Source organism: Mauremys mutica, chromosome 3 (assembly GCF_020497125.1).
Source record: "Mauremys mutica isolate MM-2020 ecotype Southern chromosome 3, ASM2049712v1, whole genome shotgun sequence".
NCBI classification, from domain to species: Eukaryota; Metazoa; Chordata; order Testudines; family Geoemydidae; genus Mauremys; species Mauremys mutica.
In genome coordinates this window covers 173137532-173425889 of record NC_059074.1, presented here as the reverse complement: position 1 = coordinate 173425889, position 288358 = coordinate 173137532, and the positions used below count along the sequence as shown (strand labels likewise).

The window sequence follows — 288358 nt, the reverse complement described above, 5'->3', positions numbered from 1 at the left end:
ACCATTTAACTTTTCTGCTCTTCAACTATTTGTAAAATGATCTTCCCTTTCTCACATGGATTTTGAGACTTAACTGATAGTTGTAGAGATCCTTAGAGATCCTTGGACAGACAGCATGCCAGAAGTGCAATGCACTGGTACTAGTTATTTACTATGCTCTTTCTCAAACAGATTTTAGTCAAATCATATACTTGTAAAAACCCTAAAAGTATCTAACATTGTCCTCCTCCATGCTGACAATAAGTTCCCTTCTGTGTTATCCCCAATCTGTTCCACCACCTCAGTCTCCTCCACAGGGACGGCTCTAGGAATTGCGCTGCCCCAAGCAGGGCGGCACGCCGCGGGGGGCGCTCTGGCGGTCACTGGTCCCGTGGCTCCGGTGGACCTCCTGCAGACGTGCCTGCGGAGGGTCCACTGGTCCCGCGGCTCCGGTGGACCTCCCGCAGGCACGCCTGCGGATGCTCCACCGAAGCCGTGGGACCAGTGGACCCTCCGCAGGCACGTCTGCAGGAGGTCCACCGGAGCCGCCTGCCGCCCTCCCACGGCACGCTTGGCGCACTGGGGTCTGGAGCCGGCCCTGCTCCTCCAGTCCTGCTAGAGGCTAAAGTAACTCTGGCATCCCTGAATCATGTAACTGAGCCCAAGAGGACCAATTCTGGTCTCAGAACCACAGCCAAATGTTAAGTAGCAAAGCAAAAGATATCTGGAATTACTTGCTTGCTTTTGGTTTTTTAAATCAGACGTGCAGATTTTTTACTTCCTCAGTAAAAGAAAGCTATTGTTCACAGTTACTCATTCAAAAAATATTCACTCCAAACTATTTAGAGATGCTGCTCAGTGCCATCTCTGACAGACTTCAAAAACATTGAAAGTCTGAGAATCCAAATCCAGTTTTGGTTTTTTTTCCGTGAAGAGGAGAAACCCACACAATGTGCCCCAAAGGCAAAGCAGTTCAGCTGAGCATTATATAATCCAAACTATGGTGGCTACCAAAGTACTGTTTCCACACAGCAATCTGCCTGCTTAGACTCACTGCTGAGAGCCAGTAATTTCAAATGTAACCATGGAAGACTGCTTCACTTTTGCTTGTTCTTTGTCACAAATTAACCTTCTTTCACCGAAAGTTTCACAGATTTGGCAAAACGGAAGGTTCTGTAGCAGCAGGCTTATAGCCACTCCCTCTTTGATTTTGTCCACACTACAACTTTTAATAGAACCAGTTAGTGCCATGACTGACTCTGAACATGATTTGTGTCCTTACTATGCATGGTTAAAATTCAGTTAGTAACTGTGGCAGCTAACAGTGTTTCATGCTTGCCAGTTGCCTCATCCAGAATGATTGCTTTCCTGTAAATGAACGCTTTTTTTCACTCTGTAGACAGGACTCCTAAACCATGTCTGTGTAGTGATTAGGTAGTCCTCTTCCTTCCAGCTCTCTATCTGGTAGGACATCCTCCACTGCATGCTCCCTTTGCTGCTCTATGTACATGTCCTGCCTATTGAGGCAGTAAGGAATTGTCCCAGAATGCACTGATATAAATAAAACTGGACAGTGTGGATGTCTGGGGACACTGTCCGCAGACAATGTCTTATGCTTTTTAGACATGTTGCCAGAATGCTGCAAGACATTCTGGTGAACACGATTTTCTGGGTGGCTTGTGACATCCAGGATAAAATTCCACCAACCGAGGGTGGAGGCGGCCCAGAGAGAGACCCCCTATTATGTGTGTACATCAAGTCTGTTCTGACATTGTTCTCTTGGCCCATCAAGCCCTTGCCACCACACAGGAATGGATCAAATGGCAAATGATCGCTATGGCCAACCATTCAGCTAAGCATGGAAGAACTGTGGGTGTACAACTGTGGCTGTGACACAAACGGAACCATATTTCTTGTAACTCATCAAGGGCACTGTGTCTCTACCTGTTTATAACACCACAGTTGTAGTTGTGTGGACAAAGCCTTTGTACCAATGAACAGCAGAGTATTTGTGAGGGGGTATCAAATCTCATGGGCTGTTAAGTGTATAATATTTGAAAATTAAAGGGAATGAATAGAAATGATACTGTCATCAACCATGGATGAAAAAAGTTGCCCAAATATTGCATTCATGTACATCTGTATAAACCCAGAGCAATTCCAGTGTTCTCAATGAGATGACTCCAGAATGACACTGGAAGACATGTGAGAGCACAAGCTGACCTAGTATCTTTAATGCTCTTTCCCTGGAATCACATGACTCAAAACCCAAAGAGCTTCTAACTGTAGTATTATTGTTGCAATCAAGCAACCTGAAATAAAAGGCTTTTGTCCAGTCATATAAAATATCTTTAGATAGAAAGAGAATTAGTTCACTCCCCTTTTTCCCTTTATCTTTTGTCCCAGTTCAAATATTTCTTTTTCTATAAATTTCTTACTCCCTAATACATTCCCTGCTCCTTGGGCCTATATAGACATTCAGAATTATTGAAGATCCACAAAACAGGATAAAAACTTACAAGGGATATAAACCCATATGTACAGGGCATAAACCAATCATTAATCAAAATAAATTAGTCAGAAGTTTCACCTACCAGAAGGTTAGTCCAGAACTGTCCATTACAGAATTTCTTGCATCTTCTTCTGAAGCATCTCTTACTGGTCAGTGTCAGAGACAAAATATCACACTAGGTGAAACTACTGATTCAATACAGTTTGGCTGTTCCTATGTTAAACGCAGTCATAACATTTTTGCACAGTTCCAGTGTCATAGAGGCATGGTATCCATTCATAATATTTTATATTTATAAAATACTAGAGGGATCACAAACTGCTTGATAATTAGTACACATACAGAAAGCACCTCTGAAAAGCTACCTCCATTAGAGAGAAAGACAACAGCTAACTGGTGCTAGTAAATGGAGCACACTCCATTACAATAAAAAGGAGAGGCAAGTCTGGCCAAAAACATGGGGCAAACTCTAACTCATACAAAAATGGACATCAGATTGTTAGTATTCATTCATAGTAGACCTCACTTCAGCTCTCATCTGGGAGGCAGACCCCCTATACAGTAAACTGCAGGGTATGCAGGTTATCTACCTTTGAAGGATGAAAAGCTGAGTTTATAGCTAAAGGCATGTATTCATATCCTGAAGTCATGGAGAATTTGTGACTGCTGTAACAAAGCTGCTGCTACTGCTGCAAGTGAGAGCTGGTGCAATAAGACATAGCTGAAAGAAAGAGGAGTATGGAGGGTATAAAATTGCAGAGCTAAGTGCAGATGTATTTGAGGATCAGATCTATCTTCTTATATCAGCACCCATAAGATAGTATCTGGTCTTCCTGTTTAATCCCACGGAAGGCTCAAATACCTGCAATAGTATATTTAGTAAAGGAATGGTGGAAAGGATAACTTAAGCATTGGACACTTTTAATGAACTGTTATTTGCTGGTTTGGGGTTTGTTTGTTTGTTTTGCCAGAAATCAGGTGTTTATCACCAGCCTCAAGCCAAGTTACCTGAAAACAGCCAGAACTACAATCTGGCTAGGATAACTTAATACAATAACCTTACTCACAAGCCTTTTCTGTTTTACTATTCATTTTATGATTTCCCCCGCTTTCAAGTAGAGCAGGTAGAGTATTTAACTAGAGATGGATTTGAACCAACCTCCACTTCTGAACACTTCCAAATGTACTATTCACCCAACTATCCTTATCTGTATAATTGTTTTCAGGTACTTGTTCAACTGTCATATCAATTACACTGGTCTAAAATTTTTGAGAAGTCGTCTGCTTCAGAGATAAAATGTGGTATTTATTATGTATTTTGATGTGCTGAATTCAAATATGACAATTAAAACAACTGATTGGCTACTGTTTCTAAGATATTTAAGTTTTTACATTTTATGTCTATGTATATTGTGTAGATAGTAGAGTTTTAATCATAAATTGTAAACCTAGGTCTTTTCATGTGTTTATGGTTGCTTTACATGATAATATTTCACCTGTCCTGTTTATGTAACACTTTAAAAAATCAGCAAAAGGGTTATATAACTAAAATTTATTATGAAACAAAAGGCAAAAAACTATTATGTACATAGTTTAGTCCTATTCAGTGTCTACTCGGCGCTTCTTGACTTGTCTCTTGTATTCATTAAATGGAGCATCTCTGTCACTGTCCAGCAATAGTCTGCAAGCATTGATGGGCTCCATTTGCCCTGATAGCGTTTCTCCATTGTTGCAATGTCCTGGTGAAATCGCTCGCCGTGCTCGTCGCTCACTGCTCCGCAGTTCGGTGGAAAAAAATCTAGATGAGAGTGCAAAAAATGTATCTTTAGTGACATGTTGCAACCAAGGCTTTTGTATGCCTTGAGGAGGTTTTCCACCAACAACCTGTAGTTGTCTGCCTTGTTGTTTCCGAGAAAATTTATTGCCACTAACTGGAAGGCTTTCCATGCCATCTTTTCCTTGCCACGCAGTGCATGGTCAAATGCATCATCTCAAAGAAGTTCACAAATCTGAGGACCAACAAAGACACCTTCCTTTATCTTAGCTTCACTTAACCTTGGAAATTTTCCACGGAGGTACTTGAAAGCTGCTTGTGTTTTGTCAATGGCCTTGACAAAGTTTTTCATCAGACCCAGCTTGATGTGTAAGGGTGGTAACAAAATCTTCCTTGATTCAACAAGTGGTGGATGCTGAACACTTTTCCTCCCAGGCTCCAATGACTGTCGGAGTGGCCAATCTTTCTTGATGTAGTGGGAATCTCTTGCATGACTATCCCATTCGCAGAGAAAACAGCAGTACTTTGTGTATCCAGTCTGCAGACCAAGCAAGAGAGCAACAACCTTGGGGGAGGGATAGCTCAGTGGTTTGAGCATTGGCCTGCTAAACCCAGGGTTGTGAGTTCAATCCTTGAGGAGGCCACTTAGGGATCTGGGGCAAAAATTGGTCCTGCTAGTGAAGGCAGGGGGCTGGACTTGATGATCTTTTGAGGTCCCTTCCAGCTCTAGGAGATTGGTATATCTCCAATTATTACCTTAACCTTCAAATCGCCACAAAGCTGCCACTGATGTTGGTCATAGTTTATGCACCTCAAAAATTGTTTCATGTTGTCATAGGTTTCCTTCATATGGACTGCATGACCAACTGAAATTGATGGCAAAACATTGCCATTATGCAGTAAAACAGCTTTAAGACTCGTCTTCGATGAATCAATGAACAGTCTCCACTCATCTGGATCGTGAACGATGTTGAGGGCTGCCATCACACCATCGATGTTGTTGCAGGCTACAAGATCACCTTCCATGAAGAAGAATGGGACAAGATCCTTTTGACGGTCACGGAACATGGAAACCCTAACATCATCTGCCAGGAGATTCCACTGCTGTAGTCTGGAGCCCAACAGCTCTGCCTTACTCTTGGGTAGTTCCAAATCCCTGACAAGGTCATTCAGTTCACCTTGTGTTATGAGGTGTGGTTCAGAGGAGGAGGATGGGAGAAAATGTGGGTCCTGTGACATTGATGGTTCAGGACCAGAAGTTTCATCTTCTTCCTCTTCCTCGTCTGACTCAAGTGAGAATGATTCTGGTGCATCAGGAACCTGCAGTCCTTCTCTGTGGGGTACTGGGCGTATAGCTGATGGAATGTTTGGATAATGCACAGTCCACTTTTTCTTCTTTGACACACCTTTCCCAACTGGAGGCACCATGCAGAAGTAACAATTGCTGGTATGATCTGTTGGCTCTCTCCAAATCATTGGCACTGCAAAAGGCATAGATTTCCTTTTCCTGTTCAACCACTGGCGAAGATTTGTTGCACAAGTGTTGCAGCATATGTGTGGGGCCCACCTCTTGTCCTGATCTCCAGTTTTGCAGCCAAAATAAAGGTGCTAGGCTTTCTTAACCATAGTGGTTATACTGCGCTTTTGTGATGCAAAAGTCACTTCACCACAAACATAGCAGAAGTTATCTGCACTGTTCACACAAGTACGAGGCATCTCTGCTCACTTTGGCTAAACAGAAATGTGTCCCTTTGCAAAATCAAACACTGACAAATAAGAGAGCACGACACTGTATGATTTCTAGAGCTGATATAGGGCAATTTGTTCAGCAGAGTGATGTAAGCTTCGTTATGATTGCATCATCCATGACTTCTAGGAATAACATGATGCAATTCATATCATGTATGATGCAATACCAGCTTCAGATTGCATCATTCATTGTTTTGCCTAAAAAGCAAGTACTGTCCAAACCCAGTCATAGATTTATTCATAGATCCAGTCAAAGATGTATTTTAGTCATTTCTGGTTTAAATTGAGATCCCTTCCCTTTATAACTCACTTATCCTCCGCCATTCCCAAGTCAAGGGTCGTATATACTGACCCAATAGCATACCTTGAAAACTAGAGCCAATCAACAATTTTAAGCATCATTTTCGTTCTCAGTGACCCAGAATTAGTAAAGTTTGACTACATTTATTTCAGAAGCATTTTGGCTGTAGAGCAGTGTTATCATTCAACTCAGGTCTGTCATTTTCTGTCTCTCATCTTTGCTTCAGAACCCAATTGTAATATTTGACTAATTGTCTGAGGGGCCTAATTTTCAGAGACATCATGTCTATAGCACAATATATGTGCTTGCAATTTACAGAATACATTGACGCTGAACAGCTTGCAATCTCCTTAAAATAATGTGATGCATAGGACAACAATTTAGGCACGAGAAAGTGCTGAGGCATTGTTGGTGACGAGATCTCAGGGAGATGTTTTTTTCTTTGCAGACAAGGAGTGTTTTAAGGAGGGATTTGAAGGAGATGAATGGTGTTTGTGGCCAGGAAGTGGAATGGGTATGGAAGAAAGTGCAAAGTCACATGTGAGAAAAAACGACAATTTAGCAGACAACACATGGAGGAGTTCAGGGATGATAAGTCATATGGCTCACAAGTCTCAGTCTTTACTTCACTGGAGAGCTGTCATAGAAATCTCTGTCATATGGATAAGTGACTCCTACATTCAGCCTGCACAACTAACTTCTCTTCCTTCTCTCCCAATTTACTGCCATGAAAGTCTCAAATCCTCTCCCTTGCACAAAGCCCAAATACGTGAGCTTTGCACAGGGAAGTACTGCAGTGGGAAACTGCTGTACCTCCTCTTATATGGAGGTGTAGCGGGCTGGCTACCCGCTCCTGCCCTTTGGGGCTTTAAAACAGCCCTGGGAAGGGGCTTTTGGCTGGGCTGATTGGGGAAATGGCGGCAGCTGGGGGCCATGCCCCAAACTGAGCCCAGGGCCTTATAAAAGGCCAGAGCAGCCAGGAAGCCAGAGAGAGTCTCTCTGTGGTTAGAGAGAGATGGGCCTGGCTGCTTAGACGTTAAGATAAGTACCTAGGGTGAAGCAGGATGGGGAAAAGGCTGAGGGGCTGGGGAAGCTCCAGCCTAGGAAAGCCCCAGGCCTGCGGCCTAGCACGGGGCTAAGAGGTACTGGGGTTTGCAGGGGGCAACCTAAGGATAGGCAAAGCAGCAGGTCCGAACCCCGTTGCCGGTGATGAGAAGGCTGACACTGCAGTCTGTTCCAGGATATGGGGCTCGATAGTGACTGAGCAGTAGCCATTCTGAGGCAAGTGGGGATAGCGTCCTGGGGGGGGTTCCCCTGAGAGGGGGAGACCCAGTTAGAGTAAAAGGGGCACCGGGTCCAGGGAGGGACATGGGGCCGAGAGTAAAGCAGGTGGATCACCAGCCTGCAGAGGGTGCTCCGGACTGGAAAAAGAGCTAAGTTGCGGAGTAACCAGTAGGAGGCGCCGCAGGGGTGAGTCCCGACCCGTTTACAGTAGGGTCATTGGGGTTGGCCAGGGTATCCATGCATTTATGTATTAATTGACCATACATCCCACTCTTCTCCTCACCCTAGCAACCACCAACCTCTCTTGGCTACTATAGATGGAATCCCTGAAGAGTACAGATCCAGAGCACCTGGTGCAAGAGGGGATCATATTCCCACTCACTGCATGGGCACACAGGGAATGTCTACACTGCAATTAAACACTCACAGCTGGCCCATGATTCAGGCTTGTGCTATGGGGCTGTTTAATGGTGGTATAGATGTTCAGCCTCAGGCTTGAGCCCAGGCTCTGGGACCCTGTGGTGGGTGGGAGGGTTCAGCCCAAACCCAAACATCTACACAGCAATTAAACAGCCCCATAGTCTGACATGGGACAGCTGCAGGTGTTTAAGTGCAGTGTAGACATACCTTCAGTGGCCAGCTCAGCATCCATCCCATGCAAAATAGCCACAGTGATTCTGTTGCCTTTCAGACCTCATGTGCCCTTAGAGGTGTATCACATTTGGGTATTTAGTAAAAGAAGGTAAGGCAGTTGCAGTAGAGTTCTTAAATTAAACTTTGTACAGCCTGAAAACTTTGACATCTACCAGAATGCAATGCTTGTTTATTCAACCTCTGTTTACATCTCCTTCAGATCTAGACATCTGCTACACTTCAGCTGTTGTGTTTTGATGCCAACCTTCTTGTAAGCAGTCTTACATTGATTAGATTCCACCCAGCATTCTAGCTGCCTTTCTGTGAAAGGTTACCTTACTGCTCCCTCTCCTACTTCCCATGTACACATAAGATTGCCATTCTTATCAGAAATCAAAGTGGCATTCCAACATCTATCAGTTGCCCATATCCATTCTGATGGATCCATTTGATCATAGAAAATTCATACTATATTCCTTCATCTTTCTATGGCAGTTACATTGCTTCAGAGTATCATGGTAGGAACATTCAATACATGCATGTGTATAATAGATTTAGCAACTAGGAATGCAGGCATCCCAATGTGTACTTTCTTGCATCTTTCACTGGCATCCATTATAACCTATGCAGAGAAGTCATTTGGTAAATTGGGCCTCTGTTATAGAATTGCTTTTATTGTTTGTACAGAGTTAAAAATGAACTAATGAAGACATAGAAATGTGAATTGTTTTCATTTTTCCCCTTTGTTTTTTCAGCTCTAGTTCTTTTTATACAGAGAGATTTTAAACACGTTAAAAAAATCAGTAAATATATGGCTAGTGCAAGAACATTATTGTGTAGGCCATAAAAAAATCATGCAAAGAATTTGAATGAGGGGGAAGAAGAAAGGATAGAAGACTTGAAAGAGGAGATAGGTATAAGAAGAGAAGAGGTGTATAAGTAAAAATACATACTTTTGATATTCCCCATAAGAAAGGAATGATCCCTACAAACAAACACATTGTAACATGAACCATTTTTTATACTAGGTTTTGAGTCTCATTTCTTGCACCTTGAAATTATTATTCATTCATACGGTCATAAAAATTGCTTAAATACTCCTTGTAGTTTATATACATCACATAATAGAAATCATTCAGAAATACCAGGTATTCTAGGACTGGAAATACATTCAGCTTTCTTTTATACATTTTATCCATCTCACCCCCTTTCAGCCATTTAATGTGTTCTTTGTCAGCTCTGCACTGCAGTGTGTGTGTGTTCTTAGCATTTAGCATATTGTAGGCCCATCCATAATACAAGTAAATGGTACTAATGGGCCAGATTCTGCTACCGTTATTCACACTGAGTAGCATCTACTCATCAAGTTATGATTTCAATGGGCCTAAAACCCCAAACCTGCAAACACTTACACACATGCTTAACTTTACTACTATGAGAAGTCTAATTGAAATCAATGGGGCTACCCACAGTTGTTAAACACTTGAATAAATGTTTGCAGGATCAGAGCCCAGGTGAATAGAAAGGTGCTCACTTGGCATAAAGGTGGCAGAATATGGGCCAATATGATGGTAATAGGCAGATCCGCAGATGATTGATGTCAAAGTAAGAGAGTTTAGGGGAAAGGATGATGCCAAGATTAGAGATGGAAAGGGGGGCAATGGAGATGGGAGTTCTCGGTTACCAGCCTTCAGGCAGGATTTGAATGAGGAGGGGTAATGGCCTTGTGGCAAAGGAACAATAAAGATAAGGAGCTGTTGGCCTAAGCAGTGGGACCTCCCAACCCATTAAGGGGATGCTCACAGCTAGGAGGATTGGATATACAAAGGTCACTGCAGACTCAGGATTAATGAAGCTATTTGGTGGATTTCCTGGAGGGTCTGGGTGAGGGAGACAAAAATGGCTCTTCCCTGCCCCCTCTCCCCTTCTTGCACAGAAAGCTCAGACCCACCATGGGAACTCCACAGTGTCTAGAGGCCAGCTGGGGTACTGTACTATTTGCAGTATTGGGACAGGTGGGTTTAGGCCTACCAAAAACTAAAGGCCTGACCCTCAACTAAAGGGGAGGAACCACTAAGGCCAGGCCACAATTAAGTACTGGAGACAATGGAGGAGAAAACAGGAACAGAAGTGAGGTGGGGTGGGGCACGGTGCTTGGGGATTAAGAATATCTGCATGCAGAAGGTGACCTAAGCTCACAGAGCCTGGAGGAATAAATCCTCTTTCCCCCTATCCTTTGTATCTTCCCCCATAGTGCACATCCTGCGTTTCAGCTGAAGGACTGAGAGGAATGTGATGCAACATTGCAACTGATTCAGTGGGATTCACAGTTTCTCAAACAGATTCAAAACTGTAATCCCAGCAATTTTTCAGTTAGCACTCCCTGACTGCAAAAATCTATTGGCAGAGCTTTCACACAAACATTGCCTTTAAATGTCTGCATCTAGACATAAAAAAGGCATTTTGCCAAAAAGAAATTGAAAATAATTGGCCAAATTAGCATCGCGTGATCTTAGCTTTAAAATGACCTCAGTACTTCATAAACAAGATTATGCAAGTGTTCAGAGGTATGTGAAGCAGTTTAATAGTGCCATCTTGAGGGAGGCTCCTAAATGCTACATGTGATGTGAGAACAGAGTAGCTTTTTGAAGGTTTGCCCATAAACTTTGATTAAGTGGAAATCAATCACGGTGAGATACCAAAAAGGACAGTAGATTCAGAAACACATTACAATGTCCCCTTATTTAGCAGAAAAACAAACCAAAATCAACATTAACAAACTTCCCTTACTATGGAAATTCTAGCCAGGAGTATAATACTGAAATAATGATTTGCACTTCTGTCAGTCTCAAAGCCATTTACAAATATTAATTTAAGCCTCACAAAACTTCTGTGATATAGGTTAGTATTGTTACCTTAATTTCACAATGGGGAAAATAACCTCTGTACCTTATGTCCAAAGGTCCCACAGGAATTCTCTGGCAGAGTTAGGAATAGAAGCCTGATATCCTGGCTCTTAGTCTGATGCTTTATCTTTCTCCCTTCAGATCTGTACATTTTTTGTAATCTGTATTCTCATCTGGTGTGCTGAATTGGATCTGTTTACTCCTGTCTGATTTTCAGTACAATTTTAAACTGTAGCTTGCATTTGAACTAGGTTAGTTTACAATATGACAAATGAACAAGACAGGCAAAAGAGCATCCTTACAATAAAATTACTATCAGCTTCATTTTCCACTGAGAAGCATTTTCCCTATAGAACTGGTCTGTATATGCCTCACAACAATCAATAACTCCTGGTCTGTAAATATCAAAAGTGACTTTCATCTTTCAGCTCAACCAGTTGGTGAGAACTGGCATGACTTGGAGGTTATGCAGATTTCTTACTGGGAAGGCACTTTGTTTACTTCACGGAATTCCCATCAGCATGAGGATCCCTTAGCAAAGCCACAGGTGGTGGCATGTTGTGGTTAGTAAGTGCAGTTTCCTTTGAATTTCTTTATTTGGTTTCCTTCTTTTGGGGCAAACAGATGGAATTTTCTTGCAATTACTATGAACTTGGGATAATAGCTCTTAAGTCAGCACTGAGGAGGTAGAAAGACAGTAACAAACACGCAATCTGTAACAGTCTGGACACTGATGTAGACATGTGACTTGACACATCTGACATGCAGAATGACCAGAACTGGCATATGATTTATTGATTACATCCTGTGATAAGATAGGCCAGTGAAATGACTCATACTTTCATTTTGGCATTTTTTTAAGTATCAATATTGATGCAGCAATATCCAACATGTGACTCTGCAGCCAAATACAATTTCTCTGGGCTCTGTACCCTATTTCTTGTGGAATCCTGGCGCTCACATGTGAGGCAGCTTAGGCCACTGCCCTAAACATGCAAGTCCAAACCCCTATGAGTTTTCAAGCAACCAGGGTCATGAGCTGCAAGTTGCTGACCATCTTCATGTTCAACTGACTTCAATGGCAATTAAAGGCATTCAGGACCTTCCACAAGATGCTAAAACACCAGGCAAGATTGGGCCTCAGGAAGGAAAGAGAAATAGGGAAAGAGTGTGAGAAGAAACACCCTTTTCCCAAGAAACAAGGAAGGGGCAGACAAAAGAATGAATGTTACTGAATGGAGTTGCTGATAGTCACAAAACACATGCAGAGTGGTGTCCTGACACTGCATTGTGATATCCGTGTCACAACACTGTGTTTATATGTTGTGACAGTGCAAATGCCATCTAAATGCAGTGACAGGACAGCTCTCTGATTAGTGTGCGTCTCTCTGAAGCACCATTTGATGAAGGTATGGCTCCTCAGCTCTGCATGGTAGGGTATATTATTATATCAATACAGTGTGTAATAAATCAGTCAGTAAATGATAAAGTATGTAATTATGTACTACATGTGATCTGACTGTGAGTAAATAAATAAACATCAGAATATTCATGAGTAAAAGAACATAAAACTAAAAACTGGAAAAAAAGATTAAAAACCGCTTGTAAGTTTGCATCAATCAATTTCCCCGGGAAAGCAGAATAATACTTTTGAGAGTTTGTACCAGGTATGCTGCACAAAAAACAGTTAGATTGTATTCCTGGAAGAATGAATTTTAAAGTAACTGCTGGATTGAGCCTTTAACTAAAACTTGCACACACAGGCCCAGATTCACAAAGGGATTTAGGCATTGTGACACACAGCATCTCAACACCTAACTTTTAGGCCTGGTCTACACTTAATAATTAGATCAACCTAGATATGTCACTCAGAGCTGTAAACATTTTGCACTGTAGTTAGGTTGACCTAACCCCAACTGTAGACATGGCTAATCCTTCTGTCGACCTAGTTACTGCCTTTTGGAGCGGTGGATTAACTACATCAATAACCCCTTCCGCTGATGTAAGAAGTGTCTACAGTACAGTGCTGCAGGAAAATAACAGGAACAATTTCAATCCACACAGCCTGAGTTATTGTATAGGAAGCCTAGTCTTCCTATACAATGAAGGGGGAGAAATGGTGACTTAGCCCTGGTCTACACTATGGGATTAGGTCGAATTTAGCTGTGTTAGGTTGATTTTAAAATGAATGCATCCACACAACCAACCCGATTCCATCGACCTAAAGGGCTCTTAAAATTAACTTCTGTACTCCTCCCTGGCGAGGGGAGTAGGGCTAAAATTGACCTTGCTGGGTCAAATTTGGGGTAGTGCAGATCGATGCAATTGAATGGTATTGGCCTCCAGGGGCTATCCCAGAGTGCTCCAATGTGACCGCTCTGGACAGCACTTTCAACTCCGATGCACTAGCCAGGTACACAGGAAAAGCCCCAGGAAATTTTGAATTTCATTTCCTGTTTGGTCAGCGTGGTGAGCTCAGCAGCACAGGTGACCATGCAGTCACCCCAGAATTGCAAACAAGCTCCAGCATGGACCAAACGGGAGACACTGGATCTGATTGCTGTATGGGGAGAAGAATCTGTGCAGGCCAAACGCTGATCAAAAAGAAGAAATGCTAATATATATGCCAAAATCGCACAGGGCATGGTGGACAGAGGCTACAACAGGGACACACAGCAGTGCTGCATGAAAGTCAAGGAGCTTAGGCAAGCCTACCAAAAGACAAAGGAGGCAAATGGTTTTTCCTGGTCAGAGCCCCATACATGCCACTTCTATGATCAGCTGCATGGCATTCTAGGGGGAGACCCTACCACTACCCCACCACTGTCCATGGACACCTGCAAGAGGGGAGTCTCACGCAACAGGGAGGAGGATTTTGTGGATGAGGAAGAGGAGGAGGAGGAGGAGGAGAATGCGCAGCAGGCAACTGGTGAATTTTGATTTGTCCTGAAGAATTGGGATGCATTTGCGGCCAGTACAGCTACTGGAAAAGTCTGTTAACGTGTCTGGGGATGGAGCAGGAATCCTCCAGGGACACCTCTATGAAGCTCCCCTGGAGGTACTCTGAAAACCTTTGCAGAAGGTTTCTGGGGAGGGCTGCCTTATTTCATCCTCCACGATAGGACACTTTACCATGCCAAGCGAGTAGCAAATAGTCTGGAATCATTGCAGCACAAAGCATGGCCGCGAATGGCCTTGGGTTTTGGTCGCACTCAAGCAACATTCCGTCTATATCTTTCTGTGTTAGCCTCAGGGGAGTGATATCATTCATGGTCACCTGGTTGAAATAGGGGAATTTTTGTAAGGGATCAGTAAAAGGACCCCATTCATGCTGGGCTGTTTGCGCTTGACTAAAAGGGATCATTCCAGAGAATAGCCATGCAGTGGGGGAAGAGGTGAAAGGATCATCCCAGAGAACAGCCACACTGTGGGCTGGGAGGAAGTGTGTGCTGCACATCCACCTGAAAACCGCAGCCCCTCCTTTTAAATGTGAAACCCAACTGGCATTGCTTGCTATGGGAAAGGAGGGCGCTGCAGTTTGAAACCATTCCCACATGTTATGAAGGCATAAGAAGCCAACCCCACGTACCCTTTGGCTTACCATGGCTGCCTGGAAACCGAATTCTGTTGCCCAGCTGTGTGTGATGTGTCACCATATCAGCAGGTGCTCAATGTAAAAGGCAAAATGCGACCTTGTACCTAAAGCCCATGTGCTGTCTGCTGTGAATTGCTTGATTCACTGTGAAAGAGTCTCCATTTTGTTCTTAGAAATGTATCTTCTTAAATTTTACTCTCCCTTTTTATCCCCCCACAGATGCAAATGTTTCTACGCTCCTCCTATCATCTTCATCCCTGAGGTTATCGCAGATTAGAAGGCAAAAAAAAAAGCACTTGTGATGACATGTTTTCTGAGCTCATGCAGTCCTCCCGCACTGATAGGGTACAGCTGAATACATGGAGGTATTCAGTGACAGAGGCCAGGAAAGCACACAGTGAGCACGATGAGCAGAGGCAGGCGGCAATGCTGAGGCTAATGGGGGAGCAAACAGACATAATGAGGCATCTGGTGGAGCTGCAGAAAAGCCAACAAAAGCACAGACCCCCCCTGCATCCACTGTATAACCACCTGCCCTCCTCCCCAAGTTCCATATCTTCCTCATCCAGACGTCCAAGAACGCCGGCGGGGGGGGGGCGCTCCGGGCACCCAGCCACTCCACTCCAGAGGACAGCTCAAGCAACAGAAGGCTGTCATTCAAACAGTTTTTATTTGTAGTGTGGCTACAATAAGCAATGTGGCCTTCTCCTTCCCTCCTTCCCCACCCCACCACACCACACCCAGGCTACCTTGTCAGTTATTAATTTTTTTTAATTAATAAAGAAAGAATGCATTGTTTCAAAACAATAGTGACTTTATTTCCTTTGTCAGGTGTGACCGAAGGGAGGAGGGTGGTTGGCTTACAGGGAATTAAAATCAACAAAGGGGGTGGGTTTGCATCAAGGAGAAACACACACAACTGTCACACAATACCCTCCCAAGGCAGGATCCCCGACCCTGAAGCTGGAGTCTACATGCGTCTGAAGTGGGTATTCACCCACGAAAGCTTATGCTCCAATACGTCTGTTAGTCTATAAGGTGCCACAGGACTCTGTCGCTTTTTACAGATCCAGACTAAAAAACCTACCCTTCTGATTACTGTCACACCGTAGCCTGGCCAGTCATGAAATTGGTTTTCAAAGCCTCTCTGGTGTGCAGCGTGCCTAGCTACACTCTTCTAATCGCCCTGGTGTCTGGCAGCTCAAAATCGGCCCCCAGGAGATTTGCCTCAACCTCCCACCCCGCCATAAACGTTTCCCCCTTACTCAGAGATATTATGGAGCACACAGCAAGCAGCAATAACAATGAGAATGCTGGTTGCGCTGAGGTCTAACCTAGTCAGCAAACAGCGCCAGCGAGCTTTTAAACGCCCAAAGGCACATTCTACCACCATTCTGCACTTGCTCAGCCTATAGTTGAACTGCTCCTTACTACTGTCCAGGCTGCCTGTGTATGGCTTCATGAGCCATGGGAGCAAGGGGTAGGCTATGTCCCCAAGGATAACTATTGGCATTTCAACATCCCCAAAGGTAATTTTCTGGTCTGGGAAGTAAGTACCTTCTTGCAGCTGCTCGAACAGCCCGGAGTTCCTAAAGATGCGAGCATCATGCACCTTTCCCAGCCATCCCACGTTGATGTCGGTGAAATGTCCCTTGTGATCCATTGAGAAGTACCCCTTGCGGTTTATGTACTGGTTGGCAAGGTGGTCCGGTGCCAAGATAGGGGTATGGGTTCCGTCTATCACCCCACCACAGTTAGGGAACCCCATTGCAGCAAAGCAATCCAGTATGACCTGCACATTTCCCAGAGTCACCACCCTTAATAACAGAACATCAGTGATTGCATTGGCTACTTGGATCACACAGTCCCCACAGTAGATTTGCCCACTCCAAATGGTGCAGTCAGGCGTTGCAAGCTTCCACAGGGCTATCACCACTCGCTTCTCAACTGTCAGGGCAGCTCCCATCTTGGTATTCCTCTGCTTCAGGGCAGGGAAAAGCAACTCACAAAGTTTAAGGAAAATGGGCTTACGCATGCAAAAGTTTCGCAGCCACTGTGAATCATCCCATACCTGCAACACTATGCGGTGCCACCAGTGTGTGCTTGTTTTCCGGGCCCAGAATCAGCGTTCCACTGTATTAACCAGCCCCACTCCCGCCATGATGTCCCAATTGCCACATCCCATGCTTTCAGGAACATCTGTGTCCATGTCCTCCTCACAGTCATCCTCGTGCTGGCATCTCTTAGCCAGGTTCTGCACATACTGAAGGATAATGCGTGAGGTGTTTGCAATGCTCACAACAGCAGCGCTGAGCTGAGCAGGCTCTATGCTTGCCATGCTATGGCATCTGCACGGGTAACCCAGCAAAAAAGGCACAAAACGATTGTCTGCTGTTGCTTTCACGGAGGGAGGGAGGAAGGGAGGAAGAGAGGTGAGACTGACGACATGTACCCAAAACCACCCGCAACAACGTTTTTGCCCCATCAGGCATTGGGAGCTTAACCCAGAATTCCAATGGGTTGCGGAGACTGTGGGAACTGTGGGATAGCTACCCACAGTGCACTGCTCCATGAGTCAATGCTAGCCACAGTATTGAGGATGCATTCCGCCAGTTTAATGTGCTTAGTGGGGATGTACACAATCAACTGTATAAAATCAATGTCTAAAGATAGACTTCTATAAAATCTACCTAATTTCGTAGTGTAGACATACCCTTAGAATCCAACCCACAAAACCAAGCATGCTAGGCAGCTCTGTGCCTAAACTTGCCAATGGGAGATGTCGACTAGAGGGGTGTGTCCTAAGCCTTGCCCCTCTCATGGGAAAAGGTGCTTTTCTCCGCTAGCAATCATAGAATCATAGAATATCAGTGTTGGAAGGGACCTCAGGAGGCCATCTAGTCCAACCCCCCCCTGCTCAAAGCAGGACCAATTCCCAACTAAATCATACCAGCCAGGGCTTTGTCAAGCCTGACGTTAAAAACCTCTAAGGAAGGAGATTCCACCACCTCCCTAGGTGACCCATTCCAGTGCTTCACCACGCTCCTAGTGAAAAGGTTTTTCCTAATATCCAACCTAAACCTGCCCCACTGCAACTTGAGACCATTACTCCTTGTTCCGTCATCTGGTGCCACTGAGAACAGTCTAGATCCATCCTCTTTGGAACCTCCTTTCAGGTAGTTGAAAGCAGCTATCAAATCCCCCTTCATTCTTCTCTTCTGCAGACTAAACAATCCCAGTTCCCTCAGCCTCTCCTCATAAGTCATGTGCTCCAGCCCTCTAATCATTTTTGTTGCCCTCCGCTGGATGCTTTCCAATTTTTCCACATCCTTCTTATAGTGTGGGGCCCAAAACTGGACACATTACTCCAGATGAGGCCTCATCAATGTTGAATAGAGGGAAATGATCACGTCCCTCGATCTACTGGCAATGCCCCTACTTATACAGCCTGTAGCGGGGTGGTTACCCGCTCCTGCCATGTGGGGCTTGAAACAGCCCAGGAGAGGGCTGTGGCTGGGGCAAGAAGCCTGGGCTGATTGGGGGAAAATTAGGCTCAGCTGGGACCATGCCCCAATCAGGCCCAGCTGGCCCCTATAAAAGGCTGTGAGCCAGAGGCCCAGACCGTCTCCCTCTGCCTGTAGAGGGAGAACGGCCTGGTTGCAAGGTGCCAAGCAGGGAACCTAGATTGGAGCAGGGCTGGGGAAAGGCCAAAGGAGCTGTGGAGCTCTTGCCTAGGAAAGCCCCAGGCTGCAGGTCTGGTAAGGCCTATTAGGTACTGGGTTGCTGGGGGCAGCCCATGGGTAGGCAGAGGCAGCAGGTCCAAACCCGCTTTGCCTATGATGAGTGGCATACACTGCAGTCCACCCCAGTGAGTGGGGGCTAGATGGGGACTGGAGGTAGCCTAACACTGAGGCGAAGTGGAGATAGTGGGTTGGGAAGACCCTGAGGCTGTGAGGGGTTACTGCCAGAGGGGCAGCACCCCAGGTAAAAGGGGCACCAGGTCCTGGGAGGGACATGGGCCAGCGGTAAGGCAGATCACTGGCCTGTAGAGGGCGCTCCGGACACTGGAAGAGCTAATTCCCCAAGACAACCAGCAGGAGGCGCTGCAGGGGTGAGTCCGCATCGCTACACAGCCCAAAATGCCATTGGCCTTCTTGGCAACAAAGGCACACTGTTGACTCATATCCAGCTTCTCGTCCACTGTAACCCCTAGGTCCTTTTCTGCAGAACTGCTGCCTAGCCATTAGGTCCCTAATCTGTAGCAGTGCATGGGATTCTTCCATCCTAAGTGCAGGACTCTGCACTTGTCCTTGTTGAACCTCATCAGGTTTCTTTTGGCCCAGTCCTCTAATTTTTCTAGGTCCCTCTGTATCCTATCCCTACCCTCCAGCGTATCTACCACTCCTCCCAGTTTAGTGTCATCTGCAAATTTGCTGAGAGTGCAGTCCACACCATCCTCCAGATCGTTAATGAAGATATTGAACAAAACTGGCCCCAGGACCGACCCTTGGGGAACGCCGCTTGATACCGGCTGCCAACTAGACATGGAGCCATTGATCACTACCCATTGAGCCCAACAATCTAGCCAGCTTTCTATCCACCTTATAGGCTATTCATCCAGCCCATACTTCTTTAACTTGCCGGCAAAAATACTGTGGGAGACCGTATCAAAAGCTTTGCTAAAGTCAAGGAATAACACATCCACTGCTTTTCCTCTCATCCACAGACCCAGTTATCTCCTCATAGAAGGCAATTAGGTTAATTAGGCATGACTTGCCCTTGGTGAATCCATGCTAACTGTTCCTGATCACTTTCCTCTCTTCTAAGTGCTTCAGAATTGATTCCTTGAGGACCTGCTCCATGATTTTTCCAGGGATTGAGGTGAGGCTGACTGGCCTTTAGTTCCCTGGATTCTCCTCCTTCACTTTTTTAAAGGTGGGCACTACACTAGCCTTTTTCCAGTCATCCAGGACCTCCCCTGATCGCGATGAGTTTTCAAAGATAATGGCCAATGGCTCTGCAATCACATCCGCCAACTCCTTTAGCACCCTTGGATGCAGCACATCTGGACCCATGGATTTGTGCTCATCCTGCTTTTCTAAATAGTCCTGAACCACTTCTTTCTCCATAGAGGGCTGATCACCTCCTCCCCATGTCGTGCTGCCCAGTGCAGCAGTCTGGGAGCTGATCTTGTTCGTGAAGACAGGCAAAAAAAGCATTGAATACATTAGCTTTTTCCACATCCTCTGTCACTAGGTTGCCTCCCTCATTCAGTAAGGGGCAGGGCCGGTACAACCTATTAGGTGATCTAGGCAGTCGCCTAGGGCGCTAGGATTTGGGGAGCGGCATTTTCTTCGGCAGCAACCGCAGAGGCCGGATCTTCGGCCGCCCTGATCACTGCCGGCATTTAAGCGGAGGGAACTGGGGCAGGGAGCGTGGGGAGGGCTGCCTGCAGCAAGTAAGGGGGTGGGGCGGCATGCAGGGGAACTCCCCGCCCCAGCTCATCCCTGCTCTGTCTCCTCCCCAGAGGAGTGGGGTAGCTGCCGCAGGGGGGCACCTCAGGGCGGGGGCTTGGGTACGGGGGAGGACGCAAGGTGAAAGTTTAGCCTAGGGCGCGAAACATCCTTGCACCGGCCCTGGTAAGGGGCCCACACTTTCCTTGACTTTCTTCTTGTTGCTAACATACCTGAAGAAACCCTTCTTGTTACTCTTAACATCTCTTGCTAGCTGCAACTCCAAATGTGATTTGGCCTTCCTGATTTCACTCCTGCATGCCTGAGCAATATTTTTATACTCCTCCCTGGTCATTTGTCCAATCTTCCTCTTCTTGTAAGCTTCTTTTTTGTGTTTAAGATCAGCAAGGATTTCACTGTTAAGCCAAGCTGGTTGCCTGCCTTATTTACTATTCTTTCTACACATTGGGATGGTTTCTTCCTGCAACCTCAATAAGGATTCTTTAAAATACAGCCAGCTCTCCTGGACTCCTTTGCCCCTCGTGTTGTTCTCCCAGGGGATCCTGCCCATCAGGGGAGGGAGTCAAAGTCTGCTTTTCTGAAGTCCAGGGCCCATATTCTGTTGCGCTCCTTTCTTCCTTGTGTCAGGATCCTGAACTCGACCATCTCATGGTCACTGCCTCCCAGGTTCACATCCACTTTTGCTTCCCCTACTAATTCTTCCCGGTTTGTGAGCAGCAGGTCAAGAAGAGCTCTGCCCCTAGTTGGTTTCTCCAGCACTTGCACCAGGAAATTGTCCCCTACACGTTACAAAAACTTCCAAAAACTGGGGGAAGATAGGTATTCCTCCACCTAAGTCGCGGCCAGAGTCTGAGCCAGTAAGCGTGCTCAGAGGCCACCTAACTTCACACAAAAAGTCAGGGGGAGGGGAAAGGAGGAGGATATTCCTTTAGCCCACTGGTTAGGGTACTCACCTAGGATGTGGGAAACCCCAGTTCAACTCCCCCCCTCTGCATGCTGAGGAGAAAGGATTTGAACCCACCTTTCAGGTTAGTGCTCTAACCACTGGGTTATAGAGTGAGTCTCATTCTTTGTCTGGCCCAATATAATTATTTAAAGTGGAACAACATCAACAGGAGAGATTGAGGGAGATCCAAATCAGAAGATCCTATAGTCCAGCACATGCCACCATCAGGAGAGGAGTTCCCAGTTGTGGGTTACTAGCAGAGATAGGTATCTATATCCACGAGAGGGATGGAGCCTAGGACACATGCCTCCCTTTGGTATCTTCCACTGGCTAGCTTAAATGGCTCCCCCACATAGTGTGCTAGCTTTTGTGCTTCCCATTCTGAGGCACCTCTCTCTCCCCATTCACTGTATAGGAGTATAGGCACATAATTTAGGCTTTGCAGTGTCACAGTATTGTTCCTATGATTTCCTAGGCTCCTAAAAGTTAGGCACTGTGACACTCACCTTTGTAATGCCAAGTCATTTTGTGGATCTGGGCCTCTATGGGTATGTCTATACTGCAATTAGATACCTGTGGCTGGCCCTTGGCTGGCCCGTGCCAGCTGACTCGGACTCACAGGGCTCAGGCTAAGGGGCTGCAGTGTAAACATTCAGGCTCAAGCTGCAGCCCAAGCTTTGGGACCCTCCCATCTTGCAAGGTCCTAGAGCCTGGACTCCAGGCCAAGCCCAAACGTTGCCACCACAATTAAACAACCCCTTAGCCTAAGCCCCATGAGTCTGAGTCAACTGGCATGGGCCAGCCACAGGTTTTTAATTGCAGTGAGACATATCCTTAGGCTAAGCTCAGACCTGCTGGGATAAACACAGTGGATTGCAGGGAGACTGTAAGCCTACATCCCCAGTCTGGAGGAAGAAGGCTGCAGGTCGCTATCCATCCAGAGGTGATGGTTGGGAGCATGAAACCTAAATTGGCACCCTCAAGCAGACCACTGAGGGGACAGAGGTACAGTTAACCCCAGAAATGTGACCAATCACAGTGCGGACCAGAAACTTCCCAGCACAGATATGAGAAATATCTGTAACAAACTCTAATTTTTTTGCTTTTCCATATGGAAATAAGTGCATTTGAGAAAAGTGTCATGAATGGTTCTCGTCTCTCTGGCCACAAAAGGTGCTTTGTCCTTCAGCTGAAGCTAAGGCCATTACATCCCGGCAACTAGCATCGCGCTCCACCGCCACACGCCCATTCAGCCATGGCCTCCAGCTCCGAGCTCGCCTGCATCTACGCCGCGCTCATCCTGCATGACGACGAAGTCACCGTCATGGAGGACAAAATTAATGCACTTATTAAAGCAGCTGGAGTAAATGCTGAACCTTTCTGGCTGGGCCTGTTCACCACGGCTCTAGCTAACATTGACATTGGAAGCCTGATCTGTAATGTAGGAGCTGGTGGTGCTCCAGCTGCTGCTGCTCCTTCTGGGGGTGCTGCTGCTGCTGGTGGGGCTGCCCCTGCTGAGGAGAAGAAAGAAGAAAAGAAAGAAGAATCTGAGGAATCTGATGATGACATGGGCTTTGGTCTCTTTGACTAAACTGACTTTTTGTATCATGAATATACACAATATTTCTGAGTTAAAATGAGTCCAGTTTTCAAGCAAAAATGGCTTTTGTCTTTGAAACTTGTGAAAATTCAAATGTTTCACACATTTTCATTGTAAAGACAAGTAGTTCCATCAAAAATGCAAACAGAACAACACTTGGGTTGAAAAGGGAAATGTTTCAAAATAAAGTTAGAAATATTTTAATACAGAAATAAACAGAACAAAATTGTATGTTTTGAAAGAGTTATCCTTCAGTTTACATGGGTTCTTCCAGCAACATCCCCCCGATGCTGCCCAAGAGACTAACACATTTGACTTTCATGAAGAATTTTCTTTTTTCTTCCATTTCCAAAGTTATCAGTCCATAACTTAGCTGTTTCATTCTGCTACAGTTCTCAACCTCTCCAGCAAAGCTAGTAGTAGAAATAGATCTTGCAAGAGCAGCAGGCTTTGTGTACATCAGCTCCCTAGGGGGGGTCCTGTTTACCCTCCCATTATAATTTATTTGTAGTTTGAAAATTCCACTTACAAAAGCAGTGGTTGGAGTGTGAATGAGCAGCTCTTAGCCTCTGTAGACTGATTTCACATGAGTTCAATTGCTAGTGTCTCAGAGTTCAATTGTGTGTCTGAGAGTTCACTTGTTAGTGGTTTAAAAACTGTCTGGGTCTTACTGACCTGCATCCCATAATCACTGCATGAATGCCAGTGGTCACGTGATTTATAATTTAGGTGCTACTAACACAGCACTATCTCTCAACCGCAAGTTCTGTAGTTATTTTAATTCCTCTAGGCACCAAAATCTGCATTATTACATGAATAAATCATCTGAACAAAAAATAATCAAGCACTATTATATCGTAGAGAGAAATATTTTGAAGTCGAGGATTAATGCAGAAAAATCATTTCAGGCTAGATTCACCCTTAGTTTATGCCTGGACTGTATTCCCCATTCTGCTATAGATTTCCCATGTGACACCGCAGAAGTCACTATTTCTTTCCGTGCCTCAATTCACCATCTGCAATATGGCTATAATAATACTTACCAAATTCACAGAGATGTTTTATGACTTAATTAATATTTATAACAAGCTCTGAGATCCTACTGTAGGATAGAAAGCATGATACAAGTATTGCACTGAACTGGCTTCTGTGAACGGGTACTGCTGCTCTTCTCTGGACAGCATCAGAACAGCTCAGCTGTATGTTATAGGGCTTATATTGCTGCTAGAGATGATCTATTAGCCCGGATGGTAGGGTCCTATGGTTTGGAAGTAGGAGGATCATCTCACAGAATCATAGACTTTAAGGTCAGAAGGGACCATTATGATCATCTAGTCTGACCTCCTGCACAATGCAGGCCACAGAATCTCACCCACTCACTCCTGTATCAAACCTGTGTCTGAGCCATTGAAGTCCTCAAATCATGGTTTAAAGACTTCAGGGTGCAGAGAATCTTTCAGCAAGTGACCCGTGCCCAAGGCTGCAGAGGAAGGCAAAAAAACCCTAGGGCTTCTGCCAATCTTCCCTGGAGGAAAATTCCTTCCTGACCCCAAATATGGCGATCAGCTAAACCCTGAGCATGTGGGCAAGACTCACCAGCCAGACACCCAGGAAAGAATTCTCTGTAGTAACTCAGATCCCACCCCATCTGACATCCCATCACAAGCCATTGGGCATATTTACCGCTAGTAGTCAAAGACGAATTAATTGCCAAAATTAGGCTATCCTATTATACCATCCCCTCCATAAATTTATCAAGCTTAGTCTTGAAGCTAGATATGTCTTTTGCCCCCACTACTCCCCTTGGAAGGCTGTTCCAGAACTTCACTCCTCTGATGGTTAGAAACCTTCATCTAATTTCAAGTCTAAACTTCCTGATAGCCAGTTTATATCCACTTGTTCTTGTGTCCACATTGGTACTGAGCTTAAATAATTCCTCTCCCTCCCTGGTATTTATTCCTCTGATATATTTATAGAGAGCAATCATATCTCCCCTCAGCATTTGGGTTAGGCTAAACAATCCAAGCTCTTTGAGTGTCCTTTCATATCACAGGTTTTCCATTCCTCGGATCATCCTAGTAACACTTCTCTGTACCTGTTCCAGTTTGAATTCATCCTTCTTAAACATGGGAGACCAGAACTGCACACAGAACTGCACACAGATGAGGTCTCACCAGTACCTTGTATAATGGTACTAACACCTCCTTATCTCTACTGGAAATACCTCGCCTGATGCATCCCAAGACTGCATTAGCTTTTTTCACAGCCATATCACATTGTCGGCTCATAGTCATCCTGTGAACAACCAATACTCCGAGGTCCTTCTCCTCCTCTGTTACTTCCAACTGATGCCTCCCCAGCTTATAACAATAGTTCTTGTTATTAAACCCTAAATGCATGACCTTGCACTTTTCACTATTAAATTTCATCCTATTACTATTACTCCAGTTTACAAGGTCATCCAGATCTTCCTGTAGGATATCCCGGTTCCTCTCTGTATTGGCAATACCTCCCAGCTTTGTGTCATCTGCAAACTTTATTAGCACATTCCCACTTTTTGTGCCAAGGTCAGTAATAAGAAGATTAAATAAGATTGGTCCTAAAACCAATCCCTGAGGAACTCCACTAGTAAACTCCCTCCAGCCTGACAATTCACCTTTCAGTATGACCGTTGTAGTCTCCCCTTTAACCAGTTCCTTATCCACCTTTCAATTTTCATATTGATCCCCATCTTTTCCAATTTAGCTAATAATTCCCCATGTGGCACCGTATCAAATGCCTTACTGAAATTGAAGTAAATTAAATCCACTGTGTTTCCTTTGTCTAAAAAAATCTGTTTCCTTCTCAAAGAAGGAGATCAGGTTAGTTTGGCATGATCTACCTTTTGTAAAACCATGTTGTATTTTGTCCCAGTTACCATTGACCTCAATGTCCTTGACTACTTTTTCCTTCAAATTTTTTTCCAAGACCTTGCATACTACAGATGTCAAACTAACAGGCCTGTAGTTGCCCAGATCACCTTTTTCCCTTTCTTAAAAACAGGAACTGTGTTAGTAATTCTCCAGTCATACGGTACAACCCCTGAGTTTACAGATTCATGAAAAATTCTTGCTAATGGGCTTGCAATTTCATGTGCCAGTTCCTTTAATGTTCTTGGATGAAGATTATCTGGGCCCCCTGATTTCGTGCCATTAAGCTGTTCGAGTTTGGCTTCTACCTTGGATGTGGTAATATCTACCTCCATATCCTCATTCCTATTTGTCATCCTACCATTATCCCTAAGCTCCTCATTAGCCTCATTAAAGACTGAGGCAAAGTATTTGTTTAGATATTGGGCCATGTGTAGATTATCCTTAACCTCCACTCCATCCTTAGTGTTTAGTGGTCCCACTTCTTCTTTCTTTATTTTCTTCTTATTTATATGGCTATAGAACCTTTTACTATTGGTTTTAATTCCCTTTGCAAGGGAAAACTCTACATGGCTTTCTAACTTTATCCCTACATGTTCTGATCTCAATAAGGCAGCTTTCCTTGCTGATCACTCCCATCTTCCATTCCTTGTAGGCTTTCTGCTTTTTCTTAATCACCTCTCTGAGATGCTTGCTCATCCAGCTTGGTCTACAACTCCTGCCTATGATTTTTTTCCCCTTTCTTGGGATGCAGGCTTCTGATAGTTTCTGCAACTTTGACTTGAAGTAACTCCAGGCTTCCTCCATCTTTAGATCCCCAAGTTCTTCAGTCCAATCCACTTGCCTAACTAATTTCCTTAATTCTTTAAAGTTAGCCCTTTTGAAATCAAAAACCCTAGTCACAGATCTATTTTTGTTTATCCTTCCATTTAGTTTAAACTGAATTAGCTCATGATCGCTCGAACCAAGGTTGCCCCCTACAACCATTTCTTCTATGAGGTCCTCACGACTCACCAAAACCAAATCTAAAATGGCATCCCCTTTTGTTGGTTCAGCAATTACTTGGTGAAGGAACCCATCAGCTATCGCATCCAGGAAAATCTGAGCCCTATTATCATTACTTGCACTTGTCCTCCAGTCTATATCTGGGAAGTTAAAGTCTCCCATGATCACACAATTCCCATTAGTATTTACTTCATTAAAAACATTAAAAAGGTCTCTATCCATATCCAAATCAAATCCCAGCGGTCTATAGCACACCCAAAGCACTATCTCAGGAGAGGCTCTAGTAGCTTTCTTCCCCAATGTGATTTTTGCCCAGACAGGCTCTGTCTTATCCATTCCATCCCTTCTTATTTCTTTACAGTCTACCTCATCATTGATATACAATGCTACTCCACCACCTTTGCCTTTATTTCTGTCTTTCCTAAACAGCACATACCCTTCAATACCTGTACTCCTGTCATGACTACTATTCCACTACATTTCTGTTATCCCTATAATATCTGGTTTCCCTTCCTGCACCAGTAACTCTAGTTCCTCTGTTTTGTTACCTAGGCTCCTCACATTGGTGTACAAACATCTTAATTCTTGCCATTTGGCTTCACTCACATTGGCCCAGATGTTGTACTGCCAGTATCACCTATTAGACTGGTATCTACACTACCCTTCCTTCGTATGTCCATTCTCCTACCCACAACAGTATCCTTTCTTGCTTTGTTTTCTTCCCTCTCAATGTTAAAATCCGGCATGGAGATTACTTGGACATCTCCCAACCATCTCCCTCCAATTCCTAGTTTAGTGCTCTCTTAATTAGTTGTGCCAGCCTCCATCCTAGAAGTCTATTTCCCTCCCTACTCAGGTGAAGTCCATCCTGAGAGAACAGTCCTCTGTCCATGAAATGCCTCCCAGTGGCCATACATCCCAAAGCCCTCCTTATAGCACCACTGCCTGAGCCATCTGATGATCTCCATAATCTTGTCACACCTTTGTTGCCCTTCTCTAGGAACAGGCAGAATCCCACTGAAGATCACCTGAGCCTCAATTTCCTTAAGCGTCTTCACCAGCCTGGCATAGTCTCCCTTGATACGTTCCAGTGAGAATCTAGCTGTATCATTCATTCCCACATGAAGGACAATCAGCGGATTCTTTCCTGCTCTCGTTATGATCCTCTTCATCCTCAGGTCCACATCCCATATCTTAGCACCGGGCAGACAACACACCCTTCTGTTCTCTGGATCAGCTCTGGTTACAGATCTGTCTATTCTTCTCAGTCCTCAATCACGTAGACCTGCCTTTTCCTGGTGACGGTGCGATTCTCCGGTCTATCCCCTGTTCCCTCTGGCTGAAAGTCCTCTCGATTCCTATTCACCCTTGCAATCCTCTGCAACCCATCCCGTATCCTCCTGGGGCTCATGTTTGGTGTCATCTCCATTGACTCGTCCCCTCTCCTTATAGGGCTAGCTGCTCTTTTCTTCCTTGCCCTCTCACCTTCAGCGACCACCTGCTGTGCCCCTTCTTCATTTTCCAACTCCGCAAACCTGTTCCTTGAGTTCTATTGCTCCTTCACTAGCCCGTCTTTTCCTCTGCCTGGTTCTTAGTCACATGCTTCCACCGTCAACTTTCCTCACCTAGCAGTCTCCCCTCAGAGTTCTTTGGTCCTGCTTCCATCTGCAAGTCTGAGCTTTTCCCTTCAGCCTCATCATGTCTTTGCTCCATCATCCGCTCGAACCCGCTTCTAAACTTGACCAGAGTTTCCACCTGCATCTCCAATCCTCGGATCTTTTCTTCCGTCAGCTCTATCAGACGGCACTTCATGTAGACAAAACTCTTTTCAGGTACCCCTTCCAGGATCATGTACATGCCGCAGCTTCCACATCCAGTCATCTTCATTGTGTCTTCCATTGCTTGGGTCACTACAACTGCTGCCTCTGTATCTGTCATAGGCTTCCCACCTAAATCCTGTAAATCTGAGAAACACAAACCAACCCAAAACACCACCACCTACAGCAAAACAAACCCCCAACAAGCACCAAGACACTGCTTGCACACTCCCTTCGGTAGCCTGTGTGTTCCTCTGCCTGCCTCTCTTAGTCTTCCCCCAAACTCCCTTTGCAAACTCCCATTCAAACTCCCCTGTTTACAGCTCTGTTTGCTGGTTCCTGTGCCACTGCAGCTATGATGTTCCAAGCAGCCAAGGTGTACATTGCTGTAACTGTCATAATGTTTCTACAGGTGACCTCAGATTTATTATTTTAACCAACCCTCCAAACTCTTTTTGTAATCTAGCAGAATTTTGTTATCTACAACAGAAAAAAGCTATTGTAAAGTTGTATTAGGACCTCCCTTTTCCTCCCAAAAGAGAACAGATTTCCAGCTAGCACTGTCATTCCGTGCATTTCCATTATTATTTTTTTGCCTACTGGGCAAAAATTCACACTCAGTAAGCAGGAAATTCACTTCCTTGTGTTGTTGTGCATTGCAAATCATCACTGCAGTGTAATTCTGACTTTCCCCTAAGCCTAGATAGCAGATTGCTTGCTTTAGAATGCCTGTTTCCATAGAAGTCTAGTTTCCCCAGCCCTTGCCAGTACTGTGCTTTACAACCATTCAGAAAAAGAACTGGGAGCAGATTTCAGAACTGCACTGTAATCTGAACCCTGCTATGTACTTTGTTCCCAATGAAGTAAGCAGCACCTGAATGACCAGGACAACTTCTCAGGTCCTCACTTGTGTCACACTGTATCTGCAAAAAACACAAGCTTCAAAAGATTTTCTTTGTATCCCTAACAACATTTATGAAGAGACATTATGACTCACTGTAGGGAATATAGTCTACAAAGGTGTATATAAATCTGAACAGCAAAATTACACCTGAAGACTGAAGACTTAATTAGACAGTGTTAACTATGTGTGAAATATGGTATGTATTTGATTTGTGACTGGATTTTAACATCAGTTATTTTTGACTCTACCTACATTAGAGTCTTACTCATTCATGACTGGTGGCAAACTGTAAATGTCAATGTTAACTACTTTCGCAAAATCTAAGAAAATGGGGCCATAGTCCTTATTTGCGCTTCTAGTGGCTACCATATGATGAATCATAATAGAAAGTTGTATTCTTTTATATCAGAGGGCACCAAGGCGTATTCAAGAGAGAGAAAGGGGCGCATAGCAGAGAGCTGGTAATCTCCCCTTCTGTGTCCTTTCTTATTTCCCTCTCAGCTGCTTCCAGAAGCAGAGAGGAGCATTTGTGAAGCGTGTGGCTATGTAACTAGAAGGCTGCTTTGTATGCATGGCACCTTCATGGGTAAAGTGAGTCACCTAGCCTGACTGCAGAGACACTCCCCACGTGTTAGTCCAAGCTGGCTGCTCCGACAGAAACACATAGACTGTGCTGTCACATGGAGACCTTGAGGCAGATCCTCCACTGGTATAAATTGGCATCACTCCACTGGCTGCAGCAGCAGATCTGATCCCTTATATTTGTTTTTTTCTTTCTTTACTATTTCCTTCTGTCTAAGTTGTCCAGACCGAAAGAAACTTGTTCTTTGTTTATGGAATAAACAAAAAATAGTACTATTTACCTTTGAAGACAAGGTCCTTCCTAGCTAATAGGATGGTGGTACCCAGATAAACTAAAGTGACAGGTTAGAATGCAAAAGATTCATTGTTTTAAATGAAAAAGCCACCAGACATCAAAACAAAGTTATAGCAAAATCCACACTACAATTAATTTTGTGTGACAGGCTGATTGGTATGTAACATATGTGGATTTTGATCATTCCCCTCCTGGTAAATATTGACCTTAGACCTTGGTCAATATATAGTTTCAGTTTACTACATCTGGGAATTGACCAAAAAGTCCACATGAAATCATAGGTGTTAGAGTCAGAAAAGACCCAATAAGACTCATCCATTCTCATGCAAACGCAGGATTATTCCTTACTATCTATGATTAATCCATGCAATCAGGTTTTAACTGTCTCAGGCAAGTGGGCACTCACCACTTTCTCCTGTTATAATTTTTTCATACTGTACATCATCTACCTCAGTTCATTAATTCAACCACATTTTCTCATCTCCCTTTTAAATCAAAATTGCAGCATTCATGTCAAGCTGCATAAGTTATTTTTCTAACAGTAACATCTGTTTCTGAAAGGCACTATGGGCAGTTGGCAGTAGCTTAACAGTTCCCTCTCCGTGTAAATGATCAAGTGCTGATGGCTGCCGAAGCTATGTTTGCTAGGAAACAAAGTCACTTTTCCTTTACTTGATTTAACTGTAAGGATGTTTATGTCTAAATGTGGGGTGTCATAGGTTTATTCCCCACTTTGAACTTTAGCGTTCACAAGATGGGGACCTGCATGGACTCCTCTAAACTAAAATCCTAGTTTAGATCTGGTTCTTGCTGCCACCAGTCAAGTTTTAAGTGTCTGACACGCTCCCTGTTCCCCCAAAACTCTCCCTGGGGAACACAGATTCAAACTTGAATCTCAACACAAAGGGAAACAACCCATTTCCCCCTCTCCCCTCTCCTAGTGCTTAGGAGAGATACCTGGATTCAAATTCCTTGAATCAAGACAAAGAGGGATTCACTTTTCCCCCTCCCCTTCCCCTGAAAATCCAAACAAGGGAAGAAATCAATCAAGTTCTAAAAAGAAAAGATTTTATTAAAAAGAAAGAAAGAAAGTACACTATCTCTGTAATACCAGGATGGAAAAATACAGGGTCTAACTTATAAACCTGGAGAGGCTCTCCCCCCACCCCTTTCTCAGAATAATCAAAGTAACAGCCAACAGAAATAAAGATATTCCTTCAGCAAACACACAATTGCAAATGTAGAAATCAAATTATAAGACTAGTCCGCCTTTCTAATACTCACTAGACTGAATAGAAGAAAATTCTTCAGGAAACTTGGAGAACTTGAAGAATATGTCTGGCCTCTCTTAGATCCAAAAAGAGAACAACAATCCAAACAAAGACACAGACAAAGCCTTCCCTCCACAGAGATTTGAAATTATCCTGTCCCTTGATTGGTCCTCTGGTCAGGTGTTCATCAGGTTACTGAGCTTGTTAACCCTTTACAGGTAAAAGAGACTTTAACCCTTAACTATCTGTTTATGACATGGGGAAACTTGCATGGTGAGCAAATTTACTTGTTTTCACTATGGCAACTGGCACCCCTCCACCTGCCCTGCCCGCAAGGGGTAGGGGGCCCCAGAGGGTGCATTAGAGCATAAGCCTACTCCCGACTCACCGCACAGTAACTCTTGTCCCGGAGCTTCCCCCATGCCAGCCCGTTGGCTCTCACCCAGGAAACAGGCAGGGTCCTTCTCCCAAAATGGTCTGCTCCTGACCCTGGGTTGGTTTTGTGTGTATGTGTGTGTGTGTTTGGAGGGGGGATGTTGGATTTCTCCCAGTGGTTGGGACCCCCCATGTAAGTGCACCAAGTGCACATTGGTTAATCTGGGCCTGTGCTCAGCCCTTCTCAGCATTCAGCCCTGAAGTCACAATAAGGCTGTCTGCATTCCCAGGATCAGGCCCTAAATGCTGTGATGTTTTACACCAGCATAGAAGGTAGCTGAGTGTGAAAGGTGGCAGGAGCATTTGTAGCTCTCCAATGAGCAACTCAGCAATTCTGTGATATGTTTTGGTTTCTTTGTTTGCAAAATGCAGAAGCTGATCTATCACCTGAGTAGACCAGAATCCAGCCATCTCCAGTCTATGCAGTTCAGAAAGCCACAGAGACATTGTGCTGATGAGGAATCTAAAATGTAGTGTTGTCACATTCACACTAAAAAATAAGTGTCTTTTAAAAAAATTAGCTTTTTGGCAAGTTATTTTAAAATGTTATAACCACTTTGGTGAAGGGAGAAATATCAGTGTACAGGTAGTCTGAGTACTTTAAAAAAAATAAACAGAATTTTGCAGAAATTAATGTTGTGCGCACAGCATTTCCATTCCCCCCCCCACACACACACACAGAAATGGGCTGCAGAATGTTGGCCACCACTAGGGGCCATTGGACCCGACAGAGCCCAGCTCACAGATAGAAGACAAGGCTGGGGGAAGGTGGAGGGAACTGTAGGGTTCCCAGTGGCTGTAGTTCCCAACATCCCCTGAAGGAAGGAGGCGGCAGCACGTAGGAAACTCCATGCAAGCCTGGGACCAAGCGTCAAGCTGTTTCTACCTCTGGATTCCTGGGCTCTGGGGGGGGGTGGAGGGTGTGAGTGTCTTGGCTAGGGCCCCCAACCCCAGCTGGCCTCTGCGGGGTAGGGAATGTGAGTGTCTGGGCTGGAGGGGATCATGGCTGGGCTCTGGGGAGTGTGAGTATCTGGTCCTTCGGCTGGGCTCTGGGGGCAGAGAAACAGGAACTGGATTGTCGTAGGGGTTTCTTTAACTGTCTACTCCTGGGGGAATTTTTGTGTGTCTCTATTGTTACAGACATACTTGCTGACAGGTATTTTGAAATAAATTAACAAAATAATTATTTCTATTATGTAGTGTTATTTTGACAAATAAAATTTGCAGAATTTTAAAATATTGTGTGCAGAATTTTTATTTTTTTTGGTGCAGAATTCCCCCAGGAATAAATGTTATTTAATAAACTGAATGATATATCAGTATGTTATGACCACCAGAGTAATAGATTTTGGTAGTGATGGACCCAGACAAACAAACAGAAACCACCAACGCAGCGCTAAAGTCAAGGTCCAGGCTCAGATCTGAGTTTGCAGCAAACGGTTCTCTAAAGAGGACTAATTTGAACAGTGTGAAATCTGGGAAAGTTCAGACCCCAATATGGAATTAAAATCTTCACGTGTGAGAGGATTTGGATCTCGAGTTTCGGCTTGACCCACTATAATATAGAAAGTTTGGTCTGGATCTAGATCTCAGGTCTGGAGTTCTGTTTTGGCTCAGTCTAATCTTCAATTTCATATTCAGTCCCCAATGTACTAAATATGCAGAAAATAGGTTTGTTTGCTTGTTTTTGAAAAAACTGATAAACCTCATTAAGGGGGAGATCCTGCAAAATGCTGAGTGCTCTCTACTGTGGGGACTTCAGTGGGCGTTGAGGGTGCTCAACACGTCTCGCAGGATAGGGCCCTAAATATGTTTGCCGTAATTAGTTCATCTCTTCAAATGAAGTGCTGCTAATTTCTCTCTTTTCCTTATAGCCTGGGAGAGCAGAGTGCTGCAGCTGTGCACATGCGGGAGAATACTAACCATTGCAGTGGGAACCATTTCCACCTGTTTACATCACTGTTCCCCTCTTAATGCCATTTTAAACTATGCTGAACAATGGAGGGAACATGCTGTGCCTACTGTTGTGAGAAAGGAGAAAAGAATGAGCAGGAGGACGGTAGGAAGCTGAAGGATGTGTGAAAACGAGAATATGACTAAGTGACTTACCATTCAAATAGCCTTTCACCAAATGTGCGTAATCAATTCAAGCGCAGTGGGGGTGGTTAACATTACAAAGGGTCTAATCAGGGATTTGTCCAATATCATCTTTTCCAAGCAGTAGCCTGAGATGTCTGAAAATCATATTCATGAATTTAGTAACAAAGAGTTGAGGTTGGACCACTTTGTCTTTATAGAATGATGTGTATTCCAGATTTGAGGTGTCCCTGCCGTGGTGATTGGGTTCACAGGGAGCAAGTGACTTCTCAATACTGACAAAGCTATGCCTGTGAATTTGACCGAATACAGTACTTTGTCACAACTGGGATAACGATACTAAATGAATTTCATGTTTTTTCACATTTGAGTTTTATATAGACTGTAAAACAATGATACTCTCAGTATGTTCCGAAAGGAAATAAAACAAAATTTGGAAAAAACACTTTGAAAATACACTATTGCTTTCCAAATAAATTCATTTCCTTTGCAAACATGTATAGGGAAGAGAACTGCTTACATTTTTAGCAAAGAGGCCACATCCTGCAGTGCTACTCAGGTATTCCTGCACCCCTCCTATAGATTAATAGATTCCAAGGCCAGAAGGGACTATTGTGATCATCTAGTCTGATCTCCTTTGTAACACAGGCCACAGAACTTCCCCAAAATTATACCCAGAGCATAATTTTTAGCAAAATATCCAAACTTGATTTAAAAGTTATCACTAATGGTCAATTCTCCACAACCCTTGATAAATTATTCCAGTGGTTAATTAACCTCACTGTTAAAAATGCATGCCTTATTTCCAGTCTGAATTTGTCTAGCTTCAACTCCCAGCCAGTGGATCGTGCTATACCTTTCTCTGCTAGACTGAAGAGCCCGTTACTAAATATTTGTTCCCCGTGTAGGTAGTGATAAACTGTAACCAAGTCACCCCTTAACCTTCTCTTTGTTAAGATAAATAGATTGAGCTCCTTGAGTCTATCACTATAATGCAGGTTTTCTAATTCTTTAATCATTCTTGTGGCTCTTCTCTGAACCCTCTTGTATTTATCAACATCCTTCTTGAATAGTGGACACACTATTCCAGCAACAGCCATCCCAGTGCCAAATATAGAGATAAAATAAATGTTCTATTCCTCCTTGAGATTCCCCAGTTTATGCTACCCAGGACATGGACATATGGCCTGATTTTCAAAGGTGCTGAACATCTACCGCTCCCATCAACTTTAATGGGAGCTATAAGTGCACAGCATCCCTGAAAAAGAAACCATCAGGCTCTAGTAGACCAGTGCAGAAAACAAATTCTAGAACTGAGAGCCCTCCACAGAGGGCTTCTCCCACTAACCCACTCACAATCTAGGTATAATTAGCTGGGGTAACTTAGTTGGTGTAAGTGAGACAAAAATTAGGCCCTCGTGGCATAAAGTTCAAGACATCATCATACAAAGGCATTTAGAGGAGAACCAAAAATGTAAATGTGGTAGGTGTAGAGCCAGAAAGAACTAACATAAGAACAAAAACAAGTCTAACAACAACCAAAGAAGGATGAATATAGTGTCACAAACGCAACCTAATAATGTCAAGTGCAGGAAGTTGTTCAGTAATAGTAATGGAATAGGTGCAGGGATACAATCTGATTCTGGGTGAACAGAGAGTTAATGTCAGCTCAACTTTCCCCTCTCCTTGTTCTGGGGGAAGAATGATATGATTGACAGATAGACAATAGATCCTTGGCAAATTCCCTGTCAATGACTAGCTGCCTTCTTCTAAGGAAGCTGATATAGAAGCAAACAAAAAACAGCCTCCGGCGACACCTGTTAGTTGCCAATATCCTAGATCCTTCTCACTCAGACTTCAGGACAAGGCATGGTACAGAAACAGCACTTGTTGCTTTAGTGGATGACCTCCTTCTGTCCACATGCAACAACTACCGTCATGAGCTGTCACTAGAGCTTGAATGTGGGGCTTCCAGCACTAAAAGCATGAACCTCCACCAAACAAGTTAAAGGAATAAAAGCTTCCTAGTGGTAGCAGACATATTTTCTGTGGACCAGTAACTAGAAGGGGTACATGTAACACTCACTGAAAAAGGTTACAAATAAAACAAAAGTATAATTGTGCTTCCTGGTGACCAAAACGTAACCCAACAGGTTACAGTCCTTGAGTAAGATGAGCAACCTTTCAGTGTCACCCAGTCCATATGGTGGGGGATCCACCGTTCATGGACTGCAAAAAGCATTGACCTCTTTGTGCCCTCAGTGATGGATAAGAAAGGTTTTTTTCCACATTCTTCTTATAGTCCAGTAAACCTTTGAAATGTGTTCTTTTGAAATGTATCCTCAGATAAAGTTCTCTCCTGCTGTTTTTGCTCCAGTGAGCTGATGCCGGGCTGTTTTCTTATCCTCCCAACAACTTGCGTTTTCTGTTGACTTAAAATGCAAATGAAGCATCTTTTGTGTTGGTTTCACAATACTTGATTCACAACAGATATCTAGACATATCTAGGTAAATCGACATTCCTTGATGTGGGGAAGACTTGTTTATCAACCCTGCTTGGTTACATGGTTTTAAATGTATTTTAGTACTGTAACCCTTCTGCCCGTCTGAGTTGGCAGCAGCAAGGGCCGGGTTCAGTATCTAGGGGTTCCGTTTCAATAACGCAAATGCAAAACCGGCTTTAGACCCCACTCAGTGACCTGGGACAATTACATACCACCCCCGGGGCACCTCTAGGAGGCAATACTTCCCTTCTCGCAAGCACGGAGTCTGAGTGTAGCAAAATCCTTTTAATAAAGGAGGGAAACAATGCGGCATTATGTTGGGGAAACACCAAAAACAGGATTCATAACACAAACCATGAGCAAAAGAAACACCCCCAAATAAGTTTGGCAGTATTCTTTTCCCCTCAGAGTCTCAAGTCCAACAACCCAAAAGACCACCCCAAAGTCCCAAAAGTCCAACACCCCAAAAATCACCCAAAAGTCCAACAACCCAAAAGTCTATGTCCCTGGTCAGTGCAGCCCCAGAGTTCAAAAGTCTATCTGCAGAGTTTTATCCCCTCCCCCCCAGCCTGGATGGAAATGTGGCGGGGGGAAGGGCACAGGGGGTGTTAAGGGGCACCTTACGTGGTCTGAGGCCGACTGCCCCACCTCTCCGTGGAGTTCTGCTGCAGCCTTCACCATGAGCCACTCCACTCCACCAGTCGTCCCATGAGCCACTCCAGCTGTCCTGCAAACTGCTCTGCTCAGTTCCACTCAGCTCCACTCGGCTTCACTCCACTCACCGTCCCGTGGGCCATGCCAACCGTTCCACAAACTGCTCCACTCTGCCAGCCGCTTAGCAATATATCTTCAGGCTCCCCCACTAGTTAACACAGCAGTCAGTGATCTCAGCTCATAGTAGGGGAGCCCTAGTGCTGGTGCACCATTGGCCCAAAGTGAATTCAGCACAGCAGCCTGTAACTAGACTCTTCATGGAATTAAACTTAGCTCTGCTATTCAACTATGGAGAAAGAAGGAGGTGCAACTGGTGTTTCAGGCCCTCGGGGGGCAGGGGGGTACCATCATGTACAAATCCCTGTCCCCAACCTCTCTCAATTCACTGGGTTTTGGAACCCATGTCCCTTGTCTAGCAAGTGCTACTTAGTTGATTGTGAGTCCCTCTGTCATAAAACAGTTCCACTGGCCTTGATTCACATAATCATGGTAACAACACTTTATTCTTTCTGCCCCAATAACAGAGAAACTGGGGATCCCAAAGCAGCCAAAGTGACCATTTGGGCGGCTGTGTGCTCATGCTAGGCGGGGTGGGTGTGCCTATGCAAACAAGACCAGCCCCTAAAGTTCTTTTCCACAACTCGCCACAATTCACCACCAGATGTCAGGGTAGAGCTCATCCTGACTCTGCTTACAGTACATACATACAGCTTTTTAATTATCACCCATACATACATCACACAACACCTATGATGACCCATACAACATAAGTTTTCCTTTGCTATCTTACACAACATTCTTTATACATAAATATCATGACAGCAATGTGCGAGGTGCAGTGAATTTGTCAGGCTTGTTTGGAGTTGCCATTACATGGCAGTGAGCCCTTTGCCAGTGGGCACTGAAGGGCTCGTAGGGAGGGTTATAGGCCTAGTGAAACAACACAGGATGAAGTGGCAATAGTATGTTGATGATGCCCAACTGTACACTTCCTTGACATCGAACTTAAACAGCATCTCCCAGCTCTCGTAGTGCTACTCAAAGTGAGTGTGTGGGTGAAGAGCAGCTGGCTGAACCTAGGTAAGACTGAGATGATCCTAATAAGAAGAAAAAAGCATTTCAACGAACTTCCCTCTTCTGTAACATCTTCCTCTATCCAGGGCACCAGCCCTCAGATTGCTAAGTCAGTCTGTAACCTTGGGGTTCCTTTAGGCCCTGTCTACACTGGCAAGTTTCTGTGCAGTAAAGCAGCTTTCTGCATTGTAACTCCTGAGGCGTACACACTGCCAAGCCATTTAGTGCACAGGAACTGCGCAGTTGCAACGTTGTAAAAAAACCACTCCGATAAGAAGCGTACAGCTTTCTGCCCCGGGATACAGTGCCACAGTGCCAGTGTAGACACCCTGGTTGATTACAGCTCTGCGATTGGCCTCTGGGAGGTGTCCCACAATGCCTGTTCTTGCCTCTCTGGTCATCGGTTTGAACTCAACTGCTCTGCCCTCAGATGACCAACCGTCATCCCCACCCCATAAATTCCTTTGGAATTTTGAAAGTCCCCTTCCTGTTTGCTCGGTGACATGTGCAGTGGTCTCAGCGCATCTTTCCAGGTGACCATGCCTGCTCCACGCACCAGGCAATCCCCAGTTTGAAGCAATGCCACGCTGCTGGACCACATCAGCATTTGGGGAGAGGAGATTGTCCAGTCCCAGCCGTAGGAATTATGAAACCTACATGCATGACAAAATGCATGACAAAAAGGAGCCATGACCAGGATACACTGTATGCAGGGTCAAAGTGAAGGAGCTGTGGAACACCTACCACAAGGCATGGGAGGCAAACCACCACTCTGGTGCTGTGCCCATGAGCTGCTGGTTCTACAAAGAGCTGTACATGATACTCGGTGGTGACCCCACCTCCTCTGCAAAGGCCACTGTGGATACTTCAGTGGCTCGCATACTAGTCGAGAGTGGACCGAGCCAGGAGGAGGAAATCTTGGATGAGGATGTGGAGAGGGAGGGGGACCCAGAGGCAGAGGATGACTCGGAGGTCAGAGATGCATGCAGCCAGGAGCTCTTTTCTACCCTGGAGGAGACTAGCCAGTCACAGCTATGGGATCTTGGCAAAGTGCAAACAGGAGAGGAGGCCCCTGGTAAGTGGATTTAATTTTGGAAATTGCTGAAGCGAGTTGTTGAAAGCAGGTTTGTGTCTGTATGATGCACATACCACCACGTGCCAAGTCTGAGGCCTGATCGTCACTAGTCTGTTATTTCTGAATTAGCCGAGTTAATTCGAAAAAAAAAATGATTCTGTCCACATGACCAAACCAGCTTTTTCGATTTAAAGGGCTCTTTAAATCGATTTCTGTACTCCACCTCGGCAAGTGGAGTAGTGCTTAAATCGAGATCGCAATCCCGAGTTAAAGGTATTGTGGACGCAATCCAATGTTATTGGCCTCCGGGAGCTATCCCAGAATGCTCCCTTGTGACTGCTCAGGACAACACTCTCAACTCCGATGCACTAGCCGGGTGGGCAGGAAAAGCCCCGGGAACTTTTGAATTTCATTTCCTGTTTGGTCACCATCAGCACAGGTGACTGTCAGCACAGTCCACCATCACAGGCGATCATGCAGAGTCCACCATCACGCAGTCTCGCATGGTCCAAATGGGAGGTACCGGATCTCATGTTGGGGAGATGAGTCTGTTATGGCAGAACTACGTTCCAAAAAAAGGAACGCAAATACATATGCTAAAGTCTCCAGGGCCATGATGGAAAGAGGCTACTCCGGGGACACAGAGCAGTGTCATACAAAAATCAAGTCGCTCAGGCAAGCGTACCAAAAAGCCAGGGAGGCAAACAGACGCTCTGGGTCACAGCCCCATACATTCTGCTTCTACTGTGAGCTCCATGCAATTATGGGGTTTGACACCACCACTACCCCACCACTGTCCATGGATACCTGCAAGGGGGGAGTTGCACGGAGCGAGGAGGAAGAGTCATTGGAGGATGACGAGGAGGAGGAGGAGGACAGTGCGCAGGAGGCAAGTGGGGAATCCGTTTTCCTCCCTAGCCAGGAACTATGCTTAACGCGGGAGCCAATAGCCTCCTGCGCACTGTCCTCCTCCTCCTTTCCCGTGCCACTGTGCCACTGTCGGAGGGTGGGGGAGGGAACGACATGACCATTGCTGCACACAGGCGAGCTGCATAAGGGCCAGGGTGGAGGCCACAGTCTTGTAGAATACCTTCCCTTGATTCCCTGCTCACCCTCAGCAGCGAGATAGCTTCCATAATGATCTCAGCATGTGGAAAATGTGGGGACAGGAAAGATTATCAGGCCCCCCCCCCAAGTGCTGGCTGTCCCCAAGAGCCATGTGCCCAGTGTACAGAAGGTACAGTAAACACTGATTTACCCTGCCCCTGTGGCTAGTCACCATTTTGGGGGTCTTGTGGCTCATGTGTGCTTGCCTGGGGTCAGCCAGTTAGTGACAGGTTTGTGAATAGTGGCTGTGTTTGAAATCACTGAATCAGTGTTCTGGGTGTTGCAAACAATACTGCTTCTGTAAAATGCTGCATTTTGGTTTCACAGAGATGACCTTGGGAGCCCAATCTCACTTTTTGTTATCGCCAGCTGAACAGCTGCGCAGAATTAGAAAGCGGCCACGAAGAACTAAGGAGGACTTTCTGCGTGATGTTATGAAGCACTCTGTGGCCAAAAAACAGGAACTGAAGGAGTGGCAGGACAGCGAGAAGAGGGTCCAAAAGGAGAACACGGCATGCCAGAATGTAGCCATGGAGTGGCTCTTAAACGTTATGGAGCACCAAGCAGGGCCGCCCAGAGGGGGGGGCAAAGGGGGCAATTTGCCCCGGGCTCCGCAGGGGCCCCCAAGAGAACAGCTGAGGCTCCCGCCTCCGCCCCTCTCCGGGAGCCCTAGCACATCAACCGGCGTCCTCAGACAGCGCCGCAGCGTGTCTCCGCCCGGGCCCCTGAACCCCGTCCTGCTCCGACCCGCGTGGTGAGGGGGCGGGGCTGTGAGCTCCGGGCTGAGCTCAGCTGCCTCCGCTCGGCGTGGAGCTCCCAGCCCCGCCCCCTCACCACACGGCTCGGAGCAAGACGGTGCTCAGGCCCTGCCGGGGACACGCTGCAGCTGTCGGGGCGAGGCATTGAGGCTCCGGATGAGGAGGGAGCTGGGGGTAAGAGGCTGGGGCCGGGGGGGTTGGCTAAGTGGCAGGGAGTCCTGGGGACAGTCAGGGCACAGGGAGGGGGCAGAGGTTGGGGGAGCGGTTATGGGGCAGGGAATGGGGGGTTGGATTGTGGGTGTTCTGGGGGGGGTGGATAGGGTCAGGGCCGCCCGGGGGGGGGCAAGAGGGCGCAGGAGCTTCTTCGCTCCCGGTCTTCGCCAGCGGGGGGTCCTTCCGCTCCGGGGCAGAAGGACCTCCCGACTGGCGAATTACCGCCGAAGCGGGACCTGCCGCCGACGTGCAGCCCGGTCTTCGGCGGTAATTTGGCGGCGGGGGGCTCCCACCGCGGGTCTTCGGGGCACTTCGGCGGCGGGTCCCACTTAGGCGGTAATTCGGCGGCGGGAGGCTCCCACCGCGGGTCTTCGGGGCACTTCGGCGGTGGATCCCAGAACGGAAGGGCCCCACGCCGCCAAAGACCCCGGGCCCCTGGAATCCTCTGGGCGGCCCTGGCACCAAGTGGACATGCTCCAGTTGATACTAGCTCTTCAAACTGAACAGGGGCCGCGCCCGCCCTCCCCTGCAGTTGCTGTCACAAAACTCTTTTCCATGCACCCCCCAGACACCGCCAAAACACTTCTATGAAGCTCCTGGCTCCGTCTGTACCCATGACATTCCACTTCTCCCCCATCACAGTCCAGCACTGCAGACTCCCAGTACCCACTGCACTCAACACCCATCCCTCTCAAGTTTGGCCCTGCTGAAGTTCAGTATCCTCTGAACTGTACTCCAAAGGAGAAGGTTGGATATGATCCCTGGACATATACAAATCTTAAGCCATCCTGGGACCCCCACCTCCTCCTGGGACCTTCCCTTTCCCCATCCCCCTCAGTGCTGATGTGTTTTTTTGTTTGACTCTTTCCTCCGGTTGTTGTATTTTAATAAAATAATTGTGTTGGTTTGAAAGCAATCTTTATTCTATTAACTGAAAGCAAACAGAACCCTGCAAAGCAACAGACAATTATCTTAAACCTTCATATTGCATCATCTGCACCAATCACAATCACCTCCTAGCATTACAAGCACTGCACTCCCGAGCAGAGCAACAAATATTAGTGGCTTTCAGCTTCAAATTGCTGCCTCCAGGCATCCCTGATCCTTATGGCCCTGCAGTGCACCCCTCCAATAGCCCTGGTCTCTGGCTGTTCAAATTCAGCCTCCAAGTGATGAGCCTCAGCAGTCCATCCTCGAGTGAAGCTTTCACCCTGCCCTTCACAAATATTACGGAGTGTACCGCACACGGTTATAAGCATAGGAATATTGTCATCAGCCAGGTCCAGCTTCCCGTAGAGGCAGCACCAGCAGGACTTTAAACAGCCAAAGCACACTTGCTCAGCCTGTTGTTGAACTGCTCCGTGCTGCTATCAAGGTGCCCCATGTGTGGTTTAATAAGCCACGGCATTAAGGGTTAGGTGGGGTCTCCCAGGATCACAATGGGCATTTTGACTTCCCCTACAGTGATCTTCTGGTCTGGAAAGAAAGTCCCTGCTTGCAGCTTCCTGAACAGGTCAGTGTTCCGAAAGATGCATGCATCATGCACTTTTCCGCAACCTCCTCCACTTTCCCACAACTCTTAGCAGCAGAAGAGGAAGAGATGCTCTGTGGGATAGAGCCCAGAGTGCACCGCTCCGAATACAGCTGCAAGTGCCGCAAATGTGAACACGCTGTTGCACAGGCAGCTGTCAGTGTGAACACACAACAGCGGTTTCCCTTCAGTGCTCTCGGAGTGGCACTGTAACTGCTGGTGTTGTAACTCTGCCAGTGTAGACATATCCTTAGACTCATCAATGATATCAGAGCCAAATAGCCACAGCAGCAAAAAACACCCAAAATGCTGACTTCCATCTGTGATAGGACAGGTGATTGAACCATAGACCTGGAGATGGTAGACCATGCATTTGTGATTTCTACACTTGATTAAGTACCTAGTTAGACAGAACAGATGGAAGGCCTATGAGAAGATGGGATCCACACTAGAGCTGAACAAAAAATGTGGTATTGTTTTTTTAAAATCAAGAAAAAAGTGGATTTTTTGGTGTTTCAATGAAAAGATAAAATTTTCTGTGGCAAGCAGAAGTCTTCTATGAAAATTTTTGTTTAATCAAATCCCCAATTTTCCATTGGAAAACAGTTTCAATGTGAACATTTTTGACTGCACACCCTATCATGGGACTGTCTTGAATTCCTGCGACTGGAAGATTTTTGTATACTTTCTTATTACGTTAACTTATTTGAATTCTACTCCTTGAAGAAAAGACCTTGCAGACTGCATCTGTTCTTTCTTGCTGCATCATTCCACCAACCTATCGGAGTTGAAAATGAGATAGGCAGGACTCGCCAAGCAATGAAAGAGCTGCATATGATCATTCTGCCTACTGATAGCTAAGTATGCAGAAGAGAAAAGTGCTTTAGAAATAAGCTATTTTTTTAATGCAAAAAGTAATGAGGTTGACTGGCCATAAAGAATATGTACATGGTAAAGGCTGATTTATATGAAACTTAAAATTTAAAAAATTTTTGCCCCTGCACTCTGAATTAGACTCATTGGACTTTCCATTTTATCAGCATCTGTCTAGATCAACTCCAATGAAGTTAATGGCATCAAAATGAGAGCAGAATTTGAGAGCAGTCTCCAGGATTGCTTCTGAGTTTCAGCACTTGCCACCAGCAATAAACTCAGCAATCACAGCTCTCTTACAACAGTTTAAAATAAATGCAGTGCAAACTCTTATTTGCAGTTGCCTTAATAATTTCCAAGAATGGGGAAAAAATTAAAAAGGATCTTGAGCTCCTTTTATGTAACCCTAATATTACCCTTCCTTTCATTGCCCTAAGTATGCTACTTTCCATTGGTGCACTACAAAAGAAAACCTCTTTAGACAGCTCACTGCTGACTACTTCCTTTATCTGTAGATGCACTCAGTGACTTGTTCACATATCTTCTTTTTTTTTTTTCAAGAAAAATAATCTTATATAGTCTCAATGAACCTGACAGTGGAAAGCAGTAAAGCCGGACTGCACAGGGTCAGATCACAGCTTATTGAGAAGCATACAGCCTCCAAGAGGAGATAAAATGCAGGCAGCACACAGGTCTAGGATGGCTCCTGCTTTAGTCCTGCCTGGAGGTAGCATCTCACAAGTACCCAATTCCGTTCCATTTCAGTAATCTGCCTTTGTATAATATACTTTTTGTTTACGGCCATCAAGTAATGCATGCAGCCCTCATCCCATTACTATTTTAGCCCCTGGTTAAGGCTTATTTTTCTTATCTACAAATAAGATATTAGGAAGCAGAACACATACACATAACTCTCTATGGGTTTATTGTGTTAGCCCAATGCCCTGTCAATCATGCCATTTCTGTTTTGTTATCATATTTTTTAGTTTAGCTCCGTCACCTCAGGCTGTGATCTCATCAGATCTCACAAGCTAAGTAAGGTCAGGCCAGGTCAGGATTTGGATGGGAAACTTCCAAGGAAAACTCAGATGGCTGCAGGAAGGGGTAGTGCTTTTTCAGTAGGTGACATACTTTTCAGTCCCAGTCTGTGGTACACAACTAATGCCCAAGAAGAGGGTTGGGACTACTGCTCTGTCGCCTTTCAGATAAGATATAAAACTGTGAACCTGACAACTTGTAGTCAAATATTCCATGGCTCTTTGGGTAGGAACCGAAAAGTTAACCCTGATATCCTGGACGAATTGTAGTTGGGTACATTCTAGCAAAAACCACTGCTGTTATTTCAATGGGACATTTTATTCTTCACTTCCTGTCATTAACTAATATCGCGTTGCTTTGAATTGTTAAACAGCTGCCAAGTCCCACCTCTGCAGTGTCTGCATTTCTATGGTAAAGAAAGTAATTCCCACAGAAGTACTCTGTAAAATAACTAAGTAGGGACCTTCTGAATAAAAGGCAAGTATATTTTTATAGACATTAGTTTAACTGTAACACTTTTTGCTTTGTGACTGTAAGTTACTTTTCTCATCTATGTAATGTTTTACTAGGTGAGGGCCCCACTGCATGATTGGGTGAAATCAATAAATCATGTGCCTTTCCTGGGAATTACAAATATCAAACTGTATCTCTACATTTCACTGTTCTGGCTGTAACAGTGTTTTCTTCCTCAGCAGCAATAATTTAAGAGATGTTATGGTTTGGTCATTCTGTCTGAAGGAACCTACGGGGGAACCAAGAGAAAAATCACTAGTTAAACTGCTGCTGTTACACCATTTACAAGATTGCTAAGGCATCTTGGTCACAGAAAATAAACTGCCTTCACAATTAGCACTCCACATGGCATATTAGCAAGGCCAGTCAGCTGACCAACTCAAAAGCTAAGGATATTGTTGACATTTAGCAGCAGGTTCTTTCTTTATATTACTCTCAAAGAGTAGTATCTTATTCCGCCAGTTATCCCACTGAAATCAATGGGAGTACTCAGGCAGTAAGATACTATTCAACATGAATAGGCCCTCATGTACATCAAAATTCCCAAAATTTTATAGGGTCGTGCCATGGAACAGGGGTTGGCTGACCCTTCGTCCCTACTACCTTTAAAGAACACAGACCAGCCCTGTTACTTCTAGTGATTAGAACAGGGAACTGGGAGTCAAGACACCTAGGGGTTTTTCTTGATTATTTAACCAGCTCCTTGTGTCACCCTGGGTGAGTCACTAAGAGGGTCAGATTGTGAACCCTTTACTCCCATTGGTGATCAGTTACTCACAAGTAGTCACTCATGAGTAATTGCATACCAGTCAAATATACTACCAACCACCTGATCAGGATGGTGATGATGACTGTGAAAAGTTCAGGGAGATGAGAGAGGCTACAAAAACAGAAAATTCAATAATAATGGGGATTTCAGCTATCCCCATATTGATTAGGTATATGTCACTTCAGTACAGGAAGCACAGATAAAATTTCTAGACGCCATTAACAACTACTTCTTGTAGCAACGAGTCCTGGAACCCACAAGGAGAGAGGCAATTCTTGATTTAGTTGTAAGTAGCACACAGGATCTGGCCCATGAAGTGAATGTAATGGAACTACTCGGTAATAGCAACCAAAATGTAGTGGGGAAAATACCAAAGAAACGAACCACAGTAGAATTTAACTTCAAAAAGGGGTACTTCACACAATGAGGAAGCTAGTTAAAAGGAGATTAAAAATGAACAGTCACAAGAGTGAAGTGGCTGCAAGCTGCATGGAAACAATTTAAAAAACAACATAATAGAGGCTCAAATTAAATATATACCCCAAATTAAATAATAAAATAATAATAATAATAATAAAAACAGTAAGAGGACCAAAAATAAAAATTGCCACCAGGGCTACACAGCAGAGTAAAAGAGGTGGTTAGAGACAAAAAGAAATATATTAAAAATTGTAAGTTAAATCCAACAGAGGAAAACAAAAAGGAGCAAAAATTGTGGCAAGCCAAGTGTAAAAGTATAATTAGGCAGGCAAAAAAGAATTTAAAGAGCAACTAGCAAAAGACACAAAAACTAAAAGGAAAAAAACCCCATTAAGTTCTTCTGAAACAGGAAGCCTGCCAAATTATCAGTGGGGCCACTGGACAACTGAGGTGCTAAAGGAGCACTCAAGGAAGACAAAGCTATTGTAGAGAAGCTAAATGAATTCTTTGCATCAGTCTTCACTGCAGAGGATGTGAGGGAGATTCCCAAATCTGAGCCATTCTTCTTAGGTGACAAATCTGAGGAACTGTCACAGATTGAGGTATCAATATAAGAGGTATTGGAACAAATGGATAAATTAAACACTAATAAGTCACCAGGTGGTATTCACCCAAGAGTTCTGAAGGAACTTAAATATGAAACTACAAACTCTGGTATGTAATCTATTGCTTAAATCAGCCACTGTACTGAGTGACTGGAGGATAGCTAGTATAACACTAAGTTTTTTAAAAGGCTCCAGAGGCAACTGTGGCAATTACAGGCTGGTAAAGCTAACTTCAGTACCAGGCAAAATGGTTGAAACTATAGTAAAGAACAGAATTATCAGACACATAGATAAACACGATATGTTGGAGATGAGTCAACCTGGCTTTTATAAAATGCCTCACCAATCCTATTAGAATTCTTTGGGGGCATCAACCAACATGTGGACAAGGGTGATCCAGTGGCTATAGTGTTCTTGGACTCTCAGAAAACCTTTGACAAAGTCCCTCACCATGGGCTCTTAAGCAAAGTAAGCAGTCATAAGATAAGAGGATCAGAAACTTGTTATAAAATAGGAAACAAAGGGAAGGAATAAATTATCCATTTTCATGTGGAGAGAGGTAACTAGCAGGTTCTCCCAAGGATCTGTACTGGGACCAGTGCTGTTCAATATATTCATAAATGATCCAGAAAAAGGAGTAAACAGTGAGGTGGCAAAGTTTGCAGATGATACAAAATTACTCAAGATAATTAAGTCCAAAGCAGACTGTGTAGAGTTGCCAAGGGATCTTACAAAACTGGGTGACTAGGCAACAAAATGGCAGATGAAATTCAATGTTGATAAGTGCAAAGTGATGCACATTGGCAAATATAATCCCAACTATACATATAAAATGATAGGGTCTAAGTTAGCGGTTACCACTCAAGAAAAATATCTTGGAGTCATTGTGGATAGTTCTCTGAAAACATCTGCTCAATGTACAGTGGCAGTCAAAAAAACCAGCATATTAGAAAACATTAAAAAAAGGATAGATAATTAGACTGTAAATATCATGCCATTAAATCAACTCATGATATGCCCCCAATTGAATACTGAGTACAGTTTTGGTCATCACATCTCAAAAAAAGATATATTAAAATTGTAAAAAGTACTGAGAGGGCAGCACAAATATTTATGGATATTGGAACAGCTTCCATATGAGAAGAGATTAAAAAGACTGGACCTGTTCAGCTTAGAAAAGAGACATCTAAGGGGGGGATATGATAGAGGGCTATAAAATCATAAATGGCATGGAGAAAGTGAATAAGGTGGTGTTATTTACCCTTTCATATAACACAAGCCCAGGGGTCACCTGATGAAATCTATAGGTAGCAGGTTTAAAAACAAACATCAGGAAGTACTTCTTCACATAATGCCCAGGCAGCCTGTGGAACTCATTGCAAGGGGATGTTGTGAAGGCCAAAATTATAACTGGGCATGGGTGGCAGGTTATATACATCTGCGGTGCCCGGGCTCCAGGAATATTCAGGGCCAGGGGCCCTGCTCCAGCAATATTTGGAGCTGGGTCTCTCCCCCGGCCCTGCCTGGATCGGGCCCCGGCCCCCGCGGGCCTCCCCCCGCCGCGTCCCTACCTGGAGCAGGACCCAGCCCCCGCCTGCCACCCCTCCCCCTGAGTGTCCCCCGCCCCCCACCGCGCCGCGTCCCTGCCTGACAGAAAGCAGCACGGTGCCTCTCCCCTGGCTGCTTCCGCTGTCAGAGATGGGATCCCGGCAGAACAGCTGTCTGCTGCTCCAGGGTCCTAGTGCCTGCCCTCCACTAATGGTAAGGCAGGCTGCCCTTACCCTGCCCTAGCCCTGAGCCTCCCCAACACCCCAAACCCTCATCCCCAGCCAGAGCCCTCATCCCCCCGCACCCTAATCCTCAGCCCCAGCCAGAGCCCTCATCCCCCGCCCCCTAATCCTCAACCCCAACCAGAGCCCTCATCCCCCCGCACCCTAATCCTCTGCCCCGGCTAGAGCCCTCATCCCCCCCACACCCTAATCCTCAGCCCCAGCCAGAGCCCTCATCCCCCGCACCCTAATCCTCAGCCCCGACTAGAGCCCTCATCCCCCCGCACCCTAATCCTCAGCCCCAGCCAGAGCCCTCATCCCCCCGCACTCTAATCCTCTGCCCCAGCCAGAGCCCTCATCCCCCGCACCCTAATCCTCAGCCCCAGCCAGAGCCCTCATCCCCCCGCACTCTAATCCTCTGCCCCAGCCAGAGCCCTCATCCCCCGCACCCTAATCCTCAGCCCCCGCCAGAGCCCTCATCCCCCCGCACCCTAATCCTCTGCCCCGGCTAGAGCCCTCATCCCCCGCACCCCTAATCCTCAGCCCCAGCCAGAGCCCTCATCCCCCCGCACCCTAATCCTCAGCCCCAGCCAGAGCCCTCATCCCCCCGCACCCTAATCCTCTGCCCCGGCTAGAGCCCTCATCCCCCCGCACCCTAATCCTCAGCCCCAGACAAAGCCCTCATCCCCCCGCACCCTAATCCTCAGCCACAGCCAGAGCCCTCATCCCCCCGCACCCTAATCCTCTGCCCCGGCTAGAGCCCTCATCCCCCCGCACCCTAATCCTCAACCCCAGACAAAGCCCTCATCCCTCTGCACCCTAATCCTGTGCCCCAGCCCTGAGCCCCCACCCGCAGCATGAACCTCTCATCCCCCTGCACCTAATCCTCATCCCCAGCTCTGAGCCCCCCCCTGCAGCATGAACCCCTCATCCTCAGCCCCAACCCTCATCCCTCTGCACTCTGATCCTCTGCCTCAGTCCTGAGCCCCCTCCTGCATCATGAACCCCTCATCCCCAGCCCCAGCCAGAGCCCTCATCCCCCACACCCTAATCCTCAGCCCCAGCCCTGACCCCCCTCCTGCATCATGAATCCCTCATCCTCAGCCCCACAGTCCTCACCCCAGCACTCCCTCCTATCCCCAAACTCCCTCCCAGAGGGTGCACCCCCTCCCCCTTCCCACACACCCCTTCCCACCCCCAAACTCCCTCCCAGAGCCTGCACCCCTCACCCCTTCCTATGCCCCCACCCCCAGCCCAGAGCCTGCACCCAAACTCCATCCCAAGGCCTGCACCCCTCACCCCCTCCTGCACACCCACCCCCTTCCCCAGCCCGGAGCCTGCACCCAGCACCCAAACTCCATCCTAAAGCCTACACCCTGCACCCCTCCTGCACCCTAATCCCCAGCTCAGGATCTGCACCCCAGACCTCCCCCCTCCCCGAGCCCCCTCGCAGAGCCTTAGGCAGGTGGGGGTGGAGTTTGGGGGGGCGGAGTTGGGGGGTGGGTTCTGGGCACCACCAAAATTTCTACAAACTTGCCACCCATGTAACTGGATTCAAAAAAGAATTAGATAGGTTCCAACTATCAATGGTTATTAGTCCAGATGGCCAGGGTCACAACCCCATGCTCTGGGAGTCATAGAGTCATAGAATATCAGGGTTGGAAGGGACCTCAGGAAGTCATCTAGTCCAACCCCCTGCTCAAAGCAGGACCAATCCCCAGACAGATTTTTACCCCAGTTCCCTAAATGGCCCCCTCAAGAGTCCCTAAGTCTCTGACTGCCAGAAGCTGGGACTGGACAACAGGGGATGGATCACTTGATAATTGTCCTGTTCTGTTCTTTCCCTCTGATGCATCTGGCACCGGCCACTGTCAGAAGACAGGATACTATACTGGGCTAGATGGACCCTGTACGGCTATTCTAATGTTCTTAGTGGGAGTAAGGGGTTCACTATCTGTGTCAATGATTGGGATGTGAGCAGTCAGGTGTAGTGGTTAGATCATAAGTCACGTCAGGCATAGTGGTTCGATCATGAGTCAGTAGCCAGGAATAGTAGCATAGGGTCAGAGCCAGAGTCAGAAGCCAGGCACCAGAGCCAACGTTAACAGCTGGAGTCAAAAGTCAAGAATCGGCACCAAAGGTCACAGCCGGGTTATCAGGAGTGAGGGAAGGCAGGAGTAGGGCTGGGTCCAAGGCTGGGAACAAGCAGGCACAGGAGCTATCACAGCCATAGGCAAATATTTTGAATAGCCACTGAACTGATGCTGCTGGACTTAAGAGCCAGTCTGCTGACTCTTCCAGCCAATCAGGCGGCATAGCCAATCAGGCAGCCTGCTACATGCCAGTTGCACTTGTGAAGTTGCCAAAGACTGGCTCTGCTGCATGCCCTGATTCCTGCCAATCTGGCCCATAGGGCTCAATACTGTCACCTTTACTCATGAAGAGTAGTACTTCTATTGATTCAAGAGGGATACTCATGGGGTAACATAGCTACTCATTGTGAATAAGAGTGGTAAAATCAGGCCCTTAAATTTTCTATGCCTCAGTTACCCCCATCTATAAAATGAGGCTAACAAAACACCTTTGCAAAATGCTTTGAATTCCTCAGACTTAAGGTGCTATGTGGCCTGGTTTGTAAGTATATTATACCCTCGTTGAGTAGAATCTTATCCTTTGAACATCCTCGTTGATTTCAGCTGAAAGAAAGTGGGCTTCCATGCAGAGTAAGGTTCTATTTAAATGTGCAAAAATTAGACCAAAGAGATTAAGTAACTTGCTCAAGGTCACACAGAGTCAATGGCAGAGCTGGGAATAGAAGCAAGAGTTCCTTGATCTAAACACTAGACGCTCTCCTTTCCTTTGAAGTTCATTTGTTTGATTAATTTTCTTTTTCTTGACTGTGCAGTGAAGCCATACTGCTGAAGTTTCTTCAGTGTACAAATCCCACCTAAGATTTGGTAGCCTATTTACAATATGCTTTTGACCAAAATAATGGAACTTTGCAACACAAATGACAATAGCATTAAGAGACACAGAAAGAAATGCCTTGGTTGGGATTTACAACTATCCTAAATTGTTATATACAAGTCAGTTTCAGAATGAACATATAAACTTTTATCTATTAATAACGGTTGACTATTAAAAGGTGTCACAGCTGCTGGCAGCTTGCATGTTGCAAACATGCTTCCTCCTTTCACTGAGAAACTGTTCTAGATAAGAACATGTGGCAGATTACTCTGTTTCTCCTGTTCCTTCATCCTTTCTATTATTGATCTCAGCATGTAGCCTTCATCTCTTTACAGCATTTCACAAGATCCTCTATGTGATGCAGAATTCTCACTTTACATGGAATAAACTACCCCATGACAATCCTCGAGGGACAAAATTCTCATCAGTTGACAACACTTAAATGTGAGATGCAGAATGGAGAAAACTAATACAGCTCCTGTCTTATTTTCACAGCTGGATTCTTATGATTTTTTGACCTCAGTGTGTTAGACATTAACAGGACTGGTTTTTCATTCAGAGTTTAAGCTTCACTTTGACTTTTTATTCCCACTGCCTGATGACTACTATCTCTCATCACACTATGAAAGTTTACCAGTCGCAAATCTTCATAATATGGAACCTTTACAATGCTTTGATTTACATTAATCTGGTCTATCAACAAATGGACTCACCTGTTTTATTCTGACAAACCTGATTTATGTTGACTTTTGCACTGCATTTCCTTTATCAGGTTTCTGCCTTTGTGTCAGCTGGATGATGCTCTTTTGTGCGCTCTCTCTCTCTCTCTCTCTCTTTTTTTTTTTTTTTGCAGGGAGCTATTTCAGAGGGTATTTTTAAATTGGTGCCTAGTCCTGCCCCAATGATGTTAATGGAAGATTTGCCATTAACTTCATTAAGAACAGGATGAGATCCTTTATTATTTTTCTAAAATACTAATGGCTTAATTCTCCTCCCATTTACACTGGTGTAAATCAGTAATAACTCTACTGAACTAACTTATTGGAATTAAACCAGTGTAAAACTGGTGCATTAGAGAAAACCAGTGACTAATTATTCTAAAACATTTTGGGGGTAAACAAGGTGTTAAGTGGAGAGAAGAGTATTAGCACTCTACTCATAAACCACATTCACAATCCCAGCATGCCACACTGGTCACATCCACCTTGTCAAGTCCTCTTATGCTTTTTAGAGACATAGCAAGTCTTGCAAACTGAACTTATGTAAGTAATCCTACAGAAGACTAAGATGAGCAAGATTTGGTCCATGGCATATTATGAAAACAAATAGCTGAACACAGCACACATTAATTTCATACATGAAGCGGTGAGTGGAGAATGTATAGACCCGAAAGTATAAAATAAAGTTTTTTAAACAATCAAATAAATGCAACAAATGAGTATTTTTATGGTAAAGAGATCTACTGTTTTAAACATTACAACAGGATATGTAGAAGATAAAACATTATACGAAGGGGGAAAATATAAATTGGTGCAACTGATATTCAGTGTCCATTGCTTGTAAATATAAAATAAAACATTTGCATTTGTTTAGCTTCTCCATATACAGTCTTCCCTTCCTGTTTCCCACTATAGATATCCCTGAGCCTTTTCAACACTTTCCTGTGCCCTGTTGTCCGGCTCTGCTCCAGGCACACAGTCCCCTCCCTTGCACAGTTCATACCCCATCTCGCCAGCCCTTCCCATATGCACATTGAAAAAAGACCAAACTAGCTTGATTCTGCTGAACATCTCACTCAGAAGTCATGTGGCATCAGTGATTGGTTAGTGTGAGTAAGGCCTGCAATACTGTGTACTGTCTGCTCCTCCTCCCCTCCATGGACATTTGTAGATCCCCACCCACATCACCAGATGCCTTTCCTTGAATGGCTCATAATGAGTTCATGCCTTGTTTTTTCTGCACATTAGTTTATTCTCTATCCATCTCGTTGCTAAATTAACTGGGTCTCAGTAAAGTGACCTGGAGTAGAGTCCCTTCTTCTCAGTTGTGCAATTGTGGAAAGGTAGAATTATTCATGGGCATCTTTTATATCAGAAGAGAACTTGGTCTGTCAAGTAGCTGTCACAGAATTGCTGCTGCAGTTAGATTATATTGTGCCTGGAGACAGCTGGCAAAGCCTATTTTCCCATGTGACCCTCTCTCCAAATTTCATTTTGGACTGTACCCTTCAATAACAGTAGCTCAGCATTTTATCACCATAATTGAAATGTCCTCTGTTGACTATCTGACTCTTTTCTCTTTTCCTTGTGTCTCTTCGCCACATAGCCATTTATCTGTCTAGGCATTCTTTACTTGAAGGCACTTGATGCAGGGGAGTGATTAGTTGCTAGGGGCTCTTTCATAACACATTGCTGCCAGTTAGCAAAAGTATCAAATCCCTTCTCTTCTAGCCTATTGCTGGCTGGATTTCAGCCAACTGGTGATGAAGATGTTTAGTTTCTACCAAGAGCCATCATCTTCCCAATTAATGTTATCATTCCTGCACTCTCCTTATTCCTGGAACACCCTCCTTATTGTGTGCCCCAAAGATCTTCTTTAAAATGCACTTCTGCAAAGCCTATCAGTGTGAATCCACTTCAGAATTGAAAGTTATGTGACATATATTAGAAAGACATTTACATCAGCAGGCTCATACTGGACTATTGGACAATGGGGCATTTGCTTGAAGGGCCTGTCTCAGGAATGTACTACAGAACTGGTGCTGAGCCCTTCTACATAAGGGCAACGGAAAGCTGCACCTCTGCTGGTACAGCACAGTACTCTAACAGTATAGCAGGATCGTGTCCCAACTCTTCTCTCTTGTTAATGGTGAAACCAAAACCAACTAGGGGTCCTCCTTGCCACCTCCCTGCCAACTGTGGACGGCAACAAGCCTTGAGCAATTCCATGCCCCCGCTCCCCCTTCTGCTGCTGTAGCCACTGCTACTGGGAAATCCACCAGACTCAGCCCTGGAAGCCCTTTCAGCCCCATTTTCTGCTGCTGCCAGGGGAGAGGGCCAGGAGGATGGAGGGAGCGCGAAAGGAAATGAGATTAGGAACCTCAGATAGTTCTGTGCTATGTTAATAGCCCTTTAGCAATGGTAAGGCAGAGACATCACAGGGAGCTGTGCTCTAGCATTAGTGACCTGTTCCTTGGCCTCAGCTGCCCAGCAAGGAGAGGTGCTTGAGGCAAGGTCCTTTACTAGAGGACCATGCCCCAATATTAGTCATAGTAGACTAATGAAGAAAGTGGATCTGAGTAGAAGTAGAAGAGTAGAAGACTATGAAGAAAGAGGATCTGAGACCTGTACTCTGTCATCACCCATGCAGCAAAAAGTTGGTGTGGCAGAAACCTCACAGAGGCATGCATGCTGACATCAGCCCTGCAGGGAAGTGAATGTACGTTGCCAGGTTTTCAACCGGAAGTGGCGGCTCCAATCAGCACTGCTGACCAGGCTGTTAAAAGTCTGGTTGGCAAGGCAGTGGGGCTAAGGAAGGCTCCCTGCCCTGGCCTGATTCTGCGCAGCTCCCTGGAAGCAGCCAGCATGTCCCTGCAGCGCCTAGGCACAGGCATGATCAGGGAAGCTCCGCGCGCTGCCCCACCCCCAGCTCCAGCTCTGCAGCTCCTATTAGCCAGGAACCGTGGCCAATGGGAGCTGCAGGGACAGTGCCTTCAGGCACAGGAAGTGTACACTGTGCAGAGCTGCCTGGCCGCACCTCTGCCTAGGGGCCGGACATGAAAGCCACTTCTGGGAGAAGTGCAGAGCCAGGGCAGGCAGTGGGCCTGCCTTAGCCCCACTGCACCGCCAACCAGGAGCTGTCTGAGGTAAGTGCCACCAGGCTGAAGCCTGCACCCTAACTCTCTCCCAGCCCCCACACCCCAAACCCCCTACCCCAGCCCCTCACCCCCTCGTGTACCCAGACTCCCTCCCGGAGCCTGCACCCCCTCCTGCACCCTAACCCCCCTGCCCCAGATTAGAACCCCTTCCCGCACCCTAACTCCCTCTCAGCACTCACACCCTGCACCTACTCCCGCATCCCAACCCCCTACCCCAGCCCTGAGCCCCTTTCTGCACCCCAAACCCCTCATCCCGAGCTCTGCCACAGATCCTGCACCTCCAGCTGGAGCTCTCACCCCCTCTGGCACCCCACCCCCCTGCCCCAGCCCTGACCCCTCTCCTGCACTCCAAAGTTCTTGGACCCAGCCAGGAGCCCCCTCCCGCATCCTGAACCCCTCATTTCTGGCCCCATCACGGAGCCCACCCACCCCCAACCGCCTGCCCCAGCCTAGTGAAACTAAGTAGGGGTGGGGAAGAGTGAGCAACAGCGGGAGGGGGGCTGGAGTGAGTGGGGGATGGGGCCTTAGAGAAGGGGTGGGACGGGCTGGACAACCATAAGTGGATGAGGCACAAATACCACAAACGTGCCTGGGTGCCTGATGCCAATGTAGAAGTGAGTGAGGCAAAGAACTGGCAGGGACCCTTCAGAATTAAGATAGGTGAGGGAGGAAGTTGACAGAAGCCTCTGTTCTCAATAGCATGGTGCACACATCTTCCTAGAGCTGGGTGACTGATTAGTGAAGTACAGAAAAAACTGAGTGCTTGTACTCTGTGATGGTAGAGGGATGCTAATGTTGATGTCAGCAAAAGAAAAGCTGTTTTTCCAAGAACCTTGTGAGGGCTGTTGGAGGAACAGTTCATAGGCACTTTTCAGAAACAGCCAACAAAGACTATGAACAAGTTTTCAATCAATGATTTATTGAGAAGCAACTTGGATAAAAAGGGCAGCACTGCACTTTAGAGGGACAGAAAAGACTGCTACTTGACAGAACTTGACTGTTCTGTCAAGTTATAATAAAGTTCTACTTACACGCAATTGGATAGTGAATAGGATAAATTTCTGCTTGGCCGAAAAAGATGGCCCAAGGGACATTTGTGGAAAAAAGAGCCGTTAGCTGTGGCTAATGAAGTGGTAAGGGTGTTGTGGTCAGGTAGTCCTTGCCTGACGCACCTAGAAGAACAAGTTAAACTTCTTCCCACACTGCATAGAGATGGTATAAGGCTTACATTCACTAGACAGTGGTCCCCAAACTTTTTCTGTGGTGCCCCCGCTGACCTATAATGGAATCTGTCTGCGCCCACCCCCCATCCCGGGAGCTGCGGGCAGGAGCAGGGGCCAGAAGCAGAGCTGCATCCAGGACTGGGCTTAAGAGCCAGGGCTGGGATCTGTAGCCAGGGCTGAGGCCACAGTCAGGAGCCGGGGTTGGGGCTGCGGCCAGGAGTGGGTCTGTGGCTGGGAGCGAAGCCAGGGCTGGGAGCCAAAGCTGTGACTTGGGCTGCGGCTGGGGCCGGAGCGGAGCTGGGGACAAAGTGGGGCTGGGTAGTGCTTCCTCCCCACCCCACATGGGGGCTGGCCCAGGCCCTGCCACGCTCCCTTAAATGTTCCTCTGTGCCTCCCTGTTAAGGGAAATATTTGTATTTTCCCAGCCATGAGGAAAGTCTAGGCCTGCTTCTTGGATATTACAAAGAGAAAATCTCTGGGGGGTTTTCTTCCTACCTACAAGAGGGATTTAGACCTGCTTATTTAGGACTCTGCAGAGGAAGGACCTAAACTGTCTAACTGCCTGCCAGGGAAGGAGTATTTGAAGACATGTTCACCACTCTAAGAGAAAGGGACTTGTTCTGTTTTCGGACACTTGTTCTTGTTTCCCTTTACTGGGTTGGTGACCCCTTATTCCTAGGGACATAGCAGAGACCCGCTTACAATTTGTTTGTATTTGGATGGGAAGGTTGGAAGTTTTGGCTTAGCACCTTGAGTAAAATCCTTCTGCAGTGTAGTCAGTGGTCTGGGCTCCCCTCCTGGGGGAAAAGGGATGTGCAGCCAAATGAAAAAGAAATGATAGTCATAACTCACAGGACCAAGAAAATATTATCAGAAAGAGTATAACACATCAGGACAAGATGCTACCATTTTAGGTGACTGTTTCTTTATGCATTTTAGATTTTGGAGATTTTCCAGTTTGCTAAGTTTTCAGGAAAATAACAAGCCTTGTGAAGGTTTCAGAGCAGAGATTTTAAAACCAAAGCACATAAGTGTAACAAATACTTTATTAGGTTGACCCCACCTTTTATCTATAACACCACCTATATTGTTCATCATAAAACTGCTTCAAACAAAAGAAAGAACAGCTCATAAATCAGAGAGCGTAGAGAACCTAAAATATGTATAGAACATAGGCTGTAATTTTGAGGGTAAGTGTGCCATCTAGTGTTCAAAACTGTTCATTAAGAGGGGGGAAAAAAACTTAAAATACTAATTTTACAAATATTACTAATGAAGTATTTATCATCCTTTGTCTGTTAGGCATGTTATTGTTTGATTATATTAGTCATTAATGTTAGACATAGGACTAAATTCAGCCATCATTTCCCCCATCTTAAACCAGTATCCAAAGCTCCCAACAATGGAAAGTCAGGGGAAGTTTATATCTCCACAAAACCACCAGTGGAGGAAGGGGAATGCTCTGCAAAAGATGAGCACTGGCCAACAGGTAAGTGACACTGCACAAGAAAGAGATGGGGGCCAAGACAGACAAGGGATGTGTTACTCTGCAGCCTCCTTTGGTGGAGTTCCTAATATTTTCCCATGTTGTTTCTCCTTTAAGGCTCTTAGGCTGATTTAATAGTTACTGTAAATCATCTTAAGACAACCTTCCCCACCAGTGAGAGCACCATTTCTATTGTCAGGGAGAATTGCGTGGACCTAAACATCTAAGTTAGAACTGAAGTCTTTGCTAAAGCTAGATTTTCTTCTGCCCTCATCTCTCCTCCCCAGGTAGAACTTGCAGGAGTGGGCTAAGGGAAAGGAAATCTCTGTAATGCTTCTTGGGGCTCCATGGAGCCAGTGAGGAACTGTGCATCCCCAGTTTTGCCAACTCTATCTTATCACTAGTCTTGCAACTTTTCAGTGTCTTTCTTAAAGCATCAGCTCAGTTCCTGGAATCAATAGATTGTTAGAGGATTTTGACTTTCATTTTAAAAAAAAAAAGCAAGTTTCTACTCTTCATGTTTCAGAGAAAACTTGAAAATGTGAAACAAGCACAACCCAAAGGCTTAGAAACCAGGAGGCAACAATAAAGAACCCACAATTTATTACCTTTTTAAAAAAATCTCACGACTTTTAACACAGCTTTATAATTTGGGAGGACTGACATGATTTTTGAATGCTTGGGGTTGACATTACTGCATCCCTCACTAACCCTACCCACACTTAACAAGGAGCCACCAACTCCCTGCCCTGCCCCTACCAAATTCCTCCCCCTTGGATTCCAACCCCATGAAATAGCCTCTGCGGGGTCCTATGAAGCAGCACAGATAATGCCATGGAGACAGTTGTCTCACACACCCCACCCCACCTCTTTTCCACACAAGAGGGGTAAGATCTGAACACAGAGGATTTGCAATGGATTGGGCAGGGGAGCATGATCTGGCACTCAGTTATTAATTGTGTGCCAAGGGGAGTTTTGCGTAAAGGACCAAATAAAGACTTTGGGATTTGCCCCTGTATGACAGCTGCAACTTTTACTAAACATAGAGTTCTGTTTGCCATGTTTAAAAGAAGTGTTCATTCATGAAAGGTTGTTTCCCTTGTTCGATTGCACATTTATCTGTGCAATGCTTTTTAAGCTTATTATTTGTTATATCATTGACAACTAGAGCTCGTTGAATAGCCAAAAAATGGATTAGCAAATATTTTCATAGATAAAAGTGACATGCATTTCACTATGTGTTGTAGTGTGGTGTGAGCAGTACCCCTTTTGGACCCTTCTAGGTATCTTGACGGGGTTGGGTAAAGAAATCTCTATCTTCAGTGGCCACTCTAGCAGGGCTCCAGCCCACCAGCTAATTGTCCCTTCAGTCTTATCCCCATTTGAGGGGTGTAGGTGCTCAGCCTCAAAAAGCCCCAAAACAAAAAGCAAACCCAACTAGATACTTGGGTCATCCTCCTCTCCCCCCTCCCAAGTCTTCCAGTGGGGAGCCCAGTCATTCCATTCAGGCTTGTCTCCCAAACAGTCTCTCACACGTGAGTTGATCATTCCTGGAGTCTAACTGCTCCTCCTGTCCCCACTGGCTGCTCCAGTTTGTGCAACTCTGCAAATAAATTTCCCCTCAGGCAGAGAGGAAGAGCTCATCCTCCTTCTTGGCCAGCCAGCCCTCAACTGAACCATGCGCCCTCCTTTTATTTCCCCTCAAGTATAGCAGGACAGGGCTAGCTGTGCCTATAGGCTCTCCTTAACCCCTTTCTCTGATGGCCTGTGGCCATCACACTGTGGTTCATGGGATCATGTTCTTGTAGCTCATTTGGGTAGGCACAGAAATATTCATAAGTCCTGAATGTTTCACAGATTTTAGCACGAACGATTATTCATCTGAAAATTTGCATTCAGAGTTCACTATTCATTAAGCTATCTAAAAATTTCAGTCAACCAGTCAGGGAGCAGAGGAGACATGATGTAACTTAGGTGAAAAACTACAAAGAGTGAATAGTGTAATTGAACAATTCATGAAGAACTCACTGAAAATTATTCATCCAAAATATTGGCTAGACACACACACACACACACAAAACCAACCAACCAACCAACAAACCATTCTAAGAACTTTAGGCTTAGTTCACAAACAATTTACTAACCCATAAAGGAACTTAAATAATGATGAATACTTCAATTATCTCTGGTCAAAACTTACTATAGCAAACAAACCTTTTTTTAAAAAGGTTGTTTTAAAAAAGTTTTTCTCGGGTTTTCTGATATTAGGCTATTTTTCCATTTCACTTTTGCAGCTTGCTAGTCTGACCTCTTAGACATCATTCCAACTCACCACTGTGACGGAGGTGTTTTCATTTTGACCACTCTCGAGTACAAGATATATTTCCACTAATGCCAATTTTGGAATATTTCGAAGCTTGACACATTTGGAACTTAATTCTAATTCAGTAAACTAAAATACATCCTACCGTGGCTGCAAATAATTAGCTATAGCTTTTTTCTACTTCTCACTTTCTCCTTACACAGATTTAGATTTTCTTCCTGAATGTGCCAGTGTTGATTTCAGATAGGAATCAGCAACAGTAATAAAGATGCAGTTCTCTTGCAGTATGTACTTGATTCTCGTCTTACAGTGATGCAAATCAGGAGTAACTCAACTGAAGTCAGTGGAGCTACTCTGGTGGAAAACTGGTGAAAATGTGAAGAGAATCAGGTCTTTTTTCATTATACTCCCATCTCTACACTATTATCCATGTTGTCCACCTCATATCCAATGTCTTCACTATCCTTGTTGACTCAGGCACCAATTTCAGCTCATTTAAATCCCTCCTTAAAGACTCACCCCTTTTATGTTATCCATAAGAAGTGAATTATCCTATTTTAAAATGAAATTATAAATGTAATGGAAACAAGATGTGCACATACCAAAAGTGAATGACTATGATACTATCATTGTAACCGCTGATCTTTACCCATTCCCCATCTATTGTATGTTACTTTTTTTGTTGCATCGTATCTAAAAGTAGATTGTAAATTCTGGGGGCCATGGCCTATGTCATGTTTTTCTGTTTGTTCTGTATAGTACCTAGCACATTTTTGTCCCCTAATAATGCAGGAAAGTGTGACATTTGAGCAGGACTGAAAGCAAGACAGGTATTCAGTAATCACAGACATAAAAGAGGCTGTCCATAAAAAACATACTGACAGTATTACCACAGGCACTTCTAATGCTCTCATCATCTGGATATGGATGTACTTACCAAAAATAGAAATTAAAACTAAAGCTGGTTGCAACATGGGAAGGTGGAGAAATTAATGAATATTTTATCACAACTTATCCTGTTTGTTGTTTTGTTTTAATTTTGAAGTTCAAAATGTTGTTGAAATTTTAAAATTTTTTTACTAGGTCTAATTAGGACCTTGCATCAAGTTTGTTCAAAAAGTCTTTGCTTTTGACCAGGCCTATGTTTACATGCTTTTAAGTGTATTTCCTGTCACCATCACCCTTTTTTCCATCCTGCATTATTGTGGGAAGGCTTTCATGGAGAGCAGTTTCTTACTGTGCCCTGAAAATTGTCCTATTAGAGTTCACTTAGATTTCCTCACTGGGGATTTGTAGTGAATGCCCTGCACTGAGAGTTTGAGACAGGGCCCTTGCCAGCTTTAGCAATCCCATTGAGGCCCATTGCCCCGAGGGGCATAGATCAAATGTGTACTGCCCTTAATTAAAAAAACAACAGGATGTAACCAGAGGTTTTGAAGAGTATTCTTATATTTTAGCCATTCAAAAATTGGCTGACAATCCTTGGGTGAAGATAGGGGCAATTAATCCACTCTTTGATCATAGGACCTAACCACATCAGCCACACCATCAGGGGCTCGTTCACCTGCACATCTACCAATGTGATATATGCCATCATGTGCCAGCAATGCCCCTCTGCCATGTACATTGGCCAAACCGGACTGTCTCTACGCAAAAGAATAAACTGACACAAATCTGACATCAGGAATTATAACATTCAAAAACCAGTAGGCAAACACTTCAATCTCCCTGGTCACTCAATAACAGACCTAAAAGTGGCAATTCTTCAACAAAAAACTTCAGAAACAGACTCCAACATGAAACTGCAGAACTGGAATTAATTTGCAAACTGGACACCATCAAATTAGGCCTGAATAAAGACTGGGAGTGGTTGGGTCATTACAAAACCTAAACCTAATTTCCCCCATACTAATTTTCCCCTACTGTTACTCACACCTTCTTGTCAACTGTTTGAAATGGGCCATTCTCATTACCACTAAACAAGTTATTTTTCTTCCCTTGGCATCCTACTGTTAAGTGAATTGTCTCACTAGACTGACCTCACACTTGGTAAGGCAACTCACATCTTTTCATGTATTTATACCTGCTCCTGTATTTTCCACTCCATGCATCTGATGAAGTGGGTTCTAGCCCACAAAAGCTTATGCCCAAATAAATTTGTTAGTCTCTAAGGTGCCACAAGGACTCCTCATTGTTTTTCCTTTGATTCTGTAGCTACGTGGCTGATTTTAGGTTCTACTAGTGTTGAATAAGGTTTAAAATTGTACAGGGTTTTTATGAGTTTATTGGAATAAGCCTTATCAGCCTTCCTTTTATTAGGTCACTGCATAAGGCTTTGACCAAACTCAGGAAAAAATGCTTTCAGTGGCCCAGAAATTCAGGTTCTAGTCTCAGCTCTGCTACTCACTTGCTATGTGACCATCATCCAGTTATTCAGGCCTAGATTTTTTTTTTTTAAGAAATAAGTGCTTAAAGATTTCCTCCTAAACCCATCATTTCAAAATGACTGAAATACATGGGATTTCTAGCAGTAGGAGGGTCTGAGTGCTCAGCACTTTTAAAAACTGGGGCACTTAAATAAATGCCTGTAGCCTGGTGCAGTCCCAGAGCATGCCCTGTCATGGCATATTGTGGCAGTCCTTCCTGGTTCCCTCAGTAAGTCATTCACAGCACAGAGAACATAAATAGCATTAAATAGCATCCCCCCTTTGGGATCTAATTTATGACTTTACAGAATGCAGTCATCCTTGGCCTTTCAGGCCCAAACTCTTCCTTCTTGGGGTTTCTAATTCACCCTTGTTCCAGGACTTCAGGTCCTAGCTCTCCCCCAATCCCCTTGTTCCCTCTGAGTCAGAATACTCTGCCAGTCCTCCTCCTAAACTCTCTGGACAATCCTTTCTATAGGCCTCCTTCTGCCTTACGGCTGGTCTACACTTACCTTGCAGTCCGACGCGGGGAGTTCGACTTCTCGGAGTTCGAACTATCGCGTCTGATCTAGACGCGATAGTTCGAACTCCGGAAGCGCTAGGTCGAACTCCGGTACTCCACCGCGTCAGGAGGAGTTGCCGGAGTCGACCTGCGAGCCGCGGACTTCGCTTCCCCGCCGTCTGGACGGGTAAGTTTTCGAACTAGGGTAGTTCGAATTCAGCTACGTTATTCACGTAGCTGAATTCGCGTACCCTAGTTCGAATTAGGGGGTGTGTGTAGACCAGGGCTCAGTCCCTGACCTCGCAAACTTCTTCCCCTTAATTCAGGGACCACAAAGCCCTTCTTCCTGGGGTGAGGCTGTGGTTAAGGCAGGTTTCTCTAGCTCACCAGCATCCAGGTTCTGGTTCTGCTCCATTCTCCCAGAACACAGCTCCTTCTAAGCAAGTGAGTTCTGCCAGTCACACTGCAGCCCCTGGCCTTTCCTGAGGGTCCTTTCTTTAGGTCTCCTAAACTCCTTTCCCATGGTTCAGGGGCTCCACATCCCTCCTTCCTGGGCCTGTTTACAATTCAGGTAGCTTTTCCACTCTCACAAGCATCCAGGTTCTGATACCACTCCAAGGCACCTGCCTTGCTCCATCGGGTTACAAACTACTGCCGTTTAGCTCTGGGTCTATGCTGTAATTCATAGCAAGCTTCCTCAATAACCAGCATCTGATCCTCATCCCAAGGAACCTCTCTCCTGACTCTACTTCCTACAGCTTTCACTCTCCAGCCCATTGGCCTGGGAGTCACTTAACTGCTGGATTCCTTTCCCCGTTCTAGGATCTACTACAGAAGCCTATGAGAGTTGCTAAACATGGGCATGGAAGACTAGCTTTAGGCAGTTATTTAAAAAAAATCTTGGCATTAAGCCTTTTTATGCCTCAGTATGCCCATCTGTAAAATGAGCATAACAACAACAACAACAGGATTTGTGAAATAAAATTTACTTGCAAAGTGCTTTGAAATTCTAAAATACAGGACACTATGTGAGAACAAAGTAATAATGAATGGATATCAGATATATGACTTAAACAAGCCTAAAAGTTTGTACCAAGACAGTAAAAGTGTAATTTGACCGATCAGTACTAACATAATATCCATGTTTCAAATCAAGAGAGACATTGTTTTGAACACACAGGCAATACACTTTGAAATGAAAAAGCTCATTTTGTTCAATTAAAATCAAAGCAGAGACATTAAACTTTAATTGTCTCACTACAAAACATGTTTTTGTTCATTTTAATACATGAGTAAATTTGTCACAGCCTGCAGAATGATATTTTTTAACATAGCATTTGGAGAATAGTGCAGTGCTTGGCTTGTGAGGAGGTTTCTCCAATGTAGAGCAAAAAAATGTTGACTTTCTATTTAAGGTTGTTCTCAGAACTACTTATAAGACTGCATCTGAGGCTGAATGTAATTGGAAACACTGGGAGGCACTGAGTTTGCAATGAGACCCTCTTGATTCCAAAAAATACTTCTTTAAGGTAAGCTAGGAAAGCAGCTACACTAATTGAAATAGTCAACCCCATTCTCCTACTGGAGGGGAGCCCAAATCGGTTCCTGAGTGGACTGGAAGTTTTCGTGTATCCATTTCTCAGCAGTGGTCCAGTTTTGAGTTCAGTTCTTTCAACAAGCCTGAATGCTAAGGTCATGTAGGTGGTGCAGAACAATTTGCAATGTACTCCCAGCAAACATTTTTTGAAGCAAGCTACAGCAGGACAGTTCCTAGGGAGCAGCATGGCTCCTATAGAAAGCAGGCTTTGCAGAGTTTGAGGTACAATATGGATATACGAGGAATGACCTATCTCCTCTCTCCCCCTCCTTCCCCCCCGCCCCTCGATTTCACTACCACTAATCACAGGAATAATTCAGAGTGCAAACAGAAAATCCATTTGCACTGGATATTAATGTAGGTGTAACAGATATAACCTACCAGGAGCAGTTTTCTTAAAATGAAGCTGTAGGGGGGAGGATCTTGGAAATAAATCAAGTCTAACTGCACAGCTTCAGGCATTCTGCTGAATAGGTGACTTGGAAAGATGTAGCTGAGGATACCAAAAGAAAACATGTGACTCTTCCCTTTTATGAATTTGGGGTTTGTGAAAGATGCTAGATTGACTGAAGTCTGAAACCCTCTTTTTATCCAAAGAACAGGTACAGTATAAGATCAGAACAAGACTCTTCACAGTGCCCTCCCAACATCCCTTAACATTTTATTGGAGGGACCATGTCAAGTTTTAGAAAGTAGCTCCTCCTCCATGCCATTCAGCAGCTGCAAGCAAGGCTGCCAGTGGCCGCAAAATATAGCAATGTATTTTGTAGTGGGACTTGTCCACTAGACAAAAGACTAAGACCATGTAACAGCTATCTGATGGTAGTGACCAAAGGTTATCTTAAACATATGCCTATAGAGAATTTGGCCCTAACTCTGTTGAAATCCTGGAATTCTGTGAGCAGAGAATTTTACTGATAGACTGGATTCACAGTGATCTAAAAGTAAAAGGCTTTATATACCCATTACCAATTCTCTGTATTATTCAGCCTTTCCACAAATTTTTTTGATCAAACATGTGACTACCTGAGCTAGATTTATTCACAATTTCAATTTTCATTTAATGAACCTTGTTCATGCAACAAAATTTTCATTGTAACTATGAAATTTCAAAATCACATAAATACCCAGAATCTCATCTGGTTGCCATTTTATGTATGGAGCCTTTAAGAAGCATAATCCACTTTTTCCTGTCAAAAAACTCTGAAGCTCCCTTTCTTTCATTTGTTCTATTTTGATGAGTGCTTCATGTCCACTCGATTACATTCATGCTTAATGGCATTGCAATGAAAGAAATGACACCTTACAGAATTAGGACCCAGAGTAGCATCCCTTGGAGGCTGAGTTTCAGATCATTATTTCTACTGACACTGTGCAGCTGTTGCTGAATTTTTCTCTAGGAGCAACTTCAATTTCTATTTTTTTTATTTTTTTGTACCACAGAAGTCTTTAGTGGGAACAGGAAGGCATGGCTTGTTTGAGCTGTGATGTAACACCCGTTGACAGGTGGGTTTCAGGGAACTCTCTGGGGCCATGGCCTCTTTAGTGGTTTCACCACTCTAAACTCAATTACAGTGGAGTTTCACGCTCCATAGCAAACTCCAGTCCTTTTTTGATAAAAACTCTACAAAGTAAATAAGTCATGATGATGATATGGGTCTACCATTTAATATTCATTGAAGTACATATGTTTGGAAATTGGAAGCAGAGTTTAATCCATTTTCATATTTATATCAACATGAAGCTTTAAAAAGGATATCTCCCCTTTTCTCAGAGAATCTTGTCAATTTCTGCTCTGACAAGATAAATAAAGATGTACACGTCTGACTGTGAATATAAGGAGAGGACCCAAGGAGATTTGAAACAAATATTGAAATATGCATCCTGAATCTGTTTATTTTCATGTGGGAGCAGGTTTCTTGCTTCTGGTTGTAGTTTGTGTGGTTACTGGAATATCACAAAGTACTTTTAAGACTTGGTCATTCTTTATAGTATTTGCGCAATTTGATTTTACCTATCTTACTGGATACTACATTGGTGGAAGAACATAATATGTTAAAAACACAGCCTTTGAAGAATGGCTGTCAAATTAAGGACCAATTTCTGCTCTCATTTACACTGGTATTAAACTAGCATAACTTCCTTGTTTTCAACTGAGTAACTCAGTATGTACTTTAGTGTAACTGATCAGACTTTGGCCCTAAGGAAAAGTATAGCAGACAAAAGACTGTGTAAATTGACTACACTATCTAAACAAATTTACACACACACACACACACACACACACACACACACACACCTCCTCCCCCCCCCCAAAAAAACAAAAAAAAACCCAGATACTTTCACAAAATAACTAAAACAAAATGGTATGGTAATTTCTGTCGGTTATGTTATTTAAAAACCTCTCTAATTTAGAAAAGCTCATAAAGCATTAAATTTAGATCATCATATTATAATATCAGGCAGTAAAGTGACAAATGAGATACAGCAAAGTTTTCTTTGTCCCTGAGAGTTCTATTTCAGATCACTAAAACATAAATGAACCTGGTAAAAAAGAGTTAACATAATGATGTAGTCTTTTATTTGACTGAATGCTTAAGCATGGTGGTATGGCTGATGGCATCTTGTTTAATAATGCAGCACACAGCTTCCTAAGGGGACAGGGCTTGATTTGAAAACTGAATATGGTGCACTCTAAATTTTCTTCCCTGAGGAAGGCTGACTAACTGATAAGTGCCATGAGCTAGCATGGGGACTGATTCTGTCAAATCAAGCTCAAATAGAAGGCACAATGTAGAATCTTCTCAAGTCTTAGTGAGGTAATCTGAGCAGACATTTGTGACATTAGACAGTGCATCAGCTATGGAATGCTGTAAAAGTTCACTGTCTTACTACAAGGTGGTCTTTAGATGACAGGATAAAGAAATCAGTGCAAATTTGTTAATGTAACAACTTGGAAAAGCATGCTAAAAATGTCACTCTATTGGGATATCTGGTAAAATGCGTAAGGAAGCAATGGCCATTTGTGTACACTTGTGAAATCTTTATTAGAATTTCATGTAAAGGGTATAACAAAAACAGAAGGGGAATATAATAAATACAATTTCTAGTTTTGCATTAAATTAATATCACCTGATACCAGTTAACCCCCTACCCCGATTTTTCCTGAGCTAGACAAATCCAGTAGACAGCTGGAGCAGGCTTAGAGTCTCAAGACTCTTCCTTCCTAACATGTGATTCCTCTTAATCCCATTATTTAGCTATTTATTTTCATTTGTTTTTCTGATGTGGGTTAAGGAGTAATTCTTTAGGAACTACAGTTCTAATCTTGAGCCCCAAACCTGTCCTGAAATCACTGGACAGTTCATCTGAAAAGTGATAGAGGATCAGGCTCTTCACTGAGAACATAGGATGAGGGCCATATGAATCTTTCATTTTAATAGTTTTAATCAACATATTAATCATGTTGCATAACTGGAATATCATGCCAGGTTTTAGGGCCAGAGGTTGTGAGGTGCTGAAGTCAAAATTTCAACAAGAGTTAAACCACTCACTTAGCACCTTGCAGAAGCAGCTCAGAACATTTCAGGATCAGACCCTTCATTTCTAGTTCATTTTCTTTGGTTTAGGCACATGCTCTGACACTTTTCTTGGTACTATTAATGTTGAATTGTGTTTGGCTCAGAAAGTGGAACTTACATCTCTGAGCTTAGCTTCATCCCTCCACGCAGTGATATTTTTATGAGTGAAGAAGCATGTGTATCTATCTCTTCTTGAATAACTCACATTTATCTTTTCATTTACAGCTCATTTTATCTGTGGGTGTGTGGAGTTCTTTAACACCATTTTGACAGGCGAGGGCTCTGAGAGAAAGTGGGATGATGATACAATCAGTGTGTGGGGATGGGAGTGAGGGGTGGGAGCCCAGTAGACTAGACCCTTCAAGATGCCTTCTAGCCCTCCATTTCTATGATTCTAGGTAAGACTATTGGCACAGTATAAATGAGTACTTTAATAATCTTACATTTAAGAACTGTGGTTGGGAATTTCAAAAGCACCCATCACTTACTCTGCTTACTCTGTTGTCAGCGGTACTGTATTACCTTTCATCCCCAAAAAGCCTAGGCTCAGATCCTCAGGCCCTTTGTGCTGTAGGGGTGGCGCAAAGAGGCAGGAATGCTGCCATAGTGGGGCACTTTGGGACTCTTCTTGCATAGGGCCCATCTCAAGTCTTAACTCTTGGAACTTTAAAACTTTTACAAACCTGTGCTATGCAACAATATCTATTCCTCACCCCTCTAATGCTTCTGATTTCCCAAGGAAAAGAATGATGAGATCGCACATTCTCTTTGAGAGCAAGGCAGAGCTCTGGTTCCAGTCCACCAATTTAGTCATTCATCTTAGCAGCAGCTAGTTACCTTGGTGTATGGCCACATTCATACAAATATGCTAAAAAAAAGGAGTGATCAGCTAGTTGAGTAAGGCCATTAAAAATCTGAAAAGCTTTCAGTACTGATGTTCCTAGATAGCAAATTGACATACAAGGAGAGTAGTTTAATGAACTCAGATAAAGTGAGTCTCTTCAGATAAAGAAATCTATATTAATGATGTACTGCAAAACACTTGTTAGTTATATATATATATATTCCTTTGCTTTCATTTCATGAGAAGAGTTCAGTTGTCAAAGCATTTTCAAGATTCCCACGGATTCAGCAAATACTGTGTGATTGAATTATTGCTCTTAGAAAACTACAATTAAAATACCATAATCATCATAACAAAAGACCCTTATTGAAACTGACAAAGATAATGAAATCTGATAAATAATTAGCCTTGTTAATCTTTAAAGAGAATTAAACTGCTAACAAGTTAAAACATGATCTTCAAAATAAGTCTTGTTAATAGTGAGTCAGTTTTCTTTGCTCTCAAAGTTTGTTCTCTTAATGAAGTATTTGCGAAAGGGTAGGAGCACTGAAGTGCAGCAGCAGGTAATCAAAAGATCATATTCTATTTAAGGACCATTCAAGCAAATATGGGGACATCTACAAATCCATTTGATTCAGGTCTCTTCCTGCAAGGGTCACTAGACTGTGGATTCTTTTGTTATGGATTTCTCTCTAGCTCTCTTGTTGAAACCATTCCATGTTAATTAAATATTAATTCAGCCAGAGACTGAGTCTAGTCCAGTGGTAAGGACACTCACCTGAGAAGTGGGAGATCCCTGTTCAAATCCCTTCTCAGCTGGTAGAGGGAGGAATTGAACCACAGTCTTTCACATCCTGACTTAGTATACTAACTACTGAGCTCAAACTCCTACCTCCACCCCAGCAGGCTAGTGCATGGAGTTAGGTGACTTCTTAGCAAGCCTATCAGATCAGGCCCTGCAGGCAAGATAAGTCATGGAAACGCCCTTCCCCTGGTTTCAGGATCCCACTGGGGGATAGACGTAACACAGGCTAAGCCCCTGGCACCTAGAGTTAGGCAACAAAGCACATGCCCAGAGTCGAGAACTTGTACAGTGAAAATTTAGGCACCAAGTGTGTTAGAGGCCTACAGAAAAGGCTGCAATGAAGAGAGGGTTTTGTGGATTGCAGTGGCACTTAAAATTGGGACTAAGTATCTTTGTGGTTCTGGCCCTTATTCAACACCATGAGATTCTGGATCATGAGCAGGGAATACCACTACAGCCTTTCAACATCTCACTGATGGGATGGGGATCCCAGGCCCTGGGGGTTGCAGCATTGTGTGAACCTGCCTGGGAAGTCTACAGCTCCAGAACAAAAGTCTGCAATGGCCCAATGTTTAAGACCACACATTTTCCTATACCTGAAAGGCTGGTGGAGTAAATGATTAAATGGACATTGATCTTATTTTTAAGACTATAAAAACCAATGCTCTGTAAAATGTATTCTGATAAGCAGGGAAAGTTTGGAAGTAAGTCAGACCTGATTGTAAACAGGCCCCTATTCATGGTTGGGTTTTTTTAATTCATTGTCTCCGAGTAATGCTTAACATGGTGTTGATGCATGAGAAGTTCAATGCTAATGTTCAGATTTAAAGATAAACATGGCATTTAAGGTTGGTCATTCAGATTTACAGCTCTAGTGAAAAATAAAGCACTATATTACCAGAGTGCTGCAAGACAGAAAATAAATCATCCCATATCTGAGCATCCAATGTCTTTTAGTGACATTTGAAAGTTCACAGTGGGACAGTGATATTGTTAGTGTTCCATTTGGGAAGTCTACATGTAAATATTTCTTTGTAAATGGACTACTTTGTCCCACTGGAAATAAAACGTGCCTAGCTCAAATAAGCGACATTATAAATTATGAAAAATATGAATTATTAAACCATAAAATAAGCAATCATGGCACAATAAGGCACATTTGTAAAAGACACATTCATCATTTGTTTGGGACAATTGCAGAATATATTAAATATGAAGATGAATGAAAAAAACCCTCTGTTATGCTTGCAGAGTAGAAAATCCCATATAGTTCAGGTAGAATTTTAAAGCTCCAAAGCTGTAAGTGCTAAATACCTTTACATACAATGGCTAGATTCACCCCTGTGGATACCATTCCCATAGGTGTAGCTGTGCCAGAGCAGGAATACACTGCTAGGGTATGGCAAGCAATGGTGTCAATGCTGCCCTTCAAGAGGGAAGGGCTGCTTTGAACCCTGGCTACTTCAAATTCTATTCTACACTGGCCGATTCTGCCTTTGCTTGAGCACAGAATTACAGGTGCCCGATGCTGCTGTGATTCAGGCTATGCCTAAGGCTACGTTTTAGTCACAGGTATTTTTAGTAAAAGTCATCACGGGCAGTAAACAAAAATTCATGGCCCGTGAGCTGTCCACGACTTGTACTATATACCCCTGACTAAATCTTGGGTGCTCTGGGGCACGAGGGGGGCAGCCGAGGAGTGCTGCAGGTGCTCTGGGGGGGGGGTGCAGTGGGGCACGGCCTGGGATCCCCACTGGTGCTGGGGTGGGGGTGGCAGTGCATTCCCCAGGACCCCCACTGGTGCTGGGGGGAAGGGGCAGCATGCAACAGTGCATGGCCTGCGACCCCTGTTGCTGCTGGGGGGATACAGGGGGCGTGGTGGCCCGAGACCCCCGCTACTACTGGGGGGGTGGGGTAGTGTGTGGCCTGAGACTGCCCCAGCAGTGGCTAGTGTGGCTGGCCCAGGGACTGCCCGAGCTGCTTGGGCAGCCCCGGGCCAGACTCACCAGCCGCTGCAGAAATCACGCTGTGACTTCTGTGACCTCCATGACCGACTCGCAGCCATAGCTACGCCTACACTTAAAGTGCTAGTGCAGCACAGCTGCAGCACTGCAGCTGCGTTGCACCATGTAGCACTTCAGTGTAGACCCCTCAGTGACGGGAGGGGATCTCCCCTTGCTGAAGGTAATCTACCTCCCTAAAGGGTTGGAGTTAGGTCGCTGTGTACACCAGGGGCTGGGGCAGCTTAACTATGTCTCTCAGGGGTGTAGATTTTTCACAGCTGAGGGCTGTAGCTATGCTGACTTAGCTTTTCAGCATAGACCAGCTCTTAGCTTTGTGAGGAATTTCCTTCACAGGAGACCTGGATAGAAGCCGATAGATCCTGCACACTGAGCTGAATGTGTAGATATCCACTGAAGTTTATAGGGCTCCACGTGGATCTAGGAATCTGTCCACACAGATCAGCTGCCAGGTTTAGGGCCTAACCATCTCAGATCTGTGAGATATTGTTTATTGTGGATTATACTATGAGGTTCCTTTCTCTTCTGAGGACTGTTTATTGTTCAGACAGACTGTAAGGCCTTTTAATATCTCACAAATTGTCTTTCCTCACCTTTTGTTTCTGTTCACTTAAATTAACACACCTGAAGACTAACGGTAAGGAGAAAATATTTGTATTGCTTTTCATCTATCACACTAACCTTATGTTGTAAGTGTAAGAATATATGTTGTTTTTTTTAACGGTGCTCTGACCAGTTAAGATAATACATACAAGGTGCAATTTTTTACACGTGGATGCAAATTTTTAACAGTGAGGGTAATTAGCCATTTGAACAGATTAAATTCTTAATTTGTAGCCTTTTAATTGAGATTGGATGACTTTCTAAAATATATGCTTTAGTTCAACCACAAGTTATGAGCATGATGCGCTGTGTGAAATTCTGTGGCCTGTGCTATGCAGGACATCAGATCAGACGATCATAATGATCCCTTCTGGCCTTAGACTTTATGAAACCTGAAGTGAGATTTTTGGAAGATGTCCTAAATGTCCACCTAGACTACTGAACTATAGTGTTTCTATCACATCTCAAACATAGGAGGAGGCTGCAGAAGTTACATTAGCCCTGTAATAACTTTTTCATGTTGCTTTCAGCTATTGATTTGATGACACTGTGGGTGGTTTTAGGGAATTCTCAAATTGGGCGCTGAAGAATTGAGGCATACCAAAATAAAAATAAGAATCAGTGATTCCTCTTGAAAATCTGACATTAATATCTCTGTGCTTCAGTTTTCCCATTTATAAAATGTGGACAATACTTGCTTACATTACCAAGACATTGTGAAGCTAAATGTATTATTGTTTGTAAAGTGCATTTGGAGCCTCAAATGGAAAGGCCTATAGAAATGCAAATCAGAAGCGCAAGAGTCTCCTGTAGCTATTATCCTCAGACAATTGTTCATCTGGGAAGTCTGATGTACTGCTCTTGCATTTATATAAAAAGGAATACTGATTTAAAAAAAATACAAAGAAAACTGCTTATGGCCATTAACCACTAAATAATATGATGCCCTCACAAAACTCAGTTTTTGCAAACAAACAATAAGAAATTAAATTGAAACAACAACAGTTACAACTACAGTGGGCCTCTACTAAGATGTGCCTGCACAGAATACTTTCATCACATTGGCATCTGTTACATTATCACAGGACCACATGTTGTTGTCTACTCTTCTTGGCAGTAAAATATGTATAAGCTTTTAAAGGGTTTTATAAAAATGCACAAGTTACAGCAAAGAACAAAACAGCACAAGACATTATCTGCTGGCTTTTTATTTCTGATATCTGGGTTTGAATTCTTTACAGAATCATAGATATGTAGGGTTGGAAGAGACTTTGAGATGTCATTTAGTCCAGGCCCCTGTCCTGAGCCAGGACCAAGTAAACCTAAACCATCCCTGACAGGTGATTGTGCAGCCTGTTCTTAAAAACTTCCAATGATTGGGATTCTTTACAACCTCCCTTGGAAGCCTATTCCAGAGCTTAACTACCCTTATAGTTAGAAACTTTTTCCTAATATATAACTTGAAGCTCCCTTGCTGCATACTTATTACCGCTGGTTCTAGCTCAGTGGTCATGTAGAACAATGGATCCCCCACCTCCCTTTAATAGCTCTTAACATTTTTGAAGACTTATCAGGTCCTCCCTCAAGTTTTTTTTCTCTCAAGATTCAACATGCCCAGTTTTTTAAATCTTTTCTCACAGGTCAGGTTTTCTAACTCTTTCATCATTTTTGTTGCCTCTGCTGGAGTCTCTCCAATTTGTCCACATCTTTCCTAAACTCTGGCACCCAGAATTGGACACAGTACTCCAGATGAGTACTCCAGATGATTACCACTGCTAAATTCAGGGGATAATTACCCTCCATGTCTTATGACACTCCTGTTAATACACCCCAGAATAACATTAGCCTTTGGTGCAACCACATCACATTGTTCACTCATACTCCATTTGTGATCCACTATGACCCCAACATCCTTTTCAGTAGTACGACCACCTAGATAGTTATTCCTTATTTTGTATTTGTGCATTTGATTTTTCCTTTGTAAGTGAGGTATTTTGTACTTGCCTTTTTAAATTTCATCTTATTGATTTCAGACCAATTCTCCAATTTGTTACGGTCATTTTGAATTCTAATCCCAGCCTCAAAGGGCTTGCAATGCCTCCCAGCTTGCTGTCATCTGCACATGTAATAAGCATCATATCTACTCCATTATCCAAGTCATTAATGAAAACACTGAACAGAATCAGACTCAGGACTGATCCATGGGACCTCACTAGATACGTCCTCCTCGTTTGACAGTGAACCATTGATAACTACTCTTTGAGTACAGTATTTCAACCAGTTGTGTACCCCCATTATAGTAATTTCGTCTAGACCACATCTCCCTATTTTGTTTATGAGAATGTCATGTGGGACTGCGTCAAAAGCCTAATTAACATCAAGATATAGCATGTCTACTGCTTCCTCCATCCACTGTGCCAATGTAACTTGCATTGGCAATAGTTTGTAGAGTAGACATGGCCTTTGTCTACTCTTGACTATTCCTTCTTTCACATTACCCTGCACACCTGTCAACCTTTTCATTAATGTTCACCAAGTGCCTTCACTCTGTTTCAAAAAGACTCTTGAAGAACCATCTGTTCCAGAAAGTAGACCAGTGTAGACCCCACTTGTTTGTGTGTTCTGTACTGTACTGACTCATACCAACAGGATTTATGACCTCTGGGGCAGGAACACTGTATGCTTCTGTCCATTATACCACGCCATGAACTTCCTTAATGCTATATAAATAAATAATTATGCTCTAGTGCATAATAATGTAGTAAAGCTAAGCCACATCTAGCTATTGCTGTTTGAAGTAAAGAAAGAAAAACAATATACTTAAAATCAAAGATTAATCATCTTAATGATCTGATATTTATTGAAATGACCTACAATACTATTAATTATTGACAAGAGGATTGGATAACTCAGAGTCTGTTACCCATTACCTATCACCTCTGGATTACTGCTTAAGATCTGGTCCAGGTTTAATATGGACTAGAAATGGGTCTAAGTCACAGTGTTGCAATCTGGACTTGAATTCATATTTAAAATTTTGGGGTGTTCCAGTTCAGGCTCCCTGTAGAGCAACATTAGGACCAAACTGAAAAGTTCACATCCAGACCAGGTCAGGATCCAGACCTAGAGCTTCCCCATGGTTCAGAGCTGGTGGTTTTGGATCCAGTGTTCCAGGCCAGGCTTTTCTCTAGGTATAACCAAAATATTTAGTAGCCCCAGTACATTTCCACCTGGGCATGTATCTATGCCATAAAAAAGAAGCCTGTCTCCTCTCCGTATGCCTCTTCTTCCCTCAATTTGGTGCCTACCTTGGCAAACTGAGAAAAGCCACAAACTGGCATAGAGGCTGAAGTAACTCTTTCCCCTTAGAAATGGTGTCTCCAGAGCAAGGCTGAGGTACATTGGCAGATAAACTTACTCTAAGGGCCAACTTTGAGAAACATAGATCATATATGCACTTACCAGATTTGCAAATGCAGCACCATAGTTTCATATGCAGCTGACTGCACATGCAGATACATATTTTGATGCAAAACTCTGAAGTCATTTTTTGAAAATTCAGCCCTAAAAAAAAATTTAAAAATTATAACAGTTTCTGTCCCTAATTTAAGTCAAAGTCTTGTCTTCATCAGATTTCTTAATAGTCTGTAGAACTTCTAAATGATACATTTTGCTTGAATAAAATCAATGAACTATACAAAGTATAATACTAAAAAAGCACTCTATCACATTAATTGTTGACATGTGATTTGTAAGTAGAAAGAGGAGATATTTTTCCTTCAGCTGCACTGATTTGTTCCCCCCTTTGGCAAAGAAGCAACTCACAGAAAGTTCACATGCTGATGTAAGCAGTCAGGATGAGCTCTACCCTGACATCTGGTGGTGAATTGTGGCAAATTGTGGAAAAGAACTTCAGGGGCTGATCTTCTTTGCATAGGCACCCCCACCCCATCTGGCATGAGCCCAAATAGTCACTTTGACTGCTGTGGGATCCCCAGTTTCTCTGTTATTGGGACAGGAAGAATAAAGTGTTTTCACCCTGATTATGTGAATCAAGGACAATGAAACTGTTTTATGACAGAGGGACTCATCATCAACTAAGTAGCACTCACTAGATAAGGAACATGGGTTCCAAAACCTAGTGAATTGAGAGAGAGGCTGGGGACAGGTATTTGTACCTGATGGTATGGGCCCCTTTTGAGGGCCTGAAATACCAATTACAGACCCCTCCCCTGTGGAATATCAGAGCTAATTTTAATTCCATTAGGAGTCTAGTTACAGGCTGCTGAGCTGAATTCACTTTGGACCAATGGTGCACCAGAACTGAGGCTCCCCTACAACAAGCTGAAATCACTACAGAGCTAAAATTACTGAGAGCTGAAATCACTGAGTGCTGGGGGCAGGGGCTGAAAATATATTGCTGAGCAGCTGGCGGAGCAGAGCAGTTTGCGGGATGACTGGAGTGGCTTGTGGGACAGACAGGGGTGGGTCTTTTGCTCACGGTTTATGTTATGAATCCTGTTTGTGGTGTTTCCCCAACATAATGCCGCATTGTTTCCCTCCTTTATTAAAAGGATTTTGCTACACTCAGACTCCGTGCTTGCGGGAGGGGAAGTATTGCCTCTTAGAGGCACCCAGGGGGTGGTATGTAATTACCCCAGGTCACTGGATGGGGACTCGAGCCGGTTTTGCATTTGCGTTATTGAAATGGAACCCCTAGATACTGAACCCGGCCCTTGTTGCTGCCAACTCAGACGGGCAGAAGGGTTACACTTACATGCAATTTGCCCCCTAGGTTTGCTGTCCTGTGGGGGTCTGAGCATAGCTATTAGGCTTGCAAATGAACCGGGGGGCGGGGGGGAAGAAAACAAACCTTGGAAATTGCACAACTGGAAATTCAGTCTTTTGTAAGGCCAGTAAGCAGCAGTGGTGCTGAAATGACAACAGGGAAATGGACTAAGTCCCAAAGTAACCTCATTTTAAAAAACAACAACAATGGACTAAAGGCCACAGAGCCCATATATATACCACTCTGAATAGCACGGCAAATGTTTAACAGGATGAGCAGAAAGCCTATGCTGTTGATCTGATGGTATTCATCTCTACTTGCCACACATGTATCCATTTTTTCTAGATCTATAACTTTTGCTCACTCGTCTGTCCAGAAGGGAGGCAAGGCAATCAGAAGTTGAAATTTACACCCAAGTCTTCAGTTACTTGTTTGAACAACCCAGACCAATTTAGTGAGCATGAATTAATGTGAATAATGTGTTTATGAATTTGCATAAACCCTGATCTAGATTGGGCCTCTAGGTGCTACTATAATACAAATAATAAAGAATAATATAAAAGCTGTCTGGCTGCATGTATTTAGTTTATTGTTATATGTACATAAGAACGGCCATATTAGGTCAAACTAATGGTCCATCTAGCCTAGTATCCTGTCTTTTAACAGTGGTCAATGCCAGGTGCTTCAGAAGGAATGAACAGAACAAGTAACCATCAAGTGATCCATCCCATCACCCATTCCCAGCTTCTAGCAAACAGAGGCTAGGGACACCATCCCTGCCCATCCTGGCTAGTAGCCATTGGTGGCCCTATCCTCCATGAATTTATCTAGTTCTTTTTTTAGTCTTGGGCCTCACAACATCCTCTGGCAAGGAGTTCCATAGGTTGACTGTGCGTTGTGTGAAGAAATACTTCCTTTTGTTTGTTTTAAACCTGATGCCTATTAATTTCACTTGGTGACTCCTAGTTCTTGTGTTGTAGGCAGGAGTAAATAACACTTCCTTATTTACTTTCTCCACACCAGTCATGATTGTACCATAATCATTTCTGTATCTTTTCCAATTCCAACATATCTTTTTTGAGATGGGGTGACCACATCTGCACGCAGTATTCAAGATGTAGGCGTACCATGGATTTACGTAGAGGCAATATGGTATTTTCTGTCTTATTATCTATCCTTTTCCTAATGATTCCCCCAACATTTTGTTAGCATTTTTGACTGTGAATGTTTTCAGAGAACTATCCATAATGACTCCAAGATCTCTTTCTTGAGTGATAAGAGCTAATGTAGACCTCATCATTTCATATGTCTAGTATTGTTTTATATGTATATGTACAAATCAATTATCCACAAAAAAAAGTACTACTCTGGGCCATAATTTCAAAGACTGAGTCTATGAACTTATGAATGTCTTACTTTCATCTATATATGTATTTTTAATTTAGATATAAATATATAAGATATAAATACATATTAAAAATCTTCATTTTACTTATTTCTTAAGTGAGCACCATAGGATGGAAATTACTATAGAATGTTCTGAACTCTGTGCTGGTTAGGTAAAGTATATAATATTGCCAGATTATTTTTATATTAAATCACAAATACACGTATCCTGTTAAACTGTAAGGTGTATAATTATATAAATGCAGACACAGAGCATTTCTTGGACATATAGACTGTGGTATACAAAAAAGATGGCTACGCTGTTTGAATCTATCCATTTCATTCAAATACTGTTACAGTAAAAGCTTTGTTATCCAGCATGTTGGGGAAATGGGGGGTGCTGGTAAGTGAAAAATTCCAGTCAACTAAGAGGGAGGGAGTTTGGATGTGGGAGGGGGCTCAGGGCTGGGGGTTGGGGCATTGGAGGGGGTGCAGGGCACGGGCTCTGGGAGGGAGAGACTCGGGGCAGGGGTGCGGGATCCGGCTGCCGCTCACTTTGGGCAGCTCCCCCCAAGCAGCGACATGTCCGCCTGCAGGCACTGCACTCGCAGCTCTCATTATATAAAAATTAGATCAACCTAACTACATTACTCAGGGTTGTGAAAAACTGTCAATGGAAGAATTCTTCCATCAAGATAACTACCATCTCTTCGAGAGATGGAGATTAACTACATCAACAGAAAAAACCCTTCCATCAATGTAGGAAGAGATTCCACTACAGAGCTACAACAGCACAGCTGCAGTGCTGTAGTTGTGCGGCTGGAGCCGCTGTAGTACAGATATACCCAGAGACAGGCTTTTATTGGCTACTGAAACTGCTTGGAAATCAACATCTACTGATGAATAGGGTGGCAAGGGCGATAATTTAATTCAATAATAGCTGTTCTGTTCATGTTCTTATACTATACCCACTACCAAGGGGTGTGCAGGAGTGTGTCCTTTTCTCTCCCCTCTATTGAGAGGCCACTTAAATGAGCTGGCAGCAAAAGTACCAAAAAATTAATGTGTGATATATGGAATTCTTTCTGATTGATACTGCAGATATGTCCTCTCCAGAGTCCTCCATTTCAGGAATTAGTACGGAAGCCAATAGAAAAATCAGAAGAAAAACGAGAGTACTGTACCATTATTTATATTAGAGTGGCACCCAGAGGCCAAAACACACTGTACAAACCTGTAGTGAGATCAGTCCTTTCCCCGAAGAGCTTACATTCTAAACAGAAAAGACTGACGGGGTGGGGGGAAGGGAAAACTAGCTCTGGCTCAAGGACTTCACTAGCTGAGTTGAGAAAGATTCTTTAGTTCTCTCTCTTTGCTATAACTGATCACTTCCAGTTCTCCGACGTCCCAGCTCTCACTCATCCACTAAAATCTGGCTAGCCAGCAAGTCCAGAATCAAACACCTGTTCCAAAATTCACACTTGTATTTGTGTCAGAGAAGACCCATCTGCAGAGTACATTCAGTACCAGCTGTGTTACTTATGACACGTTTGGGAAGGGGAGTCCTTTAAAGAGAGAGGTGCTGCACACCAATTAAATAAATCTAGTTTTCTTTTGTTGTTTTGCTCTTCAATAAATCTCTTCTATATAGTCCTCATTTTTGTGTGGCATGGTTGGGCAATAAAGGCTGATGAAACCTTATATGGTCCAACCGCAGGCCCTCATTTTTGAATAATTAACTTGGCACCATACCAGTACTTAAGAGCCTTAGTGTTCTTGAGGCCTAAATAAAAGGCCAGGAAATGGCAATAATAGCCAAAATGTTTGTGGTTTTGGTTTTGTCTGTGTTAATATTCACGCTTCCTCTCTCTTTCCCTCCCCCATGCTGTTTAGGTTACATTTCTCTTGGTCATGGGAAAGAAGATTATGTCTGAGCTGGGAACTGAAGGGAATACAGTAAAGTATTCTAAAAGGGAAGGGGGAATATTTACGTCCCTGCTGGTTAAAGCAAGCAGCAATTGACCAAACATGCTTGTCATCTATACTCAGCTGTTACAGGATGGGTGAAAGACCCTTGATCCTCCTCTCTTGCCTCATTGCATTTCCCACATGACATTCTCTTTCCTTCACAGATTCTATCCCTTGCCTCAATTATGACCGTCATCTGGTCCCTCAGGCTGCTCTCTGGACTACATCCAATTGATCCACTACTTGTTTTTCTTTTCTTTCTGGCTGCTTTGCTGTTGTATTTTTCTTTGCACTATTAATTGTATGGAGGATTCACAAAAAATCAACCTAAGTTCAGGAAAAGTTAAAATAATAAAAAATTGCCATTGCAAACTAGGTGAATTTTTCCAGAATTTCTCAGCTTTACTTTTAATCTACTTTAATGTTATTAAGCATTACGTCTCTCTTTTTTCCCCCAGTAGCGCTGGATGACAGTGACTTTCAACTTCAGTGGCATCTACTGCAAAGAGTAAGTCAGGTAGCAACTGGTTTCAGCTGAAGTCTACAGTGATTCCTGCTGGCATTGCAAAGCTTCCTTTAATTCACATGGGGCTTAAAAAGCACTGAGATGGCAGAGATTGTTGTGGCAGAAACAACTGGAAAATGTCCTGAGATTGAAACACAGACATATTAACATCACCCTTGTGGATGCTAATGACTTGCACTTTAAAATGCCAGAGGCTCATACTGCCAGCTAAAACAAAGAAAAAACACATTTTTAGTCTCCAAAGACCGTAGATCTTTCCAAACTCTCAGGGCAAATTCAGCCATAATGTATTTTTGCAGTAGAACAGGGCAGCTCATGCATGCCACTGGGGGAATCATTGCCCAGAGTTGCTGTAGGCAGTGTATTCGGTATAGCTAAATAAAACAGCAGCTGAAAACCTTTGAGAGGTTAAACTAGTAATGATGCATTCTATAATGCAATGCAATCAAATCTAAACAGTTTCAAGGCAGGAAGCTTATCTTACTGACATTAGGCAACCCTCATCTTTCTCACTGTAACGTATTTAAGTGGCCAAATCAACAAAAGGATTTCCAAAGGAGCTTTGCAATTTACATTGACAGATAATTAGAAAAATATTTTTAATCTGTTGATAAATTAATAGTGTCTGGAATAGAGACTTCCAGAAGAGGAATTAAAAGAAAGAGGCATAGTGGTAGCAGCACATTGGAGGCTTTCTAAAATTGTAAAAATGTAAAGAGCACAGAAGAGAAACAGGAAGAGGTAAAGGGAGGTAGGAGGGGAAGAAAAAGGAAAGCAGAGAATGTAAAGAAGAGCAGGATAAGAATTGGAAGCAAATTTATGGAGCAAAAGGAAAGAGATTGGATTGAGTGGGAATAGAGAATTAGGGGTGGGGAATACACATAGACCAAATTCATCCCTGGTGCAAATCCCATGAAATTTAAAAGTGATTGACAAAGGTTAGAAAATGTGAGTTTGTGCCCTTTTTTGCTTCTTGATAATGTATAAAAAGAGGCCTACAAGGATTTAAAAAATAAAATTAACATGGCTGCTTGGTTTTTTACATTAAAAATGCAAGTCACACCAACTCTGTTCTTCCTGACAGACACTATGGATAACTGGAGAACTTGCAGGATTATGATATCAGTTTCCATTCAAGTGAAATCTGATTAATTTAGAAAGGGGAAATTATTTATATTCAGAGTGTTTAAAACAATTTGTTTTTTTGTTAGCACTTATTCAATATGGATGCCTGAGGAATACATAGGAGAAAAGATTTTACATTTCATTCATCAAATTCAAGGGATGGGAAAATTTGCAATCCACATTTGAGACCTTCACAAGGAGACCTCTATAAAAACAATAAATACATGATTTGATGCTCCTGACACTTCTGTGAGGAAAGGGGGAAGAAATAGGAAAAACACCTCTTTAAAAACTAAAAAAACAAAAAAACAAAAGAACCCCACACACAAATAGACACTACCACAAAACAAAAATAATAATAAAAATAAAAAAACACCAAACACCCAAAGCATTTTCAGATATTCTTTACCATAAAGAAGTAAAAAAAAGAGCCCAAACTCATAATTTTTCTTTACATTTAAGGGACATGGCCCTTTGATAGAATGTGTATGCAGTCAAGTTGGAAGAAATGGTAAAAGCAAAGAGGCACAGAAGATAAAAATGGAGAGAGATCTCGGAAAATGTGTTATATAAAGTTTGTCTGTCTGCAAATATTCATAAATAAAGTAGGTTTTTTAATAAGGGAAAGGAAGTTACTCAATGAACATCTAGGCTTTTATCCTACAAACATTTATACATATGTTTAACTTTATACACTTGAGTAGTGCTGGTACAGTTAAGCACAAGTATGTTTGCAGGATAGTCACCAAAATTATCTAGAGGCTGGGCAGAAGAGAGAAAAATGCCTTATAAAGTTTATAGACAAAAGTTAGCATGCCCCCCCCCCAACCCCTGCCCCAAAACTACTAAAGTAACATATTAAACATGTTAAAGGGTAAAAAGAAAAAAACCCAACTCTTCTTGACACATATGCAAGTAGCAAGCAGACAAGGAGACAGTAGGGCTGCTGAAGGCTGATGTTTGGAAAATAAGTGACAAAAATGACTTTGCTGGGACCATAACTAACAGGCTGGCTGGGTTCTTGTGCTGATCTATCCCATTAGTGGTATTGGAACCTGTGACGTTGCACTCTATATGATTTTATGAAAGTATGCTGATGAGTGTGAATATAATGTAACTAAAATATGCTTCATGCAAAAGGTCTCTGTTAAGGTATTGTTACAAATCTTATAATCTACGGAGTGTGGTCATCCTGTTTGTATAAATGTATCACTCTTGTATCTGAAACTAGAAATATTAAATATAACTCTGAGGGCCTACTGTAATTATGCAAATATGGGCTGTTAATGGTGGTTTGGAATCTTAATGGCTCCCATTAACCAGGACAATTGACTGTAGATGGCTGTGTTTTACTTGTAAGTCTTCCTGTATACGTGTGTGCTGGCAAGTGGGTAATGAAGTCTGACAGTGACATGTGATCATGTCACCTGAACTGGAATCCATCTTTAACCTGGTGCATTTCCATTGAGAAGGAGGGCTGAGAACCCAGAAGAACAAAGGATTCCCGCCTTATGCAAAAAGATATATAAGTGGGTGGAACAGAACAAAAGCGGCGGCCATCATGAGAAATCCCCTGGCTACCACCTGAGCTGGAACAAGGGCTGTACCAGGGGAAAGGATTGTTCCCAGACTAGGAAGGCATCCAGTCTGTGAAATAAACTTATTGAAACATCTCTGAGGGTGAGATTTTATCTGTATTCAGTTTTATTACTGTGCTAGGTTTAGACTTGCATGTTTTATTTTATTTTGGTTGGTAATTCACTTTGTTCTGTCTGTTACTACTTGGAACCACTTAAATCCTACTTTCTGTATTTAATAAAATCACTTTTTACTTATTAATTAACCAAGAGTGTGTATTAATACCTGGGGCGGGGGGGCAAACAGCTGTGCATATCTATCAGTGTTATAGAGGGTGAACAATTTATGAGTTAACCCTGTATAACAGTGTTTCTCAAACTGGGGTCGCCACTTGTGTAGGGAAAGTCCCTGGCGGGCCGGGCCAGTTTGTTTACTTGCCCCGTCCACAGCTCTGGCCAATCGCAGCTCCCACTGGCCGTGGTTCGCCGCTGCAGGCCAATGGGAGCTGCTGGAAGTGGCAGCCAGTATGTCCCTCGGCCCGCGCCGCTTCCAGCACCTCCCATTGGCCCGGAGCAGCAAACCGTGGCCAGTGGGAGCCACGATTGGCCCTACCTGTGGACAGGGCAGGTAAACAAACTGGCCCGGCCCGCCAGGGGCTTTCCCTACACAAGCGGTGACCCCAGTTTGAGAAACACTGCTGTATAAGCTTTATACAGGGTAAAACGGATTTATTTGGGGTTTGTACCCCATGGGGAGTTGGGCATCTGAGTGTTAAAGACAGGAAAACTTCGTAAGTTGCTTTCAGTTATGCCTGCAGCTTGTGGGGGACATGGTTCAGACCCTGGGTCTGTGTTGGAGCAGACTGGCATGTCTGGCTCAACAGGACAGGGTGCTGGAGTCCCAAGCTGGCAGGGAAAACAGGAGCAGAAGTAGTCTTGGCACATGGGTTGGCAGCCCCAAGGGGTTTTCTGTGATCCAACCCGTCACAGAACCCTACTGGGAAATCCTAATTTATTCCTGTTGATTCAGTGTGAGAGTTGTGGATGAACTCTACTCTGCATGTAAAAGGAGTGGAAATGTCCCTCTAGGCAGAAGGAAGTAGTTACTCTTAAGGGAAGGATAACTGCTAAGTCAGCAAAGGTGAGTTGAGTTGGAATTTGCTTCATGTACATACAGGTTGTTAATTAGGTCAAATTCCAGGAAAAGGGTTCAATTAGGATGGAAACACCATGTGTACACACAAATATTGTTTCTATTTGTCTTCAAATAAGAAATGTACCCTGCTATCCAAGACTGAAATACATCTTTGCTGGACAAAATTAAATACTATATGATTTTACTATTGAACTGGAGCAAGTGTACTAGTTTAGACAACTGTAAATATTAATAACCTGATCCCGGTATTCCTTGCATACCCTGAACTCCCACTGACTTTATCTTCAAGTCAAAGCAGATCAACATGTGCCCAGAACACAGCTCTGGGCCCAAACATAAGAGCTTGTCTACATATGAAAGTTTTTCCATAATAAAGACAGAGTACAAATTTAAAGTGGAATAGCTTTTCTGGAATAATACCAGGTGTGGACATTAATTCTGGAATCAAAGTGCCTTTTTTCCAGTTTAGTTTAATTCACTTCCAACAACTATTTGATGGGTCACTAAGAGTATGTCTATGCTGCACAGGGCCGGCTCCAGGCACCAGCATTCCAAGCTGGTGCTTGGGGCGGCATTCTGCAAAGGGCAGCAGTCCCTGTTGTTTTGCCCCCAAATTGCGGGGGCAGTCCCTGTGCCCTTAGGGTGGTAGGCACGTTTCCGCAGTTGCGGCAATTTGGGGGCAGCTTCTATGTTTAGCTGTCCGCGGCGGCTTCAGCTAAACATAGAAGCTGCAGCCGAATTGCCGCCGCCGCGGAAACGCGCCTGCTGCCCTAAGGGCACAGGGACTGCCCCCGCCATCCGCGGCGGCAATTCGGCGTGCTGATTGGGGTGTCGAAAACCGTAGAGCCGGCCCTGACGCTGCAGCTGGGAGCAAGCCTCCCAGCCCAGGTAGATAGACTCATACTAGTTCTACTCGAGCTAGCATGCTACAAATAGCAGTGTGGATATTGCAGCTTGGGCTTTCAAGCTCACCTGATGCACTGGATCTGAATTCAGGTGGCTAGCCTGAGCTGCCACCCGAGCTGCTACATCTACACTCCTATTTTTAAAGTGCTGGCTTGAGTAGAGCTAGCCCAAGTCAGTCTACCCATGCTGGGAGACTTGCCTCCAGCTGCAGTGCAGGCATAAACTAAGGGAATAGGCAGTTGTTATCCCTTTTCAACCCGCGTGGCTAGTCAAAGTTTGGGGCCCAGGGGATGTTCCAGTGGGGAGTAGGCACTGATGTTGGAGGCTGATATTTTCTTTGATGCAATCTTGTTTATTTACAAGGAATGTATGAAGTCCTGCTTCTCCGAATGCAGAAGGAGCCAAAGGAAAAGGGAGTGGGGCCTAGAACCGCAAAAGTATTTAGGCTCCTTTCAAGGGAAGTTAGGAGCCTAAATATCTTTCTGGATCTGGACTTAGTTTCTTAGCTTACAGGCCCAACCTTCTTTGCAGCCAGCACCCCTGACCTAGAACCTCTCTAAATTTCTCTCAGGGTCACACCCTGTTTACAGACTTTTGCTTTTGCTTTGTCTCTCTCTGGTCTCTGCCATCCCCTCCCCGCCTCCGCTTTCCCAAACAATACTCAGCAAAAACCTCTCCTCCACACATTGTCCAGTACTCCAGGGCAGGTTCACATAAAATAATCCTTTTGTGTTTGGTGGGGGACTGCAATTAATTTATCCTTACTGGTCACACCCATCAAACTCAAAGAGATTTTAACTGGGGCTGTCAATTAATCGCAGTTAACTCACCCGATTAACTCAAAAAATTGTGATTAAAAAATTAATTGTGATTAATCACACTGTTAAACAATAGAATATGAACTGAAATTTATTAAATATTTTTGGATGTTTTTCTACATTTTCAAATATATTGATTTCTGCTACAACACAGAATACGAAGTGTACAGTGCTCACTTTATATTATTATTTTTATTACAAATATTTGTACTGTAAAAATGATAAACAAAAGAAATAGTATTTTTCAATTAACCTCATACAAGTACTCTAGTGCAATCTCTTTAACATGAAAGTGTAACTTACAAATGCAGTTTTTTTTGTTACATAACTGCTCTCAAAAACAAAACAATGTAAAACTTTAGAGCCTACAAGTCCACTCAGTCCTACTTCTTGTTCAGCCAATCGCTTAGACAAAAAAGTTTGTTTACATTTACAGGAGATGCTGCTGCCTGCTTCTTATTTACAATGTCACCTGAAAGTGAGAACAGATGTTTGCATGGCACTTTTGTAGCCAGCATTGCAAGGTATTTACATGACAGATATGCTAAACATTTGTATACCCTTTCATGCTTTGACCACCATTCCAGAGGACATGCTTCCATGCTGAGGATGCTTGTTAAAAAATAATGCGTTAATTAAATTTGTGACTGAACTCTTTGAGGGAGAACTGTATGTCTTCGGCTCTAATTTACCCGTGTTCTGTCATATATTTCACGTTATAGCAGTGTTGGATGATGACCCAACACGTGTTCTTTTTAAGAACATTTTTGCAGCAGATTTGACAAAATACAACGATACCAATATGAGATTTCTAAAAACAGCTGCAGCACTCGACCCAAGGTTTAAGAATCAGAAGTGCTTTCCAAAATCTGAGAGGGACGAGGTATGGAGCATTCTTCAGAAGTCTTAAAAGAGCAACACTCAGACACGGAAACTATAGAACCTGAACCACCACAAAAGAAAATCAACCTTCTGCTCGTGGCATCTGACTCAGATGATGAAAATGAACATGCGTCGGTTCGCTCTCCTTTGGATCATTATCGAGCAGAACCCATCATCAGCATGGAGGCATGTCCTCTGGAATGGTGGTTGAAGATGAAGGGACCTATGAATCTTTACCGCATCTGGCACATAAATATCTTACGATGCTGGCTACAACAGTGCCATGTGAACACCTGTTCTCACTTTCAGGTGACATTGTAAACAAGAAGCGGGCAGCATTAGCTCCTGTAAATTATAACCAAATTTGGTTGTCTGAGCGATTGGCTGAAGTAGGACTGAGTGTACTTGTAGGCTCTGAAGTTTTACATTGTTTTATTTTTCAATGCAGTTATTTTTTGTACATAATGCTACATTTGTAAGTTCAATTTTCAGGATAAAAAGATTGCACTACAGTACTTGTATGAGGTGAATTGAAAAATACTATTTCTTTTGGTCTTTAAAGCGTGCAAATATTTGTAATAAAAAATAAATATAGAATGAGTGCTGTTCACTTTTGTATTCTGTTATAATTGAAATCAATATATTTGAAAATGTAGAAAACATCCAAAATATTTAAATAAATGGAATTCTCTTATTGTATAACAGCACAATTAATCGCTCGATTAATTATGATTAATTTTTTAAATCGCTTGTCAGCCCTACTTATTTTTAAAAGACAGCATCCCACAAGGTTTTATTCAGTGTGCAAAATAATATTTTGTAGTGCATCATATAATCTTTTGTTTGATTTACTGCTGAAATATGGGATTTGAATAGGCACCAAATAAGCAGCATTTTCTCTGATGCCTCATATCCCTGATCAAGTCACATTTTATCCTGTATTTCAGCAATAATAAAGGATTATACAGTGTGTCATACTATCTTTGTGCTTACTTCTGATTTTGATTAACCTATTTTTTAACGTCATGGCTAATCAGGGGCGGCTCCAGGCACCAGCGCAGCAAGCGCGTGCATGGGGCGGCCTGCCGGTCGCTGTGAGGGTGGCAGGCAGGCAGCTTTCGGCGGCGCGCCTGCAGGAGGTCCGCCGATCCCGCGGCTTCGGCGGCGGGGATGCCAATGGCGCGGCACCAGCAGACCGCCCACAGGCATGCCGCCAAATCCGGGTGACCGGCGGACCGCCTGCAGGCATGCCACCGAAAGCCGCCAGCCTGCTGTGCTTGGGGCGGCAAAAAACATAGAGCCACCCCTGGGCCTAATGATAAAAAAAAATTAAGTATACCCTTGTGTCTTTGATTGGCATAAAATACTGTATTAAAATACTTTTGTAGTAGTTTATTCAGCAGGTTGAAAAACAAAAACATTTTCCCTCTCTGCTTTCCTAGGATAACTTGAGAAGGGCATTGGAAATCAAATTATGTTTGGCTGCTATTTTATCTTGATTTATCTGGACACAATCTGCCCTATGGGAAACACTTAAACTTCCCAGCCTTCACACATAGCAGCATGGGGAAAATACCAGCAACACAACCCATGTTTCTGGAACAGGTGATTCTCTCAGGTCAGATGACACCCACTCTTGTCTTTCACTAGAAAGCTGGAGATTGTGAGCTTATGAAAGAATGGTTTGATAGGTCACTGCATTAAGTGTTTAACAATCACTTGTCTTACAATAAATTCATGCTTAACTGGTAATAAGAATCTGAAAGATACACAGAAACCAAAAGCGAGCCTGATCTGCTTGTTTAGAGAGTTTGGAATTCCACACAGTTAAACTTGATGTAAAAAATATAATCACAGAAGGTGCAAGACTGATTCATCAGTCGTGCTTTTTTGAGAAGACACATACGCAGCCTGATTTAAAATTAAACATGAAAATCAAAGCTTAAAAAAAAAAATCATGGCTCTGACACAAACTGAGAAAGGCCAGGAAATTGAAAGTTAAGGTTGACACCCTGCCCCTAAATGATATTGTTGTGTGTGTGGTTTGGGGGCAGGGCACAAACAGGAAAGGATCACCATGTTTTTGTGTTAAACTACTACTCTTCTAGAAAGACAAACAGTTTTTCATGGAAAAGTATGAAAATATATATATTCAGAGCAACAAGGAGAAAGCCATTCCAGAGCCTACTGTATGGTAAATACATCTTCTATTTATTTCTCTGACTTGACAGCCCTGGGGGCTGGATAAAAGGAAACTCCAAGGAACAGTTCTGGGCAGCAGCAATGCAAGCTTTCCCCCATATTATCCTACCACTAGGCCTACACTTCGAAGGACAAACTCTAGTTCTGGGATGATTGCTCCATTTCTGTAAACACTCTTTATGGGTGTAATTCACACACATAGACTCATAGACTTTAAGGTCAGAAGGGACCATTATGATCATCTAGTCTGACCTCCTGCACAACGCAGGCCACAGAATCTGATGGCCAGTTTATATCCACTTGTTCTTGTGTCCACATTGGTACTGAGCTTAAATAATTCCTCTGCCTCCCTGGTATTTATCCCTCTGATATATTTATACAAAGCAAATATCTCTCCCCTCAGCCTTCTTTTGGTTAGGCTAAACAAGCCAAGCTCTTTCAGTCTCCTTTCATAAGACAGATTTTCCATTTCTCGGATCATCCTATAGCCCTTCTCTGTACCTGTTCCAGTTTGAATTCATCCTTCTTAAACATGGGAGACCAGAACTGCACACAATATTCCAGATGAGGTCTCACCAGTGCCTTGTATAATGGTACTAACACCTCCTTATCTCTACTGGAAATACCTCGCCTGATGCATCCCAAGACCGCATTAGCCTTTTTCACAGCCATATAACATTGGTGGCTCATAGTCATCTTGTGATCAACCAATACTCCGAGGTCCTTCTCCTCCTCTGTTACTTCAAAGTGATGTGTCCCCAATTTATAACTAAATTTCTTGTTATTAATCCCTAAATACATGACCTTGCACTCTTCACTATTAAATTTCATCCTATTACTATTACTCCAGTTTACAAGGTCATCCAGATCTTCCTGTAGGATATCCCAGTCCCTCTCTGTATTGGCAATACCTCCCAGCTTTGTGTCATCCGCAAACTTTATTAGCACATTCCCACTTTTTGTGCCAAGGTCATTAATAAAAAGATTAAATAAGATTGGTCCCAAAACCAATCCCTGAGGAACTCCATTGGTAACCTCCTTCCACTCTGATAGTTCACCTTTCAGTATGACCCATTGTAGTCTCCCCTTTAACCAGTTCCTTATCCACCCAATTTTCATACTGATCCCCATCTTTTCCAATTTAGCTAATAATTCCCCATGTGGAACCGTATCAAATGCCTTACTGAAATCGAAGTAAATGAGATCCACTGTGTTTCCTTTGTCTAAAAAATCTGTTACCTTCTCAAAGAAGGAGATCAGGTTGGTTTGGCATGATCTACCTTTTGTAAAACCATGTTGTATTTTGTCCCAATTACCATTGACCTCAATGTCCTTGACTACTTTTTCCTTCAAAATGTTTTCCAAGACCTTACATACTACAGATGTCAAACTAACAGGCCTGTAGTTACCTGGATCACATTTTTTCCCTTTCTTAAAATCAGGAACTGTGTTAGTAATTCTCCAGTCATACGGTACAACCCCTGAGTTTACAGATTCATGAAAAATTCTTGCTAATGGGCTTGCAATTTCATGTGCCAGTTCCTTTAATATTCTTGGATGAAGATTATTGGGGCTTCCCAATTTAGTCCCATTAAGCTGTTCGAGTTTGGCTTCTACCTCGGATGTGGTAATATCTACCTCCATATCCTCATTCCCATTTGTCATCCTGCCATTATCCCTAAGCTCCTCGTTAGCCTCATTAAAGACTGAGGCAAAGTATTTGTTTAGATATTGGGCCATGCCTAAATTATCCTTAACCTCCACTCCCTCCTCAGTGTTTAGCGGTCCCACTTCTTCTTTCTTTGTTTTCTTCTTATTTATATGGCTATAGAACCTTTTACTATTGGTTTGAATTCCTTTTGCAAGGTCCAGCTCTACATGGCTTTTGGCCTTTCTCACTTTATCCCTACATGTTCTGACCTCAATAAGGTAGCTTTCCTTGCTGATCCCTCCCATCTTCCACTTTCCCTCCCATCCCTCCCATCTTCCATTTCTTGTAGGCTCTCTAAGATGCTTGCTCATCCACCTTGGTCTACAATTCCTGCCTATGAATTTTTTCCCCTTTCTTGGGATGCAGGCTTCTGCAACCTTGACTTGAAGTAAATCCAGGCCTCCTCTGCCTTTAGATCCACAAGTTCTTCAGTCCAATCTACTTCCCTAACTAATTTCCTTAATTTTTTAAAGTTAGCCCTTTTGAAATAAAAAACCCTAGTCACAGATCTATTTTTTGTTTATCCTTCCATTTAGTTTGAACTGAATTAGCTCATGATCGCTTGAACCAAGGTTGCCTCTACAACCATTTCTTCTATGACGTCCTCACTACTAACCAAAACCAAATCTAAAATGGCATCCCCTCTTGTTGGTTCAGCAACTACTTGGTGAAGGAATCCATCAGCTATCGCATCCAGGAAAATCTGAGCCCTATTATTACTACTTTCATAGTAGCGCCGTGTTAGTCTGTATCCGCAAAAAGAACAGGAGTACTTGTGGCACCTTAGAGACTAAGGGCTTGGCTACACTTGCAAGTTGCAGCGCTGGTAGAGGCTTTCCAGCGCTGCAATTAGTAACCGTCCACACCTGCAAGGCACATCCAGCGCTGCAACTCCCTGGCTGCAGCGCTGGCTGTACACCTGGCCAGGTTGGGGTGTAGCGATTGCAGCGCTGGTGATCCAGTGCTGCTCATCAAGTGTGGACACACACCAGCGCTTTTATTGGCCTCCAGGGAATAAGGAGATATCCCAGAATGCTTTTAACTAAATTACTCTCTTTGTTTTCTTATGCAGCCTCTCTTTGTTTTGTTGTGAATTCCGATCGGAGCTCCGTTGAACTGCTTATCTAAAAAACAAACACTGATCACAGCAAACAGGAGCTATCTGTACCTGGCTGTGAACGATCAAATGAGAGGCAAGCAGTTTGCTTGACAGAGAAACAGCATTGGATGCAGGCTGTTTGCAATTAAGACTAAGGGTTCGCGAACATTTTGTGATTTTTAAATCCAGGAAGCTAACACACAGTGTTGGCTCCAAAAATCCACTCTCTCTATCTTCCCCGCTCCCTGTCACAGTACACCACCCTCCACCCCCTCTTTTGAAAAGCACGTTGTTGCCACTTGAATGCTGGGATAGCTTCCCATAATGCAGCACTCCCAACAGCGCTGTAAATGCTGCAAATGTGGCCACACACCAGCGCTGGTAACTGTGAGTGTGGCCACACACCAGCGCTGGCCCTGCACAGCTGCACGACCAGCGCTGTAACTCCCAGCGCTGCAACTTTCAAGTGTAGCCAAGCCCTAACAAATTTATTTCAGCATGAGCTTTCGTGAGCTACAGCTCACTTGTCCTCCAGTCTATATCTGGGAAGTTAAAGTCTCCCATGATCACACAATTCCCACTAGTATTTACTTCATTAAAAACATTAAAGAGGTCTCTATCCATATCCGAATCGGATCCTGGCAGTCTGTAGCACACCCCAAGCACTATCTCAGGGGAGGCTCTAGTAGCTTTCTTCCCCAATGTGATTTTTACCCAGACAGACTCTGTCTTATCCATTCCATCCCTTCTTATTTCTTTACCGTCTACCTCATCATTGATATACAATGCTACTCCACCACCTTTGCCTTTATTTCTGTCTTTCCTAAACAGCACATACCCTTCCATACCTGGACTCCAGTCATGACTACTATTCCACCATGTTTCTGTTATCCCTATAATATCTGGTTTCACTTCCTGCACCAATAGCTCTAGTTCCTCCATTTTGTTACCTAGGCTCCTTGCATTAGTGTACAAACATCTTAATTTTTGCTGTTTGGCTTCTCACATTATTTACCCAATTAGGCACAGACATTCTACCGCCAGTATCACCTATTAAACTGGTATCCACACCACCCTTCCTCCTTATGTCCGTTCTCCTACCCATGGCGGTATCCTTTCTTACTTCGTTTTCTTCCCTCTCAATCTTAAAATCCGGCATGGAGATTACCTGGACATCTCCCAACCATCTCCCCCAAATTCCTAGTTTAAAGCTCTCTTAATCAGTTGTGCCAGCCTCCATCCTAGAAGTCTATTTTCCTCCCTAATCAGGTGAAGTCCATCCCAAAAGAACAGTCCTCTGTCCATGAATGCCTCCCAAAGCCCTCCTTATAGCACCACTGCCTGAGCCATCTGTTGATCATCATAATCTTGTCACACCTTTTTTGCCCTTCTCTAGGAACAGGCAGAATCCCACTGAAGATCACCTGAGCCTCAATTTCCTTAAGCATCTTCCCCAGCCTGGCATACTCTCCCTTGATACGTGTAACCATATAAAGCAAAAGTAAGCTGAATTTGTGCAGAGGAACTACATAGAGCTATATTGATCATAGCTAAGCTGTATGAGCATTCACACAGCAGCCCTGGATTGTGCATTGTACCTAAATTAGGACTCAGATCCATAAAAGGACTTAGGGGACCTAACTCCCTACTTTAGGCACCTTAGTCCAAAATGTAGGCACCACCAAATCCTCCAAACCCCTGCTTAGTTGCCACCTAATCCTGTATGTGGCTAAAATCCCTCTGCACCTACATTTTTGCTGTAAAAGCGGGTTTTAACTAGACCCGCTAAATCGCCCCCCCGCTGGATCAATTGCCGCAGCGTCGATCCACGGTAAGTGTAAACATGCCCAAAGTGTCCAGATGCCTATCTCACAATTAAGTCCCAGTGGGATCCTCAAACTAGGTGGAAATAGGCATTCTCCTGCCTATCTTAACTGAGGGGCCAGACCCAGTAGGCTGGAGGAGGATGGGGTCGGAGGTGGTTAAAGTGGGGAATTAGGCACCTACATTCTTTTATGGATCTGTGCTTTAGTATCTGTTTTGACTCCAGTGGGCTTTGGATCAGGTTGATACAGAGCATTTATCACTGCAATATCTGAATGCCTAAAATAAATTTTAGAAGTGGGCTATGTTTGAATCTGTGTAAACTAGAGAGGTGTTAAACAATTTGAATGATGGAACCTCAAGTTTAAGGCTAAGTTATCTCTAGGTTTGTCTTAAATCCAAACTTTTTAACAGGCCTTCATTGCCACAGGGGAACATATATTTGGCAGAAAAAATCTGCTGGAGTGGTGATTGAGTGGAGACATATCAACATATTAGAACTGTTGCCCCAGAGCAAATGCAAGTTTGCAAATCAGTTTCAGTTATAATTCTTTTTCTTGCTAAACTCACAATTTTCCAATTTTATTTTCCTTTGGGTCTGAAATATTCTGTGCTTGATCTCAGCAAAAAGGGGAAGGGTGTGTTAAAGCTTGAAGAAAATCTATTACCTGTTGAATTACAGATGACTGAGAAAAAAGTTTTGTAACTGGTAAAACCATATCATCTTACTATTGCTAGACAAATTGTTGAACTTTGAAACATGGCACTCCTCCCAGTAAAGCATATCCACAATTAAGTTTGTAAAACAATAGCAGGAAAATAGAAAAGTAATGTGATCAGAAATCTCTTCCAAGCATGATCAATAAACATAGCACAAAACTGTTAGGAGAACTGAAACTTCAAAACGGGGTAGCGCTTTGTTTAGACATCCCGTTTTAGAAAGTGAATGAAGTTCATATTCTGCCCAGTTTGGTAGACCAAAGGCTGCTTCTCTTGGATGACACAGGCACAATGAGTATAAGGGTAGTTGTAAATGTCTCACTGAAACATACAAAGCATAGCCCTCCCAAATTCCACTGCATTATCTTCATAAGCAGGTAGAAATTGTGGATGTGAAAATTGTGGATTGTGTGATTATTGGGGAGTGGGGAGTCAACTTTTGGTTTGTGTAATGTTCTGTATGTCGAGCTTTCACTTAAGAAAAGATTTCCACTTCACTTAAGAAAACTTTCCAGTTCGGTTGCTACTGACATCAATGAATTGCATGAGTGTATATTTGGCTCTTACTTCCAAGGTAGTGCAAATTGATAGTTACAATTTCAAAAGATCCATTTCTTTGAATGCTCACATTTTTCTATTTCAAATTAAAATATTAAATACTTCAGATTATTCTTTATTTAAAAGGAATAGCTTCAAGCCACTGCAGGGATGCTGTACAATTACTGACTTGCAGCTGTACAGTAGTTTTTAGTAACAGTACAATACATAAATCCCCAAACTTTGATTCACTACAGCTCTAAGAATACTATCCAACAAAAATGTCCACCTAAACAACTCATTTTATCCAACTGAGAGAAAAGGAAAAAAATTCAAATGTGACCCAGTTATGTCACAAAAAAATTTACATTTTCATTCTTTTCTGAAAAGTAACTATGTAAAAATGGAGATTTCTTAGGCATATAGGTCACTCCCAGTGGGCACCCAGAATCATATCTGCTTACTTAGTCATAAAAAATCAGTTTACAGCCCCCGCCCCTTTTTTTTTTTTTAAAGTATTCCTGTTAGCCCTGCAAAGCTAACATCTGAGAGAGAGATTTTACTGCATTTTCAATGGAATTGTTCACTAAATTACAATCAGCAAACCCATTGAAGTCACAAAGGTGCTCACAGGTGTACCTGAAGCTATAATCTGAAGATTTGGGGGTTGAACAAGTGGAACTGAGAGCCTAAATTGGGACTCCACAACCTTTATTGCTGGTGGTGATATATAAGAAGGAACGAACACAACTTCTCTTTCATTAGCAACTAAATTGTGGTTACAGGGCTGGCAGCCAGAAAACAAAAACATGTGTTTATGTTTAAACTGAGCACTCTTGATATGGAAATCACAGAGAATCTCAAGTGGCTTTTTCAGCTGAAAACTGCACTCACACACTGGATATTGCTCACCTTTATGCCCTCCCTGGGGCTTGCCTTTTATTTTGAACTTAACCAAGAAGAAACCTAGAACTTTGCCTAAGTTTTCTCCCACAGTTAGCTGTTCCTGTGCTTTTTGCTGATAAGTCCCTTTCTGGTATCACTTGTCTGACTGTATCTCTGTACAGGAACCTAGAATACAGCAAGACAATCTGCAATATTGCCAAACCCAAAGCATTCAAAAATCAGCATTAACATCACGAAACCTTCAAAATCAATAATACGTTTGTAGAGTTTTTCCTTTAGCGTTTGGAGATGGTTTGAGCCTTTAGCAGGAAGCTATGCATCCCCAGTGTGTGAGCCTCTCAGGTTCAAAATTCAACCTTAAATATGCATGAAAAGTTTTGGACCTTTTTACTTGTTCCTTGGAAGGGGATTCCTCTTACTTCTTTCTTATGTCTGGGATGGGGAGTTGCCATTTTGTCCTTGCTCATTCCCCTCTTTTTACACCCCCATTTGGTCTCCTCCTCACATTCCCCTTCATCACCTCTGATCCCACACATTTCCTCTGTCTCTCTTTTGTGCCCTACATTCTTCTGCCTTTCTCCTTGGGTTCTCTGCTGCACCTCTTCAGCCTCTCATTTGCTCCATACCTTGTATACTACCTAACTTACTAAACTCACCTTCCCAGAGGGAACCTGGCTTCAGTCTCATTGAATATAAGGGGAACTGCAGGGTATCTTGGGAAAACTGTGTTCTGTGCTGGGGGGGGGGAGCGATATCACAAGGGGTCACAGACCCACCCAAAGAAATAAACTAACCTGGGTTGTTTAGGGGCATCCTTTAGGTATCATCTTACCAAAGCTGCTGCTGCTGCTGCTGCTCCACATCCCAGTTTCCACTCCAGCACGGACACGGGCCTGGTCACCTCAACATCATATACATAGAGGAGGGACTGCACCACTACCCAGCCCCACCCATCTCTCTGCTACCACCCTGCCCACAGCCAGAGGGAGGGCTGCAAGCCTAGTCAGAATCTGATTGGCTGGTTATTTGGGAGCAGGCTAGACTGGGCTCAAATTGTCGGGGTTTCAGTCCTGGGGAAGGGTTAGTGGGATGACAAGGGTGTGTCCCTAAGGCCAGGGAGAAGCTCCCACCTCTGTCAGACAAGAGCAAGGGCAAGGAGGATCAGTGCTTAATGCAGGGGTTCTCACGACAAAATTGTTGGTGGCCTCAGAGTGTGGCCACCATGAACTCTTGCTGGTGGAGCTCTGACAAATTTTCCTAAAATGCTTAATTAACTTTAGGAAAAACAAATACATATGCACATATACATGTCCAAATCACTGTAACGTATTTATGTAGGTTTGTTTTTTCCCCCCAGACTCAATGATAAAAGTAATGTACAGTTGTATTTTGGTGCCCCGGCCCTTGCTGCCTCCCTCTCCCCTCCCCCCACCTATTCCCTGTAGTCTCCGTTGCCTCCTGCTGCCTCCCCTGGCCCCCCATGGATCTCCTGGCCCCCCACTGCCTCCCCCAACCTCCCACTGCCCCTCTGGGCTCCACATCACCTCCCAAGCCCTGCTCCTTGCCTCTTGACCATGGTGCCTGGTAAGGCTGGCCCTGCTGAAACCCTGCCTCCCTGGGATGAAGCCAACAGCCAAAGCCCCATGGCTGGAGCTGGGTGTGGGGGGGAAGGGCCTGAAGCCCAGAGCCCTGCCACCCTGGGGGTTGAAGTCCAGAGCCCTGAGCCCCATAGCTGAAGCTGGGGGAGCAGGGGGCTGAAGACCACTGCTGGAGCCCTACGGCTGAAGTGGAGGGGGGAGAGGGTGAGCCTATAGTTGAAGCCGGGGATGGGGGGTGACAGGGGCAAGTGAAGCCCACTGTCAGAGCCAGGGGTGGCTCTAGGTATTTTGCCACCACAAGCACGGCAGGCAGGCTGCCTTCGGCAGCTTGCCTGCAGGAGGTCCCCGGTCCCGCGGATTCGGTGGCTTGCCTGCGGGAAGTCCGCCGAAGCAGCGGGACCAGCTGACCCTCCACAAACATGCCGCCGAAGGCAGCCTGCCTGCCGCCCTCGCGGTGACCGGCAGAGCGCCCCCCGTGGCTTGCCGCCCCAGGCATGCGCTTGGCGTGCTGGTGCCTGGAGCCGCCCCTGGTCAGAGCCTCTGACTGAACCAGGCAAGGGGGGCTGAAGCCCACCCCCAAAGCCCTGCAGCTGAAGCGGGGGGGAGGAGCTGAAGCCAGCCCCCAGAGCATCCGTCTCAATCAGGTGATGGGGCTGCAGCCCACCCCTGGAGTCTTGCACCTGAAGATTGGGGTCGGGGATGAAGCCCTTCCCCAGAGCCCTTGAAGCGGCCCCTCCCTACAGCACCCTTTGCCCCTTTCCTTATCTCTCCCCAGGAGGCTGTCCTGGCTGCAGGAAAACCCCCGGTGGCCATATGCAGGCACAGTGGCTGCATTTAAGAAATGCTGACTTAAAGCATGTAGGGTTGAAGACTTGGGGAAAAAATTCTAAGATTGGTGCCAGGACACAATTGATGTGGGGAATAGGATTGTTTTGGGGGTAGAATTAATTGCTGGCCAGCAGATGTAGGAGTAATGAACTTCTTTCAGGCTACCTGAAGCAGCAGCTGCCTACCGCCTGTGGAGAGACATTGGCCATCTTGCCAGGCTTCAGACATAGTGAAATAGTAGGAGATGGTGGCCATTTGGGATTCAGGAAATTTTGCAAGAAGGCAGGAATAGGAGAATTGCAATATGGCTAACCTCAAGCATTCAGAAAACATTAGTTAGACTGTAAAAACATGATTCTATCTTAAGTAAATCACTGCTAAAAATGAATGTTGGCTTCTTTTTTGTCGGGGGCTTTTTGGCCTTATAGTGTCTGAGTCTTTAGGGGACAGATCAGGTTTTCAAGCTTTTCTCTGCAAGTAAATAGGCTAGAAACTTTAAAACATTTAAAAAAAATTAGGCTGGGATTGTCACATTCACATGACTCCAGGAGCTTCGGATCATCATATATCACAAGATTCATTATAAAATTCTGAGATTTGGCAACAAGACCCTGCTATGAGTCCTTTATGGCTAAATGCTTTTGTCGCAGTAAAACCCACGGGGTGGAGGAGAGGGTGTTAAAAGTGGACAGAAAACTCAGCAAGTGAAAATCTGCAGAGTTAGGGCCAGATTCTCTCTTCTGAGAATAAGGGGGAGTAGGATTATATATCTATGTAGGAAGACATCTGCACCAATTTTAATTCCTGGTCTTCACTACCCTTAGCAGCACATACCCCTCATGAGCTTTGTTACCACTGGCCCTTTTACTACTGTTGAGCTTCATCCTAATCCTAGCAGGGTCAAGGTAAGGAGCAAAAGTTAATGCTGTAGGGGTACTTCTGCCAGATGAATTTCTATCAGTTTTGGAGGGGAATAAGTAATGTAACGGGGCACTTCCTTGCTGCCCTGTCATGTCCTCTGCAGACTCACTGAGCCACACCAAGCATGCAATAATGTCATGAAAGATGTGTGAACTCCTTAAGTAAGTGAAGCATGTAGCACAGCAGTTGCTCTTTCACTTCCTGTTGGTTTTGGGCAGGACCGGATTAACTTTTTGTGGGCCCGGTGCCAAACATATTTGTGGGCCCTCATTGGGGAAATGGGGCATGTGATGGGAGGCGGTCCACAGAGCGAGGGGCCGGTTGCGGGCAATGAGGCATAGTGGGAGTGGCCCCACTCAGCCCAGCACAAGGGCACTGTTTACAAACCCAAAACTGCTAGATGCACACTGGCCCACCCAGCCCTGTGCTTCCCCCATGCCCTGTGCCCTGCCCTTATGCCAGTGCCTACTCACCCAGAGACTTCCCCCACAGATCCCTATGCCAAGCATCCCCTGCCTAGAGACCCCTCCTGCTGACCTCCCACCACAACTGCACAGCACCCTGCACACCATACCCCCTGCCCAGCTCCCCCATCCACAGATCCCCTACTGTCCAGCACCCCCTTCACAGTCCCACCATCACAGCTGTACAGTGCCCCATATTCCTGAGGGAATTCTGCATCACATTCTGTGCATAATATTTTAAAATTCTGAATTTTTTAAATAATAAATAAATGTGGACGCTTCACTACGGCTGTGGGGAGCACAGGCCACTGGCTGCATGGTGGTGGGAGAATACCCTGCTGCCCCTCCTGCCGAAGCCGCGGGACCAGCGGACCCTCCACAGGCAAGCCGCCGAAGGCAGCCTGCCTGCCACCCTCGCGGCGCCGGCAGAGCACCCCCTGCGGCTTGCCACCCCAAGCACACGCTTGGCATGCTGGGGCCTTGAGCCGCCCCTGCTGGGTGCAGGGGAGGTGGGGTTGTTGTACTTAAAGTACTGCACAGGATCTTTTCAGAGGGAATAAGGCAAACACCACATTCATTGGTAATACATGCATCACTGTATACATGCAACACTGAATCATATGCATATGATCTCTATTACACTCATGCACTCACATACACACACACAAACACACTCTGTCTTGTTGTTGTTACCAACTAGTTGCTCCCCTTAACTTCCCTGGACAGGTGAGTTAGATAGGGGAGGGGTGGAGCCGCGCTTCTGCTGATCCAGATCGATGCTCCGATATTGACAAGACGAGACCCGGGGTCCTCTGCAAGACACCTCACATTTATAGCAGCTTCCCTTTGTATCAGATTCAAAATCTGTGTCTGTGTCAGTTGGTCCTTTGTGCTGCTTCCTTCTGGGTGTTGTCCCACTGCTGTTCAAACAGGGTGTTTCCAAAAGAAGGTGCTTGCTTCTAACCCCCCCCCCACCCCTCCCCGAGGCCGTCAATATGTCTGCTCTTCTTTAGTGAGCCCACTTGACAAGTTTTATTGTCCTTGGGTCTGGCTTCCATCCCCTCTCCAACTAGCTGTCTGGGGGTGCTCGCCTTCCACGCCTTGCTCATTCACACCTCATTCATTCAACAGGGCAATTGATTAAGGTGGGGGAGAGAGAGATCTTATTCTACTCCTAGCAAAAAGACATTTTTCTTCTACTTTAACTATCCTTAGGGGCTATAACATTATACCAAGGCTTAACACAAAGTTTTCTATAAGTTTTTCTACATAGGGATCTGATACAAAGTTCCTATATCAAAGGACTTGATACAAAGTTGTATGAAAATAGCTTAATACAGGGTTATATGAAGAGGCATAATACGAAGTCCTATGAAAGTTAGAGGTTATATATGGATAGGCTTAATTCAAGGTTATATAGAGAGGCATAATACAAAGTCATATGAAAGTTATGTGAAGATGCTTAATACAGAGATTTATTTACAGGGTTCATTTGGGTGGGGGTCTAGGTGTAGGTGGTTGGGGCTCAGTGGGGAGGGTGTCGCGGGCTCATCGGGGTGGTACAGATGCAGGGGAGGTGGGGCTTGTCAGGGTGAGGGTTTGATGGGCCTGCTTAACAGGGAAGCCCCAGCTGCTGCCAAGGGGCTACGCATGCTGGGCCCCCGTTTCCCCTGCCCCAGGGATCGGCAGCCTTCAGCATGCGGCCCACCAGGGTAAGCCCCCTGGTAGGCCGGGCCATTTACTTGCTGCGTCTGCAGGTTCGGCCAATCGCAGCTCCCACTGGCTGTGGTTTGCTGCTCCAGGTCAATGGGGGCAAGAAGCCGCGGCCAGCACATCCCTCACCCTGCAGCTCCCCATTGGCCTGGAGCAGCGACCTATGGTCAGTGGGAGCCGTGATCGGCCGAACCTGCGGACGCGGCAGGTAAACAAACCGGCCCAGCCCGCCAGGGGGCTTACCCTGGCGGGCCGCATGCCGAAGGTTGCAGATCCCTGTCCTATCCCCTTCTCCTCCCCATCTCATGCCCCTTCCCCACCACTCCATCTCCTCCCCATCCCATCCCCTTCCTTCCCCACTGCCTCTGTCCCCCTGCCCTGCCTGTCCCACCACAGGCACTCACTGATGTACAAGCTTGATAAATTTATGGAGGGGATGGTATGATGGGATAGCCTAATTTTGGCAATTAATTTGGCAATTGATTTTTGATTATCAGCAGGTAAATATGCCCAATGGTCTGTGATGGGATGTTAGATGGGGTGGGATCTGAGTTACTACAGATAATTCTTTCCTGGGTGCTGGCTGGTGAGTCTTGCCCACATGCTCAGGATTTAACTGATTGCCATATTTGGGGTCGGGAAGGAATTTTCCTCCAGGGCAGATTGGCAGAGGCCCTGGAGGTTTTTCGCCTTCCTCTGCAGCATGGGGCACGGGTCACTTTCTGGAGGATTCGCTGCAGCTTGAGGTCTTCAAAATGCAATTTGGGGACTTCGATAAATCAGACATAGGTTAGGGGTTTGTTACAGAAGTGGATAGGTGGGATTCTGTGGCCTGCATTGTGCAGGAGGTCAGACTAGATGATCATAATGGTCCCTTCTGACCTTAAAGTCTATGAAGGATGCTCCCAACACACAGAAGGGAGCTCAACCAGCACTAGGACCCCGAAGGTCCAGCTGCAAAGTCCCGGGAGCTGAGCAGCACCTTTTTTCAGCCTGGCTGTGCAGCTCTGCAGTCAGAGTAGGTGTGCTTGTTCCACCCTCCTCCCCAAGGCCCTACCCCAAGTCTTCTCTGCCTCCTCTCCCCAGGTGAGCATGCTGTGGCCGGCCCTCCTGCCGGCAAACAGCTGATTGGCGGCAGGGAGGGGGAGGGCGGGAACGGAGCAAGCTGTGAGAGGAGGCAGGGGAGGGGGAGTTTGGCTGCCCTACTGCAGCAGAAGCCTCAGTGCCAGGAGCACCAAGCTTCTGCCCCCCACAGGAGAGAGCAGGGGGCGGAGAAGAGTGGCCCTGGCTGGGTCCCCCCTGGAGTGTGGGCCCGGCGCCATGGCGCTAGTGGTTCCATGCAAATCAGCTACTGGTTTTGGGGTGTTTATGACATATCTTACATTCATTGTCTCCACAACTTTTCCAGTGTTTGGTTTTGGGGGGAAGATTTAAAGTTGAACTTTATATTTGGAATTTTCAGGCTCTCCAAACGTTAGGGTTTTTGTTTTTTAGTTTTAAGTCTCTCCAAAAGTTCTGTTACATCTGCTGAACTCAAATTCCAGCTTTGGAAGTTTCCAGGTCATAAATTACTTTAAGTTTTAAAGAATAATTAAGAACGGCTTATTGATAAGACTCCCTGTGGAATTTCCAGTGACTCCAGCAGAGCTTGCAAAACCACATAAAATGGACTCCTCCAACTGTGTGTATAGCTCTTATTTGGGTCTCACAGTTCCGATCCATTTACCCCCAGCACTGCTCCTCAGAGGCCCTGCTAAATCCGAGAAATATGTGTTTTTGTAGGTTAAATCCCAGGAAGGGTGTTAGAAATCTAGCTGGCAGTGAAGAGGCAATCAAGTGCAGTTAAATCTAGTCTGGCTAAGAACAAAAGGTGGTTTGGGCTTTCTTCAGGTGAGGGAGAAACAGGGGTTTGATTATATTTTGCTTACGATGGGTCCTTCTACAATTCTCTCTAGCTACCTTTGTCATGCCACAACCATGTTTCTCCAGACTGCTTCCTTTCTCCCATTCTCTTGTCTCCTGCGTGCACTCCTGGGGGAATTTTGCAACAAAAAAATAAAAATTCTGCACAAAACATTTTAAAATTCTGCAAAATTCTGCATATTTTATTTGTCAAAATAACACAATATAATCACACCAGTTTCAATTATTCTTGGTCATTTATTTCAAAATACCTGTCAGCAAGTATGTTTGTAACAATACAGACAACAAAAAAAGATGCAGGAAATATTTTTTGACAAATAGATTCCTTACTAGGCATATTAATACAGAACTCTGAGTAATAATTCATTTAAACTACAATACAGAACCATATTTCCCTCACTCCTCAGAAGCAGTGCAAAGGCTTGGGGGAGTCAGGGGTAATGGACGAGCCGAGGGAGAGGGAATTAAATTGCTGGGAAGGAGCCTGCATATCAACTTGGAGGGTTGTTGGGTATGGGTGGAAAAAGTATGGTACAGGTTATTTGGGGGGGCAGGGAGGGAGTTAGGTAGCTTCCCCCTGCAGACCCTGGCTGAATCTAGCCTCTCCCATTCAGTCAGGAACATCTGCCCCTTTTCCCATGTGTTCCTGCACCCCCATGTGTCCTTGCATCCCCTGTCCACGTGTCCCTCCACCCCCACTCAGACACCCACTGCCCCAATCCCCATGTGGCCCTGCACCGCCTCCCCGTCTCTATGTGGCTCTGTACCTAAGTTCCCTGTAAGCTGTGTGGCTGGGCGGCTGCCCAACAGGCTATCAAGTGCCTCGCTGTTCAGGTGTCCCTCCCCCCACTGCTGTGCTGCTCCTGCCCTGTGCCTTGGAGCTGCTCCCAGGAGCTTCCTGCTTGCTGTGCAGAGCAGGGGGGGAGAGAGGTGCTGATGTCAGGGTGTCCTCCCCTGCACCCCATCTCCACAGAGCGGGGGGGACGGGACAGGACAGGGCTCAGGACAGAGGGAGCTTGCTGGCAGCTGCTGCTGTCTCTGAACTTGCTGATCTACTTAAAAAGGCAGTGCACTTAAAGTGGGGTCAGTGTACTTAAAAGGGCAATGCACCTCTCGATCTGTCTCTCACACACACAGTATGTGTCTCTGTCTCTCTCTCTCTCTCTCACACACACACACACACAGTCTTTCACACTCACCTCACATACTTTGTATTGTTGTTACTTCTTGATACTTCTTTCAAAGAGTGTTATTTTAGTTCTTTTTAAAAATATATATTATATCTAGGTTTTTGGTTTCTACTGGTGGCACATATCCACAACATTACCTCGATATTGTGCATATAACAAAATTCATTCCGCACACTGAAGGGTTAAAATTCATGTGCATTTTATATAACAAGTTGGTATATGGATTGTGCCAGCTCTTTTCCAGACCAAAGTCCAGAGTATGGTCAAAAGACCAGAGGCCTAGCAAATAGTGATTAGCTAAGAGAAAAGCAGAATAAACAAGATAACATTGCCTTTGCTAAAGATATGCTTGGTCAGTAGAAATGCCACATGTTGAAGCAATAGCTGAATAATTATGTTTCAAACTGAACAAAGGATCCCTGTTCCTATTGTGTTAGTCTCTTCTGTAGGGAGATGTTCTTCCCACAGATCCAACCTTGAGTTTATGGAAAGTTGGCTCATGTCAGTATAAGATATGGCATCCTTCCACCTCCCTTCCCAGGGACCAATGCCCTGCCTTAAGACATAAAGGAGACAATCTTTATTGACATATGTTTCCAATGTTTCTTTGCTTTAACCCCTAGGAATGTACCTGTTGGACAATCAAAGGAGTTGCTCCATTCCTATGGACCCCAAATCAGAATTCAACATATATATTTTATACTAATAACATTTTATCAAAGTATTAATTAAATGTTAACTTGAGACCATGGGCGGAGACATTATGTAACCTGTTAACCACTGGCTAATGTGCTATTTTGTCTTGCTGCAAAACCAATCCCGAGGGGTGGAACTGCCTACCCTGTCATTTTCCCTCGCCCATGGAAAATCTATATATTCTATTGTAATCAATTGATTGACAGTGTCTCTGAGCCTAATAAGCCAGGTAACACTCTGCCAGCGCTGTGTGTAGTAAACTCCTATGCTTGACCTCTACACGGTGTGGATTTATGTCCTTCACACATGGATGGAAAAAATTAGAGGCAACTCTTCTCTGTACCCCCACCCCCTGCTCCCATGTGTCTCTGTGCCCCCCACCCCGCCACACCCTGTCCCTGTGTAGCTCTGCACCCCCTATCACCATGAGCCTCTGGACCTCCCTCCTCCCCATGGCCCTGTGCCTCCACTCCCTTTCAGCCCCTGCCCCAGTCTGTCCTCCCCCACTAGCCCTTATGAGCCCCTGTATGACTGTCTGTCTCCCCATAGTCCCTGTCCCCTGACCTGGACCTCTGCGAAGAAGGCAGCTTTCTCTCTTCCCTCGCTGGCCAGGAGCTGATGCTTTGTTCTATCGCCACAACGCCATCAGGTGGGCAAAAGGGGGAACTGTAGAAGTTATTTTCTGCTGGGAGCTGCTGCTATTCTTGCACCACAGCATCCTCTGGTGGGCAAAAGCAGAACTGCAGCAACATTTTGGCAGAAACTATTCTGCACAAAAACTTTAAAATATGTGGGGCTCATTAATTATGCACACACGCAATAGCGCACAATTCCACCAGGAGTGTGTGACTCTTTCCTGCACCTCCTATACTGGCCCACCTTCCTCCCTCCCTGACCATGTGGTTCCCTACCTGCAGCTCCAATCCATTATCATCTAGGCTATACAGATTTTGAAATACTAGAAAACTGTTAACAAGTAAACAGTTCTCTTTCGCCCACCAAAATCAGTCTTTGGTATCAAACAACACATTAAAATAAAAGTAGAGCCCCTAGACCATGCAATTTTGGAGATGTGACAAACCAAAAAATGTCCTGGGAGCAAAACCTACCTCATTGTTTGACCTGTCATAACACCCAAAAAGCTTGTCTGCTTTGCCCCAAGCTTTCAGTAAAAACTCTACTGGGTTCTATGACTCTGCATGTGACATTTCTGGCAGATCACTTTGTTTTTTGGTAAATTTAATGGGTGAGGGGAGGGCCTGAAACTGGTCTTATGAAGGAAAGTTTTGTAGAAACTAGAAAATCTATGTAATACAAACTTTGGTTGTGCAAAACCAACTCTGTATGAGAATGATAGTCAAGTCATCTCATGCTGAACTCATTGAGTGTGTTGCTATATACTTCAGTAGGAATAGGATTATGCCTCCAATTATATTTTCTGATAAAAATAGTTGAGGGCAATGTTTTATTTGGATGTGATTTCTAATTTGCTATAGATAACTATTTTTAGTGGACAATATCAATTTCACAGACAATCACACTGGCCTGGATCCATAAAGGAACTTGGACATTTCAATGTGTCTGTTACAGCTCCATTTTGTTTCTTAAAGCTGCCCCCTTACTCCATTTTGTTCTTGTTCTCCTCTGTGGCCGCCCCTCCCTGGCTGTTAAGTTGTTTACCAGGGCCTCTGCCCTTCTCAAAGGGAGGGCCCCTTAAGTTGTCTAACCAGAGCCATTGCCCTTCTCAAAGGAATGGCCACTTATGCTAAGTGGGACCACTGCCCTGTTCAAAGGGTTAGTCCTGTTATCACCTTATTAAAACCTGGGCTTGGTGTAGGGTAGGCTCTGTCCAGAGCTGCAAGACCTATTGTGTTTTTAAGATCCTGGGCATGAGTCATACCTCTGGGCTCAGGACTAGTCCAAACATGTCTTGGTGGCTGCTTGCAGGTTTTTTTTCTCTGCCTTCTCTCCTATCTGTAAGAGGGGGAGCCAATCAGAGTTACTGGCGGGAAGCTGCCAGGGTTTGCCTTTATAAAACAGACATTTTTTGAACAGACTTCAGAAAGGTTCTTGCATTGCTGCCTGGTCTGATCAACCAGGGGTTCTGGGGGTCCTTTCTCCGCTCTCGTTTTATTTTTGAGCATACCCCCGTTTTTGAACCCGCCCCCACGAAGAACAAATTGCTGCCTGAGAGATCTCCTGATTATCAAGACTGTACCGAGCCTTCTGATGTGCTTGCTGTTTCTGCCTCTGCTGCTGCCTTGGGGGATGGTAAGAATCCCTCTGTGAAACTTTTATTATTTTAGCTGCTGGCTCTGTCTCCCCAGCACACAGACTCAAGCTAAACCTTGGTCTGTGTCCTAAAACCTCTCTCTTAAACCCCGTGGCACTCTGCCACTGAAAATAAGTTTGTGCTGCTGCTAAGTTCTGCTCCGGTGGGCTTTGCCTTGGACTGTTTTCAGCTGTATCCACTGCTGCAGTCACCCCCCCCCCCCTTTGGAGCTGTGTCCTGGACACACACCACTCAGCCCTCTGGAACTATCCTTAGCATAAGGTGCACCCATTAAGTTAAGTTTAGCATTATACTTTGTAAGTTAGGCTTAGAGAATTGTTGCATTGTGTTTTAATTTGTGTAGTCTTGGTTAAGTTAGCTCATAGATAAGATTTTGCTGTGTTCTGTATAATTGTAATTGTCTGTCTTCCCACTGCAAACACCCCCCCCCCAGCTTCTCTGTGTCTTTCTACCTTGTTACACTCTCTCTGCTGCTTAAGCTTGCAGCCTGTTTGCTCTGTCTCACTAAGTTTAAATCTCTAGCATAAAACCCCTTTGGTTACTTTCTTCCTCTCTGATACCCCTCACATTCTACATTTACACCACTGTGACACATTTTTACCTAAAATTGTTTGTTATTTAACACATTTTATCCATAACTGTTAGTTGGTTATATGCTGCTGTGACACACCTTTTTACATAGAAATCGCTAGCTACCTGTTACATTTATACCTCAGTGTTAACTGATTACCCACTGTATTGTATCCTACTGTGTTGTACCCCACTATTGAAACCCCCTTACTGTTCACCAAAAAGAAACCCCTCCCCAATTGTCTACCTTAACAAACCCCATACCCCTCACTATTGAATTTTCCCTGTTTTGTATTTTCTTAATAAAGTTTATTTTGCACCCCACCCGTGTGGTAATTGCTCCCCAAGATCCCATATACCTGCTGGCAGGGACACAATGATGAGCAATGGAAAGCCTAACTTTTAGATATCTTGAAAGCCACTGTAATCCACAAAGCCTGGGTGAAGTGCTATGACAGGATCCTTGGGGTACAACCTGGAATTGGGGTACCACTGTGCTCCCTTAATTCTGTAGCTTGGGCGGCCTCTCACAAAGCTTTGCTAGGGACAAGTAGTAAACCCTTCTAGACGCTGATATCACTCAGTACAACAGCATGTAGAGCCTGACATGCAGCTAAGTTGAATGCATGGTCTCTGAGACACTCACAAATCACACAGAGAAAGGCACCTGCAAATCTCCCAAGCCCTCAGCCTTGCACTCTCGGAATATACCAATATATGTCTGACCAGTATAAGTTATTGACCAGACTGCCCCTCCCTCGATGTGGAGAGGACACACATTAGCCTCTATTGAGCTGTGATTTCCCAAGCACTTCAAGCAAAACACACTGTTTTAGGTGAAATAGAAAAGAGATTTATTAACTACAGAAAGATAGATTTTAAGTTACTATATGTGGTAGGCACAAAAGGTCAGAGATAGTTACCAAAGAAAATAAAAGGTAAGTGCACAGTCTAAATCTTAAACCTTATTACACTAGGCAGTATTTGGATCAAGCAGTTTTTCTCACCCCACTGGATGTTGTAGTTAGGTTAAAGTTCTTAATACACAGGCTTCCCCTTTAAGCCTGGAATCAGTCTCCTCAGTTCAAGGCTGTCTTCACAGCATTCTTGTGGAGTCCAGCATCAGTGGGGGAGGAGAAAGGCCAGAGAATGATACCACTGTCCCGTTTTATATGCCCAGTCCACGTGCCTGGAAAACACTAGCCAGACAGGTCCTGTTGGGCTTTGCTGGGTCACAGGGTTGAGCAATCCCCCATTGTGTGGTGCTTCTCTTACAGAATTGTAAATCCCTTGTTTACCACTCCCCTTCTGGTCACTTAAAACCCTCCTGGGAGTGGAGGGTATCACTGGGGAACTAGCAGTAGAGATTCTCAAATTTACAACTTATTTCAGTGACAAGCATACAGCAAAATCTCATAACTTCATACACACTAACAATATACATATTTGAACAGAACAATAAGCGTCAGCAGATCGTGACTTTTAATATATTTTATATGACATGCTTTGTTTGAAATATAACTATATGACAGGTCTGAATATGGGGGTTCCAGGGTGCTGCTTTGAGGTACAGAATGCCACAGGTGCCTAAGCTCCCTATATAATGAAGGGGGAGAGATGAGTGCCTGAGAATAGGATCCACAAAAGGTGGGTGGGAAGGTGCTAGGTGGGAAGACGCTTAAGCTAGTCAATGGGAGATGCTGATAAGGGTACATCTACACAGGGACAGAAGACCCGCAGCTGGACTGGATCAACTGCAGGGATAAAAATTGTTGAGGCTGGAACCCAAGCATCTACACACAGATTTTTCAGTCCTGCAATCCAAGCCACGTGAGCCTAAGTCAGCTGACCCAGCCAGCTGCAGGCTTTTTATCCCTGTGTAGGCATAGTGTAAGCAGGGTTGCCAACTGTCTAATTGCACAAACCCAAACACACTTGCCCCACCTCCTTCCCTGAGGCCATGCCCCTTCCCCGCCCCGTCTCCGAGGCACTGCCCCTGCAGCTCCCAATGGCGCAGTTCCCGGCCAATGGGAGCTGCGGAGTTGGCCATCAGCATGCAGAGACTCCCTGGCTGCCCTGCGCCTAGGAGCCAGAGAGACATGCCGGTCACTTCTAGGAGCCGTTCACAGCCAGGGCAGGTAGGAAGCCTGCCTTAGCCCCACTGCGCCAGTGGCTGGACTTTTAGTTAGCAACCTATTAAAATCTCCTGGATTGCTTTCAAGAGCCCCTGGGAGATTGATTGCGATTCCAGGAGACTCCAAGCCAATCCGGGAGAGTTGGCAACCCTAAAAAGGTTCCAAGCTCTGTGTCTCTCTCGGAGGAGTTAGGCACCTAAGTCCAGGGAGGCACCGTTCTCAGCTTGTGATTTACAGCTGAGTACCCCTCTCTTGCAGTAAGATGACTAAACTATTTGTGCAGCAGGTGCTGATGCCTCCCTTATATCTTTTAGTCCAGTGGTTAGAGCACTGACCTGGGATGTGGGAGACCCAGTTTCAGTCCTCCTCTCTGCCTCATGGAAAAGATCTGAATGAGGATCTTGTACTTAACAGGAGAATATCCTAACCACTGGGCTATGGGATATTCTGATGTGAGACTCTCTCAAGTTGAAGCTATTCCACTTTGGATAACTTATAGTGGCGCAATAGCGCCACTATAGTTAAGGTTGTATCACAACATCTATTTAAAGGTAGATGTTTCTACATCTTCTAAAATTGATATACTTAGTCACATTTTGTTGAAATTTGATGTGCCTTATTAGGGTGAAGGATATGGATTAGTCACCCAGATTTGGAGTCCTTTGAGGGGTTCTGCACATATGAACCCTGAAAAAAAGAGTCATTTTTTAAAAAAAAGTTTCCAGGTGGGTTTTTTCGGTTGTTTTGTTTGGAGTTTTTTGCACAGAGATAGAGATTAAACTATTTATGTCATGGGGGTCAAAATGGTCTCAATCTATCAAGTTTTACCCAAGGTAGTGCATGGCACCTACTAAATCTGGGGGGGGCCCAAACTGAGAACAAAATTTAAGGAAATGTACATTTTTACACTGTACATGCACCAATACAGAAAAATGCCAGGGCACCTCAATCCCCCTGCACCCCACAGCTCTGCCAATGCACCCCAATGCCTGTGCACTCCACAGCTCTACCAGTGCACCTCAACCCCCCTGCACCCTGTAGCTCTGCCAATGCACCTCAACCCCCCTGCACCCCATAGCTCTGCCAATGCACTGAAACCTCCCTGCACCCCACAGCTCTGCCAATGCACCCCAATGCCTGTGCACCCCACATCTCTGCCAGTGCACCTTAACCCCCCGTACCACACAGCTCTGCCAGTACACTTCAACCCCCCTGCACCCCATAGCTCTGCCAATGCACCCCAACCCCCATGCACCCCATAGCTCTGCAAGTGTATCCCAACCCTCCTGCACCCTCCAAAGTCTTTGGGGGGCAATTAGATATGTGAATCCTTCCTAGGAAAGGAGACACGTTAGGGCCTGGAGGAGTAGAGGGAGAGGAGTTTGGGGCTTCAGTGAGTGGAGGGGTAAATAGGGATGTGCAGTAGGGGATGGGAGGCAGCTTGAAGGCTCAGGTGAGGGAGGCTGGGGGGTGTAGGGAGACATGGGGTGAATGGAAGGGAACTAGGAAGGAGGGGAACGTGTTAGCCCCACATTCTTCCCTCTTGTATGTATATGCCTAGAGCTTGGGCACTATAGCTCCTTATGTGTGTGTGTGGGGGGAGGGTCTGAACCACCCTCCCTGCCCCTCTTATATGAGCTAGGCTATGGGGGCCTTACCCCTCTGGAGCTGTCTGAGCTCATCTCACTACTCCTGTGATCTGGGAAGCCATGACCATCTGCAGACACTGGACCTTCTCCTGCTCATGTGAGCCAAGCTTGCCCTTTTGGGAGGGTCTGTGACTCCCTTCTTTCTCCCCATGTGAGCCAGGATCTGGGGAAGTCCTGCCCCTTTAGGTGGGGAGCTGATAATGGTATACTTCATGCATAGCAAAGGCTCTAAAAGCACTCAGGATGGGGGATGGGAACAGCCCTTGAGATGAGTGGAGTATATCTCAGAGCAATTATTTCTCACAGCATTCATCTCCATGGGGTGAAATTCAATGTTGATAAATGCAAAGTAATGCACATTGGAAAACATAATTCCAACTATACAAACAATATGATGGGGTCTAAATTAGTTGTTACCATTCTAGAAAAAGAGATCTTGGAGTTATTGTGGATAGTTCTCTGAAAACATCTGCTCAATGTGCAGCGACAGTCAAAAATGCTAACAGAATGTTATGAACTGTTAGGAAAGGGATAGATAAGACAGAAAATATTATGCCAATATATAAATCTATGGTTCTCCTACACTTTACAGTGTGCAGTTATAGTCGCCCCATCTCAAAAGAACTGGAAAAAGTACAGAGAAGGGCAACAAAAATGGTTAGGGGTACGGAAAAGCTTCCATATCAGAAGAGATTAAAAAGACTGGGACTGTTCATCTTGGAAAAGATACAGTTAAGGGGGGATATGACAGATTTATAAAATAATGAGTGGCGTGAAGAAAGGTAATAAGGAATCATAGAATATCAGGGTTGGAAGGGACCTCAGGAGGTCATCTAGTCCAACCCCCTGGTCAAAGCAGGGCCAATCCCCAGACAGATTTTTACCCCAGTTCCCTAAAGAGCCCCCTCAAGGATTGAACTCACAACCCTGGGTTTAGCAGGCCAAGTGTTATTTACCCTTCACATAACAAGAACCAGGGGTCACCCAATGAAATTAATAGGCAGCAGCTTTAAAACAATCAAAAGGAAGTACTTCTTCACACAATGCACAATCAACCCGTGAAACTTGTTGCAGGGGGTGTTGTAAAGGCCAAAAGTATAACTGTGTTCAAAAAAGAATTAGGCAAGTTCATGGATGAACATCCAGGGCTATTAGCCAAAATGGTCAGGGATGCAATCCCATGCTCTGGGTGTCCCTAAGCATCTGACTGCCAGATGCTGGGACTGGACAACAGGGGATAGATCATTTGATGACTGCCTTCTGTTCATTCCCTTTGAGGCATCTGGCATTAGCCACTGTCAGTAGAAAATGTACTGGGCTAGATGGACGGTTGGTCTGACTCAGTATGGCGATTCTTATGCTCTCAGTCAGTTGAGAACATCAAATTGAAATGAATTAGCCATTTCATACTTTTCAGAGCCTCCTATACAGTAAATGGATGTGTAGAGGAGGAGCCCTTTTCCTCCACCATCCCTCTATCCTTCTTGTTTAGAGGATGATGCTTCTAAGTGCTCTAAAATCCACATGCTTACATGGAGTTTCTTGCAATTTGCTATGCTTGGTGGGTGTACAGAGTAGGGTTAGTGACCCACATTTGGGTTCATTAGAGCCAGAGACTCCAGAAATAAAAGCTCTAAAAAAAAATAGTTGTTTTCCAAAGTTTCTAGGTGGGTTTTTTTTGTGATGTGGATCAAATTGATCTCAGTCAATTTTTACCTCAAACAGTGAACGGTTCACACTAAATCTTAAGGGTACCCAAATTGCGAATGGTATTTAAGAACATTTTCACTTTTTCACTTGTGTCTATGTGCAGTCTAAAAGGGTTACTGTGCACATGCACCACTAAAGAAAAACAAAGAAACCAGGAGATGGTTTCTATACAACAACTTTATGATTGCCTGGGTAGTTCCAGGGAAAAGTGCCAAAGCCATAGACCCTTGTAAACATCCTGCCCCTGATATTTCTAGTCTGAACTTTGTAAACCTATGCAATAAAGATTTAATAACTGATTGCTACAAGTTGTCTCTGTTATACTATAACATGTTATTTTACAGGGACATCTACTGTGAACAGAACAGAATAGTCAGCAGCTCATCTAACCAAAATGTTTGTCATACTGGGTGGGGATGATCTGGAGACAGCGGACGTGTGTGTGTGTGCGGTGGTGGGCGAGATGTGGGGACCAGGAGAGGGGTTCAGCAATGCAGATGGGTGGTAGGCAAGCCTTGCATTGGCTGTTTGAGAAAATATGTATTTCACTAGCACTGGGCAAGGTGAGGGCATGGCAAGTGGCTACTTCCTGACCTTTGGGCAGATTAATGCGGTGTTTCCAAAGACAGGTAGCACATAAGGATCTGGCACTGTCATTTCCAAACCTGACTGCTGAGGGAAAAGAAATATGTGCATTGTCAGCGTTGCCAATGTGTAGGCTTCTGGGCCATTCCTAGATCATGAAATTGCAGAAGTTTATGGAAGAGCAAGGAGTATACCATGACACAGAGATTGCTGACTCCAGTCTGGTTCGGTATGTTAAATGTAGGACATGATGTGTACAGCTGCCTAAATGACTACTAACATAACATCTTTTCCTGTTAAAAGTACTAGGAAATTCAATGGCAAAAAACCTACATTAACACAGAGCTAGGGTTGCTTGGTTGTAGGTCATCCCCTTCCAGAATGCTCAACAAAACCCAAACTTCAGAAAACCAGGGCATGCAGAGTTAAGGTCGCCCATGCAAAGTTAACTGCACTCTTTCAGCAGTGCCCCACTATGCCCCATTAACACACATACCTTTACTCTGCCAACCCTACACTTGCTGAAATGTGCAAGCCTTTCACCTCCTTTTAGAACCCATCCACTCTCACCTATAGGATTCCATCTAATGGTATTGAAAGTCAATGACAGCCCTCCTGTGTACAATACTATAAAATCCCTCCTGGCCAGAGACACCAAAATCCTTTTACCTGTAAAGGGTTAAGAAGCTCAGGTAACCTGGCTGACACCTGACCCAAAGGACCAATAAGGACCAAGATACTTGCAAATCTTGGTGGAGGTAGGCTTTTGTTTGTGCTCTTTGTTTTGGGGGTGGTTCACTCTTGGGACAAAGAGGGACAGGACATCAATCCATGCTCTCCAAGTCTTTCTGAACAAGTCTCTCATATTTCAAACTTGTAAGTAACAGCCAGGCAAGGCGTGTTAGGTTTAATTTTGTTTTCTCAACTTGTAAATGTTCTTTTTTGCTGAGAGGTTTTTACCACTGTTTGCTGTAACTTTGAACCTAAGGCTAGAGGGGGTTCCTCTGGGCTCTTTAAATCTGATTACCCTGTAAAGTTATTTTCCATCCTGATTTTAACCTCTCTTTCTTTCTTTAATTAAAAGCCTTCTTTTTAAGAAACCTGATTGATTTTTTCCTTGTTTTAAGATCCAAGGGGTTTGGATCCGTGTTTACCAGGGAATTGGTGGAGGAGTCTCTCAAGGCTACCCAGGGAGGGAAAAGTTTTTTGGGGGAAGACAGAGTTTCCCAAATGACTCAAACTATTTGGGTGGTGGCAGCAAAAGCAGATCTAAGCTGGTAGTTAAGCTTAGAGGTGTTCATGCAGGTCCCCACATCTGTACCCTAAAGTTCAGAGTGGGGAAGGAACCTTGACAGATCTCATCTTAAGATACTTACTCATTGTAAGGGTTGCAGAATCAGGGCCTAATGAACATACAAAATATTAAAGTACTTGTCACTACTCTCGTGTTTTATGGCTTGATTTTCAGAAATGCTGAGTACACACAACTCCATTTCAAATCAGTGGAGAATGCAGGTGCTCAGTACTTCTGAAAATCAGGCCTTTAGCCTCTTAACTAGTGGACTTATAAGACTTATTACTGTACAGCATAACAGATAATGGCTGATTGTTAATTAAAACAGACATGATTGTAATTGATTTGATAAATTCAATCTGCCCCCTGGAGTCATGACACATGGTGATTATAAGTATTTCTATGAAAATAGTCATTTAAACTTAGACATGTACTTTCTTGTCTAAGCTGGTAGTTTATAGTTAAATCCCAGAACTAGCTTTAACATGCAAAACTATAATATAGGAAGTGCAATGTATTAGATGCAAAATTATACCATGGAATAGAAGCCTTGTTACAATCTTTTTCAACTGTTCTAGGTTTTTGCAGGAGTCGGGGGTGGTTTGGTAGGTCATCCTAGATGCTATCAGGTTTTGCTACTGCATCCTGGAATCCCAGATGGTGCCTACTGGAGCAGGGATTGTGATTTGTTTGTACAGCCTAGCACAGGGGTGGGCAAACTTTTTGGCCTGAGGGCCACATCTGGGTAGGGAAATTGCATTCAGGGACATGAATGTAGGGCTGGGGTAGGGGTGCAGGAGGGGGCTTAGGGCAAGAGGTTTGGGTGAGGGAGGGGATGCGGCATGGGGATCAGGGCAGGGGGTTGGAGTGTGGGGTGCAGGAGGGGTTCGGGGTGAGGGCTCCGGCCCCTCCTGCCCTGGCCCCACACCTGTCCCAGAAGCGGCCAGCACCACGTCCCTATAGCCCCTGGGGGGAGAGGGGGGCAGAGGGGTCCACACGATGCCCTTGCCTGTGAGTACCTCCCCAAAAGCTCCCATTGGCCGCAGCTCCCCGTTCCCAGCCAATGGGAGCTGTGGGGGGGGGGGCAGTGCCTGCAGGCAAGGGCAGCACACAGAGCCCTCTGCCCTCCCAGGGGCTGCAGGGATGTGGAGCCAGCTGTTTTCAGGAGCGGCACGGGGCCTGCGATGCCACAGGGGTGGCAATCCCGCAGGCCGGATCCAAAGCCGGATCCAGCCTGCGGGTTGTAGTTTGCCCACCACTGCCCTAACACACTTCAGGTGCTATCAAAATAATTAATGAAGACAACCCTTGAAGAGCCAGATCCTGATCTCACACCATTCTTGTAGAAGTGAAACTTTTCTATTGTCTTTGGAGTTACTCCTGATTTAACTAAGTTCAGAACCAGGCCATAGATGAAAACCTTTAAAAATCAAAACAAACTACCTACAGTAGAACCTCAGAGTTACAAACACCAGAGTTACGGACTGGTCAACCACACACTTGGAACTGGAAGTTTGCAATCAGGCAGCAGCAGAGACCAAAAAAAAAAAAGCAAATACAGTACAGTACTGTGTTAAATGAACTACAAAAAAACCAAAAGGAAAGTTTAAAAAAAAGATTTGACAAGGTAATGAACCTGTTTCTTTGCTTGTTTATGTTAAAGTAAGAGGGTTAAAAGCAGTATTTTTCTTCTGCATAGTAAAGACATAAAGCTGTGTTAAGTCAACGTTCAAATGTAAACTTTAGAAAGAACCACCATAACTTTTTGTTCAGCATTACAAACCTCCATTCCCAAGGTGTTCCTAATGCTGAGCTTCTACTGTACGCTTTTGCTCTAGTCAGTCCACACAGGCTGGACCAAACTGTGCTGTGTGACATGGTTTGACCACAGTGGACTCTAACAACTATTTTCCAAGTTGGCAACTTTTCTAGACAGACCCCTCCAAACATAGGAGGAAATATTTTTAAGCAGATCCTGTGCCACAGCCAGGGCAGGTAATTCTTTGGGGGGGGGGGCGCAAAGCAGGAGCGCATTTTAATCTTTTAAAAGTTACCTTGACTGATCTATCCTAGCTCCTGCCTGCAAGAATTTGCACTGGTTTCCCAGACCCTGAAGAGTGCCGTGTAAACGCGAAGCCTCCTCTCCCTCTCGCAACCTCCCACCGCAGTTCTCGGAGCCCCCGGCACTGGCAGGGCTGCCACGCCGCTGCCCAGCCACAACTCCCATCAGTCCGACCCACCAGCCGGCTCCCGCGGGCCGCTCCCACGGAGTCGCGCGCTGGGGGAGCGGGGGGAGCAGTGGCAGCTTCTCTGCACGCGCCCGGCGCCGCGGGGTGTCTCAGCCACGCGCCTACCGCCAAGCTCCGCCCCCAGCGCGGGGCAGGGGCCGAGAGAGCCGCGCTGAGGGACGAGACCGCAGCCTCCCGTAGGGTTGGCGGATCAGGCTACAGACACGTGACTTCCTCTCTCAGGCGCGCGAGGACAGACCGAGGCTGGGGCCTGGTCCCGCTATGGGCCGACCACCAATCGTCCCGAAATCAACTGCGGAGGCTGAGGGAGCGTCCGCCCGCCCGGCCAGCGCGGCGCGTTCTCCCTCGGCATCCCGCTCGTCTCCTCCCCTCGCCGGGGTCTCCGCTTGCCTTTCACCGCTGGGCCTGGGTTCAGAAAACTTCGGGCCTGTTTCTGGCCGGCCCAGCGAACTGTTCTAACCCAGGGCTAAGGTCTAGCGCGCGCCGACCGTGCTGGGGCTGTACCATTTGGAAGGGGGGAAAAAGCAGGCTGGACCAACAGAGAAAATTGACACAAGGGGGGGCCAATTATAGGGCGCCTGACGCGGTCACGCCCCTGAGGTTAGTGGTTTCTCCTTGCGGGATGGGTTGGCCCGAGGGGCGTGCCCGCCTCCATCCCCCCCCCCCACCGCCTCAGCGTGGTTGAGTCTGGAGCGGTCACGTGCCCCTCCTGTCCGCTGCGTGTGTGAGGATAATGGCTGCGCTGTTGAGCTCGGCCCGCCGGCTCCGGCCGCTTTGCTCCCGCCTCCTCCTGCGGCTGCCGCGGGGAGCCGCCGCCCGCCGCCCCGCGCCCCGCGCCGCAGGGCTGGCGGGAGCCCCTGGCAGGTGAGTGCCCGGGCTCGGCGCGGCCCGCGGGGGCTCTGCCGCCTCCTTCTCGTGCCGTCCCTGGGCCTTGGGGCCGCGACCCCGGGTCCCTCCAGGCCGGGCCCTGCGGCAGCCCAGCCCCTTCCCTCGGGCAGCGCCCCCGCGCCTTGTCCCGCCCCGCACGGGCGCTGCCGCCTGGGGTTCCCCGCGCCCCCACCAGCCCCTTTCTGGCTGCAAAGAGCTGGTCAAGGGCGGAGGGGCCGGCCACGTGTTGCGTGGTGACCGCTTCGCCAGCGCCAAGCTTGTGACCCGCGGGCCTGATCGGGGCGGCTTGGCTTGTCCCGCGCGGACAGTAAACTAGGGCTGCGGCGGCGGCTGCTGCTGCTGGCACAGCTCTCTTCCCGCTACAGTAGCAGCCGTGGGGCCCCCGAGATACGGCTCTGTTGTGCTGGGAGCTGCACAGAGGAGGGGGCAGCTTCCCTACCAAAGAGCTTATTTATAGCCTGACAAAGGGAAAGCTGGCAGGGAGAGGGGAAGTGATTCGTCCAAGGTCATGCAGCAGGTCAGGGCTAGGAACAGAACCCAAGCTGGCTTCCCCCCTTTTCATTCTTAACCCTAAGGCCACATGGCCTCGGTTCTGATTCTCTTGGGGATAGTCTAATTCCCTTGGGGTAGTTCCAGCTTCCACTGCTTGGTGGGATGGTCACTTATCCCAGTTCAACTTTCATGATTATTCTGAACACACTAAAACCTAGGTACCATACAGAAACAAGTAGAGAGACAGGACTAGATTCACAAAAGGAGTTAAGTGCCTAAGTCACCATTTAGGTACTACATACCTGCCAAACCCCAGTTCAGCCTTCATCTCTCATTGGAGGTGCCTGAAGCCCTTAAGTTTCCACTGATAAAGCCCTCAAGGTGCCCAAGTTTGTGCGAGTGAGCATGCATGCAGCCATCTCAGTCTAGATGCCTGGGAACCTCTCTTATCTAAGTTCCAGTGGGGGCCTCCCTACAGGAGGTGTTCTGAGCATGCCTAATCCCATGCAAAATGGCTGGTAAGAGGGTGGTCCCCTTACCATTTTTGGCCTAATGGTTAGGACACTCCACTGGGATGTTGGAGGTCTGGACTCAATTCCCCGCTCTTTCTGGTATGCAAAAGGGATTTGAATTTAGGGGTCTCCCCTTTCAGATAGGTATCCCAATCTCTGGGATTTAGAGTATTCTGATGTGGCTCTCTCAATCTCTCTTGTTGGAGCTGTTCCATTTTGTATGACTGATTAAATATACATTGGCTAGAGAGAGCATGTGTGACTCTGTGGTCCAGTGGTTAGGGTACTCATCTGAGAGGTGGGAAAATCAAATCTCATCACAAAGAGAGGGGAATCCTGGGTGAGTGCCTTAATCACTGAGCTAAAGGCTGTGTGGGTGCTGCCACTTTGCCCTCTGGTGTTTCTGGCAACAAATGATTACGGTGCTGACATAAATTCCCTCTGAGCTAGGCAGCAGGGCTGTGGCGGGGAGAGATGACTCTCCCCCAATCTCGGACCTGCCACAGCCAGCGGGAGAGGCACCCCAGCCCCAGTCCTGGACTGGCTGGGGGTGAGGCGCCCCTTCCTCAGCTGTAGCCCTGCCCTGGACCTGCCGTGGACAGGGGAGGGGCGCCTCTCCCGGGGGGAGTCTTCTCTCCCCACCGTAGCCCTGGGGCAGCCTGAACCCCAAACCCTTCATTGCTGGCCCCACCACAGAGCCCGCACCCCCAGCTGGAGCCCTCACCCTCCCACCCCAACCCTCTGCCCCAGCCCCGAGCCCCATATCGCTGGCCCACACTCCCAGCCAGAGGCCTCTCCCCCATACCCAATCCTCTGTCCCAGCCCAGCCTTGGACCTGCCGGGGGCGGGGGGGGGAGAGTCGCCCATCCCGCGGCCCCAGCCGCAGAGCTGCTGCCGTTGGGAGAGTCACCTCTCCCCTCCCCAGCTCAGGTGCTGTTGTGGGGAGAGAGATCTGGGGGGAGTCCTCTCTCCACACCGTAGCCCTGCGGTAGCCTGCACCCCAAGCCTTCATCTCTAGCCTCACGCCGGAGCCCTTATCCTCCCACCCCAATCCTCTGCCCCAGCCCCGAACCCCTCATTCCCGGCCCGAGCCCTGAGCCTCTCATCACCGGCCCACACCCCCAGCCGGAGCACTCAGATCCTTGCACTCATAGACTTTAAGGTCAGAAGGGACCATTATGATCATCTAGTCTGACCTCCTGCACAATGCAGGCCACAGAATCTCACCCACCCACTCGTGTAACAAAGCCCTAACCTATGTTTGAGTTATTGAAGTCCTCAAATTGTGATTTGAAGACCTCAAGCTGCAGAGAATGTTCCAGCAAGTGACCCGTGCCCCATGCTGCAGAGGAAGACGAAAAACCTCCAGGGTCTCTGCCAATCTGCCCTGGAGGAAAATTCCTTTCTGACCCCAAATATGGCGATTGGTTAAACCCTGAGCATGTGGGCAAGACCCACCATTCTCTGTAGTAACTCAGATCCCACCCCATCTAACATCCCAGCACAGACCACTGGGCATACTTACCTGCTGATAAAGATTAATTGCCAAAATTAGGCTATCCCATCATACCATTCCCTCCATAAACTTATCAAGCTTATTCTTGAAGCCAGGTATGTCTTTTGCCCCCACTACTCCCCTTGGAAGACTGTTCCAGAACTTCACTCCTCTAATGGTTAGAAACCTTTGTCTAATTTCAAGTCTAAACTTCCTAGTGTCCAGTTTATATCCATTTGTTCCCCAACCCCGAGCCTCTCATCACAGGCCCACACCCCTAGCCGAAGCACTCACCCCTGCACCCAGCCCTGAGCCCCCTCCCACACTCTGAACCCCTCAGCCCCACCCCCACCACATGAATTTTGTTATGTGCATCAATATGGAGGTGATGTGTCAAACGTCACCTCCATATTGGTGCACATAACAAAATTCATTCTGCACGTGGGTGGGAAAAAACAGGGAACACTGGTGCTGACCTGCAGAAGAGGGTTCATGACTGGGAATTCCAACCAGAGTTAGGTGCCTAACTCCCTGTGGGATGGGGCATAAGCCTCACCCCTTTTCTCAGCATTTCCCATTGCCTTGCTTAGGCAGCTCGGCAGTTAGTATGCTGGCTTTTGTGGAGCATGTTTTTTGGCACCTAACTCTTTTCATGCATTGTATAGGGAGCCAAGATGCCCAATACAGGTGCCTAAAGGATATGCATAACAACAGCTAAGTCCCTTTGAGGATGTGGCTTACAGATGCATTCCTTAAGAGTTTTCAGTGTATAACACTACAAATGATCATAAATGAATACTGAATGGGGAAAACAAGAGATGCAAGACTGTTCTCATGTGGCTGTTCGGTTAGGCACATTCATATTCTCATGCTTCCATGAGACCCATGCAGCGTGTTGCACTTGCATTAGAAAGTAACTTTTTGCATCAGAAAGTAATTAATTTTGCAACTTTTAGACATTGATTTTTTTTCTCTTAGGCAGCTAACAAGCCATTATCTCTGCTATGAAGGTACAGCTTTGGACATCAGCAGGTTCCAATGCTCATATAAATAGTCCACAGAAACTTTGATCTCAGCATGTCATGCTCAGCATGATCTGTGGACTGAATCTCTATTAAAAGTTGAGGGGAACTGCAATTTTCTCTATTGTATGGGAAGAGTAGCTTTCCTTAAGTTGGCCTCAATTATTTTAGTCAAGAAGGGGAGCAGCTTTGCACAGGTAAAGAGAGCTATATCTAATGGCGTTGGGTGGTGTCAGTCACTACGAAACTTGGTTTCAACAGAGGGGTTTATTAGCGAAACAACACTTTCTTCTAGGTTTTATCAGTGGCAAGGAATAATGTACCATCTGCAGACTCTTTGACCATTTAAGAAGTGGGGGAGAGGGATCCATTCACAAGTTTCCTTCTCTGATTCTGTTTTAGGCACAGGATCAGTCTGATCACTTTCCTGTCAGATCCAGTTTTTTTGAGTTTGTAGAGCATTGAGCTGGAAACATGAGGTGAAGGCTAAAACATGTCTCATTGTGACAGAGACTTCGGAATTGTAAACTCTTCAGTAGGATTGAAAGCTTCCTTGTTTTATTTCCCTAAAAGGCATGGATTGGGCACTATATATCTTACAGCTGCTCAGGGATGGCCTTTGTGAAACTCAGAGGATCCAGACCAGTGTGCAGTGGTGGGGGGAGGGCGCCATGATGCTACTGATGACAGTGCTTGTGCAGCTGCCAACTCTATCATCCAACTGCCTGAAGTCAGCTTTAGCGATGGCTCATAGAAACCATCTCCAAGTCCCAACAGGGGAATATGACAGGAGTCTATAAAATCATGAATGTGGAGAAAGTAAATAAAGAAGTGTTATTTACTTGTTCACATAACACAAGAACCAATGCTCACCCAGTGAAATTTATAGGTATCAGGTTTAAAACAAACATAAGGAAGTACTACTTCACACAGTGCACAGATAGCCTGTGGAACTTGTTGCCAGGGCATGTTGTGAAGGCCAAAAGTGTAACTGGATTGGGGGGAGGGGGCGAAAGACAAGTTCAAGGAGGATAGTTCCACCAATGGCTATTAGCGAAGATGGTCAGGGATGCTGGGTATCTCTAAGGCTCTCACTGTCAGAAACTAGGACAGGACACTTGGGGATGGATAACTTGATAATTGCCCTGTTCTGTTCATTACCTCTGAAGCATTTGGCACTGGCCACTGTTGTAAGACAGAATACTGAACTAGCTAGACAAATGGTCTGACTCAGTATGGCTGTTTTTATGTTGTTGTATAAACATAGGCATAATCACATTAAAATCATACTTCACTGGAATATTCAGAGGCGCTTCTTAGTGATGGCTACTTCTACCTCAACCACACCATCCCTGACCATCCTGCATAATGGCCTTTGATGGACCATGAGTTTATCTAGTTCTTGTTTTGAACCATGTTAAACCCGCTGATTAATAATTTCATTGATGACCCCTAATTCTTGTGTTATGAGGAATAACTAACACTTCTTTATTTACTTTCTCCACACAATTCATGATTTTATAAACCTCTATCATATACCCCTTAGTTATCTCTTTTCCAAGCTGAACAGTACCAGTCCCCAGTCTCTCCTCCCGCCCCCCAGCAAAGATGAATATATACATATGTAGTACTAAGTTGTTGTATTAGTTTTTCACACAAAAAAATAGTATCTGAAATTAAAAACTAAACTGAAGTTGGAAAAAAATAAACTAACAAGCCATTTAGAAATGTATTATTCCTTTTGTTGTGTTTACTTCTTGATTGGCTAAATTCAGTCACTTGGATTGTGGAATACTCTATTTAGCTTTTCATTTAATGGATCATTAGTTGCCACATGACTTCTTGTCCTGAAACAAATGTCTGCATTTCTGCTGAAATGTTATTTCCTTATTGTCACTGTTGTAGAGGCATTCAGCATTCCCAGAATATATATATATATATATGTAAGGTACAAGAGCAAAGGTGTAAAACTGAGGGGCCATTTAGGTTCATAAATGTTCTTACATCTTTGGCAATGCTCTGGATTATTTTTGAGCTAAGGCATAGCTCATGCTTGGGTTGTGTACTGTACGAGCCTTAACTTTTGGAAATGGCCCCATTTGGTAAGAAAATTGTGTGGTTTTACACCACATTGGTGAAGAGTACTCATCTTAAACTTGTTTGGGTCCTAAGTCTTTAATTTAAAGTCACAGTAACCTCACAGGGAGATCTAGTATAGTATGGAATATATTCCAAAGAATATTGATGCAGCTGTATTGCTTGGGATAGCTAAAGATAGGACATAGGTCTAGCAAACACATAGTAAGCAATATTCTGCACTAGCAGGGGCATAGAAGAGATGACTTCTTTTCTCTCATATGCTTACTGAACATTTTAAAAGAATGACATGCTATATAACATCTTAGCCTATGACACCAATTTAAAATTCACATGTTGCCTTAAACGTCCCTTAATTCATGCATTTCTAAGATTCTCATTACTACAGTATCTGGGCACCATATAAACACTAGAAAGGGAAAAAACTACCTACAGGTGCCAGGTGTGGATGACTGGCAAAATCTGAATCATCATGGAAAAAGAAAGCCTTCAGGCCGACTTCAGATTGTTGGGGAGGTGGGTGTTGGGGAAGCAGAATGAGCCAGTATGACTGACTGGGAGTCCAGAATTGCAAGCCACTTTGGTAAGAGGTAGATGCACTCCAGCACTAGATGGAGCAGTCACAAATCCCTGTCACTTTCTCTAGTTTCTTCTTCCTGGCAACCAGCATTACTAGACTTTATAAGCATGCTAATAGCTCTGTGATCCCAAAGAATTAGCACTCTACTCTAATAGCCTCACATGTGCACTGACCAGGAGTGGTGATATAATGGAATCTTGTGAGACCACATGATAAGGATGTAAGGAATGAACAAGCGGTTACACACAACCTTTCAATGGAAGGAACAGTGCCACTGAAACAATCTCATCCATTCCTGCCAGAGCCTGTCAGAGTGTAAACAATGCCTCATGGTCCACTGTCAAACTGTTGATACATATAATAAAATAAGTATCCATACTTGATGACTTTGCTGTTGATCTCCTGACAATGGAAAGATACTAATGCAGTCTATGTTCTATACCTACACATGAAACAAGATACAACTGGAGCGGCACCATTGTGACCTTTTAAATTACCTTTTCCTGAAAGTATCAGAGGGGTAGCCGTGTTAGTCTGGATCTGTGTTTATATCACAATACCAGCTAGGCACTTGTTTATAGAATTTAAGACACACTTTAAGGAAAAGCAGCAAAGAGTCCTGTGGCACATTATAGACTAACAGATGTATTGGAGCATGAGCTTTCGTGGGTGAATCCGACAGAGTGGGTATTCACCCACGAAAGCTCATGCTCCAATATGTCTATTAGTCTATAAGGTGCCACAGGACTCTTTGCTGCTTTTCCTTAAAGTGTGTCTTAAATTCTATAAACAAGTGCCTAGCTGGTATTGTGATATAAACTCTGTAAAGCAAAACATAAATGGGGAAGGTTTATGACTGTGGTGGTTGGTAGAGTTATCAAGGTGGTGGTTTGTGGGGTGTTCTTGAAGAAGGCCCTAATTGGTGCTTGTTTGAGTGTTGGCACTCAGAGGAAGCATTGACCATTGATAAAGGAATCAATTTTCCTGGTGGTGTTTTTTTGTCTTCAACCTGACATCAAAACAGTCCAAGCAGCTTACTCCATTACTTGTATGAAATGGTTACAAAAAAGTGCCTGTAGTGCAGCTTTCATTCCAAGATTATTTAAATGTCTAGAGCAGGGATCGGCAACTTCATCAAGGAAATGCAGACTGCCGGAAGCGGCATGGGCTGAGGGATGTGCTGGCTGCTGCTTCCCGCAGCCCCCGCGGCCCGTGGGAGCTGCAGTCTGCCATCCCTGCGGCGAATGCTGCAGGTAAACAAACCATCCCTGTCTGCCAGTGGATTTCCCTGACAGACTGCATGCCAAAGGTTGCCGATCCCTGGTCTAGAGACTTGGATCTATTATATACACCATCTTGGAGGACTGATCATGCTCTCCTTTTGCATGCAAAACTTGTATTGGATTCAGTGCTCTTTTTCCATGAGAAATGACTGGAGAGTGGATTAATCCCAGGATGCACACTAAGCAAGTACAAGGAAACAATTTCACATTCAGTGTATGGCAAATACATTGTGATTTCCTTTTTCCCAGCCAATATATAGCAAAAGCCAGTATTGGCAAAACACTGAGACTATTTTTTACATTTTGTCTCAATTTTACTTTGTAAATTGTGCTGTGACAGGGGCCATTTTGTGTTTGTGTAATGCCTACAGTGATGTTTCAATCCTGAATATAGTCTTTAGGTGCAACTATAATATAAATAATTTCCATTTTCTTTATGGGTATTTTCTTGTACTTCCGTATTTAAGCTGTATCTATAAATTTTGTAGCTATGGTTGTAAGTGAATGCCAACAGTAACTATTTACTGGGATTTCATATTGACAGGCTTGCCAATTATAATACAGTTCAGGAGAATTTTTGTTCTAATTGAAGTATATACTCAACACTTTAAATGTAATTGTATTTGTGAACCATTTGGCTAAACACTAGTACTTACAGTAATGTCAAGGGGTACAACGTTTGTTTTTCTGTAGTTAATTAAAAATGTCTTTTTGGGTTGGCAGAATGAATACAACTCTTAATGCAGGAATGGATGCTAATTCCATTAGCTTTAGTATTTTATTTTTAAGAAAAAGTGCCATTACTTTCCAAAGAGCTTTATAAACCTCAATGACACACACTTCTTGTATGGAAGTGCTTATATTTTATAGGAGGCAAACATAAAGCAAGGCTAGGCCAACATTCAGGGAGGAGGATGTGGGGTTTATTGAAGATGAGAAGCAGAAGAGCTGTGCATTTTAGCGGAAATGTGGAGGAGAATAGTAGGTTCCTCATGGTGTAGGTTATCAAAGCTGTTCCAAGCATATGTGACAGCACGAAAGAGGCATGCAGCCAAAACTGAAGTAAAGAGAAGCCAACAGAGCAATAAAGAAAGGGGGACTAGGGAAAGAGAACAAGAGAGCAAACATTTTGAAGGCAGCAGGACTGCAAAGGGTCTTGCAGATGAGAATGAGAATCTTGTATTTTTATATTAAGAGACAGAACTATTGAAGGATTCGGAGGAGTGGGGGTGGTGATAGGGTCAGATTGGTGGAAAGAGACTTTGGAACAAAACTAACTCCTACCTTTCAAGCATTTTAATTGAAGGTGTGTACACTAATGCACCTATTTTATGCTGTAGAGCAGTTATGAGAATTACAGGAAAAAATCAGTAATAGTGCATCTGAAAAGTTCAAGTTGAATAAGTTAAAAGTGTAACTTGTCAACATTATCAAATCCAGGACAAACATGTCCCTCTCACCCACCCAGTAGTGGTATTTGAAATAAATGTAGCCATATGCTTTCAAAAATACCCCATCCCACTCATTCCCTGCAATTATTATAGAATAAACTAAATAAACTGATGGTGAATCAAGAGAACCATTTTAGCTCTACAAAAAACTGTAACCCTCAGCAACTCCTTTTATAGTGCAAATATATACTTTTTTGGAGAACTTAAAAATCACACATTACTGTAGAAAGCAAATATGGTTGTAAGTCAGATAACATGAAAGTTCAAAACACTAAGAAACCCTTTCAAGTGAAAAACCTCTAGGCCTGGATGGCTTTCGAAAGGAGTTCTGTATATCTTTTTCAGGAGCTTAGTAATAATAATTGGAGATATACCAATCTCCTAGAACTGGAAGGGACCTTGAAAGGTCAAGTCCAGCCCCCTGCCTTCACTAACAGGACCAATTTTTGCCCCAGATCCCTAAGTGGCCTCCTCAAGGATTGAACTCATAACCCTGGGTTTAGCAGGCCAATGCTCAAACCACTGACTCTAACCACTGGACCAACCCCTTCAAATCCTTCAAAATCTTCTATTATTATTTCCTTGAATGGGGAAAATTGGCCAGTTCCAGTTTTGGAGGCCAGCATAACTGTATGTACAAATGATTAAAAATCAAGAAGACCATAGAATGTACTGATCAATATACTTTATCTAGTCAAACTATTAGTTTAGTTACTACCAGTTCACACCAATTTGGCTCTGTCCCAGGAACGTCACAAATCATAATAGGTGGAACACTAATATTTCATTAAACCAAAGGATAAAAGTAGCCTGCTAGCATTAGATGCAGAGAAGGCATTCAGTATGATTGTTTTAATATTACTGGAGAAACTTAATTTCAAACTTTAATGTATAGCCGGCACTAAACTGTCCTACTATTCTTCATGTGCATTTTTTATTTTCATGTCATCTTATTAGAGACTTTGTTCTTTTACAGGGATAATGATGTCCTTTGTCACTTTGTCCCCAACACTTTGAACAGCATGTGTTGGGTTGTCATTGATAACCGAACAAAACTTGTAGTAGCTCTCAGATATTCTGCCTGAAATTTAAAGCATCACAATCCATAATAAAGAATATAAAATTGCTCTCTTTGCAGGTAGTATACTGCCTTATCTAAGGGTACGTCTCCACTACCCGCCAGATCGGCGGGTAGCAATCGATTTCTCGGAGTTCGATATATCGCGTCTCATCTAGACCCGATATATCGATCCCCGAACGCGCTCCCGTCGACTCCGGAACTCCACCGGAGCGAGTGGCGGTAGCGGAGTCGACGGGGGAGCTGCGGACGTCGATCCCGCGCCGTGAGGACGGGTAAGTAATTCGAGCTAAAGTACTTCAACTTCAGCTACGCTATTCACGTAGCTGAAGTTGCATACCTTAGATCGACCCCCCCCACCCAGTGTAGACCAGGCCTAAGTGAAATACAAACCTCCCTGCAGGGGCACATCTCTGTAGTGTGTGGAAAAAGCTTATCTTAATTCTGACTGAACCACTAATGTCCCAATTAGGTCTGAATTTCACATTATCACATTTCTATCTTATTGGCATTATGTATTGATATTTATAATGAAGATTAGTTGGGTATACAGGAAGTAGGGCTATCAAGTGATTTTAAAAAAATGAATCGCAGTTAATCACAAGATTTTTAAAAAATCACGATTAATCACAGATTTAATCACACTGTTAAACAATAGAATACCATTTATTATAAGTATTTTTGGATGTTTTCTAAATTTTCAAATATATTGATTTCAATTACAACACAGAATACGAAGTGTACAGTGCTCATTTTATATTATATTTGATTACAAATATTGGCACTGTAAAAAAGATAAAAGAAATAGTATTTTTCAATTCACCTCATGCAAGTACTGTAGTGCAATCTCTTTATTGTTCGCATGGCACTGTTGTAGATGGAGTTGCAAGGTATTTACGTGCCAGATATGCTAAACATTTGTATGCCCTTGCATGCTTTGGCCACCATTCCAGAGGACATGCTTCCATGCTGATGATGGGTTCTGTTCGATAACGATCCAAAGCAGTGCAGACTGACGCATGTTCTTTTTCTTCATCTGAATCAGATGCCACCAACAGAAGGTTGATTTTTCTTTTTTGGTGGTTTGGGGTTTGTAGTTTCTGCATCTGAGTGTTGCTCTTTTAAGACTTCCAACAGCATGTTCCACACCTTGTCCCTTTCAAATTTTGGAAGGCACCTCATTTTCTTAAACCTTGGGTCAAGTGCCGTAGTTAACTTTAAAAATCTCACATTGGTACCTTCTTTATATTTTGTTAAATCTGCGGTGAAAGTATTCTTAAATTGAACAGCTTGTGTTGGGTTGTCATTGAAGACTGCTGTAACATGAAATATATGGTAGAATGCGGGTAAAACACAGAGCTGTAGACATACAATTCTCCCCCAAGGAGTTCGGTCACAAATTTAATCAAGACTTTTTCAACGAGCATCATCAGCATGGAAGCATGTCCTCTGGAATGGTGGCTGAAGCATGAAGGGGCATAGGAATGTTTAGCATATCTGGAACGTAAATACCTTGCAATGCCAGCTACAATGGTGCCATACAAACATCTGTTCTCACTTTCAAGTGACATTGTAAATAAGAAGCAGGCAGCATTATCTTCCATAAATGTAAACAAACTTGTTTGTCTTAGCAATTGGCTGAACAAGAAGTAGGGTTGAGTGGATCCATAGGTTCTAAAATTTTACATTGTTTTGTTTTTGAGTGCAGTTATATAACAAAAATATGCATTTGTAAGTTGCACTTTCATGATAATGAGGTTGCACTACAGTACTTGTAAGAGGTGAATTGAAAAATGCTATTTTGTTTTTTTTACAGTGCAAATATTTATCAAAATAATATAAAGTGAGCGCTGAATACTTTGTATTCTGTATTGAAATCAATATATTTGAAAATGTAGAACAATCCAAAAATATTTATAATAAATTTAAATTAGTATTCTATTATACTGTGATTACAACTGAGATTAATCGCGATTAAGTAGATTTAAAAATTAATTTCTTTTGACTTAATCACTTGAGTTAACTGTGATTGACAGCCCTAAAAGGAAGGTTTATTACGAATTTGTAATCACTGTGCTAAATATTAACTTGTAAAAAGATCAAACTAAGCTTTCCTGTATAGTGTGGCAGACTCTGATTCCTGTGTAACTGTTCCCCTTTCTATGATCTCAAATGCAATAATTTAAAAAAAACAAAAACTGATATAGTTAGCCCAGTGTAAGAATACTTTATTTGAGGTGAATGGGTTACTCCTGGGAAATTCTGTGCCAAAAATTTTAAAGTTCTGCACAAAAATATTAAAAATTCTGTGAACAGTATTTTGCAAAATTCTGCATATTTTGTTGTCAAAATTAATGCAGTCTAATCCAGCTAGTTTCAGTTATTCTGGTAATTTATTTAAACTATAATACACTGGATGTAGAACAGGAGTGGGGAGCATTAGAGGAAATCCCCAAACTCCCTCTGGGTAATAGTAATGTAGCTAGTATTGACCCTTCTAATTATTAGTCAACAAGTAATATGCAGCCATATGCTCAGTGTTACATCATAAGCAACTGAAAAGCGAGGGCTGGGGACTCAAATTCACAATTTATACTGGCTACTGACCATCTCCAAAAAGGTCAGTAGCAAATAGTTCATGGAGCACATTTTGATAGGACATTTTTTCAGTCCAAAAATTTAGACCAGTTCTAATCACTAATGCATCATAAGCATTTATAAGGACATGCTGTCCTTTACAATAAGGCTCATTTACATCACTCTGACAATGTAAAGGAGCCTTAAAATTTTATACCTGTTTAATACTCCTATGGGAATTCACTAAGCAGGCAGGCTGCTGCATTCTCCTCTGCCTGAGGGAACAGAGCCTGTCTCACGCCTACCTCTTCAGAAATACCCTAAAGCCCTGCCCCTCCATGCTGAGTGTTCTGCAATAGCGAGTGAAAGGGGGACACACACACCCCTCCCTCCCTCCCCCAGGCGGTGATTTACATCTGTACCAGCTGCTCTGGTGCCCAAACCGACGAGTCTGCACTGCCAGGGAGTGGGCACATGACCGCTCTTTCGGCTTCCCTTTGCTTCCCTGTCAGAAGTCATTTTTCTGCGGGTAAGCAAAGAAATCGGTGGGGCCATGAATTCTGCACACACGCAGTGACGCAAAATTCCCCGAGGAGTAATGGGTTCTATCCTCTGCTGACTAAACTGTTTAAAGTTGTGCAGTTTTTTAAATTGATGAGTTAATGTCTGAACATGGCTGTCAATAAATACTTTGATTTTTTTGCAATGTTTATAAGCCTGTGTGTGTCAGCCAAATGTACTAATTGCTTTCTTCCTGATTACAGAAGCAATGTATTCTGCTTTATACTAAGTCAGACTTGTGCCAAGTCTTGACTTTTCCCCTATTTAAAAAATGGACCACTAGGCTATATTTTGAGCAAGGGTAGTTTAGTAACAAATGATATACTTCATTTTATGGCAGATCTGAGTTCTGAATTTGACAGTTGGTAGTATGCAAAACTCTACTGCAGATGTGTCAAGTTTAATCTTCCTTGATGCTATAGAAGCTTTAAAGTGCTAGCTGCGTTTTAAATGCAAGGATCCTTGATAAGATTGTTTGTTTGCAAAGACAGTGTATAAACCAGAGGTCCCTAAACTCTGGGGCGCAGCCCTGTTCAGGGGGGTGGGGTGGGAGTGCCTCCCAGCCCTGCTCCACTCCCAGCCATTGCCCTGACTCCTGGTCCCATGCTTGGCCCCAGCTGCGGTACCCTTGTCCCTGTCCACATTTTCCCCTCTCCCCCGGCTTCTGACCCCCAGCTCTGGGGGGGCGGGAGTGTGACCATGAAAAGTTTGGGGACCACTCGTATAAACTGTAGATATGAAATGTGGATACAAAATATTTGCAGGCATGGATGAGCTGTCTGGCATAGGAGTTAATGTATTTAACTTTTCAGTATATGTACTGTTAGGTCAGTATCCTTGCAGAATGATGACCGGATTTTATTAGAATTGAAACTAAGATTTATTTTCTTATATCGAGGAACAGAGACTTGGCTTTCTCTACCGTGGAACTTCGTCAGCAAAACTTTTGTTGTTCAGGGGTACTAAAAAACCACATGCTCGAACCACAAAAGTTTACGAAAAGCGCCAGGGTGAACAGCTCTGTGTTGGCAGGAGTGCTCTCCTGCTGACAAAGCTGCTGCCGCTCGTTGGGAGTGGAAGTTTTTTTTGTCAGCGGGAGAACTGTCTGCCACTGACAAACAACAGCTAGGCGGCATGCCTTTTAGCAGCACGGCTGTAATGGCACAGCTGTGTCCATTAATGCTAATGGAAGTTGCAAGCATAAATTCTTGTGCATTAGGATGATAGTATACTCGTATGTTGCTGCTTGTGAAGAGTATGGTCACTCATGATATCAACCTTGACTTGAAGTAGTGTGTCAAACTTTCAAGTAGCATTCCAAGCTACTAGTGCATACCATTTTCCTTTGTTGTTTGTGTCCTTATGTACAGGCAGATATGGAAAAGAGCTAGGGTGAGAATAAAAATGTAATGGATTATAATTGTTGTCTGGCAAATAGGTCACTGATAAATAAGCTGCCTGGGCAGAAAACTGTGCTTCTAGGATGATTAGTGATTTTAAGGGTTGAAATAAACAAACAAACAAATAAAACCAAAACAACAACAACAAAAAGCTTTATTGTACTGTTATTCCTCTTGTCTAACTCTGAAAATATTTTGCAATCTTATTTCTCCCAAACTCGACTGACTTTAGTTTTAAATCAGTGAAATCTGTATATGGTCACAAATGCATAGGACCTTTTTTTCCCTTTTAGCTCAAAATAATTGATTTCAGATATTTCTTTTGACTGTATGCAAACGTCATTACTAAGATGGTGTGAATTGATATAGCACTAATTGCATTGTGGTCTCATCAACTGTATAAAACTGTGCAGTCTGGTGGTAGGACGACAACTTTAAGAGCTTCACCTCCCAAACACTGATGAATTTAAAAATTGTTTTTCTGTGTGGATTTAAAAGTAAACACTTTCTTGACAGTCTTTCCTTCTCCCTGCCTCCACTCCAATTTGTAGTGTTAAATCATCCCGCCTGTGAAAAAATCTGCAGGTGGGTGCTCCAGAGGGGTTCCTCAGAGATTCCTCACACTGTCCCTTTTGTTGGGTGGAATTTTCCTGGAGAATGACCACAAACCTGGTGGAACTGTACTGTCCCTTGTTCCTCAAATGTTGTTTACAATCAAGCTGGCCTTCCAAAGTCTCTTTCAGGTTGCCACCAAGACCCCTTTTGTGGAGGGGCACATCAGAAAAGATATTGCACCTCTGACTGTGTTGCCTCTTTCACCTAAAGTTCTTGGTGTGCCTGGCCTGCCCAGTTATCACTCTGGACCCAAGAGTATGTTTTGCAGGGTTTAGAGGGAGGGGCCAGAGTTGTAGATGCCAGTGAGCCCTTCTTCTCTCAGTATGCACAATCTGTTTTTTCCCTCTGTGCAAGGGATCTAGAAGAGGATGATCTGGGCCAATCTGGGTAGCTGCAAGAATGACTTCAGCACATGCTTCAGAAAACATATGCACACAATGCGGACCTGCTGAGTACAGTTCAGTGCATATTTTTGTCTGTATAGTAACTGTGGACCACACCAATATAATTAGGGCCCTACCAAATTCACAGTCCATTTTGATCAACTCCACGGTCATAGTTTTTTAAAAATAGTAAACTTCATGATTCCAGTTATTTAAATCTGAAGTTTCATGGTGTTGTAATTGTAGGGGTCCTGACCCAAAAAGGACTTGTGTGTGGGGTCGCAAGGTTATTTTGGGGAGGGGGTGCGGTACTGCTACCCTTACTCCTGTGCTTCTGCTGACGGTGGTGCTGCCTTCAGAGCTGGGCAGCTGGAGAGTGGCGGCTGCTGGCTGGGAGCCCAGCTTTGGAGGCAGAACCACCGCCAGCAGCAGTGCAGAAGTAAGGATGAAGTGATATTGCACCCTTATTTCTGCACTGCAGCTAGTGGGGTGCTGCCTTCAGAGCTGGGTGCCTGGCCCCTCAGTTCTGAAGGCAGCACAGAAGTAAAGGTGGCAATACTGCGACTCCCCTAAAATAACCTTGCGACCCCCCTGCAACTCCCTTTTGTGTCAGGACCCCCACTTTGAGAAACGCTGGTCTCCCTTGTGATGTCTGTGCACTATAGGGTAAAAGCACACAAGACCAGATTTATCAGTCTGTGGGCTTGGCTACACTTACAAGTTGCAGCGCTGGGAGTTACAGCGCTGGTCATGCAGCTGTGGAAGGGCCAGCGCTGGAGTGTGGCCACACTGACAGCTACCAGCGCTGCAGTGTGGCCACACTTGCAGCACTTTCCAGCGCTGTATTGAGAGGTGCATTGTGGGCAGCTATCCCACAGAGCACCTCGTCCCGTTTTGGCGCCGTTTTGGCGCTGAGTATTGTGGGAAGGGGAAGGAAGTGTGCGGGTCATTCCGCTTCCTGTTTGCCAGCGCCCCGTGGTGCATCGCTTCACATCCCAGCATTCACTCTTTCCAGCAGCGTTTGGCGCCATTGTGAGTGTCTTTCTGTTACTCTCTGTGTGAATCGCGATTTCTGTGGCAAATGGAGCCCGATCTGCTGAGGACTCTGCTGATGAGTGTCACCAGCACAACACGTTTGGCAGTCCAGCTATTCCTTCAGCTCCAAAGTGACAGTGAGGATTCCGACGATGATATCAATATGGATTTGCCTGCCGCGTGTGACACTAAAGTGCTTGCGGCATTTACGGAAATGCTCAGCACCGTTGAACGCCGCTTTTGGGCTCGGGAAACAAGCACTGAGTGGTGGGATCACATCGTCATGGAAGTCTGGGATGATGAGCAGTGGCTGCAGAACTTTCGTATGAGAAAAGCCACTTTCATGGGACTGTGTGCTGAGCTCGCCCCCACTCTGCGGCGCAAGGACACAAGATTGAGAGCTGCCCTGACGGTGGAAAAGCGAGTGGCTATTGCAATCTGGAAGCTGGCAACTCCAGACAGCTACCGGTCGGTCGGGAACCAGTTTGGTGTGGGAAAGTCGACCGTGGGAATCGTTTTGATGCAAGTTTGCAAGGCAATTAATCGCATCCTGCTAAGAAAGACCGTGACTCTGGGGAGCGTGCAGGACATTGTGGATGGCTTTGCACACATGGGTTTCCCTAACTGTGGAGGGGCGATAGATGGGACGCATATTCCTATTCTGGCCCCCCCCCACCTGGCATCAGAGTACGTTAATCGGAAGGGGTATTTCTCTATGGTTCTCCAGGCGCTTGTGGATCACCGCGGGCGTTTCATTGACATTTACACAGGCTGGCCTGGAAAGGTGCATGATGCACGCATCTTTCGGAACAGTGGCCTGTTCAGGAAGATGCAGGCAGGGACTTTTTTCCCAGACAGGAAGATCACAGTAGGGGATGTCGAAATGCCCACTGTGATCCTTGGAGACCCCGCGTACCCGTTACTGCCTTGGCTCATGAAACCCTATACAGGGAAGCTTGACAGGAGCAAGGACCGGTTCAACTACAGGCTGAGCCGGTGCAGAATGACTGTGGAGTGTGCTTTTGGGCGTTTAAAAGCCCGCTGGCGTTGCTTGTATGGGAAGCTAGACTTGGGGGAAAGCAGCATCCCCGCGGTTATATGCGCTTGCTGTACCCTCCATAATATTTGTGAAGGGAAGGGTGAAACATTCAGTGAGGCATGGACCACCGAGGTTCAAGTCCTGGAGGCTGAATATGCACAGCCAGAGAGCAGGGCTAATAGAGAGGCCCAGCACAGGGCTACAAGGATTAGGGATGCCTTGAGGGAAGAATTTGAGGCTGAAAGCCAACAATAATGTTTGCTGCCTTGCATGGGAGTGAATTGCACTGCTTACACTGTTATTCTATTATCCATAATAATAATATGATTTGTAGTGCCTCTTTCTTTACTGGGCTAAGGTATCTTTCACTATCTGCTATAATAAAGACTGTTTTCAAAGCCAAGAATTGTTTTATTGAAAAGAAAAAAACTTCCTTGACAGACAGACAGACACACAACATTTCATGAACACAAGAGGGCAGGGGTGGGTTGGTGAACTGTACAGTCACAAGTTTGCATATGCCCTGTCTGGATTGCTGTTTAATGAATCCTGCACTTCAGGGTTCATATACTGCATGGTGATGGGGGTTGAATGCAGAGGGTAAGGGTGGTGGTAGGTATCAGGGCTGGTTGGGGAACATACAGGTGTTGGAGGCAGCTGGTGGTGGTAAGAACCTGGATGCTGGGGAAAGGTGGTTTGAGCTGACATTGGGGCACAAGGCACAAAGGACGGGGCGGGTGGGGGAGTAGCACGGTAGTGCTCTGCTTGCATGGCAACGAGTGACTCTATAGACTCCGCTTGGCGCTCCAGGATGCTTAGCAGCCGCTCCGTGGTTTTCCTCTTGGCCACTGCATTTCTCTTGCGTGTCCTGCTTTCTTTCTCTCGCCAATCCTTCAAGTCCTTACTCTCTCGAGCAGACTGATTAAGAACAGTTTTCAGCATGTCTTCTTTGCTCTTTCGGGGATTTTTTCTCAAATTTTGAAGCCTCTGTGATGTTGAACATCTGGGCAGTCCAGTAGTCAAGGTCACTGTAGAAACAGAAATGACAACATTTAACACGGGCAGCATTGTATCCACTATCTCCAGACATGAATTGTTACACTGAGGGAGTGAGTTCTTATTTAAGCATTCTTTTACCCACACGCATAACACTACAGAAGCCACGACATGGTGAGTGAGCAGTGCTTATATGGGAGAAGTGGGGCTTGGGTGTAAGAGGGGAGCTGGTTGCTTCGGGTAATCTGGAGTGCTAGAGGGGTTGAGTGAAATGCAGATGCAGGGGTGATCTTATCTCCCTATCTCTTCACTAAAGAGTCTCCCAACATTTTTCACAGGACTTAATCCTGGAAGATGTTTCCCTACTGCGAGTCACTAGGGAACAGCGGGGGGCTCTTTTAGAGCAATGTGGATTCCGCCCGGGACCCTATGCGGCTTGCCTGTGTTCAGAAATGGTCCCCCCACCACTGGCAGAAGAGTGGCGCGGACGCGTCACCGTCACTGGGACAAGGGACACAGTGGCTCTGCCTATAAACCTGCGCAGGCATATTGCCCACGCTCTGGATGAAGCTTTTGCTGAGATAACTGAGGCAGATTACCGCGACGTGATAGACCACATCAACGGGCTATTCCACATCTAGAGGCTGGCATGCATGCATCCATAACCCCCCCTCCTCTCCAGAAACATTTCACCCAGAAAATAAAAGCCGCTTACCGGTAACTCCTCTGCTTGTCCTTCTGCAACTGCTGGCTGCTGCGATTGGGTGCTTTCCTCCTGGCTTGAGAAGAGCTCCTGGCTGCATGCCTCCAGGGAATCTGCGGTTTCTTCCCCCATGCCAGGAGCTTCACTCGCGGTTTCCTCCCCCCCCACGCCTCCGCCTCCGCCGCCTCCTCCGCCTCCTCCTCCTGTCCCCCAGCCTGCTCAGAAGTGTCCATCGTTATCCTGGGATTGGCAGTGGGTCACCCCCAAGTATCTCATCCATCTCCCTGTAAAAACGGCAGGTCGTGGGAGCAGCTCCGGATCGTCGATTCCCCTCTCGGGCTTTGTAATAGGCACTCCGCAGCTCTTTAATTTTCACCCTGCATTGTACTGCGTCCCGATCATGGCCCCGATCCAGCATGGCCCTTGATATCTGCTCAAAGATATCGTAATTCCTACGGCCGGAGCGCAGCTGTGCCTGAACAGATGCCTCACCCCAAACACTGATGAGGTCCTGCAATTCACCAGTGCTCCATGCTGGGGCTCGTTTGCCGCGTGGAGGCATGGTCACCTGTAACTGATTAAAACTGATTGCACTCCACACCTGGCTGCAGCAAACAGGAAGGAGATTTTTAAATTTCCCGGGGCATTTACAGGGCGGGTCACCTGAGCCAAGAGCAGTAGAGTGCAAACTGATGTGCAGAGTGGCTGAACAGGAATTCTGGGATACCTCCTTATTCCCTGGAGGACAGGTAAAGCGCTGGTGAGTGTCCACACCTGCTGGGCAGCGCTGGATCACCAGCGCTGCACTCCTTATACCCCTGCCGGGATGGGTTTTCAGCCAGCGCTGCAACCAGGGAGTTGCAGCGCTGGTTGTGCCCTGCAAGTGTGGACGGGGTGTTGTTGCAGCGCTGGAAAGCCTCCACCAGCGCTGCAACTTGTAAGTGTAGCCAAGCCCTGTGACATGTTGTTCATGGCTGTGAAATTGGTAGGGCCCTAACGATAATTCAGGGTTTATCTGCACTTGAAAGTTGGTGTGGATTAAGGTAGGGTGTGAATTTAAAGCGTAAAAGCTGTTCCTGATTAACTCTGTGTGGACCATTCTGATTCCAGAACAAGAATTTCTAACAGTTAAGAAATTTTATGAAGAATTTTTTATAGTTGTCATATTTTCCTAGTCCTTAGTGCTGTGGAAATAAATTTAAAAAAATCTTTGATGGTTGCTACAATGTGTTTTAAAACAGCATAGTAAGTCTTTTATATCCATTTATCTCTGATGTAATAGTGTAATTTTATAAGATGAAAAAATATCTTCTAAGTTTATAATCTTTACATTGTTCAGCCCTCTTTGTTAGTACTTTAAACTGGTTATAAAAATGATTGTTGCTCGCTGTCTCATTTATTGCTCTTCAGAAGAGTTGTCTACAACTATTCATGGGGAAATCGTATTCCTTGCTTCAAAACTTGTTTGTTTTACAAAAATACCATGTGAACCATTTTTAGGCAAAGCTATAATCAGTTTAGCCTGACGCCCCAAATAAGCAAACATTTGACAATATGAGAAATATACAGTTTTATACATTTCTTAGTTGAGTCCTCTTCCCCTCCCCCCCCCCAATGATACAGTAGTCTGAATTGCCTGCATTGGTTTAAATCAGCATTGAATGTCATCTGTACAGGTCTGTCGCATCTTATGCACAATTAAAATGCGCGATTTCAGCTTTACGCGGTTGGCACAAAAAAAAAGAGAAAAATAACAATTTTAATACTGTACCTGTAGTGTGGGCGATTCCGCCCGCCATTTCACTCAATGTAATTTTGACTATACGTGATTTTCGCTTTACACGCAGACTGCGGAACGTAACCCCAGCATAAGATGCGACAGACCTGTAAAAGGTTTTGGCTTTTTTTTGGGTGGAGGGGAGATGTTGGTAGAGGGGAATTAACATTTTGTGGAAGGAGGTTTTTAAGTGTCAATAGATCCTTTGCTCATTAACTGCCATAACTGGCTTTTGTTTTTTTGTTTAGCACACATCTGATCTACCAAGCCAGGCTCTTTGCAATTGCACCTCATCAGAAGGGGAAAGTTCAAGAAGAACCTGTTTTGGGTGTTCAGAATAAGCAAGCACAGCATTTCGACTGGGCCTTAAATAAACTGGATACCTCTGTCAGAAGAACTGGTCGCATTACTAGAACTCTTCTACTAAGAATCTTCCATGACATGTGCAGAACAGGTAAAGCTGCTTTTCATTGTATGCTAAGTTGACATTTCATTTTAAAGTTTTTGTCAAAATGAAAGGACATAAATTAAACTGATTTGTTGGTTTTGTTTTTTGGGTGTTACTAAACCTACCGCACACCTTGTCTCAAAAACTTACAGACAGTTGCGGAAGTTTAGCTTTACAGTAACTCCTCACTTAAAGTCGTCCCAGTTAATGTGCTGATCAGTTAGGGAACATGCTCATTTAAAGTTGTGTAATGCTCCCTTCTAACATCTGGCAGCCGCTTGCTTTGTCCACTGCTTGCAGGAAGAGCAGCCTGTTGCAGCTAGCTGGTGGGGGCTTGGAACCAGGGTGGACCGGCAGCCCCCCATCAGCTCCCCACGCCCCTAAGTCCCCTGTGCAGCAGCTGCCAGCAGGCTAGCAATTGCAGCTATCCCTCCCCTCACTGCCATGTGCTGCTCCTGCCCTCTGCCTTGGAGCTGCTCCCCGAGCCTCCTGCTTGCTGTCTGGGGGGGAGGGGGATGTCAGGGTGTCTCCCTCCCCCCGCTCCTACACCCTGCTTACCCCTTCTTCTCCATATAGAGCAGGGTGGGGGCAGGGACGGAGAGAGCCTGGGGCAGCAGCTACTGTCTCAACTTCCTGATCCACATAAAAAGACAATGCACTTAAGAGTGGGTCAGCTTACTTAAGGGGGAAGTGTGCATTTCTCTCTCTCTCCCACACACAAGGTCTGTGTCTGTCTCTGTCTGCTATGCTGTCTCCCCTCCCTCCTGTTCATGTTGCCTTGATGAGAGGCTACATTAACAATGTGTTAACCCTTGAGGGTTCAGTCGAGTGTTAGTTCATCATTTAGCAGCAAGGCATTCCCTGGGAAATATCCCACCCTCTTCCACCCTCTAACTTCACCACCTGAACCAAGCTTCACAATCATCATAGCTGTGAACAGTATTAAATTGTTTAAAATGTAGTGTTTGTGTGTATCTATCTATCTATCTATAGAGAGAGAATATAGTTTTTTGTCTGGTGAAAAAAATTTCCCTGGAACCTAACCCCCCCTATTTACATTAATTCTTATGGGGAAATTGGATTCACTTAACGTCATTTTGCTTAAAGTCGCATTTTTCAGGAACATAACTACAACGTTAAGTGAGGAGTTACTGTATTAACTTGTATGTAAGAGACCAGTGACCATAATAAAGCACCAAACCTTCACTCTTCCACTATTGTGGTAGAACAGGGTTGCAGAAAAATCTGGTGCTAGTTCAGGCTGATGTTCAGTGTGCATCAGAGCAACAAGCTATCTTTCCCTTTGCTGAACATCATCTTTCACTGTGTCATATCTAAGCTTGGTTATAAAACTGGAACAGGGATTGTCTTTTTTTCTCTATACAGCACATGTAAAAATTGTAGCTATAAGGAACGACACTGTATTTTTAAGATGCTGATTATTGCTGAAGGTGAACTGAAAAGGAAAAAGAGAGAGATTATCCCAGATTCCCCTGTAACTAGATTATTTATGTGGTGAATGCTCCAAACAAGTTAAGTTTCAAAAGTTTTCTTCATCCTCCTTTCCCAAAAGTGGGTTTATTTTATTTTAAAGTTAAACTGATTTCACTGTTGAATGCTCCCACAGGAAGCTTTTGAGGACATCGAACATGCATGGTTTTGCAGATAACTGTTAACATACCTAGGGGCTCAATTCTTTTCCTTCCCTCATTAATATTTTTGAGGTATCTTTTTTTGTAATTTTTTTTTTTGGTCTGAGCTTTAATTTTGTCTTTTCTCTGAGTGTCCCCTCTCTCCTTGAAAAGTCATGTTATTGCCGTAATTAAGTGGCTGTGACCAGTTTAGGAATTGTCCCTTTCAGTTCTGTCAGAAACTCAGATATTATCTTTGGTTTCTGTAGGGTCCAGTCCTCTCAATTGAAGTGAATGCAGAATCCTTCTTGATTCTTCTTGAACAGGATCCAGCCTATTATTCATTCAAGGTTAGGGTCAGAGCAGCCTTATCAAGAAAGATCTTCCCCACTAGAAGAGTACTGTTTTTCAGTCAAGGGTTTTAAGTCCTCGATCTCAAGCACAAGTTATTCCTTTTTGATCGTTGATTGGTTATACCAGGGATCGGCAGCATTTCAGAGGTGGTGTGCCGAATCTTCATTTATTCACAGTAATTTAAGGTTTCGCGTGCCAGTAATACATTTTAACGTTTTAGAAGGTCTCTTTCTATAAGTCTATAATATATAATTAAACTATTGTTGTATGTAAAGTAAATAAGGCTTTTAAAATGTTTAAGAAGCTTCATTTAAAATGAAATTAAAATGCAGAGCCCCCCCAGACTGGTGGCCAGGACCCAGGCAGCGTGAGGGCCACTGAAAATCAGCTTGCGTGCCGTCTTCGGCACCTGTGCCATAGGTTGCCTACCCCTGGGTTATACTAATGAGCAGTGCAGAGGAGCGGACTCGCCTCTGCAGCGCCTCCTGCTGGTGACTTCTGGGAATTAGCTCGGTTCCAGCTCCGGAGCGCCCTCTGCAGGCCAGTGATCCGCCTGTCCTCTGGCCCCTGTGTCCCTCCCTGGATCCGGTGCCCTTTTACCTGGGGTGCTGCCCCCTGGCAGTAACCCCTCAATCTTAGGGTCTCCCCTCCCTGGGGAACCCCCACCCTCTATCCCCACCTTGCCTCAGTATATGGCTACTGCCAGTCATCATCTAGCCCCCATCCCCTGGGGCAGACTGCAGTATCAGCCTACTCATCACTGGCAAGGAGGGTTTGGACTTGCTGCCTTGGCCTATCCCTGGGCTGCCCTCTGCAACCCCCAGTACCTATTAGCCCAATGCTAGGCCGCAGCCTGGGGCTTTCCAGGCTGGAGCTCCCCAGCTCCTCAACCTTTCCCCAGCCCTGCTTCACTCAGGTACCCTGTATCCAGCTCCCTGCAGCCAGGCCCATTTCCCTCTACAGCTAGAGAGAGACCTTTAGGCTTCTGGCTCACAGCCTCTTATAGGGGCCAGCTGGGCCTGATTGGGGCATGGCCCCAGCTGAGCCTACTTTCCCCAATCAGCCCAGGCTTCTTGCCCCAGCCACAGCCTTCTCCTGGGCTGTTTTTACCCCTTCCAGGGCAGGAGCAGGGGACCACCCTGCTACAAGCAGATTAATTACAGATACAAACTGAGGGTTTTAGTTTGGCTCTGTAAATAAGTTCCCCATTGCTAATGTCTTTAAGCTTGCATTATTTGTCCTGCAACATCAAAGATACTCCTTTGATAGAAAGAATAGCTTGAAAGTTGGCATGAAGTAGCTAGAGCCACTCATTTACACTTGAATTGCACTGGTGCAGTTTGCCCCAGTTTTTATAAAAGAATAGACTAGGATTTGAAACTAGTCAAGATTTGAACCAATGTCGGACATCTCCATCTGGGGGTTGCGTTGGTGCATTATCTTTCTTCTCCTGTGTTTGATTTTATGCCTGCTTTCTTTCTTTGTCTTCTGTCTTCTCTTTCCAGTTCACATTTCTGCCTTTTATTAATATTGGACTTTCATTCTCATTTTCCCTTTTTCTCCTCACCTCTTTTCCATTCTCCCTTCCTACCTGTCTTGATTCACTGTCCTCTTTTCCTACCTGTGAATAGCTTGTCTGCATTAGTGTTCCTTTCCCATAAACATTGTTTGCAGTCAGTAGTGATGCAGCATCTTGTACACATGGACACTTTTTAAAAAAAAATCTCTCAAGGTGTGGGTTTAGACTCCATCCATCTAAAAGGGATTTCTTCTTATGCTGCAAAGGATTACTTGTTTTACCTTGTAGTTATTTTATTCTATTTTATACTTCCTTTTTTACAGTTCCTGTGCATAATTTATGGTGACTAATTTACATTATAAAGCCTTAATGGCATTTTTGTGAGTTGCATGACTCAAGAATTTGGTTATTCTTCACAGTGTCGAGTAGAGGCCTGCTTCTGTTTGACAGTATAGGTGAGTCTCATCTTACGCGCATTTAACATGCGCGAATTCAGCTTTGCGTGGTCAGCAAAAACAAAAACAAAAAAAGAGAAAAATAACAATTTAAATACTGTACCTGTAGTGCGGTCAATTCCGCCTGGCATTACACTCAATGTAATTTTGACTATATGCGATTTTCGCTTTACATGCTGACAGCGGAACGTAACCCCAGCGTAAGATGAGACTCACTTGTATTAACAAAACCATAATATAACCCATGCACACCAAAAAACCCAGCCCATCATGAACAGCAATTATTGTCTCTCCTAAATTTGATATTCTGTATCTGATGCTCTAATGCAGCACTTATTGTCTGTCACAGGAGTAGTCCATCTGATGTAATGAGGCCTCTCTGTTAAGGTGGTACACTAGGAAAGGGGTATAGGTACATGCTGCTTTAAAGTAGGTAGACTTTTCAAAGAGACTTGAAGATTTCTTGTAAATTAGTTTGCAGTTTGCTTGCTTGTGAAGTCCTGAGTGCACTGTACCCCTTCTCTCTCTTAATCCTTCTCTTGCAGGGGTCCTGCTACAACCTGCCCCACTGGTCTGCCCAAGAAAGCCAGACCAGCTGTGGTTATTTTTCTCTGGTACCCCTGGGGCTGAGTATTAGAGTTGGAGGAACTCTAGAGGTAGACCTTGTCACAGGCTCCTTTCCCATACTGTAGACTGATGTACAGAGTAATCACCATATTCATATTTAGATGATACTTGAGTAACCTTGTTAACAAAATAATAACTCTGTTTTGGGACAAATGGATGCTGAGGGTGAAAAACCAAGTGTTAATTATCTCAGGATATATTGGTTGTTCAAGTTGGTATGAAGCTTATTCTGAAGTATCTTGCTAATATTCTCCAACCATGTCTCAAAAATATTTGTCCAAAAGTTTTTTCTCCATCAGCAGTATACAATGAGAAGTTGAAGTGGCAGTGTTTGTGGATGTATGGATGGAAGAATTCAGGGCAGTAGCCTGTCTGAGTTCAGGGACTTGTATACCTTACATTACTGAAACTACCAGATGATTGACTTGGTAACTGTACAGCATCCTTGCATTCTGGTGAAAATCATTATTTTTCAGTGTAATTATGAAATACTGTTACCTAATTTTTCCTAGATGTCCTGTTTAACAAAAAACGAAATTGTGACAGAAGTTTCATGTGTGTATTTCAAAAGTACACTGTCAAGATTTTTAGGTTCTAGATTTCATTTATTGTAGCTTTAGAAAGTTTTAGCTGTACATATTTTTGACTTAAATTTAACATTTCCCCCTAAATCTTCACTTTTCAATTAATAATAATAGCAGAATTTAGTGTGGCATGAGTCATTCAGACATACGCTTAGTGAATAAGAATCCATATTTGTCAGCATCGTCAATTTATACAGCCATAAACTTCATTCAGCTAGCTTTATGAACAAAAATTGGAGATTAAGTCGTTTAAACAATAACATAGCAACAAAATAACAAACTGAGTAAATCAAAAGGCAAACTCAAAAAGATTATAGATCCCCCCCTCCCCCGCCTCCAAGTGAATGTAATGCTGATGCAAGGTAGTAGATCATCACTGCTAAAAATGAAATTCTCTCTGAGAAGAAAATGCCCACATTAGAGGCAACTGCATTGTGAGATTCTACATGCTGCTTTGCCTATAAGCTTCAACCCTGACTTGGAATGATGACTTTTAGAAGTTGGCAGATAATTGTCTTCATTCTTTTTCAGTTGTTGACCTCTTTTATGAGAACTGAAACATGAGTGCTAGCTGGGGTGGTGGACACTCCATGGCATGGATACTTGTTCACTAGGAAAAGTATTGAAACCAATACATTTTGCAAAAGCCACTAAAAAGGAAAGATTTATATTTTAAGATTTTGGGGCATTATTAGAAAGAATATTGGTCAATGTTTTTGAAAGTGGTTACACTTACTTAGGAGTCTAAATATGGATTTAGGAGCCTAACTTTAAGCATCTGAGTTTGAAAATGGTAGCTATAGTGTTTAAAAATTATTACACCGCTTCCTCGATATAACACAACTCGATATAACACAAATTTGGATATAACGCAGTAAAGCAGTGCTCCGGGGGGGCGGGCTGCACAGTCCGGTGGATCAGAGCAAGTTCAATGTAACGCAGTTTCACCTATAATGCGGTAAGATTTTTTGGCTCCCAAGGACAGCGTTATATCGCGGTAGAGGTGTGTATTTAAAATCTAAAATCATTTTTTATGTTGATAGATCAAGGGGCAGTGGAACAATGAAATGTACTCATTCTTCTATTAACATTTTTTCCCAGAGACTCCCTCATATAGCTTTCACTCATGGTGCACAGTTTCTTTTGTATATTTTTTTGTAATGAACATTTTTGTTTGACTAGCATTTTATCTCTAAGTACAGTGTTGTTTTATTGCAGGGTATCCAAGTAGTAACCAGGCCCTGCTTCTGTTGCGAAGTTGTGGTTCCTTGTTGCCTGAGGTCCCATTATGTGAAAGAACAGAACTAGCCCACATGATATGGGGCAAGTTGCAAGACTTGGGTATGTCTTTTCATATGTTTGACTACAATAAAGCATATACGTATGATAGCAGTATATTCTATTTGCTTTCTTGGAAACAAAAAGTAGAATGCATTTTAGTAATGTTAAATGCTGAATTGTTATGTTTTACTGCAGAAATTTTTCCTTAAACATTGGCAAATATAACCTTATATTTTCCACCCAGTTTTTTTGAGGCTAGAGACCTGTTTGCCATTCTGAGAGTTATACTGACATCTAGGGGTACTAACAGTGAACCTGAGGTTTTTTTTTCCCCATTGCTTATATCAGATAGTTGCTTTTGTTTGTTGTTATTGTGACAGATTATAGTTCTTTAATATTGTAACACTGAATCTTGTATTGCTAAATTATTAGTTATTAATTATTTTCCTCAACAGCTGGCAGTCCCAGTGTTCTAGTGTTAAAAGCTATATATAGCCAAATTGCTATTTCATTCTGAGAACCATTAGAATGACAATTTATTATCCATTAATGTCCATCTTCTGAAATATATGCGTGATACTGTGTTCTTAAAAGTTAATATTGGGTAGGGGTTGAAAGAAGTCACATTATTTTTCAGAATTTAGCAGTTCATATATAGAATGCAGAATAACACACAGGATAGCATTGATGTTTCTGTACATTTAACATTTTAATTATAAATAAATGCACACTTTATAGAGTTACTCTGCTCTGTTAAACAGTTGTGACATACACCACAGAGATGGATAAAATTAATTGATTTGTTTGTACCGTAGTTTCTTTTGCATAATAAAGTTGATACATGAAAATTCCTTGGATTTCTTTATATAACACTTAAAGATATTCAACTTGTTGAACTTGAAGCAAGCTGCTTTATTTCAATCACTTTGTAACATCTTGTTTAGGTGCTGTGTATGATGCAAGTCATTATAATGCTTTGCTTAAAGTCTACCTTCAAAATGAACATAAATTCTCTCCAACTGAATTCTTGTCGAAAATGGAGGAAGCTAATGTGCAGCCCAATCGAGTAGGTACTACTTGATGGCATCCTTTCCCCCTTCTAATTCTACTATTGAATAAATCCAGACTCTTAATTTTATTTTTTTTCCCACAGGTTACATACCAAAGATTGATTGCTGCATATTGCAACGAGGGCGATATCGAAGGTGCTAGGTATTACTTTGCACTTTAAACATTTTTTTGCTACAAGTGATTTAAATACATATGCTTCTTATCCCTCCTCCCCCCCCATTAATATAAAACCTACTTCAAGTTAATTTAAATTTTGGAGCAAAGAGGAGTCAAGTAGATGATGGTCCAGTTTAGTGTGTTTGTTCAAATGTGTTGCCTTCTCACTGGTGTAGAAGTAGTAGATTGTCTTGTCAGTTCAATGGTCATTGACAAAGAACATAAGATTATGAAGGAAGAGGTGTTACCGTGCAGGAAAAGTGCTCAGCCACTGGGGAAGGAGCATATATGTTTTTTCTCCCCCTGTATAGTGCTTATTGTTAGCTGACCCATGTAATGTAAGTTCTTTTTAATTCCAGAAGGAATTGCCTTTGGTAAGTTGTGACAGTGTGATTCCTGGGCACAAGAGGAATATACATGTATGGGAGTGAGAGGAAACTGATAAAACTTGTAACGGATGTTAAACAGAATTATGTTTATATTTTAAATGACTAAGATGCATCATTGGAGACAAGGTTGGGGAGGTAATGTCTTTCATTGGTCCAGCTTCTGTTGGAAAAAGAGACAAACATCCAAGCTCTACAGAGTTTTCACCAACAGAAGTTTGTCTGATGAAAGATATTACTTCACCCACCTTGTCCCTATAATACTCTGGGACCCACAGGGGTACAAAAAACACTGCAAACAACATAAGATACAACATTTCAAGAGTAACATAATTGTTTAAATGATTAACATTGTGTTCCACATCCCAAAATCTGATCACTCAAATGTATCTTTCTGTGTTGTGCCTGATGATCTAGTGCTTAATGTGCAGCACAACTGTAGTTCACCAGTTTCTATATAAGGAAAACATAACTGTAATTATTATTTTGTATCTTACAGTAAGATTCTTGGATTTATGAAGATGAAAGAACTCCCAATCACTGAGGCAGTATTCAGTAGCCTTCTGACAGGCCATGCAAGAACTGGGTAACAATATACCAATGTTGTTTGTTTTTAAATCTTCTTCTGCTTACCCTGTACATTGATAATTAGCTGCTACAAAATGGGGGGCAATTAGAATCATTGTGAATTACTGCATATAAAGACACTATTCATTCTGGAAATATAAATATATTCTGGTATTATGGGACACTGGAAGTGATGAAAGGAAGCCCATTTACCACTACCTCCAGTAAGCTTAATTTTAAGACAGATGTTATTGGAAGGAGAAGTAGTTGGTTCAAAAGTTTCTCTTCTGCTGAAGTAAAACCAACTGTCCTAAATTATGTGAATAATGTGAATCCATTAGTCAATATGGTTTTTCTTTAAATATCTTTGTATTTATGTCTTAGGGTATGTCTACACTACGGGATTATTCTGATTTTACATAAACCGGTTTTTTAAAACAGATTGTATAAAGTCGAGTGCACGCGGCCACGCTAAGCACATTAATTCGGCGGTGTGCGTCCATGTACCGAGGCTAGTGTTGATTTCCAGAGCGTTGCATTGTGGGTAGCTATCCCATAGTTCCCACAGTCTCCCCCGCCCATTGGAATTCTGGGTTGAGATCACAATGCATGATGGAGCAAAACCAGTGTCACGGGTGATTCTGGGTAAATGTCGTCACTCAATCCTTCTTCCGTGAAAGCAACCGCAGACAATCATTTCGTGCCCTTTTTCTCTGGATTGCCCTGGCAGACGCCATAGCATGGTAACCATGGAGCCCATTTAGCCTTTTTTCACTGTCACCGTATGTGTACTGGATGCTGCTGACAGACGCGGTACTGCAGTGCTACACAGCAGCATTCATTTGCCTTTGCAAGGTAGCAGAGACAGTTACCAGCCCTGTTGCACCGTCTGCTGCTTTGGAAATTGGCGATGACGGTTACCAGTCATATTGTACCGTCTGCTGCTGTCATGAGTGCTCCTGGCTGGCCTCTCTGACGTCGGCCGGGAGCGCATGGACAAAAATGGGAATGACTTCCCAGGTCACTCCCTTCTTTATGTTTTGTCTAAAAATAGAGTCAGTCCTGCCTAGAATATGGGGCAAGTCTACTAGAGAACCAGAGAGCACAGCCGCTCCGGGTCAGAGCCCCAAATATCCTGCAGAAATGATGAGCTGCATGCCATTCTAGGGGGTGCCCCTGCAACAACCCCACCCGTTGCTTCCCTACTCGCACACCCCTCCTGGGCTACCATGGCAGTTATCCCCCCATTTGAGTAATAAAGAATGCATGAATAAGAAACACTGACTTTTTAGTGAGATAAAATGAGGGAGAGGCAGCCTCCAGCTGCTATGATATTCCAGGCAGGACATCCCCACCCTTTAATGAGTTATGGAGGGGGAGAGGAGCACAGCCTCCCGCTGCTATGATAGTCCAGAATCTCCATTAGATATGAAAGGGGGTAGGGAGGGGGGGAAGGAGCTCAGCCTCCAGCTGCTATGATGAGGATGGTTACCAGCTGTAATGCACCATCTGCCAGGACTGAATCTCCAGGACACAAAGCTTAAAGAAGGGAATGATCGGGAGTCATTCCCATTTTTGCCCAGGCGCCCCCGGCCGACTTCACCGAGGCCAGCCAGGAGAACTCACAGGATGATGATGAGGGGAGGGGATGCTGCTGTTTAGCGCTGCAGCACCTCGTCTACCAGCAGCATCCAGTAGACATATGGTGACATTGAAAAGAGGCGAGAAATGATTTTTTTTCCCTTTTCTTTGAAGGGGGGAGGGGGGATAAATTGATGACATATTCCCTGAACCACTGACGACAATGTTTTTGACCCTTCAGGCATTGGGAGCTCAGGCAAGAATGCAAATGCTTTTCAGAGACTGCAGGAACTGTGGGATAGCTCGAGTCCTCAGTCCCCCCTCCCTCCCTCCATGAGCGTCCATTTGATTCTTTGGCTTTCCGTTACGCTTGTCACACAGCACTGTGTTGAGTCCCTGCTGTGGCCTCTGTCTGTCATAGCCTGGAGATTTTTTCAAATGCTTTGGCATTTCGTCTTCTGGAACGGAGCTCTGATGGAACAGATTTGTCTCCCCATACAGCAGTCAGATCCAGTATTTCCCGTACGGTCCATGCTGGAGCTCTTTTTGGATTTGGGACTGCATGGCCACCCGTGCTGATCAGCGCTCCATGCTGGGCAAGCAGGAAATGAAATTCAAAAGTTTGCGGGGCTTTTCTTGTCTACCTGGCCAGTGCATCCGAGTTCAGATTGCTTTCCAGAGCGGTCACAATGGTGCACTGTGGGATACCGCCCAGAGGCCAATACCGTCGAATTGCGGCCACACTAACCCTAATCCGACATGGCAATACCGATTTCAGCGCTACTCCCCTTGTCGGGGAGGAGTACAGAAATCGGTTTTAAGAGCCCTTTATATATCGATATAAAGAGCTTAGTTGTGTGGATGGGTGCAGGGTTAAATCGGTTTAACGCTGCTAAATTCGGTATAAACGCGTAGTGTAGACCAGGCCGTAGACATTTATACCTGTTGTTAACTTAATACCGAGAAGTAAAAGGTCAGTTTTCAGTATAGATTTTGCCGTGTGCTTTATCTAAAAGATTGAAAAAAAACCAAAATTATGGTGGTTATATTGATGATTGTAGTTAAATCCATTGATTTTTTTTTTTTTTTAAAACATCTGCAGAGATATGGAGAATGCAGAAAATATCCTTTCAGTGATGAGGGATGCAGGAATTGAACCTGGTCCAGACACCTACTTAGCATTACTGAATGCATATGCCGAGAAGGGTGACATTAACAATGTTAAACAGGTATTAATATTTCATGCATAGGTAAAGCTTTTCCTAAAACTGTTTGTTTAAAATGGATTGCATGATCTGTTTAATATTAGCTGATTTATTTAATACTGAAATTCCCTTTTTTTCCTCACACACAAAAATATACCAGTTGGTCTCTCTAAAATAATTCCCGAGTGGTCAGCAGTAATTAAGGAGAATATTTTTTTCAGCTGAATAATTGTGTATTTAATTGAAACCTGTCTGGCTAGTATTATACATTTTATAAAACTCTATTTTATTTTTCGATAGGTGCCTTTTATTGTACATTGTATATGTAGAAATGGTGAATAATGCTTGCTGATTCATTCAGTCTCATCATAAATGTAACTTTTTGAAAGTCAGATGAAAAGAGTATTGCACAGTATTTTATTTTCATGAATGGAAAGAGAACTTTTTTAGGGCCTGATCTTGCTCCCATTGAAGTCAATGAGCTTTTGCCACTAAGACCCTAATTTTTATAAGAGCTCCATGGATTTAAATCTCTGTGCCCAGAAGGAGCCCCAATTATTTCAGAGGAGGTTACATCCTGGTGCGGGGGTCCACCCACATGGAGCTCCTTTGCAAAATTGGGGCCTTTGCTATCTGCTTATGTCATAAGGTCAATAAATAAATACTCCCCATGTAGGAGAAGGGGAGTAAGGACACTTATTGTAAGACTAGGGTTTTGGTGTCAGGGAAAATAGAGGGGACTCAAGTGGGGGTGTGGACTGTAGGGAGGAGAGTTTAATTTGTTTAACTTAAACCACAAAAACAAAACTCACCTCACTCCCACCCCCCAAACAATCAAACAAATGTAACTAATAAGATGCATGTCATCACTCTAATCACTTTGGGCCATATTCTGCAATCCTTTTTTCAGTAGTATTTGATGTTGCAAGTTTGAAACTAATGGCAGTACTCACAGCATAAGATATTACTGAGCAGGAAGAAAGGGTGTCAGAATCTGATCATTGTATATTGTATCACTCTCTTTTCCCCCCTTGCCCTCATCTGTCTCTTTAGAATTTAAGCTCTATGGAGCAGAAACTGCATCTGTGCTTGTGTTTAGGAAATATGTAGCAAATTGGAGTCATACGTCAATGTAAATAGTTTTGGGGTTTTTAATGTTTGAGTCAGAGTGTAGACTTTTCATTAACATTACACTTATTCTCTGGTTTGTGGTTTTGACTTACAGATCCTGGAAAAGGTTGAGAAGATGGAAGGCTATTTTATGGACAGGGATTTGATGCAGGTTATTTATAGCCTTGCTAAGGCTGGATATCCTCAGTATGTCCAAGATATTTTGTCGCAGATGAGATATGAAAGGGGATATATTCCAGGTAGTGCTTTCAGTCATGTGTCCAAATTCGGGTTATTGTAGCCGTGCTTTGAAATAGTACTGTTACTCAAGGTTAAGAAGGAATGCATTTTCAGTTGGTTGCAATGAAAGAAAAAGATTTGTTACTTAGTGTGATATTGTGTATAAGGCTTTGTGAAATCCTACTGAGGCAAAATAATGCTGTGTGTTAATTAATTTTTGTTTTCTAAAGATAGCAGATGTGGATTAGTCTGGGTCATATTTTAAACCTAAGGGTTTTCAGAATTTAAAAACAGATGTAAGCATTTTTGATTTTTTTTTTTGTATTTGCATTACCACAAACTTCTTAAGTTTGCTTTTTGCCCTTAAACCCTTGATAATCTAGCATTTTTCTTAAAGAAAAATGTGTAACTTCTGTAGTGGCAGATATGTAGGAATACAGTGAAGAGAGGTTATAAACATTAAATATGACTTTCTGTAACAATGATTGGAGGCAATTTTGAATCCTGATATGTTACACCTATTTGACAGTACTTCTAGATATACTTCAGTAGCCTTTCTCCATTAGCCTGTCTCAAAGATTTGTCTTTCAGTTGTAGTATTTGGGATGTTCCTGGACCACTATGAAGGTGATGCTTCTAAAATATGTGGCATGAGTCTTTCAGTTGTAAAGGAGATACTCATAGCACTATATAAACTATGCAAATAAAAAGTTTCAAATCTGAGTTCTGTAGCAGTTAGTCCCACAAACAAACTATGTTATAAGATACTTGTAAAACAATTTCTGTTTTCTTTCCATAGATACAAAGACAGGGATCATGCTAATTTGATTTCTTTTGTAGTCTAATGCGAAAATAGTTTGTTCCAAACTCTTAATAAATATTGTCTTTGGTGTTTTAAATCTCTAGATGCAATGAACTTGTCTCTGACTTTGATAACTCAAGGTTTGGAAGATACAGCTTTCCAAGTTTTCAAATCATTTCCTACCTTGTCATCTGAAAATCACAGTGAAAGCAGTATGGACTATGGTAACTTCTTCTTACGACACTGTGTAACTATGGATAAGGTATGCAAGATGTTATCTTTTTACTGGATTTACAGCTGTATGGTTGGTGAGCTTAAGGGAGTTATGAAAATGTGGAAATTGTAGTTTTGTTCATGCACTTATAGTTAAAGAGTAAAGATGGAATGCATTAAGGTAATCACTTTAATATTTCACCTACCAATTTACACAGTAAGTGGAATGTTTATGAGCAAAAACGCTTGTTGGTGTCTGTAATAACTACTTTATGGGTATAAGAAGGATCTTTTCTTTAATTGCTAGAAAGGAGTTCAGAAATTGAGAAGCATTATGTGTTCATTACAATTTATTATTATATAAATTAATTCTTAAATTTCTTTCCAGCCCTTGAGCAAGCTGAAACAGTTCTGTGATGAGTTAAAAGAAGCCAATATACACTCAAGTCCCCTCCAGTTTACTTTGTTTTGTGCGCTGGAGTCTAAAAAAGCAGGTACTTATTCATTTGCTTATTTTAAACATCAGTTTATTTAAACTATTCTTTCGTTGTCTTATTAATAGTCAACTGCCTTGTGGATGTTTTCAGCTTTGGCAATTAACCTGATGAAGACAATGAAAGAGGAAGGTTTGCCTCTCAGACCTCACTATTCCTGGCCACTGCTTGTTGGGTATCAGAAGGAGAAGAATGTTCAAGGTTAGCTTTCTGAGACATATTTTTGTTGCCTTATTCATAACTGAATGTACAGACTGACATTTAAACCCTATCTAGAAATGTACTTGAAGGTTGGAGGCCCAAGGGTGTGTGGTTCTTGCCATCTCAGAGATTTCTACAATTTTTTCAGAAATGCTTTTCACTCGTTTCCCATTTAATTGTGACACAGTTTTGTTAGTTTAAATAAAGAATTCAGTTTTTAATAGAAAGCAGAGTAAAAACACTATTTGAATGGGATTTTTAACTCTTTGGATTCCTGGCTCTACAAAGGTTTTCTGCTGTTCTGTATCCCATACAGTAGTTCTCTGATCTTTTACTCCATGGAAGTAGGAAGCCTTTAAAAGTAAGATTGAATGGTAATGACTCACTATAACTACTGAAAAGCTGAATCTTTCTTATATGACCTTTTTTTTAAAAATTTCTATTCACTGATAAGTTAAATGTGAGCTAACTTACAATAATAAGAGAGGCAAGAAAACTTCCATTGCTGAATGAGTGATCATGACCTGACAGCATACTGATTGAAGGACAGAAATGTTCAATCTTTTGGATTCTTAAGTAGGCTTAAGCATTTAGCACACTTTCCCCTGTTACACATGGGGATGTCTATAGGATATGAATAAGAATTGAACAAATATTAAATTTTAGAGTACAGTATCTAATTCTTGGGTTTGCGTTATTGGTAATTCAGAAAGAGTGGTCTCATAAAAAGATGCTTTTAACAGAAGTACTTCCCCCTTGGGAAACAAAAAACTGTCTTTTTCATCTTATCTCACAGTATAATGCGCTTTAGAATGAGATGCAGAGTTGTTAGTGTGACATTGGGTGACAAACAAAATGCACAAACAAAAAAAAAAGTGCTTTTAGCAGACTGTTCATATTGCAATTTTATTTTAAATATACAGTCACATTCCAGTTTGGAAGAAATGCTGAAACAAGTATTCCCTAATTGTTTCTGGCTATAAAAGTGTCTGAATCCTTTTTAGAAAAGCCTTTATGAAAACAATATTCAGTTTTTATTAACTCTTTAGATCCAGGCTGGTGCTAGAGCACACAGCAAGTTGCCTGCGACACACACTTTCTGAATACTGGAAAGTTTTCACGATCGCATAAAAACTCTTGAAACCTACTAAACAGGGCAGGGCTACTATATGATTCTAGTTACTCCTGCTCAAAACCGTCATCCATGCTTGTGTACATGTATAATATAATACTGCTGTGTTGCTTTATCAAAACTTGGCTCTACCTACATAATAACAAAATATGCTAGAAGTATGCTGTATTGCAAAGGCTCCTGCATATTTCTAGAGCTGTATTAAGTTGTTGTACCTAATTGTTGTGAGAAGAGTAACTTTTGTGATCTGAACTGTTTTGGCTTAATTTGAAATCGTAGAGTCTTCAAAAATCTGCAATACTTTTACTTGACTGTCAGTAAGAACTGATAGTAAGCATCAGAATGAAGCCATGCCTTTTCTGCTCACAGAGACATCAGAGAGTGACCTCTCGTTGGTTCTGTGGTAATAGTGTGCATTCACAAAGTTAGTTTGTGAACCCAGATTAGCATCTGGTCCTTCACAGTTATGAGTTCTTAAGTTTAGCATGAAGATTCCGTATGTGTTTGTACGTACTTATAACAGCCAGTATGTGAGTAAATTCACAACTCTTAAAGTTAAACTTCAAATTAAAGGAAGAATTTTGAGCGTTCCCTTTGGCACTGAATTATCAATATAAATATGTTTGCTGTAGATAGGTGGAATAAATTTTCTTGCCCGTTGCCATGTGAAATCTCCCCTGCATTTAGATTTGGGGGGGTGGGGTGGGGAGAGATTAAGAGAGAGATTCAACATTATATTAGCTTCGTTTTTTTACATGTGAGGAAAAATAATTTTTTCAAAAAGACTATTCATTTGTGATAGACAATAGGGAAAGTAGTAGTTCTGAAAAGAACCTAAAGGTGACAGTGGACAGTAAATTATCTGAGTTCTCAGTGTTTCCTAGTAGCAAAAATTAATTGGGATGTATCAAATAAAGGTGGATATAGATAGAGTACAACATCGCATACCAGAGTGGAGATAATGGTTCCATTCTCCACAGGAGTCAGATGTGGCATACACTTCTGGGAAGCTATCTCCATACCAGAAAAGTATTGACAAATTTAATAGACTTTGGAGAAGAGGCAAAACATATTGAGAGGATGGACTTCGAGGGAGATTAAAGGTTAAATAACAACTTGGAAAGAGGTGGCATGTATTATAACTGCCTACCAGTATATGAAGGGTGTAAATGCCAAAGGGGGAGAGGAATTATATAGGGTGGCCCAAGAGGTTATAACTAGTAGAAGGGAAATAAAAAACTGAACATTGGGGAGAACATCTTATTGCTGACATTAGTTGTTCTACGGACTAGTCTTCCAAAGAAAGTGAGGATGCCCCATTGTTTGAGTCATATAAAACTAGAGTGGACAAATGGTTGAATATGCTGTAGACAAGTGTCTGGATTACAAGAGTAGAGTAGCAGGTTTCTACAATTTTATTAAATATGCCCATTACAGATTAGACATGTTTTTATTTTGTGTGCTGATAAAGCTAAAAGCAAGTTCAGGCTTTTTATTTTAATATTTTCCTATGGTTAAGTAAATGCAAAGTTACACTTTTTCAAGAAGATGGTATGCTGCGAGGGTTAAGAAAAAAACAAGACGTAGGAGGGTTACAAATATAAAGACCATTGGGACACATTGTGTCAATAGACCATACAATAAAATATCTTTGGAAGTGGAGGATGGTTTTGGGTGATGTTTTGCTTATATCAAAGTTGTATAGCCATGTTAAGTTTTTGCTTAGCATCATTTAGCCACTTTATTGAAGCTTATTTTTAAAAATACTTAGCTGTGCTTTTTATTTTTGCTTTTTATAGAACACTGCAGTATCACATCAACAGTTATTTACAAAATACAATATGAAAGGTTCCCTTTGGTATTAGAGAATATTTTCATATTTCACATTGACCCAGTATAAAAAAGCTTAATAAATGAGCTAAATACAAGGTAATTTTTTGGTTTCCTTGAGGTGGGTAATGGTGTTCCCCAGGAAAAATTGAAAATACTAATTTAAAAAATTTGTCAGAATTTTGTCTTTATGGTATATTACTCCACTAGAAATTTTTGGAGTGCACCTTTAAGTTCAAATTTTGACTGTACATTTAGCAGCATTACACCATTCTCCTGAATATAACCTCATCTTTCAAAATGAAAGCCTCATTATTTGATATCTGACCTAAATAAATACTTAAATCCATTTTCAGCTGCCCTTACTTGTGCAGAATTGTACCTACCTCAACAAGAAGTTTAATTGATTTCAGTGGGGCTACTTGAGGAATAAGGTACTGCTCAGTGTGAGAATAAGTGGTAGAATCTGTCCCTTAGTAGAAGAGGAGCTGGTTTCAGCCAGATGTGGGGAGGGGAACAGAAGCTGTGGCTCTATCCACTCCCTGTCCCTCTCCATCCTCTCAGGCAGTTCCTACTAGCTCAGTCATATGAATTAGGGAGAGAGCAGAATCTGGACACCCAGTGTCTGAACCCAGGAGCCCAAAGGCCCTGTAAGATCAGGCATAGAAATGGTTGGAGGCGTCTTGCTCCTCTGCACAGCTATGTGAGACCAACAAACAATTTTGTCTAGGGAGTATGTTTAAAAAAAAAAGGGGGGGGGCGTTTAAAACTTGTTTTAGACATAACTTTCACTATTGCAGAATCTCCATAGGGCACAGGGTTATATCTTCAGTGTGTGCTGCCATTTCCAAGAGGGTTTGATTCTCCAAAGTAGAGCTTGAAAAATTACCAGTTTTGGGGGGGAAGGGGCACACTTTCAGATTAGTCTAAAGCAGCAAGTCCCCTAAACTTAATAGAGAGAGCTTTTTTTAATGGGAAAAAAACTGGTTCAGTTAATCTTCTACAGCAGATTGTCCATATGTTGAATAGTTTCCTGTTTAACATGAATTCTTAATAAAACATGATTTTTATTTGCTTATTTATTGTGATTTCCCCCCAACACTCCCCAGTAATTAGAAATAATGATTAGGATATATTTTAAAGTGTGCTGGAATTTTTGTTTAAAACATTCATCCTGTTTCAGTTGGGACAGTTAAAACCCACCAGACTTCTGCTGAAGAATAAGACTTGCCAGGATTAAGTCTGATTGACTTCTATGCATTGTTTGTACACAATATATTACGAACATTATATATGTAAATTGTGTCTCAAAGGTCTATTTATGGACCAGTCCTGAGGCAGGGGAGTGGAATGGTCTAGCATGTTTTTGGGCACGTCAACATAATTAACAGAAATATCAATAACTTGCTATATTTCACTGAGTTTGATTGCATTGTAAATGTGCATTCTGTCTTAAATAAAACATATACATTCAAATTTGTTGTATTTTAAATGCATTAATTTTAAATTAGAACATCAGCCTATTTTAAATAGTGAAATTATATTTAAAATCTCAATTGAATTTTTTTTAAAAAAAGGTCACTTTTTATTATGCTTCAAGACACCTCATTCTTCAAATACTTATGCAAGTGCTTAACTATGAGCATGTGAGTAGTCTTGTAGACTTCACTGGAGCTACTTACCTGTTTAAAGTTAAGTGAGTGTAATTTTTTTTGAAGATTGGGGACTAAAAAGGATTACTAAAAACGAAAGAGCTTTAAACTAGTTTGCTGTACACTTTATAGGCTGTCTGACTTTTGCATTTTTCTCAATTTAGGAAATTAAAACCAACTAGCTCATTTTCATTTATAGTAAGTTTCTAGTAATTCATTTTCACATTCTCAGGAATCTCAAAAATACTGAGAGGAATCTTGCGTAGTAAAGAGATTTTTAAAAAAAAAATTTTCTTGGCTTTTTCTTTTTTTACTAGGTTCTTAAAGCCTAAATTTTGGGCAAAATTTGACATGACAGCATCCTTCTAAATGTTTTTTTGTCTCTTAACAACAGTTATCCATTTAAGAAACTCAGAAAAATAAGAGCATTCTTTCTTAACAAATGTTGCTTACACGATATGTAAAATACTGGTACACAAGCTTCTTTATGAAGAACATATTCATTGTAAAATACTACTTTTGGGACAATGCAATAGAATGACTTTTTTGTATTAGCCAGTTTCACTCTTACTAAACACACATGGTTGCATTCTGTGTGTCTTGACTTCTGGCTGTTTTTATGCCCATTGGTTAGGTTTGAGAGATATAAAAGGCTGAACAGCACTGATATCCTTGTGATGTCCAAAGAAATTCTAAAGGCAACCATAAGATGCAGAAATACTGGTCTTAATGTATTTGATGTTGATTTACACATTTTAAAGTGTTACATGAGTGACAGTATCTTGTAACTTCATATTGAGAAAACATTAGTATACTAATTAATAAAGCTGTGTGTCATGGAACAAAACTTAAAAACGTAAAACTGTGGACTTCTATTGTGATGATAAATTAGCGGTTTTCTGGTTTTTGCTTTGCAAATATTGACTTGACAGTGAAAGCTTTTAAAGAAAACCAAATGAAAATGAATAACCTTCTTTTTCCGAAATAGGAAAGATGAGACATATTTTGGGGTTTTAAAAACTGGGGCAGAGAGGGGGAAGTGGGAGAACTTCATGACAGTGAGTGTTAATACCAATAATAGCGACCAGACATAGAGCAACAGATACTGTGGAAGCTTTCTCACTCCTTTCTGCCAGTTAACCTTAATCTTCATCTGCAGCACCCTATTCTAATACTTACGCTTCCTTGTCTCTGCTCAAGAATTGTGCCAAACTGAGTGGTGGTTTTGTGGCAGATGTCTACTAGGGATTTGAGAGAGCCCAATAAACTCATTTTCCACTCTGACCTAAATAAGAATTTGAACCCAAGTCTCCTGCAGCTAGAGTACATAATTCACTGTGGTAGGTAGCTCCCTGTTGAAAACAGCTATTAATTGTAATATTGACTTGAACTCTTACAATGGAACAGTCTTTCTGAAAAGTAACATTAGCTGGGCTCTATATTAGCATTTTCTACATCTTGCAAACATAAAATAGAAAGTTGGTGTCAAGATCTGAAAGGTATCAAGCAAGATTTACTGTAATTAATTCTTTGTTCATAATTTTGCAGATTCTCAGCCAAAATCAGACAGAGTTTTGTTTAAGGCAGACTTGAGCAGATGATGCGACTTTAATTTAGTGTGACTTGCCTGCATGTATTTTTAAGTGCTCAAAGGGAATTCACATTTGATTATTTGCACCATAGTGCACTGCATAAAATATTCATGGAAGTGTCACTTTTCCATAGGTGGCACTCCGGGGCAAAGACAGGGTCTTTGGGAAACTTTACATTTTTAAAGTAACAAATATGAGAGGCAAGTTGAGAAAAACATATGCTACTTGGATCTGGTGTCCTGCAGCATCTGACAAATCATTTTTTGCCAGCAAAAATTCCAGTACCTGTATAGCTTGTGACATGAATGCAGAGTTAGCTAACTAGACCTGATATAATGAAATTCGGGAAGTTCTTGCAAATTTGAAAGAAAAGCCATTAAAGCACTGAAATGCCCTCGTTAGAATAAATGCTGAGTGTGGTAAAGATTCAAAATTCAATGGAATAATATCAGTTTTTATTATTATTAATGTTTGTATAATACCAGCAGTATTTCTTTCTCTTTAGAAAAAAAATAAAAGAACAGCTGATACATTGGTGTAATAGCTGTGTGGTCAATTTTAAGAAAATGTTTAATGTTTCTTAAAATTTAATTTTTACTATATTTAGCTTGTGTTGGTATTGTTCATATATTTTCAAATAGATGTCTATGCTGAAAATTTAGGACTTGATCTTGTGAGGTGCTGAGAGCGTCATGGAAGTGCAGAGTGATTTCAGTGGGTGTTGTGGGAACTTCGCACCTTGCAAAATTGGGCCCATTATCCATGTACAAACTAGGCCAACTCACCAGGATGCCTAAGCACCCAGTTTGAACATGTAAATATTTATTCAGCCTTATGCAAGGTTAGATACCTGTTTTGAAAGTCTGGACCTTGGCAGTAGAGTTGGGCGCGAGGACCAGAGTTAAGTGTATTTCTTAACACACGATCACAAATGTCTTGAAGCTGGCTATATGCATTTATTTATGCGGTTCAAATTAGTTTCCATATTCAGCACATCAGATATATGGACATCTTCAATGTACAGTCTTAAAATATTTATAACGAAGTAAAAATAGTAAATTGAGCCACAATTCTGGGCTGGAGTCTCATCTAGTTATAGGTGCTAGTTCTTTAATTATAATCCCAATGAAGTAGCTCATCTTCACTAAACCAAAACTATGCTTTACTAACACTACAGATGCAGGGTGAACTAAGAGTTTTCAGTCTTTGTCAGTTTACTGTGGAATAAGATAGGCATAAGAATGGTTTATCTATTTTTGATTTCAGAATTAAGAACTTGATTATTGAAGTAAAAAAAAAATGCCCAGCTTCTGTGCAGCAGGAACTAGAAAGGGGAAAAAATGTACTGAATTAGCATGGAGATTAATGTTTATATCTTTCCTTTTATAAAAAGAATTGAGCTTTTAGTTATCTGAAATTGTTCAGCATTCTGTACTCTTTCTAATATTGCTTCTTTAGGTACTATTGGGGTCCTTAAAGCAATGCATGAGCTGGGCGTGGAACCTGATGTGGAAACATACACAAACTATGTTTTGACAAATTTTGATGACATTCAGACTTTTCGTGCTCTGCTACAGGTGAGTTTAAATGAACAATTTTTTATATATTGCTATGTTATGGCCCAATTCTGCAGCTGCTCTTTGTGTAGGACTCTCATTGACTCCAGTGGTGTTCTGGGGCATGCAGTTGCCACACAGAGAAGCCCATTAATTGTTCTATGGACAATTTTTTAAAAGTTATTTTTCATTGTTTGCCCACCTTTTCCTCTCCCCATTCACCAAAGAGGATTTTAAAATTGCTATACCATGTGATGTTTTTCAGTAATGCATTTTTCCATTTCTGGAAATAAAAGATTTTAAGTAATACCATGTAGCTGATTTCAGTAGCTTTATTTTATTATTTTCCAATTATGTTAAAAATTTCGGGTTCCAATTCTTTTTCCCAAGAATTTTCTTTCCTACTGGTGGTGGTACATGCTCAGTCTTTGTAGAGGGATTGTACCGTTAGTGGTCAAGAATGGCTCCTTTGGCCAGATAATTTGTAGCACCAATGGGCTTGCGAAAGCATGTCATTCTGTCCTCTTGACAAGAAGAATGGTGTCTACAATTTGGGGCTCCAAAATATTTGTAGAAAGGGGATGTTGTTAAGCAGAGACATGAAGAGGGAGTGTTTAAAAATATTGTTGAGTATCAGGTTCCGTGTGTGTCTGTGTAGTGTAATGCCTTTTATCCATAGGAAAATGGCTGTCCATTTGAAACTGAAGAACTCTCTGTAGCAGAATTAAGACATGAAGCAATATATGGATCATTGGAAAATGTTTTATCATTATGTAAGTATCTTCAATGTATTTAGTAGATGTCTTTTTAACAGATGCAGATATGGAGTACTTAGGTTGATGTGTGTAAATATTCAGACATGCATTTTAAGGGTAATTTAGATAGTGGTTGGGGTTATTATGAAGTTTGTACCATAAGGGGGTATTGTGGCATTTGTGGAAAGGATCTCAAGGATATCTTCTGAAGCTGCCAGTTTTTGGCAATGGGTTTTTTACATGTGTTACAAACTGCTTTTTTAATATGAACATGCCTCATGGGCTTTGCATACATGTTTTTATTCCTTCATATTACATTTATTAAAAAATTATAAACGTGGTACAAAAATGGCAAACTGGTATTTAGGTTAATTTTATGTCCTCCATCAGTCCCTTTGTCAATAGGAGCTGCAAGCATATAACTAATGGGATAAGCAGGCCTTAGGTTTACAGTAGTGCAAGTAAAGTTTTTTAAGGACCGGATTTCTGTCAGAAGACTTTGCAGTACTCAACAGGTCCTAATTTGGTATTAGTTACGTTTTTGACCAGTATCCTTGTAAAATTAAAGTGTTTTGTTCAAGTTTATATAGTTGTTACATTGCTAACCTGATTATTTATGGTACTTCTTGTAAGTAAGATATGTACTTATCTCAAACAATTATTGATTCTATAAAATTCACTCTGAATTCTGCCATCTTTTGTTCCTGTTAACTCAGTCAATAACACCATGAAAATACAATACTTAGCTGTTCTTTCAGATAACAGAGTAGTAGTGCCTGGCTGGAGCAATGGTAGCTCTGCTGGAAATGAAACATTTTGTAAGGTTTCCGTTACTTGAAGAAGCAAAACTAAGTGTCCTTTATTTTTTTACTTTGGCTAGAGTGATCAACTTTTGGTATATCCAGTAAGAGTGGTTTTGTATTGTCACTCTTGAGGTAGTCTTAAATAGTAGATTATTTAGCCAGAGACAAATTCATTACATGAGCAACCATCTTTTGTAGTAGTATTCCATATATTAAGGTTTGTAATTGAAGAAAGCATGCAAATGTTTACCTTACAAACACTAATTTAAAAGGAAATTACTTTTGTAAAATTAATGCTGGCCCAGTGTTCATTAATGGTAGTTAATCTCGTCAGCACCCAAAAGATAATAAGGCACAGACTGTAAAAAGTATAAATTGGTTAATGCAATTTTATAGGGAAAAAACTTTAAGATTGTCTCACCAGTGCAGTCAGTGGAGGTGAAGCATTTATGTTGGCTGCTATCAAGGTCTATTGATTCTGCTTCTTATCCCCTATAATGTATAGATTTCTGTTACTGACAAGATGAAAACTGTGAAGCATCAGTTGAGGAATCTGGGCGCATAAGTCAGCATAGATGAGAGCTATTTTCCCCTTTATCATGCCATTCCATTCCACTTCATTGTCAGCTTCTTTTGATTTTCTCAGACTTGTTTGTTGCTAAGGAAACCAGGTTGCCAATTGTCAGCAGCCGCTGAGCATACTGAGGTGTTTTATGCTAGTCTTTTTTTGAGCAGAAAGTTTAATATGCCACTGGAAAAATGTTTTTTGCTTGGGGATTTTGTAAAATCAACTGTAAAGGTTCTCTTAAAACAAACATTTCAGATTTTGGATTGTGTATGTGTAATAATTTCTGCTCAGGTCAGCATTCCTGTTCTCACATCTTCTACCTACCTATATCATATAGCCCTTCTGATAGTGACACCCTAGCTCTCATTGAACAGCAGTGATGTATTCAGCTTTGCATGGGGTTAATTTCATTATAATGTCAATCGTACACCATTTGAATAGGTTATAAAAAAAACCCAGCATATAAGAGAGCATGTATTGGAAAACTGAACTTGCTTCATATGAAGTCTAAATGCATCATTGTGGTTCAGTGATTGCAGGGGTGTTATGCTGGAGTGGGAACCAGCATTCTGGAAAGATTTAAATGCAGGAGTGCTCAGCTAAGGACTCAGAAAACAAGGGGTTATGGGGAATAAATTAGAATTTTAAATGAGCTTTAAGGGATACTTAATTTCACAATTTTCCTTGAATTTTTCCCCCCATATTGATAAAAGTAACACTTAAGATTACTACAGCTGAATGTTATTAAAGCAAAAGTATTTATCTATGTCACATTCTGTTGATTTACTTAGTTCATTGGATGGCACTTGAGGGATAATCAGTTTCACTGTTTTCCTGTATATGTATTTAGTTTCCTTTGTGGGTAATTTACTCAGGAACAGTGGAAAGAGGAAAACAATTAAAAAATAAGAAAATGTGATTGTAAAACCACCAGAATTTGGCAAGCATACTTTAGGACCTGAAACAATTTTTAACTTGTTTAAAATGTACTGACTTTCAAGCTGTTTCCCCTGAAGCTTGTGTTCTCTTTTGTGATGAATGCCACAATCCTAAATTTTTTAATCTTGTTGCATTTTTTCACAAGAGTGCTAACTTCTATAATGCTTGGGCGTGTCTCCCCTATATTGTCTTGTGTTCAGGAATAGCATGTAAATTGTTAGCATTAATGAGATTTAACTGAGTTAAAATCTCACTGTCACTTTTGGAATAATAGACCCCTTTGAAAAGATGGCAAATTCAAACAGAAATACCTTTTTCACATAAGATGTAATGAGACCACAGAACTCATTGCGCCAGGATACCAATGAGTCTGAAAACGTATCAAGATTCAAAAGGGATTGGATGTTTATGGGTAACAAGAATATCCAGAGTTGTTTCAAATAACGGCCATAAGAAGAAAAAATTTGGATGAGGTCTTAAACATATTATGCTTTCCAGGGCTTAGGCCTTGTCTACACTACAGAATTTTGTCAACACAAGTTATGCTGATAATCAAAAAACAGTATAATTACATAGTTTGTGCATGTTCACACTACGCTCCTTCTGTCGGCAGAGCGCGTTCACACTTGGTACTCTAGCATTGACAGTGAGAGCAGTGCACTGTGGGTAGCTATCCCACTGTGCTACACACTGCCTTCTACAGCTAGGAGTTGTGGGAAGGCAGAGTGGATTGCAGTACATCATGGGGGTGGGCTCAATGTCCCATGATGCAGTTCTTTCCATCCCAGCATTCCATGAGCTTTCAACTGCGTTTCATGGCATTTTTCAACAGCCTCTGTTTACTGTGCATCCACCATCTCTGTCTGAAACGAAGTATCCTGCGCTGCTCTCTACTGCTGTGGTCACTGTTATACACACCTCGTGGATGGTCATGCAGTATATCATGAGCTTCCAATCTGAACAGGAATCAGAGTTGCCTGACCTGCTGTGTGCCATGGAAAGAAACAACACCAGATTTCTTTTGGCATTTACTGAGCAGGTGAACGTTTTAGCCTGTTACTTTTGGGCTCGGGAAACAAGCACTGAATGATGGGATTGCCTCATTATCTAGTCCTGGGATGATGAGCAGTGGCTGTAGAACTTTCAGCTGCAGAAAGCCACGTTCCTGGAACTGCGTGCGGAGCTTGCCCCCAGCACTATCGGCGCAATGACATCAAAATGAGAGCTGCGCTCTCAGTGGAGAAGCACGTGGCGATAGCGTTGTGGAAGCTGACAACTCCAGACTGCTACTGGTCGGTCGCGAATCAATTCGGAGTCAGGAAATTGACCATTGTGGGCTGTGGTAATGCAAGTGAGCAGGGCCATTAATCACATCCTGCTACGAAGGACTGAGAGTTTTGGCAATGTGCGTGAAATAGTGGATGGCTTTGTGGCAGTGGGATTTCCTAACTGCGGAGGGCTGATAGATGGCATTCATAGTCCAATTTTGGCCCCGGACATCTTGCGACAGTACATCAGTAGAAAGGGGTACTTCTAAGATATTGCAGGTGCTTGTGGAATGCAGTGTGATTTGGGAAGGTGCATGATGACAATGCATCTTCAGGAACACTGGCTTGTACAGAAAGCTCTAAGCAGAGACTTTGTTTCCAGACCAGAAGATTCCAGTGGGGGGGATGTTGAAATGCCCATAGTGATCCTTGGAGATCCAGTGTACCCCTAAAGCTCATGAAGCCTTACACGGGAAATCTGGACAGCAGTAAGGAACACTTCAACAATAGGCTGAGCAAGTGCAGAATGACTGTGGAATGTACCTTTGGCAAATTAAAAGCATGCTGGTGCTGCCTTTATGGCAGGTTAGACCTAAATGAGGAAAACATTCTGTAGTCATAGCAGCCTGCTTTGTAAGGCTAAGGCTGAAAAGTTTTCCCAGGGTGGATCAAAGAGGTGGATCGCCTGGCTGCTGAATTTGAGCAACCAGATACCAGGGCTGTTAGAGGGGCACAACAAGGGGCGATTTGAATCAGGGAGGCTTTGACGCAATATTTTGATAATGAGCACCAGTAATATGTTTTTCTATACAGCACTCTGCCATGCTTTGTTAACTTGCCACCTTGCATGAAAATTGTGATGATTCTTGACTGGGATTTGTAGTCAACAAATGATCAAACTGCCACTATGTATTACCATCAGCAGCAGCCATCATGTGTAGGGGACAAATAAAGACGGCTTATCTTTCAGAGATTTTGTTTTTATTAAACCAATTAACAATACACACAAAAGGCTTGATAGGAAGGGAGATAAGAGTGCAGAGCAGTGTAGTCTCTCATAGCTGCGTGTAAGTTCAGCTATCATTTTGGAAGCTGTCAGAAGGGGTGGAGTGAACCGAGTAATGAGATGTTCTGAAGAGTTGCAAGGAATATGTGGGAGGAGTTTTGGGAGGGCAAGAAAAGCAGTTCTGTATTGGTGGTGGGGGAGAGCATGCATGTGTTCTGCCTGGAGCATGAGTAGGGACTTCAACATCTTTGTTTGCTCCTCCATCACTTTTATAATCAATTCCTGGACCTTTACAGTGTGCTCCTCACTCTCCTTTTGGTCCTGCCGTTCTATTTTAAATTTTTCCTTCAGGATCTCCCTCTGCTCCCCCCCCCCCCCTTTTTTTTTTTTCTTCCCCAGCCTTTGAGGATTGGAGAATTTCTCAGAACATGTCCTCCTTGCTCCACCTTGGTCATCTGGTGGAGGCGCTTTGCTGGTGTGTAGAGGGTTCCTATGAAGGACACATCTGCCAAAGCACAAGCAACAATACAGAGCAGCATGATTGTTAGTTCATGCACAGCATTGAATCATTCTAGTAACATGCACCTCTTTTAACACACAAATCACTTTCTCACTCCCTTTGCAAGCACACCTCTCAGCAAATGTCCTCAACATGGTGAGTTCAGCCTGGGTGGGTGTTGGGCATTCAAGATGGGGCAAAGGGTATTAAGTGTGTCTTTGGGGTTTTTTTTTGTTTTTTTTTAAGGGGATCAGTACAGGTGACTAGAGACAGTATCGTAGATTCTGCCACTATTTTCTACAGGCGGGGGGTCATTGAAGCCGATATCTGACTCCTGAGGGATATGCAAGGGTGCATCTCCTGCTTGCTTGTGGGTTCAGACCCAGTGCCTGTATTGCTCACCTGTGTGCTGTTTTGGTCCCTGCATAAGTGATTGCCAAGTGGAGCAGGAAAGTTTCCTACAATGGGGGAAGGAACAAAGCAGTTCTGCCATGGAACCTTTGGCAGAGGATTGGCGAGTACCTCCAGGAACGTTTCCTTGAAATCTCTCTGGAAGATTCCCGTGAAATCTCTGTGTGCATTAACACACTGTTCCACTGCACTGCTTAGCTGCAGAGGGGAATGTGGAGCACACTCAAACATAGCTAGTTTGGTACATTTCTGTCCCTTCACCCTCTTGTACAGTATACAGAGCAAAGGACCGCTCTACCTCATATAACCCAGCAGCATCAACTAAAAAAGATCACTTATCAGGGTTCTTCTCTCCTGCATCGTGTGCATCACAGACAGAATGCTGGGACTGGCTAGACTCCTCTGGAGTGGAAAAGAATTCCTGGCTCACCATGTCACTGGATGACCCTGCTGTGTTTGCCATGTCATCCTCCAACTCAACTTCCTCATCCACAACTTTGTCCTCAGGATTAGGTCCACTGTTCACCGCCTCTAACGTCGCTGAAGTATCCCTGGGGCTTTTGGTGGTGGAGGTGGGGTTGCTGCCAAGGATGGCGTCCATCTTAAAGAAGTGGCAAGTCTTCGGCGCAGCACAAGAGTGATGGTTTGCCTCCCTTGTCTTTTGCTACACCTGCCTCAGTTCCTTTTTCTTTGCACACTACTGCTTCATGTCCCATTCATAGCCCTTATCCAACAAGTCATGAGAAATCTGCCTTTGGGTATCAAAATTCCTACGGCTGGAGCAGAGATGGGACTGCTCAGCCTCCTTTCCCCATATAGTCTTCAGATCCAACAGCTCTGGTGTGCTCTAAGTGGGAGAGCGTTTGCTGCATGGAGCCGTCATGGTTAGCTGGGAAGATGTGATGTGAGCTCTCCATGCTGAGCTAACAGGAAGTGGAATTTCAAAAATTCCCAGACCTTTGAAGAGGGAAGGGCAGATGCCTGTGTACCTGAGTGCAGGGCAGCGGAGTTCCAACTGCTGACCAGAGTGGTCAGGATGACATTGTGGGATACCTCCTGGAGGCCATTTACAGCGATATAACCAAGCGCGGTGTCTACACTGACACTTTGTCAATATGACTTTGCAAAAAGCTCTATGCCTCTCGTCGATGTGGTTTTATTTTGTCAGCAAAGCAGGAGAGTTTTGTTGGCAGAAGTATTGTGGTGTGTACACCTCCACTGTTTTGTCAACGAAACCTGACTTTTGTTGATACAACTGTGTAGTGTGGATAAGGCCTTTGACCAGTCTCACTATTAAACACCAGGATGGGACCTAATGTGGAGGACAGATTATCCAACATCTGTCTACAGCAGGATTCTTACTAACTAGTACTTGCCAGGGACAGGATACTGGGCTTAGATGGACCTTGCTTTTGGATTAAGTGTGTGGCAATTCCTGTGTTTCTAATGGTGATTTACAAAGATGATTAATACTTACTAGATAAGGAAAAAGCGTCACTTCCATTAGGTCCTGTTCTAGTTGAGCAGATAACTTTTTTTTAAAAGAGAGATTCTTCTAAATATTTATTATTTTTACAGTGTCTTCACCAAGTATGCCCTCTGTGGATTTGTTTCATTTTAAAGGCTGTCTCATTTTTGGCTTTAAAAGGTAAGATTTCATAAAGTAAACTTCCCTCCCCTCTGTAACTGGTCGGATATCCCCTCCTGCACCCCACCCTTATGTAATTTTTCCCTGTGGTGATTAAATCTGAAAACTTAAATTTAAAAGAAGTTGGTTTCCATGGACAGGTCAAAAAGTCCAGAGCACTCCTGCCCCCTCTCTGCACCTTCCTCCATTAAAGTGACTAGATTGCTGTAACACCCCCTCACCTACCCCAGTCCCCAGCCTAGTAGCAATAACACTAGCTGTATGATGCTGGAAGAGTGTAAAATTGACCTGAGACCATGACCACGACTATTTTATTTCTAGTCACTTTTTTGCATTTCTGCTGGTATTGAAATAGAAATAGGTGTGTAGGAGCAAAGGAAGGTTTACAGCCCTCTGTATCATTTACTTACTTTGGTGGGAGGAAATTGAGTTTTAAACTTGATGAAATTATGGCTTAATGTAATGAAAGAAAATTTCTTATTTCTTTTCAAACTATTCAGAAAGTGAGCTAAAAATGTTAGGTGTCATCCTGTGTGCTATATTTGTGTCTGTGATTATTGAAGACAGAACTGTTAGGCTGCTAGCCACAGTCATTTAGCTGGGAGGCAACATGATTCAGTGGATTGAGCACTGGAACGGGAGAAAGGAGACCGGGGTTCTTTTCCCAGTTCTTCCTTTGATTTACTGTGTGAATGCACAAGTCACTTATCCTCTGTGTGCCTTGTTCTCCCTGTCTGTAGTATGAGGATAATTATATTCGCTACATTGTAAAGTACTCTTAATTCTACGAACTAAAAGCAGTATATGAGTGCTAAGTATTTATATGGTGTGCTGTAGAAATAAAATGCCAACTTTTGGTGTTTCTTCTCTTTTTTTTTTTCAAGCAACTGTTGTTTCAAGAAATGTGTTGTTGCTTTATTTTGTTCTGTCTTTGTACTCTGTGTTGGAAATAAGAAATTGTTTCAAAATCTTCAGACATCACACACACAAATTTCCCCCTTTTTAAACTTTATTTGACTCAAAGAGGAGGTTTGGTTCTTCAGGCTCGGTCAAGGACAAATTCATCCAGTCGTAGATGGAACCATAGCTGGGTTTCTGGTTATGTACCATTTGAGATGGAGCATGGGGCAAATGCTTTGTAAAAGGAGGCTTGATGTCTCAAAATAGGAGCTGTGTTATATGTTCGTGGTTTTTTGTGTGTGTGTGTGTGTGTGGGGGGGGGGGTTGTGTCTGTCTTTTGAGACTGGTATCTCAAGTTCAGGGGATCTGTTGCTTTTGTGAAAGGCACCTAATCTCAAAATTGTGGGTGAACCTTTCCAAGTGTAAGGTCTGGCTTTTGTGAAGTAAAGAATTCACCTCTAGTGGCCACTTACCCCTACCTGAGAACCTGCTGCTTTGAAGGCAGTGACCATCAGTCTCATCACAAAATCTCTTCTTCAGATGCCCCTTCTGTTCTTCCCTTCTGGGCTTTTGGGTCCCAGGGTCAGATTGGCGGTTGGGGATGGTATGTTCTAGGCACCATCCGCTCTTAGCGCCAAAATGAGCCTTAAGCAGATTGTTCAGATCTTCATAATACCGTCAGCCATGAAACAGTTATCGGTGTTGACATTTAAATTATCTTTGGAGAACTCAGTTCACTACCCATTGAGATGTGTGGGGCAGTTCACAATGGAGAGTATTGTTTCAGGGTGTCTCCAAATTGGGACAGACATCGCTATGCCATTTACACTCAATTCATGTATTCGAGGTTTTGTTCGCAACTGTCATGGCTAGAATTTTTTTTATGAAATTTGAGAATCTAGCAAACTCTGAAGAAGTTCCAGATCAGCAACCTGGCATCAGTGTGCCGATTTCAAGTCCTGCACCCCACAGAAGACTTTGGAAGTAAATGTCCAATTTGAATCTTTACATAAGTAGATTTTAGGGCTAGAATCTTCATACAACTCTCCCCCACCCCCGATACATAATAGATTTTATGTAAAAGAACCCCCAAATGATTAGCCTGGACATTATTTTGGGGGGGGGGGTGTATGTATGTATGTGTACACACACACACACACACACACACACACACACACACACACACACACACACACACACACACACACACATGTCCAGGCTAATCATATATATACATAAACCTCTACCCTGATATAACGTGACCTGATATAACACAAATTCGGATATAACATGGTAAAGCAGCACCCCTGGGGGGGGTAGGGGGGACTGCGCATTCCGGCAGATCAAAGCAAGTTTGATATAACACAGTTTCACCTATAACGCGGTAAGATTTTTTCGCTCCCGAGGACAGCGTTATATCAGGGTAGAGGTAGGTGTGTATGTGTAGTTTTTTGTTGCTCTTTTTTGGGAAGAGTCAAGTGATCTGAGAATATCAGTCGGTTGACATCACTATGAAGTGACATGGTAGATCAGTTATTAGTCTGGAAAGTTCACTAAAGCTCAGAGACAGCATTCTGTTTTCTCTATAAACTTGTGTGTGACTCATTTTTAATTTAACCTTTTTGTGCCATTGTCAGTCTAAGTGAAATACAAGTTGAATGTGCTTAAAAAAACAAACAAACCACCATGAATTTTTCTGAATGCTTTATAATAGTTTCCATGTTCCTATTTAGGCTGAGAGCTTGATATCTTTTTATGTGGGGGAGAGGTAAAAGAGTGCAAAATACAGGTTACATCTTTGCTCTTTGGGCTTATCAAAATTACTGCTGTTGTGATGTCTGATAGTTTTGATGCGGTGTTGGTGATGGGTGTTTTGAGCTCTACTTTCTATGTAGTGTTTTTATGTTGTATAAAACGTAGGAACTTAGGGTTTGCTATACCAGTTTGAATAACTGATTTGCAGTCTGGCAGTCTGCTCCCATTTTTGGCCTGTGTCCAATATCTGATGCTGCAAAGGAAAAAATGACCTCCCACCCCCTCAGTGCAATTATACCATGCTATTTGTGGCAAGGGAGAAAACTCTTTTTCGCAACCTGCGTATAATCAGATTTACAACTGGAGCATGAGATTTGATTACTTCCTTTTCTGCATGTATAATTGCAAATGTTGTTCACAAAAATTATTCACCCCGTTTTAAAATCTAGTTTTAGTGTTTGACTCTCTGGACTTTGCTGTAGTTAATTCCACATGCAACTGCATGAAATGTGACCTATTCTGTATTTGCCTGAAATTGATGTGAATGAAATACTGAATAGATTGAAGTACAGAATATCTATACAGTTATCACCTGATAGAATAATAAATTTGTAAATCTCACTCTAGTCTTAATGGTAACTGTATGTATAGTGAGTCAGTTTTAAACAACATGGCAAACAAATGAATATGCATGTCAGAAACAGAAATATTTATGTGAAATGTATATCTGTTATGTAAATTTTAAAAAAAGTCTGATAAATAACCCAGAGTAAGATGAATATTTACTGTGCACAGACACTGGGTGCTTGTTAGCGGTAATACTCTTTGCTTTTTAAAAAATAATAAACTCAAAAATTATCTTACTGCTGTTAATTTTTTATCCTCTGCTGCCCTCTTCAGGTCTAACGATATAGATCTTTGGAGCAAGGTAAGTGAAGATGGTAAAACTGAAATTATAAATAGAACTATTTAGAATGCATTCAGAAACAAAATCTCTAACCACTACATGTGTAAAATGCACTACTGTGAATTTGAGTTCAGCTGCTGGTAACAGGCAGCCCTGACAGTAACTTCTGATCATGACATTTGTCATTAAGAAATTACGACACTTAATCTGGTCATGCATAGTAGTAGTATTAGGTTTGTATGGTAGGCATATTGAAGAAAAAACTGATGTGTTAGTGCCACTTCATAGTAGTATCATGTATAAAACTAAATGAAGTCTCAGAATAACAAGTACAACAACTTTTTTATTGCTTATACAGTCACTAAACCTAATACACGATTTTATGTAGATTCAGGAGCCAATTCCTATGACTCTGTTCCCTTCAAATGTTTGCTAGGACTTAAAAACAAAGCTTAAGGTGAAAAAAATTGCACCGTGTCACTACTATGTTGTAGTAATATGGAGGATCTGATGTAAATGAACAAAAGCAAGGAAATTCCAGATGAAGGCAGTCACACAGCTCAAGTCACAAACAGAAATCACTGTGATCATCTTGTCCTCCCAAGTGTGGTCCAGGTTACATTCCACCCCACAATGTAACACATTTGGTAATATCTGCAGAGTACTGGATAGTGAAGTTGCTGTTAGATCAGGACTGAGATGCATTAATAGAGCTGTGAGTAAGAAGCTTTCACTACGTTGAGTTCAACACCTTGCTTTCAGGAGTTTACTTAGTTTTGTTTTTAAAGCTACTATCCTGTATTTGTTTCACTGTTCCACGCTGAAGTATTGCATGGATCATAGCATGTTTTCATGATGATCTTGTGCTTCAATTTGCCTATGAGGAAAACTGAGGACAAAGTAGAAAACTTAGAATGTAATTTATTTGGGTTTAAGTCAGCTAATATAAACAAGAACGGTGAAGCACAAGTAGACTGTTCTTGTGCTTCATTGCCTCTTTCTAATGTGGAGGGAAAGTCTTAAACTCTTTTTAGATGCAAGTTTTTGGTGTGTTTTGGGTTTTGTTTTTTTTTGTTTTGCTTGCTTTTTAACATTTGAACTATCAAGAATGTCACACAGGAAATTCCCTCCCATTGCTGGAGGAGCCTGGCAAGATCTTTGGAGATATCAAAGAGTGATGTCACAAGCATGAGGCTGTAACCTGAGCTGCTGCAGCTCTTTCCCACAACTGAGAAAGAGAGGATGAAGTTTCTTTTGTGACAGTAGCTGAGCTGAAGTTGTTTGCTAGATTTACAAGTAGATACATTTTTTTTTCTTAAGGCATCCAATTTTAGAAAAAAGCTGTCTTGCAATTCAGAAGTCAAGTATTGAAATTGACAAATATCATTATAATGAACAAAGGTTGCACCTCCAAAGAATCTCAATTTACAAGACTTCTTCCTTTTTAAAAAAAGTGAACATTGTAACAGTCACTCTTTTTTTTTGTTATTTCCTCTCATCCATTCCTCTCATGCCATTCTGGGATTTGATTTCTGGAGCAGTGGGCTGTATGTTTTTGTGACATCTCTGATATATTTCCAAGTACGAGTAAGAAAGGGGGACGAGGGAAGCTGTAGTTTAACTGTCCACATTGTGTTTTCTTGGTGGAACTGAATGTGATGTAGGCATCCCAGAGCAGGACAGGTGTCTGGCTTTGTTTGTTCCTCTCTATTAGTAAGTGAAGATGTGTGGTTCCCTCCCCCCCCTTCCATTACTTAAAATAGAGCTTTGTTCCCTCAGTATTTAGGTAACAACGTAAATACCTTTCTTACCCGTTTGGTTTAGCTTTGATACTAGCATCATGGTAGAAAAAGCCCAAATGTAGAACAATGACATACTTGAGAGAGAATGAAATAGGACTTTATGTAATGGCTGTGTCTTTGTATTAAGAAAAAACAAAGATGTTTTAAAGGTTTTTTGTATTTAGGGTGAGCATTTATCATATCAGTTTGGGGAGAGAAGGAATGTAGGGAGAACACCTTTTCTAAAATAAAATATTAGCTACTCCTTCAGTTTTATAAGACCAATTGGACGAATGTCCAATTGGTTAGCTTTTATACACTTATATTTAAGACTAAAGAACTAAATGTTGGTGCTTTCTATGCATGTACAAGGTGTCATTAAAAGTGAATATACTCATTTTCAAGCAAGGTTGCAACTGATGTGGAACATCTAAATTGTAGAAATTTTCAAATTAACATTGTGGGACATATAACTTTTTCTGCACAGCTTCACTTGTTTCAAACTATAAGAAAATAAAAGCTCTATGGGCCGTTTTTCAGCAAATTGGAACATAATTTTAACAACTCCAGAAGTGACATTGGTTAATGATTGCTGTAAGCAATGTCTTATTTATGATCACTTACTTTGTAGAATGATACGTAAACAGAATAGAATAGAGTCTAATTGCCATACCTCAGAAAACATTTCAGTTTACAATATATTTTTTTAAAGAAAAACGTATTATTTACCCAAAAAAAAAAACTTCCTTGTATTTTATTTTTTCCTAGTGAATTACTGTGATGTGGTATAGAATAATACCTTAGTGGAGAGGTCCTTTATTATTTGGAGAATTCAATTTCAGATACTATTTGTCCTTGCTTGCTTCTGTTGACTGCAATGTGCGATTACTCTGTCTTACCAGATAACTGAACTGTTGTACAAGGATGGACGTTATTGCCAGACGCCTCCAGGACCAACTGGTAGAGTTTCAATTTCTATGATTGTAACTTATCCACAAATCCGTTCTTCTGTGTAATGATGGGCTTGAGGGATTACAACAGTAAACACTGATTGCTTCTTTTTGAAAGTGAAATTCAAAAACATGTTGGGTAAAATCTTTATCCTGATAATCACAGCATATTTTATTGAGATCCAATGTGATCTTTCATTACTTTTTTTTAAATTAAAAATATATTTCATATTTAGAAAAATGAGCAGTTTTTAAAAGTAAGATAGAGATTTCAAATAAATCAGTCTGTGTCAATATTATTCATATAGTGAAAATGTTTAAGTAGAATCTTTTCCAATTAATGTTCATTTTGATAACCTTTTCTAATTTTATAAAAGAAAATGGTACATATCAATCCAAATACATTATTTTGGAACAAATTGACTCTTTTCATTTAATCTAGATAAATACATTGTCTATTTTTTGTTTTAATTCCTATTTTTCTGAGTATAAGTTTCGTACAGGAAATGGAACCTTTTGGAAAGTCCTTAGCTCCTTCTTGAGGCTTGAGTACAAGGCCATATACATTTTTATGCTTGAATGCATAAGAAAATTAGTGCTGTTAGCTAAACCATCTTTGTTAATCTTGATTTTCATTGGCTAATAGGCAGCTCTTCACAGGATTATTGGATCTACTTGTTAAAATCATTTAATATTCTTTACTCTGTATTTATGTTCCACTAGCTGGCTATAAAAAAACATTTTAATATAAAAAATGTGTAAAAGATACAGAATAAAATATGCAAAGCTTTAGGAAGCTATTTTTTCTTTTGAGCAATGACAAAATATTTGTGGCAACTATTTGGGGTAGTGGGTAGGAAAGGGGGGGAAGGCCTTGGGCAGTACCACTTCTGTCACACAGTGGTGGAAAGAATAGATTGAAGTAAGATTCTGTACTGAAAAGCTGTCACTGGGTCTGAAAATAATTAATATTCCTTTCACTCACCAGTTAGATATGTGCTCCCAAACCACATAATCTCTATGCCTCAGTGATCATTGTTGCCATTTCAGAGCCTCTCATCAGGGTGACATCTCACACCAAAATGATTTCTTATAAATTAATCTTGATAACATGACAGTCTCAGTAATTTTAGTGGAATGCTTTCTCTTGTTTTTTTCCACAGAAGCTGTTGGCTATTTTCTTTATAACTTGATTGACAGCATGAGTGACTCAGAGGTACAGGCCAAGGAGGAGCATTTGAGACAATACTTCCATCAGCTGAAGAAGATGGTACCATTTCATTTTTTGCTACATAATGCCTGTCCTGCCTGACATGTATCTATTAGATTTGAAATTGCTGCTTTTAAGTACAACTAGACCACTTCTCAATGACATGCAAGAGCTGGAGACTTAAATTATGTCTGAGATAATTTCTGTTAGACAAATTTCAGTTTGGTTGTATTTCAAAACTCATGTAATTTTCCCCCCACCTCTTGATACAGAATGTAGTAATCCCTACAAATATCTACAGAGGCATTCGCAACCTGCTGGACGCCTATCATGTTCCTGAATTAATTAAGGTCTGTGGTTATATAGTAACTATTTTATTTCTTTAAAATATAAAATATATATGGCGTGTGTTCCAGGAATATAATCTTGCCAAAATAGATGTATTTGATTAACTGTGTAAACACTTCATCCTTTCCCTAAATCTTCTTTGCTCTTGAAACCCAATTTTATTTTAGAATATTTGTGAAGAGCTACATTTGATGAAAGTATTCTAAAGAATCAGTCTTTCCTTTTAGTAAATCTAATAACACTAGAAAAAAGGCTATTGTACTTGCCACAACATTTTTAGCATTTTAAGCTCATTTTATTCATATAGTTTGTTCTTTTTATTTACTGGTATTTTTATGTCTTATTAAATTTTAGGATATCATTTTAGTGACTGATAGAGAAAAGTTGTCAGTAGCAGACATTCCAAAAGTAAGTCAATTCACTGATAGTTGGATTTCTCTGTGGCATAGTAATCAAATTTTTTTGGGGGAGGGGGGAGGGAATAATGCATGAAGATATTAACTAGTTCTCAGTGATATAGTTGTGTAGCCTACAACTAGAAGTATTCCTGTTTTGGGAGGAGTTTGAGGGCCATGCAGAAGGAAGCACAGTCTAGTAATTAATACACAAGATTGGGAGTCAGAATATGTAGGTTCTTCATCAGACTTGCTGGTTGAGCTTGGCAATTCATTTAGGTTCCATGCCTCAGTTTCCCCATTTGTAAAATTCAGGTTATAGTGGTGGTGTGAGGCTTAATCGTCTTATGCACTCTGAACTCCTTGAATGACAGGAGTATAAATCAAGTATGGTGGTGGTTGTGTGGCATCAAGTCTTTTTTTAATCTTCAGTATGCCTAGGCAGAGAGGTAAAGAAACAGGCCTCTTCTCTCTACTTCTACCACTAAAGAAATAAGCCTGAGAGAAGCAGATGTTTCCACACTGTAAAAATGTTAGACTTCAAAGCTCCCATGGCTTCAGTTTTTATTATGCCATTGTCTCAAGTTTTTAACTGGCATCAGCTTCTTAATTAGCTACAGCATTCTTAATTGTTACAAATTTTTCTTTTGAATTAGGAATGAACAGGTTTCATCTTCCTTTGGCAAAGTGACCTATTTTTTTTAAAAACTTTTGTTTTCTTTTTTTCACCTGTTTTTAGAACACTGAACTTGAAGTGTCTGCTTTGGAGGAGGAACTGGAAAAGCTAAAAGCTGAAAAGCAACCTATTGGAAATGTCCTAAAACAGCTTATAGTTGCTCTCTGTGCAGAAGAGGTAACTTGAGCAAGGCAGAGATAATTGCAAATGCTGAGCTATATTTAAAAGGAATGTAGATGACTGTATTATAGATAGATGTAGTTAAGCAAGGACAAGCGCAGTGCTTGAGGTTTCAAGGTTTGATGCTTATAAATCAAACATAAGTGCAAAAAAGCAATTAAAGAAAAAGGTTAACTAATTTCAGCTACACCTTGAATGACATGTTTTGGGGTTGCTGAAGTTTGTTTACGATAATCTGCAAAGTGAATGATAGTAACAGCTGTGATAGGTTTATCATACATGCCAAATGTCCTTTCAAGCCATGGCTCCGGTCTCTTATATCTAGATTGTCAAGCAACTGATACATGCAGTAGTCATTTGCAAGTCAAATATTACTAGGTTGTTAATGCAGGGATTGAAATTCCATTTTCCTGCTGGAGAAAAGCTCTTTCTGAGATAAAGAGGCTCTTGCCTTCATTCGGCGAGCGTCCAGCTGTAGCTCATATTCATTTTAGTGTGTCTGCAATTTGTGGGATATCATCAGACTTTTGTCCAATTTCTTGTTCAGTATGATTTTGTCATATACCCATGGTTTTACAAAGAGCCATAACTGTGTTTAAGATTATAGCACAGTATTCAGTATTGCTGTAAATCCAGCCTTTGGAGAGATTCTGTTTCTCAAATGACTGTCTGTTATAATGCTGTACCTGAGACTATAAGAATAGTCTGATAAGTCATAAGCTTTAATATGGTACCCATTAAATTGCATAAACAACAACGCAATTGTTTTAAAAGATTTTTTAAAAGATTATGGCAAATGCTGAAGCAGCCTGTTCGTTGATTAGATTATGAACTGGTCTTACAAAGTTTTTTCAATTTTGTGTTTAGGATATTGGTGCCTGTTGAAATTAAAGCATGGCATTGTACATAAATATTAGTCCATATACCATAGTAAATCATGTTTGTAGTGCTGTGTGACAACAAAAATCAGTCTGTAATAAAACATTGTAGAGACTGCTATTAAAACAGGGAGACTAATGCCTAAAATACACCTTTCAGTTAAGTTGAACTGAAACATTTTGGGAACAGGTGAATTTATTTTTTAAAATTAAAATTAAATACCAGCTTTGTTTCATGAACATGTTTTTTGGTATTAAAACACTAAAGCTATTCATACAGCTACATACTGAACCCTAGCATTTATAATGTCGTATTGACTTTTTCCGTGGTTCACATCTTTGCTCTGTTCCTCTTTTTTAGAATATGCAAAAAGCCCTTGAAGTGAAAGCAAAATACGAACCGGACATGGTTGTTGGTGGCTATGCAGCCTTGATAAATTTGTGCTGTCGACATGATAATGTAGAAGATGCAATGAACCTGAAAGAAGAAGTGTAAGTACACCGGCACTGAAACATGTCACAGAGATTTATGCTGATACACAGACCTTGTTGAATTAAGTAGGTTGAATATTAACCCCTTCATACATTTTTAATTAGTTTTCCCCCATGTGTATAATTCTTAAGAAAGATCAAGAATTTTTGTTAAAACAAGCAATCCTTCTCAGATTATCACACTTTTGAAAGTGTGCGTGTGATGTATTATCTTAAATAAGCAAATGATTATGTTTTTGTCAACAGCCTTTAGCCTTTAAATTCAGGTTTATTTTTGAAAAGTGGTAATATAACTACATTTATATTGCATCAGAATAGCAATGCTTGTAAGTGACATTATATTTTAAGACCTGTCAGCAAACATTTCCTTTTTAAACCTCCATTTTCAGAGATTATATCTTGGTTGTGAAAATTAGCTCCCAGCTAAAATGTGTTACGCATGGTTTGTCTGGGAGCAAATTGTCTTACAGAGCATTCTCCTTTCTTATCCCCTTCCCGCCTCACCCCCCAAAAAATTAAAATTCAATTTTAATGTTGCAGTGAATCATGATAGTTATATATAACTTTTGCATACTTTTGATTCTCCCCCTTCCCTTGCTAAAATTTACTTGGATTTTACAGTGGAATTCAAGTCAGGTATCCATAATTTGGAGGGAGCTTTGTCAGTGTTGAGAGACACACAAAATGGCTCACTTGTTAGTATTGGGAAACTTGCTATTGTGTGTATGTAGTAACTTTTTCCATGCTGTTTTTTTTATGTAAATATCTCATCGTGAGATTTTTACCAAGTAAGATTGAGTTTTATAGTAGTGCTTCAAAGGTAGGTCAAGGTTCATTGATCTGCTGTGAGGTTATTATAGAGCTGCCAACAAGTGCCTTAAAAAGCACCTTCCTCCTTCAATACTCTTGGGAAAGTGACTAAATTAAAGAAAAAATACTATGAATAGTAGAAATCGAAGGGGCTACAAAAGGTGGATGACTTTATGTTCAGTGCTATTTGTACTGTAATACTCAAAGACGGGGTGTTTGCAGGAAGAAGTTTCTGTCTTAAATATGGGAGAGGTGTGCCGTGTTCTTCCCTACTGTCAAATTGATAAAGACATCCCTTTTTTAAATTCTCTGAAAAGTTTCTTTGCTGCCTAATATCCTTTTTTAAAGAGAAAAAATGTACTTCAATGGCAAACTTTGACTGTCAGATTCTCTGAAATATTTTACTCTAACTTCTGTGTAACTAATTCCATACCTTTGTTACTTTGTCTTTAAGAATAACCCTTCATTCTATATACTTTAAAAACTGAACTTCTATTAATGCAGTTTTTAATACGTTCTAATTTTTAGCTTCCGTAAAGATTCATCTGTTGCTCTTGACACAAGCAAGTACTTAGCCTTGGTGAAAGTCTTAGGAAAGCATGGCAGACTAGAAGGTAAGCCATTTGCTTTCAGTATAAGTTACTGCTGTATAATAAAGGTATCTTGCCAGTGGACTAAAAATGTGAGTTGATATTAATGGTATATCATGTCCTGCAAAGTGCTTGAACATTTTGCATACAAATTTGCATGTGAATTCAACCAGAGATGCTTGGACAGTACAGGCCATTAGTTTTAATGGATTGGCAAGCTTGTCATTTACATTTGCACAGCTCAGTGCTTTTTGCATTTCTGCAGCTAGTTTTTATTAGCATTGCTGTTTGGATTGAGTTTGAAGATCATGACTTATGGCACAAATTGCGTATGTGCCTAGACTAATGGCTTTGTTTTTGCTTAAGAAGGTCTGAAGGCTGAACATAGAACCTATAAACATAACCTTCTTGTAAGGGTCCAAACACTGCAGTAAAAATCCGGTAACTTGTTTTATGAAGTACTTTAATATTTTTTAATGTTGGTGTTCATTTATATTTTATTTATATTACAGTTTAAAGTCTGTGTGATAGAATGATTTGTAATTTTGGCTTTTAATGAGCATATTGCATTCGATACCCCAACTAGATTCCTAGGTCTTTGCTGTAAATTATACGGACTTCATGCCTAATAATGTAGGTAGTTCTTAAGCTGATTATTATAACCTACAGGCTATTGCCAATTGTTTTAAAGAAGGGCTACAAAGTCTAGCCAACATAACTCAGTCTTTCAGTTTTTAATCTTACATTATGGCTATTTTCTTTGTTAATGTAAAATTACACCTTTTTTTCCTCAGCAGATGATTTCATTGAAATTTCACTTGACCACTTATTAGAATTATATTCAAAACCCTGCCCCCTTCCAAGTGACAATAAATTAGATCCTGGTCACCTCTACAGTAAAGAAGTATGGCTACATTTTCTGAGTAGCATTATTTTCTGTGGTACATTTGTGATCTGCAAAGCTCTTCTAAAACATTAGGCTGCTTTTATTGCTTTTATGTAAAGTGGTCAAAACATTTTGCCTGCGCAATAATTAAGAACATTATAAAAATGCACTTATTCCATATACCAAAATGTTTGTTTCTGCCTTCCTAATGAAGCTTAATGAACCTAATGTTTTAACATGCAGTCTGTTAGAAAGCTTTCATTGGCTCTCCTTGGCTAATTAGTATCGACATAGCAAACAGGCCCTATCGGTATCAGACCATTAGTCTGGCTGTATATTCAGTGTAAACACATCTTTATTATCTGGCCTCGTGACAAGCCATCTGCTAAAGAAACAATGGTGTGATTTAGCAGATGTTAGCATTGAACGATAAAAGCATCCATTTAGTGGGATCTTGCAGCTATAGGGCAGACTGTACAGGGTTATGTGGTGCAAAGTGGGCACACAGTTCCTATCTATAATTTGTAGTCAAAGTTGCAGTGAATGATAAAGCCATGCTATTGTGGATTTATAATTGTAGTCTCGTTTAGAAATGCAAGTAGTAATTAACTTGAAATCGGCATTATACACCAGAATTTACATTCCTGCTGGGTTTGAAATGCTGTTTTAATAGCAGTTTGTTTTCCCTACATGAAATTACCTAAGGTTCTTTTGTGGTGTTTCATTGTAGATGCTATTAACATTCTAAAGGAGATGAAAGAGAAGGATATTCCTATCAAAGATACAACAGTCACGTCCTTTTTCCACATCCTTAATGCTGCAGCCATGCGAGGTGAAGTTGAAACAGTGAATCAATTACATGAGTCCATTCTGACACTGGGCTTAGCAAAGCCTTCTGCTAACCTCTGTTCCCCTCTGATTACTGTTCACCTTGAAAAGTAAGTTTTCTGAGGCTTGGTATTAAGGGTAGGGTATGAGCTAATATTTGTTCATATTACATGATTTATTTATTATATACATACACACAAACACAAGTGAAGATGTAGTATATTAAAGTAAAACTTTTTGTGAGACTGTTTTCGATGGAACACTTTGAAAAACAGACCAATAGCTTATTTTTTGTTAATTATATTTCATTTCATGGTGCCTACATGAGAGCTATGACTATGTCACATAGACAAATTTAACACAATCAAAATTTGCTCACAAATTGGTTGTTTCAGATTTTAAGCCTTGCAATTGTTTGAATAAGGGATATTTGGTCATAGCATGCTACATACATCCCTAAGTTATTGAGACAAAAAGCACCCAAAAGATGTATATATTTCATTGTCACTGCGCATATCAATAACACTTATGTGGGTTGAAGTTAGGTTTCCTTGTCCATTAAGTAATTAAGCGAAAAGTTAAGAAATCTGATACTACTCCCAAAGTATCACCATATAGTCTGGGTGCTCCAAGCCAAATATTTCCTATTACTTTTCCATTGGTACCAGTAGTATAATTCAACAGGAGAATGAACTCCGTGCATTTGTTCTGGCAGGAAATAATTTTCATACACTATGTGGCATATGTCCTTGCATAGTCTTTTTAATATGAGACACAGTTACTTGAGGAAAATTCCACATTTGAACTGTATATAATAGGTCTTTATCACAGGAGTGTCAAGAATTAGGTCCCCCCCATCCCTCCAACAAACAGTCTTAAGTGTTCAATCTATTTCAAGTTTTCAGGCCTTCTCTTCTTGGCTGGAACTAGGGGTGCTGGAACTAGGGGAGCAGGAGGTGCGGCAGCATTCCCTGTCTTGAAGTGGTTTCCATCAAATGCAGGGTTTACGGTTTGGTTCAGCGGCTCTCAGCATTACCACTATACAAATTGTCCCAGGACCCCTGCTTCTATCCATTTTAGATTCTGTCTCAATTCATCAACAGTCTCTTCCAATTTGGTCACTGATTTAATATAAATATGTTCTTTTGGTTTTTTTTTAAATAAACCCCATATAAAATATTACTGATGTATTCACAATGCCATCTATTGAACAGCCAGTCAGCTTTCAAGAAGATGTGCTTGCTAACACTGGAACATCCAGTTGTTGCTATATTAACTACCAATGTTTGCTCTTATGTGTTAGAAAAATCTTTCTCTATAACCTCATACATATGTGCATGGTTTTGTAATATTTAATTTTATTATTTTGTATATTTTAAAAATTTGTCATAATGGCCCAGTTATCTTTGCAGACTGTATGAAAGTTCTCTTCATAAAAATAAATATTCCAATACATTTGGCAGCAGTCAAACACCCTTCTCAATCAGCAGCACAGGCTTTCTTTGGTGCAATTCACAGGATGGGACAGTTAATTATGAACTTAGCTGCAATCATATATATATATACACACACACACACCAGTAAATGTTTACTATTACACTTTTATACTGTATAGCAAGAACAATTTTCTGCATACTTTTTATATAAATGACTTTCACAGCCTGTGTCTGGCATTCACAGACTTGTACACATTACTACAATATCCTACATGTGTAGTGAAGGTTGTATAAAGTTGTTTCAAACAGGGTATGATCATGTAATTAAAGACCTTCATGCATGTACAAAAAGGGGCAGAGTAAAGGTTGTATGTGTAGCTTTAACTTTGTCGTTTCCTAACTTTTTGTGATTTTGACTGCTTTCACAATGACACTGTAATGAAAGATTAACTTAGTCTTTTAATGGAATTAGGTTATTTTTAAAAAGTGAGACACACACACACATTCCATAATGTGGAAATATTTGGCTAGAAAGCACTGGAACACACTATCCCAAATAAGTTAAAAGGTCTGCAAGAGTTAGCTCCTTCCCCGCTCCTCTCAGGAAGACAAGACAGAGTTTCTTCCCTTATTACGATAGGTAAAGCCTTGTTACTCCATCCTGACTTTTCTTCTTAAAAAGGAAGGAACAGTTTCTACTCAGACTTCGCAAAAAGTTCACCTTCAGGAAGTGATCAAGCCTGAGAAATTTGTTCCCAGAAGGGTGAAAAGTTTTGGACAGTTATGATTGAACTGAGCATAGTGTTAGAATGGGTATAATTATACATGTCCGCTATAACATTTGCTCATCACTGTGGTTCCCAAGTGATTTGCTACTTGCAATGCTATATAGCTCCATGGCAGCACACATGCAGGTGGTAAACTCCTGGAGTTAAGTTGCTGGTACAGTTCTGTCACTTCAGAAGTTTGGCAAGCCAGTGGGATGAGCTGCAGGATTTTCTAATGTTCCATGGAACTGGCTCTGCTGGTGCCATTTAAAAAAAATAAAAATTATTAATTCCTGACATTGGTAGGATGGAAAGGAAAACCCTGTGACTGTTATGGAAGATTTAAACAATCGTAGTTTTAAAATGTTTAATCTTGCCTTACCTGTCTTTTTGGATTTACAACTAAGGTTTTACATTTTCCAAATCAGTTTCAGAGACTTGTTCCTCCTACAGACAGCGTGCAAGATAGGAAAGATCTTCAGAGCCTTCACATTCTTAACACTTTTTAAGGTTGACAGTTCCCAATAAAATATTTTCTTAACAAAATCTGATGAAGTAAAAAAGAGGTGTTCATTAGAGGGACGAATGTGGAGCAGTTGCGGACTCCTATGATTGGTACAGCAGGGAGCCAACCCCACATTCTCGTAGCCCACCTTAACCCTCCTACAAGGGGGGTTTGGATGGTACGTTCCCAGCAATGGATTTGTTGGAGGGACCTGGAGTGAAAAAGAGGGAGAGCTGGTGGAAGCCCCAGGCCCCGGGTACGGTGAGTTCCCAGCAATGGATTTGCTGGAGCGACCTGGATGGAAAAAGAGGGAGAGCTGATAAAAGCCCCCCAGGTAATTACAGAATAAATCTGAGGTTACCTGCACTGTACATTACCTGCCGGGTAGTCCCAGACATCTAATAATAAAGTTGCAGCCTGATTAAACCCATGTCAAATATCTCCTGTCCTTCTTTTAGCATAGCCAGACAACCCATTTTCTCTACCTCCCCACCCCCAGTCCTTTTATGGGTAGACAGGGAGAAAATTTTACTAACTAGTTCAGAAATAGATGATCATAGAAATAAATTTAACTTAAATAATAAAGACAGTTTTTTGTTTTTCCCAAGATAAAGCAATTATCCCAATTAAAGTAAAAATCCTTTAAAGTGATCTTAAAAGGTATTAGCTTTATTCTTGGTGTGAGCACTGTATTAGCTCAAGAAATGTAAATTCAGGAAAAATCGCAAAAACCTACATATCCAATCTTCAATCCCTCATTCGAGATAATTCTTCTTTGAATGGTATGGCAAAATATCCTAATCAGGATATTGACTTTGGATGTTTTTAATTTTGAGCAGCCTGTCAAAATCTTCCATAGGAATATAATAAGTTGAAGATTGGGCTAAAAACTTGTCTTACTTTTGAACTGATTCTTCCAGTTGCTGATAATGGGGAGAGGTTAATGCTGTGACTGTGTGTGTTACCTGTATAATATGAAAATCCTTGAGGATTTAGTGGGTAATTTTTTGGGTTATTCTTTGCTCTCCTCTATCAACTGTCAAGGGAAACCTACTCAAACACTAAGAGATTTACAAAACTGTAAAGAGGTTTGTGAAGCTAATCTACTTCTGTGCTATACGGTGCTTTACAGGAGGGAAAATAAACATCTACTGCAGCTAGTGATTTTACTCGTACAAGATAGCTGCTGCACAAGCAATCTTTTAAAATATAAACGTGAATGTAGGCAAAATATGTAACTATTTTGTTAGCAGAGATCAGTGAACAAAACCTGTTTAATTGGTAGAGTCATTTGAAAATACAATCCAGTTACACCTTCTGGATATTTGTTTAAAAATGATCAAAATAGCAGTTTTAATTCATGCTGTCCACTAAAGGGCCCTGTGGGTTAATTTGTTCTGCAGTCTGTGTGAACACACATGCATTTCATTGGTGTCTCATATACCAGGTGTGTAGGTGCAATCTGAATCCTCTGTTTGTCCATAGTTCTTATCTAGGTTTCATAGACTTAAGTACATGTGTGGTTTTATGTGCTAGAGATGATTCCTTGGTAAATACAATACTTTTCATGACCTTTTAACTCATTAATTTTAAAAATAGGTTATATTTTAAAATATTGCTTACTTTAATCGACAGGGTTTTTTTCTAATTTTCAACATCTTTAATCCAAATATTTATATTATATCTGTATTTTTTTCCTCCTAGTTTAAAACTCTTAAGTGCTGCAAGGAAATTAAGGAGGTTTGGCTCTTTTACTACATTATTGCAATTAGGAATTTAGCATCATCAGTGCCAGAGGACAAAAGTGGTTCATTTGCCCTAGGGGGACAGCACGGTGATAAGATGATTTTTCGTCAAGGATCATTGGGTCGTAATTAAGTTACATTCATGGCTATTGCTTTTTGAAGGATGATTGGTAAATGACAGGCTTCATGTGCTTAATACGGACAGTGTTCACTAGGGTTTTTTCTCCCTCTGTCAGAAAATCCTGTTGAGCCTGATAATGTAAATGTGGCATTTTATTCTGAACAAAAGAGCAGGGAAATGAGCTATCTTGTCTAATCATTCAGTTGTTTAACACCGACTTCCAGTTTAGACTCAATTGGCTGGAAAGCACTTGACATGTGAAGTTAGTGCTGTTCGGAACGCATGTTTGAGTAAATTTTAAAGTAAGTGACAGCTAAATTGTACCTAGGGAAATTACAAAGCCTTCAACACAGTTAATTTTTTGGGGAGGATTAGTTGTAATTGCAACACCAGTCTCCTTGAAGATTCCTTGCTGTAGCTGATGAACAGAAAAAAAACATTTAGTTATTTCAAGAGCCCGTTTTCTTAACAGAATAATTTTTGTAAAGCTGATTGTACCTTACTGAATTGATTTCCCTCCACGCTAACATCTGCTTCAGATTTGCAGAGAGGGATTTGTTTTAAGAGTTTTTTGTTTTTTTTTTTCCCCTTCCAGAGTCCCTTTTTTCTTTCTCCTTCTCTAGTGATTTCAGGTTTGAGAGCTTTTCAATCAGTAAACCCCTTAGGTAAATTGCCACTTCACTAAAGCTTTATGCATAACGTTGTAGCACTTCATTCCAATTAAAATCAATATTTGGAGTCTTTTTATCAAGCAGACTCTCTGGTTTGGAAAGTTGTTTATTACAAGTAAAAGGGTTAGGTTTAGAGCTACATGCTGTAAGAGGGGAATGATTTATATAATTTGAAATAGGTATGAGAGAAGAATTAGATGGTGGTCAGTCTTGTTACAGAGCCTTATCCTACAAACACTTATTCTTGTCTGTAACTTTATTTATGGAAGTAGTCCTACTTAGTAAAATTACATGTATAAGTGAAATTACCCACATGGGTGTTTTTTCAGGATTGGGGCCACAGTATATAAGAATTCACGAGTGCCCCAGACAAAAATAACTTGCCTCGGATTCTTACAAATAGAACAGTCTAAATTGCAGTGCAATGCTGAGTTAGAGCTGTCTTGTATTGATGTGAGGGTCAGTCATAATACGCTTAGGCTGCTTCTGTCATTTAGGTTATGATAGCATACCTCTTTTTTTTAAATGAAGAGATTGCAATGAGAGAAGTAATATCTGAATTGCTTATGTGAAGTGTTTTTAAAAGAGAAATAGGAGTTTGCCCTTTAAAAAGAAGCATAAATGGCATTTGTCGATACTAATAAAAAGTAAAATTTTAATAGTAGTTCACCCATAAAAACAAAACTCCCGTTCTTTTCAATGATCCATGGATCACGTGAATTTATATTTAAAAACGTACCTTTCATTGGTGACCCCATGGACACACAAGTTTGCTAGCCTGGTTGTGAATGCTGCATCAGGGCTTTACTCTTTTGGGGTCTGATCCAAAGTCTGCTGAAGTCATTGGACACATTAACTAAAATGTGTTTGGGATCAGACACTTTATCCATTATATGAACCTTTGAGATGTAAATTTGGATATTGATTAATATATAAATTGTATAGGAAGATTGTGTCCAATAAGATTTTCAGGCATTAACTTGGACCTGTCTGGTTATGTGCACACACATTTTGTTCTAAATGTAACTTACAAAAAATAATATTCATACAGTTCAATTAAAATGCAGAACTGTTGTAAGGTTTAGCAATATATGTATTCAGAACATTAACATAATCTTAAAAATAAATTCAATTTTAAGGCTGTGTAGTAAGTTCTTGTTTTGTCAATGGGCTTTTTTCTGCTGAATTATTAACAACAACTCCTCACAAAAATACTTGCTAGTCGGAAAAAAAAATCCTCTTGAAACAATTGCATTTTGTATAACAATTAAAAGACACTATGATTTATTCTGCAAATTGTTGTAACTCAAGCACAAAGCCATTTAAGCCTGCCAGGTTTAGTTTCTACAATTCCAGTAGCATTAAGTTCCATTTGTATTAAACACAGCTCCAGAATACACATTTATATTTTCCTTTATTTTGCATTTTATAATAATTGACAACCAATCCTATACATTTACCTTAAAAAGGTTGTCTTACAGTAAATTGTGGTTGGGTAGCCTTATAAAACAAAAACTCGCCTGCAATATTGTTCTAAGGAAATTTGAGACAAATGTAGTAGATTTTTATCACTGTAAGCTGAAGTTATAATGCGCTGGTCTCATTATTGAGCTTAAACTTGTATTGGGGGCCTGAGTCTGGAAACATTTTGTATGTTGTATCAGCAGGAAACACCATAACATGTATGTTATTTGCATTTTCTTTTTGTTGGCTTTTTTTATTCTGTACACACAGTATAAATATCTTCAGAATCATACATTTAGAGACCAAAAACTATTAATGTGTCTGATTAACATTCCAGTTATTCATTCATTTACTGATAGCTTTGACCTAAAAGAGTCACTTTAATGCTGTGGGTATACAGCTGAGACAATACTATTTCAGTTTAAGAATCAATCTGAGCTGAATTTACAACTGAAAACTTTAATTTATATGTGTAAGTGCTGTTGTGCCTCACAAGAATTTGAGTAGTTTTCAATAAAAACTGATTTTAAAGGTGTTAAACTGAACTTGAATCTAAAGCAGAAGAAAATACTGATTATATGAAGCTTTATATCCATCTATATTTCATCCATAGTATTTCTCTTGTATGACAGTAATCTAGTCTGCAACATCTACTTGCAGTTTTGAAATTAACCTGTAATTTAGTCTTCACCCCAAATGACAAAAATTCAAATGACTCTGTGGGGTGCCAGAAGATGCACTGTAAACAGGGCTTAGTAAGGGGATAAGGTAGAGATCCGTCAAGTTAGGCTCATTTTCACAGTGTCAGTAATATTACAATAACATTAACATTTCTTCTGCATTTATATTTTACTTTTTAATACATTTTAAAATATTAATATAGATGAAATGGTAATAAAATCAAGGGCAATGTAAAATTTTGATTAACTAGAATGATACAAAACTAACACATGCCATATTAAATGGATTAAAAACTGGCTAACTGATAAGTCTCAACATGTAATTGTAAACAGGGAATAATTACTTAGCAGGTATGTTTCTAGTGCGATTCCACAGAGGTTAGGTTTTGGCCCTATGCGATTTAACGTTTATCAGTGACCTAGAGGACAACATAAAATCATCACTAATACAGTTTGCAGATGACACAAATATTGAGATGGGGTAAATAATGAAGAGGCCAAATCACTGATGCAGAGCAATCTGGATCAGTTAGTAAAATGGACAGAATAAAACCATACATTTTAATACAGCCAACTGTGAAGTTATACATCTAGAATCAAAGAATACAGGCTGTATTTACAGGATGGGAGGCTCAATCCTGGGGAGCAGTAACTTGGAAAAAAGCTTGGGGTAACATGGATAATCAGCTGCATGTGAACTTCCCGTGCTATCCTGTGGCCAAAAGGGCTAGGACTCAGGCAGTGTGAGTACCACTGAAAATCAGCTCGTGTGCCACAGGTTGCTTACCCCTGGGCTAATGCAATCCTTGGGTGCATAATCAGGCGAATCTCAAGTAGGAGTAAGGCGGTTGTTACCTATGTACTTGGGACGGGTGTGATCACTACTGGAATATTGTGTCCCGTTCTGGTGTCCACAGTTTCAAGAAAGATGTTGATAAATTGAAGGGGATTCAGAGAAGAGCCATGAGAATGATTAAAGGACAAAAACATCCCCTATAGTGGAAAAACTCAAGGAGATCAGACTACTTATCTTTTGAAAGAGAAGGTTAAGGGGTAGTTTGATCACATGTATCTACATGGGGAACAGAAATTTGAAATTAGAAGCGTCTTTACCCTATCAGACTACGGTATAACAAGGTCCAGTGGCTGGAAGTTGAAACTAGGCTCCGATTAGATTCCGATTAGAATCCGATTAGAAATCAAGTGCAAATTTTTAACAGTGAGAGTAACTGACCTTTGGAACAACTTACCAAATGATACATTGATTCTCCATCACAGGAAATTTCAAAATCAAGATTGGATGTTTTTCTAAAAGATATTCTCAAGTTCAAACAAAAAATAATTCAGGAAAGTCCTAGGTCCTGTATTAGGCAAGAGGTCAGAGTAGATGATCACAGTGGTCTCTTCTGGCCTTATCGGTGAACATTTGTGCAAGAGAAAAATATGAACAATTTTTGGAAGTGAATTAACTTTAAATGACAATATAATTTCCTTAATTAATTCGGGCTTATGAAATACTGTTGAGGAAATGCTCAACAGAAGTTGCTTCAAAAATTATTATTACTGTTTCAGGTCTACAGTATGGATTTACACCTGCTGTAAACAGACTTCAGACATACATGTTTCTTACCCACCTAGTCCTACCCATTTTTACCAGCCTTTATCTGGTTGTCTTGCAAAATATACAAAGGATCAAATATCACACACAACAAATGTTGATTTTTTTTTTGCTCCACAGATTATTTTTACATATTTTTCCCATACCAACCCTCTGCTCTCCAAACTGTTTCTTTAAACCTCCTAATTCCATATGACTTTTCTACACTGGTCTCTCTAACCACTGATTTCTCCACACCCTCTGCTCTATTTCAGCTGTTATCCTGTGCTTTGTATGTTTGATTGTAAGCTCTTTAGAAGAGGGACTGTTTGATTTGGTTTGTCTTCTCTTTTAAAAAACACTATTTACCTGTACAGTGCTATACAGATTCTTAATTATTTTAAAACTCTTCTTGTTGAGTATATTTAAAAAAATATATTGGTGTTTGAAGTTACTATGACTTGCATAAAAACTTTGCATACATAGGGCAATGACTATAGTGTAATTCTGCTTGGAATCTGTCCTTTTTGCACAAGTATACTAAAAATAAAAGTTTTAATTTAAAAGAAAAAACTTCTAGTCTTCAAAATTGTGAGGATAACTTTGAAAATGTAAACCAATTCAGTGGTTTGTACCCAAATGTGCAAGAGATGCGCTCTGAGGTGAAGATCTAGTCACATGATCAATATTTCTATAGGATGTTTGTCCATCTGTGGAGAAACTCAGTCCGTATTGCCAAAATAGGACTGTCTATCATTAAATATGTTAATTTGAAAACTTCTGTTCCTGTTACTTTTAAAATATATTTTAGGTCTGTCAAACGGTTAAAAAAATTAATTGCGATTAATTGCACGATTAAAAAAAGTAATCTTGATTTATTGCACAATTAATCACACTGTTAAACAGTAATAGAATACCATTTATTTAAATATTTTTGATGTTTTCTACATTTTCAAATATATTGATTTCAGTTACAACACAGAATACAACACAGAATACAATGTGTACAGTGCTCACTTTATATTTATTTATTACTAGTATATATTACTAGTAGTGGGGAGGGATAGCTCAGTAGTTTGAGCATTGGCCTGCTAAACCCAGGGTTGTGAGTTCAGCCCTTGAGGGGGCCACTTAGAGATCAGGGGCAAAATCAGTACTTGGTCCTGCTAGTGAAGGCAGGGGACTGGACTCGATGACCCTTCAGAGTCCCTTCCAGTTCTAGGAGATAGGTATATCTCCATTAATTTAATTTTAATTTTAATTTTAATTTTTTAATTTAATTTGCACTGTAAAAAACAAAAGAAATAATGTTTTTCAATTCACCTGATACATACCTTACTGCAATCTCTTTATCATGAAACTTGAACTTACTAATGTAGAGATATCTACAAAAAAAACCCCTACATTCAAAAATAAAACAATGTAAAACTTTGGAGCCGACACATCCACTCAGTTCTACTTCAGTCAATCCCTCAAACAAATTTGGTTACAATTTGCAGGAGATAATGCTGCCCACTTCTTATTTACAGTGTCACCAGAGAGCAAGAACAGGCATTTGTATGACACTTTTGTAACCGGCATTGCAAGGTATTTACGTGCCAGATATTCTAAACATTTGTATGCCCCTTCATGCTTCGGCCACCATTCCAGAGGACATGCTTCCATGCTGGTGATGCTCATTTAAAAAAATAAGCATTAATTAAATTTCTGATAGAGCTCCTTGGGGCAGAATTGTATGTCCCCTGCTCTGTTTTACTCACATTCTACCATATTTTTCCTGTTATAGCAGTCTCAGATGATGGCCCAGTACACGTTGTTCATTTTAAGAATACTTTCACTGTAGATTTGACAAAATGCAAAGAAGGTACCAATGTGAGATTTCTAAAGATAGCTACAGCCCTTGACCCAAGGTTTAAGAATCTGAAGTGCCTCCCAAAATCTGAGAGGGATCAGGTGCGGAGCTTGCTTTTAGAGGTCTTAAAAGAGCAACACTCCAGTGCAGAAACTACAGAACCCGAACTACCAAAAAAGAAAATCAACCTTCTGCTGGTGGCATCTGACTCAGATAATGAGAATGAGTATGTGTCAGTCTGCACTGCTTTTGATTATTATCGAGCAGAACCCGTCATCAGCATGAACGCATGTCCTCTGGAATGGTGGTGAAGCATGAATCTTTAGTGCATCTGGCAGGTAAATATCTTGCAACACCAGCTACAACAGTTCCACGAGAACACACCTGTTCTCACTTTCAGGTGACATTGTAAACAAGAAGCAGGCAGCATTATCTCCTGCAAATGTAAACAAACTTGTTTGAGCGATTGGCTGAACAAGAAGTAGGACTGAGTGGACTTGCAGGCTCTAAAATGTTACATTGTTTTATTTTTGAAGGCAGGTTTTTTTAATCAATACTTCTACATTTGTAAGTTCAACTTCCATGATAAAGAGATTGCATTACAGTACTTGTGTTAGGTGAATTTAAAAATACTATTTCTTTTGTTTTTTGCAGTGCAAATACTTGTAATCAAAAATAAATATAAAGTGAGCACTGTACACTTTGTTCTGTGTTGTAATTGAAATTAATATATCTGAAAATGTAGAAAACATCCAAAATATTTAATAAATCTAAATTAGTTTTCCATTGTTTAACAGTGCGAATAATCATGATTAATTTTTTTGAGTTAATCACATGAAGTAACTGTGATTATTCATCGGCCCTAATATAAATTTAAAATTCAAACTGACTCTGGGCTGTGGAAAATTTTCTGAATGGACAGTATTTCTTAATGGCCTGTTGTTAAGGAATCTATGTAAAAATCCTTATGCGATTTAGATGAATTTTAGTTGAAACCCTAAGCCATACTGTACTGTTCTTGTGCAAACTTTGCTTATAGGCTGTTATCATTTTAACTTAAAGTGTGTACCTTTTTTCATAAGGGATGATGTACCTGCTGCTCTGGAAGCAACCATTGACTGTTGTAAAAAGTATGGCAAGATCCCTAGGCTCCATGATGTCTTGTGCAGGCTAATAGAACAAGGAAATACTGATCTCCTCCAGAAAGGTTAGTTGGATATAGTCAAATATTGTTGGTTGGGTTATTTTGGATTCTTTATGGAGGTGGTGGTTTGGTTTAGTTTAGTTTAGTTTTTGGTTATCTTTACATCAGGCTGTGCAGACAGTGGTAGGATGCGTAGAGTATATGTGCATAACTTTAAAGCTTTCAGCAGCATCCAGGTGTCCTTTTTGCAAATTGAAAAAATTAAGTTTATTTTAAGTATGAAGGAACCTAATGTTTCCACAACCGAATGCCTAGCTATTAACAGAAGGCTGCTATAATGGAATATATGTCACTCCATTGGTGTTGACACACCCTAACTTGTTCTATATGTCCCTCCCGCAACATTTTTAAGAAATCCTAAATCCTTGTCGTCTGCAGCAATATAGAATGCCAATTTATAATCTGTTAATGCTGTTAAATTTAATTATTATAAACTATAATGCAGATTAGCAAGAGTACTTGAAGTATATTTAACTTTGAGCTGCAATTGTCCTCATTCTTAGTATCTCTTTCCAGAAAATTATTTCCCCATCCTTATTTTGTGTTTTGTCAGGTGTGGGGAATCTTATTTGTTAGATTATTTTTGACATCTGTTTTTAAAATGCTTCCCAGTTATTAAACAGACAATGAAATGAGTTTTCGTCTCTCTATAGCCATGGACTTTGTGAGTCAAGAACGAGGTGAAATGACGATGCTCTATGATATCTTCTTTGCCTTCCTGAATACAGGAAAATACAAAGAGGCCAAGAAGATCATTGAGGTGGGTTTTTAACTACAGTACTCTAATCATACAGCTATTTAGACTCTTAATTAGAATACATTTAAAATTTTTAACCTTTAATTAGTCTTGTTCTGATTCATGTTAATAAAATTCAATCCCAATAATGAAGGGGGGAAAAAACAGAGAACTCGGCCAGCTTCTTTATTATGTATAATTACAGTTCAGAAGAGAGAGAGTCTGGTTGTATATTGAAATTGTTTCCTTACTTTATCAAATTCATGTTACATATCAAAATGATATTTGCATATTAAATCTCAGATTGTGGAACAATTAAATTAAACTGGCATTCCTGGGTGTAAAGTTACTAATCCTCTTTCCCAAAGAATTCTTTGTTCTTAAAAGCACTGGAATTTAATTTGCTGCAGACCATACTCAGATTTATTTGTAATGCTTGTCTACAAGTTAATCAGCCAAACAAGTGCTGTCTGCTACTGTTTGGCATTTAATTTAGAATTTTTTTAAACCATGGTAAGCAGCTTATAGAAAGTGGTAGGTGACAAACTTGGTCTATTTAGGATTAGTATATTTTATCTAGACTTGATTGAAATTTTGCTTACTGAAATTGATAAGTCAAAAGGGCAACTGCAGAGCCTTCCCAGATTGTGATTTTTTTTCCCTTGTGTGTGTGTGTGTGTGTGTGTGTGTTTAAACTCTGCATTACTTGTCCAGTTAACATTGTAAGGGGAGAGTCTTTCAGAAAATAAAACTTTTGTTGTCTTCTTTCTTTGAACTTTCTTTTCTGAAATACCTTTTTTCCTTTAGGGGTAATCTCCTGAAGAAAAAAATACATGAGATAACAGAAATCCTCATCTGAATCATTAGACATTAAAAATCTTGCATAAAAATTATGTTAACTGTTTTTTTCTTTAGTCCTCTGGTGGTAGGACAAAACTGTATCTTTTTAGAAAATGCTTTGCACTTTTGTAGAAAAGCAGTAGTCCTAAACGTAGTGAGCGTTTGATGCTTTAATAGCTTTATTATGATAATACAGAAAAGAATACAATGCAGTTATTAGCAAGGGCTGAAGAGGAGTTTATTTTAAGGGTGTGACTGAAATACAAGGAAAAAGAAAAAGGCGTAAGAAGGATCAAACTTGTTGTGGGATGTTTAGAAGTGAAATGAATGCCAAAGGAAATGTAAGACATTTTGCAGTTTTCTGTGTTTTTACTAGCTGTTTCTTTGGATTTAATAGACTTTTCTTTCAGAGTTTTTTCAAATGTGTTCTTGAATTTTCTGTGCACTGATGGTAATTTCTTTATCTTAAAAAAGACTTTGTTCAAAGACTATTTCAGTCACATTTGAAATTAACCAGACAGTAAACAAATTATATTGTTTGATTTGGTTTGAAAACCTACTTCTCTGTATAAATTAGCTGTTACCAATTTACCTCTCCTGTTTCTTTAAGAATTAAGAAGAAATGAGCAAGTTAACTTGGTGGTGATTGACCATGAAATGTTAAAAACCAGCAAGAGTCAGCGATTCTGGCATAAACCCCAATACTGTTATCAAAAGATCAGATGGACATCTGGCTGTCTTGCTTGTCTTTTTGTGCTCATTGGATTAGGATTTCCAAGTCTTGTGTAACCTTTACAAAGTCTGATTTGGTCCTTTGTATATGTGGGTTACGTTTTTTCTAAACAAAGGTTTATTTTCAATAAATACTGAACTATTCCTTATTTTGTATATAGTAACAAAGGTAAATTCTAAACATCTCCGTTTATAATGAAACAGATAATCAGGGCTATTTAGTGTTCCCTCGCTAAAGATGTTGACTGAAACTGAAGGTTACCATACAAAGCTATTGCCTTGGGAACTGAGAAAGTGATGATCAGAGAGAATATAATGCCTCAAGCTATTATTGCCCAGTGGAGATCACTACTTCAGCCTAGTGTTGTGTTATTTAGAGAGCCCAGATGTGTGCTAGACACTTTGCAGACAAATAAAAAATATAGTCATGGCCTTGAAAAACTTGCAACCCAGGGCCCCGATCCTACAACTGGTTTGGGGGCTAAACCTTCAGCAATATAGGTGAATAACAATAGTGGGGAAGGAGGGAGGGGAGGGGAGGGGAGGAGATGAGAAGGGATACAAGAAGTCAGATCATGGAGTTGGAAATGTTTATGTGCAGGTATTGGTGGTTAGAAATATAATTACTTTTTAAATGTAGGTTGCTTGATTATTAACCAAACTAATTTAATTTTGTGGTGGACAGAGATGAAATCACGGTTAGAGGAATGAGGGCAGTTAGAGGGCATTTAGTAGCAGGAGAGGTTGGAGGGGCAGCAAGACTGAGATAGGAATGGTAGGCTAACGGTAGATAGAAAAAGGCAGAGGTAAGGATCAATTGCAACAAAACAAGAACAAAAGTGGGGGGCATGGTGAGGCAGTGCAGAGGCAAAACTGACCAGTGGCATTACAATAGATGCATCTGAGGCAGTGGTAGCAGAATCTATTAATGATTGCTGGAGGATTCTGGTGGTGTGGGATTCCTGATGTTGTTCTGCTGAAGTGTGCTGAGCATAATAGAGTACAGGTTCTGATCTTGGGAGGGTTGAAATGTGGTCCAGTAATTTGGTTTGTAGTTCCTTTGAGACTTGGTGGTGCCAGGTGAGGTAGTTTTGACCTCTACACAGGGGCAGGAGAGTTGGAAGGCCTAATTTAGACGAGCCTTTCCCACTGCTGCTGCTTGTGGTCTTTGCAGAAGCAAGACTCTGAAACTGTGTCGCGGGCAGGTTGTTACTGGGATCAGTTGTCTTTAGGCAGGGAATTCTGGGGAAGCAGGAGGAAGGCAGTAGTTGCTGTAGTGCAAGCCTAACATTGCTCCAGGGTTCAGTCTTTTGCTGTGCACCCATTGACAACAGCCAGGTTCCTCACAGTACTGTCAGAGGAGGGGTTCACAACATGTTTATGTGACCAGATGTTTAGACAGGTACCTTTCTCTCACTTCCTTTTCTCCAGGGTGCCAGACAGTGAATTTCCCCAGAAAGTCACCAAGTTTACTTCAGGTTGCCTTAGGAAAAAGAACATTGTTGGAGAAAATAAAGGCAATTAGAATCAAAATAAATATTAAGTGGAGTTTAAACACAATAAAACTAAAGATTAAAAACATATAAGTGTAGTGAACTAGCCCCAAAACTTAAGATATACTTATTAAACAGGGTGAAAAAATATACATCTTAGAAAATCCTTTTGCTTAACTCTTGTCTTTAAATAATAATAATAAAAAAAAAAAACGTCCAGCTTCAGTCTGTGTCTCTAATCAAAATCTCATTCACACAGGAGTCTCTCAGGTAGTCTCTTGTTTCTCTCCAGAGTTGTTAGATACAGTGTTTTGGTTTGGGCATGTGGTGTGGTCATTTTGTGCTGCATTACTGGTATATTCTGACTGGTAACTATTCAGTGTAACTAGCAAGAGGAGGATCACTCTGTGTAGGAATCCTTCAGTGACAGAGGGCTGTTGCAGCCTCTATAGCAGGGGTCCCCAACACGATGTCCGCGGGCATCTAAGTGTGCCCGCGTACTGGCCAGTGGACGAGCATCCGCTGAAATGCCGCCGACAAGCAAAATTGGTGGCATTTCAGCAGCGCCACCTCTGGATGACGCTGCTTGTCGGCGGCGACACCTATTGACGTTGCCGCTTGCCGGCGGCATTTCAGCGGATGCTCATCCGCCGCCACGGTCCTCTGTGGCTCGTCATCTGGTGCCCACCAGATGAAAAAGGTTGGGGACCACTGCTCAATAGCATCCCTTCTCTTTGTTGCCAACATAGCAGATGTGGCTAGAGCAAAGGATGCATGTTTGTGGTTTTGTTACATCCTGCCAACCCCTGGTTGCCATTTTGGTCATTGTCAGTTGGCATAACAGCATCCTTTAGACTACGCAAAATTATGCTTGGGGACTAGACTGCCACACAGTTGACTTAGGACCAGGGAAATGGAGGAGGGAACTTTATACCACTTGGATATCTCTCCTCCCCCCCTCATCCTCCAACATGTTGTCATACCACATGTGCTCCGTGGATATAATATGTAGAGGCTTATTCTTTAACGAATCTGTTATTGTAGTGATGTTACATCACCTCAGTGTAGTTTGAATACACATGCTGTGACTGCTGCTTTGTTCTAGCCCCTAACTTAACTTGTTAGGCCATCTCCTCTGAGTTCTTCGTGTGCAGTCCTGCACAGCAATTAATCAACAGTTCTTCAGTAACATTTTCAGACTGGCCTTTTCCCTCTTATAATCATGCTCAATGCTGTCATTAGAAATATGTGGTGAAGCAGCATCAACCTATGGCACGGGTGCCGAAGGCGGCACGTGAGCTGATTTTCAGTGGCACTCAGACTGCCTGGGGTCCTGGTCACCGGTCCGGGGGGCTCTGCATTTTAATTTAATTTTAAATGAAGCTTCTTAAACATTTTAAAACCCTTATTTACTTTACCTACAACAATAGTTTAGTTATATATTATAGACTTATATAAAGAGACCTTCTGAAAACGTTAAAATGTATTACCGGCACGCAAAACCTTAAATTAGAGTGAATAAATGAAGACTCAGCACAGCACTTCTGAAAGGTTGCCGACCCCTGATCTAGCTACGCCACTTAGTTGTCCTGGTCAACATTAGAAAAAATTACCTGTTTTTAACAACAGTTTAAATTGCAGCTGAAACTATAGTTATGTGCAAGTGTACACCAAGACAAACTTTCTTCAGCACTGATTCAAAAAACAGTAGTTAAAATCTACTCAGAGCAAGTCTTAACCATATTTTTCTGGAACACAGATGAACAATGTATAGTATTATTTTTATTACAAATATTTGCACTGTAAAAATGATGAGTTTTTTCAATTCACCTCATACAAATACTGTAGTGCAATCTATTGTGAAAGTGCAACTAACAAATGTAGATTTTGGTTTTTTGCTACATAACTGCACTCTAAAACAAAACAATGCAAAACTTTAGAGCCTATAAGTCCACTTAGTCCTAATTCTTGTTCAGCCAATTGTTAAGACAAACAAGTTTGTTTACATTTACAGGAGATACTGCTGCCAACTTCTTATTTACAATGTCACCAGAAAGTGAGAAACAGAGTTTGCATGAGACTTTTGTAGCTGGCATTGCAAAGTATTTACGTGCAAGATACGCTAACATTCGTATGCCCCTTCATGCTTAGGCCACCATTCCAGAGGACATGCTTCCAGGCTGATGATACTCATTTAAAAAAAAAAATCCATTAATTAAAGTTGTGACTGAACTCTTCAGGGGAGAATTGTACGTCTCTGGCTCTATTTTCCCCACATTCTGTCATATATTTCATGTTATAATAGTCTTGGATGATGATTCAGCACATGTTGTTCATTTTAAGAACAGATTTCACAAAATGCAAATAAGGTACCAATGTGAGATTTCTAAAGATAGCTACAAAAACAATGAGGAGTCCGGTGGCATCTTAAAGACTAACAGTTTTATTTGGGCATAAGCTTTTGTGTAAAAAAAACCCACTTGTTCAGATGCATGGCACTCAACCCAAGGTTTAAGAATCTGAAGTGCCTTCCAGAATCTGAGAGGGACGATGTGTGGAGCATGCTTTCAGAAGTCTTAAAAGAGCAACACTCCGATGCAGAAACTACAGAACCTGAACCACCAAAAAAGAAAATCAACCTTCTGCTGGTGGCCTCTGACTCATGATGATGAAAATGAAAGTGTGTTGGTCCGCACTGCTTTGGGTTTTTATCAAGCAGAACCTGTCATCAGCGTGGACACGTCCTCTGGAATGGTGGTTGAAGCATGAAGGGACATATGAATCTTTAGTGCATCTGGCATGTAAATATCTTGCAACTCTGGCTACAACAGCGCCATGCGAATGCCAGATCTCACTTTCAGGCAGCATTATCTCCTGCAAATGTAAACAAATTTGTTTGTCTAAGCAATTGGCTGAACAAGGAATAGGGCTGAGTGAACTTGTAGGCTCTAAAGTTTTATATTGTTTTATTTTTGAATGCAGGTTTTTTGTACATAATTCTACATTTGTAAGTTCAACTTTTATGATAGAGATTGCATTACAGTACTTGTATTAGGTGAAGTGAAAAAATACTATTTCTTGTGTTTTTTATAGTGAAAATATTTTTAATCAAAAATAAATATAAAGTGAGCACTGTACACTTTGTATTCTGTGTAGTAATTGAAATCAATATATTTGAAAATGTAGAAAACATCCAAAAATATTTAAATTATATTGTATTCTATGATTGTTTAATAATAACAGCCCTAATATTTTTATATTTCTTCAATATTGTTGCCTCCTATTCTTTTGTCCCTCCTTCTCCCCCTCTTCTTTTTCTCCATCCCCCCGGCACCGCTCCCTTTCGCCAGTGCCAAGGAAGCAGCAGCAGAAGTGGAGTCCCTTGGCACCAAAGAACAGAGGGGCGACAGGTAAAAGACCTGTGTCAGGCCGTGGGCCCACTTCGGGGCTTCACAGGAGTACTGCTGAGGTCAGACCCCACCCCAGCCCAGGCAGGGACCAACCTGCCACCCTGGGCAGTGGCAGGGGCTCCCAGCCTATCGTAGGGCCTTCAGTGCTTGAAGCAGTCCCAGCAGCTAAAGAGCAAGGCCAACTGGCTCTGCAGCTGCCGCGTCAGGTGACCAAAGCAGCTCTAGCCCCGGCACCAAACGGCAAGCCCACCGGGGTGCGGCAGAATGGACTGACGGAACACCCCTGGTTGCCAGACTGCAGACACAGGTCTCCATCGCTGTGACATGCGCCCCTGACACCACACCCCATCTCTCCGACCAGAAGGCTTAGGTCCCCAATGAGATCCACGTACTAGGCGTGGGACTCCAGACTCGAGGTGGTGTTCCCGATACTGGCGAACATCCAGCCATAGGTTACCCAAGCGCTGGTCACCCTCGCCAGGTCGCCTACTCCTCAATGTAGGTCACCATCCGGGAAGGATCGTTCAGGATCTCGCCACGGGTCTCGTTCGCCCTGGTACCATTCCTTGGGCAGGCAACACTATTCACAGTCAACCTGCCAATCACCCACCAGGGTGAGCAAACAGAGGGAGTCCTTTCCTGACGAGGAAGAGGACAACACCGTTCCATAGGTGCTGCAGTCGTTGTCCCCAGAAAATGCAGTAGCCAAGCCATCCCACTGTAGCAGTCCCCCAGATGACTTTAAGGAGCATCAGATCCTCCTTAAATGGGTGGCTGAAAACCTTGGCCTACAAATTGAGGAGGTCGCCGAGGAGGCTGACGACTTCTTCAGTGTCATCTTGGTCACCACCCCAGCACGGGTGGCATTACCTGTCCACCCTAGGGTCCTCAAAATAGCCAAATCATTGTGGCAATCCCCCTCTTCCGAGGCTTTGAGTATTTGTACACTCATCCCCCTGCGGCATAACTGATTGAGTCCACGGTAAACGAGCAGGACACCGAAAAATAAGGACACCAAAAGACTGGACTTGTTTGGCAGGAAAGTTTACTCAACAGCCAGCTTACAGTTCAGGGTGTCTAATCACCAGGTCCTGCTGGGATGTTATAATTTCAACCTGTGGGACTCCCTCAATATGTTCATGGAGGCCTTCCCTCACGATCGTGCACAAGAATTCACTGTGTTAGTGAGCAAAGGCACGGCAGTGGCCAAGGGAGTCCTCCAGATGGCCTGGGACACCACGGACTCAGCTGCCAGGATGGTTGCATCAGCAGTGGCCATGAGGTGCAGCTCATGGTTGCAGGCCTCTGAACTGTCCTCAGAGATGCAGGCCATGATCCAGGACCTCCCCTTTGAGGGTATAGGACTCTTTTCCAAGCTAGTTGATTCGAGGCTCCATGGGCTTAAGGACTCCCTAACCACCCTCTGCTCCTGGCGGCTGCACACTTCTCAGCAGTCCAGGAAGCCATTCTGTCCTCCGCCTCTTCCTCCTCCACCGCAGTTGAGGTCCTGGGGGGCTCCCAGATTGGGCTCCTACAGGAGGAAGAACAAGGAGAAGGGGCCTAAGAGATGCTATCCATTATCTTTCTGCCCAGCAGCTCAGCCTGACCCTCCCAGAAATCAGGGAGGCCAGAAGCAGCCGTTTTTAGGTTATGCCCAAGGACAACGGTCCAGTCAATTCACCAGATCCATCCCTGTTCTTTCTCAATCACCTCCGCTTTCCAGTCAGCCTGGTCCCGTATCACATCAGACCACTGAGTGCTTGATACAGTTTCTTCAGACTACACCCTGCAATTTATAGCCTACCAACTCTCCCATCCCCCTTCAGGATCCTTTCTCACAAACATTTCCTTGTTCAGGACATCTAAAACCTCCTGCGCCTGAGAGCAGTGAAAGAAGTTCCTCAGAACATGAAAGGAAGAGGATTCTACTCCCACCACTTCCTAATTCCAAAGGCAAAAGGGGGCATCAGACCTATCCTAGACCTGCATCACCTCAACAAGTCTCTCAAGAAGTTGAAGTTCTTCTTCGAGTGCTTGCTCATATCGATTCCAATTAGGTGTGCGCGCGCTGTGTGCACGTTCATTGGAAGATTTTTACCCTAGCAACACTCGGTGGGTCGGCTAGGTCGCCCCCTAGAGTGGCGCCGCCATGGCGCCAAATATATACCCCTGCCGACCCAACAGCCCTTCAGTTCCTTCTTACCGCCCATGTCGTTCGTTGGAACTATGGAGCGCGGCTTAGCTGATCTCCACTTCCCTAGCTACTCGTGGTTCTCTCGTTAATTCTTGTGTATATAGTTTGAATTTCTATAGTTGTAGTTAATTTTATTCGTTAATAACATAGTTAAGAGGGGCTTTGGGGATTAGCCCCTTCCTGGTGCCGGGGCCTATGCCATGCTCAAGCATCAAATGCTCACTACATTTAGGACTACTGCTTTTCTACAAAAGTGCAAAGCATTTTCTAAAAAGATACAGGTTTGTCCATGCTCAAACCGTGCTCAGCCTGCCACAAGCCGATGCCAACAGGAGATCCCCACGACTCCTGTCTTAAGTGCCTCGGGGAATCTGACCTCGCAAATAAGAGCCGCATTTGCAAGGCCTTTAAGCCGAGGACGAAAAAGGAGCGGGACTTTCGTCTCAAACAGCTTCTGATGGAGGCAGCTCTTACTCCTCCGCCCTCGGCACCAAGCGCTGGACAGTCTACAAGCAGAAGCGCTTCCTTGGCACCAGATCGCACCGGTACTGCCAAGGCCTCTCGGCACCGACCGTCGCCGGCACCGATGTCTCTTCGGCACTGCTCCCTCTCCCCAAGGGTGAAGAGGCATAAGACTCCTGCTGCTTCCGTGCCACCTGCACCGCAGCCAGAGCACTCGACTAAGTCGGACCGCCCAGCACCGACACCTGCCGTGGCACCGACAACGTCGGCACCATTGATTCCAGTCCCGCAAGGGCCGTAGAGTCCGGTGCCTGAAAGCTCCCCGGCGCGAGCCGTGGTTGAGCTTACTATTCCCTCCACGCCGGAGACATTTTCCATGGCGAGGGAGCTGATTGCAATGATAGAGTCTGCGCTGCCTCAACCCCCGGCACCGCCGGTGCGGGTCATACAGTCTATCGGCAAGCCTGCCCTGATCAGACCACCCTCTGTCAGCGCCGCAGAGCAGCACCGCTCACGATCACAGTCCCGCAGACGTTCTCGGTCCCGTCGCCGCTCCCGGTCCCGACGCCACTCGCAGTCCCGGCACCGTTCTCCTTATCAGTACCGGTCGCACTCGCAGCACTGATCATCATCCCATTCGCCGGCCCAGTACTCTCGGTAACGATCCGGCTCCCGGCACCGCTCCAAGCACCGTGACTCTCGCAGCCGCTCCCGCTCCCGACGTTGAGCCTCGAGATCTCGGTCGACCTCCAGGCACTGCTCCGGTCGCAGGTCCCGATCTCATTCCCGATACCGGTATGGCTCCCAGTACCGATCCCCGGTGCCGAGTAGAGCGAGATCAGTCAGAGAGGGAGACTCTGCCCAGGGCTTTTCAGCCCCTCCATGGCCATCCCGGCACACATCGGTGTCGTCTCATGCGGACAGTTCCTATGCACAGGACCGTGATTCCGATGTGCCCACCAGAGTATTCCAGGAGACCCAGGCCCAAGACCAAGGCCCCCATCAGTGGTCATTCTGGACACCTTGGGCGTACCACCAGGCCTAAGGTGTACCTGTAGTTCCGTCTCGCTCTGTCCCATCAGAGCACCGGGTGCCAGAGGCGACCGTTAGCTGTCCCCCTCCGACTGGTACGGAGGAAGCCCCAGTTCAGCCACCGGACTCCCAGATCCCACTGGAGCAGGAGGTCGTCCAAGAACAAGAGTCCACACAGGACCTGCTTGTCCCCGGCCTTTCCTCTTCCTCCTCTCCAGATGAGGCAGTGGCAGGAACATCCTCCTCGGGCCCTCCTCCAATCGACCTGAGAGCCCATCAGGACCTCCTGAGATGGGTGGCACTCAATATGAGCCTCCAGGTGGAGGAAGTCCCGGAGATAGAGGACCCAGTAGTAGATATTCTGTCGGCTGATGCCCCCACAAGAGTGGCCCTACCGTTTATCCGGACGATCCAAGCCAATGCTGATACCATCTGGCAGTCTCCAGCCTCTATCCCGCCTGCTGCCAGGGGAGTTGAGTGCAAGTACATGGTGCCCTCCAAGGGGTACGAATACTTGCATGTGCATCCTCCTCCCTGCTCCCTCATCGTCCAGTCTGTCAGTGAGAGGGAACGCCATGGCCAGCAGGCACCAGCTCCAAAATCGAAGGAGGCTAGGTGAATGGACTTACTGGGCCGTAAGGTGTACTCGGCAGGGGCCCTACAACTCCGGGTAGCAAACCAACAAGCCCTGCTTAGCTGCTACAATTATAACCCCTGGGTGGCGGTAGGTAAATTTACGGAGCTAGTCCCTCAAGACTCCCGTCAAGAGTTTGCTGTCCTCTTGGAGGAAGGGAAGAAAGTGGCGAGAACTTTCCTCCAGGCCTCGTTGGATGCAGCCGACTCCGCAGCGAGGACTCTGGCCTCGGGTGTTGCCATGAGACGCATTTCATGGCTTCAGGTGTCAGGCCTCCCGCCGGAACTACAGCATACCATACAGGACTTGCCCTTTGACGGTAAAGGCCTGGTTTCTGAAAAGACTGACCCTAGGCTGCAAAGCCCAATCGATAGACCTGGTAGCATCCTTTCTCCCAGGGGTTCGGAACACTCTGGCAGATCGACTCAGCAGATCCTTCCTGTCTCACGAGTGGTCAATTTGTCCGGATGTGATCCATTCTGTTTTCCGGAAGTGGGGCTTTCCCCTCATAGACCTCTTCGCTTCCCGCGAGAACAGGAAATGCCAGACGTTCTGTTCCTTCCAAGGCCTCTCTCCGGGCTCGATCTCGGACGCTTTTCTGATGCCGTGGATGAGCCAACTGCTTTACGCCTTTCCACCATTCCTGCTGGTCCACAGGGTCCTGCTAAAGATCTGCAGGGACAGAGCCCGCTTGATCATGATTGCTCCAGCGTGGCCCAGGCAGCACTGGTACACCATGTTGCTCGACCTGTCGATAGCAACCCGATTTCCCTGCCTCTTCGCCCAGACCTCATAACTCAGGACCACGGCAGACTTCACCACCCAGACCTGCAGTCCCTTCACCTCACGGCATGGCTGCTGCGTGGTTGAGCCAGTCCAAGTTACGTTGCTCTACCTCGGTACAGCAAGTACTCCTGAGTAGTAGGAAACCCTCCACTCGGTTAACATATTCGGCCAAGTGGAAGCATTTCTCTTGCTGGTGCGAAAGGCATAGTGTTACTCCTACCGAGGTCTTAATTCCTACCCTATTGGACTACCTGTGGTCTCTCAAACAGCAGGGCCTAGCGGTATCTTCATTGAGGGTGCACTTGGCAGCCATCTCCACCTTCCATCCAGGGGAAACTGGCCGCTCTGTGTTCTGTCACCCTATGGTTTCTAGGTTCCTCAAGGGCTTGGAGCGCTTATACCCCCAAGTACGCCGCCCCGCCTCAACCTGGTTCTAGCTAGACTTATGTCTGCCCCATTCGAGCCACTAGCAACCTGCTCGCTCCTATATCTGTCCTGGAAGACAGCTTTCCTCGTAGCCATTACATCGGCCAGACGAGTCTCTGAACTTCGGGCCCTCATGGTGGACCCACTGTATACGGTGTTCCACAAGGACAAGGTGCAGTTGCGATCACATCCGGCCTTCCTCCCGAAAGTGGTATCGGCCTTTCATATCAACCAGGGTATCTTCCTTCTGGTCTTCTTCCCGAAGCCACACTCGTCACGACGGGAGCAACAATTACACTCCCTAGACGTATGTAGGGCGCTCGCGTTTTATATCGAGCGGACAAAGCCCTTTCGCAAAACGCCCCAACTCTTCGTCGCTGTGGCAGACCGGATGAAGGGCCTACCTATCTCCTCCCAGAGGATTTCATCTTGTGTTACGTCGTGCATCCGCACCTGCTATGACTTGGCCCATGTTCCGTCGAGCCACCTCACTGCACATTCTACCAGGGCGCAGGCTTCATCTGCTGCCTTCCTGGCTCATGTACCCATCCAGGAGATATGTCGTGCAGCTACCTGGTCCTCAGTACGCACCTTTGCCTCACACTACGCACTGGTTCAACAGTCCAGAGATGATGCAGCCTTTGGCTCAGCAGTTTTGCATTCTGCGACATCTCACTCCGACCCCACCGCCTAGGTAAGGCTTGGGAATCACCTAATTGGAATTGATATGAGCAAGCACTCGAAGAAGAAAAGACGGTTACTCACCTTTGTAACTGTTGTTCTTCAAGATGTGTTGCTCATATCCATTCCAAACCCGCCCTCCTTCCCCTCTGTCGGAGTAGCCGGCAAGAAGGAACTGAAGGGCCGTTGGGTCGGCAGGGGTATATATTCAGCGCCACTCTAGGGGGCGACCAAGCCGAGTGTTGCTAGGGTAAAAATCTTCCGACGAACGTGCACGTGGCGCGCGAACACCTAATTGGAATGGATATGAGCAACACATCTCGAACAACAACAGTTACAAAGGTGAGTAACCGTCTTTTTCGCATGGTCTCCCTGGCCTCCATCATTCTCTCCATGGATCCAGGAGACTGGTATACCGCTCTTGATTTGAAGGACACATACTTCCATATTTCCATCTTTACGGAGCACTGGCATGGCCTCCATTTCGTGTTGGGCCAGTGCCACTTTCAGTTCACGGCAATGTCCTTTGGTCTCTCATCAGCCCTGAGAGTGCGCACAAAGTGTATAGCGCCAGTGGCCACTTACCTGCGACATCAGGGAGTCCAAATTGACCCTTACTTCGATGACTAGTTGGTAAGGGGCCGGTTCCCAGATCAGGCATCTTCATCTGGTCTGTTCCACCTGTCGCGATCTGGGACTAATAATAAACAAGAAAAAGTCAACCTTAACCCCAGTACAATGCATAGAATTCATCGGAGCGGTTCTCGACTCCACTCAGGCCAGAGCCTTCCTCCCCAAGACTCGGTTCCAAGCCACGGGGGACCTCATCTTGGGCCTGTGAACCCACCCGCTCACCACTGCCCACATGTGCCTGAGACAGTTGGATCACATGGTAGCATGTACTTACATGGTCCAGAATGCACGGCTCCGCCTCAGACCTCTACAGGCATGGCTGGTGTCTGTCTATGTTCCCAGCTGGCATAGCATGGACAGTGTGGTCAGGATTTCGGACAGCGTACTGGTGTCTCATCTGGTGGCAGGATCCCACATCAGTGCAGGAAGGAGTTCCCTTTGTAGGCCCGGCATCATCAATGACCCTTGTCTCTGATGCTTTGGACCTAGGGTGAGGAGCCCACCTGGGCAATCTCAGCACTCAAGGTTGTTGGTCCAGTCACAATCGTTCCCTGCACATCAAGGTCAGGGAGCTCAGGGTAGTTCGACTAGAGCCAGCCTTTCTACCTCATATACAAAGCATGGTGGTCCAGGTCCTGATGGACAACCCGGCTACAGTTTTCTATATCAATCGGCAGAGGGGAGCCAGGTTGTCTGCCCTTTGTCAGGAAGCACTCCAGCTCTGGGATTTCTGCCTGCAGCATGACATCAATCTTGTTGCCGCTCACCTCCCAGGAGCCAGGATCACTTTGACAGATTGCCTCAGCAGAACATTCTCATCTCGCCATGAGTGGTCCCTTCATCTGGAGGTGGTCAGTTCCATCTTCCACAGGTGGGAACTCCTCGGGTCGATCTGTTTGCTTCTAGGCAGAACAGAAAATGACACGTTTTCTGCTTGATTGTGGACATGGACAGAGGATCCCTGTTGGAAGTCTTTCTGCTCCCGTGGTCGGGGGCTGTGATATACACCTTCCCTCCAGTTCCATTGCTGCCAGGGTCCTCATGAAGATCGAGCAGGATAGGGCGAAGGTAATCCTCATAGCGCTGGCTTGGCAACGCCAACACTGGCTCAGCACTTTGCTGCACCTCTGGGTGGCGACCCCATTCCAGCTGCCACTCAGGTCAGACGTGTTTTCCCAGAACCACAGCAGTCTTCTGCACCCGAACCTGGTGGTGCTACATCTGATGGCTTGGCTACTGCGTGGCTAAATGCACAGGAGCAGCAGTGCTCGGCTGAGGTGACTGCCCACTCAACCAGAGTGCAGACCTCTTTGGCAGCCTTTCTGGCCCAAATGTCTATCCAGGACATCTATAGAGGGGCTACCTGATCGTCTATCCATATCTTTATGTCCCACTATGCACTGACCCAGCAGACCCGGATGATGCTGGCTTTGGTAGGGCAGTACTGCAAGCCTCTAAGCTGTCAATTCTAAGCCCATCTCCATAGATACTGCTTGTGAGTCACCTAAAATGGAATTGACATGAGTAAGCACTTGAAGAAGAAAAAAGTTACCTACCTTTTCGTAACTATGTTCTTAGAGATGTGTTGCTCGCCCTCCTGCACCTCTGTTGGAGTTGCCGGCAAGAAGGAATTGAGGGCATAGGGCCAGTGGGGCCTGATATACTGCTGCATGAAAGTGCCACTCCAGAGGGTGCCACAGCCAGCCCAAGGATACCGCTAAGGCAGAAACCTCCAACTGTGCATGTCGGCACGCAAACACCTAAAATGGAAGGGACATGAGCAACACATCTAGAAGAATAACAGTTACGAAAAGGTAGGTAACTTTTTTTTTTCTTTAAAGCTCCATGCACACCAATGGTACTGAATAAATAAAATGCTTTCAATCACCCCACACAAGCATTTCACATTTGATAATTATGAAGAAAAAAAGATAATCTAAAAAAAACCTTGTAAATATTCTCTGTAGTATCTGTATTCCTCTAGTTCTTGGGTTTATGGTAGTAAATGTGTTTGTTTTCATCTTCAAAAGAAGACCCACCATGTGAATTGTTTACATGAAATCTAGTTTGTTTCTCAAGATCTAGTTTGCATCTAACTAACAAGATGGGTTTTCATGTATCGTACTTGATGAGACATAAAAGACCAATGGAATTGTAGAATTTGAGTTTTGATGTAGATTATCTCATGATTCCTATTCTCTGCCATTCTCTCCTTTGAACAGGGAAAACAGCAGGAATGCTTAGTGCTCACTCAAACTGTGCCTGGCTCTGGTTTCCCTCAATTTAGTTATCCCTTCTTCCAAAGTCAGCATTTAAAAAATCTGAAGTCAGAACCAATAAATATTCCCTTGGAGGAGAGATTGTACAACCTAGTCTGACTCTCTCTCGCTCCTCTGATGTGAAATCTCTTGCTATGTGGCAGCAGTTACCAACAATTCTGAGGCCTACACTACAGCTAGAGTGGAGCTGCATTAACACCAAAGGAATTCAGACCCAGGGAGGATCTAAGACTCTAAAATGGAAATTGCCCTTGAAGACATCTTTTCTTTATTCCCAAATTTATTTCCTTTGGGCCAGGCTTTTTATAGCGGCCAAAGAACAATTCGATAATACCATTTCCATTTCTGAATCACCTAAGAAACCACTTGTACTTTAAAAAAAAAAAACACTATTGTCGTAGGTTTCAGAGTAGCAGCCGTGTTAGTCTGTCTAGTGTAGATAGTAAAGTAGTCTCCACTCTCTTACTTGAAAATATCTTTAATGTTATGAGTCACACTTCAGATGAGTCATTTCAGGGAGGTTTACCTTCTGCTTCCTTAGGTCTTGTCTACACTGCTACTTGAGATGCTGGTTACATCTTAAGGACTTTATTCCAAAACATCACTGATTTCTGCAGCTAAATTCTTCCTTCTTAAGAGGAGTCAAAGATACTTCACTCAAGCTAATTAAGGATAATACCTGGACTACTTTTGGATCTTCTTTCACCCTCTTGTTCTGGTTCCTGACATTTCTACATGTTTCTACATTACTACAGAAAAGATAAAAACGAAGGCTTCCATTCCCAGTGGGATTCTTCTGTTGCCTAATGCTCCAGAAAATCCTCTCTGGCAGTAGAAGAAGCCTGGAGAAATCATTGACCAAGTACATGGATAACTTTAAGAGATCTTATGAAGAACTTAGCACTATCTACTTAGAAACTTTAGACCACCAGCACCCTTGTAGAATTGCTCAATTAACTTCTCCATCAGATCACTGGCTGTTCTAACTAGCTTGCAGAGTCAGAGGGGAATTATCAAAGAAATGTTTGACTTTTTTAGCTAGCAAATGCTTCTTGGGGGCCTCCTGTATCTTAAAAATAAAACTCCATTTCTTTTATGTGAAAGGTTCCACTTCTAGTGCATATTTCTGCCTCCAAACTAACCATTCTTCTTCAAGTGCTTGCTCATGTCAATTCCATTCCAGGTGTGCGCAAGCCCACATGCGTGGTTGTTGGAGAGTTTTTGCTTTAGGGTCAGCAGTGGCACCCCTTTGAGTGTCATGCTCATACGCCGCTGTATCAGGTGCTGCCAGCCCTGTGTCCTCTCAGTTCCTTCTTACTGCCCACGGTGGTTAGTCGAGCACCTTTCCTTGCATTGCAAGGGCTAGCGGTTTCATTTCTACTGACTTCGAGCCTCAAGGCCTTGTAAATAGTTTGTGTATAGTAGTTAGTGTTTAGTAGTTGTTAAGTGTAGTTAGAAGAGTCCCAGCAAGGACTTCTCCCCAGGCGGGGCATGCCCCAGTCTCTTGGGCTTAAGCCCTGCGTGGACTGTAACAGGCCTATGCCTGTAAGTGACCACCACAGTAGTTGCCTCAAGTTCTTGAGGGAGTCACATGTGAAAGACTAGTGCCATATTTGTAAAAACTTTTGGCCCAGGACTCAGAAGGAGCGAGATATTCATCTGTAGGCTTTCCTCGTGGAGTCTGCCCTTCGCCAGGCTTCCGAGCCGTCCCACCAAGACTCGCCTAGTACCTCAGCTTCGGTGTGCAGTGCATCCCAGCACTGGGCTCCACCCGGCACGGCTCCCTGTTGCTGGTGCCCAAAAAGAAAACTAGGCAGCACGGATCCCCAGCTCCAGGCAAGAAGGGCCATGGGTCGTTGAGCAAGGGACCCAGTTCGGGCCACCTGGAGCCACATGTGCATGCCTCCCTGGTTGGGGGCCCTTAGCCTCTTAAAAGTACTACCACCAACTCCAGGAGCAGTACGGGACCCAAACCCCTGACGGCACCGACACCTTCCCAAGCTCCCCCAGCACCAAGAGAGCAGAGGCTCGCTTAGAGGTCGAGGCAGAGGAGACTGTACCCACCCCTAAACCTCCCTTCCCGACAGTGCTCCAGGGCTTCCCCCAGTGGTAAAGTTGTCATCTTTGTCCCTGGATGAGGCGGTTGCAGGACCCTCAAGGGCCAGCCTGATGGACGATTTTAAAGAACACCGGGCCCTGTTTCAGCAGGTGGCTGAGAATTTGAGCCTAGAAGTGGAGGAGATGGCCGAGCAGGAAGACACCTTGTTCAACGTCCTCTCACCCTCCATTCCAAGGCAAGTCGGTCTTCATTCATGACATGACAGCCCGGTTTTTGAAAGGTCTAGGGTGTCTCTACCCTCACATCCAGGACCCTGTCCCTCTCTGGGACTTGAATCTCATGCTGTTGAGGCTCATGGGGCCTCCCTTTGAATGTCCGGGTTCCTGCTCTCTTCTCTCCTGGAAGGTTTCATTCCTGGTTGCAGTAACATTTGCCTGCAGGGTGTCTGAGATCAGGAAGCTTAATTCAGAACCGCTCTATACAGTATTCTACAAAGCTACAGTCCTGTTGCTGCCGCACCCAGCATTCCTGCCCAAGGTAGTTTCCCAGTTTTATACCGGTCAGGAGATATACTTATCTGCAGGTTGCACGCCCTGGACATCAGGAGAGCATCAGCCTTCTACATCGACAGGAGAAAGCCATTTTGCAAGTCAATGCAGCTGTTTGTTGGGATGGCAGACAGGATGAAATGTCTCCCAGTGTCTGCTCAGAGGATTTTGTCCTGGATCACGGTCTGCATCTGCTACTACCATGAACTGATGAAAGTGCCTCCACCCGCAGTAGTCAAGGCACACTCAACTAGAGTGCAAGCGTCAGCAGCAGCCTTCCTGGCTCAGGTGCTGATCCAAGAGATCTGTAGAGTTGCTACCTGGTCGTCTGTGCACACGTTTACATCCCATTATGCACTTACCCAGCAGGCCCAGGACGATGCTGATTTCGGCAGAGCAGTGCTGCACGCCACAAGTCCATGAACTCCAAGCCCAGCTCTATTGACACTGCTTGTGAGTCACTTAGCACTCGCAGAAGAAAACAGTTACCTACCTTTTCGTAACTTGTTCTTCAAGATGTTGCTTATGTGCATTCCATTACCCGCCCTTTTATCCCTCTGTAGGAGTTGCCAGCAAGAATGAACTGAAAGGGCGTAGGCCCAGTGGTGCCTGATATACCGCCGCATGAGTGTGGCAGTCAAAGGGGTGCCACTGTCGACCCTATAGATACTGCTAAGGCAAAAAATCTCTGACAACCATGGATGTGGGCGTGCACACACCTAGAATGGAATGGACATGAGCAACACATCTCGAAGAACAACGGTTAGGAAAAGGTAGGTAACTGTTTTTTCATAATCTTCTATTAAACCAAGGAGAAGAGGGCCTTACAAGAAAACGGGAAGAGAAGACATCAAAATTTGGGACAGGAACTCATCCTTTTAGAAAATCATTGTTAGTAGAGATACAGGGAACACCTAGTAAAAGAGATTCTGTTGTTGAAAATTTCAATGTATAATACATAGCTTTTTTTTTAAATCTTTTTTTAAACAAGCTTGAATTATATTGTATGAACACTTATCTTCAGGCCTTGATAAATCTCATGAACTAAAATATTTTTTCATATTTTGGGGAGGGATGCTTTTTCTGCAGTGCATAAGTTGTACTAGGACGTGAAGAAATGCTTGAAAATGCAGTAACCGACAAAATTCAAGATGTAACAAATGAACTATTTTGGGTTAGTACGCAATCAAAAAAGTTTAGCATGCTGAATAGATGTATCAACAGATGCCTAGTGAAATTGTAGTAGTAAATTGATTAAAGCACAGAATTGTAACATGCTTTACATTGTGAACAGACTTCAAGATACCAATTGCTACTGGTTTTAGATATTTTTAATCTACCATAAAAACATTGAAAATATTTCTATGTTTGAGATTGAGAGATTACAACCCTCTTTCATCCAGATTGCTTTTTGTATGAATCTACGTTATAAAATCAACATGAAACTCAATTTTGTGTTGGACACAAAAGTATTGGAGAAAGATGTTACTTGATTTGTATCAGTGTAATTTGCCCTTTTTAATATAGATGGTGCAAGAATGATTCTCTATATCTGGCATTAGAAATTTAGCTCCCTAGATTAATGTTGTGACCTGCTGAGCAGATTCTTGCAGCTTGTGTGACAGTGGGAACAAAAATAAAATGTGTGCGTACTTGCTTAAATATATTTTGTGTGTGCGTGTGCGCGCGCTTACCTACTAGGCCAGGACACACTATTGTCATGTTGTAATATTGGTCACTTTTAAAAAGTAAACTGATATCTTTCAAATATAGCAATCTCCAGTAATTTTTAATTAGCTGCTGCTAATACAAAAATGAGTAAGATAATATTGGACTGTAGTTTTTTTAATAATATACTGTAGTACACTGGGTATTGCACATAGTGGAAACAATAAAATTTGAACATAAAAGTTTGCTTCCTCTCTTAGCACGAAACTACAATCTTGAGGGTCAAGGTTGTTTCTCTCCCCTTTCCCCCACCCTTTTTTATTGTTAAGTATGCTTGGAGGGGGTTGGTTCCTGTATCTCTTGAACTTGTAGATTATTAGTTACTTGAAAGGGAGTTTTTCATTAATTTTGAATAAGGTTTCACTTTTGTCATGTGGTGGTGGTGGTAGTGTCCTATGGGTAATGTATAGGGAAGCAGTTATTCCCACATTTGTATGTTTGGTAGATTGGTATTAGTTTACAAGGATAAGATATTATCAGAACTCATTTTCGCTCATTTTGAATGGTTATTAGTACACTTGTTATATTTTCTTTCACTTTACAGTACTTTCTTAATTTGTTTTTTCCCTTACTCCCTCTCAAGTGATTTTTTTCCCCTAAGGTGTGACTTCTTAAGGTGTATAAAATTGTTAATGTTGTTGAATCAGTATGCCAACTTCTGATATGCAAAATAAGTATTCTAGATGCCAAAATCTCCTAGATTGCTGCTCACAATGTCTTCTTTGGTTATCCCTTGACGCGAGGATGATGTCTGCCAAGGTAGTTCATTGGTGGGCTTCTAAGTGTCCAAGAAGCCCAATTCGTGCCCTGCAGATTTTCTCACAGAAGTGACAGGTGTAATCTTGGAGGAGACATAGTTGTTGGCTGGACTGTTGTGCCCTTTCTTTTCTCCTTTGTCACTTCTCTGACTCATGAGCACGTCTGTTCTCCTCAAAGTGAGCTGTGGCTTGGTGTACGGTGTGGTGCCACTGTGTTCTGTTCCATGCCAATTCCTCCCAGTTGGTTGGGTTGATGCCTCTCTTTTTAAGGTGTACTTTCAGTATGTCTTTGGAGCACTTCCACTGCCCTCTGCGAGCCCTTCTTCCCTGACTTAACTGAGAGAAGAGTACTTGCTTTGGGAGACAAGTGTCAGGCATACGTACACAGTGGCTAGCCCAGCAGAGTTGGTGTTTCATGACCTGTGCTTCTATACTGCTGATGTTGGCTGTAGAGAGAATGCTGATGTTAGTGTGTTGGTCTTCCCAACTCATCCTGAGAATCCTTCTGAGGCAGCACTGTTGGAAACATTCCAGCTGCTTAAGATGTCGTCTATAGGTTACCCAGGTCTCACACCCATAGAGAATGGTGGGGATGACAGCAGCCTTGTAAACCAAGATCTTGGTACCTGTTTACAGATCCCTATCATTGATGATTCATTTGAATAGTCTTCCAAAGGACGTGCTGGCACAGCAAATCCTGTATTCAATTTCTGTGTCAATGCTGGCTGTTTGGGAGAGGTGGCTGCCAAGGCATGGAAAATGGTCCACATTTTCCAGGGGCTCTCCGCTGATGGTGATTTGCGGCGTACGGAGAGTACCGTAGTTTGTGCAGGTGATGGCTGGTATTATACCTTGGTTTCCCAATGTTGAGAGAGAGACCCAGGCTGTGATAGGCATCTGGAAAAAGATTTAGGATACTTTGCAGGTCAGCCTTTGCATGAGCAAGAAGGACACAGTCATCTGCATAATGGACAGTGATGCCAATTCTCGTGATCTTAGATTTTGTTTGGAGACGTTGGAGATTGAGGAGTTGGCCAACCATATGATACTCAATCCCAATTTCATCAGGAAGGTGGTCATGGATGAGAGTCAGGATCATGGCAAGGTAAAGGGGAAGAGTGTTGGGGCATGACACAGTCCTGCTTGACACCAGTGCAAATGATGAATGGTTTGGTCTCTGAGCCGTTGCATGGAATGGTGGCAGTCATCCCATGATGGAGTAGTCTGATGATGGAAATTAATTTCTGTGGACAGCCAGACCTTCACAGCACCTTCCATAGGGCATCATGATTGATAGAGTCGAAGGGCTTGATTAGGTTGACGAATGCCACAAACAGTTCCTGGTGTTGGTCTCTGCACTTCTCCTGAATCTGCCATGCCACAAAGATCATGTCAGTTGTGCCTCGGGATGGCCTGAAGCCACACTGTGATTCAGGGAGGATCCAGGCAAGGATCTTCCCTACGATGGCAAGGAGAGCAGCACCTCTGTAGTTCCCTCACAAAGATCTATCCCCTTACTTGAATATTGTAACAATGTTCGCATTCTTAAAGTCAGGTGGAATTTCTTTGCAGGTCCAGATTTTGTCAAGGAGTTGACAAAGTTTGTGCTGGAGCATTGTTCCACCAGCTTTAAAAACCTCAGCTGGGATGCCGGCTGGGCCTGGTGCCTTGTGATTTTTTTTGTCTGGGTGATGGCACCCTGGACTTCCTCAGAAGTTGGGGGATCAGCAAAGTGTTCCATTGCTGAGCGTTGTGGAATAGACTCACCATATATTCATTGTACTGAAGATGTCAAGAATCATCAAAAAGTTGAAGGTTTGAAAACTACTCTCCCTTTTCTGAAAGCAGGTGACTAAAGTGAACTCAGCATTTCTTGTTGTTTATTTTTGTCTGACCGTAATTTGCTGTTACTAGCAACAGAACTACTTTGTCTGCTTCATTGGTCTCATTGCATCCTCTGGCTAGCAGCCTCTTTGGTCCCCCTAACTTCCAAAATCTTCAGTTGTCCAGCTATCCTGACAGAAGGACAGGAGACATTTGATATGGATTTAATCACACCTCAACTTTATTATTAGATGTCTGGGACTTCCCGGTGGATAAAAGCGTACAGTGCAGGTAACCCCATGTTTATTCCATAATTACCCCTGGGGCTTCCATCCTGGTCCCCTCAGCCAATCCATTGCTGGTACCTTACCATCCCACCCATTTCCCTGCCCTTGTAGGAGGGTTAAGGTGGGCAATAAGAAAGGAGGGTTGGCTCTCTGACGTACTAATCATAGGAGTCGTCACCACCCGTTCCATTCCTTTAGCAAACACCTCCTTTTTAAAATCCATTTCCAATCCATTTATCCGGTATACCTTCCTTATGGCTTACCTACACTGGACATCCGCCACATTCATAATGAGTTGCGACAGCCTACTGGCCTTCATGCCATGCTTGAACAGAGCCTTTCCTGAACCTGTTGTGAGGAAAGCAGGAAAAAAAAAACCCACTTCACCTAGGCCAATTTGGTGAAATTTCTTCCTAGCCCCCCATAACAAGGAGCGGCTAGTGCAAGACCCACAGCAGGTCTTGGCCAAACCTGGTTTTTCACCACCTAAAGGGGAGGGAGGGTAGGTGCTGCCTCAGTCTGCTCCGTGTAAAAGGGGGTGTCACGCACAGGGTTACCCCTTTTAAACCCTTCCGCCCACTCGGTTCCCAGGGGATGAGTCAGCATTGCCAGGCTGGCCCCTTGTCCCCTTTTGCAGCAGTCCCATTCCCCCCTCCCCCAACCATAAAGCACCGTTTCCTTCATTTGACCAACCAGACAAATTCCCCCCTCCTCCTCCCTGCTTAAAGGTGCGGTCATTCACCAATACTTCCAGTCTCACAAGCTCTTATTGACTTGTCCCTTCATGAGGTGCTCTTACCTCACTGGACTTCTCTGGATCTAGTTGTTGTTCTTCCACAATTTTATTTCCAATTTCAGAATGGTTTCAGATACTGGTAGTTGTCTTAGCATATCTTAAATATGGTTCATCCCAGTTGCAGTACAGATTAACTTTTTGGCATCACTGCTCTGTGTTTCAGTGTTAACACTTGGTTACGTACTCACTTAACTCTTTTGGCAGAACCCTCAATGTATTCCTCAGTAGAGCAGGGTAAAATCTTTTGGGCAAATATTAGGGGAAAATAGGAACTCCAAGTGGTCCTTTCCCTGAGTTTTGTCTAATCACTTGGTGGTGGCAGCATTACCTAATCCAAGGTACAAGGGAGAATTTGTGCCTTGGGGAGTTTTTAACCTAAGCTGGTAGAAATAAGCTTAGGGGGTCTTTAATGCAGGTCCCCCCGTCTGTACCCTAGAGTTCAGAGTGGGGAGGGAACCCTGACAGAGAGCCAATCAGGTTCTGGCCAGGCCCCACTCCCCTCCCAGCAGTGGGTGAGGGCAGGGCACATCTCCACCAACTGGGAAGAAGTAACCAGTGCTGGGTGGCATGGGATGGAGACTGAGCCTTTGCTGATGGGGGGCCTGATGCATGGGCTCCCTACATGGCCAAACCTGTGCCCTTGGGGGAGCAGAGTGAAGGCAGAGACCAGGAGCAGCAGGACCCTGTGTGTCAGGTTGCAGTGCCCCCTGTTATGCCAGGAGGGAAGGGACTCCACTGCTACACCTCCCACCTCTAATTACTGCCTCCTTATTGGCAGAGATGTGCCCTGACCCACCTACATTCAGGGGCTGGGCTGGCCACAGTTATATTGGCTGTAGGAGATGGGAGCCAATGGGAAGGCAATAACCAGAGTTGGGTGGCTTGGGACCGAGCTCCTCCCCTGCATGAATGACTAAGAGGTGCTTGGGCCAGTGGTGTGACCCAGTGCTTAGACTCCTGCTACCAATCCCATGCTCTGCGCCATACTAGCCAAGATCCCTCTTGCTGTAAGCACTGTGCCTGCTGTCCAGATTTGGATGGGCCAGAGTGGTCATTGGGTGGACTGTGGCCCACTCAGGCCCAGCCGTGGCTACACCCCTGCAGCTTATGGGCAGGCCAAATAAAATGAACTGGTAGGTGGATGCGGCCTGTGGGCTGCCATTTGCCCATCCCTGGCGTGGACAGAACTTGGGTATCTCTACCGCCATCTTGTCAAAACCTACTCTTGCTGAAATCCAGGAAACTCCTGTTCATTTATATAAAAAGATCCTCTCTCCAGACTGGCCAATATTTCATAAGATAGGCAATTTTCTTCTTACCATATTATGCATGGAGGCTAAGCCAGCTAGAAAATGCAACTCTTGGAGAAAGAATTGCCTGAATTATCTTTTTGAAGGACTTTTTAATTTTGTGAGGAAAAACAGATATCCAAAGGCTGTTTCCAGTGGCTGCTACCTATCACTCCCGTGTTTTGAATGCACCTTTAGCAGAATTTGACCTATGATACAGAAGATGCTCCTGAGGAAACTTTTTATTTTCTTCTGCTAGTCTTTCTTATTCAAGTCATCTTTCTTTACATACATACACATAATTAGTGAGTGAATGTCCATAGCATTTCAGTAATTCATTGTTTAGGTTTCAGGTAACTTATTTCTAAACAGCCTTTTCCACTCCCAGCGTGTAAAACAGGTGTGAGGATATACAAAAGCACATAGCCTAGCCTTAAAAAGCTTTTTAAAAATATGGGGCTAATGAGAAATAACATGTCCTGCTAACATAGTGCATTCACTTTTTTCTACACTGAAAAGTCAGGAGTAAATTGAATTATTTTTACTATTGCTTGGATTTCCAACAGTAAAATTTCAGGAAAATGGCTCTATTAGAATTATGAATTGTGTATTTGGGGTGTAAGTTGCTTGACACTGACCCTCTTTAATGCAGAACATTTCTTAAAAGAACAAAGAGCAAAATAAAAGGTGATATTCTTAGCCAGAAAAAATATAATATGAAACCCAAGATAGCATAATCTCTTATAGATGTCTTTATTTTTGTGTGTACTGTAAATTACAAGAGAATTAATGGTGACCTGTTGAGTATTGTACCTGGGAATGGGGATAGCTATTCAGCATAATGGGTATTTTAATAAACTTAGTACTAGGTTTCTGCACTAGGATTCTGTGTTTTAGTTTGCTGAATTGTAGAATGTTTCCTTCTAGATACACGGTTTAAAATTCAGTAAGATGATAAGAGATAAGCCACAAATATGGACTATCGTGCAAGCCCTAGAGATTTCGTTAATCTGACCTAGATGTTCTTTTGATGATTGAGACCTTCTGTATGTGAAAACACTTCTCAATTTCAAAATGAAACATAAGAATATCTGTGGTGTATAACTCAGCTGTCCTTGTAGTGACAGGCACATCAATCATTGCTGAACAGGAAAGGATTTACTATATAAAGTTTGCAGCTTTGGAGCATTTAGATCATTGGTGTTGAGATCAGCAATGATATTCGAAGTTGTAAGTGAATGCAGCATTTGCATTTTGCCATGTCACAAAGAGGATTAACTACAGATGAAAGTAACATACTTTTTTCTTTTTAATTTTCAAGAGCTTGTTGTATAAGATGTTAATTCTTATTGATTCAGTTTTCAGTGTATTTTGCATGAAACAAAGGCATATATGAACAGAGGCATATAAATCCCAATAATTGTTCCTGTTACAACATAGTTTTATTGTGTACACCTGCACTAGGTACATTGAAACCTATACAAGAGACCTGTTTTTGCGTAACCTCTTGCCTTGAGACCATCCTACAGTATCACCAAACATCTTGAGAACAATAGTGCTTTATCTCTTTTGGAAGACTACCTCTGTTAAGCAACTGGTTTTTAATTCATCCTTGTGAATAGTCACATTAAACAGTTTGCATTATTGGCGGGGCTGGAAGCACTGCCTGTTGTTAAAGTTGCCTCAGACCCCATTGTTAGACCCTTTTTCAGTTGTTTATAAATTTGCCAAACATTTTTGGTTTGAAATTTTTTTTTACCAATTATCTTCTCTGAACAATACTTGAGCCCCTATACAATGGAGTAAGAACTTTACATGTGTCAGACGGTTGGCCTTTTAATCATGATGTGCCTTTTGTCGTTGTTAAAATCTGCCCAAATTGGGCCAAATTACAAATCTTTGAAAAATCACAGTTTGTGCATTCTCAGTAAAGACTTCCTAGATTTTAGCTGCTAAACTCTGTGAAGAATCTGTCCACACATAGCATGTTCCATCTAGAGGCTGAACGGGACGTTCCCTGCAGTTGCAGCTCTGGGCTGCTGCAGGCTGAACTGGGGCTGTGCCCCTGAACTGAGAGCAAAGAGAATCTCTCTCCTGTAACCTCAATGGCCTCCAGCTGGGCCCAGGAGGAGGAATCTGCTTGATTCAAATGTGGAGGGGGCAAGGAGTCAGGTAGGGATGGGGAAATAGGGACAAAGAGTATGGGAGGGAGGAGACTGAAGGAAGAAGGGCCGAAGGAAACTAGGACTGGTGTGGGAGACTGGGATTGACTAGGCAAGGAGATTAGGATTGTGAACCATTGGGGTGGGGAAAAGAAGTTGAGAGAGGAGACAGATCTGATGATGAACTGAGGTGCAGGGGAAGAATTGAAACTGGCTGGGAATAGAGACTGGGACGGAGCTATTGGGGTGGGGAAACAGAACACTGAGATTGGATGAAGAGCCCAGTAAAGGAGATTGGGATTAGGAGTCACTGGGAGCAAGGAAAATGGTCTCCACTGCCTGCCCCTTCCACCCAATGTGGAAGAGAGAGAGACCGGTTGGATGAGGAGCCAGGAGGTGGGATGGGGACTGGGAATGGCTGAGCAAGGAAATTGGGACTGGGACATGTTGGAGATTATGGGGCAGAAGGGGTCAAGCTTGGAGGAAGTGGGCAGAAATCTGTGCCCACTTGAGAACACCCCCCATCTGAGCAGAAATAGAACCCAAGGTTCCTGAATCTCTCTGACCATTCCTCTACTGTAAGCAAATATCTGTGACATACCCACAGGCTAAGTGGCCCATCCCCCTTAATGCTTGTTCCTCATAAAAGATGATAACCTTCTCCTGCCATCAATTATTTCATTAAGTCAAGTGGCAGAGGTCTTTGTGGTGGATCTAAAAGCTCCATCCCTGCTGATAAACCCTGCAGGTGTCAATATGATGCCACATGATGAAATTTCAGTTGTTGTTTTTTTTATTTTTTTGCTTTAAAAAAAAAAGCCCTAGGAAATTACACACAAACAGTCTGTGTTAAAAGAGCATTAAGGTTGCAAAGTTGAGCACTAAAGAGTCATATTTTACAGAAGCTTGAAGGTAAGGGGGGAATTCCTTCCTAACTCCAAATTTGTCAATAATTTAATCCCCTTTATACCCAAGATGCCACTGATGCCTAAGTAAGTGGCCATTCTTCTTTGAGTGCTGATCCCTATGTGTATTGCGGTGGGGGGGCGTGAACGTGGCAGGAGTCAGAGAATTTTTGCAAGCAGTGTTCGTTGGGTCTGCTCTTGTGCCCTTGCCTTCCTCAGACTTCCAACTGACGGCATAAAGAGTGGAGCAGACAACTGCTTCTCCAATTCCTTACGGCTGCATGGCTTGGGTCGGAACTTCCAGTGTCCAGAGCTTTTCTTTGATTTCTTGAATCTGTAACTATTTCAAAATTTCCCTTTAGTGCCTTTTGTACGTAGTTCTTTGTAGTTTAGTTTTTTTAGCTTTTTAGCAAAGTTTTCTAGTAGAATATATTCTTCCCCTCAGAGACCCCTCCTCCCCCAAAATAACCTATTACAGATATTGCAGTGTGCCTCGAACTCCAGCCTTCAACAGTTGTGTGTCCTGCCCCATTCCTTCTTGGTCAGTGGCGATCACCAGTGCTGTTTGTACAGTCTCAAGGAGGCACATGTTGCCGCTAGGTGTAATGTATGCCACGTTTTCCTAGCTATACCTGTGAGGTGAGGGAACTCCGTCTTAGAAAATGCCTTATGGAGAAGGCAGTGGGGCCACACTTGGCCTAGGCATCTCCCCTGTATATCATCCAGAGTCTAGATTGAGCACACTTCCTGTTCTTCAAGTGGTGGTCCCTGTTGTATTCCACTGAGGGTTATGCACCTGGAGCCAGAGCTTTTCGAAGTAGTAGCATCTGTTGGTCCGTGCATGCGCCCTTGTATTGCCTCATGGTTTTACCTGAGGCAATAAAGGGTGGGGCGGACTGACCTCATCTTCAGTTCCTTCTCACTGCTACATGGTCAAAGTTGGAGCTTCTGCCTTCTCTCTCATCCTTCATGGTGCACTTTCCAGCAAAACTGTTTTTATTCTAGTATCTAGTTCAGGTTTTACTGATTTTTTTTGGTAGTAGTAGTTTTAGTGTTCACAGTAATTTTTGTAGGATTAAGGACTTTGGAATGCTGCTTTGGTGGTTTCCTGCCACCCCCTTGTCCCCCAGCACCCATGTCTGGGTACTGGATTATGCCAAAGACACCAGGATCCAAGGTCTGCACTTCCTGCCCTTGTTTGATTTTGCTCAGCTAAGAACACCAACACTGTCTGTACTGCTTTGGGGGGAGCCCACGTCACATCCAGGTGCAGTATCTCTCCTTCCCTGTCCTTACCTGGGAAGGCTGGGCCCTAATCCTTAAGAAGCACCTTGTGGAGGTTCCCATGGGGCCACAGTCTGATCCTGGCTGGGGAATTGGAGGGGGGCGGCACACAAACTGATTTTCAGTGGCACTCACACTGCCCTGGTCCTGGCCACCGATCCGGGGGGCTCTCCATTTTAATTTAATTTTAAATGAAGCTTCTTAAACATTCTAAAAGACTTATTTACTTTACATACAACAATAGTTTAATTATGTATTATAGACTTATAGAAAGAGACCTTCTAAAAATGTTAAAATGTATTACTGGCACGCAAAACCTTAAATTAGAGTGAATAAATGAAGACTCAGCACACCACTTCTGAAAGGTTGCCTGATCTAAATCATCCCTGACAGGTGTTTGTCTAGCCTGCTCTGAAAAATCTCCAATGATGGAGAACCTCCTTGGGCAGTTTATTCCAGTACTTAACCACCCTGACAGTTAGGAAGTTTTTCTTACTTTTTGCAAGTGTTACACTGTTGACTTATATTTAGCTTGTGATCCACTGTGACCCCCAGATCCCTTTCTGAAGTAGTCCTTCCTAGACAGTCATTTCCTATTTTATATGTGTGCAACTGATTGTTCGTACAGGCCTCCAGTTCCTCTGGGTCTGAGGATTCAGACACTATGCATGCTGTTCCAAAGGTATGCTTATCAGAGGGTTTTGACGGCACCATCTTGCTCTACCCAAGAGGTGCAAGACAGTTGGACCCATCTACTTGACATCTTGCATGCATCAGTACCGGTCAGAGTTGCCTTACTGATCAACCAAGCCATTCTCCAACCGGCATGCACCATATGGCATATCTTAACCATGTGCATCCCTACCCCAAAGGGAGTGGAAAGAGGTACTGTGTCCACCCCAAGGGATCTGAGTTTCTGTTCTCCCACCCTCCGCCTAATTCCTTGGTGATCCAGTCTGCTACAGAGATGGCCGGGCAGCAGCATCCATGCTCCACCCCCTCTGACAAGGAGGGCAAAAGGTTAGACCTGATGGATAGGAAGGTCTTTTCCTCAGCCAGCCTCCAGTTCCATATCTCGAACTACATAGTAATGATGGTCAAATATGACTTTTTGAACTATGGGCAGATGGCGGGTTTTGCAGATAAACTATCTAAGAAAGATTGTACCCGCTTCCAGGCTATTTTGGAGGAGGTCAAGTTGGTCTCCAGGACCATACTTCAGGCTGCAGTTGATTATGCAAACAATGGCGACTGGAATCATCATGAGAGGAAATCCTGGTTACATTCCTCAGGCTTCCTTAGAGAGTTTCAGAGCACAACTGAGGAACTCCCTTATTTGATGAATCACACCTCTTCATCCAGAAGACGGATGATTTTTTACAGTCACTGAAGGACTCTAGATCCACCTTATGATCCAGGACCGAAACGAAACATTTTACCATCCACCACCTACACAATGCTATTGAACTCCCCAATTGTACCACCAATGAGCCTACGAATCTCCGCAGAAGCACCCGAAGATCCACAGGTCTTGTCTGCCTGATCCGCCAGTGCAGCCCTCCACACAGCACACCTAGTCTTTGTGTAAGCATTATTTCTGAGTGCATCCCAATACTCTTGTTGACCACTCCCTTTGAAGGCTGTATAAAACTTTCTACCAGCATGGAGCACGATAACGGAGAAGTGGGTTCTGCGACACTTCCAATACAGGACTCACCACTGCTCCACAAGTCTTCACAATTTTTTTTTCCATGATAGCAGCTTACCTCCAACAGCAAGGAGTCCTCATCTACCCTTACTTGGTCAACTGGCTACTGGCAGCGCAATCCAGAAAGGAAGCTCAAGAATCAATATCCCTGCTCCTTTTACTCCTCTCTTCCCTAGAGGTGAGTGAACATTGAAAAATCAACTTTTTACCCCACAAGGTCCCTGGAGTTCATCGGTAAATGCATCAGTGCGGCCTCCAGATGTGCATACCTGCTGAAAGACACCCCGGAGTCTGCTGGACCTGATTTGCTTCGGTGTCATCCAACCCCTCAGTCTCAGCCAGAACTGTTCTGTTCTTTCCCTCCTCAGCCACAGGGCAGCATGTACGTATGTCACAGCGTTGGTTTGCCTGCGCTTCTGCTTCCTATAACTATGGCTGCAACCAACCCATGGATACCATTCTCACCATCCCACCAGAGATCATCACTTCCCTCCGATAGTGGACAGACCCATTCCAAGTCTACTTCAGAATGCCCTTCCTCCCATCCTCACCGAGCATGTCTATCCTAACAGATTGATGGCTGTGGAGCACATATGGGATATTTCATGATGCAAGGAAATTGGACCACTTGAGAAGCCCAGGATGCACATCAGCATCCTGGAACTTTGAGCAGTACACAAGGCATGCCGCACGCTTTTGCTGTCCATCCATTCTCGTCATGTTCTCATCATGTCGGACAACACCACTATGGTTTACTACATAAGCAAGCAGGCACAAGTTCCTCAGTGCTGTGTGTGGAAGCCATGTGCCTCTGGAAATGGTGCCTTGTACACTGTATCCTCTTGTCAATGGCCTACCTACCAGGGACGCAGAATGTGATTGCCAATGCTCTCAGCAGGAACTTGACAACCAACCATAAATGGGAACTGCATGACACGGTAATTGCAGATGTTTTTGGTCAATGGGGAACTTCAATCAAGGACCTCTTTGCATCTCACACCAATGCCATGTACATTCAGTACTGCTCAAGGGGAGGACTCTGTCCATTTGCAGGGCGATGCGGTGGTCGTCACCTAGTTGGACTGGGTCAACTGTGCCTTCCCTCTCCTACCACTTGGGCCATCCATTCTTCAAAAACTCTGATGGGAGAGGGTGATCAGTCATCCTGATCGCTCCATTCTGGCCTCGCCAATTCTGGTTTCCTCTGCTTCTCCACATTTCAAAACATCCTCCATTCCTGCTCCTGATGTTCCCAGAACTGCTCACACAATACAATGGCAGACTCCCCGATCCATAGACGCTTCACCTGACAGATTGGTTTTTGGATGGACACCTCTGCTAGCATGAGAGTGTTCGTTGGCAGTACGAGAGGTCCTCTCCAATATCAGGAAGGACTCCACAAGATGATCCTGCTGGGCTAAGTGGGCACATTTCACATCCTGGGCCCAACAGAAACGAGGCTGTTGGCATCCCAATGTTCTTGGACTATTTCCTCTATCTAAAGGCATCAGGACTTGCTCTCAACTCCGTCAGGGCGCACTCAGTAGCTATTAGTGCTTCCCACCCTCCGGTGGAGGGTCATTCTGTTTTTACCCACCCTTTGACTGCCTGGTGACTGAGCACTGAGGAAAAAAATGAATCTAACTATCCACTAAATGCTGGAAATGCACTAAGTAAATTGAGAGTCGAGAGAAATGTTTTATTTCTAATCTATATTGTACTCCTTAGTTTTACTCCTAGGGGAATTCTGCACCACTGTGCATGCACAGAATTTGTCCCCTGCAGATTTCTTTGCTTCCCTGCAGAAAAATGACTTTCTAATAGGGAAGCCATGAGCGGTCATGTGACCCTCCCCAGAAGTATCTTTTGGGTGACCATGTCAGCCAACAAAGAGGGAAAGCAGGCAAGATGGGGGAAGACCCGGCTGGTGGTTCCTACCCTGTGCCAGGCTCAGCTGCTAGTCCTGGGTGGGCTGTGGAGGACAGGACTTCCTCTTCCCCTGCACGGCATCCGGGGCTGGGTGAGACCTACCCCCAGATTTCTCCCCCAGCTATAGGAAGCTCTGCAAACTTCTCAGGTGCAGGAGGTACAGGGATCTGCTCCCCCATCCACCCAACCCCAATGCATCCAGACCCCCTCATACCCAGACCCTCCTCCTGCACCCAGAAAACCCCCTCCCCCCGATGAGCCCCACTCCTCATGCACTTGGACCCACCCCAATGAGCCACCTGCACCTGGGTCTCCACCCTACTGATCCCCAACCATCTGCACGGTGCGGCAGGACCTTGGGGTGTTTCTGGGGCAGGCCTGGTCCTTGCGCCTTGTCAGAGTTGGGTGCAGCCTCACTGCTGAGTGTGTCCCGGGAGGAGCTGCACAATAATCTCCCACCTCTGTGCAGCCAGTGGCCTGTGCTCCCCAATGCTATGCTGGAACCTCCACATTTATTTGACAAATAAAATTTGCAGAATTTAAAAATATTCTGTGTAGAACAATTTTTTTATTTTTGGCGCAGAATGCCCTCAGGAGTATTAGCTGTTGCAGTGTGAAAACAGTAGGTCCACGATTTTCAGATTTAGATGTGATATTTTTTTCTTCACTTAATGATGTCCCTTTAATTGTTTTAAACTTACTTTGATTCTGTTCTGAACTATTTCTGGTTCAAAATGACCCATATTAAGACTGTAGAATCTTAAGCAGCTAGATTTTTAGCAAAGTCAGGAAATGTAAAGGTTAATGAAGTGAAAATGTATCACAGTATTGCACAAAATGAATATTTTATGCTCTATACTTTACAACTGTAAAAGGAATGTATTAAAGTAATTAACACTGCTGTTGGAACCTTAAATTTTGTATTTCCTTACTTACAGTTTTAAGTGTGCAGCTTAATGTTGCATTAATACGTTTTTTCCCCTTTAATTGCTTTGCCTTTAAAAGGGGGGAGGGGGATGAGGAAGAGAGATTCAAAAGCTCTTCGGTTTTTGGAGTTGGTAAGCTGTTTGTTTTATAGCTTATACAGCTTGCAGAGCTTATGAAATTTACCAGTGGAACTTTGTCCTTGAACCATGTATTTCAGATTTAGTGTGTACATGTAGATTTGAGCAAATCTTCAGCAGAATGTTCTTGGTATGCAGTTTTTGAACACTTTCTTACTTTAAACCAACTTTTTTCCAACCAAACAAGTGCAATATAACAAAACAAAAAAATTAGTTGGAATTTTTTTTTTATATTCCCATAACTCAAAATAATTGAACAGATTTGACTCAGACTTAAAGAAAGAAAGGAAAGGAAAAAAAGCCACGTGGACTAAGTATAGAAAATCTCACCTGAAAAGGGAGAAGTGTTATCACATTATAAGGAAGTGAAAGCAGAGATATAATGTAAATTGTTTTGCAACCTTAACTGTACCCTCAATCACCAGTATTCTGTGATTCCATACCCACCGACTTCAGTCCTTATTATGTATCAGAGGGGTAGCCGTGTTAGTCTGGATCTGTAAAGGCAACAAAGAATCCTGTGGCACCTTATAGACTAACAGACGTTTTGCAGCATGAGCTTTCGTGGGTGAATACCCACTTCTTCAGATGCACTTGCATCTGAAGAAGTGGGTATTCACCCACGAAAGCTCATGCTGCAAAACGTCTGTTAGTCTATAAGGTGCCACAGGATTCTTTGTTGCCTTTACAGTCCTTATTATAGAATAGTACTGCAGAAGCTCAGCTTTATTTTAAACAGTATTCTAGACCTTAAGATTTTGAAGAGGATCCTGAAAACATGCAGTGGTATTTTCCTCCTGAGTCTGTGGAGAGCCTGAAAAAATAGCTGTAAGATGAATTTGTAGTGGAATTTATGCTATGGTGTATATGTGTCCTGAATAGAGTGGTTGCTGCCTGCAACTGCTATAATGTACACTGGATTAAGCTTGTCTTCTGGTGAGAGTGTTGTAGTTGGGACAGAAGCTGGCACTAAAAACAGTGGAATATAGTAGGAAAATTTCTGGTACTAGATGTTGATGGAGTAGGGATGTAAATAGATGCTGCAGTTGGAAAAAAGAGTCAGTCCTGGTGTTTCAGTTAGTGAGTAATTGCTACTATTCTGGGTGACTATTTCATGAAGACAACAATTTGTGAACATTTGGCATTCTTCTGAAGGAGTGAGAGAGATGACTGGGGTGTATTTGTAGTCTAAAAGACGAGTATTTTGTAATGGGAAGGAATGGAATCAGCAGGGTGGTATGTTTGTGATGCTCTATCAGAATACATAGCGCTCTGATCGTCTGTAGTTGTGTGTGTTTGTAGATTCACGTTGGGCGTGTGTTGAAAATGATGGCAGGAAAAGTAAAGTTGTATTGCATGCTCAGTTTTCAGTTGCTTTTACTTACATTATGAACCTTATTTCTTCAAATATCAAAAGCTCTTGACAATAAAAATCAAGGCAGGCTTGTGGTCTTTGAAACAAACCATTCTTGAACTATGTGATGAAGTTTGTATTTTTAAAAAAAAATACATTCTTGTTTCAAAATGTGTCACTTTTTCACTATTACCTACCCAAATGGCTCAACTAATGTCTGACTTAAAAAAAAAAAAATCCCGTTCAATCAGAGAAACAGCATAGCAATTTTCAGTTGAAAAGTACTGTTGAATTGCAATATATTTAGAATGAAACATGGTTATTGTTTCTGCAGAGTCGCCAATACAACCTTTGCATTTTTTAACTCACTTAGGATAAATGTTTAGAATTGTGAGAAGTCTTCTTCAAATCAACCATAAAATACTTCATTATGACAACATATAATTACTTTTACATTTTAAGAAAATACTTTGGCTAAGTAAACTGACATTTTTGTTTGTGCGGAAATACTATTTTACAGACACCAGGCTTGAGAGCTCGTCCTGGGAGGCTGCAGTGGTTTGCCGAGAAGTGTATTGCAACTAACCAGGTACATCTATTGCATGATGTTTCCTGTCTGTTTGTGATTAATACTTCAGTGGTAATACACAAATAAGTTTTGAAGTATTTCATGCATATCCCAATTTACATAAACAGTAATGATGTAAATTGATACTTTATATTTAGTGAAAAATTATATACAGTCTTATATTTACATTTCCAAATTTTTGGACAGAACGTGTGTGTGTGTGTGTGTATACATATTTGTGAGCTGCATATGTGATTATACATATAAAAATTAAATTAAGCCATAGTCTGATATACAGATATTTTATGTTATGTAACTTTTTTCTTGTTTCCCCTCCCCCCCCCCAGATGGAAACTTTAGAAAATATGGTGGAAATGACTCAAAAACTATTTGAGTGTGATAGAGATCAGATGTACTACTACCTCCTAAAATTATGCAGTAAGTTAACTGAAAATCTTTTCTTTTGCTCTATTAGAAACTGTTTTTCCAGTGATAGCTTTGTGGGAGTTTTAATTGTTTTAATTGTATTTGAAAAAGCCTTAAACTGTGTAATGGGAACAAAATGTAAGTTTTTTAACTGGTTTTGGATTTTCAATTAACCAATTAAAACTATATTTCTCAAAAGGGCCATTCTCGGTGTTGATAGTAATGATGTGTAGCACAGCTCTTGACACGAATTTTCTGACTTAGGTTTGCTTTGCTATCTACGAATTCTATTTAGGCTACTCAGACAGTAAACTCTGCATTTTTACCATGAATTTCTTCTCTGCAACACGGAAACTTTTCCTTTGATTCTTAACATGATCTTTTGTCACAGATCATGGAGAGGGTTTTTTTTTCCTGGCTTGTGAGGTGGCCTGAAAAGTACCTTTTGTCCCTACTTTCACTGAACCATTTGCTTTGTCATCTCTCCTAGTTTCTTTTTACATCCAAAGAAAATACCAATGTTGCCATGTTTCAAAACTCTTTTTCTACTTCATTTGTCTGAAGTTACATCCATAGTTGTAGCCAAAGACAGAACCCATAAAAGTTAAACCTTGTTGGCGTTTAAATTTTTCAATTTATTCCATTTTTATAAATCAAGTAAAATACTTGAGAAACGCCATAGGTTTTATTTATCATGGATTCCATGTATTTGTAACATGCTCCAAAGTTTTACCCATAACTTGTTTGTTGCTGTGGCTGTGATTTGTGCTTTTGGATGAGTGTTTTGTTTTGTGGAGGCTTTTTTGGGTGGGAGGGAAGGGAAAATGGTTTCAAATATAGAATTAGTTATGTGATCGCTCAAACCATTTAATTTTGGGGCCACTTTCTATAGCAGAGATTAGATTCCCATTTTCTTTATATTTCACAGCATTAATAAAAATTAGCCACAAATATGTAGACTGCCCGCAAGCAATTATAACTGGGTGAGATCCATTCTACTCACATAAAGTTGGTTCAGGCTCCGTATGGGTGTGTTGGGAGGGATAAAATACAACTCTCTACTGCAACCCAGGGCTAGGGTTGCTGCAGAAACCTGCCTGCCAGAGATTTCTAGCCATGAGCCGTAATAGCCATTGCACTTCCGCTGTAACTGTTGCTGAGTTTACTGTGTCCACTGGATCTGCAGACCCTATGTTACTCCACCTTCATGCCCAACTATGTGGGATCAGCCTGGAGATCATTTCTATAACACACAGGGGTGTAGAGCCACTCCACCAGCATAGCCTCCACACAGTAACTATGTAGGGCTTCAGTGATGAAGAAGGCCTCGTACTGACCCTCCGTCCATGAGTAAATTTCATCCAGTGTGATTGGCCTGTATACCAGTTGGTCAATTTACTACCATTTGGTTTTAAAATAATTTGAAGAGGGAAAACCCCTGCTAATTTCTGTTACAATTCTTTGTAGTTGGCACTGTATGAAGATTCTGTAGCTAGATTTGTTTGGTTGAAAGATTATAAAAATTTCCATTATCCCCTAATCAGTCTGTGCCCTGAGCACGCTGCCTGAACCCCAACCCCTGCTGCACCCCAGCTCCCTGCCCCGAGCCCCCTGCCTAAACCTCAACCCCCTTCTGCACCCCAACCCCCTGCCCTGAGCCCCCTGCTGCATCCCACACCCCTCCTGCACCCTGAGCCCCCTGCCTGCACCCCAACCCCCTGTTGCACCTCAACTCCCTGCCGTGAGCCCCCGCCACATCCCTCATGCCCTCTCTGGGGGCGGGGGGGAGTTGGGGTGGGGACTTCAGGGAAGGGGTGGGAATGCAGGCAGGGAAGGGGTGGGAAAAGGCGGGGTCTCATGGAAGGGGTGGAGTGGGGGCAGGGCCGGGGGCAGCGAGGGGTGTGTGTGTGTGTGTCAGTGATGCAGCCCTCAGGCCAGTGAACTAGCTCTCATGGTCATTTGAGTTTGATACCCATGTTGTAAAGGCGCGGGACTCACCCCTGTGGCGCCTCCTTCAGGTTGTTTCTAGGAGTTAGCTCGTCCAGCCTCCGGAGCACCCTCTGCTGGCCGATGTCCCTCCCAGGACGCAGTGCCTCTCGTCTTTGGGCACTGCCCCCTGGCAATACCCCCGCAGTCTTAGGGTCTCCCCCACCCAGGGGAAACCCCAACCCTCTATCCCCGCCTTGCCTCAGTCGTGGGCTACTGCCAGTCACCAACTAGCCCCCGTTCCCTGGGGCAGACTGCAGTATAAGCCACTTATCACTGGCAAGGAGGGTTTGGACCTGCTGCCTCTGCCTATCCATGGGCTGCCCTCTAAACCCCCAGTACCTGTTGGTCTTCTGCTAGGCCGCAGCCTGGGGCTTTCCGGACTGGAGCCTCCCCAGCTTCTCTGCCTTTCCTCAGCCCTGCTTCACTCAGGTACTCTGCCCAGGTCCCTGCAGCCAGGTCCATCTCTCTCTACAGCTAGAGAGAGACTGCTGAGCTCCTGGTTCCCAGCCTCCTATATAGGGCCAGCTGAGGCCTGATTGGGGCATGGCCCAGTTGCGGCTGCTTCTCCAATCAGCCTATTAGCTGTTTTCCCTGCCACAGCCCTCTCCCAGGGCTGTTGTAAGCCCTTCAGAGCAGGAGTCGGGTAACCACCCTGCTACAATGTTCTTGCTACAACTATTGTAAGCTGTAGTATGTATAATTTCTTAATAATTTGCTCTGAAATAAGATTTTCAGGAATGATTTATCTTAACATTGATTTTGCTGTTCCGTGCAGGAAAGATTATCATTGCCAGAAATTATACCATATACTTTCAAAAATGCTGCTCATTCTGGTTATCCAGAAGCTTGGGGTACCTGTTTTTCATGTTCTAGAGATTAGATACTGAACAATGTGTTTGTATCAGGACATTAGAAAGTATTATAAAAAACTTCAAGAAAGGGCAAATAAAATCTGTTGGCATGGATATTTATCAAGAAACCTTTACAACACTTAGTTCTAATTGTGCAAGAGAAAACTTATCATTAAAGCCTGAAGTAGTATGACACATCTTTTAACAAATGTGCAGGTTCCCCCCGCCCCCTCCCAAGAATGTAAGCTACATTTTAACAATTCCATATGCCAAGGAATATTTATCCCAGAGCAATCCAGTGACTTCAGAGCACAAACGTCTGAGAAGATAACCACAATATATCCTTTTATTATTAGAACTAGAGATGGTGAGTTATTACTCAGATTAAGTAGTGCTCTTTCTGCAAACTATTAGAAAACTGCCTTTTCACGTCATAGAGCAAGAACGTAGGATGTTTCCTGTCCTGATTAAACTTCCTTCAAGCAGAAGAGATGAATAATGCAACAAAAAATGGCTAAAAACCTGTTGTACATCTTTCCTTCATGCCTTTTATACCTTTCATTTTCTCAGCAGCCTCAAAAAGCTTTAAAACCAAGCTATATTTGTATCTCCATTCTGGCTTTATAAATGTTGGTTTACCATAATAAAACAACTGGGCCTAAAATATAATCTTGCTTCACCAGGAGGTAGTCGTCCTACTTCCGAACAAGCAACCTGTCCCCTCCAACAGTTACTCCGTCTGACAGCATGTCTGCTGAGAGTAGAAATCTAAACAGATATAATTTATCAAACTTCTGCCACACAAATTCTTCAGTCTGCAAGAAAAGTCGCAACAAATTCCATCTACTCAAATAAATGGAAAAGGTTTACAGCTTTCTGTCACCATAAAAGACAAAAACCATGCACTTGCCTGCTTTCAACCATTTAAGACCAAGTATCAAAACTGTTCCACACAGGAGTATAATTGAGAGATCTCATGGAATACCTAGGCCATAATTCTGTATCTGCTTTCAAATTTTAAGCAGAGCAAAATTAATAGCCCTCAATCGAATCTAAAATGTGATCCTGGGTATAAAAAACTAACCCATAATTATGTAGAACCAAGAGATGACAAAGCTATTAGATGTTTAAGAAATCTTTTATCTGAACTTCTGAAATAATCTAGCCCATAAAATTTATCTTCAGCTTTTGACAATTTCAGATAACAAATATCATGTGTATGTGAGACATTCAAAATCAAAGATGCTTTTGCCACTGAGTAATCCCTCTCTTGGTTCATAAGACTATATCGCCTTTATTGGGAGATGAAAGTTGCTTGGAACCATGAGCTCACCAGAAGTTGATCCTGAAGAAGGAAGCTGTTCTAACTTGTGTTGCTCAAGCTGAGGGACCACAGAGAGTTCTAGGGCATCTGCCTCAGGTTTTATATCCTAGAAAAATGCATGCAGGTTACCTTTTATCCAGAAGAGGGTATTAATCTAAAAACACACCATATCCTGGTCAAATACTCTCTTTGAACGTCCCTACCAGTTGGCAGGTGACCCCCAAAGACTGACATTGACAAGAAGTTGGCATCAGGAAGTTGATTCTGTCTCTGAAGACTAATACTGCCTCTCCCCACCTGCAAGGAAAATGGCACAAAGAGGCAGACATGACCTCTCTTTGTGGGAGAACTAGACATCCGCCTTCCAGGGGAAAAAAACACTCAGGGGCTAGTGATGCTGGATTGGCCTCAAGCTTGGTGCTGAAGAAACAAGGCTTCGCACCAGCCTTGATGTTGGCTGCAGTGCTGGTGTCCATGTTGGCACCATCTACAGAATTGCTTATGGCACCTAATGTTTCTTTAATGGAGGAGTCTACCAAGGATGTCATTGGCTGATACAGAGACCTTTTTTGACACTGGTACAAGATTCCCATATATGTCAGTTCTGTCTCTTGATGAGGTCTATTCATCATATTTTTCAACAGGGTATACCTTCTCACTGATGTACAGCAGGGAGCCTTCTCCCCTGTGATCAGAAGGCAAACCTACGGAGCAGACCAGAGGTAGACCATCACATGGATAGCAGTGACTTGGCCAACCCCAGCAAATCTAGCCATATCAGTATCGTGTGCCACTGTGACCCTACTGGAGTTATTGGGGTACACCATCTCACATCTCCAGGAGCCAGTCGCATTACCACTATGCTAGGAAGCAGTCATTTGTGCTATCTTTAGACCTCCAACACGTGACGGAGAGAAGCAGGAACAGGGAGATGAGGAGGAAAGGGCACCAGAACAAGAGGATCACCACATCTCTTCCTATCTCTGCAGCTTTGATACCTTTGCCCGATGACTTCAGTGCATTCCAAGAGCTGTTTACCAAAATTGCTTGTTACAATTTCTGTTCTTCAAATAATGTCCCTCTTTGGTGCTCTACTTCAGGTGCATATGTGCTTCTCAAGCCCTTGATCAGAGATTTTCCATTAGTAGGGTCTGGTTGGCACATGCATGCGCTCTATACAACCTTGTGCTGGGGTCTGAGAGCATATAAGGCGCTCCTCAGTTCCTTCTGTACTGCCTCTTCCTGAGATGGAGCTCTAGTATGTCCACCTGATGTGTGCTTCAACATGTGTTGCAGTTTAGTTAGTGTAGTATTATTTGTTGTTTAGTATAGAATTAGTTAGATAGTTTGGGAAATTCCAGTTTTTTCCTCTCCCCTTTTTTTCTCATCCATTTTTTCCTAAGGAGCATATTTAGCCTGGCAGGGCATGCCTAGCTCTTCAGGTTTCAAACGCGGTCTTTTTTGTTGGAGGTGACGGCCACTGTAAGTGTATCCATTGCATGGAAAAGTCCCGTATCTCCCAAAAGAGTAACTTTTGCCTGACTCTAAAATCTAGAACTCAGAAGAATCAAGAGACCAAACTAAAGCTGATGATGATGGAGTGCTCCCTTTGACCTGCTTCTGAGTGAGGTCAGGGAGATTCCCTCCCTCCTCCCAACATCTGTCTCATGACAGATTCAGTGACCCTTCAGCTAAGGTCACGCCTAAGAAGGGGAAGATCTTGGAGGACTCAGGGAAGGCTCTGAAGAAGAGAAGCTGTGTCTTCCACCACAAGGAGATAACTCTCAAGCAGTCCTGAACTCCTGCTAGTTTTTGACTTGGTACCATGGAGGCCTTGACTTCTTGACTTGGTACCATGGAGGCAAAAGACTCTTCCTCTGGTACCAATGGAGCAGGGAGATCCCAAAGCACTTTGGAGAAACATCGGTGGCAGGGCCCTGGTACCATCCACCTCCAGATCGACACCGTCCATTTCAAACTCACCAATGGTACCTTGCCTGTCGTCTCCATCAGTACTGACAAAATCAAAGCACACACTTCAGCCCCAGTGCCTATGCACTACAAACCAATGGTACTGCCCAAGTCAACTGCAGTGTCAGTACCAATCCACTTCATATTGCAGGAATTTCATTACTCCAGGGACTTGTTAGTGTGAAATGAGCCAGAGTCCCCACTGCTTATGGGAACCTAATGACCCTCTGATACCAAGAATCTGCTCTCTGGATTACCATTGCAGAATTCTCCGCCCTTTTCTGCTGGGGCACCTGCACTGGGGGACGATGAGGCAGAGTCTCCTCCTTATCAGTACGGGGTTCCCCTCCTCATCATTACAGAAACCCATACTTTGTCAAAGACCCGTAGCCATGTCAGGGATGGTGGGATCAGTCCTGGGTACCACCCCCTGTCCTGTATGTGCTTCGCCAATGGCCATACTGAGATCCTCGGGCAGCGTATTGGGAGCAATTTACCAGACCTCCCTCTCCATTATATCAGGAAACTAAGGGGTTACAGTCTCCTCCACCAAACCCCCAACGTGAGGAGACTTTTGAGGAACAGGAGACTAGGGTGGACAAAGATGCTACCCCTCAAACCTCTAATTCATCTGCGAATGAAGCAGTCATGCCTCCTCCACTACCATCGATGGCTGATAACTTTTATCAGTTCCACAACTATGTGAATGGGATGGCAGATGCTCTCCAGATAACTTTTTGGGGAGTTTAAAGACTCAAGTCACAAGCTTCTGGACATTTTGCAGCTGGCAACACCTACCTGGGTTGTCCTACCCATTAATGAAATACTCCTGGAGGTTTTTTAGCAAACTCCTGCCACCATACTGCCAACTTGTAAACTGACAGATAAGAATTATTATGCTGTCCCCCCGGGCTCAGAATTTTTCTTTTCCCGTCCCTTTCCTAATTCCCTGATGGTAGATGCTGCAAATGAGGAAGGTAGATAGCATTGTTTCAGGTGTACTACCAGGAAGCAAGGACCAGAAAAGTTTAGACCTTTTTGTATGGAAGGCCTGCTAATTGGCAACCCACCATTTTCAGATCACAAACAGGTGATCATGGCCAAGTATGACTACACAAATTACCAGTTTGCATCCTTTATTGAACATCTTCCACAGAAGCATAGAGAACAATTTCAGGCATTATTTAGGACTGTCAGTTATTAGCCGGAACCTCTCTGCAGGATCTATAAGGAGTTAAAGCCCTGTATCAAGAAGAACAGGGATCAAAGGCTCTGTTCCTTCTTATGGGGGCAGCTCTGCATCCCCTATCAGAGCTGAGCCATGCTGACTCAGCACTGAGCACCTCAACATTGGTGAAAAGTGCTCTGGCTTCTCTGAGGGTCAGACAGCGATGTGATGCCTGTCATTTCTAGCACTGAAGAAGGACTCCTCTTCTGCATCCCAGGACTCTTGGCACTGTCAGGCATTTCTGGTACAGAGGAAGTCCACACCTCAACAGGACTCTCGGCACCGGTGCCGTGGAAGAAGCAGTGGAAGACTGTCTGGGCGCTCACCAACTCTGAAGTCCGCTGCTCATAGGGAAGCCAAAGAGTGTGATCCATGCCGGGCCAATCAAATTCAACAGCTGCCAGCATAGTACTATTGACTCTGGCCCTGGGAAGGGACCCATTGAGTCTGCTACCGTTGGACTCTCCTTGGCACTACCATCTATTCTAGAGACGTTCGAGGCAGCAAGGGAGCTACTATCATTCCCGGTATCGCCATCCCCAGGTGCAAATGGCCTGGCCAGCAAAGTGGTAAATGCCAGTGCAGTGGCCCTTTTAGAACCCCTGGGCATTTCAACCAGTCCAGGAGTCACAGTTGAGATTGTACTCTGTTGTTTTGGAGTGTAGCGCTCTCCCACCACCTTCCTCAGTGCAGAAACCTCAAGCTGGTACCAAGCCTAGCACCAAACCCCAGGACTTGGTACCACAGGATACTTCCAGGGCCGAGGGAGAAGAACAAGGCCCTGTACGCATGCAGGCATCTTCATCTTCCTCACCTGATGAGACTGTAGCAGGGACATCGTTGTGCCCTTTCAGGACAATTACAGGGCTCATCAGGAGCTCCTCAGAAGTGTTGCTCAAGGCCCGGGGATTCAGGCAAAGGAAATATCTGAATCGTCTCATACGTTGGTGGACATCTTGACCTCTTCTGGTCCGTCATGAGTGGCATTGCCTTCTAGAACCCATTAAGGCCCTCCGGCAGACTCCAGCCTCACTATAACTCTCCTCTAAGAGGGTGGAGAAAAAGTACTTTGTCCCTACAAAAAGATTTGAATTTTCATATACCCATCCTCTGCCGGGGTCGCTAGTGGTGTCAGTGGCCAACAAACAAAAGAAACAAGGACAGCAAGGACTCCTCTCCCTCCCCCCAGCGTCCCCAGGCCAAAAATGCTAAAAAGTTGATTCTCTTTGGCAGGAAAGTATATTCTGCCAGGGGAGGCGGGGCTCCAACTCCAGATCGCTAACCAATGGGTGCTTCTGAACTGCTGCTACGACTTCAACTCTTGGGGGCATGATGTCCAGACTCAGAGTTGTTGCCACAGGCATCCAAAGTCAAATTCTCAGTTCTAGTCGAGGAAGGGAGAGTGGTGGCAAAAGCATCCCTTCAGGCAGCCTTAGATGTAGCGGACTCTGCAGCTCAAACCATGGCTTCCACTGTGGTCATGAGAAGAAGCGCATGGCTTTAGGCCTCGGGCCTCCCCTACAAGGTCCAGCAGACTATCCGGGACCTCCCTTTCGAGGACACATTGCTCTTTTCAGAGCAAACAGATTCAAGCTCCACAGCTTGAATGACTCTAGGGCAGTGGTGGGCAACCTGCGGCCCATCAGGGTAATCTGCTCGTGGGCTGCCAGACAATGTGTTTACATTTGCATGTCCCCTGCAGCTCCCAGTGGCCATGGTTCACCATTCACAGCCAATGGGAGCTGCGGGAAGCAACGCAGGCCGCAGGGACTTGCCGGTCGCTGCTTTCCACAGCTCCCATTGGCCGGGAATGGTGAACCACAGCCACTGGGATCTGCAGCTGGCCGTGCAAATGTAAACTAACTGTCTGGCAGCCGGCCAGTGGATTACCCACCACTGCTCAAGGGACACTCTAAAATCCCTTGGGTTCCACATCCCAGTTCCTATAAGAAAGTATTTTAAGCCCCAACCATTGCCCTGTTTCTACCAGCCTCAGTCAAGGTAGGACTACAGTAAGAGGCGGGGCAGGAGCTATAAGAAGAGGCCTCATCCCCAGTCCTTGTTGGCCCCAGGCCAGGCCCTGCCAGACAAGTGCTGGGTTCTAAACAAACCTTTTGAGGGTACACTTGAGGATGGCATACCAGGCCAGTGTGTGGATCCACCTTCCCCAATTAATGTGGACCAGTTATCACACTTCTATTGAATATGGGCCCATACCACCTCAGACCGCGGGTGCTACACACGATAGGACTGGGATACACCCTGCCATTTAGTTTTTCCCCTCCTTCCCTTGCTCTCCCCTCCCCCCCCCCCAACCCTTCTCACAAGCAACTTCTAATAAAGGAGGTGCAAACACTCCTGCAAGTGGGAGCAGTAGAGGAGGTTCCTCCGGAGCTGGGGCAGGGGTTCTGCTCCTGCTATTGCCTAATCTCAAAGGCCAGTGGTGGTTGTGACAGTTTGGATCACAGAACTCCCCGTGGGAGCTGCCACCTGATGTGCCAAGACTACTTCTGCCCCTGCTTTCCTGCCCTGTCAGTTTAGGACTTCAGTGCCCTGCCTGGTTTGAGCCAGACCTGCTGCAAACCCAGACCCAGGTCTCAATCATGTCCCCTAACCGCTGCAAGCTTACCTGAAAGCACCTAGCAGAAGTGTTCTTGTCTTTAACACTTAGATGCCCAACTCCCAATAGGGTCTAAACCCAAATAAATCCATTTTACCCTGTATAAAGCTTATACAGGGTAAACTAATAAATTATTCGCCCTCTATAACACTGATAGAGAGATATGCACAGCAGTTTGCCCACCCAGGTATTAACACATACTCTGTGTTAATTAATAAGTAAAAAGTGATTTTATTAAATACAGAAAGTAGGATTTAAGTGGTTCCAAGTAGTAACAGACAGAACAAAATAAGTCACCAAGCAAAATAAAATAAAACATGCAAATCTATGTCTAATCAAACTGAATGCAGATAATCTCACACTTAGAGATGCTTCAGTAAGATTTTCCTCAGACTGGACACCTTCCAGGCGTGGGCACAATTTTTTCCCCAATTTGTTCCAGCTCAGGTGGTCACTAGGGGATTTTTCATGATGGCTCCTCCCTCTTTGTTCTGTTCCACCTATTTATATATCTTTTGCATAAGTCTTTTGCTCATCACTGCAAGACTTCATTACCCACTTGCCAGCACACACACATACAGGAAGACTTACAGGTAAAACAGAGCCATCTGCAGTCAGTTGTTCTGGTTAACGGGAGTCATCAAGATTCCAAACCACCATTAATGGTCCACACTTAGCGTAATTACAATAGGCTCTCAGAGTTATATTTAATATTTCTAGTTTCAGATACAAGAGTGGTACATTTATACAAATAGGATGATCGTAGATTATAAGCTTTCTAATGATATCTTACAAGAGACCTTTTGTATGAAGCATATTCCAGGTACATTATATTCACTCATTAGCATATTTTTATAAAATTGTATAGACTGCAAGGTCACAGTGGTCTCAGACTCATCCTGGACCTGCGAAACCTCAACAGATTCATGAAGAAGCCGAAGTTCCACATGATTTCCTTGGCTTCCATTGTCCCCTCCCAGGTTCCAGAGGAATGGTATGCTGCCCTTGCCTTGAAAGATTCTTACTTCCATATCTCAATTTCCCAAGATCAGAAGAAATTCCTCTGATTCATTGTGAACCACGTACACTACCAGTTTATCCTGCTCCCATTCAGCCTGTCAGCAGCCCCTTGGGTAATTACAAAGTGCATGGCAGTTGTCACGGCCTTCTTGAGTAAGCAAAGGGATAGATTTATCATTACCTCGATGACTGGCTGATCAAGGCCCAGGTACAGGCAAGTGTAAGATTAATACTGTCAACCTTCACAAAGTTAGGCCTGTTGATAAACATGGAGAAATCGACACTCTCTCCAGTTCAAAAATTAAAATGTATAGGGGCGGTCCTTGACTCTGTCTAAGCCAGAGCCTTCCTTCCGAAGACCCAGTTCCAGCCCCTAGGCATGTTCACAGAGAGCCTCAGAAACCACCCCACCACTATGGCAAGAAACTGCCTAAAACTCCAGTGGCACATGGCCTCATGCACTTACGTGGGGCATGCAAAAGTATGACTCAGACCTCTTCAGACTTAGCTAGCATCAGTGTACAGGCTGGAATTGCTTGGACATGGTTGTCACTCTTCCCCCTTCAGTGATCACCACTCTCCTTTGATGGTTGGATTTGAGGCCAGTAGGTGCAGGTGTCCCATTCTCAAGACCACATCCGTCAATATCTGTAGTCACCAACTGCACCTGCACTGGGTTGGGAGGCTCATCTGGAGGTACTCAGAACCCAGAGCCTCTAGTCCCAGACGGGAACTCTCTCCACACATCAATGTGAGGGAACTCAGAGCAGTGCACCTTGCCTGCCAAGTGTACCGGCTCCATCTGGAAGGCAAGTTCGAGCTGGTACTTACAGACAACACAACAGCAATGTTCTATATAAACAGATAGAGTGGGGTGCACTCCTTTCACCTATACCGTGAAGCTCTTTGCCTGTGGGAGTTCTGCATAACCTACTCAATCCACCTTGAAGCCTCCTATCTTCCAGAGGCACAGAACTAATTAGCTGATCGTCTCAGCAGATCCTTCTCCAGTCACAAGTGGTCCATTTGCCCAGATGTTGTGAAGGACATTTTCCAGATAGACGTGTTTGCAACAAGGCACAAGTGGAAGAGTGTGCAATTCTGCTCCTTCCTGAATCACAGCCCGGGCTCGCTCACAGACATGTTTCTTCTCCCTTAGAAGGACCATCTCATTTATGGACTCCCTCCCATTCTGCTTATACACAAGGTCCTGCTGAAGGTCAGAAGGGAAGGATCGAGATTGATCACGATAACCCCAGCCTGGCCATGTCAACACTGGTTCACCACCCTTCTGGACCTCTCGGTGGAAACACCAGTCAGCCTGCCTCCATTTCCAGATCTGAACTGACAGGACCACGGCCACCTACATCATCTGAACCTCGAGTCCCTTCATCTGATGGCCTGGAAGCTCCATGGCTGAACAACTCCTTGGAGCTAGCATGCTGCAGACCGGTTCGTGAGGTCCTTTCAGGGAGCAGGAAACCATTCACTAGAGCTATGTACCTGGCAAAGTGGAAAAGGTTCTCGATCTGGTCAGCACAAAGAGGTGTTTCACCCATTCATTCTGGACTACTTACTTCACCTGAAGCAGCAGGAGCTATTTGTGTCATCGATTAGAGTCCAACTTGCTGCGATTTTGGCGTTTCACCCATGAGTAAATGGCCAGTCCGTCTTCACTGACTCGATCTGTAGTCATTTCCTCAAAGGCCTGGACAGGCCTTATCTCCAAGTATGACGGTCAATCCCACCTTGGGATTTCAATCTGGTATTACCCAGGTTCCTGGGTCCCCCATTTGAACCCTTGGCAACGTGCGCTCTCATCTACTTCTCCTGGAAGATGGCCTTTCTGGTGGCCATTACTTCGTCTAGAAGGGTCTCAGAGGTTAGGCCCCTTGCTTCAGAACCTCTTTACATGATATTTTTCAAGGACAAGGTCCAGCTGTACCCTCACCCAGCCTTCCTCCCAAAGTTGGTTTCACAATTCCATAGTAACCAGGGCATTTTCCTTCCAGTCTTCTATCCGAAATCACATGCCAATAGCCAGGAACAGAGACTTCACTCACTAGATGTCAGACATGTGCTTGCCTTCTAATAGAAAGGACTACATCATTTTGGAAAATTATTTAACTTTTTGTGGTGGTAGCGGACACGATAAAAGGTCTTCCAGTATCAGCCCAGAGAATCTCATCGTGGATCACTTCTTGTATCCACACATGCTACGACCTAGCAATGGTCCCGGCCCTAATGGCACATTCCACAGGGCACAAGCATCTTTAGCTGCGTTCCTGGCACAGGTCTCAATCTAGGACATCTGTAGAGCAGTGACACTTATTCGGTTCACACTTTTGCATCACACTATGCCATCATTTAGCAGGCTAGAGATGATGCTGGATTTGGCAGAGCTGTGTTAGTCTGCTCGTTAATGAATTCTAAACCCTCCTCCTACATCTGCTTGGGAGTCATTTACATTGGAATGGACATGAGCAAACTCTTGAAGAAGAAAAATGGTTACTAACCTACTAACCTGTTCTTCAAGATGTTTCTCGTGTCCATTCCAAACCCCTTTCCCCCTCACCCCGCCCCCGTCAGAGTTAGCTGGCAAGAAGGAACTGAGGGGGCAGTAGGGCCCTATATACTGGCTCTATGAAGACCCGACTCCAAGAGGCACCAGATCTGACCTGACAGATACCACTGAGGGAAAACTTTCCGGTGGCAGTGCACATGCTGCATGCCCACCTATGTTGGAATGGACATAAGCAAAACATCTAGAAGAACAGTAGTTATGGAAGGTTAATAACTGTTTTTTCTGAGATTAGTTCCATCTTGTCTCTAACAGCACTGCTGCTGTTGTGAGGAAAAGGCTATTCTTATAGCTGCAGAAATCCTTCTGTTCAAGGTAAGTTTCGCTTTCCACAGTTCCTGGGAATTAGTTTTCCCATCATTTTGTTCTAACCCTTAGCACTCCTTTGGAAGGCTGTTGCATACTTGGGCATTCCTAGCACTCTGGGGTCCTAGTCAGGGCCGGCTCCAGGCACCAGCATTCCAAGCAGGTGCTTGGTGTGGCAATCTGCAAGGGGCGGCAGTCCATGTGCTTTTGCCCCCAAGTTCAGCTGTCCGTGGTGGCACAGCTTTTGTCTTCCAGCTGAAGACAGAAGCTGCCGCCGAATTGCCGCTGCCGCGGAAACGCGCATGCCGCCCTAACGGCACACGGACTGCCCCTGCCGTCCACGGCGGCCATTCGGCGCGCTGCTTGGGGCAGCAGAAACAGTAGAGCTGGCCCTGGTCCTAGTCCAGTAAATGGAGCATGCACACCAGTTGTAGCCTGTTCATTTCATACCTCATAAGTGCCAAAGCCGTAGGGCCACAAAGTTGCTGCAGGCAAGATGTTAAAATGCTGCACCAGGTGGCATCTTAGGCACCTGAAAAACTATTCACAAAAGTCCCTGGGGGCATTGGGGAAAAAGTATGAGTCTCACCTGAGGAATATTTATAAAGTAAGTTTCTATTCCTCTGCAGAGTCATTCTCAGTTTATAAAGTTCTTGTTTTATTGGGGGAAGAGGGCAAGACTTTCAATTCCTGCCGATTTTTCTACTATAACAATAACTAAGCTCTTCTTATCATTCCCCTCTCCCATTTCTGTGATTCACTAATCACTACTTCCCATTAGTGGCGAATGATGGGGAGAGGCTGCTAACAAAGAAATTATCAGGTAAGAAATTTCTTATTTGTTAACAGCTTCTCACCTCATTCAACCCACCCTAGTAGTCTGGTAAATGATCAGAATACAAATTGATGTTTTTCTCTAAAGGGAGACTTGGGTATAACTGACTTAAGGTTAATTAATATATTAATGCTAATAATTGGTTGCTGAAGGGTTTCTAAAGCTTTGGAAAAACTCTTCTGGTGGCCTAAGCTGGAACCTCTGGCAACAACACTGGACTGCCTCCAAATTACATGGGGGGGTGGGGGGCTAACTTGTTAGTGATGAATGAGGAGAGAAGCTGCTAGCAGAAAATTATAAGGTAAGAAATTTCTCATTCATTCAGTTCCATCCTTGCAGCAGTCTACATATTTTCCACTTGTTCAGTCTTCTCACATTCCACGGCATCTAGATTCCTGAAAGGATTATTGCATACTTGTCCACCTGTCAAACCTCCTATAACTTTCTCTCAAGCCACTTTCAGAATGGTGCTTGCACTATCTTACCCTCAAGGTGGGCTCTCTTAGTCATCATCACATAGGCTATAAGGGTCAGTTATCTCCAAGTTCTAACCCCCTCGCTCCCCATACAGTATTCCACAGAGATATGGGGGTGTTGAGACCTTATCTGAAGTTTATTCCTAAAGTGGTCTTGAAATTTCATTGAACCAGTCCTTCAGTTTATTCTTGTTCTTCCCTAAACCTTGTTCTGTTCCAGAGAAGAAAAACTCCATACGCTGAATGTTTCAGGAGCCTTATACTACATTGATAGTCTGAAGGGCTTATTCTGTCGTCTTGTCTCTTCATGGCTATCTTTGGTGCTTTGAAGGAGTAAGCCTTCTCCTTTGAGAGGAAATTAAAACAGATCACGCTGTGCATATTGGCCTGCTACCAAATGGCTGATGTATCTTTCCTTCCACATATTAAGGCTTACTCCACTAGAGCGCAAGCTACAGCTACTCTGCTTTAGGAACGTACCCATATCTGGAAACTTTAGCCTCCTGACTTTCTTTAAGTACTATGCCTTTGATCTAGTTGAAAGGTTAGATGCCAATTTCAGAAGAGCAATATTGCAATCATTGTTGAGTTAAATCAAGACTTCTCAGTCCCACCTTCCAGATTGGACACTACTTATCAGTCACCTAGAGTGAGATCCACATTGACTCGTACTCAAGAAAGAACATTACATACCTTACCATAACCGAGGTTCTTTGCAATGTTATCAGTGTGGATTCCATGACCCTCTCCCCATCCCCACTTTTCAGAGTCCTCCACATCTGATATTCTGCATTAGTTAGGGAACTGTGGCTTTTGTGCCTTTTTATGCCCTCGCCAGAGCAAACAGGATGACAGACATAGCCCAACATACTTCTATACCAGTTTCCCACACATGAGGTGCAGGCATACCTACAGTGGGATCCACACACTGTTGACACCATCTTGAAGAACCACAGTTCATATATGGGTAATTAACTTTGTTTTGTTTTTTTAAGAAATGGGATTTAGAGAAAAAGGGATTTTTTTTCCATTTGAATGTGCTAACATTTTTGTATAGTCATGTAAAAATGCTAGACACTCATTCCCTGTGCCGAATGAGAGCAATTGCACTGGACTATAAGTTGGGTAGAAAATTTTTGGATTTGTTCCTTTTTGAGAATGTGAACCTCTGAGAGTTGCTTTGGGTCTCTACAGATATGCATGTCTTCTTAAGGAGCTCTTAATTTACTGACATAGCAGCTTCAAAGCTTCTAAATTCCTTTGGGGGGACCTCAACAAGACCTCAAGTAGCTTAGAAGTTCCTATGAGAGAGTTTAAAAGTTCTCTGAACAAAGTTGTTTTTTATGCATTGGAATCTGCACCAAATTTTAAATATAGCAAATTCTTCAGAGAACTGTTTGTCAGATAGTCTTCAGAGAAATGATTAGCACCTCAGAATTTGTAGTGGAGATTAAAGGGAAAACATCAATGTAAAAATCACACTTCTCTCAGAACCTATTTTACATACTGTTGTTTCTTTTCGGTTTGCTTACTTTATGCATGTAAGAACTTTTTGTGTGGTCAGTTTGTGTTCCTGTGTATACTTAGTTTCTAGTATTTTCTGTGTGTTGCAACAGTGAAAAAGAAGATTTTTTAATATGTGGGAATGTGATTAAAAAGTTACAAAAACTGTTGCATGGTCTCAGAAGCTCATGAAACATTTGCATTTATATCAACATAATTATCCAACCTTGATGTGACATTTCCAGACAAGTATCTTAAGAGTTATTTTGGGAACTATATTCTGTAAACAAAAAGGAGCTGAATGTGGAAGTTCAAAAATTATTAGAAATCAAGCAGTCATTTTATGTCAATATTTGCCTTAAAGAGAAATAGCATGTTCTTGGTTCCTAACCTTTTGTCACTTGTGAAGTTTCCCAGTTTTTCGTGGCTAAAATCTAAGGCCCGGGTGCTTCAAACACTTAAGGTAGGTCTACGCTACGGGGGAAAGTTGATCTAAGCTACTCAATTTGAGTTATGTTAGTAGCATAACTCAAGTCGACATAGCTTAGATCTGCTTACCGTGGGGTCCACACTACGCTATGTCGAGGGGAGACGCTCTCCCGTCGACACCCATTACTCTTCTCATTCTGGTGCTTCTAAAAATAACAGAACTATCTTATATATTTAATTTTTGATTTTGCTTGCCTTTTCAGTATACAGCTTTTCACTGAAAATGTAGGATTAGTATCTGGATATGTATTAGATGTGAAGACTGAATCTTGTCTTTCAGAGATCAGTAATGACTGGCGAAAAGCTGATGCAACTTGGACTAAAATGCAGGAAGAAAATGTTATTCCTCGCGAGACAACTTTAAGGTTATTGGCTGATACTCTTAAGAACAATGGTCAAGAAGTACCATTTGATGTGCCTGAGGTAATTTGTGTTTAACTTTACATTGTGTTCTTTTTGTTTGAATCATGCTTTTTTTTCATGTCTCTCTTCATGTTGTATGTTTTTTATTAAACCATTACTTTATTTTAAAGATTTGGTATGAAGACCGTGTAGAATCAGCTCCTGTTTCAGAAAATAACCCTGAGAAGAAAGTGTTGATGCTCTGCAAGAAGGGCAGTGTCCAAGGTAAACTGAAAACACGTCTTTTTTCTTTGGCTTTAAAAAAGCAAGGTTCTATTAATGAACAAAAGTAACCAGTACTCTCAAAATCCTAATGCAATACCTGAGTCTAGAATGCAGGGTTTAAAATTCCAATAGTATTTTTGGAATCTCTTCCAGGCAAGTGTGTGCTGGGTGCAGCATCCAGTTGTTCTGCAGTATCCTTTGTGTAACTTTCATTTCTGAGTTTTGTCAGTTGCATTGATCGAATATCAACGGGTAATAATTTCTGTCGAGATCAGTGTTAAAGACCACTGTGAGGCCACTCAGCACTGATAGCTGTCCAAACATGTAGGTTTATTTAAAAAGAAATTCTCCTGTCCTATACTTTTTATCAGTAACCAGTTGAACACATTGTATTATTGTAGGTTTTTCATTTTCATATATTCTAAATCTAGTCCTGGGATGCAGAAGCAATGAAATACCAAGTATGAGTAGGGAGGCAGTAGTATGTGTGTAGTATTGGTGAGGCCATTACTGGACTATGGTGACCATTTCTGGTGTTCACACTTCGAAAAAAATGTTGGAAAAATTGAAAGTGTTCAAAAGAGCAACAAGAATAATTTGAGATCTGGAAAACATGCCTTATAGTCAGAGATTTAAAGAGTACAGTCTGTTTAGTTTATCTAAGAGAAGGTAAAAAGGTGATATGATCACGGTGTACAAGTACCTACTTGAGGAAGAGATTTGATAGTTGACAGCTCTTCCATATAGCAGCAAAAAGCACAATGAGATGCACTAGTTTGAAGCTGAATCTAGACAAATTCAGACTAGAAAATAAAGTGCAAGTTTTTAACAGTGAGAGTAACTAGAAAAACTTTGAAAAATCTCCACCACTTAAGTCAATAAATCAATCTGAGATGTCTTTTTAAAAGATATGTTATAGTTAGGGCCCTGCCACATTCATGGTCCAGTTTGGTCAATTTCATAGCTATAGTATTTTAAAAATCATAAATTTCATGATTTCAGATATTTCACCATATTGTAACTATAAGTGTCCTGTCACAAAAGGCAGGGGGAGTGGAGGGGTGGTGCAAGGTTATTGTAGTGGGGTCACGGTATTCCCATCCTTATTTCTGCGCTACTACTGGCAGCCGGAGAGCAGTGGCTGCTGGCGGGAGCCCAGGTCTGAAGGCAGCGCTGCCACCAGGATAGAATAGTATGGTATTACCACTCTTAATTCTGCGCTGCTGCTGGCGGGGCACTGCCTTGAGAGCTGGGTGCCTGGACAGCAACCATCACTCTCCAGCCACCCAAGGGTGGCAATACCACAACCACTGCTACAATAACCTTGCTACCCTTCCATGACCCCCTTTTCAGTCAGAACCCCAGTTTGAAAAAAGCTGGTGACGTCCCTATAGTCTAGGGTAAAATACACAAAAGACCAAATTTCATGGTCCGTGGTGTGTTTTTCACAGCTGTGAATTTGGTAGGCCCTAGCTATAGTTCAAACAGTAACTGTGGTCTTAATGCAGAAGTTAATAGGTGAGATTATTTGGCCTATGTTATGCTGGAAGTTGGACTAGGTTATCACAATGATCCCTTCTGGCCCAAAAGTCTTTGAACCCATTTCACTGTAATGCTGCAAGATAACTTGCCACTGAAAAAAGATCACATCTGTCTCTTGGCTGTAAACAAAATAAGCCCTGTAAAATCACAGATTCCTGCATAGAGTTCTTTGAAGTCTTTTTTTTTTTCCATTTCCCCCATTTAGTTAGAACTAAGAACACTTTTAACCTCCAACATACTGACTGTAAGTAAATCACCTTGAGCAACTGCCATTTTAATTGATAACAAACCACCCCAGTTAAAACCAATGTGTGATATAAAGTTAAGAAATCTCTCTTACTTTAAAGGTAGAGAACATATATTCAGTTTTGTGGCATTTTAGTTAATCTGAGTCTGAGCACTCTTCTTATCTGTATCCAACAATGAATTTTAGTTTATCGGTGCAAATGAGAATGGATGTGCATTTTTGTTAGCAAGCATGACGAGTGGTCATTTACACTCCAGTCCAATACCTTCCACTTCCCTAGTTCTGAGGGCATTTCTTCTACAGCACTCACCTGGAATGCATCGTCGTCAATATTATTTTTGTATTTACGTAAAGCTTCTAAATTCAGCATTCCTCTACAGTGCTCGTTGCTTTGCAGGATCAGGCACTTAGGAATCAAACCTCAGTCTGCCACATCACAAACATAAAAGGCCTATCACTGGGCCTCAGAATGTTCCAGAAGTGAGTTAGAAAGCGTTTCTAAAATATTATTCAACTTGTATCTTTTTTTTTTAAAGGAGAATGTTAAAACAGAAATTACCTCCATCAAAGCAGAGATAGAGCCAGTAATGAAGATTCATAGACAATTTTTAAAGATGCTGGCAAGATGAAAATGTTTGCTAAAATAATTTAAGATTCCATTTTAACCTTACTCCTAGAGAAATGTCTTTTTGTGTAATCTCTGAAATTTTTTCTCTGACTTTCCCTTAACATTTCGAAAAAGATGTTTCAGTATGCTGGGGAGAAACATATTTCCTCTTTTCATGTAAAAGAGTTCTCTTCTTAGATGAAAATAAGACTTTGTTAGCTGGAGTGGGAGTAAGACGAGGGAGACACAGATTTCTCCCTCCTATCCCCATATATTAATAGTGATATGTCATAGCATTTTAAAAAAACAATGCTTCGCCTCTGTCGTAAGGGTAAATTGTACCCTTCTACAGAAGTACCTGACAAGAGAGAAAGCCAAAGGAGCAGTTTCCCTATCATAATGATTTGCAGGGATGGAAATTCCTAGTCCCACGGAGGGTTCTCTCTCCCTTCCCTCCCCCACAGCTGATCTTATACTTCCTTCTTTCCAGTATTGGTGCTGCCAGTAGACAGGTATATTTCCCACCTATGCAAAAGCCCATTCTCTGCTGCAAAGCAGCATTAATTTATGCTTGGATATCTGTTTCCATATGCGGAAATGAGGAATGGAACTAAGTATAGTTATTCCATCCCTGCCATTCCCTTCAGAGGCGTGTCTGAAGAATCCCAAGCCTTGGGGACAGTGAAACCAAACTGGCCCTCTCCTTTTCATCCTCTTCCATGCTCTTCAGGGAAAACGTGCATGATACAGGGTTGTCAGTCATTAAGGCAGAGGGGTGATTGGGCCTTAGCTTTTGAAGACCATTTGCATTCCTTCTTTTCGTTGCCTAAACACACATGACTGGTAGTCATCTGACACAGGGACTGATTAGAAAATCGAATTGTTTGGGTGAAAGATGCCAGCTCCATTTAGTGTATAATTTGTTGGATGATTGTTCTCTTGGAGGTCTATGCCAGCATTAAGCTGTGCAGGCTGGAACTGCAGACACCTATGCCTTTTCAGTGTCTCAGAAGTGAGACAGCATACACTATAATCTGCCCCAGAATTGTTTTGCTGTTACTAGAGAAACTGGTGTTAAAGCACCATCAGACTCTGGGAGCCCTGATTGAGGGATTATGCATAAGTCTGCATGTACTGTGTATGCATATGTAAGCATATATCACATATAGTAGATGCACGCTCATATTTTGTATGCATATCACTTCAATGGTAATCTCTGTATTATGACAGATTTAAGAGCTTCCTCAGAATGTTAATTTTCATACCAGTAAATTTGGGGGATCAAAAGGCAGGCTTGAAAATGGATGTACCTTAGAAGGATCTGGTTCTGAAAACAGAACTAATTAATTTTTCTTTGGGAAGTGTTGAGGACTAGGTAATATTGATTTAATGTCCTTTATGAAAGGATTGAAGTAGGGAGGGAAACAAAATTATAAACATTTTACACCTATTTATGAATATGGTTTGAATACCAAAGTAATTTCCTGAGTAATTTCTAAGTAATTTCTAAGATTTAAAGTTAAACAAACAAAAAACTGCACCAATTATTACTGATAGCTCTGACACCTTGAGACTGAATTTACTGATAGATTGATATTGCACATCCCACAGCTTACATTCTGTAGTGATCCTGATAGATGATCCAGACCTGCCAGATATTAAGAATGAAAATTTTGTAGAAAAATATTGTGCTGAAAATACTGTGAAATGTGCTGCATGCATGTGTCTAAAATCCTAGAAAAATTAACTTGTCAGCTTTATGTAAACAATGTAGTGTAATTTTGATATGAATACAATAGGATATTGTAATAAATTTTGTATCTATGCAACGTTTTTATTAGAAGAAAGTGAACTTAATCAGTTTAGAATATTAGTTATAAAATTAGATTAATTCCTTGGCAGGGTGCTGTTTTAAACATTCTTTGAGGTTTTTTATTTATGAAAAACAATATATTCATTTTACTGACTTGATTATGCATTGTTATAAGTTGGCCTTTTGGGTAGTGTGTGCATGTGTCCAAGCAGTGGAAATTGCTGAACCAAATGTGACTGTGTTGTGAGAATTGAGATTTTATGTTGGCAAGTTGTCACATTTCTAACAGCTCTCTCTTAAAGTGGTAATACAACATGATATGATTTTTCTGCTAGAAACTCTTTTGAATGCTCATATATTTGAGTACAGCTTCTCACAAAAAGATGGCGATTCGAGAAATAGTAAACTAATAATCCCTGTTTGGGGGTATGGTCTCCATTTGTGAGCCCTTTAGTCAGCTTCAGACATGCAACTCAAGTGGAGTTGATGTAAGATAATGCCAGTTTATTTTCAAAAGGTAGGTGGTGGAGACAGTTATGAAATATTTTGCCATTTAGAAGGAAAAAAATAAAATATTATAGCAGAGATGGCCAAACTTACTAACCCTCCAAGCTGCATATGACAACCGTCAGAAGTTCGAGAGCCAGGATGCGCTAGTTGGGGCTCAGGGCTTCCACCCTGTGGCGGGGTGGTGGGGCTAGGCACGAGACCTCCCTCCCTACTGGAGGATTGGGGCAGGGGAGGGGGGGCAGGGGTGCAAGCTCCAGGCGGTGCTTACCTCAAGCAGCTCCTGGAAGCAGGAGCATGTCCTGCTGCGCGGCCAGGTGGCCCCACAGCATTGCACGGTACACAGTTCTCAGCCAATGGGAATTGCAGAGCCGGCGCTTGCAGCACCAGCAGAGGCACCGTGCCGAAGCTCCCTGACTGCCCCTATGCCTAGGAGCCGGAGGAGGGACATTCCACTGCTTCTGGGAGCCGTGCAGAGCCATGGCAGACAGGAAGCCTGCCTTAGCCCCGCTACACTGCCAACCAGACTTTTAACGGCCCAATCAGCAGCGCTGAGTTGAGCCACTAGGGTCCCTTTTCGACACATGGCAACTCTACTTCAGTGGGGCCAGGAGTTTATCCATAATCTATTGCATGTACATTTAATACCTTTTGGCAACCACTTTTAGGCAACAAAAGATCTTATGGTGCATCTAACATTTCATTCAAAAGGTTTGAATTTGACAGTAAAAGCAAGCATATTTGCATCATATTCTTGAATTAATTCAGATTGAAGAAAAAGATTAAACTTCTTTTTTTTTTTTTTTTTTTACTCTGCTCACTTTAAATTCTTGTTTGGTATTTGAATAATTTGTATGTTTGTTTGTTTGTTTGTTTTGTTCACACGATTAACCTTTAAAACTCCTCTTGCCAAACCATAATTTTTTGTGATAAGGAAAATAGATCCTGGAGTGAGTGTTTGCATTTATGATTTGCCATAGAAATCTTGGGAAAGTGGGGAGCATTCTTTTAGTAGTTTCCGGTTCAGAACTTTACTGCAAAAACCCACCTGCAGTGCCAGTTGGTTGAAAGAAGGAGTCTGAATTTCTTTTGCCTTGAATCAAATAGCATAAGGAAAAGCACAGTTAACTGTTTTGTTTGCATTACAGTGACATTTATAGTTAGCAACTGTACTGTAAACACAACCATTGTACTTGAAGTAAAGCAGAGGAAAAGTAGATACCCTCTTCTGGTGTGTGCCAGAGCTGCTCAATGCAAGAATGTGCTCGTAAGTGTTTTCAAATGCTAGTCAGAGTTTGTTGCACTTGTGTATTGAATGATTCTTCATTATCATATGTAAGCAACCTTATTTCATGGAATGATATTTACTGGTCTAGTGGTGATTTAGTCACTTTCACAGTTGAAAAAGTTTATTGGAAAAAAATTTTTCCACAAACTTTTCAGTGAAGTGAACACTTCCTGTAAATGCTAGCAATTAAAATTTGTTTGACACAGTAGTGGGCAAGAGAACTCTGAAAATTGTGACAGGAAGTACAGTATGTCTGGCTAGTTAGATTATTTTAAAATCCTACCACATGCTACTTGACTATTTTTTCCCCTCTCCTTTTATTTGAGTATTGATCCAGAGAGTGGTGATGTAATTAAGTAATGTTATTTCAGACTTATGTCAGAACAACAAACACAGTGGCTGTTTTAATTTTTGCCATAAGATCTTCTTTTATATCTGTGTTGATATACATGTGCTATGTAATCTGTGTAAAGATGTTAGATAACTATACGGCAGTATTCTTACAATATACTACACAGTCACAATTTGTGCATACCTGTTTAAATAGACACACATTCATGCATATATGAATACATTTTTTTTTAAAAGTCCCAATATATACTCTTAGAGTATGTCTACACAGGAAAAATTGTGCACAGGCCAGCCTACCTGAGCTAGCCTGAATCCGACTAGCACAGGTAACAATAGCAGTGAAATACAGTACAGCTTCAGCGTAGATAGTACAAGCCCAGCATAGGCCTTGGACACATAATCCGCTTTCTAGCTCATTCTGAAGCCTGCGCTGCACTGTCTTCAATACTATTGTTACCCACACTAACTAGATTCAAGCTAGCTTGGATAGGCAAGCCCATGCACAGCTTTTGCTGGGTAGACATGCCCTTAAACTCAAGTCATACCATGGTTCAGACAAGATGGTACAGTAACACTTCCAGTCTTGAGAATGTGTGTTGAAAATTTGTCTGCCCGGGTGTGCCCTGAAGTTTCATTTGTTCATATCGTATTTCCTTTGAGGTTAAAATTCAAATACAAATTATTTTCCCCTTCACGCCAAAGATATGAGCCAAATGTTTACAGCTGCATAATCTTGTTTCAAAAAGTAAATGATTGAAAAGTGTGGTTATCTTTTTTGCCTTTTTTTTTTTTTTTGGTAACGTCTTTTCATACACTGACAGTTATTGTGAATATGTGAAATAAAACTGCTAATCAGTCAAACAAATGCCGCTTAGTTTACTTGTTAAATATCTGTATATTTGTAAATTGTATGTTTTTATATAAATCTTGTCGTAGCCAAACAGTTTGATCTCCCAATAGTGGAATCACTGCCTATATTTGCTGAATGCTGTTGTGATGATGCGCCAAACATTGTAACCATCTACCCCAGAATTAGGTGTTGCTTCAAAAATCATTAGTTCTCCTTTTCTCATGAACAGAAGTATGATGGAGGTTTTTATTTTAAATGAACTATGGGAAGGGAATTCAAACACTTTTTTGGAGTTAGCTTATCTGACTCAGTGTTTTTTTGAGGGTGGGAAGAAATGTAACGTAACACCTGGATTTTAGAAGAAACAACAGTTTTATATATATATACATTTTAAAAACCCTACAACTTTTGGCTCCGTGGATAGGAGCATTCATTCAAACCTGGGCAAACCAACAATTTTCTAAAATATAGCTTTAGACTAAAAGATTTAAGAAAAGGAGGAATAGATTTATGTTTAAGATGCAGTCTTTTTAAATAAAAAGAGATGTGAATGCTCTTTATATGCCACTTCAATGCAATGTGACATCTCAATTGTTTTTTTTATTCTCTTTGTAGAGGCATACAATATTTTACTGGAAGCACAAAAGAAGGATATTATGTTTCCTCCCTCTGTTTATTCCACTCTTATAAAAGCATTGCTGGCTGAGGGTTGTCTTGAGGAAGCCATCAAAGTGAAAAACATGTAAGTTTTTGTTTGTTTTTTAAACCTGTGGCTCTGTTCTAAAACTGCACTCATAACCTTGCATGAAAATTATCATGAGCATTCCTTTAAGGTAAAGTCCCATCTTCCTAACAAAAAGTGGGCCCCAATTGGAAACATCATGATATAGTGAGTAATGCATTGGTCTTTCATAAATCAAATCAAAAGAAGTGTGCACGGTGTCAATATATTATTCACCTTTCAAGGCTAGCTGGTCCAGGAATATGACATTAATGAATCAAGTTGTAATATGTCTTTCTATAGTGTGTATTAGTAAAATATTTGGGATTGGATTTGGTTGGATTGGGTTTAACTTTCATGAGTCATGTGGTTGTACCATGTGTTTTGACTGCTGAATGTAAAACGTGTCCCAGGGTCATGTGCCAGTGATTAGTATACTGAAATAGAGTAAAATCTTAAAGCACCTAAATCTCATTTTCAAAAGTGGCTTAGGCACTCTAGTGACTAAAAGTATAGACCAGCTCGCAGTGTCACGATGTAAATCAGTTGGGTTGTTAAACAGTCTGGCAATCTGATTATGTGATGAGATTACTATCCGTTTTACGTTGGTAAAAAAAGTTGCATAAATGGTTGAAATATTTGGGCGAAAAGCTGTCATGTAGTAAGGAGAACTGATTGTAAAATTCTTTTTACTGGAAAGTGGGAAGGGAGTATCTTCATTTTAATCGGTTATATACTGTAATAAAACCCAACTAGTCATCAAAGGAAGATTTGAGTAGAGTAGAAGTTTAAAAACAGAAAGTGGTATGTTATTTGGTTAAAACAAGAACAATGAAGAGAAGTGCAACATGTCTATTCAAAAGAAAATTATGAACTGGATACATATAATACCTGTATATGATTTTAAACAGTGTGTAGGTCACCACAAAACTTAGTTTCTAGTGTTTTGTGAAAATACACTATATTGCTCCCAAATAAAATAATTTTCATGATTGTGCCTTCTTAAAAACTTCTTGGCTTTAGGGAAAATGGAAGTAGGATCTAGCCAGAAGCTCCATTCTTATTGGTCACTCATCTAAACCTAAAATAATAAAAACTGCATTGTTTGGCAGGGCAGTTCAGAAAACCATCCGGTTCAGAAATATCACATGATGGCACTCTAATGAACCCATGCTGGTTAACTCTTGCTGGTTTTTCTTTACAAGATAATAGAGAGTACACTTGATATCATCAGTACTCATGACTTTGAAAGTACATGAGTCTTTCAATAACGAATAAAATTATAAGTACTCAGACTTCAAAAACAATTTTATGGAAGCAAACTTTCTTCTAAAAATGCCTAGATAGTGTATTGGAGTAGTGACTGGAATCAAAAGAGTATCTGTGGTGTGAACAATTTAGAACAAGTAAATTTGTTCATGCTTGACACATTTCTGTATCTGGAAACTTTGTGCTATATAGGAGTCAATCTTACCAACCTAATTTACTGAGAGACTACTTCTTGAAGCCTAAATATGTGCAGTGGCCTGAAACTTACATCTCTCTTAATATTTACAGTAAAAGATATGAAAGCTAGTTTCACTTGTGTAGACTTACATATTTTTCTTTTGTTCTCTGTTTGAAGCCAAATTTGAAATTTAAATCATATTTAGAGAATCTTACAGTGTTTGTGTTAGCAATAGTATAGGTACTATAACATGCATTTTTTGCCTCAAAAGACTTGTTTATTTTTTAAATTAATATCTTGGTATCGGGTCTGGAAAGAACTAATGTTGAATTGAGATGATGATAGAGGGAAGCAGCATGCCAGCTGAGACTCTGGAAAAGTCCAGGAGTTTTCTGATATCTTGGTCAGACCAAAGTGCTGCTGCCTTCCGATTCTAATGAATTTTAGGTATGTTTATTGCACTCAGTTCAAGAGTTTTAAAATAGAAATTTAGTAGTATTGGAATGAGGGATTAGTTCTGTAATAGTGGCTAACATCTATTTAATCACACTAAAGATTGAAAGATTGGAGAAAGTAAATCCTTTGTTATATGTAATTTACAGTCTCATGCATGAATTGTTGACTTAAGGGCTTTGACAGATGGGACAAAGGGAAAAAAACGGAACTGAGCAATGGGTGCTTAGGCAGGGATTAAGAGGATTGGTTGGGAGAGTAAGAAAATCCTGAGTCCAGTGACTGCCTTTGTGAGCCCTGGAGACTGAAAGTGACTGAGAGGATAGTCATATTGTGTACTCTATGAAGGATTTTCTTGGGATTGATGAGAATAATTTAGCAATGACCCTGCTTACCTCCCAATCCGCTCAGCTCATAAATTCAAGTAGGTAGGCTGCTCAGTTGTTTGCCACAAGATGATCAGTGAGGTTTATCTTGATTGCTGATATGGCAAATGGCAATGCCCCTTTTTTGTGTGGGGAGATTTTGTAATCTAGAAATGAACCTTTGTAAAGTTATCCTTATGTATTAAAAATGTGCCTAAATTTCATTAGAAATAGGGGCATTTTGCAAGTATAAAATAGATGTGATTGCTGGTTAGTCTGCATTAAAAGCATACATGTTCATTTCTTAAAAGCAGTATTATTAAAGCAAAGTTCTCTTTGCAGTAGATGTGTGACTTTTTTGCATTGCAAGGGATGCAGAAATGGTAAATGAAATTTAATTTTAACATGGCAAAGGCAGCAAATGAAGTATGTTCAGTTTTAAAAACTGTATACATCTAGATGACAGAAATTTGAAAATTAATCAACCAAATAATATGGTTTTAGTTCATAATATGCTTTAGTTTATATTTAAAATATACAGTGCTGAAAATAAATGTTTCATTTTTATTGCTGAAAGAATAGTTTTACATTTTATAATTATGGTGACTTAAAAAAAGAAGAAAAAGTATCCAGCTTAGGATACAACAGAACAATGCAGGGCATGCAGTTATTTTAGTCATCTAATATGTCAGCATTCAAGAATCTGAACCGATTGTTTAAAAAAAATCTTGTACTTTGTTTCTTTTGTTGCTCATTTCCAACTTTGTCATCTGTCAGAATGCAAAAAAAAATTATCCTTCTATAACCATTGACAGGATAACACAAAAGCTGTCTCCAGGTCGATATTTTGCAGCAATATTTTTAACATACGAACAGTAGTTTTTATAATTTCACCTTGGTGCTCAACCATTTATTATCGTATCAGAAGCATGTCAGTAATTCCTTTCTAAATGTCTGCTTCTTTTAGCGCTGAGACCCACATCAAGGGCTTCACACTGAACGATGCTGCCAGCAGCCTCCTCATCATAACGCAAGTTAGGCGGGATTATTTGAAAGGTATGTCACAATGCTTGACCTTTACGTCACATTAATGCCTCTGCAGATTTTTCTTGTAACGCCCTTCGAATACTTGGATAAAGGAGTCCATTTAGCAAATTACCTGCTTATCAAGAGCCTTTTGTGGTAGCTGAGAGACGTAAATTACTGTACATGCATTTATAATACAGCTTGAATATGAATGTACTTGTCATTTGACCACTTAGTCCAGTTTCCATTCCATTTAACACAAGATGGGTTTTCTTAAGATGAATCACAGCTCTTCAGACATGCAAAATTTGTGCTCCAGAACGAGAGAAAGTACAGGCTTTCAAGTGCGTTAAAATTCACAGCACAAGTCATTTTGCTTTAGAAATTAACATACTTTAGAGCATCTGAAACAATTCCCAGCAGTTGCTTCTTTCATATTGTGTTGGTTGTGTGAGATATCAGATGAGTTAAATTGAGTGTTAAATGTACATGATTGTGAACTAAATGATTATAATATTGATTTAAAAAACTAATTTAATACTTTTTAATAGTTCACAATACCAATAGTATTGAAATATACATTGTACTTTTCTTTCCTGTTTAATTTAATATTATAACATAACAGAAATGGTGGCTGAGGGAAGCACATGGATGGGACAAGATGGTGGAAAACTGTTATGCAACTTTCAGCTCTTCAGAATCATTTGTTTTGCAGTTTGATGTCTTTGTTTTGTTGGTATTGGGAATAATGGAAAGTGGGTGATGCATCAGGACTGAACAATGCTAGTAAAGTTAGAGCTTCCAGTCTTTCTCTGAGCACTTCTGAAAAATCTGGCCCTATAAGTGTGTGTGTACATCCTCACATTAAAATTTTTATCAGAGTTTTATTTACTTGGTTGCCAAACTCTTCTACTAAGAGTTCATTATTTAGGACTGGAAAGCCCTGCACAAACAGGGTATTGAGTCAGTGCAATTGCCTATACAGCAGAAATATTTTCCTATTAATATATTTCCAATACTACTCTAAAACGCAAGAGAAACTAAATGTAAACACAAATAGCAAAATGGGGAACAGTTTGATTTTTAATCTGAGAAAAGCAAGGAAATTCAGATTTGTAGCTGCCATGTCATCCTTAAATTAATTCACTTCACTGTGCTCTGATATTGTACCATATATGTGTGTAGCATTGCCTATGTTAAAATGTTTCTGCAATAAGTGAGATACATCATCTCACTGTGTTTTCTGTTGCCCGTTTCAAATTCCTTGGTTATTTTCCCCCTGACGTGCATGCAAGGACCCTAACACCAACTCAGACTCAGTATGGTGAAGTGGAACTCCTTTTCTTCCCCATCTCCAATTCATCTCTTACAGTTGACAGTCCGCTATTTTTGCAGTCAGACAGGCCTGCAACTTGTCATATTTGATTTCTCTCTCCCTTCTGCTTTGTCCTCAGTCCAGCATGATCCAGGTTTTGCAAGTTCTTTCTTTAAACTATCACCCGATACTTTCTTTCCTCATAAGCCACTACTGAATCCTTGGTCAATACTCTAGTCATTTCTTGGTTTGACTATTGTAACTTCTTTCCCTCGGCATTCCAGATTCTCTCATTGCACCACCTCAATTCTGTCCAACGTGTGCTGAAAAAATCCCTCCTCCTTGCATGCCTCTCACTCTCTTTGCTTGAGATTTGCATTGGTTTCCAAGAATGACTCCCATTATGCTTGGAATATCCTCCCTGATCTTGTCCATTATACAATTTCTGTCCTTCAAAACTCACTGCTTTCAGTCACTGAAACCATAGCCATAGATCTTCTTCCTTTGCCCTGATTTTGGTAACCTGTAAAGTATCAGAGGCTAGCCGTGTTAGTCTGGATCTGTAAAAAGCGACAAAGAGTCCTGTGGCACCTTATAGACTAACAGAAGTATTGGAGCATAAGCTTTTGTGGGTGAATACCCACTTCGTCAGACGCATATTCTTAAATATAAAGAAGTGCAGCTTCCATCAACAGCAACAAAAATGGTTTCTACCCCTTTCCCTGCAGAGAAGGCCTTGAAATAGTAAACTGATAAGCTTTCCATCATAGTTATCATTTAGTATAGATGTGCCTGAAAAATATTTCACAGACCATCCCCAAAATGCAGAGGCTTCTTTCTGTTTTTGCCCCTGACTTCCACTCTGGCCTGCTTCCTGGATGCTTCCCCCAAATTTAAATATACTAAGTAATTAAAAAAAAAAAGACTAAAAAGAGCTAATAAGATGCGTGAGTAACTGTAAGTGTATTGTGATTTTTCACTGTTGTAAACTTTGTTCCAAGTATCTCTTTCCATCCTTTCTGTGTGACATGCCATGTACACTTGTAGTGCTGTATAAAAAGATTTGTATCCTTTGGAGAGCTTAACCCTTCTTAAAAGATGTATCACATATTTTTAGTAAGAACTAGTTTGTATTAGATAAAAAGTTTGAGAGCTTTGTTTTGGGACTGCAGGCTGTAGAGAAAAACATGGTCAAACATGAAGGTGAACATTGGTTTATGACAAACATGCTAAAAATTTAAAATTCTTACCAATCCTAATGTGAATTTACGAGTTTTTATAGGTGGTGTACTAAGAAGGACATACCGAATGCGCTTGTTGTTGCCTTTAGTAGTTTTTTGCAATGTTGCTGGGTTTGTGTAATGTTGTCTAAGACTCTTCCTATTCCTGAGAAGGCCAATCAAGCAACATCTGAACTGCTAACGGGCAACACTTGGGATAGGGAGGAAAATTTGAAAGTGGCGGGTAATTCAGTTTAGTTTTCAGGTTATAGGAATCTTGTCCTGCATGTCTTTGCTTAAGACTGTCAAAACAAGATGCAAAACTAAACCAGGGTTGGGAGTTTGCTGTGGGGATTAGGCATACTGTACAGTATTTTTTTGTCCTTCTATACAAAATAATGTTTGGATTGTGGGGTGGCGGCCTGTACCTGTATAACAGGGATTAGCAACCTTTGGCACTTACCGTGGCGGGCTGGGCCGGTTTGTTTACCTGCCACATCCACAGGTTTGTCCAATCGTGGCTCCCACTGGCCATAGTTTGCCGTTCCAGGCTAATGGAGGCGGTGGGAAGCGGCGACCAGTACATCCCCTGGCCTGCGTAGCTTCCCGCAGCCCCTGTTGGCCTGGGACGGCGAACTGCAGCCAGTGGGAGCCCTGATCGGCCAAACCTGCGGATGCGGCAGGTAAACAAACAGGCCCGGCTGGCCAGGATGCTTGCCCTGGCGGGCCGCATGCCAAAGGTTGCTGATCCCTGCTGTATAGAGAACCTAAATGTTAACGCTACAGAGTTCATGAATGTGTATGTGTTGGGGTAGAAGTGTTATCGTTTGGTATTATAATTATTACCTCTGATTAATCCTACCTGTACTGGTAAGCAGTGAGAGGTTTTTACAGGAGGGGTATGTCTTTCTTTTTATGCTTGCTTGTGTATAATGTAAATTGAGAACAATCATAGTTTAGAGGAATGCTTAGTGGAGAGGATTTTTTTTTGTTTTTGTTGTTTTAAATTAGTGTGAGAAAGAGGATTGATATTGAAGCATGTTGTTAATGTGGTTTTACTGCTTTATAGGTTGGCAAGATTGCTCTTCAGTTTTCACAAATAACTGATGTATGGTTTTTATACTTGTGTGTAAATTCATATCATGTAGTTTTATCCAATGTTGTATTTTTTCTAAAGCCTATTGAAAAGAAAATTAGTTTGATTTCTGGATTCTAGCGATTTTACTCATTTGATGCACTTTATTTTAAACAAAATATCTTTGCTAGGGTATCCAATATCTCCAATGGCAAAGGCTTCATAACAAGGAAAACTGGGTTACAATCTGTTTTAGAACAATAAGTTAAAAACTTCCAGGCTTCAGTGAGGAGTATGAGGGGGGAAATATTCATAATATGGCTGCTTTCCTTGGATGTGATGTGCCAAAAATATTGTTTAGGAATCCTGTCAAGGTTTTCCAGCGAACAAGGTTTGGAGGATTTTATCTTCCTGAGCCTAATTGTTAAACATGAAAAAACCCTGCTGAGACCTTCATTTATATACTTGTTTAATATTTTATTTAATTGCAGCTGTTTTAGGGCTACTTTTCTGTATGTGTGTGTATATATATATAATATTTTAAATAGAACAAGTAAGGCTAATAATAAGGTCTGCTTCTGAACTAAAATCTTAATTTTCTTTCTCCCTTTTCATCCTGACTAGATGCTATGTCTACTCTAAAAACAGTCCTTGAAAGTGACATGGTGCCTATGCCACTAGCTGTGACTCGGCTTATTCAGGCTCTGGCTATGAAAGGTGATCTGGAGAGCATATGCGCAGTTGAGAAGATGGTAGAAAACCTGGCAGCCTCAATTGGTTTATCTCGCATGCTTTTTGTCAATAACACTATATTGGCTCACATCAAGAAGTAAGTACATGCAAGATTGGTATGGCTTTTTTTGTACAAGGAGGGAAAAGTGCTCTGTTGCGCCTTACTTCTGTTGTTTTCCTTCATTAAGATTGAATGGATGCTAGATTTCTGGCCAAGTTGGCTGCTGTTCAGGTTTTTTTTACATGTACAGTGTAGCCTGGAGATCATTTAATGAAACATAGGGGCTAACTTGCAACTACTAGCTGGGAGAACTTTGAGTGACATCATGATGTAAAAATCTATGTACTTACCAAACCCTGCCTACCTAAATTCACCCCATAGCTTCAGCTGATTGTAATACTTCCTGTCCTCAACTGTTGTGCATATTATAGTGCTCATTTAAGGCCTGATGCAAAGTTTATTGAAGTCTGAATGCTGAAAATTAGGGACTTAATCAGTTACGGTTTTGCCAGAGTTAAGTGTAGTGTGTGCGCAAATATAGGACCTGAAAGCTTACCAGACACCTATAGTTCTAACTGGAGAACTGAAACTACTAGCCATTCCAGACGTTGTTATGAAATGTAGAGGTTGAGTGTGCACTTTCCAAAGGTATTAGTTAAATAACTTGGCTCCTGGGTGGCTACTAATCTATTTTTCATGAACGTAAAAGCTATAAGAAGAGTATTTTTAAAAAAATCCATTTGCCATACTACTGTATGACCACAATTTCCATTGTGTTATGTGTCCCCTAAAGTCATCCATATACTTTGACTCAGATTTATAGCTCCATGGTCTGGCATTTTTATTTTAACTTTCATGTTGGTTCTTTGCTCACTCATCCTCTTTATGTAACTTCAGTAGGTTTCTGTGAATTGACTTTGATTTATTTTTTTCTTTTAAACTTTGAGCTTCTCAAACTACCTCAGTTGGAAATAGTCCTCAGGAATCCCACATTCTGTTATTTTCTTATTTATTTGTACTTTTTATTTCAAACCACTCTCGCAAGATAGAGCTAACTCTGTCCCTAATTCAGCAGGAGAGCTGTAGAAATATGTAATACATAGCAGATATCTATGATTGCCTCAGGCATTGAGGCCCAGAAAAAATACCCAACTCAGGTATTTGGAACTGCAAGATGATTTAAATTGGGTGGGGAGAGCCAAGCAGGCCTGTTAGTATGATATATAGTGGCTGAAAATAATCTTACTTTAAGGACCCAATCCTGCAAAACCGTTAAGTTTATGAGCAGTCTTTTTGTACACAAGTAATTAATTTAAAGTGATGTGAATTGATTATTTGCATAAGAAATAGGAACTTGTGTGAGTACGGTTTTGTGGGATCAGTCTCTTAAATAGGATATTGTACTATATTTCCATGTTCTATCCATGGAGGAATGTCAAAGCCCTGTCATGTATTTATCCTAAATTGGAGTGATTACAAGAACTAGATAGATCAGATTATACAGAGGTATTTACTGCATAAAACAGTGTAATCAGTTTTCTTTCTCTTATCACAACTAACTTCAGGTTAACATAGCAGGCTACATGCAAAGACTTCAGATTTTCAATAGCAAAAACCTTGTGCCCTTTCCTTTTAAAAAAAAAATTAGTTAGCAAGTTGTGGCATTCAGCAACAACAGACCTTTATGGATATTTAAATATCCATTATGGATCGGAAAATATTCTTTTGTGAGATGGATTTCAAAGTAATTGTTTTCAGTGGCTTATAAATGCTGAAATGTGCTGTATTTCTAATTGACCAAACATTTGTTTTGCTCAAATTAAAGAGTCCTTTCAGTTCTATTATTATAATTATTTTTAGAATGGATTGAGGCAAGGTATGGTCATTTAAACTCTTAGAACACTAAATGTAGACTTGGCATTTTATGAATACTGTACCTTATGCCCATGATTTTATTAGAGCATGCTACAGTGTACTCCTTGCTAAGTTAAAACAGACCATAGACAAAGCTGCTAAAGAAATTACATTTAATATCATTTTACACATCCAGAAAGACATCTATGAAAAATTCAGGTAAATATTAAATTAAATATTATAAAAAATACTCTTTGAGTTTTTTGTATTAATTATTCAAATACCATCCCTTAATGTTTTATTTTTACCTTTTAGGTTTGCAGAACACCCTTTTTAAGTAGCTAACCAGCAGTCATCTTTGTTTAATACTTAAAAAATAATAAAAAAAAAAATCATGTCAAAGTTACTTTAGCATTGTACAGGTCAAAGTTCATTCCAGAAAAAAATTGTTACTGGTGATTTTATCCATTCAGCCATAAATTTGTTTCACTTTGTGTTGTTACAATATCTGCATGAATGGAGTCATAGGTTCTTTTAACATTGCTACTGTGTGTAATATTAATGTAGAAAAATAAAACATTCATGTACCTGCTTCTTTTAGTTTGAGTTCTAATGTTAGAAACTATGCCAATGCACTTTTTTTTTTTTTTTTAGCAATAACCTTGATATGGCAGTGGAATATATTGAGCCTTTGTTTATCTCTGGAATGCAAAATCCTGATTCACCAATCACAAGTATGTCCTATGTGTTTAGAAAGGTGATTGAAGAAAGACTGGAGCCAGCTTTGGAAAAATGTAAGTTATTTGTAGTGAAATTAAATATGCTGGTTAAATAGAAACATTATTAAACATAATTGCATATAAAATCCTGCCTTATTCAAGAAAAATCATGCCAGTAAAGTTTCTAAAAGTGACTGTTAAAATGAAATATATTTCTTACATACCTGTCATTTTGCAGTAAGTGCCATGGCAGAACGATTGGTCAATCAATTTGGAGTTTACAAACCTGCCACAGATCTTTTCCTTCAGTATGTGGATGCAGGAAGAGTGGATGATGCCAGATTTCTACTACAGGTAATAATATACCAGGAGAGAAATAGTAGTGTTCTGAGCTTGTCATAAGTAAATTGAGAAATTATCAAACGTTGGTGTGTGTTAGAGTGCAGTGCACAGAGTGTGCTGATGCTAGTGCACCTAAATTACAATGTGAATTGCAGTAGCATGGCCTGGGTAGATAGTCCCAAATTATAGACTAGTAGTTTTATGGGTGCCAGCGTGGGAAAAGAATAATGGTTTGTTTTCCTCTAATGTGAAATGCCCTGAAACAAGGGAAGGAGAACTCGTATCTCACTTGAACTCCTGTCCTAGGCAAGTGGTTCTGCACGAATGCTCAGTTATATAGCAATCTCTTCTTGCAAAAGAACAATTTCCCTTTGATCTCTCTAATTTCTGTAATACTTTAAATACCATGCATCTCTATAGCTACACAGTTTGCAAACAAAAAGTGGGCAATGTTTCCTTTTTAAGTGCAGCATCTCACTTGAATACGCAAACATTCTGTATGGTTTATTGAAGGTTTATTAAGAGCTGAATTTGCTTTCTATTCACTTGTGCGTCACAGACGCCATTAAATGACAAATGCAGGTCTCTGTGGCCTACAGTCTCAGTTAAATTAGCAATCTTCAGCGAATGAGACAACTGCATTCATGCCATTTTAACAGTGCTAAATATAAAGCTGAGCCAAATGCAGAAAGAACTGTGGGTGATAAGAGCTGCCACTGGCAGTATACACAAACAGGCTCAGACAGGGAGTCTCTTCCCAGCAGGTGGCAGTCAAACAATCACAGTGATCCTGCAGATTGCTGTGTTTGTGTAGACTCCCTGTGTCAAATTGAGGCCTGTTACCAATTTCTGATAGTAAATAGTACTATATTCACTTAGGTTTTTACCAGCTGCTAAGTACTTTAAACAGTAAAAGGAATGGAAAATCTCCACTTTATTCATTCTCTTTTTATTTTTGTTGGTTTTTTTTAAACATTCAGGAACAGTTTATTTTATTAACAGGAATGAAGATAGTGAAATTTCATCAGTGATAGTTGCTATAGGAGTAAGCATATTATTTGCACATTACACACTGTGGAAGCATCATTTTTTTATTATTATTATTGTTTGCACAGATATATTGGGTATCTGGGCATTATTTAAAATGGGCATGGTCAACTTAAAAATCACATCATAAGCAAACCTATTTCTCCACTTATATTAATCATAACATCATAAATAGTTAAAATGGAAAGAATTTTAAACATCCATTTTACATTTCACTATTTAATTATTAGCATTTCTCTTGGATTGAACAATGCAAATCAGTTGTTAGTTTAACCTTCAGGTTCCCACGCTGGATTGCAAATACAGCAAGAGAGTGTTGATTTAAAAAAAAAATTATTTGGAATTTTCCAGAAGTTATGGAAATAATTCCATCTGTACTTTAGGTGTAAAATCTTATTACTGCAAAATTGGAGCTTGTTGTCCTGTATATTAGAGATAGCTTCTTGGGTAGATTTTGGTGATGTATCACAAAATGTTGATTGTTTTAGGGTGTTGGGGGAGGTTAAATGTGGACATTATCAGGTAGTTTAGACCTTAAATTTAGGGTGTGAAAGAGAAAATACTTTTTGAGGGTAGGGGAAATGTCAGTGGAAACCATTTATACTTGTGTTTAAACACTCCTATACAATGCTGTAGCTCAAGTAGTGCACTAATATTTGGAAAGAAGAAAGTGATATTTACCAGCTTCTTTACATTATCCAAACTGTATGGAGTGCAAAAAATAACCCAACAGCATAAATGTTGAATCCTTTTCATTGTAATAATCTAAAATGATATTAGGAACACATGTGAGGACATAATTTTTAAACATGGTCTTTAATATGTCACCGACCTCTTTTTAAAATGTGTAGTTTTTATGGTGGTACAACATAAATTATATGCTGTGAGAAGCTTTTTACTGTAATTTTTACATTTACCATTTTGCAAGTGAAGATGTTCCTTACCTTTTAAAAATATAAAACTTTTGAAAAAGATAGATATTTGTGTTGATATCTTAGCCCGTGAAGGGGATATGCAAATATATTCCTACTATGTTCTATTCCTCTTAAAAGAACTGAGTTCCCAGAGTGACAGTAGGTGAAGATGGCAAGTACCAGTAGCAATAATATTGTAAGTTTCCCCACAGAATGCTTTTACACTGTCATCATAAAGCAAATATTTGACAGAACACTTGGTCTATATGGATTTCAGCGTTCCATCAGTTTGCCTTTCCTTGATAGAATGAGGTGTCAAACAATAACCTTTGCACCTGGACCTTCAAGAACTTGTCAAACAATATTATATACATAGTATATTCTTAATGCAGTGGAGAATTATTTATTGTTCACGCATGTCTAAAATATCAGTTTATATTATAAATTCATTTTATGTGTGTATATACACTCCCCAAAGTGTGTTTGTTCCTACTGTGCATTTTAGTATTTGTAGTATGATTTAAATGTTATAAAAAGCAATGTGTATTTTAAAATGTATAAGAATGACACTTACAATGAGCATAAACTAAAATATTGTCTTGCATATTTGATTTTACTATAGTTTCTAAGATGGGATAGACACTTGATTTATCTGGTCTGTCACATAAACTTTTTTTAAGTTTAACTTTTGTCTCTCTCAAGCACTGGCTGTCTGTTGCAATGAAAGCCTTTTATAAAATAGAGAGATTGAAATCAGTCCTTTTGTATGCATAAGTGTAGGTAATTATACTTTAAAGAGAACTTGCTTTGTACGTTTTAATTTTTATAAAGAAACGAGCAGTTATCTCCCTGACACCTTATTAAATGTATAATTAACCTTATGATCCCTAGCTCACTTGTGAATGCTTGGCAGTATAATTGGAGAGGAATAGTGTTTCTTTTTTCCCCTCTTTCTTTTGCAGACCTAAACCTCATTTCTGTGGGATGTTAAGGCATTTAATTTTTTCTCCTTTTTCTTTTAAACAAACTTCATGCTTACCATGCCAAGGACAGCATTTACAAAAGCTTGGCATGGCATGCACTTGTTTTCATTTGGGGGGTATTTTTTAATTAATGGTCTTTTATTAGGCCTTGCTGCTAGCTAATGATATATTACTGTATTATTGTGAACCTTTTTAATTGGAAATGTTCACCTTAGCCAGTTTGTTTATCAAGAAGCTACACTCACTAATGCTGTTTTAATTTTTCCTTTTTTTTTTTTTTTTTTTTTTTTTAAAGAGGTGTGGTGGAATAGCTGAACAAAAGAGAATTCTGATGGCTTTCATTGCTAAATCTTCACAAAAACCAGGACAGGTATATTTTCATGAATGTAATTAAATATATTAACAGCATTCTTATTTAATCAGTCCTGGATAACAACTTTTGGATGAGTTTGGAATTTAGAACACTTGTTTATTAATGTGTCGCAAGAAAGTTTGTCAGCCCGGCAAGAAAGTTGAGCCAAAGCATACTAACAAGGTTAATTACTGTGGTGTTCAAAGCTAGCTTTGATCAGACATTGCTTTTTCTTTTTCCCATACAAAATATCAACAGTTTTAACATTAACTTCAGAGTACATCATTAATCTATAGAACTCGCATCAGGAACCCAATTTATTTTATTGTGAATACTAAATGTGCCTGGGTGTTTATAGAATACTATAATTCTGTTTCTTGTTCTCAATATGTAACGGGGAGTCCAAACTTCACACATTTTTATGCAACTTCCTCTTACTCAGTCCAGTATAACTGTCTGTTTTCTGTACTACAGTAAGCATGCACATATTTTCCAATGTGAAAATTTGAGCTTATTTGTTAGCTGCATTGGACATAATTTGAAATCTGTCCACATATTAAAAAAAAGTGAGGAAAGAAACCACTTTGTTTTTAGATATAGATTTTATTTAATTTGTATTATTATTTTGTACTTGCAGGGCAAGAGTTTCAAAAATTAGAAACTATAGTTAGTTTCTTAAATTCATATTTAGGTAGCTTAATTAATGGCCTTTTTAACAAAAAAGGTGGGGGGGAGGGCAACTGACCAACAGCTAGTACTAGGGCCAATGGGAGCTGATGGTTGCTCTGCATTTTTGAACAAGGGGAAGTGAAATCCTGGCTCCATCAAAGGCATTGGCAACACTCCCACTGACTTGAAAAGCCTAATAATGGATTTGGGAAACTATTTTTAATATTTTGGCCCCAGTTTTTCATGCTGCATGTGAAATCATGAAAAGAAATGTGAAGATCAGCCATCAAATTGAATAGTCCAGTCCTCTTATAAATTTCATCTGAAAGACTCAGACATAATGGAAATATAAGTACCCAAGTTAGTATAGCCCTGTTTTTTAAGACCTATTGTAAGCACTGTTGTATGTATTTAATTTCCTAGGGGCAGAAAATCAAGACACTGCTAGATCTGGTTCCTGACTTCCCAGATATGGAAATTGTATACTCTTACCTCCTGAAATGTCACGGTAACTTATTACATTTGAAGTTTCTGTTTAGAAGGAGCATATCTTGAGGCCTTCAGAAGGGCCATGGAAAGACTCAAAAGCAGTTAACCCAGGAAAGTTCTGCTTTGCAGGAGGTGCAGGGTGTCCCAGACATTGAGGAGAGCCACTTAAGAGGAGGTCACTTCCTCCTCATGCATTGATGTGCAGTGTACCACAGTAGTTGTCACAGTGGCTGTGGCAAATGGCATGGATAGGGGAGTGGCTAGTGGATCCCTGGTCAGAACTCTGCAGGGAAAGTGGCAGATACTGCAGTAGTATTGTTTCCATGGCTTGAAAGGGAAGAGAACTTATGCCTTAACTCCAGCAATATTTTGCAACACTTAAGTGATCTCATTAGTCCTGTTGGAAACACACCATGAACACGGTGAATGTTGTTTTATATCTCTAAAATTTGTATATATGGGTGCTAAAGTCAGGCTCTTGGGAGCCGAAATATGTCTATAACTGATTTTCAGAGATGCTGAATAACTCTTCCTTTTGTAGAAGTCAGTGGGGAACAACAAGTGCTCGGGACCTCTGAAAATCAGGCCACTTATTTGGATGCCTGACTGCAGCATATCTAAAGTTGAAATGCCAGGACATGCAACCCCTTTGACAGCGCACAGCTAGAATCTTACATGCCTCTGTGTCCTGAGCCTAGCTTACTGTGACTCGGAGCTCCAGTTTTATTTAGAGAGAGATAATGTAATCTTCTCCATGAGTATACAGTACAAGCAAAAAGGAATAAACCTCTCAGCAAAATGTGTCAAAAATGGAAAATCAAAAGACAAACAACCACCATTCTCCCTACCAGATTATACTATAATGTTGTTTTTAAAAAAATCAGAAAATCTTTATTGAGAGGAACTGTAGAGGTTCTCACACAGTAAATATGCCACCTATCACTGCAACACTAGTAACCTCATATAATTCAAAACAATGTAGTCACTAACAAAACAAACCCCCCAATGATTCTTCAATTCAGTGGCCTCCTTCACTGGTTGGTAGACCTTATCATATCGCCATCCAGAACTCTGCTGCCTTCTGTTCACTGAAGGTCACCTAACTCTGGCAAGACACCAGTGAAAGTAAGCTCCATAAGTGAATGACCATCTGCTTGAAAATTCCCTGCTTTTTGTCCTATGAGGTGGTATTCCAGGAATAGACAGCAGATGCGTTTTAACCAACCTAAACTGTTGTTACCTCTGCATAAGGGAAGAGCCAAAAATAATGGTCCCATAACCAGCACCATAGTTCTTGGAAACAAATGGGTAGCCACTACAGAGCTTGGAGCAAAGATGTTCTGTGCTCACAGTAACCTGCCTTGCTCTGAAGGTAGCATTCTGAACCAGCATTGTGAGGTTTTTTTGTTCTTTTTAAACAACTATTCCCTGTCCTGTTTGCCCAAATAAAAATCCCATCAGATAGTGAACTTGGTACGGCTATCTGTTTGTCTTCCTTTAGAACTTCATGTAGTTGCCTAGTTCCATGTTTACCAGTTTTAGCAGATTCCTGGTACACTTCCCCACCTGATCTACTGGATATCTATTGGGACTTTAGGGGTGAGGGGAAGAGAGAAGTGTGGGTGCACATGCCCTCTCCCCAAATACATATACATATATATGTTAAGGGCTGTTATAAAGAGGACAGTGATCATTTATGTCAGCTGGAAGACTGTGTTTGTAAATACAAGGACTAGAAACATGACTTCAAAAAAAATGAAAGCTTAGATTCTTCACATTTGTGCAGCAACCTTAAAAAATAGCAATAATTTAGCCAGTTTTGCAGTCACATAATTTTGTTATAAATGAGGTCATCTTCTAAGATAATACAGAATTACCTACAAAAGCCACGGGAGGGTCTTTTGGCATGAATATGGCAGCTAAATCTCACTTCTAAATATTCAAAGATTTTTTAACAGATAAGTCATGTCCAGATGGTGACTTCTTACAAGTAATCTAGAAGATCTGAATTCTTTGTCCTACTAAATGTCCTTTTTTGATTGTCTGGGTATCTCCCTTTCTTTTTAGGGACCCTTTTCACAAATCATTCTACAGAAGGTGGTTCAATCTTTGCTGAATTTGACCTTATATTATTGACAGCCTCTAGCCTTCCCTGAATCCGAATTGCTCATCCATCTGTAGGCAGCCTTGTGAAATTCTACTCATCCAGAGTAATTGTTTGTTGGGCAAATAAAATATCATTAGCTTTCTGTTACTGTCAGTCATCATGATAAATTGTAGGCAAGTCAATTTTGTACTAAGGCGAATACTTTCCTAAGAGTTTTGCAAGCTTGTGGTAGGAACACAGGCCACCTCTTCCCACAGAGGAATTATTTTCTATTCTGAAAGGAAAGTGTGGATTGACTATTGCAGACATCTCCAGCTATGAACAAGTAAGGGGGCGTTCACTTTTTTGTTCTTATCTGAAATGTGATCCTCCTCTGGGACTGGATTCTTGAATGTGGCAAAAAAATTCCTTCAAACTGCTTTTCTTTCAAGAATGGAGAATTATCAAGTGAAATCTCAGTTGTGTGGTCCATTGAACATAATCCAGGTGTTAGATCTTTCTCATTTTTGTTTTTCATACAATAGATACTTCTACTTTAAAGAAATGGGAAGTTAACAATTCTATTATACTTTCATTAAACCGTCACATTGTGCAGGTTCTGTAGCCTCCCACACTGAAAAAGAAGTTCACCCACTCACCAGGTGTGAGTGGGAAGTTTTTCCCTGGTGAATGTAGGGTCTAAACTATCAGATTCTACAGAATTTAAGCTTTCTTTTTTTTAAAAAATGAAGTTTCTAACATTTATGATTCTTAAGATAACTTCCAAAGGTGAACAAAATATTAACCACTACAGAAAGGTCTTCCTGAGCCTACAGAAAGGCCAACTCCAATTCTTCTGCTGCTTCTGCATTAACCAACCAGCAGCAAAATTAACATAACAGAACTGGACAGTTTTACTGCTGTTAGAACCCTGTTGGCAGCAGCAGACCTGTCAAGGATCATTTCAACTTCATGCTGCCTGGGGAAAGCTTTGGATAGTAGCAAAGTTAATCATGGGCAGGAGGACGGAGGTGGACCCAAAGGTGTAGGCTGAGGGAGGAACAAATGAGCAGAGACCACTTTCTTTCTGCTTCTACTTCTATTTTAGAAGGAAGAGAAATAAAGCTATTTCCTTCCAGTAGCAAGAGGTGAGTGGAGTTTCATGTTTGTGAGAAATCTGTTAGCTAGAGGCTGATACAGATGATGAGCCATGTATTCTATACACCTCTATCCGATATAATGCTGTCCTCGGGAGCCAAAAAATCTTACCGCGTTATAGGAGACGCCGTGTTATATCGAACTTGCTGAGATCCGCCGGAGTGCGCACCTCCCCCCCCCTCCCCCCCGAGCACTGCTTTACTGCATTATATCCAAATTAGTGTTATATCAGGTCACATTATATTGGGGTAGAGGTGTATCTAGAGAAACATTGGCAATCTCCACAACAATTAGGCTTTAAATCAGTCCCTTTCTTAAAGGTTAATATCTCAAGAAGAGATTTGCTCCTGGTTGGTAAGATGGAATGGACCTACTTTGAAGGAAAAACCTGTTTGGAAAAAATATAGAGAAATGTATTGGGGATATTCTGGAATGGGAGTGTTCCAACACGTTTTCTGAAAGTTCTGTGTTCTCCTTCCACCAACACACACTATATGTTGTGCTAGTGAATCATTCCCTTCTAATGACTGGCCCACAGAAGAAAAACATTGCTGCTGCTATGGTGATAGCAAATGGAGAGTCTCCTTTAGTTAGAGCTGTAGAGATTTGTATCTTTGGAGCTGAAGATGCTGGAGTTTATCCCTCTTTGCAGATGGTACAGTTTTAACATCTGAACGTGATGTGATGCCCATGTGAATACAGATTTTTGTGCATTTTGTGCAAAAGGGATTTCCAAGTAGGTAACTTTCAAAGTGAGAAACAAGCTCAGCACAGAGTTCTGGATCATGCCATGATTATTTGAAAGGGAAAATGAGTCTGCAGTCCACAGACCTAGGATTCACTGATCTGAACTGCAATACAATTGGTCTCTATCATTCACTCCAGTAAGAGGCCATTGGCTCTACGGCTACATCTATGCTATGAGGTAGGGGTATAATTGCCAGCTTGTGTAGACATGCACTGGCTGTCCTCAAGCTAGCATGCTAAACATAGTGTAGCTGGGATAGCATGAGCAGTGTCACTATGCGCTAGCTGTGCTGAGTATGCACCCACAGGGTTCCGGTGGGTTTGTAAGCGGAATAGCCATATTACTCTGGCTACACTACTATTTTTAGCATGCCAGCTCAAGGAGATTTGGCATGGGTATGCCTACGCAAGCTGGGAATCTCACTCTTTAGCTTATAGTGTAGATGTAGCCTAAACATCTCAAGCCTTAGAATGTTTTTCTTCTCAATGTGCAGCTCCTATCTCTATCTAGCAAACCCCAAAGGAATCTGTCATCCAGCCTCATTGCAAAAGAGAAAAGAAAATTGCTTGTGGACTGGATTTGTTTTTTTATTAATATTGTGATGGTCGAAATGGCCTTAAGAGTTAAAGGAAACTAGAAGTGTGTTTGTCATGAAGTGTACAGCTGAAGAGAAACTGTTAACAGACATCTGCTGTAACTTTTATTTTTTTTCCCTTAGCATTAGACAACGACGTTGTTTCTGCAAAAATTCTGTTTGAGAAAATGAAGGCTGAGAATATTCACACAGATGAGATATTTCTAAAACGTTTGGCAATTCTGCTGAAGAATGCAGGAGAGCCTGTCCCGTTCACTGAACCCCCTGTGAGTGTTTTTTCTGATTTAAAAAGAAATAGGTCCACAGACTTGTATATGTTCCATGTTAATAAAAGAAGTTGCATACTTAAATGCATAGGGATTATATCTCCATGGAGAACCCTCAAAGGAGTCAATGTATGAAGTGCTGAGTTTTGTAGGTACAGTATTAATCTGCATCGGGTTTGATTTATGGGAGAAGAGAACCTTCTGAGGCTTTTTGTATTTAAAGTACAGGATCCTTATCGGCACTCATCTACAGGTGTGAGTTTATCAAATATCCTTGGGGCATTTACCTCAGTGTTTCAACTTAAAATTATTTTTAGAATGTGTATTGCAATAACAATTAAAGGATTTTAGTGTCTGGTAATTGCTTATTTTATTTCCAATGTACATTATTTTATATTGCAATAGTACGATGGGATTTTAAAGCTGTAGAATTAATTTTCCCATTGCAGCTTAACTCTTACTGGCTTTACTAATAAAAATACGTAGCTTTGCCCCTTTATAAATGCCCCTTTCTTGAGGGCAACAGATGCATGAAACTGTTTTGGGGAGAGTGAAAATATGTTTCCTCCAGTGCATTCTTTTGGCAGAGAGTCTACAACAGGGGTGGGGAACCTTTTTTCTATCACGGGCCAGTGACCCGCAATAAAAATCAATCACTGGCCACACACAGCCCCGCGAGAGGGAGTTGGGAGCGCCGAGGCTGGGGCTTCCCACCCACGCCAGGGCGAGCTAGCACTTGTGGTTCCAGCCCCACGGGTGGGGGGCGAGTCTTGGGGCTTCCTTCCCACGGCAGGGAGCCGGTGCTTGCGGCTCCAACCCCACAGGTGGGGAGCGCCGAAGTCCAGGGCTTGCCACCTGCGATGAGGCAAACCAATGCTTGCGGCTCCAGCCCTGTAGGAGGGCGCCCAGGCTTTGGGCTTCCGGCCCACGGCGTCGAGACTTACCGTGGGCTGAATAAAATTAAGCAATGGGCCGGATCCGGCCCGTGGGCCTTAGGTTCCCCACCCATGGCCTACAAATACCAGGGTCTGAAGAGTTAAGATGCTTTCCTTCCCTTGATCCATGCTGCTTAGAGTACATATTTTTGATTAGTTGCTGTTTCCAGCCTTTTTGATTTTTTTAAATCCATTTTTTCTGCCTTTTTTCTAAGACTTTGTTACATATAATTTCTCTGTATGTTTTTCTTTACAGTATGTGGTAATAAGAAACTGTTCTCTCCTTCCTTTTTCAGTTTTGTAAACTGGATTAAGGGCTAAATGCTGCCTCAAGATACTTGCACTAAACATTTTCTAGGAGCAGTTTTACGCAGCTTGCTGTAGTTTAAACCTCATTTGGGGTTCTTTAGTTTAATTTTAACACATATCACATCACTTAATACCTTTTTTTAACCTCCTTACTAGCAGTGAAGATGGGGGGGGGGTTCCCCTCAAGCTAGTGGAATTCCTATTTCAATGTTCTAATGTTCCTCCACTCCATTTTCTTATTTCTTTTCTCATTTAATATGACTTGATGCTTCTGAGATGCTTTCTTTATTTTATTCATTTATTCTCAAACACACAATTGCAGATTGAGGTTGGGAAATATCTTGATTTTTATATAAGTGAAAAATTTTGATGGTATTTTCTTAAGCATTTCATGCAAAAATTTTCTTTACTCTACATAAGTATTTTTCTTAAATTATTCTATAAACCTTGACATAGGATAACTAGTGCATAGCATATAACAATAAATAGATTTGGCTTTTCGCAGGAAGTGTGGGGGTTTATTTACAATTAGTAACTTTCAGTGCAAGAATATTGATTTTTTTTTTCTCCCTCTCCTCTATTTATAGGAGTCCTTCCATTTTTACGGGAAGAAATTGAGACAAGAAAGGCAGGAAATCTCCTCACATGATGTATAAATATTTTCATGCTTTGGTTGTTTGTGACTATGAAAGATGTTGAATGTATTTAATATTGTTGGAAAAAATAAAACAGAATTGAATATGTAATTACTTCAGTGTAATATAATTTACTCAAACACAGTTTGTGTTTTAACCCTGGCCTTCAGTGACTAAACTGTAACTGAGACATGCATTTATTAGTAGAAATACTGTTTACTCCTGTAGAGCTGCTGACTCAACAGTAGAACAGTCACTTATCGCTGTCATTCTTTTATGTTTTACCTGGTGAAAGCTGACTACACTGTGGCTCCTGGTTCCACTGAAGTTTACTGTAAATACCCTATATGTAACTCACGTTTCAGTATGGCTCTGATCCAAAGCCCAGGGAAATCAGTGAGCCTTTCCATTGACTTCAGTGAGCTTTGGATCAGGCTTAAAAACAGCAAATTCCATGTCTCTTAAGAACCACCAGCTAGTAGCTGAGACTGCTTTTGAAAGAAATTGTCATTCTAATGTCCACTGCAGTGTGAAGCTGTACATCAGAGTTCACAAATATATTCCTGTTACTAAATATACACGCTATACATTTGTGGAAAGGTAGAAGCTGCTTGGTAATACTTACCTAGAACTGCTCTATGCTGCCTTTCCCTTCCTTTGCTGGGTCTCTGGACAATGTTCTGTGAATTGTTTGTTTGTTTTTTAAGTCCACTTTCTTTTCAGTTAATTTGTACCTACTGTGTAGATCAAATAAAACTGCACACATTTCAGTTTTGTTTCTCCTTAAGTATGTTCTACATGCCTTAAATATTCCTCTTCTTGCTAACCGCTCGGATGGCAGAGGTAAAAGTGGGGTCAATATTTCTACCTCTTACACTAGTGAATGAGCCATGTTGTGCTGCAAGCCATTTCATAACTACATGTTGCCACTGCTACTAGTCCACTTAATTCCATGCTGTGTGAAAATCAAGGACAGGGATGTCTAATAAAGCAATGGAGGGGAGTGGCCGTCACTTCCAGTGCAAGGGCAGCATTGGTAACTTGCCAGAAGACTGAGGTATGTGTTTTATTTGCATAAGTATTTGTAGCAATTTGCATATCCAAATCTCATGGTTAACAGTGCAAAGTCCCAAGATGTTGAAGATAAGCATTGTGCTGTTAGCTACTAAAGGGAAAGAAGGCATAGAGAATAAAACATACCTTTTACCATTGTGAATAAGCAAAGAAAAACCAAAAATTTCTGCCTGTGAGTATTCCATATGGTAGAGTGTGTCTCTGTACAGAATGGAATAACTCTCAATGGATGACTGATGGCATATGGGTGAATCTTTTTTATTTTCCAAATATCACTAGCAAATGCACTTCAGATAGAAAACAATACTGGTATACAGTAAAATATATAGTGGCCTCCATATGGCCTCAGAGTTAAGGCCTGGAACTGAGAGGCTTGACATACAGGCTGCCAATGACTTACTGAGAAATCTTAGACAAGACACTAAACGCCCCCTAGTGCCTCAGTTCTCAGTTTGGCGTGATGAAGATTACACCTCTCTGAGGAAAGAGAGGATAGTATAAAGTTGAATTCATAGTTAAACATTTTGGGATCTTTGGCTGGAAGGTGCTATAGAAATGCAAGAAGAAAAAGACAATGCAAAACTACATGTCTGATGGTCCTTATCCCAAGCAGTCTTTAAAAATGTAGAATTATGCCATTGTTTTAAATACCCATATCAAGTTAACAAAGCACATTTGCTAACAAATAGAAATAGAGCTTCTATCTTGAAGTTGGAGTGAGATCTATTTAACCTTTGTCCATAAATATTGTAAAATGCAGATTCCCAGCGCAAGGTTTATTCGGAGCATTAAAAATAATCATCCAGTAATAAATGAACAATCTCTCTCTGACTGTTAGGGATATATAACATGATAACATCTTGCACCAAGGTTGTGCATAGCATCAGCTGATGGGGTGAGGCTACTATCAGATAACTGCCATTTAAAATACAGACTCCATTGTGCCAATGGATGAAACTGAATGTTAGATACATTAGATTCCCTCCATAGTGTTACTATAGGGCACATGATTCTAATTATATCAAGTACGAACTCTAGACAGTTAAACAAGTAGTAATTTATGTACACCACTATGCTCTGGAGCAGTACAAAGCAGTCAGCGCATATGGGACCATTAAGCTGTGCTTACAGTGCTTTACATTGCCAGAGCAGTGTAAAACCACAGTGTAACACCTGAGTTCACCTCTACATCCTGTCCTCCAAATTCCCCATTTCTTGCACATCCCCCTGTATGTGGTATGCACCAGTCCCCCTCTCCCTCACCACATGCATAGGCTTCCCTCTTCTTGAGTAGATCTGGTGCAACAGGTTTACTTTACAGCAGAGGTTGATGCAATTCAAAATTGACTGCCATCTCCCGTTGATCTCAGTGGGATCAAGACCAACACTACCTTCATTTTAAGGTGCCCTTTTTCAAAAGGGCACTGCCTCCCATTATTTCCAGTGAAAATGAGGCCAGCACCCATCTGTGTTAAAGATCGGCCTGTGGCCTCAGTCCTACTGAGAACAAATGGTCATCTCAAACTGCCCACCTAACTGTGGGCAGAGTACGACCTCAGTATTATTGATGATAAAGGAGAGGCAGTCATTTTGAAAGAGGGCAATTCTATGTGGAATTTTCTGAAGTACAATATTGATCAGTCTCACTGAAGAAGAAACTTACGTGAATGAAGAGTAATGGGAAAGTGAACATTCATCATTAAACATTGCTTAAATGTAGCTTATGGAAAAGGTTTTGGTGAGCTCTAACTTTAAGAGAACTTGGAAGCGTCTCAATTAATATTTAGATTATTCAGGAGAAAAGTCTGACATTGAGTTAAAATTAATTAAAAATTTATCCTTTACAGAATTTTAAACTAATCAATTTAATTATAGAAAATTCATTCTATACTCAAAGCATAAATTGGAGAAGGATAAGCTGTAATGCATTATATAATTTTGGGGGAGTATAACATGCATTCTTCATGCACAAAATGGGTGAAATATGTGCTTCAAGTGCAAAACTGAACTTGGTTTCATTGTGGAAATGGTACTTCCATAGTTAATTTTCTTTGTTTATACTTTGAATTTACTGATAAAATAATACTAGATTGGGAAAGCTAAGATGATGAATGTGATTAAAATAAGCATTGTGTTATACCTGCCAAGATTAATAAGTTTATTGCTCTGGCAGTGTGCATTTATGATATCGTTAATTATTCATTTCCTAGATTTTAAGTGCAAAGTAATATGGTAGGGATGTATATTTTTTGCAGAATTAGCTGGTTTTCTTTTTAACCAAGATTTTTTATTTAGGGATTCTGCAAGTAATTGTATAGGCTTTTAAGGACATTTGTGTTATTTGGATGGGGAGGGGATAGATTCTGGCAACCAGATTGTGATGGATGTAGAGGGCCTCATGTTGGAAACAGACAGAATGTACAGTTCAATATACCAATACCCAGTTAGTTCTAAGTATCTGGCAGCTAGTGCTTGTGTATCATCAAGATAACTGCATTAATAGCTGAAATTTCAATCACAGCTCAATGGTTGAGTGCCTATCTGCAAGCAAGACTAAGTATTTAGTTTATCTCATTTTAAAATGGAGACATTTTTCATTTCTAAAGCTACAGCTACAGTAAATGTATGTCAGTATAATATCAACATAATTGAAGACTCGGTCTGCTAGTTTGCAGCCCTTTCTGTAATGCCACAGCTCTTATTTTAGAGGTCATTTTACAAATCTCCCTCAATTTCATAGTTTTGTGTTCCAGCAAGTGAAGTCATAACAGCATAAGTGAGGGATAGGCCTGTACATTTTGAAGTCTGGGCCATCATTTGAAGCAAATTGAACACACCCACAGAGCAAGCTGCTACACACCCAGCTGCTGGAGTTGATGGGGAAAGTGACAGTGATGTTCATCTGCAGATAGAGGTGGTGGAACCCACACTTGGCTCACAGGTCCCAGATCCTGCCTGGAATTGGACCCTCAATCAATCTGGTAGTTTAAGTCTCATGGAATGGTAAGAGTCCCCTTAATTCTCTGTTCCACTGAACCAATTTTCTTTCAGCAGGGGGCTTAGAACATCTCATTGGGTAGGGTTTAGATTTAACTGGTACTAATTCTGTTTTTGTATGTACAGGTCAAACATTCCCATGACTTGATAGCATCACTTGGGTCACTGTACATTGTAACATACCATTCTCTGTTTTACGATCACAACTAGAGATGGCCGGACTATAGGCCACCTGTTACCAAAGCATATAGTTTAGTGTACTCACAGTAAGAGGTCCTCCAGCTCTGAAACTGTGTCTGCATTTGGGGTAGCTGCAGATTGGTATGGCCCAATCAGCTCATGACTGGCGTTTGCATTTTGGTGGTGAGCCAATTCAACACTTGAGAGAGCCACAGCTTGAGCATTAGGGGAGGAAACAATACTAGGATTTTTGTGGCATCAGTACCAGGTCAGTAGACCAAGGCCTATGTTGCTCAGTCAGGGTGAGGTGGGCAGGGGGCTCTTGAGCCACAATAGCCCATTGCAGAACCTGAAAAGAGGGATAATTAAGAACAGGCAGGCCCAGGCCCACTGCCTCTAATGATTGTTCTTATGGAATTTTAGTTTTCCTTCCAAGTAAACGTAGTGGGTGCAATTAAGGAATTATTACTCAGAGGAATTTGATGTTTTTCTATCTGGTGTGGATGTGATCTTCTCAATCCAAATCAGTGTTGTGCTCGAAAGGTTCAGCTTTCCTACAGTATGCATGAAATTACAAAGCAGTTGATCTTTGTGTTGGTTTTACATATATATGCCTAAGAAACAACCATTTGAAGCATAAAGAAATACAGTTTAGAAAATTTAAATTTCTTTGCCAAATATATGGGCAGTTTCATTAGTTTTGTATATTCAAAATGAAATACCTACAAAATGATGAAATACAGAACGGCAGCCTTGCAAACTTGTCAGGTTAATTTACCAGTCCAGACATAAAACTTACTCTGTCACACTGACCATAACATTTTACTTACCCATTCAAAATAGAAAAGAATATAACTTGCCTGAGGCGACTGGGTCACTAGAATTCTGCAAGATTTTAGTACAAGTACAATATACTGTACTTGTACTAAAGTGTCCATAGATCTCTTCTGCAGGGGCTCCATGGAAAACTGAGAAAAGACTGATATGAAAAGATCTGACATTGTTACTGTAGAAAGCAAATTGTGAGTACATGTATCAATATGCATAACATTATACCTTGACTGGAGTTGAGATGTCTGATAGAAAAACTGCTGTCTGAGTAGAGGAGATGACTGATAGTGACCTTCCATGCTATAAACCACATACACTACCCACCAGATTGTGATAAATTGATCCCCGAGTGCTCTCCCATCAACTCCTGTACTCCACTGCTGCAAGAGGCGCAGGCGGAGTCGATGGGGGAGCGGCAGCAGTCCACTCACCATGGTGAAGACACCATGGTGAATAATGTAGCTGAAGTTGACATACTTAGATCAATTTCCCCCACACACTCCACCCCTAGTGTAGACCAAGCCTTAGTGTGGTTAGTTTTTAAGCCTGCTGGCAAAAAGGTTTCCCCGTAGACTAAAACTTCTAGTTGTATGTATGTGGACCCAGGTGTGCTGTAGCTTCAGTCACCCTCTACTGAGACATCTCTAGCTCATTGTATCTGGGAACACTCTTCAGAAGGAAGGCAGCCATCTTGAATTCATGTAAATGAACCATATTACGTTTTTGTCTTCAATCTTTAACACTTAATTTGGATGAAATATCCTGCTGCACTTCTGGAACTACTTAGTGTTTTGTTAATTTATTTTTGAGCTATTCGTATTTTTCTGCCTCACCCACCCTAAGCCCACCTCACACCCCTTCCAAACACATACTCAATATTTGCATCCTAGTGTTGCCGAGAAGCTTAAAAAGCAGCAACAAAATGTGACCCAAATCTTGCCTAATGCTCCACAGCTGGTGAGTGTCCTCTGGCTGAAGAACTTGTGCTGTTCCCCTGAACAAGGAGAAGGGCAGAATTTGGTGGAGCAGGAGATAAATACCCCATGAACTGCCTGGAACTCTACTCTGTGACAGTTTCATAGGGGCAGGTGTGGATGGGATGTGGGGCTACTGTATTTTTCCTCCCTTCATCTCCCCATAAAGAGGGAGCATTAAGGATGCAGTAGTAGCCAAGAGCGACTCTGCAGCCTGGGGAGGGAAGATTTTCCCACTTCTTGTCTAAACCAGTCCAGGGATATACACACGCAATGATTTTGCTCTAAATGTGTTGCTTGTACTGAGACTTCTCTTAAAACTGTCCAGATCAACGGTGAGCCTGTGTATGCGAAAAAAGGGA

General features: G+C 42.5%; 2 protein-coding genes across 3 annotated transcripts; both read left to right on the top strand.

The window, feature by feature from the left end:
* Nucleotides 1-22368: 22368 nt before the first annotated feature.
* On the top strand, nucleotides 22369-22744 carry LOC123367097 (60S acidic ribosomal protein P1-like). Of its 2 annotated transcripts, XM_045011116.1 has the most exons (2): nucleotides 22409-22476; nucleotides 22552-22744. In XM_045011116.1, exons 1-2 carry the CDS (start codon nucleotides 22409-22411, stop codon nucleotides 22742-22744), a joined length of 261 nt encoding a protein of 86 aa, XP_044867051.1. The 2 variants fall into 2 exon arrangements, with proteins under 2 accessions (XP_044867050.1, XP_044867051.1); XM_045011115.1 differs by having other exon boundaries at nucleotides 22369-22744.
* A 97218-nt stretch (nucleotides 22745-119962) lies between these two features.
* Nucleotides 119963-282710, top strand: LRPPRC (leucine rich pentatricopeptide repeat containing). Its single transcript, XM_045011106.1, has 38 exons — nucleotides 119963-120100; nucleotides 141469-141674; nucleotides 148057-148179; nucleotides 149064-149185; nucleotides 149273-149331; nucleotides 150232-150318; nucleotides 152983-153109; nucleotides 154311-154455; nucleotides 155342-155499; nucleotides 155839-155944; nucleotides 156038-156145; nucleotides 163810-163928; nucleotides 164587-164680; nucleotides 171735-171804; nucleotides 175360-175387; nucleotides 178050-178107; nucleotides 179261-179367; nucleotides 179580-179657; nucleotides 180010-180063; nucleotides 180790-180903; nucleotides 182146-182276; nucleotides 183615-183700; nucleotides 185293-185500; nucleotides 197311-197435; nucleotides 198086-198192; nucleotides 233986-234054; nucleotides 234381-234471; nucleotides 251933-252075; nucleotides 252186-252279; nucleotides 260100-260226; nucleotides 263438-263526; nucleotides 267731-267935; nucleotides 270348-270487; nucleotides 270651-270766; nucleotides 273994-274068; nucleotides 275143-275227; nucleotides 279919-280061; nucleotides 281893-282710. Exons 1-38 carry the CDS (start codon nucleotides 119970-119972, stop codon nucleotides 281959-281961), a joined length of 4197 nt encoding a protein of 1398 aa, XP_044867041.1. The 5' UTR covers nucleotides 119963-119969; the 3' UTR covers nucleotides 281962-282710.
* The last annotated feature ends 5648 nt before the right edge of the window (nucleotides 282711-288358 follow it).

Bases quoted from the DNA above. Each gene is read 5' to 3' on its own strand.
- LOC123367097 (XM_045011115.1), top strand. From the start codon at position 22,409: ATGGCCTCCAGCTCCGAGCTCGCCTGCATCTACGCCGCGCTCATCCTG.
- LRPPRC (XM_045011106.1), top strand. From the start codon at position 119,970: ATGGCTGCGCTGTTGAGCTCGGCCCGCCGGCTCCGGCCGCTTTGCTCC. The intron at 180,904-182,145 runs GTAACTTGAGCA...CCTCTTTTTTAG, and splicing joins TTGCTCTCTGTGCAGAAGAG to AATATGCAAAAAGCCCTTGA. The intron at 198,193-233,985 runs GTGGGTTTTTAA...ACTATTTTACAG, and splicing joins AGGCCAAGAAGATCATTGAG to ACACCAGGCTTGAGAGCTCG.